General features: G+C 45.2%; 4 protein-coding genes across 9 annotated transcripts; 2 read left to right on the top strand and 2 right to left on the bottom strand.

The window, feature by feature from the left end:
* Positions 1-39,623: 39,623 nt before the first annotated feature.
* WFDC3 (WAP four-disulfide core domain 3) lies at positions 39,624-63,280 on the top strand. Its single transcript, XM_033914489.1, has 7 exons — positions 39,624-39,767; positions 44,346-44,489; positions 45,398-45,538; positions 49,177-49,311; positions 51,018-51,158; positions 60,067-60,219; positions 63,234-63,280. Exons 1-7 carry the CDS (start codon positions 39,680-39,682, stop codon positions 63,242-63,244), a joined length of 813 nt encoding a protein of 270 aa, XP_033770380.1. The 5' UTR covers positions 39,624-39,679; the 3' UTR covers positions 63,245-63,280.
* A 9,305-nt stretch (positions 63,281-72,585) lies between these two features.
* SLC35C2 (solute carrier family 35 member C2) lies at positions 72,586-104,075 on the bottom strand. 3 transcript variants are annotated; one of them, XR_004536517.1, is made up of 10 exons: positions 103,656-104,075; positions 98,792-98,942; positions 94,916-94,979; positions 89,995-90,067; positions 87,461-87,629; positions 87,136-87,219; positions 84,412-84,587; positions 77,785-77,914; positions 72,816-73,168; positions 72,586-72,723 (listed from the first exon to the last, which is right to left on the bottom strand). XR_004536517.1 is itself a non-coding variant. In XM_033915017.1 (9 exons), exons 1-8 carry the CDS (start codon positions 103,773-103,775, stop codon positions 77,750-77,752), a joined length of 1,002 nt encoding a protein of 333 aa, XP_033770908.1. In that variant the 5' UTR covers positions 103,776-104,075; the 3' UTR covers positions 72,604-73,168; positions 77,744-77,749. The 3 variants fall into 3 exon arrangements, 2 of the variants coding, with proteins under 2 accessions (XP_033770908.1, XP_033770907.1); XM_033915017.1 differs by having other exon boundaries at positions 72,604-73,168; positions 77,744-77,914; XM_033915016.1 differs by having other exon boundaries at positions 72,604-73,168.
* A 12,795-nt stretch (positions 104,076-116,870) lies between these two features.
* On the bottom strand, positions 116,871-239,922 carry ELMO2 (engulfment and cell motility 2). 4 transcript variants are annotated; one of them, XM_033963880.1, is made up of 21 exons: positions 239,877-239,922; positions 184,745-184,867; positions 181,954-181,994; positions 179,089-179,161; positions 178,134-178,184; positions 171,708-171,889; positions 168,606-168,705; positions 165,309-165,460; positions 162,600-162,681; positions 160,930-160,980; positions 157,656-157,778; positions 157,111-157,245; positions 154,437-154,541; positions 152,345-152,453; positions 141,056-141,192; positions 136,248-136,411; positions 125,508-125,620; positions 125,317-125,424; positions 123,964-124,046; positions 121,688-121,765; positions 116,871-118,343 (listed from the first exon to the last, which is right to left on the bottom strand). In XM_033963880.1, exons 2-21 carry the CDS (start codon positions 184,820-184,822, stop codon positions 118,143-118,145), a joined length of 2,166 nt encoding a protein of 721 aa, XP_033819771.1. In that variant the 5' UTR covers positions 184,823-184,867; positions 239,877-239,922; the 3' UTR covers positions 116,871-118,142. The 4 variants fall into 4 exon arrangements, with proteins under 4 accessions (XP_033819771.1, XP_033819772.1, XP_033819773.1 ...); XM_033963881.1 differs by lacking the exon at positions 239,877-239,922 and adding an exon at positions 217,756-217,816; XM_033963882.1 differs by lacking the exon at positions 239,877-239,922 and having other exon boundaries at positions 162,600-162,678; positions 184,745-185,566.
* A 7,559-nt stretch (positions 239,923-247,481) lies between these two features.
* On the top strand, positions 247,482-269,609 carry SNRPB (small nuclear ribonucleoprotein polypeptides B and B1). The gene is made up of 7 exons (XM_033963680.1): positions 247,482-247,638; positions 258,310-258,461; positions 259,826-259,937; positions 264,888-265,040; positions 266,931-267,072; positions 268,007-268,132; positions 269,396-269,609. Exons 1-7 carry the CDS (start codon positions 247,636-247,638, stop codon positions 269,431-269,433), a joined length of 726 nt encoding a protein of 241 aa, XP_033819571.1. The 5' UTR covers positions 247,482-247,635; the 3' UTR covers positions 269,434-269,609.
* The last annotated feature ends 1,267 nt before the right edge of the window (positions 269,610-270,876 follow it).

Here is a 270,876-nt window from a genome sequence, read left to right as displayed (position 1 = left end):
AAATGCTGATTGCTAGCAATAGCTATGCTGACAATGGTCACCAAAGTCATGTAAGGAAATCTGTGCACATTGCTGACTTGCACATACAACTTAATTGGTTATCAAGCCATTCATCACCATTAATTGGCAATTAACAAGCAATTACCGGTTGTAATTGCCCCCAACCATTCCGAATCAAAAAAATCCCAATGCCCATGTTCATCCGTGGTCCCGCTTCAGGTTAGCCTTGAAAGTTGCAGAGCATTCCACATTAAAACGAAGAAGCAGCGAAAAGCTCTACAGTCCCAAATTCAAAATAACCTACCATGGAAAACAGTTTGATTAGTAAATGGCAATAAGGCTGGAATTTAAGATCTCGATAACTGAGAATGGCCACTCCCAAAACATAAGACTGTGAATCTCTTTAGACATTTTGGCCCCGATTCTGCAAACTGCGCCTAACTTTAGGCGTGATTTATACATCCGTGGAGAGCAAGTCGCGCTTCGCGTTATTAAGGCGTGAGATACACGTCTCCAATAATATATTTTTTTCACTTGTAGATGCCAGGTGGATGTCCCTACAATGTATTTAGTTAAATGTAAAAATGTGTTTTTTACTGATTCTGTTCCATTATTTTAGGATTGTAAGCTTTAACATAATATAAACACAGAATACCATCTTTAAAAGGATACTTATAATATATTATTTTCAGTGGGAGTTGAACTGGGAACATCAGAGTGAATCTTGAAAAAATGTGGCATGTTAACACGCTAACCTTCATTCTAATCCGCTATGCTAGACAATAATAGCAATTCTGGTTTTATTATAATGTTCCGTGCAGGCAGTTAATTCTGCTAGGATAGATGCCAGGAGACAACACAAGCTTGATCTTACTGCCCTGTCATATTCTTTTTCTTCATTATGTCAGGATTGGAAGCTTTAACATGATAAAAACAAACAAAAAAAATAACACAGTATACCATCTTAAAAAGGATATTTATAATATTTCATTTTCAGTGAGAGGTACTGATTGGGAGTTGAACTGTGAACATCACTGTTGAAAGGTATAAGTTTAACCTCTGTGCTTCATAGGAAGCTGTATAGTAATTGTAAAATGAGCTCCTTGAAGCAGTGTAAAGAATAGCTGTTTGAGCATTGTTTGGACTGTAGATAGACGTGGTTTGGGCTTCATAAAGACATTAGTTGGATAGATGCTGTTTAGGCAGCCCTCTAGGTCATCCGCTGAGCTTTGTTTTGGGCATCAGATAGACATTTCTCTGAATGGAGTTTAGGCAGATTTTGGACGTTTCCAAAGTGATCTTCTAAATACAGTTCAGGCATTTTATTTTGTGATTCAGCCAGCATATAAACAGGACACATCCATACAAGCATATTGAATTTAAAACTGCCTAAAGAAGCAATGTTATTAGCTTATTACAGCACATAAAAATCACAGCTTCAGGTTTCAAGCTCCAAATAACACCCCCTTTCTCACTAAACTTTGCTCCAATCAGCTCATTCTTCAAAGCACAGAAAGCCCATAACTTCATTTGGAAAGCTTAAAAACAGAATAAAACCCATAACAGACCTGAATGTGGCTTCTAGTTGCAAAGGAAGGCGCGAAAGTGGGAGTTGAACTCACAACCTCTTCAAGATCAGCATAGAGCTTTTACTCACTGAGCTACACCACCTTCCACTCCAGTTTCTCTGACTCCCCTGTGATCTGCTAAGGTATCATCTGCTTAGCTATCATTTCACAGTCAGCTGAGACAAAAGACTGTTAATTCAATGGTTTAAAGCAGTGTTTTTCAACCTTTTTACACCTATGGACCGGCAGAAATAAAAGAATTATTCTGTGGACCGGCGGTTGAAGAACACTGGGCTAAGTCGTGGGTCAGACCCCGCCAAGTTTCCAAGTTTATCCAAGTTTATTAAATAATTTGATTAATCGCCTACTCTACATTCAAGGCGATGTACAAGATAATACTAAAAATTATAAACATAGGTAAAATATATAAATAGACAATATTACAAAAAACAAACACAATTTAAAATAAAAAATTAAGTTGTTACTTACTATATCGAAACAGTAGGAAAATTCATTAATGGTTACATTTTATATTAAGTTCAAAATAAAAAAGGTAAAAACATAGGGGGGGGGAAAAAGACAATAAAAAAGATAGATAAAAATAATAAAAGATCATTATTCACTAAAAGCATCGTTAAAAAGGAAACTTTTGAGCTTAATCTTAAATTTTCGAGGTTCTTTTCTTCTCTTATATATATTGGGAGATCATTCCAGGACTGAGGGGCTGTCACCGAAAAAATAGTGAGACGTCTTGTATTAATGATTTTTAACGAAGGAATGGTTAATAGATGTTGATCCTGTCTCTACCCAATCTCCACCCCAGACCCCGCCCCCATAATAGTACGAATTGCACCTTGCACGTCCCGTGCCTCATCTGGAAGCCTTCCCTCTGACGTTGCAACGTCAGAGAGAAGGCTTCCGGTTCAGGCGCAGGATGCCCGTAGGAGCCACTGCCCGTGGCTTTGTGCACCGACTCAGTTAGGAAGAGGGAGCTGGCTCGAAGATAACGCCGTATCGATCACACCGTGGACCGGCGGTTGAAGAACACTGTTTTGGGCCTGATGCACGTGCTGGTCCTGTGAACTGGCAGGAAATTTATGTGGACTGGCACTGGTCCATGGACTGGTGGTTGAAGAAAACTGGTTTAAAGCATTGGTTTCATTATCCCAAAAGCCAGAATCTCAAGTATGGTTGAATAAATGTGACATGGAGCCAAATACTGCTGTTTTTATGAATTGCAAACTCCACTTTTGGAATTGATTGCTTCTAGTATTGCTAATGTTGTGCTGTTTGAGATGAAAATTAGATCGGATTGGTCTGTAGCTTGTAATTTGCATTAAAATGAGTATTGTATCAGCTGAAGTACATGAGGGAGTCGAACCCACACCAGGCTCACACACCAACCTTCATTCTAACCGCTGTGCTACACAATATAAAATGATAACAATTCAGGTTGGATTATACTGTTGCATTTAGGCGTCTTTAAGGCACCGTAGCGTAGCGCCTGAAGTATGCCGTAACGGCTGCCGTTAAGCATATCTTAAGCTGTCAGGGTAGGAAACGTCTCCCCTGACTGAAAGAAGCCATTTCTGGCTCACCAAGTTAAGGCAGTAAAAACCGGTTTTCTTTCATGGTAATAAAAACCAAAAACAATTATGCAGTGTCTCTTAAACTCTGTGCCACTCTGTGCCCTGAAGCGGTTCTAGAATTTTACTTTATTTTAAAAAATTCCCTTAAGAACAGAAGAAACGCCCTCTCCGGATCAGACCTAAGTCCGTCTAGTCCGGCGATCCGCACACGCGGAGGCCCATTTAGGTACTCCTTGATGGAGACCCGGTTTTCCCGTATCCCTCAATATGATTAGCAAGAAGGTGCGCATCCAACTTGCGTTTGAAACCCAGAACAGTCGTCTCCGTCACCACCTCCTCCGGGAGAGCATTCCAAGCGCCCACCACTCGTTGTGCGAAACAGAACTTCCCGACGTTGGTCCTGAACCTGCTGCCGCTCAGTTTCAGGCTATGACCTCTTGTCCGTGTCACATCTGAAAATGTTAGCAATGCGGGTTCCTGATCTATTTTGTCAAATCCTTTTAATATTTTAAAAGTCTCTCTTCTCGAGGGTGAACATTTTAAAAACTTTTTTATTTAAAGACGCTTTTAACGTTTAAAAATGCATTATATTTAACTTTCTATTTTTAAAATTACTTTTTATCTAATTTTCACACTCCCTTTCCGCATGTTTTTTCCTGCCCCCTCTTCTTCCTTTTTTTAGATTATGAAAAAGATTAAATATTGTAACTATTCCCTCCCATTTTTTTTCCCTCCTTATGTATCATGTCAGTCTGTTTTGTCTGTTTGTATCTGAACCCAACTTATTGTTGTACTTTGAAAATTCTATTTATTTTAAATAAATTGTTCATCGCTTAGCTTGTAATAAGCGATCAATCAAATGCTAATAAACTTGGAAACTTGGAAACTTGGAACAGTCCCAGTTTCTCGAGGCGTTCTCTGTAGCTCAAATTCTCCATACCTTTGACTAGTTTCGTGGTTCGCCTCTGCACCCTCTCCAGCAGAGTTATATCCTTCTTGAGGTATGGAGACCAGTGTTGGACACAGTATTCACTAGAATAGATGACATGTACGTTGCGTACGCAAGGGTCTGTCAATGTTATGAACGTCTGTTTGCGTAAGGATACAACTGCTCAGACAAGCATCATTCTTTGATGGGATTGGACCTTAAAAACCAACGGCAAGTCATTTTAAGTTAATTTTTACGTTTTATGCAGTGGTTATCCTAACGTGAGCAACAAAGCAATCAAGGATTTGTTATTGCTTGGATCTTATCTCTACGAACTCGGGGCTCCTTTTACTAAGGTGCGCTAGCGGGTTTCGCGCGCACTCACGCGCTAAACGCTAACGCCTCCATAGAGCTTGCGTTAGTATTTTTTCATTTAGCGTGTGAAAGGACACATTTGAAAGGACATAAGTTTTCTGTCTCTGTCTGTGCTGGAGGTAATCAAACACTTGATGTTTGGGAAGAGGCCATTTAATCTTGTTAATAAAGTTAGTTGTTTGGAGACAATAGAGGTTCGACCCCCCCCCCCCCCCCCCCACTGCCATGTACCGGTTGAGAGTGATAAGGGAAGCTTTTAACACCTTTAGATTTAAACAATGAAGTACATATCCTGCTCACGCACCCCCTCCCCTCTCTTGTCCAACCCCCTTTTCCTGTGATGGTTACCACTGACCCATGTAAAAAGATATATAAATGGATGTACACTGATAATAAAACAGGCAATCTCTTTAGGACACTGTCTGCGTATCTTTTCTCTCTAAGGAGAATGCCTTCGGATATCTGTACCCAGATGTGGGTGTGGGCAGGGCAGTTTCGGGACCAAGAAACGGACCTGATTCGTTTCAGCGTGTGGTTAGCTCGCACTAAAAAACGCTAGCGCACCTTAGTAAACAAAGCCCTTGGATATTCAGCTCTGACAAAAAAAGAGAGAACAACTGCAGATGTTGGATGATGAAATGCGTGTTTGCTTGCCGACTATCGAGCCACGTTTTCAGTTAATTTGCGCTCAAAAACAAGCCCATCCATCGCACTGATTAGCAATTCTATTCTATCTACTTTAGTTTCACCGTTGTTACAATTACCCATACATAGCTTAAAGAACTTTAAATAAATAGCTCTCAGATTTAGGGGTCCTTTTATTAAGCCGCGGTAGGGGTTTATGCACGGAATATCATGTGTTAAACCACCTGCTGCGCTAGTCCCTGACGCCTCCATTGACGAGGCATTAGGTTTTTTGCTTGCCGCGGGGCTTAGCGCATGATTAAATGTCCGATGCGCTAACCCCGCTAGGGCGGCTTAATAAAAGGACCCCTTAATTTTTTGTTGGTTTTGCAGATTTATAATTTCAATTATAATGTGCCGCAAAAACACATATGCTCCATTTAGTGTGCCAGAGCTAAAAAGGTTTGAGACACTGCTATTTGGTGACCACTCGAGGTCACACTGAAAGCGAAAATAAAATCAGGATGCTATTTTGCGGCCACTAGAGGTCACCAGTGTGAACTGTTCTCAGGTCTGAGTGAAACAGAGGAACAGACTCTGTGCTCATAAAAGCTTCTATGCAAACATTTGTTTTTCCACATAAGATTTAACAGCTTATTTCTAGCAAGAAATGATCCACGCAGAATTGTCTTATACTGTGTATTGTGTTACATAAGAACATAAGAAGTTGCCTCCGCTGAGGCAGACCAGAGGTCCATCTCGCCCAGCGGTCCGCTCCCGCGGCGGCCCATCAGGCCCATTTGCCTGATCAGTGGTCCCCGACTATTCCTATAACTTGCCTCTCACTCCTATCCCTATAACCTTCCTCTACTCCTATCTGTACCCCTCAATCCCTTTGTCCTCTAGGAACCTATCCAAACCTTCTTTGAAGCCCTGCAACGTGCTTCTGCCTATCACAGCCTCCGGAAGCGCGTTCCATGTATCCACCACTCTCTGGGTGAAAAAGAACTTCCTAGCGTTTGTTCTAAATCTGTCCCCTTTTAATTTCTCCGAGTGCCCCCTTGTACTTGTGGTCCCCCATAATTTGAAAAATCTGTCCCTGTCTACTTTTTCTATGCCCTTCATGATCTTGAAGGCTTCTATCATGTCTCCTCTAAGTCTCTGCTTCTCCAGGGAGAACAGCCCCAGCTCTTTCAGCCTGTCAGTATATGAGAGATTTTCCATACCCTTTATTAGCTTTGTTGCTCTTCTCTGGACTCCCTCCAGCACTGCCATGTCCTTCATGAGGTACGGCGACCGGTACTGGACACAGTATTCCAGATGCGGGCGCACCATAGCACAATACAGTGGCAGGATGACTTCCTTCGTCCTGGTCGTGATACCCTTCTTAATGATGCCCAACATTTTGTTTGCTTTCCTTGAGGCTGTGGCGCACTGCGCCGACGCCTTCAATGTTGTGTCTACCATCACTCCCAGGTCTCTTTCAAGGTTACTCACCCCTAGCGGTGATCCCCCCATTTTGTAAGTGAACATCGGGTTCTTTTTCCCTACATGCATGACCTTGCATTTCCCTATGTTGAAGCTCATCTGCCACTTTTTGGCCCATTCTTCCAGCGTCATCAGATCCTTTTGGAGATCTTCGCAGTCTTCCGTGGTTTTGACCCTGCTGTATAGCTTGGTGTCATCCGCAAATTTAATGACCTCACATTTTGTTCCCGCCTCCAGGTCGTTAATAAATATATTGAACAGGAGTGGTCCCAGCACCGACCCCTGTGGAACTCCGCTCGTGACCCATTGCAAGTCTGAGTAATGGCCCTTTACTCCAACCCTCTGTTTCCTATCTGCCAGCCAGTTTTTGATCCATCGGTGGACCTCCCCTTGCACCCCGTGGTTCCATAGCTTCCTTAGTAGTCTTTCGTGCGGTACCTTGTCGAAGGCTTTTTGGAAGTCAAGGTAAATGATGTCTATGGATTCCCCTTTATCCACCTGGCTGTTTACCCCCTCAAAGAAGTGCAATAAGTTTGTGAGGCATGACCTTCCCTTGCAGAAGCCATGCTGGCTCGACTTTAGCTGTCCATTGTTTTCGATGTGCTCACAGATGCTGTCCTTAATCAGCGCTTCCATCATCTTTCCCGGGACTGAGGTCAAGCTCACCGGCCTGTAGTTTCCTGGGTCACCCCTTGAACCCTTCTTGAAGATGGGCATGACATTTGCTATTTTCCAGTCTTCCGGAATCTCTCCAGTTTTTAAGGATAGGTGTTATGTGATCTCATCTCAATATGGGCTCTGTGTGATCTCAAAAGACTCCAGTGTTCTGGGAGTTTTAAGTAGGGTTACTAGATTTTACTTTAGTAAAATCTGAACCTCCTAGACCTGTCCCCAGACCCGCCCATCCCAGCCCCATTACGCCCCATCCCGTCCCCAAACCCGCCCTAGCCCCCCCCCCCAATGGCCTGCCCTCATTGGGAAGGAGGGCATCCACACATGCATGGATGCAACATGATGACATCATGCGCATCCATGCATGCAACATGATGACATCATGCGCATCCATGCATGCGCATGATGTGTGTTCAGATGCCCTCCTGCCTGATGCGATTTTTGAGAATGTTTTTTAAAACCCGGACAAAGTGCCGGGTTTTGAAAAGCTGTCTAGATCCCCGGACGTGTCCTCGAAAAGGAGTACATGTCCGTGGAAATCCGGACGTCTGGTAACCCTAGTTTTAGGACCATAAGGAGAGAAACTGGAGATGGACCAAGGCATGGATCTCAAAGTCCCTCCTTGAGGGCCGCAATCCAGTCGGGTTTTCAGGATTTCCCCAATGAATATGCATTAAAAGCAGTGCGTGCACATAGATCTCATGCATATTCATTAGGGAAATCCTGAAAATCCGACTGGATTGCGGCCCTCAAGGAGGGACTTTGAGACCCCTGATGTAGATGGTTGCCTGATCCCTATCAGCTCTCAAACTCAGGTTCTACTTCTCCCTGCCAGCTTTGAGGCACAGACTGTCGAAGTCTGCCTGGCACTAGTTCTGCTCCCCAACTACTGGCGTTCCCATTGAAGCCCACGCCAGCCTCGATCCTGCTCCGTTTTTGCCATTGATGGAATCCAAGCCACAAACAGCAGCAAAAACAAGGTCTAAAAGACTTTCAGAATAACTGTCTCAAGCCCTGGACTACCAATAATGTCACATGAACTGTGATGGGGGGATCCTCAGTGTGAAGGCTCAGCGAAGGGAGAACAATCTCCAGCGCTCACATATTTGGGGGAAGATCTAATAACCTCCACCTGCACACCATCATCGGGTCCCTCCCGTGTGCACAAACCAACCAAATAATCAAGTGAACAAATTATAAGTGATAATAATAAATCACATTTTCACAGTGCCAGTAAAGAAAGCAAACGGAGTGAGGTACTTTGAAAGTCCCCCAGCCGACGCCCAGGAAAATAATAAAGCAGACTTAGCTTGCAGACATAGTCCGGAGATGAAAACAGTGGCGGGGCAACAAAACCCACTGCCAAAGTCAGTTTCAGAGACTCTGGGTCCCTTCCTCAGGAACCTGTAGGATTGAACGGACAGCAATCATTCAGCCATGAGCAGCAACAGAAGCAAACAAGCCAGTCTCCTTAATTTTTTCCTGAGCGTTGGCTGGGGGACTTTCAAAGTACCTCACTCTCTTTGCTTTCTTTTTTGGCACTGTGAAAATGTCTCTTTTGATCCCATTCGTTGCTTAAACTCAGTCCTCTGTCTTAGGCTCTGAGAATTTGATTAAAAAAAAAAGTTCTTAACTTTCTATTATATTTTTATCAATACTTTTAAAATTTCTTACCCTCCGTTTGTATTTTCCTTTTATTTATCCTTTATTATATGTATTGTAGTTCTCCCTACTTCCCTTATGTATTGGTCCGTCAGGTCCGTCTGTGTTGGTTTTAGTTAATAATTAAGACCCTGCTTTTAATTGTAAATCGCTTTGAATTAATGATATTGCGATACATCAAAATTTTAATAAATCTTGAAACTTAAACTTGAAAACTAATATAAAATTTAAGCACAATTTAAAGATTAAAAGCATCTTTAAAAAGAAAACTTTTAAAATTACTTTTAAAATGACTCAAATCGTTTTCCTCTCTTAAATGCTGAGGCATGGCATTCCAAAGCTGCGGTGCCATCACTGAAAACATATCATGTTTGTGTGTAGAGGGGGGTTTCTCACCACATTTCTGGGTACCTTTTACAGTAAAATCAAATATGTATGTTTGTGAAGAAAAGGCAGAAAAACTGAGTGGAGGATGCAAGCCAAGAGAGAGGTGAGGGAGCACTAGGAAAAGTGGAGATTTTCTAGTTTTACACAATAAGCATTTTACATTTTGTTGCATTGGGATGATTTATTGATTCAAATCCTTAATCAGACCTAGTTATACCTGAAGCAAACAGAGAGAGTGAAATGTAATGGCGTGCGGTCAAGATCTTCAAGGGATTCACCCTACCCTCTGAAGGCCCTGAGGGCACTGCTCTGAATTTGATTGGTTGAGTAAGCAACAAGCAAATGCTGCTCAGCCAATCATATTCAGATCAATACTGTCAGGGCCTTCAGGGGGTTCAGAGAATCTCCTGCCCAAGAGTCCTGACGTTGTTGTTTCTTTACTCTTTGATGCATTTTGACTGGTTGAGCAGACTGCCTACTCAACAAATCAAACTGCATCAAGCAGAAAGTAAATTTAAAAAAAAAAAATAAAAAAGCAGGGCTATAGAGATGGGGATTCAGTGATCCCCTGAAAGTCCTCACTCCGAGCCACTGGTGAAGTGGACTTGTCCAAGATCCTGACATAGATAACCTGGACATACAGATGAATCAACTGGACATACTGGCCTCACTTGTGTATGCTGGACACTACAGACCTATATTTTCTCATAGCCAGGCCCAGCCTGTACCTTGCTGTCTGTAAATACACCTCTGCTACAACGTTTTTGTCCCCATTCCCTGCTGGGAGGATATTTCTCCAAGGTTCTGCTGAACTATTATCAGTGCTGTATGACTTCATATGCCAGGCACCCTGGAAAGCCATAAAACTTTTATAATGAGCAAGGATCCCTGCAGAACGATGTGGGTGTAGCGAGATGAGAGAACTTGGTACCAAAACATTTGCTCCCTGTCTCTGAACCAAGTTATGGGAACCACTAATTAGCATCTACCAAGTGATAAAGATCTCAGCGCTGGAGAAAGAAAGTTCACCAAGAGTTCTCTGTTTCTGCAAGGCCCCCCCTACTGAGGAGGGGGGTGGAGGTGAGAGAGGCGTGGACTGAGAGGAGGAGTTAGGCATATATTATTTTATGTACCAATAGGGAATTACATAACCAGAATTCGGGGATGGATTTTTTGGAACAAAGGAAGAATTGCTCTGTATAAAAAAACACATGCATTTTAGGTAGAGCCAGAGAGATTAACTTACTTATGCTACAGGGATCTGCTAGCCCCCTGACTGACAATACATTTTTCTGATATGTCTCTGCTGCTGTAATACTGTAAGTTTTTATACTAACAATAAACGAATATTGTCTGTTTTGGAAGATGCAATGCCGTCTTGTAGTTATTCCAATGAGGTAAACAAAGCAGCCTTTACTTCAATCCCAAGTGGGGGAAGCGAAGTTTGAACTCTGGCTTCTCTGGTTCTCTAACCATGAGGCTGCTCCTTCACACATCACACAGTCAGCCTTTTTCTTAACGCAGCTTAGCAAAAGAACTCCTTTGCTTTTATCGCCTACAGTTCATGAGATGCATGGGCAGGAGGGCTCTGATGGGCTGGTTCAATTCCTTGGGATTATTTTTCTCAAAACGACTCTTCCTCACAATAATGCTGAATTTTCTATAACGTATTTTTATATATCATATATAATCACCGACTTGTCAATAAAACATTTTCGAAACCTTGTGTGTTGTTGTTTTTTTTTGTACAATGTGCTCAGTGCTTCTCCACCCAGGGACTTGGACTAAGATCATAGCAGGCATAAAACTTGGATTTTTAAAGCACTTTTCTGCACTTTGGGGGAAATAGTTGCACAGGGTAGGACCTGAATTGGACTGCACACTTCACCGCCGGAGAACAGCGTTCCAGATAAGTAGCCAAAATTATTGAGTTCTATTTATGTTCATACACTACAAAGATCATTGACTTTAAACAGCAGCTTAGAGCTACTATTGAGGTGGGAACACAAGTGTGCGATGATAGGTCCCTTCAATCCAATTCATGGTCCTTACGTTTAGCTTATGACCTGGTGATGTCCTGCCACACGTGCTTTTCAGAAACGGCAGGAATTACCTGTTACTCCGCTGTCTTCCACCAACCAGGGCATTATTGTGTCAGACCAAAAGAGGTTATATAGAAGCATTTCTATGTGTAAACAGAAGCATTTAGATGTAGAGATCACATACATGTGTGAATGGCAATTTCAAAAAATCTCTGGGTGTGGAGGGGCGTGGCTTGGGTGAGCCAGAAATCTACACATGTTATGTTATGTGCAATCTCGTATCCCGCTGAATCATCACAAATTGGAGGTCGCGACAACCAGAAGTTACTTCAGAAGGAAGGACCCGGCTGAATGAAGGCCACAGAGGTAGAGCTGTGAAGATTTATCTAGTTGCTGAAGCTCCCTGAGATATGGCTAGGCACAGGGTTGGAAGGGGAGGTGGGGAGGAAGGTATAGAGGGGCCGACCCACAATACTCATATTCTTTACGCGGGAGCAAAGCTTTTTTTTTCACTCCCACACCCGCAATAAACTGCCTACGTTTTTCTCCTTCCCACAGGGATGGGTCCCCACGTCATTCTCTACTGCAGATAAAGGCCAAATGGCCCATCCAATCTGCAGCTTCCACTATTTTCTCCTCTCCCTATAGGCTAAGGCTGCATTGTGAGGTCATAGAGCATTATGGTTATAAGCCACGCTTCTTAACACTTGCATTGTGAGGTCACAGAGATTTGCAAGAATTTCCAAGAACTGTGCAGCGCCTGGTAGTACAGCCCGAAAGGAAAGCTATGGTTGGCAATAAACTGTCACCGCGCCTCATTCCCTGAAGAAAGTTCTGAAACGGGGCTCGTCGGAAGAGGTGGTGCCATTTATCACATTGTAAGTAATTCAGACGAATAGATGAAGAAATTAAAGATAGACATGAAAGATATCTAACTGGGATCGATGAGGATTGTAGCCAGGTTGGGTTACATTACCCGCCCGGCAGTCTGAAGATCCTTTATACAGAATATCTCTGCTATGAAGGCTATATTATATGCAATGGTGTAAACATTTATGTTTATTATCATTTCTTATACCACATCACCATATTATAGATCTCAGCGGTTTACATTCTGAATTATCCGCTATAATAAAACCCTTAGCGCGCATGCGCAGTTGAAACTTCATGAGGCCACATACACAGTAGGAGCCTTCGGCGGTTTGCGACATGTACGGTGGTTTCCCTAGCAACGTTCCTGCCCCGATCTCTGACGCCGGCTGACTTCTGACGACGCCTCTCCTTCTCACCCCCGGACCAGCAGCGGCAGCAGCCGCTGGGTATTTGCTTGGCTGGCCCACATCGATAATGCGAAGCGGGCCGGCCTAGCAAAAGCCCCGAGGCTGCCCGGACTAGCGGATGCTGGACAGTGAGCAGGTAAGGGAGAAGGGGTACTACTGGACAGGGGGGAGGTAAAAGGAATGGAGAAGGGCTACTGCTGGACAGGGGGAACAGGGAAAGGGTGCTGCTGGACATGGGGGAGGTAAAAGTAAGGAAGAAGGGAAGACAGACAGGGGGCAGAGAGAAAGAAATAAAAAAGACAGACAGACAGGGGGCAGAGAGAAAGAAATGCTTAAGTCTACACATCTATTCTAGCATCCGTTAATGTAACGGGCTAAAAAACTAGTATTAAATAATAATAATAATGAGAATTTTGTACAATAAGAGAAAAAAGAGAGCAGACAATCTTGAGTTCAAATTGAAAGAAAGAGAATCAGAGCGTAGGGAAAAATAAACAGATCAATAAAATATTAATAAGATTTTTTCATAAACTGGACAGGTCAATCAATCGATAAATAACAAACACAAGTATAATAAAAAGAAAGTAAAATCACGGAGAGTAATTTAAAATCTGCCATTAAGGCAGCTTGGTCTCCACAGTAGGACAAGGTCTGCAATCAGGATGGCAAAGGAAGGCGCCACTGCCCAGGTCCAGGAGTGGAGGAGGGGGCCCAACGGCCGAAGGTGGCAGATCGAGGAGAGAAGGAGGAGACTTCAGGCGGCTGCCTCGGACGGGGCTGATTCGCCGGCTGTATGCTACAATGATATTTGGATATTAACAGGAGCCGTGACCATATTATTGTGCTGTCTGAATAGCGGCCGGTGTGTGGTTAGCTTTCAGGTCACCGCGCTTACTTCTTGGATATTATCACCAGTGCCAGGACAGGGTTGGCATTGACCATCAGGCTCAGTTCAGGCCACTGGATGGAGCTTAAAAACTGCTGATGGTCACAGGCTGAATATTACCTCTTGATTCCCCCCAAAACCTTAAAATACTTTGAAAAATGTGCAGGATGTCCGGGTAAATCCGGACGTTTGGTAACCCAACCTAAGGCAGGCTTTGTTGAGTCATGGAAATGTTTTAGTTTCTAAAGTTTCCTTGGTTTGAAGACCTGGACTTCTCTGCTTTTTCGTTTGGACTCATCTAGATCAGTGTTCTTCAACCACCGGTCTATGGACCAGTGCCGGTCCATAAAAATTTCCTGCCTGTCCACAAGGCCAGCACGTGCAGCAGGCCCAAAACAGTGTTCTTCAACCGCCGGTCCACGGTGCGATCAATGCGGCGTTATCTTCGAGCCAGCTCCCTCTTCCTAACTGATTCGGTGCACAAAGCCACGGGCAGTGGCTCCTATGGGCATCCTGCGCCTGAACCGGAAGCCTTCTCTCCGACGTTGCAACGTCAGAGGGAAGGCTTCCAGATGAGGCACGAGACGTGCAAGGTGCAATTAGTACTATTATGGGGGCGGGGTCTGGGGTGGAGATTGGGTAGAGATGGGCGGGGTCTGACCCACGACTTAGCCCGGTGTTCTTCAACCGCCGGTCCATGGACCGATGCCGGTCCACAGAATAATTCTTTTATTTCTGCCAGTCCATAGGTGTAAAAACGTTGAAAAACACTGATCTAGAGTGAGCTGCTAGGGAAAGGATTGGATGCAGTATGTTTCTCCTTTCTCGGAAGTGTCTGGGCTCCAGGAAGTTACTCTTTGAGCCGGGAGGCCACAGGTTAGTGAAAAGAGCTCCATTGTGTTTGCAGAATTTGCAGTGGGGTCTTCTTCTACACAACCTTGAGGAGGGCTCGTGTACTGATGAACCGTAGTGGGCCGAGATTCCTTCGTTGGGTTGGCTGAATTTTTTGCTATATTATGGGTGTTGACTGCCTCTACCAGGGCTAATAACACTGGATGAATATCAACAGTGAGGGCGTTGTTCTTCCACCTTTCTCATTAATGACTGAGAAGTGACCTTGTGCAGAGCAGAAAATGAGCAATGAGCCAAAATGTAAAGACTAAATTACATGATGCCTTTTTTCCCCCTTATACACCCTTGATAATGATGCCCTGGAACCCTTTACCTTGCAAAGGATCGACGCATTTCATTACACAGTCTTTAATGCAGCACTTCTGATTATCAGGGCAGAGGTAATCGCTGGAGCACACAAGGAGCCCTGCTGGCGATGGAGTCCAAGGAAGACATGAATCTGTAGGGGCTGGACATACCCCGGGTTTTTCTGAAACACAAAAGGAGAAAAGAGTGAGCGGATGCGGTCGGAATCCATCCAAAGGCAGTTTCTCTCGCTTGCCGCGATGTTGCCCCAAGTCAGCGATGAGGTGGGCGGCAGAATTCAGCAGTCGTAGTGAAACATCTGTATGAAGCTGTTATACAAGCAGGACGCGTACGATGGTAACTGCAGCTATGAGCCCAATGCGTTTTTGTAAATATTTGTTTATTGTCCTCTGCATTTGCAAAAGCCATTTTCCAAGCCTTTACTGAGGTAAATTGAAATTTCCTTGGGCAAAGCGGCCTGCCAGAAGCTTGCCATTTTTTCAAGAAGGATAAAAAGTGTTTGTGGGATTTACAACACCCGTTTAGGTGCGTTACCCAGAGACTTACAGACTTGCACATCAAATGTCATTTTCAAATCTGGTACTCAAAAGGTTAACCCACCAGGAGAAAAATATTTAAGATAATCGAAGGAAAGGATCTCAGAATTGCCACTCCGTGGATAATAATAAAATGAACCAACTATGGAATTGTGGCAGGAGTATCTTTCATAGATCCAAAAAGCCTAATTATAACACATTTTTAAAAAATATTTCAAACATTTACTACTTTATGTTATTTTTAAATTTTGTCTACTTGAGGTATTTTTTTTTTTTTTTTTAATTTCTTTATTTTTTTTCAAACTTACATCAAGTGCACAAAAAGAACAACGTGAAATACTATCATATAACACTTGAACATCATACATTATATTCTTAATATGTAAATTAATTAAAAACCCTCCCCCCTCCCATCTTTCTATACAATCATTAAAACTATCATATTCCTTCAAAATTTCAATTTTGCTACATCTTATCTTCCAATCTCCCCACCCCCCTATGTATATTATCAAAGAAAAACGATGCCTATTCACTACAAAAATCAACCATCGGTCTCCATATCTTTAAAAATAGGTATTTTATATTTTTTTTAGTTTTTAAATTTATAGAATCAATAAATATGAGAACTTAATAGTGCAAATAGCTGTAAACAGATCTCATTTGTGCAAAGAACTTTGAGCAAATAGCATTCTTAGAATTATATTAAGAACAAAAGCACTTATCTATCTTTCTAGCTTTTGTCAATAGCTAGCGGTGTAGATCAAACAACCGGTACAGCCCCATCCGATATTTCAATTTCCAACGGGAACCCGTTTCGCCGCCACACAAGCGGCTTCATCAGGGTTTTCAAGGTTGGGCTTAAGGTATAGCTTTTTCATTGAAGAAATTCTATCACCTTTCCTTCGATTATCTTAAATATTTTTCTCCTGGTGGGTTAACCTTTTGAGTACCTGTTTGCTGTGGTTTAACCTTTTTCCTTCATTTTCAAATCTGCCCATTTCATTCTCCATGTTCAGGATTACCAGACGTTTGGGGAAACCCAGACATGTCCTTTTTGTACAGAACTGTTCAGATGCCCAGAGGGATTTCCAAAACCTGGCAGTTTGTCCGCATTTTGGAAGTCCCTGAGCTGTAGGTGGAGGACTCCCACTCAGTTTAGAGTAGGGTTGCCAGATTGTACAGTCTTAAAATCCAGACCCCCCTAGACCCGCCCATCCCTGCCCCGTTTCGCCCCAGTAATCCCGCCCTGGTCCCACCCTGTTGCTTGCTATAGTCGGGCAGAAGGGCATCCGCACATGCCCCACACAATTTCGGGGGAAGCTTTTCAAAACATGGACAAAGTACCATGTTTTGAAAAGCCGTCCGGACCCCCGGAAATGTTCTCCAAAGGAGGACATGTCTGGAAATCCGGACGTCTGGTAACCCTAGTCCAGGGGTCTCAAAGTCCCTCCTTGAGGGCCGCAATCCAGTCGTGTTTTCAGGATTTCCCCAATGAATATGCATGAGATCTATGTGCATGCACTGCTTTCAATGCATATTCATTGGGGAAATCCTGAAAACCTGACTGGATTGCGGCCCTCAAGGAGGGACTTTGAGATCCCTGGTCTAGAACAGACATGGGCAATTCTGGACCGGCCAGAATCCAATTGGGTTTTCAGGATTTCCCCAATGAATATGCCTGAGATCTATGTGCATGCACTGCTTTCAATGCATATTCATTGGGGAAATCCTGAAAACCCGACTGGATTGCGACCCTCAAGGAGGGACTTTGAGATCCCTGCTCGCCTAGTCAGAGCTCTTGCAAGATGCTTCTTTTGCAAAAGAAATCCACAAGCACCAGGACTCTGTACTAAACCTCAGACCATACCAAGAGTATTGCATTCTAGTTCTGAGGTAACGATGAGAGAGACAGAACATTCTTCTCACCTCTTCAGCTCTGTGGCAAGTTCTGTTTTGAAACTGGCAGGTTTGGGGGGGGGTCAGTAGCATCAGACTAGCTTCAGTATAGGAGCATAGGTAGAAAAACAGCAGACTGGCCCCTTCCATCTTTACTCGTGGAGCACGGGCTTTTCGCGCCACTGGGGCTTGCGCACATTCGAGAAGCTGAAAGCTATGCCGTCGGTAGTTTCACTAGCTGCAGGCCCTCCCAAGGCGGACAGGTTTCATCGGAGATGTCAGGCTAACGATGTACCGCCCATCTGGGCAGCAGCGGCTGGGCGGTGTTGGAGGCGGAGGACCGCGTTTGGTGCGACAACGGGCGACTACATTGAATTTAGACTGCGCCACGAAAACTCGATGATGTTCAAGTCGCTAGGACTCAAACACAAGTCGATGGCACCTAACAGTGCTTTGAGAAGCCCTACTTACTAACCTATGATAAGGTTTTGCCATTAATGAGCATTAAAAGAAAATTTTTACTTATTGAAACAGCTTAATGTCCAAACCTGCCAGTTTCAAAACAGAACTTGCCACAGAGCTGAAGAGGTGAGAAGAATGTTCTGTCTCTCTCATCGATACCTCAGAACTAGAATGCAATACTCTTGGTATGGTCTGAGGTTTAGTACAGAGTCCTGGTGCTTGTGGATTTCTTTTGCAAAAGAAGCATCTTGCAGGGTTACCAGACGTCCGGATCCGGATTTCCTTTTGAGAACATGTCCGGGGGTCCGGGCGGCTTTTCAAAACATGGCAGTTTGTCCAGGTTTTGAAAAGCTTCCCCCGAAATTGTTTTACTGTAAGGGGAAAGAAACAGTCGCAACTTAATGTAAAGGGATGCACCTACAAAAGATTCCTCAATAGAACTCTCTCGTACCAAGCTGGCAGATGGACAAACTGCCTGACCACCCTCATCTCATCTGCCCCATCTTACTCATCCTTCAGGAAATCTCTCAAATCTTTCCTCTACGACAAATTTCTCGAAAACCCCCCCCCCCATCACCAAATAACCAAATTCTACCCCTCAATCAAATACTTCCATCCTGTGATTGATACTGGTTGCTTTTCTTGTCATTCACCACCCTGCATCCTCGCCATATATGTAACTATCATTGCATAGTAAACCGCTTCACCGCATTATTCTGTCCCTTGCATTGCATTTTGCTCTATAAGTCTCTCGCACTGCTTTTTTTCCACTATATAAATATCTCTGCTGTATATGTACAGTCTCCTGCATGGTAAATCTGCATTGTTCTTCGCTGTATAAACACCTTTACTGAATATGTACAGTCCTCATTGTATCTTCGCTGTAAATGTACAATCTCTTACACTGTAAACCGCTCTGAACTGTTTGTGGTACTGTGGTATACAAAATAAAGTTATTATTATTATTATTATTATTAATTCATGTTAACTCAGCATTAGTTACCATGAGAACACTTAGCGACATCACTAGAGATATAATTAAAATTTCCACGGTAACAACCTGTTCTATAGTTAATAGGAGTTACTCTCCCCACCCCTTTCTCAACCCGTAATCTACATAAACCTCCCCAGAAGGTGTTTAATGGAGGATTTAACATGCAACAATGATTCCTACCGTGAGTTAAAGGCTTCATTTCTTGGTTTACTTTTAATTTTATTTTGGATTTGTTATGCCCCAGCTTACTCAGGTAATCTTCACACCTCTGTGGACAGACAGACAGCAGCCAACGAGAGAGAGAGAGAGAAAGAGACAGAAAGACACACAGACAGCGGCCAAGGAGAGCAAGAGACAGAAAGACAGACAGACACACAGATAGTGGCCAAGGAGAGAGAGAGAGACAGAAAGACACACAGACAGCGGCCAAGGAGAGCAAGAGACAGAAAGACAGACAGACACACAGATAGTGGCCAAGGAGAGAGAGAGAGAGAGAGAGAGAGACAGAAAGACAGACAGCAGCCAAGGAGAGAGAGAGACACACACACACAGACACACACACACACACACACAGAGGGAGACAGAAAGACACACAGACAGCGGCCAAGGAGAGCAAGAGACAGAAAGACAGACAGACACACAGATAGTGGCCAAGGAGAGAGAGAGAGAGAGAGACAGAAAGACAGACAGCAGCCAAGGAGAGAGAGAGACACACACACACAGAGGGAGACAGAAAGACACACAGACAGCGGCCAAGGAGAGCAAGAGACAGAAAGACAGACAGACACACAGATAGTGGCCAAGGAGAGAGAGAGAGAGAGAGAGACAGAAAGACAGACAGCAGCCAAGGAGAGAGAGAGAGACACACACACACACAGGGAGACAGAAAGACACACAGACAGTGGCTAAGGAGAGAAAGAGACAGAATGAAAGACAGACAGACACGTGTATTCTAGCACCCATTAATGTAACGGGCTTAAAGACTAGTAAATTATAAGACAAGCAAATAGAACAACCTTAGAAAACCAATGTTCTGTATAATGGCTGGACCACTGAAGCACCTTCATATCTGTGCAATGTCTGCATTTTCTCTAGCATTCCTGGATGGTTCTCTGTCTGTCATGGGACTTTCCTCAAAGCGCCGGAGCAAGGAGAGGCCAACCTTTTTGATTCTGCCTTGTGGTCAGTAAGGACCAAATTTAAAAGAAAAGGAGCAAAAAATCTTTCCGATTCCAGCACAATAAAACCATTCTGATCTCATTTACCTGTCACAGGGTTTGCACATTTGTTTCTGCAGGTCAAGTAACAGCACTTCTCCTCTCCTGGACACTCGCTGTCAATTGCACAGAGGGGACAAAAAGAATGAATGCATCGTGCGGGCAAAATCCGGGTTTGTCTGCAACACAGAAAAATTCCAGGCTAATTTAATCTAAATTGTTTGTTTACATGCTAACCATCACTGGTTATCTATATGATGGCTTGCACTCAGTGGCGTAGTGAGGATGAGAGGCACCTGCAGTAGTGGCGCTCCTCCGCCGCCCTTTTCTCTGCCCCCGCTCCTTCCCCCCCCCCAGCCACGTTGTGCACGCTCCTTCCCTTCCCCCATACCTTTTTTAACTTCCCCGGCATGAGCAGCATCACCGACTTGCTGCCTGCATCAGAGTGGGCTCTCCCTTTGACGTCACTTCCTAGACGCAGGACCCAGGCTCATTTTTATTACATACGAGGGGATGCTGAAAGGTTCTCAGTCCAGCCAATTAACCAATTTCCTAAATTCGGAGCATTATTTCGCACCCCTGGTAGAGTGAAGGCTTTCAGTGTCTGGTAACCAGAGCTGAGATTGTGATGTCATAATGCTTCATTCCACCAATAAGAACCAACCTGGTCAGTGATGTCACGATGGCTTGATTGTCCTATACCTGGCTCACTTTTATTGCATACGAGGGGGTGCTGAAAAGTTCTCATTCTCTTCTCTTTTCAGCACCCACCTCGTACACCCCATTTACCAGCGATCTCCCTAGTCTTTTGAATACTTTCCATAATTAGGTGTGAACTGAACGGGCCTGAATACCTTTGGATAGTGGCCGACATTTTCGTGTACCGCCCAGGCCGCAGCATTTTGATCTTTTTCACAGTCCCTGTCAATCACACAGTCTGCAAGGCAGAGAGTGGCCTCTACACCGGGAGGGAGGACGTCAGGGGGACAAAAGCCAGGTACCTCTGTAACAGAGAATATTCACACGAGAATAGCGTATGTCAAAGTATACCCTCCTCTCACCTCAGCTTTTTCTAATGCTCTCTGTGTTGTCCCTTTTTTTTACTTCTCCAAGAAACTCAAGTTACCAATTGCTGCTGTGCGGGTTAAGGACAATTTGAACATTCATAAGAGAATGGAAAGATTGGAAAATTATGAAAGGCATTTGAACTTGAGATGTCTGAATTTTCCTCAATCTTCTCTTTCACAACCTAAAGAAATGCTTAAAAAATTTCCGAGAGAGGTATTACAAATACCTGCTGAATCTATGCCTCCAGTAACTAAAATCTATTATATTAATGTAGGGCAGGAGTGTCAAAGTCCCTCCTCGAGGGCCGCAATCCAGTCGGGTTTTCAGGATTTCCCCAATGACTATGCATGAGATCTATTTGCATGCACTGCTTTCATCGTCTGCTAATAGATCTCATGCATGTTCATTGGGGAAATCCTGAAAACCCGACTGGATTGCGGCCCTCGAGGAGGGACTTTGACACCCCTGGTCTAACCCATTATTTTAACTTTTTAAATTGTATGTTTAAATATATGTTTATACTTTTACCAATTTTGTACTTCGCTTAGTAAAACTAAATAAGCGATTCATCAAATTAAAATAAAACTTGAAACTTTTAATTTTTGTACCCTCTTAAAACCCTATGACGTCATAACGTCATAGGTATAGCTTAGACTGTTTGCCCTGGATCAGTAGCTTGGAATGTTGCTACTCCTTGGGTTTTGGCCAGGTACTAGTGACATGGAATGGCCACCGTGAGGACGGGCTACTAGGTTTGATGACCCAGTATGGCTATTCTCATGTTCTTAGGTGAGCCAAGTATAGGACAATTAAGCCATTGTGATATCACTGATGAGGTTGGCTCTGAGGCACTGTGGAATGAGGCATTATGACATCACAATCTCAGCTCTGGAATGTTGCTCTCATTGAGGTTCCAGAATCTTGCTATTCTTTGAGATGATGCAATGTTGCTACTCCTTGGGTTTTGGCCAGGTATTGGTGACCTAGATTGGCCACCGTGAGGACGGTCTACTGGGCTTGATGGACTTTGGTCTGACCCAGTAAGGCTATTCTTATGTTCTTACGTAAGTCAAAAGTATAGGACAATTAAGCCATTGTAACATCACTGATGAGGATGGCTCGGAGGCACTGTGGAATGAGGCATTATGACATCACAATCTCAGCTCTGGAATGTTGCTCTCATTGAGGTTCCAGAATCTTGCTATTCTTTGAGATGATGCAATGTTGCTACTCCTTGGGTTTTGGCCAGGTATTGGTGACCTAGATTGGCCACCGTGAGGACGGTCTACTGGGCTTGATGGACTTTGGTCTGACCCAGTAAGGCTATTCTTATGTTCTTACGTAAGTCAAAAGTATAGGACAATTAAGCCATTGTAACATCACTGATGAGGATGGCTCGGAGGCACTGTGGAATGAGGCATTATGACATCACAATCTCAGCTCTGGAATGTTGCTACTATTTTGGTTTTGGCCAGGTACTAGGGACATGGATTGGCCACTGTGAGAATGGGCTACTGCGCACTGTTCCCTCTAAGCTGAGCAGGAGTCCTCCACCCACAGTCTCACCAATAGAGGGTGCTGTTTTACTGTCACATTTTTCAATTGTGAGGGACAGGCAAGTTCTGCAGGACGGGCTTGATGGACCATACTTATGTATAGCTTAGATACAGGCAATTAACACCTGTTTGTAACTTACCTTGAACTCAAATTTGCATAGGTGAGTAATTTAATCCAAATTTTAAAAAATATCCAGATTTATAGCCCACCAATTAGTCTTGATACCCACTGTATTACATTGTACAGAAATTCTAGCGCCAGCTTTTGTCTGGAATCCATCGGAATCTCGGGAACAGTTCTGAATTGGTTTCGTGGATTCCTGGGTAAAAGATCATACCAGGTGTTTAAGGATGGCAATCTGTCCTACTGTTGGGAAAACTCTTGTGGGGTACCGCAGGGTTCCCCTCTATCCCTAACTTGGTTCAATATTTATCTTGTCTCGGGAAATTTTTTTGCAAAGTTTAAAGCTCGACTTTTATATTTACGCTGACGATATTACCGTCTTGCTTACTTGTCGGTCATCTGAATTCATAAATTCTTTGGTAAGCATTTTAAATAAGATTGAGCTCTGGGTGACTGCTTTTAAACTGAAACTAAATACGGAGAAAACTAAATTTTTTTTAGCAACGCCCAATGATAAGATTAAAGAAACTATGATTCACGTGAGTGGGATTGAATGCAATAGTGAACAATCCATAAAAATTTGGGGGGTAACTTTGGATAAACATCTTACTCTGGAAAAACATACTGACGTGCTGTTTAAGAAATGTATTTCGGTACGGTGGAAGCTTCGCACCACTAAGAAGTTTTTTGACGAAGCTTCTTTCCGTCTGCTAGTACAGACTTCCATTTTGAATATTCTGGATTCCTGTAATATTGTATATCTAGGGGCTTACAAGAAAATTCTTACAAAACTGAGAGTGGTTCAGAACACGGCTGTTCGCCTTATTTTCAGACTAAAAAAAGGGAGCATATTACTCCTTTCTATCAAAAACTTCACGGGTTGCCAGTAGAGTCCAGAGTCCTGTTTAAGTTCTCTTGCATTTGTTATAAAGCAGTTTTCGGTATGTTACCAGGCTATCTTGTCCCTCACTTCTCTCTGAGTCACTCCAACAAGAATAAATGTAGGATAAACTTGTTCAACTACCTCTCTATAAAATCTTGCCATTATAAGAAGTTCTTTGAGAGAACTTTCTCATTTCAGGCTGCCAAATTGAACGTGTGGCTCGGAAAAACTATGCAAGAGGCTACTTTGATTTTAGCAAATTGTTAAAGACACATCTGTTTGATAGGTTGCTATCTAAATGCGTTCTGTTTTAAACTATCTCGCTTTTTAATTGATGTATTTTAATTATATCTGCCGGTTCTATCTGTATGTTATTTTATTTGGACTGTATGTATCAACTTTTCCTGTTGTGAACCGCTTTGAACCTTTTTGGTATGGCGGTATATAAAAATAAAATAATAATAATTATTATTATTTGGCCTTTATCTGCTGTCCTGTTTCTATGGGGGTCCTTTTATCAAGCCGCGCTAGCGGGGTTAGCGCGTCGGACATTTCATTACGCGCTAACCCCTGCGGCAAGCAAAAAAAACCTAACTACTGGTCAATGGAGGCGTTAGCGACTAGCACGGCAGGCGGTTTAACCCGCGATATTCTGCGCGTTAAACCCCTACCGCGCCTTGATAAAAGGACCCCTATGTTTCTATTTTCAAAACACAAACATGTCCAAAAAGTGACATAAAGTGGCAGATGGGTGGGTTTTTTTCACCTAAATGTCCAAGACGGTTGGGGGGGGGGGGGGTTGCCTTTTTCCCAAAATGTCCAAAATCAGATTTAGATGTCATATTGAAAATATCCCTCCACATCGCATTATAAAAAAATGATAAAGGGAAGGGATGTGGTTCCCCCCCCCCCTTAGTCTCCCAATGCCTGAGCTTTTCTTATTAGATCCCCAAACCTTTGGTTTGCTTATGGAGCCATCAAATTGCAAAATACTGTATGTTCAAACAAGCAAATGCTCAGCTCCTGGCATTAAAAGCACAAGAAACAACAAAAGGACCCAGTTCACTCCACAAGAAAACAAGCTAGTTTCTCAAGTAAAAACTAAAGCTCTTTAGTTTTTCCTTGAGTCACTAACTTCTACCAGGATGATCCTGGGGCTCAAGGATGTCTCGTATGAAGACAGGCTGCACAAGTTGCGGCTATACTCTTTCGAGGAACGTAGGGAGAGGGGAGATATGATAGAGACGTTTAAGTACATCACTGGTCGAATAGAGGTGGAAGACAACATTTTCCTTCTAAAAGGGCCCTCGTCCACAAGGGGACATCCGTTGAAAATCAGGGGGGGGGGGGAAATTTCATGGGGATACCAGGAAGTACTTCTTCACTGAAAGAGTGGTGGACCATTGGAACGAGCTCCCGGAGCAGGTGATCATGGCCAGCAGCATACAAGATTTTAAGAATAAATGGGATGCCCACGTCGGATCCCTACGAGGGTAGCATAGAGGAGGGCAGATTGGGGACGAGTGATAGAGTGTAGATTAGGGGAGGGTTGTTGGAGTGGGCAGACTTGATGGGCTATGGCCCTTTTCTGCCGTCATTTTCTATGTTTCTATGTTTACATGACTTCTACCAGACCTCTCCAGCGTTTATCCCTGAGTGCGCGTATGCACGGTGCCCACAATCAAGACAGCTTTAATCCACAAGGTTACTTTCAGGACCAGTAGGGACCCCTGAAGAAGACAATTGTGTCGAAACACGGACCGTGTAGGGTCCATATGTTTCTAGAGGTTCCAGCCCTAGATGTATTTATGTGGATTACATGTTTGTTTTAATAAAGCCATCACCTTGGACATCGACTCTCCACAGTTTTTTTGCTTTCTTTTTCGATTAAATGCACTAGAAACATCTGAGCAGAGATCGTCCCGACAACGAATATGCAACGGAAAATTCCAGAACAGGGTTGCAAAATGCTCCGTGTTCCATTTGTGAAGGTTTCAGGTGGACACATTTTGGCCCCAGGCTAAGCTTCCTGCAAAACACTCATGTGCAAAAACGGAAGGTATTTTTACCCCGTTTTTAAATTTCGCCTTAAAGGTCATCCTTGTCCCCTGGAGGAGCAGAACGACACGAAAAAGCCAGTTGGGAGTGGGAGGAAAACCCGCAATGGTAAGAAAAAGCGAGGCATGGGTTAACAGATTTATGCAATGACTGAGCAATACAATAGCTCGTGTGTTGTGAAGCCTGTTGACCTTTTTCTCATGCAAGATAATTAATACTTTTGTCTACGAAAAATGAGACACAAGCTGTGCCTGTTTTATGCCATCCATGAAGCAATCTCTGATGTTTTTACTGTGTTCCCCTGGAGCTTCTTCTTATTTGACATTTACCAGCTTCCTGCTGCAATTGGAAACTGTTTATGAAAAATTTGACCCGTCCCATCCATGTTAAGCAGCTAACACAGGTTTTTGTTCTATGCTGCTGGTTTTAATGGGAGGCAGATGCTAGTGCTTGAGTCCTAGCGACTTGATGAATTACAGATCTAAAAAGAAATCCAGTAAGGCCTCCCATGGTTGCTTTCGACGTGTCCAGCCATCTGGTTACAGGTCGCCCTCTTTGTCTGGCTCCTTCGATCTGCCCAAATAATGTCCTTCTCCAAGGATCTTTCTCTTCTGATGGTGTGACCAAAATAAGACAGTCGTAACTTCATAATTTGGGCTTCAAGTGACATAGCCAGTTTGATCTCGTCCAGAATCAATTTGTTGGTTCTTCTGGCAGTCCACGGCACGCCTAAAATCCTTCTCCAGCACCACAGTTCAAATGTCATTGTTCCAGTCTCCTCTGCTGGCGACCTTAGAGTGGTCTTCGATTCCGACCTCTCCTTTTTTACGCCCATCCAACAAGCTGCTAAGACCTGTCGCTTCTATCTCTTCAATATCTCCAAAATTCACCCCTTCCTCTCTGAGCACACTCTCCGGGCCTTTGTCCACGCTCTCATGAAATCGCGCTTAGATGACTGCAATCTACTTCTAACTGGAATACCGCAGTGTTGCCTCTCCCCCTTGCAATCTGGGCAAAGCTCTGCTGCACGACTCATCTTCTACCCACCTCGCTACGCTCATGTCACCCTTCTCATAGAAACATAGAAAAAGACGGCAGATAAGGGCCGCGGCCCATCTAGTCTGCCCACCCCAATGACCCTTCCCTATTTAGCTCTGTGCAGAGATCCCACGTGACGATCCCATTTCTTCTTAAAATCAGACACGCTGCTTGCCTCGATCACCTGAAGTGGAAGTCTATTCCAGCGATCAACCACTCTTTCGGTGAAAAAGTATTTCCTGGTGTCGCCGTGTAACTTCCCCCCTCCCTGATTTTCCATGAATGTCCTCTTGTCGCCGTCGGACCTTTGAAAAAAAAGAAATCCTCTTCTACCTCGATACGGCCCGTGAGGTACTTGAACGTCTCGATCATATCTCCCCTCTCTCTGCGTTCCTCGAGTGAGTATAGCCGCAATTTATCCAGCCGTTCCTCGTACGGGAGATCCCTGAGTCCCGAGACCATCCTTATCTTATTTTCTGCTCATAAGGTTAATGTCTTTTCAGAAATGAGGAGAGACTTTATTTATGAGATCAGAGAATTAACTTAGGGTTTCTTATTGAAATTTCTTAGTTAAGAGCCAGACTAACATAGTAACATAGTAGATGACGGCAGATAAAGACCCGAATGGTCCATCCTCTTTTATTAAGAAGCGCTAACCGATTAGCACACGCTAAACGCTAATGCGTCCATAGACTAACATGCGCGCCTTAGCGTTTAGCGTGCACTAACCGGTTAGCGCACCTCGGTAAAAGAGGGTCTAGAACTTAAACCTTTTTGCCATCTCAGTTGAATAATTTTCTGGACACTAAAGAAAAAAAAATGGACAAAGCTGTAGATTGAGAGTTTTGTTTGTCTGTTTATTGATTTATTTCCCGCCCTTATCCAGGGCGAGTTACCACCTTTACGTACAAAATAATACATTACATTTAACATACAAATCACATCAACACAACCGTCACTATAAACCAAATTACGCACTTACATACAGAATATAAAATGACATAGATTCGACGACGAACATCATTATAACCAATTAAACAGACCAAACCATATATTTTTTTTATTTGTTCATTTTTCTATACCGTTCTTCCAGGAGAGCTCAGAACGGTTTACATGAGATCATCCAGGTACTCAAGCATATAACATACATGTTTCAAGTTCAAGTTTCATTAAAATTTATACATCAAAAATTCATAATCAAAATTCCATGCATTTAACAATTAAGAAATTTAAATGGGGAATAATTCACATACTTGTTAATCACAAGACATAACTTACATGAAAACAAAAGGATAGCAAGGGGAGTGTGTGGCGCAGTGGTTAAAGCTCCAGCCTCAGCACCCTGGGGTTGTGGGTTCAAACCCACGCTGCTCCTTGTGACCTTGGACAAGTCACTTAATCCCCCCATTGCCCCAGGTACATTAGGTAAATTGTGAGCCCACCAGGACAGGGAAAAATGCTTGAGAATCTGAATAAATTCATGTAAAACCATTCTGAGCTCCCCTGAGAGAACGGTATAGAAAATTGAATAAATAAATAGTGTGAAAAGTTTCAGCCTCTGATAAGCAGAGCTGGTATTGTGATGTCATAATGCCTCTTTCCACCAATGCCTAAGAGTCAACCTCAGCAGTGATGTCACAATGGCTTGATTGTCCTATACTTGGCTCACTTTTACTACATCTTGATTTCTAGAGTGGTGCAGTGGTTAAAGCTCCAGCCTCAGCACCTGGGGTTGTGGGTTCAAATCCCCGCTGCTCCTTGTGACCCTGGGCAAGTCACTTAATCCCCCCATTGCCCCAGGTCCATTAGATAGATTGTGAGCCCAGGGAAAACTGCTTGAGTACCTGAATAAATTCATGTTAACTTTTCTGAACTTCCCTGGGAGAACAGTATAGACAAAACTGAATAAATAAACAGTGTGCAAAGTGTCTGCGTCTAGTAACCAGAGCTGACACTGTGATGTCACAATGCCTCATTCCACCAATAAGAGCCAACCTCCTCAGTGATGTCACAATGGCTTGATGGTCCTATACTCGGCTCACTTTTGCTACATTTTGATTTGTAGAGTGGCGCAGTGGTTAAAGCTACAGCCTCCGCACCCCGAGGTTGTGGGTTCAAGCCCACGCTGCTCCTTGTGACCCTGGGCAAGTCACTTAATTGCCCCAGGTACATTAGACTGTGAGCCTGCCGGGACAGACAAGGGAAAAATGCTTGAGTACCTGAATAAATTTATGTAAACCGTTCCGAACTCCCCTGGGAGAACAGTATAGAAAAATTGAATTAAAAAAAAAAAAAAAATACAATTTTTAAAAAGAAAAGAGTACAATTAAGTTTAAGAAGAAGAGGGCAATGGGAGAAAACATATCAATGTTGAATGTGATTACTACAGAATTTGGTAGGGTGGACCTAGAGACCATTTAGCATTCATGTGCGTCTCTGAAGAGGAAACTTTTAAGGTTGCCCTTAAATTTATCTAAATTTTTCTCAGACCTTAACCCTTTCAGGACCAAGGGACATATTTGTCCCATAACTTTAAAATCCTATAAATTTTGATTGGGATAGTCTACAGTTCTAAATTTGATATGTACGGATTCCATATGATACTGCCTTTATGTAAACAAACTGGTTCCGACATTCATTCATTAGCGTCGTTGCCAGATTGACGAGAAGATTCACTTGCCACACTGTCCATAAGCCAGAAGTGTGATTTTTTTTAAATAAAAATAATGATATTTCACAAAAAAAAAATCAATTTTTTGGCATCTGCAAGCCCTTTTTACCATAAAAATGTCGTCAAAACCACAAAACTTGGCCTACGATCCTTATGGTCCTGAAAGGGTTAAATGTGAGGGTAACGAGTTCCAAGTCGCCTCGACGGCGGACATCATTATCCGCTATAATAAAACCCTTAGCGTGCATGCGCAGTTGAAACTTCGTGCGGCCGTGATCCCTGATCCGTGGCTCTGTGTCGCCGCATGCGCACCAGGAGCCTTTGGCAGTTCGCGGCGATTTCCCCAGCAACGTTCCTGCCCCGATCGCCGACTGACGACGCCTCTCCTTCTCACCCCCGGACCAGCAGTGGCAGCAGCCACGGGGCATTTGTCGACTGGCCCACTTTGATAATGCGAAGCGGGCCGGTCCTAGCAAAAGCCCTGAGGTTGCCCGGCCTAGCGGATGCTGGACAGTGAGCAGGTAAGGGAGAAGGGGTACTACTGGACAGGGGGGGAGGTAAAAAGAACAGAGAAGGGCTACTGCTGGACAGGGGGAGCAGGGAAGGGGTGCTGCTGGACATGGGAGAGGTAAAAGTAAGGGAGAAGGGAAAACAGACAGGGACAGAGAAAGAAAGCAAAAAAGACAGACAGACAGGGGGCAGAGAGAAAGAAAGAAAGAAATGCCTAAGTCTACACATCTATTCTAGCACCCATTAATGTAACAGGCTAAAAAAATAGTAAGCAATAAAACTAGTAACCAATAAAATAGACGAGACCATGGAATACATCAGTGATCCACAGGGTTTGTTTTCATCTTGGATATAATTTTGCTGCTTATTGTGTTTCTTTAGTTAATTACTGCAACTCCCAGTGACAGACTTTAGGGAATTCATTTTTCCTTGTTTTACAGGTTTTAATGGTTAGTTGGGCAACCTTTTTCTTCCTGCTGGTTAGGCCTCTCTCTTTGCAACCAAACATCTGTCTGGCCTTGGAGACTGGCTCTCACTTTATTTCAATACCAAACCCAACAGTATCTTCCCCTCTTTCCCCTCCTCCCTCTCCTCCCTGCCTATCTCTCTTCCTCTCACTTTTCTACGTAAGTCGCCTTGAGCCTGCCTAGGCATGCATGACACACAAATGGAAGATTAAAGTAGATTAAATGAGATTTGAAAAGACCTCAGTGATCTGTCTTGAACAACTTGCTCGGAACATAAAGTACCCGTCGTTGGGTTAGGTATTGGGTTATTTTCTTGTGGGTCTCCCTCATTGGTTGATTGTTAAGTCATCACATGATTTCACCAAAGGTTTCTTAAGTACACGTAACTTTAACTGGGAAATCGTTGTGTACCTTTGTTCATGGTGTTTAGTTGAATCTCTACAGAAGAGGAAGCAGAGTGTCCAATAGCTTGGAGAAATGCTGTCATTCCTTATAAATAAGCCAGGTTTTCCCCAGCTATTAAAGACTAGCATTGTATCAGATGAAATATTTGCATTCAGACTCTTGTGAAATCCCAGAAGTTATCCCTCCAGGTCCTCTGTAACCACTGTGACTTCATGTGACCTGCATAATAGAGCTTATTCTTTGAAGCTTCTGATATGCCACTGTGTCTCTTCTCTTTCTGAGTTTCTTTTATTCTATTTTTAAAAAAATTTTCCACAGTTTTTAAGTTAGTTCAAACTTAGATAAGATCTTTGTAGATCATGTTAGCTTAAAGACAGACATGAAAAGTAACCTGAACGCTCTTTGGGGGCAAGGTCCCCAAATTGGTTAGTTTTGAACACAACAAAAAGTGGGAACAATATGATATAAGGATGACACAGGTAAAAACAAGAAAAATATTCTTCCGTGCAAGGCTTGAGGGTCAGTGGCTGTGCCAATTCATACTCTGATCCTACCCTCTCTCTTTAAAGAATGACATGGGGGTGGTTTCCCCACATTTAACCACAGGGACGGGACAAATTTTGTCCCCATGTCATAGACTTCATTAGATGTAACATCTATGGCAAACTATCCAGGTGTGCCTGAAAATTCCTTTTAATCAAACCTGTGGCACCTAAAATGATGGGGGCGGATTGCCCTGGGCACTGGCACCTCTCTGTCCCCCCTGCCACGCTCACGCCTTTCCTTCTCCGCCCCACGCACTTCTTTAAAATCTCGCCAGCGCTAGCAACCACTCTAGTCTGCTGTTCATACTGGCCTGGCTCCTTCTGAAATCACTTCCAGGTCGCGGTGCCAGGAAGTGACATCAGAGGGAAAGCCACCATCTTGGACATCTCCCACCCTCGCTATGCTACTCCTAGTGAGGCAAGTGCTCCAATGCTCATAGAATTCCTATGAGCGTTGGGACATTCGCCTCGCCAGCCTGCGGTAGAAACCTCTACCATGGCTTTGTAAAAGGAGGCCAAAGTTTTTACTTCACTCTTAAAATGTTTAAAAGTAAAAACAACACATAATAACTATTTTTTTCGGTCATAGCACCCCAGCTCTGGAACAATTTACCACTATTTTTACGTAATGAACCTTCTTTAGAAAAATTTAAGCTTTCCCTTAAAAGCTTTTTGTACAAGGATGCTTTCAATGCATAGAAAACATCACCTACAAGTATTAAATCTCAGTTAATAAGAACATAAGCAATGCCTCCACTGGGTCAGACCAGAGGTCCATTGTGCCCAGCAGTCCGCCCACACGGTGTCCCAACAGGTCCAGGACCTGTGCAGTAATCCTCTATCTATACCCCTCTATCCCTTTTTCCAGCAGGAAATTGTCCAATCCTTTCTTGAACCCCAGTACCGTGCTCTGCCCTATTACGCCCTCTGGAAGCACATTCCAGATGTCCACAACACGCTGGGTAAAGAAAAACTTCCTAGCATTCGTTTTGAATCTGTCCCTTTTCAACTTTTTTGAATGCCCTCTTGTTCTTTTATGTTTTGAAAGTTTGAAGAATCTGTCCCTCTCTACTCTCTCTATGCCCTTCATGATCTTGTAGGTTTCTATCATGTCCCCTCTGAGTCTCCGCTTTTCCAGGGAGAAGAGCCCCAGTCTCTCCAATCTTTCAGTGTTTGAAAGGTTTTCCATGCCCTTAATCATTCGTGTCGCTCTCCTCTGGACCCTCTCAAGTATTGCCATATCCTTCTTAAGGTACGGTGACCAATACTGGACCCAGTACTCCAGGTGCGGGCGCACCATTGCCCGATACAATGGCAGGATGACTTCTTTCGTTCTGGTTGTAATACCCTTCTTGATAATACCCAACATTCTGTTTGCCTTCTTCAAGGCTGCTGCGCATTGTGCCGTTGACTTCATTGTTCTGTCCACCAGTACACCCAAGTCTCTTTCAAGGTTACTTCCCTCTAATACTAATCCCCCCATTTAGTAGCTGAACATCGGGTTCTTTTTCCCTATATGCATGACCTTGCATTTCCCTACATTGAAGTTCATCTGCCATTTATTCGCCCACTCCTCCAGTTTGTTTAGGTAATTTGTAGTTCCTCACACTCTTCGGCAGTTCTAACCCTGCTACAGAGTTTAGTGTCATCTGCAAATTTTATAACTTCACACTTCATCCTCGTTTCCAGGTCATTAATAAATACATTGAATAGCAGTGGTCCGACGCCTGCGGAACTCCGCTTGTGACCCTCATCCAGCCTGAGTAGTGACCCTTCACTCCAACCCTCTGCCTTCTGCCAGCCAACCAGTGTTTGACCCATCTGTGTACGTCCCCTTCCACCCCGTGATTCCACAGCTTCCTAAGTAGCCGCTCATGGGGTACCTTGTCAAAGGCCTTTTGGAAGTCGAGGTAAATGATGCCTACGGGTTCCCCTTGGTCCAACTGGCTGTTTACCCCCTCAAAGAAGTGCAGTAAGTTTGTTTGGCACGATCTTCCCTTGCAGAAGCCATGTTGGCTCGCTTTCATCAGCCCATTTTTTTCGATGTGCTCACAGATGCTGTCCTTTATCAGTGCTTCTACCATCTTGCCCGGAACCAATGTCAAACTTACCAGCCTGTAGTTTCCCGGGTCTCCTCTCGACCCCTTTTTAAAGATAGGTGTAATATTTGCTGTCTTCCAGTCCTCCGGGATCTCGCCAGTTTTCAAGGATAGGTTGCAAATTCGTTGGAGTATTCCCGCTATCTCGTTTTTTAGTTCTTTTAGTAGCCTAGGGTGTATTCCATCAGGGCCTGGTGATTTGTCGCTTTTTAATCTATCTATCTGTTGGAGGACATCCTCATGGCTCACCTCTATTGTTGACAGTTTTTCTTCTTGGTCTCCATGGAAGATCACGTCAGGTTCTGGTACACTAGATGTGTCCTCGCTTGTGAAGACTGACGAGAAGAACTTGTTTAACCTGTCGGCCACCTCTTTTCCTTCCTTTATCACTCCTTTTCTATCTCCATCATCCAACGGTCCTACTTCCTCCCTCACTGGTTGCTTCCCTTTAACATATCTGAAGAACGATTTGAAGTTTTTTGCCTCCCTGGCTAGCCTCTCTTCGTATTCCCTTTTCACTCTCCTAACCACTTGATGACATTCTCTTTAGCGTTTCCTGTGTTCCTTCCAGTTTTCCCCAGTTTGGTCCTTTTTCCATTTCCAGAATGATTTTTTCTTGTCTCCTATCGCTGTCTTCACTTCATTGTTTATCCATGCGGGGCCTTTTGTTCAGTTTTTTTTGCACCCTTTCCTAAATCTGGGGATGTACATATGTTGTGCTTCTTGCACTGTGCCCTTGAATAGAGACCAGGCTTGCTCTACTGTTTCTGTTTTCCTTGAGCTGTTTCTGAGGTTTTCCTTACCATTGTTCTCATAGCATCATAGTTCCCTTTCTTGAAGTCGAACATTGTCACTGTGGTTCTCTTCCCTTTTGCTGTACCTACTTCTAATTTGTACTGGATCATGTTGTGATCGCTGTTTCCTAGTGGTCCTACTACTTCCACTTCTTTTGCAGGTCCCCCTAGTCCGTTGAGGATTAGGTCAAGAGTGGCATTCCCTTTTGTTGGTTCCTTGACAAGTTGATCCATAAAGCAGTCCCTCACGGCCTCTAAGAATTCTGTTTCCCTCGCACAATTCGAGTTTCCAATACTCCAGTTTATCCCGGGGTAGTTAAAATCTCCCATTACTGTCACGTTCCTGTTATTGCCTTCCCGCCTCAATTCTGCTGCCAGATCTTTGTCGTTTGTACATTACATTACATTACATTAGTGATTTTTATTCCGCTTGTACCTTGCGGTTCAAAGCGGATTACATAAGAAGAGAGCTGGACATTTCCAGGAGGGTACATGACATTGGAGAATACAGATTGAGGGTATAGACTTAATAACAGAATGAGTGTGTAGACAGTAATGTAATGTAATGTAATGTAATTTATTTCTTATATACCGCTACATCCGTTAGGTTCTAAGCGGTTTACAGAAAATATACATTAAGATTAGAAATAAGAAAGGTACTTGAAAAATTCCCTTACTGTCCCGAAGGCTCACAATCTAACTAAAGTACCTGGAGGGTAATAGAGAAGTGAAAAGTAGAGTTAGAGGAAAAATAAAAATAAAATAAACATTTTAACAAGACAGCATTGATCTAAATACTTTGGAAGGTAGAAGAGAGGAGAGAAAGGAATACAAGCATGATGAAGTGATGAAGTGGAGCAAGTAAGTTTAGGAGGAGCGATTGACGTTTCCAGAAAGGGCTTCTTCAGGGAAGAGACTTGGCCGACAGTCCCAGGATGCCTATGTCTCCTCCCCTGAGATGTTCTCCCATCCATGCATTCCCTCCCAGACACACTGCCCGTGCCCCAGCCCCTCAAAGGAGGCTGCCCCAGATGAGGCCCACGGTGACTGCAGGATTCTCTCCTCTGCGGGAAAGCCGCCCGGAGCCGACAGTCGATCTTCTTAGCGGATTGCAGGGGGGGAAGAGTTCACACTCTTGGTAGTATCGGTAGTATTGGTAGTATAGTAACATTGGAAAATAAATCGGGTTACATTACATTACATATCAAATAGTCTGTTTCCATGCGTTGGTAGGTTTGCTTCCGTTTGTCAAGGCGGACGATAGTACAGACCCAATTTTAAGTTTTTAATGAGTGTTATATGTAGGTCGCCAAAATACTCTCTCTTTACTTTATATCCTGGATTTGAGATCCTACCATATTTGTTTTATATGACCCCTCCATTTATGTTTTTTTCCTTAAACGTTTTCTTTTTCTTTTCATAAAAATTGTAGTTCACCCCTTTTTGCCTTTTGTACCAGTTTGTAATAATATGCCAAAATCTGTCTATATTATCTTGTTTTGTCTTCCCCAATTTGTTAATTGCTAATTTAAAATCAATTGTTATACGCATTGAAATATACGATATTGCGTAAATAAAAATCCTAATAAACTTGAAACTTGATCCAATTTAGCTGCCTGATAGGCATATAAGCTTTCCAATATCTTCATTCTTTTCTTCCCTTTAATGTACCAACCACTGCCTCCGAGGGTCACAGAAAGCAGTTCTGTTCTGCTCAGAAAGTCTATGCATTTTGGCTTAAAGATTACATTTAGCTTCTGGGGAAAACTTTGCTTACAGTAGATTCCTCTTTAACCCCTACCCCTGATGCAGCCTGTCGAGGCAAAACGTGGCCACATAAGAGTGTCTGATTTGAATAAAGAGTGCATTGTTACCATCTGCTGGTCCGCTTCGTCCTGTCTTTTGCAACGGTTTCTGTCAAACGATTCCAGTTTAATTACATGTTGAGTGAAGAAATATTTTCTCCGGTTTGTTCTACATTTACTACTTAGGCAAAAGAGGCTAGGGCTCTTCAGTTTGGGGAAGAGACAGCTAAGGGGAGATAGGATGGAGGTCTATAAAATACTGAGTGGAGTGCAATGGGTAGAGGTGAATTGCTTGATGACTCTTTTTCAAAAACACGAACAGTATAAGGACCGGGGGGGCGCACAACGAACCTACCGAGTAGTAAATGTAAAACAAATCGGAGAAAATATTTCTTCATTCATACAACGTGTAATTAAACTCTGGAATTCATTCCCAGAGAATGTGGTAAAAGCAGTTAGCTTAGCAGGGTTTTAAAAGGTTTGGGCGCTTTCTTAAAAGAAAAGCCTATAAGTTATTAAAATAGACCTGGGAAAATCCACTGCTTATCTCTAGAATAAGCAGCATAAAATCTGTTTTACTGTATGGGATCTTGTCAGGCACTTGTAATATGGGTTGGCCACTGTTGGAAACAGGATACTGGGCTTGAAGGGCCTTCAATCAGTTCCAGAATAGCAACTCTTTATGTTCTTATGTAAGCTGCATGTGTAAGTGGCAGCACCACCCAGCGTCTCCCATGCTCCACCCATGTACAAGAGAAGTTCAGGCTAGGTTGCATTTGAATATTTGATCTGCTTGTCTACCAAGAGGATGAGTATTGGTTGGCTCATTTTGGTCTCTATCTGGCCTCTTTTGCTGTGACTATGTTCGAAGAGCAAACACAAAACCTTGAGACGAGGACCAATGCTCCACAACAACGCTGATGAGTCCAAAGACACAAGTTTATAGGTTTATTTAAAATTTGATAAATCGCCTATACATGGTTTCTAGGCGGTTTACAACATAACATTAGGGGTAACTTTACAATAAACAATACATTTAAGGACAGTAGACATGGCAATAAACTTACTTGGACGATAGGATATGAGGAGAGAACTTCAATGTTGAAAAAGAAATAATTAGGACACTGTGACATCACTGATGAGGTTGGCTCTTAGGCATTGGTGGAAAGAGGCATTATGACATCACAATCCCAGCTCTGCTTATCAGAGGCTGAAACTTTCCACACTATTTATTTAATTTTCTATACCATTCTCTCAGGGGAGCTCAGAATGGTTTTAAATGAAATTACAAAAAATTGCACCCTCCAAAATACAGGACAAAAAAGTCACCTTTCTTTACAAAAAGGGAGTAAAGACCTCAGTGTCTAATAGGGGCTCTTTAAGCTTCCCATATAGACAGGCTAGTTTTAAACAGAATTTAATCCTAGCAGACACATCCTTGGTCAGAAAAAGTCCCAATTAGTAAGTGAACCTCTATTCTAATTTTCTAATAGTTTTATATATTTTCTTATAGTTTTATATATTTTTTAAAACTTTTCTTCAAACAACAATTGTCAAAAATAGAAGTCACTAGCGGGTGTGTGATCGCTCAAATCCCTGACGAAGCATTTTGTTGCGAAACAGGGGCCCCTGTTGGATATTTTGGAAGAATGTTTTGACTGATAGCTTTTTTCCATTGAGCAGTTTTTCCTGCTTGCTTTACTCCAGGACTACACCTGAATATCGAAGTGCTCAGATAAGTGACTTCTATTTTTGACAATTGTTGTTTGAAGAAAAGTTTAAAAAAATATATAAAACTATAAGAAAATATATATAACTATTAGAAAATTAGAATAGAGGTTCACTTACTAATTGGGACTTTTTTTGACCAAGGATATGTCTGCTAGGATTAAATTCTGTTTAAAACTAGCCTGTCTATATGGGAAGCTTAAAGAGCCCCTATTAGACACTGAGGTCTTTTCTCCCTTTTTGTAAAGAAAGGTGACTTTTTTGTCCTGTATTTTGGAGGGTGCAATTTTTTGTGATTTATTTTGGGCATCCTTTTCTTGATTTTTTGGATATTTAAATGAAATTATTCAGGTACTCAAGCATTTTCCCCTGTGTGTCCCAGCGGGCTCACAATCTACCTGGGGCAATGGGGGGGATTAAGTAACTTGTCCAGGGTCACAAGGAGCAGCGTGGGTTTGAACCCACAACCCCAGGGTGTTGAGGCTGTAGCTTTAACCACTGCGCCACACTCTTCCCTATAGAAGACCCCTCCTTAGAGGATGCATGTGGGCCCTCACCCAAAGGACACTTTCCAGGATCACAGGACCTGCTAACCAGATCAACCCTTCTGAATAATGACCTAACAGCCTTTCTTTCTTTATTGCATTTTTTCTGATAAAATTTCAATAAAAATATTTGAAATCCAATATGATTTAAGGGTGGTATAGATAGTAGATGCTGTGAGGTGGATCTTAATGATCTCGAAGGAGTATAAGGAATGAGATACGTATATAGGAATTCTGGCCTTTCAGAGGTGAGCGTTTTAAAGGTTAACAGAATAATTTTGTAAGTGACCCTATGTCCGACAGGTACCCAATGAGCTTGTATTAACAGTGAGCAGTGAGCATACGGTGAAATCACTTTAACAACCTTGACGCATACTTCATGCACCCAAGATGTCTTAATTTTGTTCCTATTATATGATTATGGTTATGTTTATTGAGAGCTTCTATACCGCTAGTAATGACTGGGGAGTCAATTCAGAGCGGTCTACATGAGCCTCTGCAAAGGTGCTACAATACATGAGTTTCTGTAAAGGTGTTATGATAAATTAGCTTCTGTAGAGGCACCCAAACTAAAGAATAACACCAGATGGTTAGAAAATAAGACCATAAGTGTTGCCAGACTGAAGGTCCACCAAGCACAGGATCCTGTTTCCAACAGTGGCCAACCCAGGTCACAAGTACCTGGCAGAAACCCAAAGAGTAGCAAAATTCCAGAGCTGAGATTGTGATGTCATAATGCCTCATTCCACCAATGCCTAAGAACCAATCACATCAGTGATGTCACAATGGCTTCATTATCCTATACTTGTCTCACATAAGAATCAGAGTATGAATGGGCCCAGCCACTGACCCTCAAGCCTTGCATTGAAGGATGCTGGTGTAGAAGGACTGAGGTTGAGATAGACACTAAAGAATGACATGAGATTGGGACAGGAACGGTATTGAATTTTGTCACCGTATCATTTTCTAATGGAAATACTGCAGCAGTATTGGTTTTGGTTGGTACAACCAGAACAACTGCCCTGGATTCCCAGGCTCTATGGGGTTCACAGTGTGCCCAAAAGTAAAAGAGGCACAGCCTGCTGGCAAGCTGTAGGGCACAGGGATTCATCATTTCAACCCCAGCCCAGTGCTGCTGAGAGATTACTAGCAAATTAATTCTTCCTGACCTCATCCTACTTACAGTGTTTTCAGAAGATGGAGCGTGTCAGAAATGATGGGGATCTTGCAAGGATCTTGTGTGCTGGTAAAAATGGCACTCTTTACTGGTTTGCCAAGAAAATCATCGCATACCTCGTGTGACTCCCAAATCACAAACCACACCTGGAACTTATTAAACTTCATCATGGAAAGGTGTTTCACAACTCTTTGGTAATCAGCACTTCCTTGTCCTATCTTGCCCAGGGCAGGTGACTCATGTGAGCAGGTTATGAAAGAGCGAGTGAGGAGGAGACAAGTCGCATGGCCCCGCCCCCTGCTCTTCCACTCCCAATGAGGCAGGAATTTAAATTCCGGCCAAGGGTAGCTCTGGAGATTCAGATACGAATCCTGAAGGCACCATGAAGGCAGCAAGTGGCATCTACCTATCTGTGGTCCTCCTCACTCTCTGGGCACAGCTGCAGTCTGCATCTGTTGAGAAAGTCAGAGGTGAGTACAGGGAGCCCGCCTTACTTCGGTGCAGAGCTCCGAGCTCCGGGTGCCTCTTTCATATAGAGATGAGCCGTCATTTCTGACAAATTGGCATTCGTCAATAACAACGCGCAGACTTAAAGAGCAGAAATGCGTGTTTGGCACACCCTGTCTCGATCGTGTTGGGCATACATGATATGATGGTTCGTGCATTTGCACACTATCAGGAAATGAGTGTGGCCTCTTTACACATACCTTAGATTCTAAATATGGTACCCAACTTTGGGCAAGCTTCCAAGATGAGGAGGGACGGTCTAGCAGTTAGAGCTGCCGCCTCAACATCCCAGCCTGTTCCTTGTGACTCTGGGCAAGTCACCTAACCCTCCGTTGCCCAGGTTCCACAGTTTTATTGTGAGCTGTTGGGATAGTTAGGGAAAATATTTAAGAGTACCTGATTACTATTGAGTGTATTGTAAACTGCTCTGGGTGAATCTCTTCATGAAAATTTGCACAAGCGACTGGCTGTACACTATTCTATTAAGGTACAGTGACTGACTCCCATAGCGTTAGAGCTGTCCAGAAAAATCTAAAGTTGGAAAAACAGTGCAAATTGAAGTTTTTCCCATGAATTCGATTATGCTTGATCAGAAAAATTTTTTTTAAAACATTTTTTAATCCCATCCTGGGGTCGCTCAAAGCTATCCTGTTTTTCTTAAAATATGCTGTTATTTTTGCTTAATGGAGCAAATTTTTTATTTCAGCTATGTTTTCACAAATACACTGATAAAAAGACATTTTGTGCAAAAAAATCTAGGAGTATTTTATTAACCGCCACCCCCCCCTCCCATTTACAAAACCGCGATAGCGTTTTTTAGCGTTGGCCAGCGCGTTGAATGCTCTTGCTCCTCCTGGTGCTAATAGAGTTCTTATGAGTGTCGGGAGCAGTGTGGAGCATTCAGCATGCCGGCCGGCGCTAGAAACCGTTATCACGGGTTTTGTAAAAGGGGGGATAAATGAACCTTCAATATTTGCACTTTATTGTGGAAAATAACAAAAATTTAACAGACTTCGCTAACAGCTATACATGTACATTTTGGTGTAGTCATCTACCAATGGCGTTCCAAACATTCAAGCATTCGATGTCTTCTTGAGATAATCAGGATAAAGCCAAGAGAGGTGCTAAACTGATAACTGACTTTGCCACTGGCATCACCACAGACCCAGTGCAGCTTGAGGCCTTGTTTCAAGGAGTCGAACAGCATCGCAGGCTTTATCCTGGACTATTTCATGAACATAAGAACTGCCATCTCCGGATCAGACCTTAGGTCCATCAAGTCCGGTGATCTGCTCACGCGGAGGCCCAACCAGTTGTAAGACATTGAATGTTTGAGTGTTTGGAACGCCATTGGTAGAGGTCTACACCAAAGTTTAGCTATTAACGAAGTATATTAAATTTCATTTATTTTCCACAATAAAGTGCAGACATATTGAAGGTTCATTTAATAAAATGCTGCTAGATTTTTGGCATAAAATGTCTTTTTATCAATGTATCATTGCTGAGAGAGAAAACGTAAAGGTTTTTAGCTATAATATCAAGAAATGCTCCCCATTAAGCGAAAATAATAGCAAATTGAAAGAAAAACAGAGCTTTATGTAGTCAGTGGCTTTCTACAACCCCAGGAGGGACTTAAAATTTTTTTTTCTGATCAAGCACAATTAAATTCATGTGAAAAACTTCAGTTCAAACTTTAGGTTTTTCTGGACAACCCTACCATAGAGGGGCATAATTTAAAAAAAAAAAATCTAAGTCCCCTTTTGGCCTAAGGTCCTAAACATTGAAAGTAGCAGCAGGGAAAATGTCCATTCTCAAAAAAAAAGTCCAAAATGAGGTTTTTTTTGAGAATGGCCAACCTCTATGTTCAGCGTGTTAAAAACACCCAGATCACCACTATGTATAAACTTACAACACTTTATCAACCAAAAAATAGCCTAAGTCCCAAACGCCCAAAACAAGACCTTTTAGGCGAAGGAGGGGCCAGTCCTTCGCCTAAAAGCTGGATTCTGTAACACCGGTTACAGAATCCACACCTCCCTCCACCCCCGAACTGCCATGACCCGCGGCAGGAGAGATGCCCAATCTCTCCTGCCGCAGTTTGTGGCAGTTCATGGGGGAGGGGTGATCGTGATCATAGCGGGAGAGATGACCATTCTCTCCTGCCGTGATTGCGATCCCCCCCCCACCCCCAAACAAATACCGGCAGGAGGGAGCCCAACCCCTCTTGCCAAGACGTGATACCCCACTCCCGAACCAATACTGGCAAGAGGGAGCTCAACCCCTCCTGCTGAGACATGACCCCTCCACCCCCGAACCAATACCAGCAGGAGGGAGCCAAACCCCTACTGCTGAGATGCGACTCCCCACCCCCCATCCCCCTAAAATATGGGCAGGAGGGATCCCAGGCCCTCCTGCCCACAGTGCAACCCCTCCGAAGCCCCCCGAGACCCCGATCGGCCCCCCAACCCCCGATCGCACCTCCCCAAACCCCGCGACCCCGCGACCACCACCCTCACCCCCGACACCCCCTCTCACCCTTGACACCCCCCTCCATTTATGGTGGGCCTTAGGGCCTGATTGGACCAGATGCCTAAGGCCCCGCCCATAGGAGGAGCTTTAGGTGCCTGGGTCAACCAGAATTGGCCCAGTTGCTTTAGGCCCTTTCTGTGAGCGGGGCCTTAGGCACATGGGGCCAACCCTGCCCATGTGCCTAAGGCCCCGCCCACATGAATCCCACAGGCATAAATCCAGTGTCCATAAGTTAGGCATGAAATCCCTGCTAAGCGTTATTTTATATAAGGCGTATGCTTTTTATAGCATTGCGATTAGTGCTGAATTTTTTTCCGTGTCCAAATGTGGACGCCGTGTATAGAATTCCCTCCATTGTATCTTTGTGAAGAGTGCGCACTTGATGACATGTGATCCCGAATTTGAAAAAAATAAAAAGCAGAATAAAACACAAACATATTGGGCTGCCCTCCCTACTTTCATGCCTAGAGGAGCCGCATTTATGGGTTCCAAAATGGAAAGAAATGGTTTAAATCAGTGGTCTCCAACTCAAACCCTTGGCAGGGCCACATTTTGGATTTGTAGGTACTTGGAGGGCCTCAGAAAAAAAATAGTTAATGTCTTATTACAGAAATGACAATTTTGCATGAGGTAAAGCTCTTTATAGTTTATAAATCTTTCCTTTTGGCTAAGTCTTAATAATAATATTGTCATTTATAGCTAAAGAGACAGATGATCAAGAAACTGTTTTATTTTACTTTTGTGATTATGATAAACATACTGAGGGCTTCAAAAGAGTACCTGGCGGGCCACATGTGGCCCCTGGGCTGCGAGTTTGAGACCACTGGTTTAAATCATTTCCCCTCCTCCCCCTTTTTCAAAACCGCAAAAGCGATTTATAGTACTGGCTGGCACGCTATATGCTATGCGCTGCTCTGATACTTGCTTGCGCGGTTATGTAAAAAAAAAAAGGGAAGGGGGGAGTTGTCAGATTTGTTTTGGCTGGTGGTAGATTTTTATGGAATTATTAATGAGTGCTATCGTGTTTATTTATTTATTTAAAAATTTTTCTATACCGTCTATAGCAGGGGTGTCCAATGTCGGTCCTTGAGGGCCGCAATCCAGTCGGGTTTTCAGGATTTCCCCAATGAATATGCATGAGATCTATTTGTATGCACTGCTTTCAATGCATATTCATTGGGGAAATCCTGAAAACCCGACTGGATTGCGGCCCTCGAGGACCGACATTGGACACCCCTGGTCTATAGCAAGGGTAGGGAACTCCGGTCCTCGAGAGCCGTATTCCAGTCGGGTTTTCAGGATTTCCCCAATGAATATGCATTGAAAGCAGTGCATGCAAATAGATCTCATGCATATTCATTGGGGAAATCCTGAACACCCGACTTGAATACGGCTCTCAAGGACTGGAGTTCCCTACCCCTGGTCTATAGCCTAAGCGGTTTACAACAGGGGTAGGGATCTCCGGTCCTCGAGAGCTGCATTCCAGTCGGGTTTTCAGGATTTCCTCAATGAATATGCATGAGATCTATTTGTATGCACTGCTTTCAATGCATATTCATTGGGGAAATCCTGAAAACCCGACTGGAATACGGCTCTCGAGGACCAGAGTCCCCTACCCCTGGTTTACAATATCTTACATACGTAAGTTTTAAGATAATGTAAAAACAAATAAGCATGAATAATCAGAACCTCAGAAAATCAGCAATCAGAAAAATCAATGCCTAAAAAAAAGGCTTTTACAAACAATTGTGTTTTGAGCAGTTTCTTAAATGCAGCTCTATTGCCACATTTCCTTTATCTGTTCCACAATTTTACTCCTGCACAACAAAAGGCCATTGCGCTGGTTTCTACATGTCTTGGGTAGACATTCGCCTCTAACAGCGCTGAATTTTCAGAGCGCAATGATCTTTTCGGTTGGTAATTAGACATCTTACCTTTGAAGAGTTCAGGGATCGTACCGTACAGGAATTGATGCCAAATCATCACTGCTTTGTATCTCTGTTCTTTTCTAGACAAACCTGGAACTTGTCCAGCGCCACGATGCAGAAGCCCGTCTCAATTTCAAGATACTTTCTGTGACAAGGATTCAGATTGCACAGGAAAGGATAAATGCTGCCAAGATGGAAATCTTAGGTTTTGCAAACCACCTCGTGCAGGTAATTTTTATTTTAAAATTCTCTTCTATTTTTGTCCCAGCAGTCTAGCTCTCTTCTTTTGTAACTCCTATAGACCGAAAAGGCATTCTTAAAATGCAGCTCTCAGCTTTAGAAAGACAGTTCATCAGCCCAAACAGACGATCTGTGTGTAATTTGTGTGCTCACTGGGAATGGAAACAAAAGCACAGTCACAAGGGACACTAGGGGGTCCTTTTATCAAGCCGCGCTAGCAGGGTTAGCGCTTTGGACATTTTATCACGCGCTAACCCTGCGGCCGGCAAAAAAATTAATGCCTGCTCAATGCAGGCGGTTTAACACGCGGTATTACATGCAGCTTGATAAAAGGATCCCTAGGGATTTAAGAAAATTGTTTTAGCAGAACTATTTCTCTTATCAGTCAAAGTATGTACAGGCAATCCCCGAGTTACAGACGCCCGACTTAGGTACGACTCATACTTAAGAACGCAGTTGCGGCTTCATTTCATTTCACTGAGCACGATTCCCAGCGGCATAGACTGTTTCCTGCCATCCCTCACATTATTTTGATGACAGAAATATTTCTGTTTTCTTTCTAATCCTCATATCATACTCACTCTTAAAATTTTACAAGTTGAAGCAGCTAGGTGGGGGCCCGTAATGTACCCAATGACCTTATTATTCATTGATTAGCAGGCATCGCTTTGATCGGCCACGCTGCACCTGACCCCGGAAGAAGGTCTTTTATGACCGAAACACGGCCCGTGTCGGGTCTATGCCACAAATCTTTTACTGTGTTTTATTTTGGTATTAATCTGCACCTCGTCCAAATAAAGATTTCATCACGATCATCAGTTCCACAGTTCCCTGTTTTTTGCTTATTGGGAGTGTGACATTTTCACATGCCATCATTTTTTTTTTGTTTCTGTTAGAAAAACATGGCGTTTGCCCACCACACGATCCACGGAAAAAAGTAAAGTGCGACGACTATTGCACATCTGACAGTGAATGTGCCGCGTCATTAAAGTGCTGCATTACGGAAAATGGACGGAACTGCGTACCACCACGTGGAGGTATGATACCTACATTATAGAGACACTTATATTCTGATGTTTATTCACTGTTTTAGTGCCTGGAATCAGTACGTATGTAAAAGTGAGTGGCGTATGTAAGTGTTGCGTTTGCCGTGGAGTTTCTATGCATGTATGCTCTGTGTAGGGTTGCCAGACAGCCGGATTTCACCAGACGTGGTCTCCTTTTCGAGGACATGTCTGGGGATCCAGACGACTTTTCAAAACCCGACACTTTGTCCGGGTTTTGAAAACCTTCCTCGAATTCGCGTCAGGCAGGAGGGCATCCACGCGAGGCTAGGGTGGGATTGGGGTGTTAAGGGGCGGGGTGTCGGGTGGAACTGGGGGCGGGTCTAGGGCCCTGTTCCCTCTAAGCTGAGCAGGAGTCCTCCACCCACAGTCTCACCAATAGAGGGTGCTGTTTTACTGTCACATTTTTCAATTGTGAGGGACAGGCAAGTTCTGCAGGACTCCAGGGAACATACCTGTCCTTAGCGACTGAAAATATTCCACCCCCTAGTGGTAGCAATGCAGCTGGAGGACACCTGCTCAGCTTAGAGGGAACAGTCTAGGGGGTCCAGATTATACTAAAGTAACCATGGTGATAAAACTGGCATGCGGACCTGTGGGCTGGAATGACAGCACAGTGCAACCTGACAACACAAAATTGGCTGGCTGGCTGTTATGATCCATTTCCCTATGTACCTGTCTTCCCATTATGTTGAAACTAGGGTTACCTAGGTTATTTAACGACACGCGGCCGTTACACCCCAGCCCCGCTCCCAAACATGCCCCCACTAAGCTTTTCCTCTTCTTCCCTGACCTCTGGGCCACGTCTGGAGGGTCTCCGAGCCTGCGCAGATGCGTGTGACATCATCCACGCCTGCTCGGAGGCCCTCCAGACACGGCCGGGGTTTGGGGCTTTATTCAAAAACCCAGACAGGTTTTGGAAAGTCCGTCCAGGCATCTGACAAGAGGACACGCCCCGGGTGTTCCCGGAAATCCGGTAACCCTAGCTGAAACTCATAGCCCTTTTCTTCTGCTTGTCTCACACCATGACCCACAATTGGTTCATAGACAACGGCGCGAAAGACAAAAGCGCGCGCCGCCGCACCGCTCTAAATTACAGTTTTTAGGGGCTCTGACGGGGGGTTTTGTTGGGGAACCCCCCAGTTTACTTAATAGACATCGCGCCGGCGTTATGGGGGGTTTGGGGGGGTTGTAACCCTCCACATTTTACTGTAAACTGAACTTTTTCCCTAAAAACAGGGAAAAAGTGAAGTTTTCAGTAAAATGTGGGGGTTTACAACCCCCCCACACCACCCACAATGCCCCCACAACACGGCGCGATGTCTATTAAGTAAATTGGGGGGGTTTCCCCCCCACACACCCCCGTCGGAGCGCTAAAAACAGTAATTTAGAGCGGCGCGTGCTGCGCTCAATTGTCTGGGCGCACCTTTGTCCCGGCGCGCTTTTGACCTGACACCCTCAAAAGAAGGACATGCCCGGGGAAATCCAGACGTCTGATATCCCTAATCAGATAAGAGTTGCAAGTCACGTCCTGATCGGTTTCTTCTTACTTCTGGAGGCGCAAGGCCTAATGTTAAGACAGTGGCCTGAGAACCGAGGGAGCTGGGTTCAATCCCCCCTGATTCTGAGCAAGTCACTTAACCTTCCATTGGCCCAGGCACCAAAAACGTAGACTGCGAGCCCAGAGAGAGCGCCCATATGCAATTTACATAAACCGCTTTGGTTGTACAACAGAAAGGCAGTATATGAAACCCATGACCCTTTGACCACTGCCTGAAGCTCAGTTAGGGTTACCAGATTTTCCGTTTGGAAAATCAGGAACCCTAGACCTGCTCCCAGGCCCATCTAGTTCTACCCATCCCCGCCCCAGTCCTGCCCTAGCCCCGGGTGCCGGGTTTTGAAAAGCTGTCTGGACCCCCGGACATGTCCTCAAAAGGAGGACGTGTCCAGTGAAATCTCGACGTCTGATAACCCTAAGCTCTGTGTATCTCCACTGCTCATGCCGTGCTCACAGCCCTTCACTCACTGCTCACTGTCGCCTGCCACTTTGCTGTGGATGCAAATGCCTTTATGGAACAGGACCAGACCATACAGCAGTGCTGCTCAATTCCAGTCCTTGAGGTCCACAAGCAGGCCAGGTTTTTAGGATATCCACAAAGAATATGCACGAAAGAGTTAGAGGGTGACATGGTAACCGTCACTGCGGTGACCCTGTGGGAATGAGGATCGTGTCATGGAATTACCTGGTATTACTGCGGTTTGGTGGACCATTCTGCGATATTGGTGACAGGCCTGTCATCCCGCTGTAATGGGGACAGGCTGGCCCTCCCCTGACCTACTTTAAAAGTCCCGGTGGTCTAGTGGCCTCTTCAGGGACAGGAAAGATCCCCAGTCTTTCTTGTCCCGCTTACACCACTGGACTCACTGCTAAGACATTTTCAAAATGGCTGCCGAGACTCCGTGTAGCAGCCATGCGATACTTCCGCTACCACTTTATAAGCTGAGTTGAGTGTCGATCTTTGACGACAACAGAGGTGCAAATAAAAAACAGACGCCTACCTAACAGAATGTATAAAACTAATAAAACATTTTAGAACATTTAGCATGACACGATAAAGCATTTAACATAAGGAAACTGAGATATAAGATAACCAAATTGTCGTCGTTAATAAAAAGTAATATGTCCTTTTAATCAGAGCCTACCTACTGCTGTTTATATTAGGGAGAGACAAAATGATCTGGAGGAGAGTGTAGTGGTTACATCTGTAGCCTCAGCACCCTGAGGTGGTGGGTTTAATCCCACCCACACTGCCCCTTTTGACCCTGGCAAGTCACTTAGGGGCAAATTCTATATGAAGCGCCCAAAGGTTAGGCACCGTTCAGCGCGATTCAAGTAAAACTGGGCGCTGTTTAATGAATCACGCCGAGCGGCCCCTATTTTGGAGGCGCCCAAGAAATAAGGCCAGCTCTAGGCACAACGAAAACGGAGGCGCCCACGTGAGCGCTTAAGCACGGCTTAAGAGCAGCGATTCTGCAACAGGGCTCCTAGCACGAAGCCACGCCCACGCCTAACGTGCATAGCGCCTATTTTTTTTTTTTTTTTTTTGGAAGGCCGCCTAAATGTTTAGAGGCGCCTTGTTACAGAATCGCGCTTTTCTTGATAGGGCGCCTAGGTGTCAGTCCGTGCTGATTAAGAAAGCTTAATTGAGCTTGTCGTTCAATTTAGATAAGCGCCGATCTGGTTGGGGGCCTCCGAAATAGGTGCCTAACTGTAGGCGCCGGTTACAGAATTTGGGCCTTACTCCGCCATTGCCTCAGGCATACTAGATAGCGTGTGAGCCCCTCAGGACAGACAGGGAAAAATGCTGGAGGACCTGATGGTAAACCACTTGATGGTAGAAAGACTATTCCCTTTTTAGGAAACTTTAAAGACTTTACTTTTCAGACAATTTTTGAAGATTTCATTAGACTGTGTACGTTTTGCGGGCTAATTTGTTGGCTCCCAGGGATTGCCTGGTTTTCTTAGATCTGGGATCTGTTTAGAAACTCAATGGGTGTTTAGCAGAATATAAGACATTTTGTATTATAATATATTGTATGTCCTATTACAGAGACACCTGGATTTTGTCCTCAAGTTGTTCTTCCTGGTATAGTCACTACCTGCATTGTAAACTGTACCAACTGCTCCAAAGATGAAAAGTGCTGTTCTGTGGGATGTCAAAAGCAATGTATGAAAACAGTCCAAAGTAGGTTTACAAGTTCATTATACCTGATAAACTGCTTTTAAGACCAGGTTTTCAAGTTTTATTCAAATTTGATATAATCGCCTATCCATGTATTTCTAGGCGAAGTACAAATACAGTTCTCCCCCGAAATTCGTGGGGATTCCATTCCAGGAACTCCCGCGAATTTCAAAAAACCGCAAATGCGTTTTTTTTTTTGGTTTTTTTTTTTTGCCTGTCAAAAGGCAGGAGAGGGCAGCTGGAGCGGGTGAAGAAAATCACTCGCGGTCTGCTCCAACCGCCTCTTCCTGTAGTAAAGTCGGGCTACACCCGTCAGGAGCTGCTTTGACTTTACTACAGGAAGAGGCGGTCAGAGCAGACCGCGAATGAGCGAGTCCACGATTCGCGAACCACAAATTCGCAGGGGAACACTGTATAGATAAAATACAAGTTAAAACAATATGAATATATAAAATACAAAACAAGTTCATAAAACAAAGATTTCCAATGTGGGAAAACAAAGAGGAACATGGAGGAGAAAATGGGAAGCAATACGATAGTTATAGGATAGGAAAACATACAGCATAAGGTATGTTTATGTTTATTAAGAACTTCATATGCGGCCTTCTTCTGCAGGATCCTACCCTCTGCCGCGTTACTGATGATGTCATCAGCGACGCGGCACAGGGAAGGCCCCAGTGGGAGAAGGCCGCAAAGCAGCCTGTTTAGAGTGCCGCCGATACCGATCCAAGCGGTTTACAATATGCGGAGGGGCATAATCGAAAGGAACGTCTAAGTCCGTTTTTGTCTAAGTCGCAAGTTGTCCAAAGTAAAAAAACAGCCTAGGTCACATTTTCGAAAAATATGCCTAGGAAGTGATGTCAGAGGGAGAGCCAACACCGATGCGGGCAGCAAGTTGGTGAGGCCCTTCACGCCGGGAACGTTATAGAAGTATGGGGGAAGGGAGGACGGCGTGCACGGCAGCGTGAGGTGCGGGGGAGGAGCAGGTGGGCGGGTGGCGGAGAAGAGGGCGGGGGAGGGGCAGAACTAAGGCGTGACAGCACAAGAATGGGTGGAACTGGGCGTGCCTGGGGGGCGGGCCTAGGGGTGGTCCGGATTTTCCAAAAGAAAAATCTGGTAACCCCCACCCTGGAGTGATTTAGAAACCTGTATAATAGCAGACCCAGAGGTTGGAAAAGCTCAAATGGGAGCCGTAGCAGGAACAGGCTGACCAGGCTCTGGTGCTAAGGTTGCGGATACCGGAATGGAATGGATGCAGGAGCAGGAGTAGGAGGTAGCTGCCAGGGCTAATGATGCTGAGGCTATGCCCAGATCCTGAAGGGGATGAAGTTGATTCTGGTCTGGTCTTCCACCCTTGCTGTGCACCTCTCTTTGTCTTTGCCATAAACCTTTAGAACTGTAACCCTGTTGTCTCCTGTTGCTCTGAATGTTTGAATAATTTTTTTTTTTTTTTAAACCATGTTGCAGCTTCATTCCTGCAGAGTTAATCTGTCTGATGGTGCACTCTGTGTTTTAACTGAGTTTTCTGCTCTGCCACTTTCTTTCCCTGATGGTTCTACCAGGCTACCTGCTTCTGACGCAGTCCCTTAGGCATAACAATCAGGAACAGCACAATACACAAGTTGAACCATTTGCAATACAAAATATATTACTCTTTTGCCAGCAGACTTGTTTATACTTGGGGGGGGGTTCTGTTTTTTTTTTTGCAGCTAAACCGGGATTCTGCCGTAGTGAACCAGTTCTTTGTATTCGAGCAGGTCCTAGCACCTGCACGAATGACAGCGGATGCCGTGACAATTTCAAGTGCTGTCTCGAAATGTGTGGGAGAATTTGTCAAGCCCCAGTATCAGGTACCTGTATAATGTAAAGTTCCCTGCATGATAATAGATTACTGTAACATCGTTAACATGGGTATTTTGAAAAGTAAAATATTGCCATTAAGTTGTAGGGCTATAAAAAAAAAAGTAACTCCATTCTACTTGCAATTTCACTGGTTGCCAGTTTTTTGTAATTGAACTCAATTTAAAACTTTGCTACGGGAAGGGGTAAAACGCAGACCTCACGGATCTTACGGACCTCGCAGATCTAAAACTGCACGTCCTTAAAAATCCGAGGTCCGTGCATTGACAAGTCCGCCTTCGCTTTCCCTGCAGCTCAGCTCAGGCCCCCGGCTCCCTCGTGGATCTGAACTGCACGTCACATCCTTAAAAATCCGAGGTCCGCGCCACTTTTAAGGTCCGTGCCACTTTTAGTCTCTGGCTCTGACAGAGCTCTATGACAATTTAACTCTGACGGATCCTAACATAGGAAGGGAAAAGCATTAGGATCCATCAGAGTTAAATTGTCATAGAGCTCTGTCAGAGCCAGAGACTAAAAGTGGCACGGACCTCAAAAGTGGCGCGGACCTCGGATTTTTAAGGATGTGATGTGCAGTTCAGATCCGTGAGGTCCGCGAGGGAGCCGGGGGCCTGAGCTGAGCTGCAGGGAAAGTGAAGGCGGACTTGTCAATGCACGGATCTCGGATTTTTAAGGATGTGACGTTTTAGATTCGCGAGGTCCGTAAGGTTCGTGAGGTCTGCGTTTTACCCCTTCCCCTTTGCTACTGACCTTTAAAGCAGTGGTTCCCAACCCTGTCCTGGAGGACCACCAGCCAGTTGGGTTTTCAGGAATATGCACGGGGCAGATCTGCATGCCTGCCACCTCCATTATATGCAAATCTCTCTCATGCATATTAATCAGGGCTATCCAAAAAACCCTCCAGGACAGGGTTGGGAACCACAGCTTTAAATCACTTAATCAACATCAACCAGATTTTTTGTACCGTGTTTCCCCGAAAATAAGACACTGTCATATTAATTTTGGGTCCAAAAAATGCACTAGGGCTTATTTTCAGGTTAGGTCTTATCCATGTACAATGATCATCTCTCCCTTCCTCTCCTCCACCCCAATTCATCCTCTTTCCTTTCTCTTCCCCACATGTGCAGCATCTTTCCTCCCCTCTCACCCATCCCCTTGTGCCTTCCCTCTGCAGCTTCTATCTATCCCTCCCATCCTCCTGTGCATCAGAACCCTTGCACAGCATCTTTCTATCCCTCACCTTCCTCCCTCCCTTGCAGCAGAACCATGCCGACCCTCCCACTGCGAGACCGTCATACCTCCCTCCAAACAGCAGCATCGGCAGCACTCTAAACAGGCTGCTTTGCGGCCTTCTCCCGCTGGGGCCTTCCCTGTGCTGTGTCGCTGATGACATCATACGCCGTAAGCTGTTCTTGAAACTTATGCTCAGAGACATGAAGGCGAAAATTCCGCCTCACCACCCAATCATCGCATTGTTCAATACAGTGTCAAAACGATGGCATTGGTCACTCTACAGTTCAAGGATCTGTTGAGAAATGTTTGTGGTTAGCATTGATCTTTTGATGACAGACGAGTCTTCATCACCCTCTCTGAAGGGGTGTAGTAGAAATATATCGGTTCCCTGATGCAGTACCGAAACGAGGCACGTTGGAACCAGCGACTTTCTGAAGTTAAAGTTTTACTTCTTTGAATACCTTCTGTATACGATGACAAAGTTATTAGCCACTTTGGCATTGTTCAATTGTAGAGTGACCAATACCATCGTTTTGACACTGTATTGAACAATGCGATGATTGGGTGGTGAGGCGGAATTTTCGCCTTCATGTCTCTGAGCATAAGTTTCAATGACAGCTTAAGGTGTTTCTTTACGATTATTTGTCGTTTAGACATACAGGGTGACTATTCTATTGCTTTTGCCAAATTTCTTTTAGTCACTCAATTTTTGTTATAATTTTGAGTTTTCCTGCCTCTTTCTTCATTTTTTGACTAATGTAATTCCTTGAGCAGAGGGGTTGCTTGATCGAAATTACTCTTACTGAAAATAAGCTTAGCTGCAGTATTAAAGCTTTCTACTTTCAAGAGGCATTTGGAGCAGATCTAAATGTTTCAGAAATTATTCATATATATTAGAAGAAATGGTTGGATGGTTAGAATCCTCTAAAATTGCATGGATACAAGAGCATTTGATTGTTTGAGACTGTAGGTAAGAGTATGTTTTTCATGTTTGTTTTAGATAGGTCTGCCCTATTTTAATACTTAGAGTTCTTTTCTATTTTGTGATATCATTGTAAATCGCTTGGACCTGTCATAAGAACATAAGCAGTGCCTCTGCTGGGTCAGACCAGAGGTCCATCACGCCCAGCAGTCCGCTCACGTGGCGGCCCATCAGGTCCAGGACCTGTACAATGATCCTCTATCTATACCCTTCTATCCCTTTTTTTTTTCAGGAATTCATCCAATCACACCCTCTGGAAGTGCATTCCAAGCATCTACCACCCTCTGGGAGAAGAAGAACTTCCTAGCATTGGTTCTGAATCTGTCCCCTCTCAATTTTTCCGAATGCCCTCTCGTTCTTGTACTTTTCAAAAGTTCGAAGAATCTGTCCCTCTCCACTTTCTCTATGCCCTTCATGATCTTGTAAGTCTCTATCATGGCCTCTCTGCGTCTCCGCTTTTCCAGGGAAAAGAGCCCAGTTTCTCTAATCTTTCAACATGAAAGGTTTTCCATACCTTTTATCATTCATGTCGCTCTTTTCTGAACCCTCTTAAGTATCCCAATATAAACAACTGGGTATAATTCAAAAAAAGATGTTCCTAAAGGGCCATAACAAGAATAGTAACATATAAAGGAACAAAGTCAACTTCAAACGTCTTTTAGCATGAAATGGTACTCAGATTCCAAGATGGAAGGTTAAAGAACTCAATAGGGACGAAAGCCCTCAAGAGACTTAAATGGTATCGATCATTGCACCGGGATGTAAAAGATGTTTTGAAGTGCTGTTAAATTGATTTATAAAGTTCAAATGTCCATAAAGTACAAAAATAGTCCAAAACTTTAAACGACTACTTGTAATTAAAGCTTGAATGAAGTGAACAACTTAGCTGAAATATAAGGAATGCATAGGAGTAACTGGGTCCTGACGCGTTTCGCCTCAATGGCTTCTTCAGAGAACCCACTTGCAATCTTATATATACTGCTTATTCTCAAATTAAATCTGTTGATTCTGTTTCACAGGAAACTGAAAAATTACAGAATCAACAGATTTAATTTGAGAATAAGCAGTATATATAAGATTGCAAGTGGGTTCTCTGAAGAAGCCATTGAGGCGAAACGCGTCAGGACCCAGTTATTCCTATGCATTCCTTATATTTCAGCTAAGTTGTTCACTTCATTCAAGCTTTAATTACAAGTAGTCGTTTAAAGTTTTGGACTATTTTTGTACTTTATGGACATTTGAACTTTATAAATCAATTTAACAGCACTTCAAAACATCTTTTACATCCCGGTGCAATGATCGATACCATTTAAGTCTCTTGAGGGCTTTCGTCCCTATTGAGTTCTTTAACCTTCCATCTTGGAATCTGAGCACCATTTCATGCTAAAAGACGTTTGAAGTTGACTTTGTTCCTTTATATGTTACTATTCTTATTTCCCTCTTAAGTATCGCCATATCCTTCTTAAGGTACGGTGACCAATTTTGGACTCAGTACTCCAGATGCAGGCGCACCATCGTCCAATACAATGGCAAGAAGACCTCTTTCATTCTGGTTGTAATACCTTTCTTAATAATACCTAGCATTCTATTCGCCTTCTTAGAGGCCGCTGCGCACTGTGCCGACGGCTTCATTGTCTTGTCCACTATTACCCCCAAGTCCTTTTCTTGGGTACTTTCACCCATTACCAGCCCTTCCATCATATAGATGTACTTCGGGTTTCTGTTCCCTACATGCAAGACTTTACATTTCTCTACATTAAACTTCATCTGCCATCTCTTCACCCACTTTTCTAGCTTGTTCAGGTCCTTTTGTAATTCCTCGCAATCCTCTTTAGTCCCAACTCCACTAAATAGTTTGGTGTCGTCTGCGAATTTTATTACTTCGCACTTCGTCCATGTTTCTAGATCATTTATAAATTTATTGAACAGCAGCGGTCTAAGTACCAACCCCTGTGGAACACCACTCGTGACCCTCCTCCTCTTTTACTCCTACCCTTTGCTTCCTACTCGCCAACCAATTTTTGATCCATCTATGAACGTCTCCTTACACCCCATGGTTCTTCAGTTTCCGTAGTAGGCGTTCATGGGGTACCTTGTCAAAGGCCTTTTGGAAATCCAAGTATACGATGTCTATGGGGTCCCCTTTGTCCATTTGTTTGTTAATTCCTTCGAAGAAGTGCAATAAGTTTGTTAGGCACGATCTTACCTTGCAGAAGCTGTGCTGGCTTGTTTTCATCAGTTTGTTTCTATCTAGATGTTCATCGATGCTGTCTTTTATCAGTGCTTCCGCCATCTTCCCCGGAACCGAGGTCATACTTGCCAGTCTGTAGTTCTCCGGGTCACCTCTCGATCCTTTTTTAAAGATGGGCGTAACATTAGCTATCCTCCAATCCTCCGGGATCACGCCTGTTTTCAGGGATAGCTTACAAACCTGCTGTAGTAGTTCCGCTATTTCCTCCTTTAGTTCCTTCAAAACCCTAGGGTGGATTCCATCCGGGCCCGGAGATTTGTCACTTTTTAATCTATCTATCTGCTTAAGTACGTCTTCAAGGCTTACCTCCATTGATGTTAATTTTTCTGCTTGATCTCCTGTGAAGATTTTTTCAGGTTCCGGCACGTTGGATGAACAAGTTTTAATAAAACATAAACATAATATAACACATTGGTTGCTAACCTTTCTCATGTAAAGGGCTGCAGTGTGAAAGCGAGAAAATTCTGAGGGCCACTAAAAGATTTCAAGTTTACACATACTGCTAACTTTGTAAACCGTCTTGACCTGTTAGTTAACTTTCCAGCCTGCGGCACATTAAATCCAGTGCCCCGGCCGGAAGGCACCCGGAAGTGCGCGAAGGCCCATCTGGTTTGGTGGAGGGATCCAGGATGTGCGGGAAGAGAAGGCGAGATGCCGGCCAATAGAAGAGTCATCCACGCCGGCTGACTTCCTACAGGACTTGTCTTTCGCCGCGAGAGGCACATCCTGTAGGCAGTCAGCCGGAATGGATGACTCTGCTCGCCAGTGTGTCGCAGCACACCTGAAATCTCAGGAGGCACAGTTTACGATAAGAACATAAGAATTGCTGCTGCTGGGTCAGACCAGTGGTCCATCGCGCCCAACAGTCCGCTCAATCGGCGGCCCCCAGGTCAAAGACCAGTGCCCTAACTGAGACTAGCCTTACCTGCGTACGTTCTGGTTCAGCAGGAACTTGTCTAACTTTGTCTTGAATCCCTGGAGGGTGTTTGCCCTATAACAGCCTCCGGAAGAGCGTTCCAGTTTTCTACCACTCTCTGGTTGAAGAAGAACTTCCTTACATTCATACGGAATCTATCCCCTTTCAATTTTAGAGTGCCCTCTCGTTCTCCCTACCTTGGAGAGTGAATAATCTATCCTTTCTCACTCACCAAGTCTATTCCCTTCAGTACCTTGAATGTTTCAATCATGTCCCCTCTCAATCTCCTCTGTTCGAGGGAGAAGAGGCCCAGCTTCTCTAATCTCTTGCTGTATGGCAACTCTTCCAGCCCCTTAACCATTTTAGTCGCTCTTCTCTGGACCCTTTCGAGTAGTACCGTGTCCTTCTTCAAGTACGGTGACCAGTGCTGGATGGAGTACTCCAGGTGAGGGCGCACCATGGCCCGGTACAGCGGCATGATAACCTTCTCCGATCTGTTCATGATCCCCTTCTTAATCATTCCTAGCATCCTGTTCGCCCTTTTCGCCGCCGTTGCGCATTGCGCAGATGGCTTCATCGACTTGTCGACCAGCACTCTTGGGGGTCTCTACAAGTAACGCCCTGGACTTTGTAATATCAGTTCTACAACATTTCATGGATATATTTTGGAAAACTCACTTTATTATAGATTCTCAGCAGTGGCAATGAGACACCTGGCTCGCCCCCTTCCCTTCCCCCATGCTTTTTAAATTTTCCCAGCGCGATCAGCATTACGAACTTGCTGCCCAAGTCTGCTCTCCCTCTGATGCTACTTCCTGGGCATGGGACCCAGAAGTGATGTCAGAGAAAGACGACGCAGGCAGGAAGTTCGCAATACTGCTAACGCTGGGAAAGTTAAAGAGGTATGCAGGAAGGGGCGCACGCACGCGGCAGGGAGGGAGGGGTCAGGTAGGAGCAGGGGGATGGAGAGGAGGATGGGTGCCAGTGCCCCCACCAAGACGATGCCTGTGGCGGACCGCCCCTCCCCCTTTCTATGCCACTGAACACACAAAAGAGATTGTTTGCATTTACTCTTATCAAGTGTCAAGGTTGAAATTAACACATTTACAGGACTTGGAGAGCATTGGGGGCCACATTGAAGGGTTTTAGGAGCCACATGTGGCCCTTTGGCTGAGCATTAAAGACTACCGAGACAGCATAAGGCAAATTTTACTTCTTTTTCTGTCTGTTAGGTTCCAGATAGCGTGACCGCTCACGCCCACAGTTAGGTGTGAAACTGAAAACTTAACACTAGCGTTTTATAACGACAGTTCTGTGTAGGGTTACTAGACATCTGGATTTCCCCAGACCTGTCCTCCTTTTGAGGACAGGTCCAGGGATCCGGACAGCCTCCCTCATAATCGCTATCGGGCAGGAGGGCAACGCGATGACCTCACGCTCAGGAATTTGTCACCGAGCACCGAGCACAGTTGGCATCACTGTATAAAGAGTTTGGTAAGGTTTCATAACCTTGGCATATCGGTGTCCCACAGCTGTGTTCATGTCAACATATGGCAGTGTCTTGTTGAATGGTATTTATTATTGTTGTTGTATGCCATCACATCCGCACATGCTCGGAAGTCCTCCAAACTCGGCTCTGAGCTCAAGGGGGGGGGGGCAGAACAGGACATGGCTGGGTGGAACTGAGCGGGGCCAATACATTGTCCACTCTCAAGTCTAGACGGGCGCCTTCATAAAGTAAACCCCTTGTATAAAATCTGTACCAAATCTCAGCAAGGCAATGCTCCAGAAGAAGTACAGTAGAAAGCTGAGACTGGAATCGGTCCAGAGAATGACCACCCGGATGGTCTCGGGACTCAAGGATCTCCCGTACGAAGAAAGGCTGGATAAATTGCAGCTATACTCGCTCGAGGAGCGCAGAGAGAGGGGTGACATGATCGAGACATTCAAGTATCTCACGGGCCGCATCGAGATGGAAGAAGATATCTTCTTCCTCAAGGGTCCAGCGGCAACAAGGGGGCCTCCGTGGAAAATTAGGGGCGGAAAACTGCATGGGGACACCAGGAAATTCTTTTTCACTGAAAGGGTGGTTGATCGCTGGAATAGTCTTCCACTTCAGGTTATTGAGGCCAGTAGCATGCCTGATTTTAAGGCCAAATGGGACAGACACGTGGGATCTATTCACAAAGAAAGGTAGGGGAGGGTCTTTGGGGTGGGCAGACTAGATGGGCCGTGGCCCTTATCTGCCGTCTATTTCTATGTCTATGTTTAAAGGAAAAAAGAAGAATGCAGACTGGTCACACATCACGCAAGATGAAAAGGTGCTCACCTGTAACTTAGGAACTAGGAGTAAAAATGGCAGAGGATGATATTGCTGGTGCAGCAAATAGGGCCATGGTGAGTGCGTTCATGCACCCGCTGGAGCAGGAGATAAACCGCAGAAACTAATGAAAAGCTTTAGATGACTTTTGAAAACAACTGTACAGGTAATCCCCGAGTTACAGACGCCCAACTTAAGTGCGACTCGTACTTAAGAACGTGGTTGTGGCTTCATTTGATTTCACTGAGCAGTATTTCCAGTGGCCTAGGCTCCTCCACTTCTGCAGCAGATTCAGGAATGACGCATGACCACGTTAAGAACAGTGTGTGGTTGTGCATGCTGCACCTTAGAGGGAACAGTGGTAGGGACAGTTGACCCTTTTGTCAGCTGGGAGCAGCAAGAATCTTAAAATCTACAAGTTCTGAGTTACATACAAATCCGACTTAAGAAGAGCTTTAAAATCGTAACTCATTCTTAACCCGGGGACTGCCTGTATAGGAATAATCAAGCCATTGTGACATCACTGATGAAGATGGCTCTTAGGCATTGGTGGAATGAGGCATTATGACATCACAATCTCAGCTCTGGAATGTTGCTACTTAAGAACGTGGTCATGGCTTCATTAGATTTCACTGAGCAGTATTTCCTAGACTCCTCTACTCCTCCACTACTAGTTAGGCCACAAACCCTCTATTTGATCACAGAGGTACACAAAGAGAGCACACCAAAATATGGAAGAGAAAAAAATAGCACAGGAAGAGCAGCAAAAGGCTAATATAAGATCCCCCAACTGGACAAATTAAAGAAAAGAGCATGGGCAAGGACATTTTAAAATATTTGATTTGGAGAGGAATGAGGTTTGCTCACTTTCCAAATTGCTTTATTTTGACACGGGGGGGGGGAGGGAGGAGGGCAATAATAAACACTTTCTTGGTGAGTTTGCTCTAGTCATGTTTTATGAATCAGTTACGTATCCATGAGTCTACTCTAGAGGCTGATTTTAAAAGGGAAGCTTCTGGTAGAGAGAGTGAGTGTATCTCAAAATATATGGGTTAAATACTGACTGTGGCCTAAGCCCCATTGGTGGAGTTTCAAGAAAACTCCCCGATAAAAGGCCCTTATTATTTCCCTAATAAGAATCTGCCTTACAGATAACTTCCTACAGCACCAATTCAATAATTATTCTTTCTGTATTTCAGAAAAACCTGGTTTATGTCGCGTTCCTTCAGAGTCATGTCTTAAGCTGAAAGAGTCTCCAAAACCCGAGTGCTCCAGAGACGAAGACTGCAAAGATAACTTGAAATGCTGCTCAGAGAACTGTACACAGAAATGTGTGCCTCCCATAAGGAAAGGTAAGTGTATGGAGACATGCAAATGAGATGGCAGGAAAGGGGGGAGAAGGCAGGTTCTGGTGGATGGAGAGCACTTAAAGTTATTGGAGAAGAGATGCAAAGAACAGAATGTGCCAGACTTTAAGAATAAATGGGATACCCATGTGGGATCCCTACGAGGGTCAAGATAAGAAAATTGGGTCATTAGGGCATAGACAGGGGGTGGGTAAGCAGAGTGGGCAGACTTGATGGGCTGTAGCCCTTTTCTGCCGTCATCTTCTATGTTTCTATGTTTAGATAGCCAGGTGAGAGGGTAAGGGGGGCGGGGAGAGGGCAGGGTCAGGTGTAGGGTTACCATATGTGTGAAGACAAAAAAGAGGATTCATGACCCTGCCTATACCCCACCCACAGCCCAACCCACACCACCCATCTCCTTGTCCCCTTTCCCATCTTCTGTACCCTTTTAGCGCTTCTCTCTCTCCCTTCCCCCAACTCTGCTACTCCACAAGTACTTCTCTCTCTCTCTCTCCCTCTAAATCCCCTCTTCTGTGGGTGCTTCTTTCTTTCTCTCTCAGTGGGTACCCCCCGTCTCTCCTTCCAACCTCCTTTCCTGCTGTTTCTGTCCCTACTCTCCTGTCCAGCACTACCCTACTCCAAGCTCTTTCCTCCAGCACTCTCTCCTTTCCATAATGCTTCTCCAGCCCTCCCTCTCTCCCTCTATGCTGTTTCTCCAGCCCCCCCTCCCTCTTCCAACCTCCGATGCTGCTTCCCCTCACAACTTCTCTAGCTCCCGACTCCCCCACCTACCTTTTCAGTGGGCCAGCCACTGTAATATCTTTGGGCAGCCGGTAGCAGCAACAAGGTGAGGTGAAAGGAAGGGGCTGGCTTGAGTAAGTCAGGCATCTGAGGCAGGAGGTAAAGGGCAGAGTCTAGTAGATAGGATGCTCTTTTGGGTACATGGAAAAGAGATGAAAGAAACAGGTTTGTTTGGAGTAGGTTGGGAGGGTACTATATATGTACCTTTCATTCCATGGACTTTGCTGAATTCTCATAACAAAAGCATGTACATGCGCTTTTACTTGGAAAATTACCTAGAAAAAGAACTGAAACACATTTATACCTGCTCATTTATGTGGCTAGATTTCCCAATTAGAAATACCCACATGGAGGACCATTTTTGAAAAGAACTTCTAAGTCCGATTTGGACGTTTCCCGCTAGGCCAACAGGACATCCAACCCTTAGGATACCTAACTCTATACCCCAGTTCTGACCACAGAAATGTCCAAGTTGACAATGTCCAAATCCAGACCAGTTGGATGTGGGAGTGGCCATCATTGTGATGGACTGGCCACACAGACATGCCAACAGCGCCCCTTAGAGGGCACTACTGTGAACTTCACACAAAGGATACCAGAAGTACATCTCACCATATATCCCTTATAATTTATGGCAATCCCTCCAAAACTTCCCCAAACCTACTAGATCCACCTGTCTACCACCCCAAAAGCCCTCATGGCTGCAGGTGGCACCTTTATGGCAACAGAGTAGGGTTTTGGTGGGCTCACTCTTTCCACCATAAGTGTAGTGGTTAGAGTAGCTTATGGGCCTGGGTTCACCAGGTTACTTGACACCTGTGTGATGCTCTACTAGGTCAGAATTGCATCCAGTATTTAAGGTGTGGTCACACCATGGAGTGATATAAAGACATTATAACATACCCCCTTACCACATGCCAGGTCAATGGCATGCTAGTATTCTATAATGGAATCTGGACACCCAGATGCTCTCATCACATGGTATCAGGAAAGATTCTGCCCTGAGATATCATTGTGTTATATGTTTCTATCTTTATTGGACAATTGCAATGTGACTTTCTTAGGCTGTCCCAAATCAATACTAAAAACACTTCAAACCCTTCAAAACACAGCTAGAAGACTAATTTTCAAACTGAAAAAGAATGATAGGATCACACCTTGTCTTCTGGGGTTGCACTGGCTACCGGTGGAAGCTAGGATCCTTCATAAATTCTATTGCTTATTGTTCAAAACACGCTTTGGCGACACACCAGATTACATTCCACAACGTTTTAGGTTCTCTAACAAATCAGCTTTGAATTTAAGGCAACACCATACCTTCTGCTTTCCTGAAATTAAAAAGATAAAATATACCAGAATTTTCAATTCAACCTGGGCTTACCAAGCAGCCAAACTATGGAAAACTCTGCCTATAATGATCCATAAAAACAAAAAAATTGACCCTGAGATATCCACAGAGAAGAAAATTCAGAAGAAACCAAGAAACACTGGAGTGACGATGTTCCTGAAATGGACTTTATTGAAAATTTAAAAGTTCCACAAGTCATTGTATGCAATCCACATAAAAACCTTGAGGACCTAATCCCCTGAGAGCATGGGACCCACACATGGGTCCATGTTTCGACAAGATAGTCTTCTTCAGGGGTCCCTGATAGTCCTAAGGTAGTAGATACGTGGACAAAACAATTCAAAAGTACAAATGCGTGGAACTCCACTGAGAACACGCATTTGTACTTTTTTGGATTGTTTTTTTCTATGTATCTACTACTTTAGGACTATCAGGGACCCCTGAAGAAGACTGTCTTGTCGAAGCATGGACAGTGTTGGGTCCCATGCTCTCGGCGGATTAGGTCCTCAAGGTTTTTACGTGGATCATTTTATTTCTAGGTGGATTGCTTACATTGACTTGTGGAACTTTTAAATTTTCAGTAAAGTCCATTTCAGGAACATCGTCATTCCACCGTGTTTCTTGGTTTATTATGATCAATAAACAGATTAACTTTAAGTTTCAAAAAAGAGCTAAAGACCTATTTGTTTGAAGAATTTGTACTTAAAAAGATATATGTATATGCTAACCAGTTTATAACATTGTATTAGCTCATTTATTTTTATGTAAACTGCTGTGAACATCCATGTGGTATTGGTAGTATATAAATAAAGATTGTATTGTATTGTATTGCTGCTAGTTTCAGTTTCAGTTTCTTTTTCATTTTCTGCAGAAGGAATCTAAAAGGACAAAGATCCTTCCAGCTTACAAAGCAGTAACCAGAACGCTCTTTACTGTATCAGTGTTGTAATTGACTTTTAAAATGTATCAATCATATTCTAAAGATTGGAATAAGGACAACGCTCTCGGCACACTAGCAAGACTCAAGCAGAAGGATACTCTAAAGTCAAGATATGCTACAAGTCCAGATGCGGACCTACTTGCAAAATATTCTGCACCACAGGGAAAAGCAATTTTTTTTAAGTTAATGAAATTTACACTTTCGATTATGGTATTAAAACACCCCCAAACAAACGGTATCAGGAGGGCCGCTGAAAAGTTCTCAGCCCAACCAACAACGGTAGGACAGTCTCCATCGAGGGCTAGATGCACTTAGTCCAGCAAATTTTTCACTCCGTGTTTTTCTGATGGAATAAAAAAAGTGGAAAATCGCTGGACTAAGTGTATAATCCTCGATGGAGACTGCCCCAACTGAATTGGCTGGGCTGAGAACTTTTCAGCAGCCCCTTGTACTTCCAATAGCCCAGTTCAATGGACAGCAGTGAGGTAACCCAGGAAATGTCTGTTGCATCTGACAAGTGATACTGTTTCATAGGATATGACCAGCCACTCTGAGCCAGAGGTCTGCATGGGAACGGGGATCGCGGGAATCCCGCGGGTCCCGTAGGAATCCCCCCCTAGCTCACGGGACTCCCATGGGGACCTCCCTCTAGCCCACGGGACTCCCACGGGGATGGAAGGCCTTGGAAGCAGGGTTCGTCCATATAATATAATGGACACGTCAGTCTTAGTAAAAGAGGGGGTTTATAAGTTAATTACCTGAACAGAAAACAAAAAAAGGGTTCCACCAAAGAGATTCCACAAGGAAAACAGCAGCGCAAACACAAAAGAAACTGTGGAATTGATGATCCTGTCAAAGTAATTGCTGCTTTTTATGGGGACAGGTGGGGATGGAGGTAATTCCTTGCGGGGATGGGTGGGGATGGAGAGGATCCTGGCGGGGGTGGGTGGGGACGGAGAGGATCCTGACGGGGACGGGTGGGGACGGAGAGGATCCTGGCAGGGACGGGCGGGGATGGGTGGAATTTCTGTCCCCGCGCAACTCTCTACTCTGAGCCCTCTCTCTAGCACTCATGCCCTGCAGCTCATGCATAGGTAGAAATTATTTTACAGGTCAGCTGATCTGATGACCATGATTCAGTCTCTCTGCGACAGTCCAGCTAAGGGGCCTTTTTCCTAAAGCGTTTTATGGTATTTTGCCTGTTTGTATGTACTAACTTGCGCATTACTGACATTGGAAAGTATTTTTGGGGAGGGTGCAGAGAGTGGGTTTCAAAGTGTTAACCAGATAGTGCATTATACTAAGCGTGAGCTAACTGGCTAACGAAGAGTTAAGGCAGGAGAACTTAGCATCTCGTAAACAGGAAGTGGTAAGTGCTCCAGCATTAACTCTATACAGATGCTGCGTGCTAATGTGACTTGCAAAAAAAAAAAATAATAATAATAATTTTTTTTAAATCCCCCAAAGTGCTGTGCTTTAAGCTCCAGTTTTAGCACCTTTTAGTAAAATGGCCCCAAAGTTCTCTCTGTTAGCTTCATGGAAATATTTAATAATAAAATGGTACATTAATCTGGTTTATGCAACCAATAAACACCTGCTCACGTTACTTTCTGTTTTATTCTTGGAAACAAACACAGGGTAGGGTGGCATTGTAAGGGTAGAGTTACCAGATTTCCATGGACATGGCCTCCTTTTCGAGGACATATCAGGGGTCTTGATGGTTTTTTTCAAAACCCGGCACTTTGTCCGAGAATTGAAATCTAATCCAATCTTCATCTCCCGAAGGAGCTCGACTCGGTTCACAATTGATTAAATTAGAATAACATAAGAATAAGCCTATAAGAGAAAGCCTAAGAATGGAATAATTATTAATGCATCATTTAAAAACAGCACAGGATATAAAATTAATTAAAAACTAGAAAGATTAGGGTATAGTGTTGCTACAGCACTTCAGTAGATAAGCTTTTCAGATACAGTGTAAACAACCAAGGGTTCCTTTTATCAAGCCACGCTAGCGAGGTTAGTGCTTCGCACATTTCATCACGCGTTAACCCCCGCGGCCGGCTAAAAAACTAATGCCTGCTCAATGCAGGCGTTGGCGGCTAGCGCGGCAGGCGGTTTAATGCGCGGTATTATGAGTGTTAAACCCCCCCCCCCTATCGCAGCTTGATAAAAGGACCCCCAAGTTTTTAGATCTTTCCGGAATTGTGGAAGCTGTCCTATCGGTATGGTGGAGCCTATTCCAAAGCTTCCTCAAAACCGCGTGGCACCCACACATGCGCGAATGCCCTCCTGCTCGAAGAGAAGAGGCAGTGGGGGGGGGGGGGCTGGGGATATAAATAAATAAATAAATAATAACCAATTAACCCCCCCTTTTTTTTTTTTCTTTTTACAAAAGTGCATAAGAGGTTTTTAGCGCTGGCTGGCGCACAGAATGTTCTGCGCTGCTTCAACGGTCATAGGGTTCCTATAAGCATTAGAGCAGAGCATTCAACATACTGACCGGCTTCCACGCTTTTGAAAAAAAAAATGGGACGAGGGTTTATGGTTATTATTTATCTATTTAACAAACTTATATCCTGAATAAGCAGGTTACAAAAATACATGCATAAAATCAATAACATACAGAAGCAAACAATAATATAACATCAATTTACTCATCCTGAATCTACTGTTCCAGATTAAACAGGACTCTTCATCTATGTAAAAGCTTCAATCAATAGGGACGTTTTTAAAAGCTTTTTAAAGTGGTGGAGATTATCCATTATCTTCAACTGTCTAATCAGGTTATTCCATAGTTTCACCCCAGCTACTGAAATGGGCGTATACACTCGAATATAAGTTGAGACCCCCCCCCTTTTCCCCCCCCATAAAGGAGGAAAATGGTTGACTCGAATATAAGTCAGGTGGCTTAATATTCAAGTGCCCTGCCCTGTCAGGCACTTCACCCAGCTCCCTTCCTGCCAGGCACTGCACCCAGCACCCTTCCCTCTCTCCCCTGTCAGGCATTGCATCAGCCCCCTTCCTTCCCTTCACGGGAGCCTCTCAGCACTAAATCGCGCTCCTGCTCGTGCCACTCAGCGGCCGAAGAGACTCGCGGCAGACGGTAAGAAGTCGGGCGGGAACTTGGAAAGTTCGTTCCTGCCCACTGCACCTACAGCGGGGATAGGCAAGATGAGGTATGAGGCTAGGACAGGGAGAGGCCTTCAATTTTCCAAAAATACTGTGCTACTGTGACCCCCCTTCAATGAAAGAAAGAAGACAAAATCTCACCTCGAGAAACGTCAAAGAGAACAACCAAACAGAGAGGCAAGTGAGATATCTTATCCAACAAAAACAGTTACATTTATTGAATCAAATAAAAGGCCACAAAACAGTCCAGAAAGAAATACAATCAGAGACCTGAGTCTCTTCTGTACAAGTCCCAACTAGGATCCCAGTTTCGGCTAAGTCTTCCCCCAGGGGACTAGGAATATGAGGGACAGATCATAGGGCATACATATCATACCTACCTCGACTTCAGAAAATCACTTAAAACCTACCTTTTCAGCAAACAAGACCCTTAACCGACCCTTCAGATAATCTCAGGACCCCCTACCCGACTCTTCTCCTTCACGATAGCTCCTATCTCCCCCTGCTTCTCCTACCCACTTCCTTCCTCATCCACCAAGTCTGACCAAATCCGTTGTAAATCCGATAAATTTGTTGTAATTCTGCCCTCTTCTTCTACGAAGTTGGCTAAACTTGTTGTAAATTTCCCTTTTCATCGGCCAAGTTTTGGCTACAGTTGTTGTAAATCCGATAAATTTGTTGTAAATCTACAAGTCTATGCGGATCCTAATCTAATTTAATGTAAACCGCCTAGAACTCGCTGGGTATGGCGGTATATAAGAATAAAATTATTATTATTATTATATTGAAACATATATGTCACAACATTTAAAAATGGATTAATATATTGTCCAGCATGGTGTCAGGTCAAAAGCGCGCCGGGAAAAAGGCGCACGCAGACAATTGAGCGCAGCGCGGAGGCGCACGCTGCAAAAAAATTACTGTTTTTAGGGCTCCGACGGGGGGGCGTGGGGGGGAACCCCCCATTTTACTTAATAGACGTCGTGCCGCGTTGTGGGGGCATTGTGGGGGGTTGTAACCCCCCACATTTTACTGAAAACTTCACTTTTTCCCTGTTTTTAGGGAAAAAGTTAAGTTTACAGTAAAATGTGGAGGGTTACAACCCCCCAAACCCCCCACAACACCAGCGTGATCTCTATTAAGTAAACTTGGGGGGGGGGGCTCCCCAACAAACCCCCCCCGTCGGAGCCCCTAAAAACTGTAATTTTCTTTGGCGCGCGCCACCGTCTTGCGCTCAGTTGTCGGCGGGCGCCTTTGTCTTTCGCAGGGTTGTCTATGAACCAGGTCTAGCGCGGACAGCAATTTAACGTGTGCTATTCTACGTGTTAAAGCCCTAACGCGGCTTAGTAAAAGGAGCCCTAAGTTGTACCCAGCGTACCGAGGCTTACGAGTGAGGTTCATTACTGCCATAGTATGGACTAAACTAACCCATTTGGAGACATGACCCCCCAGAGCCCTCAGCTAATCAGGAGAGGTTGCTCTCTTCCACCCCCGTATAACTTAAAACAGAGCTCCATGAACAAGAGGACACAAGACCAATCAGGTGGGCATGGCCCACTAGAGCAGTGGTTCCCAACCCTGTCCTGGAGGAACACCAGGCCAATTGGGTTTTCAGGCTAGCCCTAATGAATATGCATGAAGCAAATTTGCATGCCTATCACTTCCATCATATGCAAATCTCTCTCATGCATATTCATTAGGGCTAGCCTGAAAACCCGATTGGCCTGGTGTTCCTCCAGGACAGGGTTGGGAATCACTGGTCTAGACAATCATTGCGTCTGGAGGTGTATGGCTCCTTTGTCAGGTAATCTTTCTGATTTCACAGGTGCTGTTAGACTCGTACAGGATTTCCGTGAGATCTTCCTTTTTGCCGGAGCTAATGCAAAGTCAGAGTATGTTGGCTCTTCTGGGGATGCTAAGCTACGAGCAGTGGCCTAGTAAGAGGGGGCGGTCCACTTTTCCTCTGATGTCACTTCCTGGCCCTGCGACCCAGAAGTGATTTCAGAGAGAGCCAGGCTGGCGTGTGCAGATGGGGTACGGGGAGCAGGGAGGGAGGGCTCGAGCATGGCGTTGGGGCAGAGAGGTGCCGGCGCCCCCATCAAGATGGCACCTGGGGTGGTCCGCCCCCTGCCCCCCCCCTTGACTACGCCACTGGCTAGATTGTAGCGATGAACAGTCCTTCTCAGCGACTGTTCTTTTTGTTTTACTCATAGGATAGATGTGGCTTGACTTGCAGACGATGAAAGAGAGTGATGATCTCTGGCAAGCCCACGCTGAATGGAGTTTTCACTTAACCTTATCCCAATGGAAATTTGAGAAACTATTTATCCCTTCTTTTGTCTCACATAATTGGAATGGTTCAAAACAGACTCCTGCACCCAGACGATTGCACAAAAGGGGTAGAGAGTGGAAACTAATGCTTTGCATTTGTTAATTCTCTTTCCCAGGGTGTTTCTCTTCTGTTCTGGAACGTCCAGATAGGGTGAAGTCCTCCCTAGGCATCCACTGGGTAGTCGCCATGGTGCCTCTATTTGAAGATGGGGGTTTCATGGAAAGGGGACTCTCCCCTTTCTGCTCCCAGAAAAAAAAAAGTTCAGAACATCTTTAGATATCCCTCCGAAAATGAATGTGGAATTCATACTGTGTGGTTTCCTCCATTTTTCACAATATGACCTGAAGTTTATTGTCCAATGCATTGCAATACGTAATCCAGAGTTCCAGTTATCCTTCTGTCAGTGTACCCGTGACTGTCCAGAGCAATTAAATTTAACCTTTTTTTAAAAAAAAACAACCCAAAAACTTAAAACACAACCTCACTTCCTTTCTGTTGCTGAGTTTTCTTCTGTTGCGTTCCCTCACACTCCTTGAAGACTAGCCTATGTTCTCTGAACCTCTCACTCTGCGTTCTACACTTTCTACATTTACCACAAATCAGGCTAACAACTGATTATTTATGATAATGCTAATAATGTATCGGAAACTTTCTAATAGATTGAAATGCATGGCTAATAATATATCAATTCATGTAAGATAAGGAAGTGACACAGGGTATTTTTCTGCAGGGTGTGGAATTATATCTGCCCTATCACACTTTGAATGCTGTCAATTTGCTAATCTCTCTTTTTCATATGCTGCCATTTACTTTATAATAAATCTGTACTTTTAAGCAACAGCATTCCTGGTGTCGTCTGAGTCCTTTATGCTAAGGGCAGCCGCCCCCTTCCCACTACCCTCGCTACACTACTGCCTTGGCTTCTCTGCTCCAAGATGGCGGCTTTTATATTTATTTTTACACCGACGACATTCTTATCATGCACCAAACTGAATCACAATGGCCTGACATTTCTCCTCCGCGTCTAGTTTTAGACAAAGCTGCTATTTGGTTACATAACAACCATCTGACCCTTAACATGGCCAAGTCTGTTGGTAGCTGGATTACAAACCATCTCCCACAGCCATCTGAGAGTCCTTCCATCACTGGTGTCCCTCTCACTTTGGTCACTCATTTCAGTTATCTAGGCATCATCATTGATCACAGATGGTCTTCCAAACCCTTAGATTAATTTATTAGTGAAATCAAGCTTCTGGGCACTGAGGCAATTTTGTTCCATTCACACATTCTTGGATCAGCCTTGTAATCAGTAGACTTGGCGACTATAACATGGCTTCTACAAGGCTTCCCTAGGTTAAAAAGACTGCAATCAGTCCCTAACCTGTCCATTCATCTCTTATGTAAAGCAGGGTGCTATGACCATGTAACACTGCTCTATAAGGAACACCAGTGGCTCAACAAAGTCAATGCAAAATTCTTACCCTTACTGGAACGCTCTTCCGGAGTCTGCCATAGGGGAGAACACCCTCCAGGGATTCAAGACAAAGTTAGGCAAGTTCCTGTTGAACCAGAACATACGCAGGTAGGCTAATCTCAGTTAGGGCGCTGGTCTTTGACCAGAGGGCTACCGCGTGAGCGGATTGCTGGGCACGATGGACCACTGGTCTGACCCAGCAGTGGCAATTGTTATGTTCACCATACGCTTACCTCGGTTCATTATCATACCTCTCTCATCAGCACCCCTTCCCATACTTTGCGTTCTGTACATGACCGTCAATTGCGTCTCCCGGCGTCATCTGAGGCTCGACTTTCTTCTACACACTTTTCTGCTTCCCCTCCCCCCCCTTTACAGAACCGTAGCAGTTTTTAGCGCTATGGTTATTACTTAGCATCCTCTTTGCAGAACTCTCTCCCTAAATCTCTGCGCCTAGAACTTCCTTATCCAAAATTTGAATCCGGATTAAAGACTCATCTGTTCGCTGCAACTTTCAATGACGGCACTGATGTTTTATCAGCTCCTCGCCACTTCTCCAGGTTAGTGTTTGGTCTTTAACCTTGAATCAGGACGACCGATCCATTTTTTAATTCTTAACTAAGGTTATTTTATTTTCTCTGTTTGCCTTTCCTTCATGCTATTGCTTTCCTCTGTATAATTTGTTGTTCCTTTTTATTTCTTATTCGATTATTTGCAAACCACTTTGCTATTATTTGTAAAAGGCAGTAAATAAAGATTAATAAGCCATAAAATTGCACTTTTAACATATGTAGCCCCATCTGGGGGTATGGTCTATATCAGTGATTCCCAACCCTGTCCTGGAGGAACACCAGGCCAATCGGGTTTTCAGGCTAGCCCTAATGAATATGCATGAGAGAGATTTGCATATGATGGAAGTGATAGGCATGCAAATTTGCTTCATGCATATTCATTAGGGCTAGCCTGAAAACCCGATTGGCCTGGTGTTCCTCCAGGACAGGGTTGGGAACCACTGGTCTATATAATTGACTTTTATTGAAGATTGTGAAAAATTGCAGGCAGACCTTAAGAAATTAGAAGACTGGGCATCCAAATGGCAGATGAAATTTAATGTGGACAAAAGCAAAGTGATGCACATTGGGAAGAATAACCCAAATCGTAGTCACCAGGTGCCAGGGTCCACCTTGGAGTTTAGTGCCCAAGATAAAGATCTGGGTGTCATTGTAGGCAATACGATGAAATCTTCTGCCCAATGTGCGGCGGCAGCCAAAAAAGCCAAACAAGGTGCTAGGAATTATTAAAAAAAGGGATGGTGAAGAAAACCAAGAATGTTATATAAGGCCTCCGTATCGCTTCATGGTGCGACCTCACCTGGAGTATTGCATTCAGTTCTATGGCGTGGCTTTTTGCGCCGGCCGCAACGGTACAGCTCTGACGCTCACTATAAGCATCAGAGCTGTTACCGCTGCGGCCGGCACTAAAAAACGTGCTATGGTTTTGTAAAAGGGGGGAGCGGGGTTAAATGAGTATAGTACCCAAAAAGTATTGCATTAAATTTGCATTTTCCCCAGATTCCAACATTATGTCTTTACTTCTGACCTATGTACCAAAGGATGGTCTGAAAAGACCTTTAGGATAGAGTTTGCAAGAAAAAGTGACACGAGACAAAGACTCACAGGAGAGAAAACACGGGGAAAGGGGTGATCGAGAGAGAAATGGCAGTGGGGGAATTTTCACCTATTTCACCCTTTCAATTGCCCATGGCAGCAGGGCATTCATTGGCAAGTTTAAAAACACAAAAATATCACAAGTTGTTTAACCCTGTCCCTCCCCTCCAGCATCAACAAATAAATAACCCACTTGTACCAACAACTGGAGACTTTTCACATTTATATAAATACACATATACAGTAGACTCAATTAACCAGAACTCTCAAGCAACCAGAAAAAAAAAAAAATCCAAATAAATACTGTAACGCTTTAAATAAAAAATGAAAATAAAATCAATTTCTGATGGAAATTTAGGTGTAAACTTGGCACGCCACACCTGAGTACGCCCACGCTTTGCCTACTGCATGTCCGGTAGTTTGTCTGAAACAGTTTACGGTATGGCATAGCATGGGGTATAGTATTAGTTAGGCCTATTTTTAACAGTAATTCTCAAGCAACCAGAAACTACATTTAGCCCGCATCTATCAATCCCTACGGATGCCGGTTAACTGAGAGTCTACTGTACGTTCAAGAATCTAGTGAAATAAAAAAAAAAAAATAAACCAGTAGCAGAAATAAAGGAGAGGAGAGGAAGTCAAAGCATCTGAGGAAAGGGAGACTGCTTTTATAAAACATTCACATTAGACTGAGACTTCATTTCTCTGGTTCCTTTTATTGTGATCTGAAGAGCCCGTCACCCATAAAGGCGGGAGAATTATCCAGACCCAGGAAGAGCGAATCCAATTCTGGCCAGCAGCACCGGATCTGAAAGCCTGGGAAACATGAGACAACATCTTACAATATCACAGAAGTCCTTTCAGTAACATGAAGGGTCTCGTCTTTGGGGTCAAGATGGTTCTTTTACCTTTAAACACCACTAAGGGAAGAGACTAATCCAGATGCTGTGCAGCTGAATGTAGACTGGTTCACCTCTATTCCCATTCTGAAATCTGTATAGTAGCTTAAAAGCATATGCCATTTCTATGAGGTTCGGGCAACGTCTTTCTCTGGTTAGCCCCTCTGTTTTCCTGAGCGTGAAGAGTTGCGGTTTGAGCTAGGACTCGCTGTCCATACCAGCTCAGCCCTGCTGGGGGACAACCACACTGTCATCTATGTCCTTCTCATCCTCTTCCTCTTCATCAGATTTCCTGGGCCTCAAAAGCAGCTCCATATCAGAGTCTGAGCCAGTCCCCTGGTAAAGTTTGGGACACTGCTCACCTTTAAAGAGACAGACACACAGATAGCCTTGTTAGAAAGATAGCTGTAACATTTGCAGGTAACCAATGGCAGTGCCAAGCTTGAACCTGCGCGACTTGTAAGGGTGGGTATACATGGTGGGTGAGTCGGGGTTACAGGATTCTTATGTATCAACTGCAAAAATGAGGTAACACTAGGGTTACCAGATTTTCACGGATGTGCACAATTACACGGACACAATTACACGGATTTGATGCAATTACATCACTGCGTTGTGTCTGCGCATGCGCAGATACCTCTTCCCAATGCGATTTTGATGGGAAGCTTTTCAAAACCTGGACATGTCCTCGAAAAGGAGAACATATCTGGGGAAATCCAGACGTTTGGTAACCCTAGGTAACACCAATACAAAATTTTTTAGCTGTTATACTAATTCATTCTAATTCATAGAATCTTTCTAATTCATTGTAAATCGCATAGAACTTCACGGTCCTGCGGTATATAAACTGTTATTATTATTACTAGTATTTTAGCCCGTTACATTAACGGATGCTAGAATATATGTCTGTCTATCTGTCTTTATTTCCGTCTCTCTCTCTCTCTCTCTCTGTCCTGCTGGCTGTCTTTCTTTCTGTCTGTCTCTGTCCCTGGCCCCCTTTGTCTATCTGTCTTTCTGTGTCTCTCCCTATCCCTGTGTCTTTCTTCTTTTCTTTCTGTCTCCCTTCCTCCCCCTGGTGGTAGAATATATGTCTGTCTTTCTTTCTGTTTCTCTCCATACCCCTGTCTTTTTCTTTCTGTCTCTCTTCCTCCCGCTGTCTTTCTTTCTGTCTCTCTCCCTCCCTGGCCCCCTTTGTCTGTCTGTCTTTCTGTCTCTCTCCCTGCCCCTGTCCCCGTGTCTTTCTTCCTATCTCCTTCCCTACTTCCCTGTCCAGCAGCCGCAGCATTCCCTCTCCCTCTATTTACCGCGAGAGGAGCCTGCACGGACCTAACAACCCGAGCCCCCAGCAGTGTAACTTCCCAGCGGCTCCTCTCACAATCGCCGCCTTCTCCGACGCAGGAGCGGCTCGTGAGAGGAGCCGCTGCAGCGTCTTTGAGAAGTTGAAAAAAAATTTGGCCCGTCTCCGTGCTCGGCCGCGGCGGGCTACAGCTGCCGCGGCCGACATCCGCCTTGCCGTATTTTTTTTTTTAGTTGAAAGACGCGGCGGTGGCTCCTCTCATGATCCCCACCTGCGTCGAAAGTCCGACGCAGGCGGGGATCGTAAGAGTAGCCACCGCTGCGTCTTTCAAAGAACCGTAAGCCGCGCATGCGCACTTCCTATGGGTCGCTACAGCTCACGGAAAACGGACCCACGCGATGGGAGTGCGCATGCGCGGCCTAGCGTTTTATTATATTAGATAATGTTACTGAGCTTAAACATATCTATAAAGGGGGAAAAAGACCTCAGACTCCCTTCCAATTTTTTTCATAATTGGCTCTAAAAGCCTATTGAGTGGGAAATCATCAATCATCGGTCAAAAAACCTCCTTATAATATTAATTTTCATAAGAAAACAATGTGACTTATCTTGAAGGGTCCCGATCCCAACGGGACTGGTTTCACATTAAGCTTCCTCAGGGGAATCAGAAAGTGTAACTTGCTATTCTGAAAAGCCATCCATCTGTTCAATACGTTATCCAAATTGCAGGCTCAGTTTTTTACTCAATTGACGGTCGTTCGGTATAACGCTCTTAGAAATGTTGGTTTTTTTTCGTCACTGATTTTCTTTTTCAGGATTCTTTAGGCACACATTTCCGTGCCCACCATCCCTCAGATTCTATAAACCCTACGCCACATTTTTTTCATACTCAAGAGTTAAGCTCACCAACTTCATAGATTAGATATTTCCCATCTGCACACACGGTACGTTCTTCTGCTCCGACACCGTTTGCGAGGTTCAAACTTTCGGCAATATCTGATCTACGGGGTCAAATTTAGTAAATGACACACAAAGTTAGGTGTCATTAAGATCCGTGCCAAGTGCCAATTCAGCTAAGGTCGCTTAGCGCTAAGCAACCTTTACAGAATAGCACTTAGAGCGGATTCCAAGTTCCAAGGACTTACACCTGCTGAAACCTGGTGCAAACCCTCACACCCAGCCAATGGTGGTTTGGTGCGCGAATCCAAGTATTCCATCATACTGGCCCCGATTCTATAAAAGGCGCCAAGGTGGTTGGCGCTGTTGAGCACAATTGTCAATCATCCACTAGGTGCCATTTATAGAATCATGTCTAGAGGTGCCTAGGTGCCGATAGGTGTTAAAAGCTTAGGCGCGCTCCCATTTAGGCCAGGGTTTAATTGGCCTAAATGTGTATGCTTGAGGTAGGTGCCTACCGGCATCTAATTCAAACCATGGCCAAAATCTGCCCCAAATCCACTCCCTAACCACTCCTACCTGTTGGTACGCGCCTCAGTGTAAACGCCGACCTTGAAGTTGTAGGTGCCTACCAGCAAATTAATTTTTTTTAATCCTTTATTAATTGTTTTTTAACTGTACGTTTAATTAATTGAGCCGATTAAGCCAATTAAAAAGATTAAGGTAGGCGCCTAGATCGGCTAAGCTCGCCAATCTAGGTGACTACCTGTAGGCATCTTTTATAGAATCAGGGCCATTGTGCCTAATTTCGGGGAACACCCCGGACTCGCTCATGCCCCTCCCACAGACACGGTCCCTTTTAAGTTGTACACTACAAAATTCAGGTGCAGATATTACGGAAGAGCGACTAGGCCAGATGCACGTGCAAATTCAAATTGATGCAAATTAACAGTCCTGCACACGCAAATTTGCACACCCAACTTTGGGCTCTCTTTATAATCACTTAATTCTTATTATGGTTTTTTTCCTTATTTTAAAGTTCCTGTAAACCGTGCCGAGCTCTATCTTTATAGAGAGGATGCGGTATATAAGCTTATGGTTTAGTTTAGTTTAGACAGAGTCCAGGGACTAGAGTTCAAATGAAAAGATGTAAACTTAGAGCCACACTTCTCATCCCTCTCCTGGAAGTACACCTAGCTGGTCGGCAGTGGCATGCGGAGAGGGCTTTTAGAGGATTTAGTGAATCCCCAGCTCAACAGCCCTGATTTTTTATTTTTTTTGGTTTACTTTTGGCTTGATGCAATTTGATTGGTTGAGTAGGCAGCCTGCTCAACCAATCAAACTGTGTCAAACAAAAAGTAAATTAAAAAAAAAGCAGGCTCTTGGGCTAGGGATTTTCCAAACTCCCTGAAGGCCCTGAAAGTACTGATCTGAATTTGATTGGCTGAGAAGTATCTGCCTGCTGCCTGCTCAACCAATCAAATTCAGAGCAGTGCCCTTAGGGCCTTTAGGGGGTGGGGCAAATCCCCTGAAGATCCTGACTGCATGCCACTGCTGGTCGGGTTCTCAGGATTACCATGCTGAATACGTATGAAATAACTGCAGACACTGGAGACCCACTGTATGCAAATCTGTCTCATACATATTTAGAAAGGCAATCCAGAAGACCCGATTGGCTTGATGTGCGTCCAGGAGAGGGTTGAGAAGCGCTGTTTTAGAATACAGAGAATGACAAACGCAAGCACCTTGAATGCACCGAGCATAACACACCAAGCTAGGATTACCAGATGTTTGGATTTATCCAGATATGTCCTTCTTTTAGAGGAATTGCCCAGATATGTGGATGGATTTAGAAAACCCGACACTTTGTCCAGGTTTTGGATGACCCCAGCTCTGCCAGAACTCGGGGCCGCGTCTGGAGAGCCTCCGAGCACGCACGGACGCACGGCAATGAAGTCACACCCATGCCCGCACGTATGCAAAATCATTGCGTTACGTCCGTGCATGCTCAGAGGCCCTCCAGACGTGGTCCCGAGCTCTGGGAAGAAGAGATGAGGTTGTGTGGGGGGCGAGGCTGGGGGGGTCACATATCCTCTTTCTCCCATCGAAAATACGGTAACCCTACACCAAGTTGGAACAAAGAAAGGATGGAAGCTGTGTTACCACGCTAAAAGCCAACTTGAGAAGTTAACACAGTTAAATGGATGATATCCAGTTCAGCAAAAAAAATTAAAAAAAAAATGGGACTGGAGCACAAAATTAGAAAAATGTAGTTTATTGCACATGTTGGTGTTATAATGAGGTTTTTAAACTACAATAATATCCATTGCTCCATTTGAATGTCTTTTTGACACAAGGGTATTTGAGGTCCTTTTTTCTCATTATACTTTTAGATATCATCCATGTAACTGTCTTACCTGCTCAAGTTAACCCTACACCAGGGGAGTCAAAGTCCCTCCTCAAGGGCCGCAATTCAGTCGGGTTTTCAGGATTTCCCCAATGAATATGCATGAGCTCTATTTGCATGCACTGCTTTCATTGTATGCTAATAGATCTCATGCATATTCACTGGAAAAATCCTGAAAACCCGACTGGATTGCGGCCCTCGAGGACCGACTTTGACACCTGTGCCCTACACCAACCACATGTGAACAGCGAGGTAAGAACCTGAAACTGCACCCCTGGAAGAGAGAGAGAAGCCTGCAGGAGCAGAGACAGTGGAAAAGGCGCAGCCTCCTCTCACCTCGTCTCAGGGGCGGTAGATGGTAACTCTCCGTGGGTTACCTTTAGAGCGGCAGGCCTTGAGAGAGACGTGAAGGACGATCCCCGAGATACAGATGGCGAATCCAAGCCAGTTTAAAAGGCTCATCTCATCTCCCATTAGGTGAGTGGCCAGCTGCAGTGTGCAGAGTTCCTGCAAGAAGCAGAAGGGGGCAAGTCAGAGAGATGGGTGGGGAAAGTGATGTAGCAAAAGGGTGCGTCCCCTCCTTCTCTCTGCCCCCCCCACTCCTCTCCTTGACACACGCCTTCTCCTGTATCTTTTTTTTTTTTTACTTCCCCGGTGCGAGGTTGCCGCCCGCATCGGCATCGACGCTCTCTCCGACGCCACTTCTGGGACCCGCGTCTAGGAAGTGACGTCAAAGGGCGAGCCGAAACTGACGTGGGCACATGCTGCTCACGCCAAAAAAGTTTAAAATGTACGGGGAAAGGGAAGGGGGTGTGCACGGCGGGGAAAAGGGCATGGGAGGGGAGCCACCATCCCGGGCGCCGCTCACCGAATGGGAACTGTGCAAAGGTTTCTGGAGATCGATAGAAACACTAGAGAAAGGTAGCAGAGAATTACAGCATCCTGATACTGTCACAGTCACGGGGGAAAGTGAACTCCGAGTGGCGGCCTCACAGTCACTGGAAAAAGGCTGACCGAGTCACAGACTCTTCACACTGTCACCATTACAATTTAATATACCACCTAGCCCAAATAGATCTAGGTCAGGGGTGTCAAAGTCCCTCCTCGAGGGCCGCAATCCAGTCGGGTTTTCAGGATTTCCCCGATGAATATGCATGAGATCTGTTTGCATGCACTGCTTTCACTGCATGCTAATAGATCTCATGCATATTCATTGGGGAAATCCTGAAAACCCGACTGGATTGCGGCCCTCGAAGAGGGACTTTGAGACCCCTGATCTAGGTGGTGTACAATTATACAAATGTAAAATAAAAATTTTAAAAAAGGAGAACTCTGAGATTTATAAATTTTCCAAGGATCCTGTCAACTTCTCCTAGAGAAATGGTGAAAAGATATTTTATGGAAATTTTGGAAATTCCTGAAAACTCCTTACCTCCTCTTACAAGAGTGTATTACCTACCTACTAAGCCCCAATTCAAAGAAGAAGAAAGAATTGAGGAACCCCGGGAGAGGTCATTGGACATTTCGGCTATACTGGAACAATCAGATAGAGAATTGGCTGTTCCAGCTACTCTCTTGTCTGTTGCTTTGGCTCCAGACAAGGATTGGATTTTAAAACTTTTCTTTAAAAATAGATCCAAAGTCTTCCTGGGGCAGCATATTCAGATTTTCCCTGATGTCTCTAGGGAGACTCAAAAACGAAGGAAAGAATTTTTAATTCTAAAACCTGGAGTGACTCAAATAGGGGGTATTTTCTTTTTGAGATACCCATGTAAATGTGTAGTTAGATATTTATCATTGAAATATATATTTATAGAGCCATCTCAACTGATTAGTTTTCTCTCAATGAAACGTCTAGAAAAAGGAATAACAACATAATAACGTCCATGGAAAGCTAGTTCCCTGCACTTTAGCCAGATAAGGATTTTTTTCTTATTTAATTAATTTGAATTATATATGTTCTACTCTTAATTATGGATCCAATAATATTGAGGACTAGTGTGAGATCAGCTAGTTTAATATTTCCTTGTAGTAAATGTTAATTTTGGAATTTTAGTTTAATATGTTGTTTGATCTCACTTTACTGTACAAGATGTATATGCTTGGAAATATTGTAAAACTCTATAAACAAATAATTAAAAAAAAAAAAAAAAAAAAAAGGAGAACTCCATCAAATAGAAAGAAAAGACCTAATCCATTCAATATCAACACACATTGTCACAACCATAGGGGAACGGTCAGCTCTGAGCCACAGCCTCCCTGTACTGTCACTGAGGAAATGTCAGTTCAGAGCCTCAGCCTTCCTGCACGTTCAGATGGTTGACTTTGACCTACAGCCTCCTCAAACCCTCACATTCACCGAGGAAAGGCTGGCATAAGAACTAGAGAATGACACGGTGGTTGTTACCCGTGGGTAACCCGCCAAAACGGTGACCAAAAAAAAAAGGTCACCGCGAGTTCGGGGACAAGGCCATTCACCGCCCCGTGGAGCGGTGAATGGTAGCACGGGGCGGTGAACAAGAAGTGAACGCGCGGTGAACGAGTTTCGATCCGGCAGCCCACTCTCTCCTGCCGGCCGTCCATGCATCTCCCTCCTTTTCCCATACCTTTTCTTCTTGAAACTGGCGATTTCTATAAGGCTACGAGCTGTATTACAGCCGGAGCCTTGAAGTCGCGTCGCATGGCCCTGCTGGAAAAAGTCTCCTCTGACGCAACTTCCTGTTTCCGGTTGCATCAGAGGAGACTTTTCTAGCAGGCAACCCGACGCGACTTCTCCGGCTGTAATACAGCTCGTAGCCTTATAGAAATCACCAGTTTCAAGAAGAAAAGGTAAGGGAGAATGAGGGAGGGAGGGAAATGCACGGCTGGCCGGCGGGAGGGAGCTGCTGGACCGTGTGAAGGGTGCTGGGGATGGAGAGGAGAAGACGGGGATGGTGATGGGGCAGTGAAAGAGACAGCGGGGATGGTGACGGGGCGGTGAAGGGGACGGCAGAGACAGGGACGGGGCGGTGAAAGGACCAGCGGGGACGGGGCAGTGCAGAGGATGGTGGTCTGGGGACGGGGACAGAATTTTTCCCCGTGTTATTCTCTAATAAGAACATAAGAATAGCCTTACTGGGTCAGAGCAGTGGTCCATCAAATCCAGTAGCCCGTTCTCATGGTGGCCAATCCTAGTACCAATCCAGTCTCTAGTACCTGGCCAAAACCCAAAGAGTAGCAACATTCCATGCTACTGATCCAGGGCAAGCAATGGCGTCCCCCATCTCTTTCCCAATAACCTTCATGGCCACTAGAGAAAGGTCAGTACTGATTCACAAGCTCCCTATACTGTCACAGTCACTGGGAAAAGTGGACCTCAAGCTACAACCTATACATTATACAGGTAGCTACACCCGGCAAATACCAGCAGTTCTCTGTGGATTAAAAAAAGCAGGAATTAGGAACCCCAAAATTACATAATTATATCTTATTAAGAACAAATATTTTATCTAACTAAAAATGTCTTAAATAAAAAGGTCAAAAGCAAACAAAACAGAAAACTGCAGACCTTGTACACGATGCAGGCAGCCTTTATTTATATCAAATAAAACATTAATTAAAAACCTCTTTTTAGGCAAGGGACCCAACACGGTCCGTGTTTCGTACAATCTTCATCAGGGGTCCTAATGAATATAAGCACAATATTTAAAAACCAAGATATTAAAAAAAATATATATAAATCTAGGAAAGATCGATAAAGTCTTAAAATAAACCAATATTTTCAAGAATGAGTGAAAAGGAGAAAAGAAAGAAGAAAAAAATATATAATAAAATGAATAAAAATAATAATAAATACATATACATATATTTTATAATTCTCAAAATGATAAATAATGCCGAAAAAGAGGTTTTTAATTAATGTTTTATTTGATATAAATAAAGGCTGCCTGCATCGTGTACAAGGTCTGCAGTTTTCTGTTTTGTTTGCTTTGGATTATTTTTTACTGCAGACAGTTGGACCTTTGACTCCTTTTTGGTTGTGCTTGTTAAATAAAAAGGTCTTCAGCAAATAATTTTGTTCAGACCTCAGCAATAACGACAGTGTGTTCCAAATTAAAGAAGCTTGATAATAGAACATTGAGGAGAAAATCCTTCTGACAGCTAATATTTGTAAAACTTGAAAAACTCAATAGTAATAACACTGTCACAGGCATTAAGAAAAGGTCAGCACTGCGCTGCAGCCTCCTTAGGTTTTTAGTATTGGGCACGTACTGTTTTCCACCAGTAGTGGAGGAGAGGCCTAGTGATTAGAGCAGCTGCCTCCGCACCCTGAGGTTGTGAGTTCAATTCCCACTACAGCAAATTGTGACTCTGGGCAAGTCACTTAACCCTTCATTGCCCCAGGTACAAAATAAATATCTGACTAAAATATTTAAACCACTTTGATTGAAACCACACAAAAAAAGCAGTTTAGCAAGTCTTTTACCCTTCACTATCAAGCTATTGTGACACCATTGATGAGGTTAAATCTTATTGGTGGAATGAGGCATTATGACATCACAATCTCAGCTCTGGTTACCAGAGACTGAAACTCTTCATATTAAGAAGGGGAAGTTAGCAACGTAAGCCACTGGGAGTGGAGGTGTGGCCTAGTGGTTAGAGCAGCTGCCTCCGCACCCTGAGGTTGTGAGTTCGATTCCCACTGCAGCTCCTTGTGACTCTGGGCAAGTCACTTAACCCTTCATTGCCCCAGGTACAAAATAAGGACCAGTCTTAAATGTGTAAACCGCTTTGATTGTGTAAATCGCACAGAAAGAGCAGTTTATCATGTCCCACTCCCTTTACCTCTCTTTCTTATATAAACACTAGAAGGTAAATTTGTTCCAGCTATGTTTTTTGTTAATTTCATCATACAGCGAGATAGGGACTATGCTGTCCATTTTATTTTTAAGGTGGGAACCCCGGTTACTAAACTGTAAAATCAGATTATTTTCAAGTGTGGCCACGTTACTTCCCTATTCATCTGTTAAATGAAGACTTTTTGCATTGTCTCATCTTATGTTTGTTTTTTTTCTCTCAGTAATAAAGAGTCACAGGTATCTGTTATCACCATTTCTAAGTGCTCCTGCTTATGACACGGGGACAGAATTTGTCTCCGTCCCCGCGGTTAACCACAGGAAACCATCCCTGTGTCATTCTTTAAGTAGAGAGGGAAGAATCGGAGTATGAACGGGTCCAGCCACCGACCCTCAAGCCTTGCATTGAAGAATGCTGGTGTATGGACTGAGGTTGAGATAGCCACTAAAGAATGACAATCTCTGGTAACCAGAGCAGATATTGTGATTTCATAATGCCTCATTCCACCAATAAGAGCCAACCTCATCAGTGATGTCACAATGGCTTGACTGTCCTCTGCTTGGCTCACATAAGAATCAGAGTATGAATGGACACAGCCACTGACCCTCAAACCTTGCAATGAAGAATGCTGGTGTAGAAGGACTGAGGTTGAGGTAGACACTAAAGAAGGACATGGGATTGTTTCCCGTGGTTATCTGCGGGGAAGGGAACAGGGACAAATTGTGTCCCCGTGTCATTCTCTACAAAAAGTCCTGACGGGAATCTGCTGGTCTTCCTGCAAGACCAAAACAGACTGTAAGCCCACTAGGAAGAGAAACTACCTATAAGTAATATATAAACTGCTTTGACTCTATGGCAAATTGCAACCTGTAAACTGTATATTATGTATGTTAACCCATTCTGAGCTCTTTGGGGAGGATGGGATAGGAAACAAATGAAATAAATAAATAAATACCACAGGTAGGCAATACTGTATATCTAAAATCAAAATATGTTCTAGAATGCTGATTTTTCTTGGACACATGTACTCCTCCTCTTTCCCCTCAGGTGACAGATAACGTTAAGGACTCTGCTTACCCACCCCCTGTCTATGCCCTAATGACCCAATTTCTTTATCTTGACCTTCGTAGGGATCCCACATGGGTATCCCATTTATTCTTAAAGTCTGGCACGCTGTCTGCCTCGATCACCTGCACTGGAAGCTTGTTCCAATGATCAACCACTCTCTCTGTGAAGAAATACTTTCTGGTGTCGCCATGAAATTTTCCGCCCCTGAGTTTGAGCGGGTGCCCTCTTGTGGCCGAGGGTCCCTTGAGAAAGAAAATATCATCTTCCACTTCGACACATCCCGTGAGGTACTTAAATGTTTCGATCATGTCTCCCCTCTCCCTACGTTCCTCGAGAGTGTAGAGCTGCAATTTGTTCAGTCTCTCTTCGTACGAGAAGGGAAACAAAGAAAGAAAGGGGAGACAGGGAGAGAGAAAGAAAGGGGGCATTGAGAGAGAAAGAAAGAAAGGGGGCATTGAGAGAGAAAGAAAGAAAGGGAGGCAGGAAGACAGAAAGACAGACAGAAAGAAAGGGGGCAGGGAGAAAGAAAGGGGCAGGGAGACAGGAAGAAAAAGTTGGGGTCTGGAAGAAGGGAAGAAATATTGGATGCAGTCAGAAGAAGAAAGTGCAACCAGAGACTCATGAAATCACCAGATAACAAAAGTATGAAAAATGATTTTATTTTCAATTTAGTGATCACAATGTGTCCGTTTTGAGAATTTATATCTGCTGTCTATATTTTTCACTATGGCCCCCTTTTTACTAAACCGCAATAGCGGTTCTTAGCGCAGGGAGTCTATGAGCGTCGAGAGCAGCACGGGGCATTCAGCGCAGCTCCGTGCTAAAAACTGCTATTGCGGTTTAGTAAAAAGAGAGGGAGGTATATTTGTCTATTTTTGTACAGTTGTTACTGGGTTGACATTGCATAGAGTCATCTGCCTTGACCTCTTTGAAAAAACCTGGAATATAACTGATAATTAACATTTTCTCTGTGTACACTGTGCTTTGTGGTTTTTAAAAATTTTATTGTTGGTAGATCATTTTGACTTGGTCATTTTAAAAGTAGCTCGCAAGCCCAAAAAGTGTGGGCACCCCTGGGCTAAAGGAGTCAGAAACATTACCTTGAAAATTCCAGCGATGGAGAGAGTGAGGCTTGAGGTCTTCGAGACCAGAAGGAACTCCGAGAATCCCAGCCCAAATGCCAGGAATCCGCCTAGAGAAAGATTTCCAAGCAAAGGTAGTAGCAGGTCCAGATTGCTGGACCTGAATAACTTCTCTGAAGTGGCGACATGTAGGCCTGTATGTGACAAGAAAAGCAGAGAGACGGGGGCTGAAGCCAAGGCTTTGGGAGAGACATTTAACCAATAAAGCACTAACGCACAGTGCTGATGCAGAAAAAGTCCAAAGCACTGATCGCAAGAAAACAAGCTGTCCTGGAGCTTTTAACAGGGAGGTTAATGAAAGAGAAGCTGGGGAGTGTTTGCATAGATAAAAGACAAGAAAAACCCCCAACTTAGGAGTGTTTTCGGTGTTTACTCAATACCATTGTTATTCATGTGGTTCTCAACTAGTGGAGCATAGAACAAGGAAGGAATGTTTCTCCGAAACACAGACTGTGTTGGGTCTGGTCCCTATGCACGAGAGCCATCCTTCGGAACATATTTGATTGACATTTGAATAAAGTTCCTGTGACTTGTACATTCTCGACAGTTCTTTCTTTTTTTTTTTGTTTTTATTCGACCTGTTTATTACAGACATGTTGGATTTTTCTTTGTTTCTGCTGAGTGTTTGTATATATTCTACACTTTATTTATTTATTTTAAAAACTAGTCTTTAAGCTCATTACATTAACGGGTACTAGAATAGATGTGTCTGTCTGTCTGTCTTTCTTTCTGTCTCCTTAGCCGCTGTCTGTCTTTCTTTTTTTCTCACTCCTTGGCCACTGGCTGTCTGTCTGTCTGTCTCTCTGGCTCCCTGTCTGTTTGTTATTCTTTCTGTCTGTGTCTCTCCCTGGCCCCTTGTCTGTTTGTCTTTCTTTCTGTCTGTCTCTCTGTCACTCTCCCTGGCCCCCCGAGCAAACCAAGATTGCTGCCTGCCCTCCTGCACATCCCTCCCCCCCAAAGCAGCCCCTTTTCCCTCTCCCCCTCCACTTCCCTGTGCAGCAGTAGCAGCCGGACGCCTCGCAGCACCCGCACCCTGTCCGCTTTGTCCAGGCTGAAGGACACCCTCCTGCCGTTGAACTCGGCGGTGAACCCTCCTGCCATTGCTCTCGGCGGTGAACCCTCCTGCCATTGCTCTTACCGCCACATGCACCATAAGCCACTGCACGCGCCGCAAGCCGACGCACACTGCAAATGGAACATGGCACCGAAGCACAAATCACGGTGGCAGGGATCACGCCGTTTCAACTGCGAATGCGCGGGTAAGGGTTTTATTATAGAGGATAACTAGGTGGATTACAAGTTCACATACATAATATAAAAGACATACAAATTCCAACATCTATGCACAATTGAAAATCGTAAAAAATATCAGTGCCCAGATCAATTTTGGTCATTTTGAGAGACCTAGCAACGGGGGTCTTTTACTAAGACCCGCTAGCTGACTTAGCGTGCCCTAAATGCTAACACGCCCATTATATTCTACGGACGCGTTAGCATTTAGTGCGTGCTAAATCGGCCAGCGCGCCTTAGTAAAAGACCCCCCCCCAATATCTTCTTACTTGTAAAAGGCTTTAACAAATAGATGGGTTTTTAACAAATTTTCCGAAGGATCCAAAGTCAGAACAGAACCACAATGAGCCCTTCATTGCACTCCAAAAGCCTCGGCCCAGCCGCCAAGATTGCTGCTATCCAGGTCTTTTTATAGTGAACGTCCAAATGTTTCCTAAAGCAAGTCGAATTCATCTTTGAATGTCAGCTTCTGCACAGCACACTCAAATTCAGTGAGAGTAGTGGGGTCTCACTGTGCACTGTGAAGAGCTCTCTCTCTCTCTCTCTCCGATGAAAGATTTTTCTTGCTGGACTGGAGACCAAAACAGCAAAAAGATATGAGACAGTAAAAGCCTGAGACCAGGCAGGCCCTGCAAGACTGTATCAGAAATAGGCCAACCACACCAGGCCTGTAATCCTTACCGCTGGTCATTTTCTGCATTTTCAATTTAAAGAAGGCCAAGGGAGATAAAGTTGCTGCTGCCTGAAATCCTAAATGCTACCGTTTCTTGAATTTCTTGGACCAGTTCAAATTAGGGAGTTGCACAGGGACAGAAGTTTCATCCATCCTCAATGGAATAACCCAAACCCACTCATACCCGCTAAACTCCATTCCACCCCCCACAATTAATCTCTTCCATCCTTGCCCGTACCCACAGGAGTCAATGCTATTATTTATTTCCTCTCAACCCCAACATCCTCCCATGTTTTTTTTTGGATGGTATTCACTATTCAACCAATGAGTGTTCCAAGTCTCAGCCTGGTATTCCGGCTGCCTCTCAAGGCATTCCAAGCCTCATTCTGGTGCTCCAACTCTCCCTCTCCATACATCCCATGCTCCAATTGGCTCACTCAGTGCATTCCAAGCCTCATTCTGGAGTTACCAAAGATTTTTGACTACACTCCTGCGGGAATCCCACAGCAATTTTTTTTTCCATCCGCAAGATTTCCACAATCCACATTCCCATGCAGCTCTCTAGTTCAAATTTGGTACCTTGCAGCAAAAAAAAAAAAAATTCGCTCCAGTAACACCCCCACATAAAGATCCTGAGACATATTGATACTGAATGAGAGATTTCACCAGGAAGCCGCTACATCTCCAACCCTCCCAATATTCCAGAACTGTGCAAATACCTTCAATGATGAGAAACAAAGGGAAAAGTCCAAGAAACATCAGAGGCTGGAAATGGTACATGGCATCAATTGGGTTCTGAAGACCTGAAAGAAAGCTGTTGTGAGAAAGAAGCCCTTTAACACTGTGGAAATAAAGCGTGCATGGTCCCTTTAGGGCTCAGATCTTGGAAAATCGGGACATTGGAGAATCGTGGCCAAGGGACAGGAGGAGATGACGTGCATAGGATTCTTAGAAACTAAAAACTGGATCCACTTACAGCTAGGACCCTTAAAGAAAAGCACCCGTCTCTTTTCTCAACCCCCCCCTCCAAAAACACACACGTACCCAGCTCTTCCTTCTGCAGCAGGATCTGGGTGAGGGTCCAGCGGATACCACCAAGGAAGGAAGCTGCAAGCACTAGGAGAAAACCCTCCACGTTGAACTGCGTAGACTCGTAGGTAAACATGAAGAGTCCACCAGCGATGAGCAAAACCACCAGGATCAGCACTGCCCTCTGTAGAGGGGGGAGACAGAAAAGGTGGAGCATGTCAGAAAATTCACAAGATTATTGCTGAAAGACCAAAACCTGTGTGAGAAAACAGGATGCTACAGCACCACCTGCCAACGATGAGCAATAGAGGAATGTTTCATGCAGTCGTTCTCAGCAGTCGGCCAAGCCACGTCATGGAAGGGGGATTCGGCCCTCCTGCCGCTGCCTGGGGTTCCTTTAGGGTAGATATTCCGCTTGCAGTAGTTAGCATTTTTTTAAAATGTGGCTGGCCAAATTAGCCCCAAATATTCAGTGCCGGGCAGTGGCGTAGGAAGGGGGGGCGAGGGGGGGGTCCGCTGATACGCAGTTTCTCAAGGCATCCCTGCTTTACTTTGAGATTTGGTTTTGTAGCATGTTATTGTGGCCCATATAGGATTTCTTCGGACCCCTGAGGAAGATGTGTTCATCGAAACACGGGCCGTGTCGGGCCCTTGTTCCTTTATCACAAAAGTGGACCACAATCAGGGTTTTATGTTACTTCACAATATCTGGCAGTAGAGCAATTGTGTGCTGCTGTTGTTTTGTATGATTAAGGTATATATTCTCTAGGTTTGTAGACTACACAATCCCGCAGGGATCCGCCCCAGATTTCTTATGGATAAAGTGAAAATCAAAACTTCTTTGTTTCATAACCTGTTGTTAAAAGTAAAATAAATTCTGTTTAAGAATATGTTGTATTTATATTTCCCTTTCATCGTTTTTAACATGTGTTTGAGCTGCTTTCTGTTTATATTTCTTATAATATTCAATAAAATTATTGAACTAAAAATAAAAAACAAAAAAAAAACCACAATGAAATATTTAAGAGGTTTGGGGGTTTTTTTTTTTGGTTCAGCTGTGGATTTTAGTGTCCAGTATGTCACACACATGAACAGTTTGTCAGGAATGTCACAAGAAGAAGAAAGGTTGAGAACCACTCCTCCAGATATTATAATAACAACTTTATTCTTCTATACCGCCGTAGTCAGATGACTTCTAGGCGGTTCACATCGAAGAGGGCTGAACAATCAGCGAATTACAGAATGCAAAAATGATCCAAATGATCACAAGGAACTGGAAATGTTATGACAGACTTAACGACACATTCTGGTGGGCAAGTGTGTGTAATACATATAAATATGAAAGAATGAATGCGGAATGCTTGGGTCTTAGCAATATATTTAATAAAGTATGGAGCCCGTTGACTGCATTTGTTAACATACAATAATAGAGAGAGATCTTTTATTTCTTAGATTTCCTTACACATCCAGGGTAGGGGGAGGAGTGGGGAAAGTATTTGGAAGAGTTTAAAAATATTTAAATATAATATTGTAATAAATAATATGATTTAATATATTAATAATTGGGAGGAGGGGGAAAATGGATGTTTTCTTTAATAATGTGTGTAATATGGTGTATTTTATGCAATCTGTTAAAAGTTATATTAATTGTAATACATTGTCAAAGTTTGAAAATTAATAAAGAATTTAAAAAAAAAGTGAGGGTACAACATATTACACAAGAAATAGATGGAAAATATAAATTTATGAATTTAGTGTGGCTTCTGTTTAGCAGATGATTTATATGTGAGCATAATGACAATAATATATTCATTAGTTGTTTAATTTCTGTCATTACAGTAGATATTATTGTCGGTAGAGCTGTGGCAGTGGCGTAGCGAGGATAGGAGGTGCCCGGGGCGGTGGTATCCACCCCTGTGCCCTCCTTTCCCCCCCCCACCGCTCCTTTCATGCCCCCCTTCTCCACACTCACACTTTCCCTTCTCTGCACGTATTTTGGTAAATCTTCGTCAGCAAGAGTGGCTTCTCCAGCCGCTCGAACCAGCATTGGGTTTCCCTCTGATGTCACTGCCTGGCCCCGCGACCTGGAAGTGATTCAGAGGGGAAACCAGGCCGGCGTGAGCAAGAGGCAGGAGAAGTTGCTTGCGCTGGCGAAGGTCTACAGAGGTAGGGGGGAGTGAGGGATGGCACGAGTGTGGCGGGGCGGGATGGAGAGGTGTCGACGCCCCCATCAAGACGATGCCCGAGGCAGTCCGTCCCAGCCCCCCTTACTACGCCACTAAGCCGTGGGCTACCTGTATTTTTGTAAATTTTTACTTTTCTCCAGCCTATACATGTTTTTTTTCCCCAATTTAGTACTGTGGACACTGTCACAAAAGCAGCAGTGAGATACGTAAGCGCTCATCCTACATTAAAGGAGCCACCTGTGTCATTCCAAGATCAGAGGGGACCTCCGTGGACTGCCTGGAGCTTCTTTTAGACCAGGAACAGGCCCCGTCCATCACCTTTCAGGCGCAATGTCAAAAGCAGAATTCCCAGAAAGGACTCACCATTTCCTCCAATTTAAACAGCAGCGAAAAGAACAAGATAAAGAGAACACACGTGGACTTGGTCATGGTGTATCTGAGAAACAGGAAGAGAAAGAGAGGACAAGAAAAACACATTTTTATATCACAACTTTCTAAAAACGTGTCCTGGGGGACCCTAAGACAGGTATTCAAGATATCCCTAATGAATATGCTTAAAGCCTAAGCTTGGTTTTTTTTTCCCCAATTAATTAAATTGCTGCCTATTGGATAACTCAAATTCTTAAAACCAGCTATTAAATCTTAATCAATTCAATTCAAATCAAATCAATTCAATTTTAATATTATCTCCCACAATTCATTTCATTACAATACAACTTATCAATACTTAATTTATTAATAAATATCAGAATAATTTAGTCAGTGAACCTAATCCCCGTCAACTCACACTCACTTCCCAACTTTCACACACACACTACAGTCATTGTGATTAATTTTATCCCAAACTGGATCTTAGTTCATTAGTCCATGATCATCTAGTCAGAGAGGCTTCAAACTGAGAGTTGCACAACAGTCTAGCGCTGCTTTCATTGTATGCTAATAGATCTCATGAATATTCATTGAGAAAATCCTGAAAACCCGACTGGATTGCGGCCCTCGAGGAGGGACTTTGACACCCCTGCCTTAATCTATCTCAAGTCCTCAATGTAAAGATCCAAGATTAATTCAGTGAAAGAAAAAAAGAACAAAGGCTGATAAACTAAACTAAACTAAACCTTAGGTTTGTATACCGCGCCATCTCCACAAGCGTAGCGTTTGGCACAGTTTACAGGGTTAGGTTGAAAAGGAGCTACAATGAAGGGTTATAGGAAAGGAGCTAGGAAGTTAAAGAACCAAAGAGCGGGAGGTGTTAGATTTTTGAAAAGAGTCAAGAAATCTACAGTCTACTGTTGAGTGGGATTCTTATTCATTCAGATATGATGTTATTTCTCTTCTCTCCCAGGGTGTTTTAAGAGATAAGAAACTGGATAACTGTGATGGTTCCAGGAAAACATACTTTAAAGACTGACATCTAATCACACACTTGCAAGGAAATCTTAAGTGGAGAACACCTGGTCTCAAAATCAAAAACTGTCGTCTCCTTTTTTGGGTCTCCCTTGAGACATCAGGAAACATTTGGATTTTATGTCCCAAAAACTCCTTGGATCTATTCTGAAAAAACATCCTTAAAATCCATTCTTTATCCGGTAAAAAGGGCGAACAGAATGCTAGGAATGATAAAGAAGGGGGATCAAGAAGGGGGACACGAACAGATCAGAGAAGGTTATCATGTCGCTGTACCGGGCTATGCACCACCCTCACCTGGAGCACTGCATCCAGCACTAGTCACCGTACATGAAGAAGTACACGGTACTACTCGAAAGAGTCCGGAGAAGAGAGGCTAAGATGGTTAAGGGGCTGGAGGAGTTGTCGTACAGCGACAGATTAGAGAATCCGGGCCTCTTCTCCCTCGAACAGAGGAGATTGAGAGGGGACATGATCGAAACAAGGTACTGAAGGGGATAGACGTAATAGATAAGAACAGGTTGTTCACCCTCTCCAAGGTAGGGAGAATGAGAGGGCACTCTCTAAAATTGAAAGGGGATAGATTCCGTACGAACGTAAGGAAGTTCTTCTTCACCCAGAGAGTGGTAGAAAACTGGAACACTCTTCCGGATTCTGTCATAGGGGAGAACACCCTCCAGGAATTCAAGACAAAGTTAGACAAGTTACTGATGAATCGGAACGTATGCAGGCAGGGCTAATCTCAGGGCGCTGGCCTTTGACCAGAGGGCTGCCGCGTGAGCAGACTGCTGGGCACGATGGACCACTGGTCTGACCCAGCAGCGACAATTCTTATGTTCTTAAAAGAGCTACCGTCAACAAAAATGTAACAGGAGAAGAAAGAGAAGCATCGGATGCTTCCAATAAGTTGGAAACATCTAGTGGGGTCTCTTGTTGATTTTCACTTCCAGGTTCTTGCTGATCTTTTTTCTGTGGAAGATAATAGACCCGAACAAAGGGAGGTATAGATTGCTCCGGTACATTTAAGATCTCTTTAAAGTACTTGTGTAGCATTTCTAATGGAGTGACAATAGGAATCTTTGGAAAATTCAATATATTAAATTATTAGCTCTACTTTGGTTTTCCAGTACTTCCAATTTCTTCCTTAGAGAAATATTATCTGTTAGCGTTGCTTCCTGAATTTTCTTGACTGAAGTTACCTCTCTAGAAGTTTTTTGTAAGTCACTTTTAGTTGTTAAAGTATCTTGTTTTAGGGTAAGGAGTTCTTTTGCCTGTACATTCAATTTCTCCCCTAATTCATTTATTTGTGGTGCAATCGATTTTCCCAAATTTACCACAAGATCCCACAAGGCATCCAAAGCAACCTTGGGTGGACTAGTTACTGTTGAAAAAGTTACAAGTGGCAAAGAAGCTTTCTCAGTTCCCAGGCATACCTCTTGTCTGCCTTGGTCCGCCTTCGTTGTTATCCCTTCCTTAGGCCGTCTCTGCGGGGATACCAAAATCCCTTCGGGGTCCATTAACAAGCCCTCACCGGCCTCCTGTGGCTCAAACACTGCCCTCTGGGACATGTCAAGCTCAAGTGTAGAGCTTGTTCTCTGAGGCTGCGGGGGCGGTGCTCTGATGTTGTGGCTCAAGGTGGCGTCAAGCCCAGGAGATCAACCACGGCATCAATCCCCACCCGTGTCTCCAATTAGCGAAGCCCCGACAATGCTGATCCCTGTTGTAGACGCTGCAAAAGTTCATCGATGGAGTCGATAGAAGATACTGCTGGACGTCTGGAGGCACTGCCGATGCTCTTACCCCTCCTTTTTGGCATAGCTATGGGAAGTTCTCACTAGGAGAGAGAAAGATTTGGCAGCGTCTCTCAGCAGCAGGCTGCTGCGGCCATCTTGGATCTCATCGTATTTGGCAGTCATCTAATCTAAACGTCAATTGCATTTATCTGGCCTTGCTGTCAATTTTAGGCCTACTTGGGGATATTCCATCTTTATGGCTTTCTCCACTGGTCTCATTCACTCATTCTCTCTGCTTTCACCATGTAGCCCCCCTGGTCTACTTCTCTTGCTAATCCAGTATCTTCATCAACTAATATACCCTTTATCCTGTTTCTGATAAGGGACGTTTAATCTAAGTTTCTTTCATTTTCTAGCTGTCAAAAGCATCCAAGTCGTCTCCAAAATGTCATCATTTTCTGCCATGATTGATTGATTTATTTTATGTAAAAGATACCCAGGCGGCTTTACAAATAGCAACATACATGATGGCAGATAAAGGCCAAATCCAGTCTGCCCATCCACAGCATCCATGATCTCCTCCTCTCTCTAAGAGATCCCACACGTTCTTGAATTCATACACAGTCTTTGCCTCCACCTCTACCAGGTGACTATTCTATGCATCTACCACCCTTTCTGTAAAAAAGTATTTTCTTTGATTACTCCTGAGGCTATCACAGTGCTGAATATTAGGTGGTTTGTTTCTTATAGCCTTTCTTTAACTGAAGAGCGGGACTTGGGTGGGATTGTATGTGATGATCTTAAGGTGGCCAAACAGGTTGAAAAGGTGACAGCGAAAGCTAAACATTTCATAACAAAGTGGAGAAAAAGCCTCAAAATTTTCATAAACAGCAGCAGACAACTCTCAATAATAGTTTAAAGTTCAAATCTGCTTAATTTACTATCACTGGCAAAAAACTCCACCACCACAGGAATGTAATTATCAAAAGGGTAATATACCCATCACTGTGCACAGGAAAAGCAAAAACAAAAAGTTTTACTTAGCTTGGGAACCATGGTCTGAAACGCCGTGATTAATTGATTGAAGATGTCTGGCCAGACTTCAGATGGAAACACCACGGTACCAGTCAGATGAAATGTCCAGAATCCATGCCCAATTCCTCCAACAATTCCTTTAAACTATTATTGAGAGTTGTCTGCTGCTTATGAAAATTTTGAGGCTTTTTCTCCACTTTGTTATGAAATGTTTATTGGGGGGGGTGTAGCCCATCTCTTGCGAGTGATATTTTTGCAGATTGATTTTTGAGGTTATTCTATTACTCTATAATTTTTCTTGAGAGACGTTTAAATACCTATATAATGCAAATGTGATTGAGTTGAGTCTCTTTCATTTGAAAGGAAGCTCTGGAATAAGAAGGCATAGGATGAAGTTAAGAGGTGATAGGCTCCGGAGTAATCTAAGGAAATACTTTTTTACAGAAAGGGTGGTAGATGCGTGGAACAGTCTCCCGGGAGAAGTGGTGGAGACAGTGACTGTCTGAATTCAAGAAAGCCTGGGATAGGCAAGTGGGATCTCGTAGAGAGAGGAAGAGATCATGGTTACTGTGGATGGGCAGACTAGATGGGCCATTTGGCCTTTATCTGCCATCATGTTTCTATGAATTTAAATAGCACAGTAGGTGTTTTGAAGTGGCAAACTGGATAGGTCTTCGTTAGCTGCCACCATGTTCTGTGTTTGTATGATCAAACCCAACTCCTAGGATATCGTTTCCAGAAAAGAGCTGATAGTAACTTATGCTTGATTTATCCTCATTTTGGTGTGCTGGAAACTATTTGCCCACTGCTGTCCACAATGTAGAACTTGATGACTGAAAACCCCACAATGCACAGGATGAAATTATACAGCTGCCCAGACGCAAAGGTGAGAATTAAAAGAGTACTATAAACCTTTGCCCTTCCTCTCTTTTTACATTTTCCGTAATTGCTCACAGTTTTCAAACTCTTTTGGTATGGAAAGAAACAATTCAGCTTAATCTAAGAGATTTCCTGACAGACTTTCCCTTTAATACTTATCCCAAAAGTCTAGCCAGCTTTGCCTACACACGAGGAAGGACATTGCCAGATGACAAAAGCTCCACGCCACTCACAGGGAGACGGTGATGTACAGGAAGCTCCAATTTGATAATCCAATGTCCAGCGCAGTTGCCAAAGCTAAAACACAAAGAAAAACACTAAATATTCAACAGCGGAATGACTTGAGATTTCGAGAAAGAAGCGAGGTTGTACAATCTGTAAAATGTTTCAGTTGTTCTAATATGAGAGAAGTTAAAAGGCACCCATTCAGTGACATAACGAGGGTGGGTGGCGCCTCCTCAATCTCCTCTCTGCCCCTTCTCCGCCTCCCCTGCCGTGTGTGCTCACTCCTCTTCCCTTCCCCCATACTTCTTTCCCTTCGCTGGCACAATCAGCATCTCCAACCTGATGCCCGCGCCGGCCTCGGCTCTCCCTCTGATGTCACTTCCTGGTCCCAGAGGGAGAACCAAGGCCAGTGCAAGCAGCAGGTTGGCGCTGCTGCTCGTGCCGGTGAAGAGTTAGAGGTGCAGGGGAAGGAGTGTGCACAGCGGGGGAGGGGCAGGGAAGGACCGAGGGCAGAGAGGAAGAGAGGTGCCAGTGCCCACAGCAAGACGGTGCCCAGGGTGGTCTGCCCCACCCTCCCTGCACCACTGCTCCCATTAATCCATGAACTGGATAGTTTTGCTGTCAGGATATGGATTCACAGCAGGCCCAGCTTGTCTGTCCTTTCTCATTTCCAATTGTAATATTGCAAAGCCACAATTAAGCTCTCAGGGTATGCAACAATGTTTGTTCCACTGCTCTCACCTTGGAACCATGTTTTCTGGCTACCCTGTTTCCCCGAAAATAAGGCCTATCCTGAAAATAAGCCCTAGCTTGATTTTTAAGGATGCTCCTAATATAAGCCCTACCACAAAAATAAGGAAGCTCCTCCCCCCAACTCCATCCTTGACACTAGTGCTGCCTGATTTGCTGAAAAAAAATTAGACTCGTTGATTCAGCAACCCCCATCTTTGCTGCTTTAGGAGGCCTCGGAGCAGAGGTAAGTCAGTCTCACGGTGGGAGGGTCGGTGGGGTTCTGCTGCACAAAGGGATGGGTGAGAGGGGAGGAAAGATGCTTCACATGGGGGAGGGGGAGAAAGGAAAGAGGAAAATTGGGGTGGAGGAGAGGAAGGGAGAGATGACTGTTGTACATGGAAAAAAATACGATATCCCAGAAAGTAAGCCCTAGTGCGTTTTTTGGACCCCAAATTAATATAAGACACTGTCTTATTTTCGGGGAAACACGGTATTTATGTACTGCTGGACATGCTCCAAGCTTGCTGACTCCTGGCCTGCTGCCTCTCTCACCCATCCCTATTTACAGATTTGTAATACCTGAATTCCAGTTTCATCTTTTATTGGTTGTACAATAACAATACAAAAGGATATGGGGTCCATTAACTAACTTTGTTACATTATAATGATAGTAGATTATATTGCACATCCAGGGGAGGTTGGAGGGTGGGGGGTGTATTATTTCTTTTAATATTATTCAAATAGTATAATATATAAGATTACTGATTATAATTAGGATAAGAAGGGGATTAAAATAATGTATTTTCATATAGTTTTTTCTGATGTTTAAATTGTATACATTATAAAGTTTGAAATATCAATAAAGATTTATAAAAACAAACAAACAAAAAAACAATACAAAACAGAAAAAGAACTACAATCTTAATAAAGGACAGTCTAGAGGGGAAAAAAAACCCTTAGTGACAGGGCACATCACAGTGAGTGGTTAGCCAGGATATTATTATTTAATCTCTTAAATGCAAGTCTGAAAGATTTAAGTGTACATCGGTGTACAGTAGGTAAAAGAGACAATCAGGTATGCCGATCCAGGTAGACTGGCGACATACTCTTTTATTTTGGATCAGGAAAAAAAGCACCAAATTCACACGTCCTACCCTAGCATGGGACTCCACTCTACTAACAGCAACAGATCAGGTACGCAGCCTAGGAGTAACCTTAGATGGACACCTATCCCTAGCCGCCCACATATCCCAAGTAATCTCCACCTCCTTCTACTACCTCCGCCAACTGAAAAGGATCAAACCCTACATCTCCACACCTGACCTCGCCCAACTCCTCTACGCATATGTTCTCTCCAGAATGGATTACTGTAACTCCCTATTTAATGGACTAACCAAAAATAATCTCAAACGCCTCCAACGTGTCCAAAATGCAGCTATCCGCCTCCTACACAACCTCAACTACCATGATCCCGTCTCCCCTGCACTCTGCGCTGAACACTGGCTCCCAATTAGCCAGCGCTGTGCTTTCAAGGCCCTAGCAGTAGCCCACAAGAGAATTTATGCCACCACCCCCTCCTACATAAAATCTAAGCTTCCCATCTACACCCCCACTCGCACCCTCCGCTCAAAATCGGAAATACGCCTATGCATTCCCCCTGGAAGGTCCCTCCTCTCAGAAACTGCCCGCAAACGATCCTACAGCCACTTCATCCCACATCTTTGGAATAAACTCCCCCCCCAACTCAGGCAACAGAACTCTTTATTGACATTCCGTAAAATGGTAAAGACCCTCCTCTTCAACAAAAGATCCCCCTCAGTCTACACCCCCCCTTAAAACCCACCTCTCTCTTCTCTCCTCTATTTAACTTCTCCTAAATTTCAGTATAGACCTCTCTTAGTCTGTACTCTGATAAATTGTCTGTACTCTGAAAAATTGTCTGTAACCTGATAAATACTGCACAATCTTGTATGTCCAAACATCTAAACCTATTGCACATTTATTTGCCTAACTACTTCTACTATGTATGTTTACTTGTAGACCGTTCTGAGCTACTGGGAGAACGGGATATAAATCTAAATAAATAAATAAATAAATAAAAAAAAATCAATTGGATCTGGATTGGGGCGACTCCCTGTTTTGTAAGCTGGCTTTTACTGCAGCCAGGTTGGTCTTAGCTTCCTCTTGGAATCAGGTACAGCCCCTCACCTGGCACTTGGTGGAGAGGCACCTGCTGAAATGGCAGCTTCTTTACCAACTTACGGCTCTGCAGCATGGTAAACGGCATGGATATGCCTCTATTTGGCACCGTTTTAGGACATATGCTTTGTAGGGCTCCCTGGTGGGGTTTGAGCTGGGTGCTCTGTCCAGGCTCGGGTGGGTTATGGGTCTTTTTGATGCTGGCTTTCTGGGTGTATCTCTTTTGACTGCTTTTCTGTTCTGTGCTTGATGACCTTTTCTTTTAGTCTGAGGTGTGGGCTTTGTGATCTGTTGCCGGGGGAGGGGGGTTCTTTCTGCTTGTGTGGGGGGTGGTAGTTCTTGCACTGTATAGTTTTTGGGTTGTCTCCATGTTTTTTCTAATGGTTGTACTTATGGTACTTTGTGCGAGTTTTTGCTGGCATTTGTTGTTTGCCTATTTCATTTCTAATTCTAATAAAGCTCTTATTTAAAAAAAAAAAAAAAAAGAGAGACAATCAGTACCATCTATGGATCTAGTCCAGTGATTCCCAAGCCTGTCCTGGGGGAACTCCAGCCAGTCTAGTTTTCAGGATATCCACAATGAATATTCATGAGATAGACTTGCATACCAAGAAGGAAGCTTAAGCAAATCAATGTCATGCATCTTCATTGTGGATATCCTGAAAACCTGGCTGGCTGGAGTTCCCCTAGAACAGGTCTGGGAATCCCTGATCTCATCGTTTGGCTCAAAGAGGAGAACATATACATCTTTATTTGATTTCAGCTGCAAAGGCCGGGTGAACTGTGTGCACTAATTCTCACCATTCTTCCTATCCAAACGTTTCCTGGCTGAAGAACATTTAGGGTATTTTTACTGTTGTACCCTTGCTTTCTATCAGCTCACTCACGTGGTACAGTTAATGAATACATGCAAGGTTGATCTGGCTCCTTTCCTAAAGCAGAACTCAACTTACCGGTCGGAGCTACTCTTTTGAGGTATTCAGTCCAAGACAGAACAACCCTTGACCTCCTGGTCCAACACTGCATCAATAATCTGCTTATCGCAGACATGGCAAAGATCATTGCCATGTGCACCAGGGTCATGAAGAGTGGGAAATGAAAATTCTGTGGGCAAGAAAGCAAAGAAGAAGAAGGAAGACTGTGGTTAACTCAGACACATGCAAGAGGCAATTGCTGCTTTTCCCTCTGCTGCCTCCCCCATTGCAAACATAAAGTACCGAAGAAGAACATAAGAATTACCATATTGGGACAGAGTGAAGGTCAGTCAAGCCCAGTATCCTGTTTCCAACAGAGGCCGACCCAGGTCCCAAGTACCCGGCAGAAACCCAAAGAGTAGCAACATTCCAGAGCTAAGATTGTGATGTCATAGTGTCTCATTCCACCAATGCCTATGAGCCAAACTCATCAGTGATGTCACAATGACTTGATTATCCTATACTTGGCTCACTTAAGAACTGGCATACTAGGTCAGACCGAAGGTCCATCAAGCCTAGCATCCTGTTTCCATCAGTGGCCGACCCAGGTCCCATAACTTATGTTGTATTCTTTATCTGTAGTTGACGAATATGCATATAATTTTGTAACCCACCTTGGGTAAGGGCGGGATGTAAATAAACCATATGGGCTTTAAGCATTTAATGCATATTAATTCCCTTATTGCACAAGGTGCATTAAGGCCATAACATTGCTTGATGAATTCCCTCCCCTCCCCTTAGTAAGGTTACCATATTTGGGGCCAAAAAACCCCGGACACATGTCCGACTTCCAGCCCTACTTCCACAGCCTCCTCTCTTCTTCCCCGACGAGCTCCAGCCGCATCTGGAGGGCTTGGAGCATGCACAGATTGTTTGACATCATCCACGCATGCTCAGAGGCCCTCCCGAAGCGGCTGGAGCCCATCAAGGCTTTTTAAATCCCGGACAAACTGCCAGGTTTTGGAAAGTCTGTCCGGGCACCTGGACAGTCCTCTAAAAAGAGGACAGGTCCGGGTTTTCTCAGACGTCTGGTAACCCTACCCCTTAGTCACCTGTCAATCTCTTCCTGTTAGCTCCTTTTCCTAAACACTCTTCTTTGCATCAGACCAAATCCTTAACTCTCCCCTCCCCCCCTCAACACTGCCCACCTTTCTTTACTTTTTCCCCCTCCTCCCCCCTTCCAAGATCCCTGCCCCCTCCCTCTCATATAATATGCTTTGTTCCCCCCTCTCATAAATTCAATTGTACTCTCATACAGTACATACCGTATGTGCTCTGTATTAGCCCTCCTTCACTTAAATTGTCAATGTAAACTAGTTTGACCCCTCGATTGCCTTGTTATGTTCTTCTTTTTTCAATTGCACTGTATGTAACTCATCTATTTGTTGTGAACTGCCTAGAATTCCCTGGGTATGGCGGTATACAAAAATAAATTATTATTATTATTAAAGCCAATTATCTGCCCTATTTTGGTCTAAACACTTATTTCTTTATGCTCACCTTCTTCTGCTTTATATTTTGGTTTCATTAAGTCGATTTTCTTGCCTTGCTCTTGCTATCTTACTGATGGCACAGCTGGGCTTCCCGGCAGAGGTAGCAGAGAAGTCAGAGCGCTGACATTCACCCAGAAAATGTGGCTGGCATTAGAAGGGAGAAAACAGGCAATTGTCCTGAGCTCCCTATGCTATACTGAGGATGTCATCTGCAACGGGGCACTCGGAACATCCTGGCGGGAGGGCACACACGTGGCATGGAGGGTCAGGGAAGGAGTGGGGGGGAGAGATATAAGAATGGGGGAGCTACCACATGGCTCCAGAAAAAGGAGTGACAGATTGAGACTTCTTTCATTGCTTTCAATGGAAGTAAAACCCAGATGTCTCTATCCGTCTTCCTTTTTCTGGACCCATATGGTAACCCTACTATAGGGGCCTCAAGTGTACCTGCATATGAAAGACACACAGGCTTTAGGATCCCTTCCCAAATTTCTGCCCCGTGCCTCACAAGGTTTAACACAGGCCCCGCCAGAGAGATCTGGCAAGTCTTTTTCAATAACCCTATGCCAGTGGTCTCAAACTTGCAGCCCAGGAACCCACATGCGGCCCGCCATGTACTATTTTGAGGTCCTCGGTATGTTTATCATAATCACAAAAGTAAAATAAAAGTTTCTTGATCATATGTCTCTTTAGCTATAAATTACAATATTATTAAAACTTAGCCAAATGGAAAGATTTATAAACTATAAATTGTCATTTCTTTAATAAGACATTAACTCTTTTTTTCTGAGGCCCTCCAAGTACCTACAAATCCAAAAATGTGGCCCTCCAAAGGGTTTGAGTTGGAGACCACTTGTCTACGCCAATTTGTATCTCCACAAACTTGTTGAAATAGCAAAGGAAAGTCTGGATCCTTGGCAGGCAGGAGAGTAACCGTACCTCTTTTAGATACACACTGGAGTCCAGTGGCGTAGTGAGGGGCGGTAGCACCCCTCCCCCACCACAGGCGCATTCCCCCCATTCCCTTCCCCCCCGGTACTTTTTTAATTTTCCAGGTGAGAGCAACAGCGCAAACTTGCTGCCCGCATCGTGTCAGCTATCCCTCCGACGTCATGTCCTAGGCGCTGGGCCTGGAAGCGACGCCAGAGAGAGGCGACACCAAAGCAGGCAGCAAGTTTACAATGCTGCTTGCGCAGGAAAAATTAGAGGTACAAGGAAAGGGAAGGGGCAGAGAGGATGAGTGCCTGCGGACCTCCCCCCCACGCCCCCTTACTATGTCAGTTCTTGAGTCTCACAGTGAAACAGGTGTCACTGCCTCTCTTTACTTAATCAGCAGCTGGCTATATCAGCTCATCGTGATGTCTTTACTTAGAAGGACCGATTAGGTATGATGTGACTTGGACAAGGGGTCATGGACTGAAACTGAGGGGCACCAGGCCCAGGACAAATATCAGAAAGTTCTGTTTCTCTCAGTGAGTGGTGGACGCTTGGAATGCTCTCCCGGAGGAGGTTGTGTTGGAGACCACCATTCCAGGATTCAAGGGCAAGTTGGATGCACACCTTCTTGCAAAACATATTGAGGGGTACGGGTAAACAGGGTCTTTGGCAGGGAACATCGGGATTGGCCTCCGCGTGTGCGGGTCGCCGGACAGGATGGACCCAGGGTCTGATCCGGTGAATGGCATTTCTTATGTTCTTATCTTGCAAGCAATAATGTACTAATAATGTAGTCAGTATTTTGCTGGATCTCACTGTCTGTCTTCTCTACAGGACTTCAGAAGGTTAATGGGCAAATAAAGCCAAAAACTCTGTAGTTGGCCTGCAAAAAAGTAAGTTTGTTTGTTTTTCTTTCTGCAAGGACTTGGCCCGTCTGCGAGAATACAAGATTTATTGCTCAACGTCCCAAGACCTTAGAAACTCTCTTCCAGCAAAATACATAGACACCGAGTTGAAAACATTTAAGGGCCAGAGGGCAAGCGAGGGGACCCAGCCTGCTGTCCTAGATTTGTGTCCATACAAGACCAGCGTATACAGGGCAATGAGTCGAGGCATCTAGCCTGGCACCACAGTAGCATGCCTAGACTGACTTGCTTAATTTAGGGCTACCATATGGCTTCAGAAAAAGGAGGACGGCATGAGACATCTGGGTTTTACTTCCATTGAAAGCAATGGAAGTAAAACCCAGATGTCTCAGTCTGTCCTTTTTCTGAAGCCATATGGCAACCCTAGAAATTGGAGGCAGCATGGTAGATGCCAGCTTCTGGAACGGGTTTATTAGCTCAGAGGCTGTGAGCACAGAAAGAACCTATGAACAAAGCACACGTCTTATAGATTGGACATGGCAGCATGTGGAGTTTTGGAACAGCGTTAGTTTATGTTACCAAGAAAGCTGCAGCCTGCAGCCATGTTCGCCTCATGTCCACCACCCATGTTACGAAAATTACAAGTCAAAGCATGCTTCACACAAAACCGAGCCCTGGGGAACTTGCTCTGGTGACACGTGGGCACTCCATCATCTTCTTCCTGGTTGCTGTTTTTCTAGTTACTGATTTCTTTTCATTGAGTTTTATATTATTCTTGCGCTGCCTGAATCAATACGCCACGCTGCCTCCCTGGCAGTATTCAAAACCCAAGCTAAAAGCCCACTTTTTTTTTTTTTTTTTAAACTGCTTTCAACTCTTAACTCCCCCTCACTGCAGTCAGATACCTAGACCCACTATAATCTTCCCAACCCTTAAATGTCCTGTCTAAATTAGATTGTAAGCTCTTCTGAGCAGGGACTGTCTATTGTAAAGGCTCCTTTGCATTACACTCTATAGAAATTCAACTCTTAAACTCCCCCTCACTGCTGTCAGATACCTAGACCCTGAAATGTCCTGTCTAAATTAGATTGTAAGCTCTTCTGAGCAGGGACTGTCTATTGTAAAGGCTCCTTCACATTACACTCTATAGAAATTCAACTCTTCAACTCCCCCTCACTGCTGTCAGATACCTAGACCCTGAAATGTCCTGTCTAAATTAGATTGTAAGCTCTTCTGAGCAGGGACTGTCTATTGTAAAGGCTCCTTTGCATTACACTCTATAGTAATTCAACTCTTAACTCCCCCTCACTGCTGTCAAATACCTAGACTCACTATAACCTCCCCAACCCTGAAATGTCCTGTCTTTAAAAAAAACAAACAGCAACATTGTAAGCTCTTCTGAGCAGGGACTGCCTAGTGCATGTTAAAATGTACAGCGCTGCGTACGACTTTGGGCGCTATCGCAATCCTAACTAGTAGTCAGAGTGCACGCTCGTGCCTAAGTGCGCACGAGCCCACCCCCAAAGACAGACACCTCGGCGGGCCTACCCGGAGCAGCCTCTTATTGTAGAAGGTGATGCCAATGGAGAAGGCGTAGAAGAAAAGGACCAATCCCAGCGTCAGGATCCCCTTCCATAGGAAGGCCAAACAGACGTTGCCTTTCCCCATTGGTTAAAGGCTCCTCGGCGCCGGCTCCGCCTCCTCGCTTTGATTGGCAGCCCTCACATCCTCTCCGCGCTCGGGCAAAAGTCCGGGTTCGGTCCCGAGCCGGGGAGTGGGCAAGGGCGCTCGCGGGACCGGGTGAGCGGGGCGCAGGTGCAGCCTCGGGCTCCGAGGGAGAGCTCCCCACAGACGCGAAGGACGACGGAGAGCGCGGGCAGCCCCGGCGCGAGCTAACGGCTCCGGCACTGCGGCTCGCGCTCCTCCCCCTCGCGCGCGACGAGGAGGGGGGAGTGGCGGCAACGCCATAGCGAGGGCTGGAGGCTGCCTCGGCGTTCTTCTAGTCGGGTCTAGGACTCAAAGTAGCCAGCGCTTGGGTGGGGCATTGTGACGTCACAATCGATGTCTGGAGCCTGGATTAACTCGGCCTTAATCCAACTAGTGCAGTGCAGTGGTCTCCTCCAGCTCAAAGCCTTGGATTTGTAGGTACTTGGAGGGCCGCAGAAAAAAAAACCCCAGTTAATGTCTTATTAAAGAAATGACAATTTTGCATGAGCTAAAACTCTTTATAGTTGAAGAAAAATAAATGACGTGATGAATTAATATGATAAATTTATTATGTAATGATTATTTTATTATTGTATATTTATTGGATTTCTTCAATAAAATGTTATAAATGAAGGATTGAAAGCTAAAAAAAACTATAGTTTACAAATCTCCTACCCCCCCCCCCCAGGCCTGCATGTTCCCCCCCTTCTTTGCAGCTTTCCCCCTGGCCTTAGTTTCAGCTCCTCGCTGCAGAGAGGAGCGCCAGTGCTGTAGCGTTCCTGACAGGCTGCCATCAGCCTCCGCAGCACGTTCCCGCCCCTCCTCTGCCGTCAGGGGCAGGATCGCGGCAGAGGGAACGTGCGACGGAGGACGACGGAAGCCTGCAAGGATCGCTACAGTACCGGCAATCTTCGCTGCGGTAATTATCTGACGGTAAGAGCGGGAAGCCGGAGGACACTGCAAAGAGCGGGCAGCACTAGTCCAGACCGCAGGCCGCAAAATAGTACCTGGCGGGACGCGAGTTTGAGACCACTGAACTAGGCAGTGCAAACTGCTGCTGAGCAAAAACGAAACGGTGTTTCACGGAACCCGAAACTAAGGCATATTAGGAAAAGATAACAGATTAACAGTGGTTAGATGGCTTTAGTTAGGTGGCATCGACTCGTGCTTGAGTCCTAGCGACTTGTTGAATTACACATCAAAAAAAGAGATCGGTTTTGTGTTAGTCCAGTAAGGTCCTCAGCCTCATCACTATGGTTGTTTTCAACATGTCCAGCCATCTGCTTCCAAGTCACCCTCTTCCCAATGTCCTTCTCCAGTGATCTTTATCTCTTCTGATATTGTGACCAAAATAAGACAGTTGTAACTTTGTAACTTCATCATTTGGGCTTTGAGTGACATAGCCGGTTTGATCTCTTCCAGAATCAATTTGTCACTTTTTTGGTTGGTCCACAGGCATGTGTAAAGGGCTAGATTCACTAAACAGTCTGATCAGATCCCGACCCGATTCACTAACCTTCCGCCCGATCTGCCCCTGCAAATGAGGGGAAACAGCATGCAAAGTAGGAAGGCCTCGATTCACTAAAGAGAAGAAGGAACACTGATTGGGCTGTTTCCATTCCCCTACATTTTGTATTTCTTTCCCGCCAATCCTTAGCAGGACAGCAACTTCCATTAATACAGCATAGCGCTGCTGGTACTTGGTTAAGAATTAAGGCCGACACTCTTCAGGAAGAGAACAAAATGGGAGAGAACTAGAAATTCGGCAGTCTTTGCCAGCCTTATGGAACTCGTTGCCGACCAGTTTATGCTTGGAATCTTCTATACACGGTTTCGTGTACTTACGAAAACATCTCTTTGAACGCGCATTCTCCTGACTGTCTAAATTTAGTCGAGAACACACTTTGGCAGTGATAGACTGAATGGTTTTAAGTTTTCTGCATGAAAGTAGTGTAGTATCCTATTTTTAATGGCATTCTTTATTTTTATTATTGTTTTATTGATGTATTTTATTGTAAACCGCCTTGAATTGTGCTGCAACTAAGGTGGTATATCACGTTTAATAAACAATTTAGAAGGTGAAACAGCTGTGGCTGAAAATTTCACAGCCCAACCAAGGAGGGAATGATGTGGAGCCATGAAACTTACAAGCTATTCCACATATTCACCCCTAAGTTCAACATACTTGGCACATGGTGTCTGAAGTTTCTGTATCCTTTCTATAACTCTGATGTTTGGTTAAGAACATAAGAAGTTGCCTCCACTGGGTCAGACCAGAGGTCCATCGCGCCCAGCAGTCCGCTCCCATGGTGGCCCATCAGGCCTATGACCTGTGAAGTGATCCCTGACTATTCCTATAACCTACCTCTACTTCTATCTGTACCCCTCAATCCCCTTATCCTTTAGGAACCTATCTAAACCTTCCTTGAACCCCTATAGCGTGCTCTGGCCTATCACAACCTCCGGAAGCGTGTTCCATGTGTCAACAACCCTCTGGGTAAAAAAGAACTTCCTAGCGTTTGTTCTAAACCTGTCCCCTTTCAATTTCTCCGAGTGCCCCCTTGGTTATTGCAATACTGCTCCGCTGCTGCAATCGCCTCCGAATCACTAGAAAATTGTCACCCTTTCAAACTCTTTTTAAGGTTTGGAAATGGAAAATAGATGGAGCAAGATCTGGTGAGTAGGGTGGATGGTGTAGTCTATGTACTGAAAACCCAACTGCGTCAAAACATCCATCGTTTTGCCAGCCTTGTGAGCAGGTGCAAGAAGAGAACTCCTTTCCGCAGCTTCCCTCTCCTTTTTTTCTTTCAATACCTCCTTTAATCAGCAGAGCAAGTTACAGCAGTGTTCGGCGTTAACTGTTTGGATCCTTGGAAGATAGTCGTTACAACACTTTCTTGATCCCAAAACACTGTGGCCATGACCTTTCCTGCTGCCTTTTGGGTCCTGAATTTCCTTGTCTTTGGAGAACCTGAGTGTCGCCATTGCATGAACTGTTTTTGTCTCAGGATCATAGTGGTGTAACCATTTCATCAACAGTGACTAGTCATTCCAAAAGGTTGGCACCAGCTCGCTGAAAATGCTGCAAAATTAACTTGGAAGTGTCCACTCGATGTCGTTTCTCTTCAGCATTCAAATATTTGGGCACCCACTTGGCTGACGGTTTCTGCATACCCAGGTGCTCATGGGTTATACACCCAGCATGTTTCCTAGATCGCTGTAGTGTCTCGGCAATTGTTTTAGCCGATATTCGCTGATCTGCCAAAATCAGGTCATGGATGACAAGGTAAACAATTTCAAGAGTTGAGGCCTCCTAAACCTTGCTGCATCTTCAGTCCCAAAATCTCTACGCTGAAAGTGTGTACACCACTTCTTCACCGATGAACATTTGTCACTCACTGTTTGCATCATACATTCATGGATTTCCTTTGGAGTTTTCTTCTGCAGGAGTAGGAACTTCCTGATGGCTTGGAGTTCCACACTTGAAAATTCCACGCTGTTCATTGACATGGTTCAATCAATGATCTGAAACAATGTCAGAAACATAGCATTAATGATTCTTGCAAATTGATACTTTACAAAATAAAAAAATGCTCTTTTAATCTGCAGTGGCAAAATAACGCTCATAATTTAAGAAGTTGGTTGGACTGAGAACTTTTCAGCACCCCCTCAAACATAATTAGAAAAGAGGCTCCCCGCTGCAATCTTGAGTCTAGCCACTAAGTGTCGCTGTTGTGTGGAAGTCCAAATTTTACCTATAAAGATTGTGAACACACCTTTCGCCGTTCCAGCCACCCAGAGAAGCAAAAGCTGGATTCAGAGTTTAATCCCAAATCTCCTACAACGGGGGACACTCTGCTACACATAAAAGTAGGCAAGTCGGGCCAGGTGTGAAGGGGGCATACTTCAAGTTTCTTAAAAAAAAATTTAAACCACTTAATCAGATTTCTTAGCGGTGTACAATAAAAATTTACATAAAAACAGATTAAAAATCGTGGATACTAGATAAAACTTGTGTCCTAATAAAACATGTAATTAGACAAATGGACCAACTTCAAACAATAGGAGAGGAAGGGAAGAACTACAATCGTAAAAGAAAAGTGAAACAAAAAAAGGAAAATACAATAGGTTAGGGTAAAAAGTAATAAAATTTAAGAGTTTTGTCCTTAAGAGGACAGTTATTGTCCAAAGGCATCCTGGGACAAGAATGTTTTTAATTTAATTGTGCCTTGCAATGTGCTTAACTTATAGTGTTCTCCAAGTTGCGTGCATCACTGGGATGACACCCCTATGATTCTCCCATGATAATGCTCCCCCGTTGCAGTTGTACTCTGCATCTTTGGCATTTCTAAAAAAGAAAAGTGTGTGTCTTATTAGTGATGCTGGTTCTATAATTTAGTGCATTCAAACATCTCCTAAATTTGGGAAGCCTGTATAGAGTTGTCTTTCGGATGGCCAACGGTAGGGGGGGAAACAATTTTTTAATGTAGTGATTGGAATTGGAGTTTTTGTGATGTACGTCTGTCAGGGTCGGTATTAGGCATGTCCAACCCAAGGCAAATGTTTGGGAGGAGACCCCCAAAGCCTGCTTGCAAGCTGTGCAGCTTCAGACAGGTCTGAAGCCCTCGTGAGCTGGTGGCCCAGGACAGCTGTTCTTGTTACATTCCTCCAAATGTCCAAACTGGCATCTGTTGTCTTGCAGGGGTGGGGAGATGCATCTCTTTGTTTTTCTACATTGGCTTTATGGGGTTCCAATCTAATTCATTATTACTATTTCCACTTTGTGGTCACTTGTTCTGTTTTTGGTGAACATCTGTGTTCTGGGTGTATGACAGAGGCCAGGTATTCCGCTACCATGAAATTTCTACATACCAATTTTTAGGGAAAATGAAAAAGCTAGCTTACTAATAGGCCCTAAAACATCAATACGCCTACTATAATTTATAGTGCTGCCTTTTCCTAGGTAGGGTCTATATTGTGTGTGAGTCAGTATAGATTTGTTTTAGGGCCTAAATGACTTGTGTAGAGTTCAGCCTGGTATTGAGAAGTTTTTTTTTTTTAGTTCAATCATCTTTATTGAAAGTTTTTAACATATACAAAGCAAGAAGGCAACAATGACCAGTTACTAATCAGAATTTATTTTTTTTTTTGGGGGTGGGGGGGAGGGTGGTATATGGTAAGCTTTTGAGTGGCTTCCCATTTTTGCCTGTCCACCAGTGTCTCGGTATTCTGAAAGCCATGCACGAATGCCACATTTCCTAGCAAACCTTTCACTTCTTCTTTGATTTGAATGTTTAACCCAATGTAGTGGACGGAGACTCACAAGATATTGTAGAAACATTCTAATGTCTTTCTGTTATTTTTCATGGGTGCATAATAATATAACCGACCCAGAACATTCTCAAGCGGGATAACCCCTGCCACTGTGTAGAAACAAATATCGCATATTTAGAAAATGAGGAATATTTATTTTACATAAAACAGCTATAGCCAGGAAAACAGCATCTGCTTTCAAATTACAATCATGGAGATGTACAGTTAAAATAGTCATATCTCACAATTAAATACTGATTTTCACCAACTCTTCATCCGATAACCTGTACATTTTATATAATCTGTGCTGGAGTTGGTGCCTCTTGCTTAATAAAGACTTATGTTTGGTGAAATGATCATGAGATGCTAATACTTATTAGGGCCACTAAACACACACACACTGGACTGTACAATGGTAAGTCCCTGCTTCAAAGAGCTTACAGTCTTAAGTGAGTACCTAAGGCAGTGTGAGAAAGTGGATTACCCAGGGCCAGGAATGGCAACTCGGGTATTTTGAACACTTTATCCATGCTTCTCAGTCCACTTTCTATGAGGTACAAATGTATAAACTGAAGCGGAGAAGAAAGAGGTAACCAGCACCAGTGTGCCTAAGCATCGTTCAGGTTTGAGCAGGGAAGAGCTCGCTTGTGACCCGCAGAGGAAAGGCCCAGCTGCTGTTCTACTGTGGGGCGACGCTCGACGGCAGTGGTCTCCAACGCATGGCCCCCACCTAGTTGGCTAAAATGCTCTTCAACTCCTGCAAATGTGTTGATGCCAGTCTTGCCCACTTGATAGAGTAACTGCAGTCTCTTAAGTGTGTTACGCGGGTGTTTCTCACTTATGGAATTTGCTACTGTTGACCATCCAAAATAAAGTGGAGTTCTAAAAATAGAGCCTCGTAGCGTCGATACTAGGATTCATTTTTAATGTTTAATAGCCAGTGTGAACAAGCAGGCCAGAGTGGCTTACAAAATGAGTAGTATGTGTAAGATTGAAATCATTTGGTAGCCCTCAAGGCTTTCTTGTATTCACACTGCGGTAGGGTTACGATATGTCTCCAGAAAAAGGAGGACGGATTGAGACATCTGGGCTTTTCTTCTGTTGAACCCAATGGAAGCAAAACCCGGATGTCTCAATCCGTCCTCCTTTTTCTGGAGCCACATGGTAACCCTACACCGCGGCCCTTTACGTGAAAAAGGTTGGAGACCACTGCCCTACAGCGATTAAAGACAAATGGCGGACAGTCAATCAGTTTGGCTGGCCATCAACCATTGCTGTATAATATAAATCAGGGGTCTCCAAAGTCCCTCCTCGAGGGCCAAATCCAGTCAGGTTTTCGGGATTTCCCCAATGAATATGCATTGAAAGCAGTACATGCACATAGATCTCATGCATATTCATTGGGGAAATCCCAAAAACCTGACTGGATTTGGCCCTCGAGGAGGGACTTTGGAGACCCCTGATAGAAATATATGCTATTTTTAGAATTGCACCTAATTTGGCTCAGATGCCAGCATATTAGGCCAGCGTTTTTCTTCGCCTAATTTACTGGCGCCTAAGGCAATCCATGCTCAAACTCCGCCCCTAACCATGCCTACTTTTTGGGGAGATGCACCTACTAAGGAGCCTACCTGAACATTCATTTTTTTAATTGTTTTTTTTTTTTAAATGCCACTGTTTAATTAAAGGCTCCTTTTATTAAGCCGCATTAGCGGGGTTAACGCGTGTGACTTTTCATCACGCTCTAACCCCCACGCTGGCCTAAAAACTACCTGCTTAAGAGGAGGCGGTAGCGGCTAGCGCCGGTGGTTTAGCGCGCGGTATTACGTGCGTTAAACCGCTAGCGCGCCCTTGTAAAAGGAGCCCTAAATGTACCGATTGAACCAATTAAAAGTGAGGCACCTACAGGAGGCGGGGTTTTTTTTTTTTTTAAGAATCAGGGCCTGTGTGCCTACAGTAGAGAAAAATATATTGTACCTTTTTAATCCGTACCCACTGAACAATGCTACAGTTATAAAACACAGTTTTGCTTAATTTTACCTTCAAAAAAGCAAACAACCCCTTCCCTCGTGATCATCCTATATTGAAATGCTAAGAATTACCAGTTAAAACATCACAAAATCTTCAATGCCGACACTTAAAAACCTGCCCAGCTCGCTGGAAGCCATTCTAAGGTCAAGCTGAAATAATAATAATGATAATTAAAAGAACCTTTAGAAAAAAACCCCAAACTCTGCGGTGTTATAACACATAGTAAACTGATCAGAGTTAAGGTAAGCCCTGCACTGCAGGGTTCCATGTTTCAGAGTATGAGAGCAAGGCAAGCGCCGTGGGTAGAAAGTGAGCACAAAACAGTTCATCTCCCCTGCTTTGCCATCAGTTTTTCTTTCGGATTCAGGGTTTTTTTTTTTTATTTAGCACCTGATTATGATACAACATTAATTTAACTTCCCACAATGCTGGACTGCGCTGTCACCAGTGCAAGCGTGCTGAGCACCAGCCATTTTAACCAGCAATTTTAATTAACAAAATAAAGAAACTGGCAGCTATAGACAGTCCTTCCATCGCATATAATATATGCCAAGAGGGGTGGGAGGATAGCGCTGGAAAGAGATGGTCTCTCTAACTGAGAGTGCTGGTCAACACATTACAATACGAGTCATGAGCTTTCAGGATATAAAATCCAAATGTAGTGTCATCAAAAATTATAAAACTACCAAAGCAACATATGGCAAAGAACGATTAAAGCTGGATGGAAAGAGAAAGAATTATACATGTCTACCCTTTAGCTCTGACCCTAGTATAAAACTCAGTACAATATATATTTCAGGAAAGAATACATAAGAATTGCCATACTGGGACAGACCGAAGGTCCATCGAACCCAGTATCCTACCCAGGTCCCAAGTACTTAGCTGGATCCCAAGTAGCAAAACAGATTCTATGCTGCTTATCCTAGGAATAAGCAGTGGATTTCCCCAAGCCATCTCAATAATGGCCTATGGACTTCTCTTTTAGGAAATTAGCCAAGCCGTTTTTAAACCCCGCTAAGCTAACTGATTTCACCACATTCTCTGGCAATGAAAATCCAGAGTTTAATTATACGTTGTACACGTTAAATACATCTGCATTTTTCCCTGTATCAGTCCTCGCAGAAAAATGGGCACAGACTTTCCCTTTAAAAACCACTGTAGGTACAAAGCAAATGTAGATAATTCTGCTTGGATTTTTGTGCAGGGAAACATTTACTGAAAAGGTAACTTGCATGCATTTAAAAATGGTAAAATGCACACACACATTTTACTCATGCCCAAAAACGCCTCTGTCTGCAGCTCCACAATACACGTACTTTTATCTGCACAGAGAGGGTGATTTTCGGACAGCTGACACTTGTTAAAAATTGTTTTTCTTGTCATATAGGGAGGTGCAATTTGCTGAAAGAAAGTGGCCCCATAACCAAAGTAAAAGACTGTCGCTCTGTCACATGCAACATATGCCTTCTTTGTACTATTTATTGTAATGTGGGTAGTGGCATTTTCGATAAACCATCATAAAGACAGTTGAAAATCAGGAAAGCAAGAGGGAAATTAAATTGTCTGCTTGGCTTTCATTGGATAGAAATCAGTGACAGCAAAAATAAGGATTAAAAAGTACCAAGGAAGCTTAGACATGATGAAGGAAGGCAAATCGTGCAATTCAAAGTTAGGGGTTTGACATATTGAACGGTTTGAACAGCAATAAATACAATAGGATGGGAGATCCATAATTTGGAGCTTAGGGACTCGAGGAAATTCTGAAACCGTCATCTAAACTTAGAAACAGCAAAAACGAGGAGGTTGAAGGGTCTAAAAGGTGCCGGAATCCTGCCTCCATAGGCTGCTGAATGCCAAAGTAGGAAGCGGCATTCGGCAGCCTAAAGCGTCTACGTAGGCGTGATTCACGCAAAGATAGGTGCCGGAAATGTAGGCCCAGAAAACCTTGACCTAGGTTTCTGGCACCTATCTTTCACATAGGCACGATTCTTAAACCGGCGCCGACGCATGATTGAGACACAGAATCCAGGTATCGGTCTTCAGTGGTCCAATTAAGTAACTGCTTAGAAGGACTAGGGCTGTTTTGCTAGTTAACCCAGCAGTTCTGGAAAGCTATTACCTACCCTCTAGGCCAGTGGTCTCAAACTCGCGGCCCACCAGGTCCTATTTTGAGGCCCTCGGTATATTTATCATAATCACAAAAGTAAAATAAAATAGTTTCTTGATCGTATGTCTCTTTAGCTATAAATGACAATATTATTATTAAGACTTAGCCAAAAGGAAAGATTTATAAACTATAGTTTTACCTCATGCAAAATTGTCATTTCTTTAATAAGACATTAACTCTTTTTTTCTGAGGCCCTCCAAGTACCTAGAAATCCAAAATGTGGCCCTGCAAAGGGTTTGCGTTGGAGACCACTGCTCTAGGCAGATAAAAATTTCTACTGCACACCATTCCTACTTTCACTTGCATTTTTCATGAAGATGCTCCTGGGGTGGGGTCAGTTTGGGGGATACAAAAATACACATTATTTAAGCTGTATAAAGTACCTGCGCAAAAAGCAGGTGCAAACTCCCATAGCTATCTATCTTCATGCAGTTTTCAAACAACATACATGCAAATTCTCCTTTTCAGAACCGGTACAAAATCTGCATGTAAAAATACGCACAGGCTTTGCATCTGCCTGCATAGTTTTGTAAAAATCGCCCTCGTGGGGTAAATTTGTAAGAGTGCCTATGTCAAAGTTGGGAAAAAGTGCTTAAGTCTGTTTTATAAAATAGACTGTGAGATCCAGGCCTAGTACTGCACAAATTGGGTTCATAGACAAAACCGCTGAAGACAAAGGCGCACGCCGACAACTGAGCGCAAAACGGAAGCGTGCGCCGAAGAAAAAGAGTTTTTATGGGCTCCGACGGGGGGTTTTGTTGGGGAATCCCCCCCACTTTACTTAATACAGATCGCGGCGGCGTTGTGGGGAGTTTGGGGGGTTGTAACCGCCCTCATTATACTGGAAACTTAACTGTTTCCCTGTTTTTTAGGGAAAAAGTGAAGTTTTCAGTAAAATGTGGGGGGTTACAACCCCTCAAACCTCCCCACAATGCGACGCGACTGGTATAAAATAAAGTGTGTGGGGGGGGTCCCCCCCACACACCCCGTCGGAGCCCTTTAAAACAGTCATTTTCTTCGGCGTGCGCCTCCGCGTTGCGCTCAGTTGTCTGCGCGCGCCTTTGTCCCGGCGCGCTTTTGACCTGACACCCACAAATTGCCCAGTGGCCAATCCAAGCCACAAGTACAAGGCAGAAACCCAAATAGTAGCAACATTCCATGTGAAATCCCCAAAGAGTAGCAAGATTCCATTCTACCAATCCCAGGGCAAATAGTGGCTTCCTCGCTTGTCTCAATAGCACACGATGGACTTTCCTTCCAGGAACCTGTCCAAACTTTTTTTTTTTAAACCCAGCTACACTAACCACTGTCACCACTTCCTCTGGCAATAAGTTCCAGAGCTTAACTACTCTTTGAAAAAAATATTTCCTCCTGTGGGCAATTTACCTTCTTTCAGCATTTCCATCAAATTCCAACATTTATGGGCGGAAATCATACACGCCTCGCGTTTTACCCGTACCTTCTATATTTCACTCCTCCCCTTTCCCCACTCTTGTTTTTATTGTAACCAACCCATTCTTCTCCTTTCCCTCCAATGTTGATAATTTTGTCTGTCTTCCCTCCCCTTTTTAATTTTTTATAAATATTATTTTATATTGTAAGCCGCTGAGATTTTAACCTCGGTTTTATATTTGCAGTATATCAAATAAATTGAACTTAAATTTGCTACTACCATCAGGTCTGGGACCACCCTTCTTTGACGAGCCAGTTTAGATGGAAGGAAGAAAGCAAGGTTGAGACGTGCAAAGTACAACCCTAGTGGGAGGGGACTTTGAAGGCACAGGTGCGTTCTGATGACCAAAAAAAAGGGTCAAAAGAATCAAAGCAAAACCCAGAGTTTACAAAGGCATCTAACAGAAGCCAAACAGCCACCTCCCTCCCTAAAATTTCTTAAAAAGGCCTAACTGTACAAACAAACTAACCAAACCCTACGCAGTCAATCAGAAATAAAATAAGGAAGGAAAGTGGCAGGATGAAAATACGAGGAGGTCTTTTCCAACTTGGATGCAAAATGATTGACTCCGGTGGCTCTTTCGCCTCCTAGTGGTATATGTGTCTGGAAGTATTCTCCAGGGCTTGGGAGACACTCTTCCCAAGCAGGCCCATTAGTGTGATTTTGGATAGCAAGACATGTTGAATACACTTCCCCCTCCCCATTTGCGGTTCCTGCACTCGCGGTTTCATATAATCGCGATTCTTTTCTGGGAAGGGGGAAAATTTAAAAAACAGTCTTTTTTCCTCCCTGCCGCCTTCCCGGCCTTACCTGGTGGTCTAGAGGGTTTTCGGGGCAGGAGCGATCTTCCTACGCTCCTGCCCCGTGCAGATCGCCATGAGGAAATAGCTGCTGGGAGTTCCCGTAGTCTCTCGAGACTACGTCGGGAACTCCCTACAGCCATTTCCTGATGGCGATCTGCACGGGGCAGGAGCGTAGGAAGATCGCTCCTGCCCCGAAAACCCTCTAGACCACCAGGTAAGGCCGTGAAGGCGGCAGGGAGGTGGAGGTGGGTCAGAGCCGGATAATCGCGGTTTTTCGGCATTCGCGGTCTGGCTCTGCCCGGATCTCCCGCGAATGACGAGGGAGAAGTGTAAATGACTTCCTCAAAAGAAAATAAAAGGCCAGTTGCTTACACTGCTTGTACCAACTGCAACGGGAGGATAATAACAGTAATAATTTTTCAGTATATATCTGACAAGCGCTTCATATACAAGCAAAATATAAGGAAACAAACAATATTATTATTCAATGTACATTTCTGGTTAGAGTAATTTGGATTAGGATTTATTTCAGCGTATCGCAAACTGTGTGCTGTGGCACACTACTGTATCCCCTGAGATTTCAGGTGTGCCGCGAGACGCTGGGGAGGAGAGGCGCCGGTGCCAGCTGACTGCCACAATGTGCCTCTCGTGGCAAGAGGCGCCTCTCCTCCCCTTCACGCGTCTGCACTTCCCACTGGCGCTTCAGGGCCCGTTTAGAGGGCCTTCACGCAGGCGACGTCATGGCGTCGACGCCCGTGCACTTCTGGATGCCTCGATCCACGGCTGATATGTTTAGTCTGCCGCGGCTCAACAAAGTTTGCGAGACGCTGATTTATTTACTCACCTTTTCAAACCTAGCTCAAGGTGCGTTACTTTCAGGTACAGCAGGTGGTTCCCTGCCCCACATAGTTATAATATAAACTAAGTTTGCACATGAGGTACAGGAAGGTGAGGTGTCAGGTCAAAAGCGCGCCGCGACAAAGGCGCGCCCAGACAATTGAGCGCAGCGCGCGCCGCCACGCCACTCTAAATTACTGTTTTTAGCGCTCCGACGGGGGGGCGTGGGGGGGGAACCCCTCCACTTTACTTAATAGACATCGCGCCGCGTTGTGGGGGCATTGTGGGGGGTGTGGGGGGTTGTAACTGAAAACTTCACTTTTTCCCTGTTTTTAGGGAAAAAGTTCAGTTTACAGTAAAATGTGGAGGGTAACAACCCCCCAAACCCCCCATAACGCCGGCGTGATGTCTATTAAGTAAACTGGGGGGGGGTTCCCCAACAAAACCCCCCTTTGGAGCCCCTAAAAACTGTAATTTACAGCGGCACGGCGGCGCACGCTGCGCTCAATTGTCGGCGCGCACTTTTGTCTTTCGCGCCATTGTCTATGAACCGGAAGGTGAAGCAGCTTGCTCAAGGAACATGAGTGGGAAATGCAGAATGGAGCTCTAGCTTCCCCGATTCTCAGCTTGCCCCTCCATTAAATCTTTCAATCTAACCATTCCAAAAACCATGCGAAGCATCCGGGAAGAAACGTTAAACACTGCAGTAGAAAAATGAGAGCAAAGAGCAGTAGAATGAAGAACATGCAACAGCAAGGGACTAGAGTGTGACTTCGGCGTCATCACCGTTAGCAGGAAACTGCCTCCCCAAAACCCAACCCTCTGCCCTGTGAAACTAAAAACAGGACGACCACAACAGGCCTCGGAAGCTCAAGAAACTCTACATTAGTGAGTTTGCAAGGTAGAAAGAAAAATGAGAGTCTAGAAAAGAATTACAGTTTGCCACCATTGCGCACTCAAATTTGTATCAACCTTGGGTGTGGCCTGACACTCAGTTATTAAAAAGAATGTTCCTGCTTGCAAAATGAACCTCTAAAAAGCATAAAAGCTAGAAAGAAATATGCATTTTTTTTTTTTTTAAAAGGAAGATTATGAGAATTGTCAGTATCAACTCAAACACGTGAAACATCGAGGCTTGAAATTCAGAGGGTCTGATGATTTCAGCAATTTCAGACCTGATAGCTGTGAAACACATGTATTACTAATCGTTTCTATTGAAAAATAACAGATGAACTGATTCCGGGAACATAAAGCGATTGTCTTTCTCAGAATGAAGTGGGATTGTTAAACCCAGCGTTCTCATCCCTGTAAACTTCTTCAGTCTCAAAGTTCTGACCCATCTAGGGTCGGTTCATTGTAGTCCCTTCTCTAGCTCATTGCAAGGCTTGTTCCGTACAGGACAGGGAGGGCCACATTCAGTCGAAATGCTGCTAGCGTCTCTGTGCTCGGATCAATGGCATGTCAGGTGGGAAATGAAAGGCCGTCCCTCTGGAACTCAGAAGGGATTAAGTTATATATAAAAAAAAAAAAGCTGCCAAGGTGTCATGGGTCAGTATCGGTCTTGTGCTCCACAAGTAGAACAAAAAAAAACCAAAACACATTCCCCAGTGGTTCCCGACGGACTTTGATCTTTTCCTGTTGAATCAGCCTCCATCAAGGACGTCAAAAATGAACCGGTGATGTCTCTACCCCCCCCCCCCCCCGCAAAACACGGACCGGATCACTCACCCGTAGTGATATACAAAATCATAGCTGCTGGGCTCCTTGGGGATGGGGGGAGGGGCCTCAGGAATCTGGATGTTCTCCAGATCCAGCAGACGCAGCTTCATCTCCATGCTGAGCAGCGTATCCAAGTCGCTCTTGGTCAGCTCGCTGGACATCTCCTTTCCCAAGAGGGCATTCAGGCCATCGATCCAGATGCAGTACTGTGCATAATTAAATAAAAAAACAAAAACGGTATCACGGTACGAGAACACAGAAGGTGAAAACCTGGCGCCATCTTTGCCTAACACAATACTTACTGAAGAAACAAGGAAAAAGTCAGTATGAGAAGACAGGACTGCCATTTCTCTCACCAGTGCTGAAAAGTTAGCATCATTCTTAGTCAAACAGAAACCAGATCTTGTCTATTCTCAAGTCTTTCCTTTCTTTTTGCCTCTCCCACAGCTGTTAAGTTTAAACATCAATAACAGGATAGGAGTTTTCACCCCTTTCCTTGGGACACACACAGTCATAGTTTCAGAAAATCCACAATAAATATGCATGAGATAGATCTGCATATAATGGAAGAAGGGCATGAAAATCTCTCTCATGCATATTCATTGTGGATATCCCTAAATTCAGACTGGCAGAGTGCCTTTAGAGGACTGGATTGAGAGCCACTGGTACAGACGGTGGCGTTGTGAGGGGCAGTGGCACCCCCTCCTGCCCTCTTCTCTACCCCCGCGCCTTCACACCCCCCACTGCCGCGTGTGCCTCTTTCCTTCCCCGGTACCTCTTTAATTTTCCCAGCGCCAGCAGCATCCATCTCCAACTTGCTGTCCGCGCCAGCCTCGGCTCTCCCTCCGACGTCACTTCCTGGTCCTGCAACCAGGAAGTGACATCATAGGGAGAGCTGAGGCTAGCACGAGCAGCAAGTTGGTGCTGCCGCTTGCATGGGCAAAGAGCTAGAAGTACAGGGAGGGAAGGGAAGGCACGCGCATGGTGGGGAAGGAGAGGTGCTGATACCCCTTATCAAGATGGCACCCGGGGGTGGTCTGCCCCTCCCCCTTATTATGCCACTGGGTACAGACAATGCATATGGACAGAGAAAAGGCTAGTGAGGGAGGATCCACCGGGTCATACATATGTGGCAGGAAAGGATTCAGCTTTTCAGAAGGTTTGTCCACCTACAGCAAGGCAGTCAGCTTGCACTATTTTCAGAAGATGGTGTGAGAAAATTAATAAATCGGCATCAGAGAGACAACACAGCAACAACCACGAAGAGAGAATGAGGAAGGAATTTATTGGAGACCCAACATGGACTGTGCTTCCTCAACAAGCCTGCATCTGGGGTCCTCCAAGAACAAAGTGTATCTTAAAACAAAGAGCACTCGAGAGAGAACTTTGACTTGAGATTTATTGACTGAATAAGGTCTTTATGCCACCGGAATCACTGCAAAACTTCATTTTGTTCTTGAAGGACCCCCGATGCCAAAACAAGATTTGTGTTGGGTCTTCAATAAAGTTGCTTCCTTGGTCTCACGTTGTGGCTGACTCCATCCACTTTGTTGTTTTTCATGAGAAAATTAATAATAAAAAAAAGTATGTTTTCAAGTAATCTTAGATCATACCCATGCCCGTTATGAATTACCATGGTGTCAAAACACACTCTACACTGGCGAGCCCAACTTCAAAAATCACCGGTGGAAAAGCCACATTGCGCATTGAAAATGCTGGCATATAGGGGAGCGTGTGGCACAGTGGTTAGAGCTCCAGCCTCAGCACCCTGAGGTTGTGGGTTCAAATCCCTCGCTACTCCCTGTGACCTTGGGGAGGTCACTTAATCCAAGCAATGATTTACTTATGCCACAATTTCATTGAAAGTTTCATGCACGTCACATCTGAATGAGGGGAGAGCCTCAGAACCCCGTGCGTGTGGCACAGTGGTTAGAGCTCCAGCCTCAGCACCCTGAGGTTGTGGGTTCAAATCCCTCGCTACTCCTTGTGACCTTGGGGAGGTCACTTAATCCAAGCAATGATTTACTTATGCCACAATTTCATTGAAAGTTTCATGCACGTCACATCTGAATGAGGGGAGAGCCTCAGAACCCCGTGCGTGTGGCACAGTGGTTAGAGCTCCAGCCTCAGCACCCTGAGGTTGTGGGTTCAAATCCCTCGCTACTCCTTGTGACCTTGGGGAGGTCACTTAATCCAAGCAAAGATTTACTTATGCCACAATTTCATTGAAAGTTTCATCATTGAAATCATTGCTTGGATTAAGTGACCTCCCCAAGGTCACAAGGAGTAGCGAGGGATTTGAACCCACAACCTCAGGGTGCTGAGGCTGGAGCTCTAACCACTGTGCCACACGCACGGGGTTCTGAGGCTCTCCCCTCATTCAGATGTGACGTGCATGAAACTTTCAATGAAATTGTGGCATAAGTAAATCATTGCTTGAATATAAGTGAGAACGTTATAGGAGTTGGATTTGATTTTCTTTCTCATTCCTGTATAGAAGATTTTTTTGAGGTCACTTAATCCCCCATTGCCCCAGGTACATGAGTGTCAGCCCACTGGGACAGATAGGGGAAAATGCTTGAGTACCTGAATGTAAACCACTTAGGGCTCCTTTTACTAAGCCGTGCGAGCGGGATTAGCGCGTCGGACATTTCATCACGCGCTAACCCCTGCGGCAAGCTAAAAAACTAACGCCTGCTCAATTCAGGCATTAGCGACTAGTGCGGCAGGCAGTTTAACGCGCAGTATTCCGCGCGTTACACCGCGCCTTGATAAAAGGACCCCTTAGACTATAAGCAGTATATAAATACTAAATATAGATAATAATTGAAGCAAGGGAAGGGATATCACGCCCTTCATTAAGGAACTACTCCTTAAACGTTGTTATTTTAGTTAGGTAGATCAAAGTCTACAAGTATTCTTTTCAATTTAAGATCTACCCTATATAAAGATAATATTAATAAATTTATTTTGTTGGATCCTCAGAAGAATGATATAAGCGTTGAAACACACAGGCTTCGAAAGCCAAATTCTTCATAGGTCCCATAATTTTATAAAAAATCATTTTTGTTAGTATTTTTCTTTTAAATATTGAAAGGGACGCTTATCTGCTAATTAAAGGTGTTGTAAGGATCGCCCCTCCCGACATGACCATGTTTCAAATTCTTTCTTCAGGGTTGCGGTTCCTCACTTCTGATAAATCCTTGTTCTTTTACTGTGCCTTGCTATACAACTGATTTACTGCTTTCTTCTTTTGATCGTTGACTTCATAAGGGAAGTCATCCGTGGACGCACCAGCAGAAATATTGAGTTTCACCGTACTTGAGTTAGACAGCCAAGTGACTCATAAGTGACTTGTCCTTTTGATCACTCTCTCCTCAACAATGAATTTCCTGTCCTATTAATTCTCTTTCTTCCTCCCCTCTTAAAGTCAATTCAATTTGTTACCTTTGCTTAATCTTCTGTAAACCGCATAGAACTTCACGGTATTGCGGTATATAAGCTGTTATTATTATTATAAGGCCCAGTGAAAATCAAGCCTAACCGTTACCTCGTATTTGTTGGGTGCAATGAAGTTTAAGGTCTCATCTGGGTCGTATAAAATGGAAAAAGCCAATTCCAGCACTTCCTGAAAAAGCAATCAAATGGAGTACAAGTTACGAAACCCTATACAATAAAGCACTTTATCCTCGTGACACTATTTATACTTTTTGACAAAAAAAAAAAAAATCTTCCAGTACACATAACATAACATAAATATTTATTTATGTACTGCAAAATGGAGAAAGGGCTGAAAATTGTAGATCGCATAGAGCAGGGATGTCAAAGTCCCACCTCTAGGGCCGCAATCCAGTCGGGGTTTCAAGATTTCCCCAATGAATATGCATGAGATCTATTAGCATACAATGAAAGTAGTGCATGCAAATAGATCTCATGCATATTCTCTGGGGAAATCCTGAAAACCCGACTGGATTGCAGCCCTTAGGAGGGACTTTGACACCTATGCTTTAGAGCAGGGGTCTCAAAGTCCCTCCTTGAGGGCCGCAATCCAGTCGGGTTTTCAGGATTTCCCCAATGAATATGCATGAGATCTATTAGCATACAATGAAAGTAGTGCATGCAAATAGATCTCATGCATATTCTCTGGGGAAATCCTGAAAACCCGACTGGATTGCGGCCCTTAGGAGGGACTTTGACACCTATGCTTTAGAGCAGGGGTCTCAAAGTCCCTCCTTGAGGGCCGCAATCCAGTCGGGTTTTCAGGATTTCCCCAATGAATATGCATAAGATCTATGTGCATGCACTGCTTTCAATGCATATTCATTGGGGAAATCCTGAAAACCCGACTGGATTGCGGCCCTCAAGGAGGGACTTTGAGATCCCTGCTTTAGAGCAACAACGTGGAATAGAGTGTCAATGGGTCAGGAGCCTTTTCATGGAGAATTTAAGGTGGGTCATCCTGTTTGGGGGAGGAGGAGCGTTTTTAGGAGCTTTCTAAAGTGCGTGTAAGAAGAGGTTGATGTTCTGACCCAGTTGGTGCCATTCGGGATCTGTGGAGGCTGCTTGGTAGGGTGGGAGTCTGTTGAGGAATCTCTTTTGGGTGCATCCTTTGATTGAGGGGAAGGTGACCGCGTTAAAAGCAACCTTAAGTTTTGAGAACCTGGCCCTGAGCATTTTTCTCCACTAAGGTCTTTTAAGTATATAGATAATCAGTCTTACCTCATTGGCTATTGTAACAATCTTATTATTATTATGTTATTAAAGGCAGGTAAGAAGTGTAGTCAAACTGCTAATTAACGATGGTCTATAACAGACATGGCAAACTCTGGCCCGTGGCGTAGTAAAATTTGGCCCACCAGACACTTTCAACTTTCCACTTAAGCTGGTCCGCTGGTACAAGCGCTGCATCAGAAATTTCAACTTAAGCTGACCTGCTGGTACAAGTGCCACATCAGCAGCCTGCAGAGGACCACTGGTCGGCTGTAGCGATCCTTGCAGGCTGCCATAGCCTCAGCAGCACGTTCAATCTGCCGCGGTCCCATGTGTCAGAGGAGGGCGGGACCACGGCAGAGGGAAGTGCTGCGGAGGCTGACTCTAGAGCCTTTCCTGGGCACTCTCCCCCCCAGTGCTGCAATCGTCTCACGCCGCGGGACCCCCACCCCACAATACAGGAAAACGTTAAGTGCCCGGAGAAGGGGCTCGCTTGCAAGCCTTTTCGATCAAGGAGGAGCGGAAAACACCTTGGCATGCAGCCGGCAAGTACGTTTCGGGAGACCAGGGTGTGCAAACCTCAGGATGCAGTTCTGCCCTCCGATGGCGCTTATAAAGAGGCTCCTGTGGGCGGAGTCCAGACCTAGGCAGCAGATCGCAGAAGTTTGCAGAGTGTGAAACATGAAGGAAATGGAAAGTATGTGGCATCTGAATTATTATTATTAATAGCTAGGAACCTCACTGCAAACCAAAAGGAAAAAAAAAATATTTATAACCCTCCAGAGCTGGTGTTAGACAGCAAGTGTGAACTAGGATCTAAAAGAGAGAGGAAAAGTCTTTTTTTATTTATTTTGTTTACATCACAGAGTCGGTGTGGGGTTGGAGAGGTGGTAACCCTAAACTTCTACTAAGACTAAGGGGTCCTTTTATTAAGGAGCTCATGTAGCGTGAGCTAAATCGGTTAGCGTACTTTAATAAAAGGACCCCTAAGTATCTTAATAAAAAATTTGACCCACGACTTAGCCTAAGTTTTAGATTTCGGCCCCTTATGTGATTGAGTTTGACACCCCTGATCTATAATGTACACAGAAAGAACTAGAGGAAAATTATTTTTACCTTATTCTGCTTTAAAGCACTCTTCTCCTTCATATGAGGGCAGTCCTTTCCCGTCACGACAGCCTTGATGTCTGCAACAGGGACTTTAGGGGGAAAAAAATTTTTTTTCTCTATAAACGTGATTTCCAAGGTCTTACACACACAAAACAAGGGAGCATGAGGTCAGTGGCGTAGCGAGGGTTAAGTGGCACCCAGGGCTGCGGCACCCTTCCTCCGCCTCCCCCCCCCCCCCTGCTGTGTGTGCATCCCCCCCTTTCCTTTCCCCCGTACCTTTTTAATTTTCCAGACTAGAGCAACGGTACGAACTTGCTGCCCGCGTCGTGTCAGCTATCCCTCTGACATCACTTCCTAGGGGTGGCAGAGAGGCGCCGCAGACGCGGGCAGCAAGTTCATAATGCTGCTCATGCAGGAAAAATTAAAGAGGTACAAGGGATGGGATGGAAAGGGAAGCACACGCATGGAGGGGTGGCAGAGAGCAGGATGGGTGCCTGCACTCTTTACAAAGACCGTGTCTGGGGTGGACTGCCCCCCCCCCCCGCCACTCCCCTCTTACTACACCAGTGTATGAGGTCCACAGACAGCAGTATTGAATGGTGTGTGCGCGTGTGCTTAGTAACAGACACTCGATGAAGTTACAGGGAAATACTTTTAAAACCAATAGGAGGAATTTTTTTTTCATTCAGAGAATAGTTAAGCTCTGGAACGTGTTGCCAGAGGTTGTGGTAAGAGCAGATAGCGTAGCTGGTTTTAAGAAAGGTTTGGACAAGTTCCTGGAGGAAAAGCCCATAGTCTGTTATTGAGAAAGACACGGGGGAAGCCTGGATCGGTAGCATGGAATATTGCTACCTTGGATTTTGGCCAGGTACTAGTGACCTGGATTGGCCACCGTGAGAATGGGCTACTAGGCTTGATGGACCATGGGTCTGACCCAATATGGCTGTTCTTATGTTCTTACATGAGCCAAGTATAGGACAATCAAGCCATTGTGCCATCACTGATGAGGCCATTGTGCCATCACTGATGAGGCTGGCTCTTATTGGTGGAATGAGGCATTATGACATCACAATCTCAGCTCTGGAATGTCACTCTCATTGGGGTTCCAGAATCTTGCTATTCTTTTCTTTTTTTTTTTTAATGCTGGAATGTTGCTACTCCTTGGGTTCAGGCCAGGTACCAGTGATCTGGATTGGCCACTGGGCTTGATGGACCATTAGTCTGACCCAGTAAGGCTATTCTTATCTTCTTTTGATAGCAGGAGCTTGTGGTTATAGGCAGCTGTGGTAACAGGAATGCCAGGTTACAGGAAAGAATGCTGAATGACAAAATTAAAAGAGCACAGCTTTGGAAACTTACTCTTCTCTTGAAGGGACTCAAAAGCTACCTCCCCCTGGGGGTTGTCCTCCAGATCGCCGTAGTGTAAAACCTTGTGGTTCAGCGCTAACCGACAGTACCAGAATCTTTCTGTGAAAAGCAAGTCACACGTGTTCACATCAATACATGGATGTCTGATGTCTACGAGGGTGATGCTCCTTTGAGGCACTTACCCTGCCTCCTGCGGTTTCCTATTTTACGGAAGCTGGTCCCCTCACAGAGTCGGTTCAGTCGCTGTTGTTTGATTAGCTCCATGATCTCTGGCTGGATCTTTTCCCTGAGTTCACTGGAAAATATTAGAAGAGGCGTTGGTAAGTGTTTGTTAGTGCAGAAGCAGATATTACCAGGAGCACCAGTGATTAGCGGGAGAGCAGACGCTGCAGGAAGTGTCAGGGCTTGAGAGAAACAGGGGAGGTAAGTAGATGTTACAAGGAAGGTAAGGGTTCACCCAGTGGAGTAGCAAGGGCGAGCAACTCCTTCCCCCACTCTACTATGCACGAGCCCTTCCCCCCCCCCGAACCTTTTTAACTCCGGCGTGAGCAGCCAACTTAGGAGCGGGGTCCCAGAAGTGACGTCAGAAAGAGCGCCGAAGCCAATGTGGACGGCAAGTTGGTGGCTGCTCACGCCAACGTTATAAAGGTATGGGGAAGGGAAGGGGGCGCATGCACAGGAGGGGGAGGAGTGGGAAGGGGGGGCAGAGAGGAGGAGGGGAGAAGTAAATATTGCAAGGAATGCTAGGTTCACCATAACCAAACTGGCACAGTCACAATTGGAGTGGAGTGAATTAATTAAATTTCATCTTCATAGGTTTCCCACTACAGTAAACCGCGGACTCAGTAATTCACGGTATTTTCCGACCGCCTCTTCCTGGTACTAAAGTCATGGTTACCCCAATCAGGAGCTGCTTTGACACGCTATCTGGCGTATCAAAGCAGCTCCTGATTGGTGTAACCATGACTTTAGTTCCAGGAAGAGGCAGTGGGAAAATATGCCCGGCTTCGTAAGTACAATTTAAGCACCCGCCAGAGCTCCAGCTGCCCTCTCCTGCCTTCGATCAGCTGACAAAACTGTATTTGTGGTTTTTCGAAATTCGGGAACCCCCGCGAATTTCAGGGGAGCACTATATTTCTATTTAAGTGCTTCAGCTCATCCAAAATACAAGGAATATTACAAGTATGTTATCTCTGCATTGGCCAAACTTCTACCAGCCTGCTTCACAGTGGTCTTCAGGGCCACCCAGGGAAACAGCCATAAGTATCTGAGAATATGCTCCGTCTCAGCTGGGAAAAAAAACAAATAAACCACTTCTGTGCTCCTTGCTAAAATGCCTTCTACCTATCCATAACCAGTGCCTGGCCCATTCCACTCCAGAACTGGTTTTGTGGAATTCTCTCCTTCTAGAGTTTCAGCAGGAAACTGGCTCCTTGGCCTTTTATAGAAAATTTAAACCATTTTTTCTTTTCCCCAACAGGCCTTAGGTCACAGAGAAAAATCATTGTCCCTTTACGTTGTTGCAATGAGGTCTCTAAAAATTAACTATCCCCCCTTTTACTAAGCCCTGGTAGAGCTTTCTACCATGGCCTGGAGCACTAAATGCTCCGACACTGTTCTGACGCTCATTTAGCGCTCCGGGACACGCTAGAAACCTCTACTGCAGTTTAGTGAAAGAGGGCCTATATTAGCAGATGGCATGATGAACTTAGGCCTAGTGCTGTGAACTGCTCTGATACTGTTTTGGCTCTATTGAATCACATATTTGTCATATTATATGTGTTGAATTGTCTTGCTTGTTCCAAGTGTACAACTGTGATTGTTTATGTGGTCAAATATATTTTTATTGAGCTCAAGAAAAACAACCACGGAAACAGAGTAAACAGCAGATATGCTCACATTTTGGTATAAACTTAGCAACAACCCCATCCCCCAACTGAACCACCCCACCCAACCCCCCACCCCAACCTCCCAATCCCCCCCTCCCTTGGTGGGTCCTCCTTCACAGTGTTACAATAAGAACAGATAAGAAACCAAGGCATCTGGCATACCAGGTACATGAGACAAGACAAAGACAAAAGTCAGCTATTAGGCAGACGACTGCGAGCCACTGGAGTCATAGTGTTCCAAAATGGTTCCCAGACACATTGGAAAGTACGGCCTGGGAGGGAGGAAAAGTCCTGCACATCACGCCGCTCCCACATCAAGAGAGTAATCATCCTGCAACGCCAAATAGAGTAATCCGGTGCTTCTCCCTCGAGCCATTTCAGTAGAACACACTTCAAGGCAACAAGGACAGTCCACTTAAGAAAGGCAGCAGAAATTACTTAATTTGCCCTCGGGCGAGGGCAATAATGAGGGATAGCTCCAAACAACAGCAAAGGCGAGCGTCGAATCGAAATGTTCCAAATACGCTCCACAAATGTAAAAACAGCGCGCCAAAAAGTCTGAATGTGGGAACAAGTCCAGAACATGTGACCCAGGCCTGCATCAGGAACGTGGCAGCGGGGGCAGGTAGCAGTTTCACGGAAGCCAGAGAGATACGCCCTCCTGGGAGAGATGTACAAGCGAAAAATCAACTTGTAATGTTGCTCCCAAAAGGAAGGAGCACTCCCAAATATTTCAAAGAAGAATCAGCCCATCGAAGGCAAAGCAAAGGATTTATCCAAATTAAGTGAGAGACCAGAGTAAAAACCAAACTCAGAAAGAAGATCTAACGCAGTAGGCAGAGAAACCTCAGGTCGAGTGAGGATTAAGAACAAATCATCGGCAAAAGCAAGAGTCTTCAACTCGATCCCCCCAACTCGGAGGCCCTGAACTGCAGCAAATCCCCTAAGAGTGCAAAACAACGATTCCAAAGCAATCAGAAAAAGTAGGGGGGAAAGGGGGCAGCCCTGCCGAGTACCCCTAAAAATAGGAAAAGAATCAGTCCTGGTTCCGTTAATCAAAAGGGAAGCCCTCGGGTTACAATAGAGTGATCTAATCACATCAAGATAAAAGCCACCCAAACCGATATGTTCTAGAGAACGAAACAAAAAGGACCAGACAACACTATCAAAAGATTTAGACGCATCAAGACTGACAAACAAAGCCGGTATACTATGGGAACTACAATGGGCGATAGCAAAAAGAACCTTGCGGACATTGCTGACCGATTGACGTCCCCGAACAAACCCAACCTGGTCGTCGTGAATAAGAATGGGGAGATGAGGAGCCAAGCGATCGGCCAACATACGAGAGAGAAGCTTAAGAGATCGGCCGATAGGAACCCGGATCATCTGCCGCTTTACCAGGCTTCAATAACAAGGTAATAAGAGCCTCGTTAGCATAACGTGGAAACGAACCCCGAGCAATAGCGGCATTGAAATAAGCCGGTAAGGGACCACAAACATGGGAAGAAAGAAGGCGATAAAATTCGCCCGAGAAGCCATCCGGGCCCGGGGCCTTACCCGAGCGAAGGGCCTTAATCGCAGTATCTAATTCCGCCGCACGAAATGGTCGATTAAGGGAAGACGTGACCGCCTCCGGTAAAACCGGAAAGCCCGAGGAATGAAGGTAGTCAGTCAACAAATCTGGAGAGACAGTAGCAGGCACATCATATAAGTGACGGAAGAAATCAAAAAGAACAGCAGAGACATCCGTCTGACTAGTCACTGTACCCCCACCCGGAGCCCGAAGCGACAAAATCGGTTTCTTGCAAGTTGTAGCCTTCACCAAGCGGGCCATAAGGCGCCCAGGCTTATTCCCAAAGCGCTGAAAGCGATGTTTATAGTGAGCCGCCCATTTTTGAGATTGAGAATGAAGCAAAGAATTGAGAGCTGCCTGAGTGGACAGATAACGTTCTCTAGTCTGCATGGAAGGGCGAGATTGAAAAGACCGCTTAGCAACACGTAAGGCCCGTTCCAGGGTAATGATACCACCATGGATACGTTTATTGCGGGCGCTCAGAAAAGATATAATATGTCCTCGAAGTACAGTCTTGGCGGCTTCCCAAAATAAAACAGAATCATCTTGATGGGGATCATTATTAGTAACATAGTCCTCCCATTGCGCCAACAAAAAGGTTTGAAATTCTTTATCATGAGCGAGGTAAGACGGGAAGCGCCAATGAGGCGTCCTGGAATACGTAACGTCAAGGTGAACGTCCACCCAAATAGGCGTGTGATCAGAGATATTCAAGGGACCAATCTCAGCGGAAAGTACCGAAGAAAACAAAGTTGAAGAAAGAAAAATATAATCTATCCGGGACCAGGTATTATGGGCCCAAGAAAGGTGAGTATAATCCCTAACTTCAGGATGAAAAAGGCGCCAAGGATCAATCACCGAAAAAGTATCACAAAAATCGGAGAGAAGACGACCCTTAGCTCCCAAAGATACAGAGGGGGAGCCAGACTTATCCAAGGTAGGATCCAGAACCAAATTAAAGTCTCCCACTATTAGAAGTGGATCCCCTGAAAAACGCGAACAAAGACTGGTCAGTCGTTGTAGAAAGCCAGATTCCGACGAGTTAGGACCGTAAACCACAAGTAAGAGGTAGGAGCGGTCTCCCAAGGTCAAACGTAAAAGCAAGTATCTACCATCAACATCTTTGTCAAGAAGCTGCAGACCAAGGGGAGAGGATTTACGAATCAACACCGCAACACCATCATGATGACCCGAAGAGGAGGCAAAATGAACCTCCCCCACCCAGGAACGAGCTAACTTAAGATGTTTCGCGTCCGTCAGCCCTAGTTTCCTGCAAGCAAGCAATATCCGAGTTATAACGCTGTAAGGCAGCCAAGATTTTAGATCGCTTAACCGGCGAGGTAATGCCCCCAACATTCCAAGAAACAAGCCTAAAAGGAGTACTCAGGTCAGTAAGTCAGAGAAAAGAAGATGCACGAAAGTGAAAGAAAAAGTGAGAGACCGCCCCAGGAGCCCAACCCCACCCAGAGCAGTGTGATCCAATATACCCAGCAGCCCGAGACTGGTAACAAAGACAAGACAATTAGCCAAAAAACCAAAACCCTCATACCAAAGGAGGACCCCCCACCCCCAAACAAACAACCCACCCTCCCTATCCCAGCCAACCCCATCCCCAACCCGCTCCCCAACCCCCCAATCCCAACTTCCCCCCATTCCCCCCCAATCCCACACTCCATTCCACTAAAGCAGAAAGGAGAAGAAGTCACGCAAAGATGTGACAGGGCCCCAAGTCCCCCCAGTCCCAATCCCACCCTCTACCGAGCCCACCCACCAAACACGCACACCATACAAAGGAGCCCACATACATAGCTCACCAGACCAGCCCACGCCACTCACATCCATCTTGCCACTAGAGCAAAGACACCAGAGCTCACAAAGCCACAGGTGCGGGAGAATCTCAAGTGAAGCGACGCCACCAGGCACCCAGAAGCAAGAGAGATCTCACAATAATACAAAGGAAGAGTGGCTGTAGAGTTCCAAACAAACAGCCACTTAAGCACTTATACCCACGCTATGGCCACTCACTCAAAATCAACTCCCCAAAAGAAATAGCCCCCAGAATCCAAACAAAGAAAACTCCCCCCCCACACAAAATCATACTCACCAGGGACAATCACACAAGAGCCACAACCCGAATCAAACCCCTCCGTCTGTACCCCAAACACACAAAACAACTTTGCATCCATACAAAGCAGAACCAGGAGGGTTCGATTAGTCCAAAATGTGTCCAATTGTGCAAAAAGTCCAGGAATGGAAAAACTGCAAGATGGTCACTAGTCAGGCACTTCAACACCATATGGGGACCCCCGTAAGACAAAGTCAACAGCAGCTGTGGCCGGAGGGAAATATACCCAGGCCTCTAGCAAAGCGCCAAGTGTTCAGAGGCAAGCAGAGAGGACCAGGCCATCGGTGAACACCTCAGATATCCAACGAGCTGCTGGGGCCAACAGTGCAAGAGCCCCGGCTCCGGCGCCGCAACTCCAAAACTCCGCCAGGACCATCAGGTAGGGCTCCAAAAAGCAAAAGGGCCCACAAAATGTAACAGGCAACAAGCCTACAAACATGCTGCAACAGCGATACTCAAACCAAGGGTGAAAGGCAATACAGCGCCGAGCAGTGGCCTTCAGATCTACCAGAATAAGAAACAACAACAGCAACATCTGGGTAGTCCAAGCTCTGCACTTTCGTAGCGCCAGGTCCAATCACCACAGAAACAGCAATCACCAGCTGAGAGAAGAAGCCTCAGGTGGCCGAGGAAGGCCCTGCCTCCCCCGGCAGGGAATCCAAGTAAGCCTGAGCCTCCTCCGCTGAGGTATAACTTCTCCAACCCACAGTGGTCCAGATCCGCAGTTGTGCTGGGTAAAGTAGCTGGAAACGATGCTGGTGGTCAAAGAGCGCAGAGCATACCCTGGAGAAACGCCGTCTGCGCTCCTGCAGCGCCGGAGAGTAGTCCTGGAAAAGATGAACCTGGGCGCCTTCAAAGGTAAGAAGATTGCGCTTTTGGCGGTATTGTTTCATTAACTCCACTTTATGTGCTGAGTTATGCACCTTGAAGATGGTGACCCGGGCTCTGGTGTGGTCTTCATTACGCCTCCCAAGGCGGTGGGCTCTGTCCAGCCGCAAGGGTCCCATTCCATCGGGTAGAGGCAAGGCGGTGCGGAGCCAGGACTCCAAGGTGGCATGCAGCCGAGACTCAGACACCGTCTCTGGCAGGCCAATAAGGCGGAGATTATCCCGGCGCGAGCAGTTCTCAAGATCTTCGATCTTGTCCGCCTGCCGCGCCAGTTGTTCTTTAAGGGAGGTGAGATCTGCCGCCGATGCCGAGTGGGCTTCTTCCACGTGCGCCACTCGGGACTCCAATTCCCCGGTCCGTCTTGTTGTCTCAGTGACCAGGGACTCGAGGGACGTCAGTTGGCCCAATAGTTGGTCGAATCGAGCATCCAGAGCTCTCACGACCGAGGCAGAGAGCGCAGCAATGTGGGCCGCCGACAACGGGAGCTCAGACCCGGAGTCCGGCACCCCTGCCGCCATCTTAGCGTCGGGACGCGGCATGCGTGTCTCTCTGTCTCTCGTCCCTCGGGTTACTTTGCCGCTTTTCACCGGGCTAGCTGGAGGCGCTAATCGGTCCATTAACAAATCGAATACAAAAGAAGAGGATCCACGTTAAAAGTCTCTCGTAACTAGGCACTGGAGGACTCGGGACCCCGGAGCTCGAGCAGAGCACGTCTTGCTCGGCTCAGCACATCACGTGACTCCACTGTGATTGTTTATTTAAATTGAAAAACACACCGCAAAGGTGGTTAATAACTGTTACTTGGAAGAAGTATGAACTTTTGCTGCTAATGGGATAAATGAAGACTAGTGTGACAAAAGACTTTACAAGGAGTAAGAAAGAATATGCATCCCCCTCCTTATTCGCAGGTTCAAAACTTGCGACTTCAGTTATTTGCAGTTTTTGTCTGAGTGACCACTCCTGCCTCCTGGACCTCTCCGCTTACTTGCTTTTTTAAAACCTGGTGGTCTAGCGGTGAAGCGGGACATGAGTGATCTTCCTACGCTCCTGCCATGTGCAGAACTGGGAACAAAAATGGCTGCCGTGAGTTCCCGTGGTAACTCATGGCAGCCATTTTTGTTCCTGGCTCTGCACGGGGTAGGAGAGTTGGAAGATTGCTCCTGCCCTTCTTCGCCGCTAGACCACCTGGCTTTATAAAGTAAGTATAGTGGAGAGGTCCAGGTGGCGGGAGGGAGGCGGGGGTGGGGCAGAGCTGGCCCTAAAGTTATTTGCGGGCCAGCTTTGCCCCTAAGCCCTACGAATATGGAGGGGGATGGTTACATCCAAAAGCAATATTATATAAATGCCAGGCATTACCCCAAGGTCCCACCAGCCCCATATCTCCAGTTTAGTTGTGAATATAGCACTGTCACCATTAATTCTTGACTCGAGTATATGGCAAAGTATTCCAACTGCCTCCAATGCAATGTGAATGCATCTGTCTATGCCTCAACTCAAGTATTTGACAAATGGAATCTAATCAAATGCCTCCAACACATTGTAAATGCCTCGCCTCCAGTAAATCCAAAGATACCTCTATACCAGTGGTCTCAAAGTCTAACCCTTTGCAGGGCCACATTTTGGATTAGTCGGTACTTGGAGGGCCTCAGAAAAAAATAGTTAATGTCTTATTAAAGAAATGACAATTTTGCATGAGGTAAAACTCTTTATAGTTTATAAATCTTTCCTCTTGGCTAAGTCTTAATAATAATATTGTCATCTATAGCTAAAGAGACATACGATCAAGAAACTGTTTTATTTTACTTTTGTGATTATGATAAACATACCGAGGGCCTCAAAATAGTACCTGGCGGGCTGCGAGTTTGAGACCACTGCTCTATAGCTTAGGCCAATCTAAAGCTCCCAGCCTAGTATGAATATCTCAATAACCCTCTCTCCACTTCCTCAGTGTATTGTGAATGAACCTCTATCTCAGGGATATCAAAGTCTCTCCTCGAGGGCCGCAATCCAGTCGGGTTTTCAGGATTTCCCCAATGAATATGCATGAGATCTATGTGCATGCACTGCTTTCAATGCATAGTCATTGGGGAAATCCTGAAAAACCCGACTGGATTGCAGCCCTCAAAGAGTGACTTTGAGATCCCTGCTCTATCTCCATCCTTCAGTATAATGTGAATGTACCCTTAATCCTGTGCCTGTAACCTGTTCTGGGCTCCTGCGGAGGACGGGCTTTAAAACGAAATAAATAAATAATTGACTGAGAATACCAGGGATTCACCAAGCTCTAGAGCAGTGGTTCCCAACCCTGTCCTGGAGGAACACCAGGCCAATTGGGTTTTCAGGCTAGCCTTAATGAATATGCATGAAGCAAATTTGCATGCCTATCACTTCCATCATATGCAAATCTCTCTCATGCATATTCATTAGGGCTAGCCTGAAAACCCGATTGGCCTGGTGTTCCTCCAGGACAGGGTTGGGAATCACTGCTCTAGAGATCGGTGCAAGAGCAAATGGTTCTGTCAGTTCTGTGGGCCAGCAAGAAAGCTCTAGAGCACAGGTGTCAAAGTCGGTCCTCGAGGGCCAGAATCCAGTCGGGTTTTCAGGATTTCCCCAATGAATCTGCATGAGATCTATTTGCATGCACTGCTTTCAATGCATATTCATTGGGGAAATCCAGAAAACCCGACTGGATTCCGGCCCTCGAGGAGGGACTTTGACACCCCTGCTCTAGAGGTTTGTTTTGCAATCAGGATTTGTGTCACTGGTAGAGCAACTGCTGGAGCATTACTACCAGTTCCAGCCCTAGCTATGCAATAGAATAACATATGCATGAGATGTGACAAGTTGGAGGGATCCTATTTATTTATTCAATTTTCAATACTATTCTCCCAAGGGAGCTTCAAACAGTTTACATGAATTTATTCAGTTACTCAAGCATTTTCCCCTGTCTGACCTGGTGGTCCCACACTCTATCTAATGTACCGAGGGCAATGAGGGGATTAAGTGACTTGCCCAGGGTCATAAGGAGCAGCGTGGGTTTGAACCCACAACCTCAGGGTGCTGAGGCTGGAGCTTTAACCACCGCACCACACTCTCCCCATTCTAGTCTTGGCTGGGCAGAGAACTTTTCAGCTGCCCCTTGTTATTGTGATGTCATAATGCCTCATTCCACCAATGCCTAAGAGCCAGTCTCATTGGTGATGTCACAATGGCTTAGTTTCCCTATACTTGTGCTCATTTACTGGATGCATTTGCCTCATTGAAGTGAAAAGTGTCAAGAAAAGTGTGGAATAACTTGTAAGTTTCATGGCTCCACATTATTCTCTTCTTGGTTGGGCAGAGAATTTTTCAGCAGCCCCTCGCATTGTGATGTCATAATGCCTCATTCCACCAATGCCTAAGAGCCAACCCCATCGGTGATGTCACAATGGCTTTCTTTCCCTATACTTGTGCCCATTTACTAGATGCATTTGTCTCATTGAAATGAGAAATATCAAGAAAAGTATGGAATAACTGGTAAGTTTTATGGCTCCACATCAGTTATTTATTCAGTTTTCTATACTGTTCTCCCAAGGGAGCTTAGAGTGGTTTACATGAATTTAGTCAGGTACTCAAGCATTTTCCCCTGTCTGTCCCGGTGAACTCACAATCTATCTAATGTACCTGGGGGCAATGGGGGGATTAAGTGACTTGCCCAGGGTTACAAAATTTGATCATGTAACTCCTCTTTTCATCGAATCACATTGGCTCCCTATTTGCCAGCGCATAGAATTTAAGGTCTTGTTACTTATATTTAAAAATTTGATATTCAACCAACCCCAATGCATTTCTAAAATGTTAATTCCTTATAGTTCCACACGCACACTTAGATCATCATCCCAAAACCTATTAGTTGTTCCCTCCTTAAAAATAATAGGCACTCGAAGATTAGATATGTTCTCTGTAGTTGGCCCCCAATGGTGGAATTCATTGCCCCAATACATAAAAATTGAAAAAGACATTTTATCTTTCAAGAAATCCCTGAAAACATTTCTTTTTAAACAGGCTTTTAATATCTAATAAAAAAATTTTTTTTTAATTCTATTAATTCCGCTTTTAAAATCCCCTTATTCCCCAATGTTTTTTCCCTTAAATGTATTTCTCAACATAATAGATGTAACTTTAACCCTCCTTCCCTCCCAATTGTTGTTGGTCATGTTGGACTTCTATTGTTTATATATACTGTATGTTTTTTAACTCAATTGTATTTTATTATTATGTACATCGCTTTGTATAAAGATATAGCGATTCATCAAATATTTAATAAACCTTGAAACCTTACAAGGTGCAGTGTGGGTTTGAACCCATAACCTCAGGGTGCTGAGGCTGTAGCTTTAACCACTGCATCACACTCTCCCCATCTGAATAGTAGATTCAAACACCCATGACTCTGTGCTGTACATACACAATCGGAGGAGATTGGAAGTCATCCTGGCTCATTCTTTCAGACTGACGGAGACGCAGAATCTCAGAGTAACTTAAGCTGCGAAGTTTACTCTTAAACTGGTCCAGGGAGTTGGGTTTAGAGGGCAGCGCTCTCGTGATCTGCTCCTTGACCACCTGCATCACCTGACAAAACAGTGAGGACACCAGGCAACAAAATATTACAGAGTGAAAGATGAGAAAGCTGGCCCAATGACCAAGAACAGCAAACTCAAGCAATAAGGGCCAAAATGAGAGCATTCCTTCATATTGAGTCCCTCTGAAGCGCCTCCTCTATACTCAATGAATCCTAAACCTATGTCTCCCTGCATTTGAAACCTTCCCCGGGATATTTGAACCTTTAATCCCACCAATACAGATGTGAAGGTTATACATTACATATCGCGTTGTCTGTCCCGGGATGGTTTCTTAAGTCCCCTGGCTTACTTCAAAATCTCAAGTTTTTCCTCTCAAATTGATTTAATATGTACACAGACCCTTTTGCGGTTCCATCCTCCTAACAAGAGGTCTAATGTGCTTTACTTCTCTATACTGGCTCTCACATCTACACCCGTCTACTCTTTCTTGAATATCTTTATTTTAAAAAATAATGTTTTAACACAACATAAATAACAAATTATGCTTAATATGCTAAAACTCACTTAAAATCTGAACATTCATCCAATTCCTCCCCTCCCTCCCTATACTCCCATCCACCATGCAAAGCTGGCAAGCCTATTTAAATCTGCTTCTCTACATAGAGAGAAATATATATAGAAACATAGAAACATGATGGCAGATGAAGGCTAAATGGCTCATCCGCGGCATCCACTATCTCCTCCTCTCCTTATTGGCTAAGACTCTTAACATTTGCATCTCCTCTTCCTATTGGCTAAGGCTCTTTACTCCTGCATTGTGAGGTCATAAAACTTTATGATTATAGAAACATGATGGCAGATGAAGGCCAAATGGCCCATCCAGTCTGCCCATCCGCGGCATCCACTATCTCCTCCTCTCCCTAAGAGATCCCAAGTGCCTGTCCCACGCTTTCTTGAATTCAGACACAGTCTTTGTTTCTACCAACTGTACCGGGAGAATATTCCACACATCTACCACCCAGAAGGAAATTTATGCAGTGCTGGCCCCTTAAAGGGCTGAACATGGTCCTGACGTCAGGTGGGTGGGGCTTGCCCCAATGTGTTTGCAGACGATGGGATAAGAAGATATATATTTAACTGTATCTATCTACACAGTGCCTGGAAAAAAAAACAAAACAGGACCCCAACAATTTCAAAATACTTTGCAATTGTTTAAACTTTTTTTTTTTTTTTGGGGGGGGGGAATTCATGAAGGAGTGCTAACTGATTCAGTGTGTGCTAAATGCTAAAATGCCATTATATTCCTACTAGTTGTTTAGCCCGTTACATTAACGGGTGCTAGCAGCCCTTCTCCCTTACTTTTACCTCCTCCTTGTCCAGCAGCACCCCCACCCATTCCCTGCTCCCCCTATATAGCAGTAGCCCTTCTCCTTTTATCTCCCCCTGTTCAGCATCATCCCATTTCCAGCTCCCCATATCCAGCAGTAGCTCTTCTCCTTTGCAGGAGCCCTTCTCCCTTCCTTTTACCTCCCCCCCCCTGTCTAGCAGCACCTCTTCCCTGTTTCCCCTATCCAGCAGTAGGCCTCCCTTCCTGTTACCTCCCCCCCTGTCCAGAATCACCTCTTCCCTGCTCCTCCTGTACTGCAGCAACCCCTTATCTGCTCCCCCTGTCCAGTCCGGTGATCTCCAGCCATCAGGCTGGCTCCTGCAGGGAGTCTAGTTCCTGTCCGGTCCCCGCCAGGCGTGCGAGCCTGCTCCGCCCCCTCCCGACCTGCCGGGAGTATTTGAATTAGACCCGACGGTTCCTGTTGAGGGAAGCACTCCTCACCGGACTCAGCGGTGAACTCCAGCCATCGGGCCGACATCCGCCTTGTTTTTTGTTTTAGTTGAAAGACGCGGCGGTGGCTCCTCTCATGATCCCCGCCTGCGTCGGAAGTCCGACGCAGGCGGGGATCGTGAGAGTAGCCACCGCCGCGTCTTTCAAACAATCGTAAGCCGCGCATGCGCACTTCCTATGTGTCGCTACAGCTCACGGAAAACCGGCGCACACTTAGGAAGTGCGCGTGCGCGGCTTACCATTTTATTATATTAGATTTAGCGCACGCTAAGCCCCTTGCTGACTTCCCCCCTTAGTATGACCTCTGAAAATACATTACTCCATCCTTAATTATGAAACCCCCTTTGCAAATCCTTTGTGCCTTATTTTGTCATAAAGATTTAATTGCAACGTTATCTCCTTCGCTAAATGCCATTTGACTATGACAGAACTTAATGGTCACTTCCTGAATGATGTCAATTTGAAAACGGGGCTCATCCAGTTTTTACAGCATCCTGCAGTAACACCTGCCAAAATAACAGTAATTGCTGTTTAATAGTACATTTGTTTTGGAGTTATTTGGAAAAATGTTGGGGGGCCCAGTTTCCTGACTCCGTGTATATAGATATATCTGGCCCAAAGACCCGGATTCTGTAACTGGCGCCGTTGTCGGTGGCTGCCTCAAAAGCGGCTGCCGATCACGTGTCAATCACGCGACAGCGCCGGGCAATCATAACAATAACTTTATTTTTCTATACCGCCAACACCCAATAAGTTCTAGGCGGTTCACAAAGTAAGAGGCCCGAACATTTCAGTGATAATACAAAGCATTCAAGAAGGCACAATACACTTTGATTCCATTTATAAAACTACAATATAAAAACTCTGACATAGTCTTCAATCAAATACAGTGGTACCTCGGTTTACGAGTGCACCGGTTTGCAAGTGTTTTGCAAGACGAGCAAAACATTTGCAAAATCGGTGCCTCGAAAACCGAGCATGGCTCGATTTACGAGCACCCCCCCCCCCCGCAATCTGACACCCCCCTGCGATCCGGCACCCCCCCTGCCTCGAACCGGCAACCCCCCACCACGATCTGACCCCCCCGACATGACTGGGCACCCCCCCCCCGCCACGATCCAACCCCCCTGCCACGATTGGGCACCCCCCCGACACGATCCGACCCCCCCCCCGACACAATTGGGCACCCCCCCGCTGCTTCTTACCCTCATCTGGGCACTCTTGAAGATCGGCCCTCGTCTGCTGGGCCTTGAGCATCTGAGCATGCTCAAGGCCTGCAAGTTCACGTTCTGAACGTGAACTCACAGGCCTTGAGCATGCTCAGATGCTTAAGGCCCAGCAGACGAGGAGTCCGATCTTCTAGAGTGCCCAGATGAGGTTAAGAAGTGGCGGGGGGGGGGTGCCCAATTGTGTCAGGGGGTGCCCAATTGTGTCGGGGGGTTGGATCGTGTTGGGGGGGGGGTCGGATCGTGGCGGGGGGGGGTGCCGATTCGAGGCAGGGGGTGTGCCGGATCGCAGGGGGGGGCCTTCGAGGGGAGTAATGCCGGTTCTCGGGGGGAGGGGGGGAACGCATCAAAGCGAGTTTTCATTATTTCCTATGGGGAAACTCGCTTTGATAAACAAGCATTTTGGATTACGAGCATGCTCCTGGAACGGATTATGCTCGTAATCCAAGGTACTACTGTAACAAATTTTTTGAACAAATGGGTCTTAACTGATTTTCTAAAAGTGCAATAAGAGGCAGTCTGTCGAATCAGATCGTCGAACCATACTTGAACTTTACCTGCTCGATAGGTCAAAGATCGGTCAAAAAACTTTTTGTAATGACAATTTTTGGGCTTGGGGAAAGTGAATAAACCAGTATGAGGCCTATACAATTCAAAGTGAGAGAAAAGATAGGATGGAGCTAATCCAAATAACAATTTATAGCAGATACAAGCAAATTTGAAAAGTATTCTTGCTTCCATTGGCAACCCATGCAGCTGGCGATAATAAGGGCTGACACGTTCCTGTGTTTTCAGTCCAAAGTTTAAACGGACAGCTGTATTTTGGATTAGCCTTAATCTTCCTAAAATGGTTTTATAAGATTCCAAATAGATTATATTACAATAATCTAGAATAGAGAAGATTAATGCGTGAACTAATAAACTGATATAGGTAAGTGCCGGAAACGTAGGCCAGGGTTTTCCAGGCCTACATTTCTAGTGCCTCCTTGGGCGCTTAAGGTCGCCTAACCCAGTGGTTCCCAACCCTGTCCTGGAGGACCACCAGGCCAGTCGGGTTTACAGGAGAGCCCTAATGAATAAGCATGAGAGAGATCTGCATATAATGGAGGCGTCAGGCATGCAAATCTTCTCCATGCATATTCATTAGAGCTATCCTGTAAACCCGACTGGCCTGGTGGTCCTCCAGGAGAGGGTTGGGAACCATTGGCCTAACACCCCTTCCGGCACTGGCCAAGCCCACAGTGGCGTTAGGTGACTTAAAGTGCCTACAGAAGCGTAATTCCGAAGCTGATTTTTTAGATGCCACTAGGAGCTTTGAAACTCAATTAAAAAGCACCAGTTAGAACGGGGGTGTCAAAGTCCCTCCTCGAGGGCCGCAATCCAGTCGGGTTTTCAGGATTTCCCCACTGAATATGCATGGGGTCTATTAGCATACAATGAAAGCACCGCATGCAAATAGATGTCATGCATATTCATTGGGGAAATCCTGAAAACCCGACTGGATCGCGTCCCTCCAGGAGGGACTTTGACACCCCTGAGTCAGAGAATCCGGGCCAAAATGCTCCTCATCTTATTACACTTTTGTGCTGGAGCTGCTTCTTTACTGTCACACACAAGGTGTTCCTCTGACCTTGTTGAAGTCCTCTGCTGTAGCCCTCATCTCTTTCCAGGTTTTATTTAGCAGCTGGATACAGATATAGAAGAATTCTTCAAAAGCGCGGTCATGAGTGAAGAACATCGGGTGGTAATCATTCCGTCCCTCATTTGCTTTGGAGAAAAGAGACACAATGACAATGTGAATGATCCTTTGAGATGTAGCCAAGAGGTTTCCCTTCCTTGCTCCATTCATGCCCTTATGCCAGTGATTCCCAAACCTGGTCCTGGAGGCACCCTGGCCAGTCAGGTTTTCAGGATATCCACAATGAATATCCGTGAGAGAGATTTGTATGCTGTGGAGACGGTGTATATAGCTCTCTCTCATGTGTGGAACACGGAGACAAACGTGTTACGAAGTTCAACTGTGGATCAGGAATTGTTTATCAGATAGAAAACAGAGGGTAAGGTTAAATGGCCATTTTTCTCAATGGAAGAGAGTAAACAGTGGAGTGCTACAGGGATCTGTACTGCTATTTAACTTATCTGGAAACTGGAACGACGAGTGTGGTGATTAAATTTGCAGATGACACTAAACTGTTCAAAGTTGTTAAAATGCATGCATTGTGAAAAATTGCAGGCGGACCTTAGGAAATTGGAAGACTGGGCGTCCAAGTGTCAGATGAAATTTAATGTGGACAAATGCAAAGTGATGCACTTTGGGAAGAATAACCTAAATCATAGTTACCAGAAGCTAGGATCCAGCTTGGGGGCTAGCGCCCATGAAAAAGATCTGGGTGTCATTGTGTAGACAATACGATGAAACCTTCCGCTCAATGTCCGGAAGCAGCCAAAAAAAAGCAAACAGGATGCTAGGAATTATTTAAAAAGGGATGGTTAACAGCACTAAGAATGCTATAATGCCTCTGCATTGCTCCATGGTGCGACCTCACCTGGAGTACAGCGTTCAATTCTGGTCGCCTTATCTCAAGAAAGATATAGTGGCACTAGAAAAGGTTCAAAGAAGAGCGACTAAGATGATAAAGGAGATGGAACTCCTCTCGTATGAGGAAAGACTAAAAAGATTGGGGCTCTTCAGCTTGGAAAAGAGATGGCTGAGGGGAGATATGATTGAAATCTACAAGATCCTGAGTGGAGTAGAACGGGTAACAAGTGGATGGTAAAATTATGGTCATACCTGTTAATTTTCTTTCCTTTAGAAGCAGCAGATGAATCCAGAGACTAGTGGGTATAGCTCACATCGACCAGCAGGTGGAGATAGAGAACTGATTAACAGTTGGCCTTAAAGGCTGGTGTTCCTTCAGTTAATTCAGTTATGCACTTTGCCCAAGCATCCCGAAAGGAGAATGAGCAGCCACAAACTCCATTCCAGTAAAAACTTTGTCTTTCTCTTCTGAATACCATTGATATTTTTCTCTTTTTTTTTTTTTTTTTTTTTAATTCAATTGAAATTTTTTCTTTTTTTTTTTTTTTTTTTCAGTCATGAAAGAATACACTTACCAACTATCGCCCCGGCTACCCTAATGACATAAACCCCCTACACCCAGCCCGTGCATTTGGGGAGGGGCTCTGGATTCATCTGCTGCTTCTAAAGGAAAGAAAATTAACAGGTATGACCATAATTTTACCTTCCATAGCAAAGCAGCAGATGAATCCAGAGACTAGTGGGATGTAGCAAAGCAAACTCAAACTGGGTGGGACGCCAATGCCGCCTCTGCCAGCACTGCTGCGCCAAAACTCGCCTCTGAACGGGCCGCTACATCTAACCGATAATGCTTTGAAAAAGTATTCCCTGACGACCAAGTGGCCGCCCGGCAAATCTCCTCTAATGACATCCCCCCGGACTCCGCCCAAGATGTAGCCAAAGCCCGAGTGGAATGAGCATGAAGATGCTCCGGTACCTTCTTCCCTGACAACACATACGCCGAAGCAATAGCGTCCTTGACCCAACGCGCAATGGACGCTTTAGACGCCGCCATCCCTTTGTTTTTCCCCGCAAACGCGATAAAGAGATGGTCCGACCGGCGAAAATCATTCGTCACTTCCAAATAATGGAGAAGCATACAGCGCACATCCAGTAGCCGTACCGACAAAAAACGCTTCCCCCAATCATCCTTCCTGAAGGATGGCAGGAACAAACTCTGGTTCACATGAAAGGACGAAACAACCTTAGGCAGGAAGGACGGCACCGTCCGCACCGTCACCCCAGTCTCCGAGAAACGCAAAAAGGGTTCCCTGCAAGAAAGTGCTTGCAGCTCCGATACTCGCCTTGCTGAAGCCATCGCCACTAAAAAAACTGTCTTTAGTGTGACATCTTTCAACGTGGCCGCTGACAGGGGCTCAAAAGGTGCCCCCTGCAATTTCCCAAGGACGAGCTTAAGGTTCCAAGTTGGACAAATTCGCTTAACCGGCGGCCTGATACGTTGAACCCCCTTGAGGAAACGCACCACGTCCGGCTGTGATGCGAGAGCCGAGCGAGCCACCCGGCCCCTGTAACAGGCAATGGCCGATACTTGAACCTTTAAAGAGTTATATGCTAACCCTTTCTCTACGCCCTCCTGCAGGAACGCAAGAATAGCCGGCAGAGAAGCATGGAAAGGCGCAACTCCGTGTCTTCCGCACCATGCCTCAAAGATTCTCCAGACCCTCGCATAGGAGGCTGACGTTGAAATCCTCTTAGCCTTAAGCAGGGTTGAAATCACCTGTTCTGAATAGCCCTTCTTCTTCAGCCTTGCCCTTTCAATAGCCAGGCCGTAAGACCAAAGCGGCCCGGATCGTCCATTAATATTGGACCCTGAGTTAGCAAGTCCGGAGTTACCTGGAACGCTACCTGCTCGCCTACCGACAGCAGCATCAGATCTGCGTACCACGGCCGCCGTGGCCAATCCGGAGCTACCAGGATTACTCTGCCTCGAAAGCGAGAGATGCGTTGCAACACCCGCCCTATCATGGGCCAAGGTGGGAATACATAAAGAAGGGAGTTCGGAGGCCACGGGAGAGCTAATGCGTCCACCCCCTCCGATCCCTGATCCTTGCGTCGGCTGAAGAACCGAGGCACCTTCGCATTGCGGGAAGAGGCCATGAGATCCATCTCTGGCAACCCCCAACGACGGACTAGCAGGCCGAACGCTCGACCCGACAACTCCCATTCCCCCGGATCGAGAAGAGTTCTGCTGAGGAAGTCCGCCTGCACGTTTTCGTGCCCTGCAATGTGTGCCGCCGATAGAAGCGGAACATGCATCTCTGCCCATCGAAACAAATGACTTGCCTCCTCGGCTAACTGCATGCTCCGGGTCCCCCCTTGCCGATTGACATACGCGACCGCCGTGACACTGTCCGACAAGATCCTGGTCGGTCTGTCGTGAACTCGGGCCTGAAACGCCCGCAGCGCTAACCTGATCGCTCTTAACTCCAGCAAGTTTATGGGCCATTGAGCCTCCTGGGAAGACCAAATTCCCTGCACTGACGTCTGCATGCAGTGGGCTCCCCAGCCCTGCAGGCTGGCATCCGTTGTCACTACCACCCAATCCGGTGTGGCCAACGGCATGCCCCTCCAAAGATGCAAGTCCTGGAGCCACCAGCGCATGCTGTGAGCTGCTCGAGGACTCCACTGGAGACGGACATTGTAGTTCAGAGAAGCTGGAGACCAGCGAGAGAGCAGAGACTGCTGTAAGGGCCTCATGTGGCTCCGGGCCCAGGGAACCACCTCCAGAGTCGCCACCATGGAGCCCAGCACCTGTACATAATCCCAAACGCGAGGTCTGGGTGACCCGAGCAGGAGGCGAATTTGAGCCTGCAATTTCTCCCCCCGATCTCGGGGTAGAAACACCTTCCCCAGAGCCGTATCGAACCTTACCCCCAGATGCACCAAAGACTGCGAAGGGGCCAAAACACTCTTGGGAAAGTTGACAATCCACCCCAACGACTGAAGGAGAGCGATCACTCTCTGCGTCACCGCCCGACTCTCCTGCCGGGAAGAGGCGCGTATCAACCAATCGTCCAAGTAAGGGTGTACCCGAATCCCTTCCTTGCGTAGAAAAGCGGCTACCACCACCATGACCTTGGAAAATGTGCGGGGGGCCGTCGCCAGGCCAAAGGGCATAGCCCGAAACTGAAAATGTTGGCCCAGAATCGCAAACCGCAGATACCGCTGGTGCGGAGGCCATATCGGAATATGGAGGTACGCCTCCTTGAGATCGAGAGACGTGAGGAACTCTCCTGGTCTCACCGCCGCAATCACCGAGCGCACCGTTTCCATTCGGAAATGGCGCACGCTGAGGAATCTGTTGACCCCTTTGAGATCCAGTACTGGTCTGAAGGACCCCCCCTTCTTGGGTACAATGAAGTACAGGGAATAGAAACCGCGGCCTACCTCTTCTGGGGGCACCGGTACCACCGCCCCCAGATCGAGCAGCCCCTGCAGTGTCCTGCGGACCTCTGCTCCCTTGGCCGCACCACGGCACGGGGACACCAAGAAAGAATCTACGACGGGAGCGGCGAATTCTAATTTGTACCCTTCGCGAACAATGTCCAATACCCATTGGTCGGACGTGACTTTGGCCCACTCCGCCCGGAATGCCGAAAGCCGACCCCCTAAGGGCAGGGCGGAGGGAGCCAAGCCCCCGTCATTGTGGAGGGCGACTGGCGGGGGTACGGGCTGACTGCCCGGAAGAGGGTCTCGCCGTCCGAAAGGAACTTCTCTGCTGAAACCGAGGTCTCGAAGCAGAAAACGGGCCAGATGCAGACCTGGAAAAAGGCTTACCAGCCCTGGCCCGCCTAACATCCCGGAAACGCGGCCTAGACGATGCGGCCCTTACCGGAGGCCTAGCCCTGTCCTCCGGCAAACGCTGCGTTTTGGTATCCCCAAAATCCTTGACCAGTTTCTCCAACTCCGTTCCAAACAATAAACCCCCTTTAAATGGAAGTCTCACCAGCCGTAGCTTGGATGCTGCATCGGCTGCCCAATGACGGAGCCACAAGGACCTGCGGGAAACCACAGACAGAGCCATCTGTTTTGCAGACGCCCGAATAATATCATACAAGGAGTCCGCCAAATAAGCCAAGCCGGACTCCAAATCAGCTAGTTCCGAAGGGACAGAACCTCCAGACTCCAGCAAATTATCGGTCATCCCTTGTGACCACTGCAGACAAGCTCGCGCCGCGTAAGAACTGCATATTGCGGCCTGTAAGGTAACTGCAGCCACTTCAAAGGACATCTTTAGGGAGGCTTCAACCTTTCTATCCTGTGCATCCTTAAGTGTCACGCCCCCTTCTACCGGCAAGGTAGTTCTTTTAGTCACTGCCGCCACCAGAGCGTCCACCTTAGGCAATCTAAACCTGTCCAATTCGGTCGGAACGACCGGATACAAGAGCCTCATGGCCCTTGCCACCCGCAAACTGGCCTCCGGCGCCTCCCATTGCGCCGAGATTAGCTCCTGCATGGCCTCATGGACCGGAAAGGCTTTCGACGGCCTACGGGTACCTGCCATCAGGGGGTTACCGGACCCCGTGGCATCTTCCTGAGCAATGTTCAAACTTTGCAAAGCTTTAGTAATAAAAGAAGAAAGCTCCTCTCTATGGAACAACCGGATAGCCGTAGGGTCATCCCCCTCTCTACCCGGGATACTCTCCGCGTCCCAATCCAAGAGCTCCCCTTCCTCCAATGACTCAGGCAGGGAAAAAGGAGATCTGGGCAAAATATCCCCCGCCTCCGCAGACACTAGCCTGCGTTTCTTGGCCCCCTGCAACTGCCCCGGGGATCCTGCCGCCCCTGCCGAGGGCCTATCCTCTGTCCCCTCCCCCCCCTTAGAGGTAGAGGGTACCGCAAGGGCCTGCCCGGCCCCCAGCCTCGGCTGGGTAGGCTGCGAGCGCTGCAATTGAAATGCCTGATGGAGCAACATAACAAATTCAGGCGAAAATGCACCCCAACTAAGAGGCACTCCCCCGCCCTGCTCCGAGCCGAGGGGAGGGGCCGCGCCGGCCACCAGCGCTCTCGCCTGTTCCCCCGCCGCCTCACGTTTGTCCTCCGTGGCCGAGTCCTGCAGGAATCCAGCATCGACTCCGAGCGGCGGGGACATTGCGCAAGAGTCCCGTACCCGGGACATGGCCGCCTCACAAGCCGCCAAAAACGGGTCGTCTGCCGGTGCTTCCAAGCACCCGGCAGAGCACGGCCCCGCTCGTGTTCGGCGCTTCCCGCAGCGCGAACACATCTGACCAGCCTCTTCAGCCATCCCCCCTCGGCCTGCCAAAAAGCTCCGACGCGGGGTTTTTTTTTTTTTTTTTTTTTTTATTTTGAACACACGCGGCGAACGCCGGCGGCAGACGACTCCGCCCACTAATACGCCCGGCACCCGGGAAACGCGACTCCACTCAAAAAAAAGGCAAAGCCAACACTCACCCGGTCCGCCGCTTACCCCCGAAGCCAGGCCATCGTTGGTAAAACGTACTGGAAGCCGCGTTAACCACTGCCCGACTCAGTACTAGCAGGCAGGCTGTGTATTTTTTTTTTTTTTTTTTTTTATACTGGAATGAAGCAGCCAGCCACTATCCTGCACCTGGAAAGGAACCCCTCTATCCAACGGAGGGGAGGGTGGAGCAGGGACCTGGGAGGGCCCAGGTGTACCTCCCAAAGCCGGCACCAATCAGCCAGGCACCCCCACCTACTGAAGAGAACTAGTCTCAACAGAGGAATCCTAACAGAACACCACCTCCATCTATCCTGCAGCAGGCAGAGACCAGGAGCTAGAAGGATAGCTCCAACCCTGCTGGGAGATAGAGCAAAACTGAATTAACTGAAGGAACACCAGCCTTTAAGGCCAACTGTTAATCAGTTCTCTATCTCCACCTGCTGGTCGATGTGAGCTATACCCACTAGTCTCTGGATTCATCTGCTGCTTTGCTATGGAACGATTTTTCACTCTTAAAAATTACAAAGACTAGGGGACATTCAAAGTTACAGGGAAATACTTTTAAAACCAATAGGAGGAAATTTTTTTCACTCAGAGAATAGTTAAGCTCTGGAACGCATTGCCACAGGTTGTGGTAAGAGCGGATAGCGTAGGTGTGAACAATTTCCTGGAGGAAAGACATGGAGAAAGTCACTGCTTGCCCTAGATCGGTAGCATGGAATGTTGCTACTCCTTGGATTTTGGCCATGTACTAGTGACCTGGATTGGCCACCGTGAGGACGGGCCATTGGTCTGACCCAGTAAGGCTATTCTTATGTTCTTACGTGAGCTAAGTATAGGACAATGAAGCCATTGTAACGTCACTGATGAGGTTGGCTGTGGAATGAGGCATTATGACATCACAGTCTCAGCTCTGGAACGTTGCTCTCGGTGGGGTTCCAGAATCTTGCTATTCTTTGAGATGCTGGAATGTTGCTACTCCTTGGATTTTGGCCAGGTACTAGTGACCTGGATTGGCCACTGTGAGAATGGGCTACCATTGGTCCGACCCAGTAAAGCTATTCTTATGTTCTTAATATTCAGTGTGGATATCCTGAAAACCTGACTGGCTAGGGTGCCTCCAGTTCCAAGCATGGGATCCACTACCTTAAGCCAACACTCTTCCTACTTTTTTTTTTTACACAGTCTGGTCATCTATGTGAGACTGGTAATTAGGACAGGCTAATATTCTCTTCAGATACTAAAATCTAAATCTAGATAAGTTTAGGGGCTCCTTTTAACGAAGCCGCGTTAGTGGTTTAACGCACGTAATAGCGCACGCTAATTTGCCGGCCGCGATAGCCGCTACCGCCTCCTTTTGAGCAGGCGGCAGTTTTTCAGCTAGCGTGAGCCAAAAAGGTGCGTTCGATGAAGCTGCGAACGCGGCTTCGTGAGAGGAGCCCTAAATGGTTTTTTTGAAAACGTTTCCTTTTAAAGATGCTTTCGATAATTAAAATTCACCCGTCAAAAACTTATTTTTGTAGGTCTTCTGCTTTTAAATGTTTTTGCTTCTGCTTTTAGCCCCTCCCTATTATGTGACCCTTCGTTGTTATCTTTTCAAAAATTTGGGGAGCTCCACCCCCCTTTCCCATTGTTGTCTGTAAGTCTGTCTATTTTTGTTAACGTATGCATGAAACGTCCCTTTTTATTTTTTATATTTGTAATTTGCTTTGAAACTATGTTATAAGTGTTTGCATCAAATTTTAATAAACATGAAATATAAATCCTAGTTTGGGATAGAGAGCTGCACGGGAACGGGGATGACGGGAATCCCGCGGGACCCGTGGGGATCCCGCGGGTTCCCCCTTTGGGTCACGGGGATCCCGTGGGGACGCCCCCTAGGGTCGCGGGGATCCCGTGGGGACGCCTCTGAGGGTCGCGGGGTTCCTGCGGGGTGGATCGCAGCGGGGTTGGTCGAGCCGCGAGGGTAGTCTCCTTCTCCTTACCTGCCCTGTCGCAGCACACAGCCGACCGGAAATCTTCCCGATGTCAGCGCTGACGTCGGAGGGAGGGCTTAAGCAAAGCCCTCCCTTCCTCCGATGTCAGCGCTGACATCATGAAGACTTCCGGTCGGCTGTGTGCGGCAGGGCAGGTAGGGAGAAGGCAATGGCGTACGAAAGAGGGGGGAAGGGGCGGTCCGCCCCGGAGAATGTGCACAGCCGATCAGGTCCCCCGATCGACCGACAACAGGCCCAGCCGACAAATCTCCCTGCCCTGTAGCTGCAAATCTAAATTACCTCTTACAGCAGCTTACTACTCCAGCTGCTGTAAGAAGGTAATTTAGATTCGCGGCTACAGGACAGGGAGATTTGTCCGACCGGGCCTATTCTGTTGTCGGTCGGGTGCAAAAGCGCCACAAAGGTGGAGGCAGGGAGGGAGGAAAGGTGGAGTGGAGAAGAAAAGACGCTTAAGGGGGGAGAAGGCCGCTGAAAGCACTGGGGAAGACAAAGGGGTGGAAAAGAACGCTGAAAGGACATGGGGTAAACGGGAGGAGGGGGGGGAAGGACCCTGAAAGCACTGGGGAAGACAAAGGGGTGGAGAATGCCACTGAAAGGACATGGGGAAAACAGGGGTGGAGAAGGCCGCTGAAAGGACATGGGGAAGACAGAGGGGGGAGAAGGCCGCTGAAAGGACATGGGGAAGACAGAGGGGGGAGAAGGACGCTGAAAGGACATGGGGAAGATGGTGGGGGAGAAGGACACTGAAAGGAAATGGGGAAAACAGGGGTGGAGAAGGCCGCTGAAAGGACATGGGGAAGACAGAGGGGAGAAAGGCCGCTGAAAGGACATGGGGAAGACAGAGGGGGAAGAAGGACGCTGAAAGGACATGGGGAAGGCAGAGGGGGGAGAAGGATGCTGCCTGACAGGACATGGGGAAGATGGTGGGGGAGAAGGACACTGAAAGGAAATGGGGAAGAGGGAATGGGAAGAAGATGCTGGCAGGGAAGAAGACAGAGGTGCCAGACTATGGGGGGAGCGGAGGGAAAAAGATGGGTGCCAGACCAATTTGGGAGGGGGGAGAAAGGGAGAGGCACAGTAACAGAGCAAATGGAAGACACAGAGAGAAGAGAGGCAGTGGATGGAAGGAATTGAATGAGAACATGAAGAAAGCAGAAACCAGGCAATAAAGGTAGGAAAAAAATTCTTTTTTTTTTTTTTTGCTTAAGGATAAAGTAGTATATTAGTTGTGTTGATAAAAATTTATAAACATTAGAGGCTCTGGTAGAAACCCGTTTACAAAGTATGTATTCTTCCCAATTAATATTTCCAAATTAATAAAGTCTTTTTGCTTATTTTTAAATGGGTTTCTACCAGAGCCTTTAATTCAGTAGCATAATTAAATGAAATAACTATTTCTGTAGTTTATAGGGACGGGCGGGGACGTAGGGGATTCCTCGCGGGGACGGGCGGGGACGGAGGAGATTCTTCGCGGGGACGGGTGGGGACGGGTGGGAGTCCTCAAGGGGACGGGTGGGACTTTGGCGGGGACTGGTGGGATTTCTGTCCCCGCGCAACTCTCTAGTTTGGGATGGAAGATAAAGAAGCAGCTCCTTCAAGAACACAAATGGTCCCAGGTATCCTCCCTTTCCAGGGGTATTAGGACAGGGAGATATTCGGTGAAGGAATGGAAGCGATAGAACCATCTCTATAATAAAACCCTAAGCCGCGCATGCGCACTTCCACTTGCGTGTTCCGTATGTCCGTGGCCTGAAGAAGTGCGCATGCGCGACTACAACACACTCACGGCCCTGTGGGGCAGTGGCAGCAACCGAGTGGTGGAGAGCAGCCCTGCTCCGCCCGTTGACCCTCCACAAACCTCTCGGCTCCAGCGGCGTAGGCAGCACTTTAAACACGCTGCTTCGCGGCCTTCTACTGCCGATTTCCTCTGCCGCGTCTCTGATGACATCATCGGAGACAGACGCGGGAGAGGAAATCGGCAGTAGAAGGCCGCGAAGCAGCGTGTTTAAAGTGCTGCCTACGCGGCTGGAGCCCGGAGGTTTGTCGGCGGTGGGAGGGTCAGGAGCAGGCCAGATCAGCAGAACGGCAGTAAAAGAAGGGGGAGTGGCCGAACGGAGCAGGTAAGAGAAGAGCAGATGGCGGTTAGAGAAGGGAAAGGGGGGTGGGGGAAAATGCTGCTACTGCTATGCAGGGACTTGGAGGGGAAGGGAAATACCGCTGCTGCTTCTGCACAGGAAAGGGGGGGGGGATAGGAGGGAAGTGAGATGGAAATGCTGCAAAGAGAAGTGGGATGGAAATGCTGCTGCACAGGGAAATGGGGAAAAATGACAGACAGACAGCGGGAGGGAGGGAGTCAGAAAGAAAGAAAGAAAGACACAGGGGTAGGGAGAGGGACAGAAAGACAGACAGAGAAAGGGGGCTAGGGAGAGAGAGAGAGTCAGCGGGAGGTAGACAGACAGACATATATTCTAGCACCCGTTAATGTAACGGGCTTAATGACTACATAATAAAACCCTAAGCGGCGCATGCGTACTCCTACCTGCGTGTTCCGTATGTCCGTGGCCGGAAGGAGTGCGCTTGCGCGCCTACAACTGCCCCACACTCACGAACGGAGAAGATACAGAAACAAAGAAAGACTGACAGACAGCCAGGGAAAGAGACAGTAAGACAGGGGGCCAGGGAAGAGACAGAGACACACAGGGGGACAGAGACAGAAAGAAAGGGGGGCAGGGAGAGAGATAAAAAAACATAAAGTAAGAAAGAAAGAAACGCCTCAGCGACCCATTGTGCTAAAAGTCTACACATCTATTTTAGCACCCGTTAATGTAACGGGCTTAAATACTAATAAAACATAATAAAATGATGCAAAGCAAAGCGAATATAAGAGAAGAAAAGACTTACGCAGCTCCCCAACCTGCAGGATCTCACACAGCATCTTGGTCAGTTCGATGGCGCTGCGGCCAAACGGACACTCATGCTTGTCTTCCCGACTGCTGTTTTCCAGAACGATCTGTGACGAACGAGGAACGGAAGATAATGGCAGAGTGCGACTGTGCAAGACCGAAGCAGTGTGCGAATCTTGGTTTTGTGGATTTGCACGCGCCATTATGAATCACTGACCTCCGTTTTCTGAATTGTTCATTTGGGGCTTTTTGTAGACCCCTGCCGAACTTAGCGATAAGTGCTCCGGGAGCATCAGTCTCTGATAGGTTCAACAAGTGCTTGGAAACAGCACCAAAAAAGGTACAAACACTTCTAATGGGTGCAACACCGTCAAAACGGAGAAAAATGTACATGAGGGGCAACTTTCAAATACAGAGACACTTTTACCGTATTTCCCAAAAAATAAGACACTGTCTTATATTAATTTTGGGCCCAAGAAAGGCACTAGGTCTTATTTTCGGGGATGTCTTATATTTTTTCATGTGCAATGATTATCTCTCCCTTTCTCTTCTCCACCCCAATTCTTCCTATTTCCTTTCTCTCCCCCACAAGTGCAGCATCTTTCCTCCCCTCTCACTCATCCACTTGGGCAGTATCTTTCTATCCCTCCCATCCCTTGCAGCTTCTATCCCTCCCTTCCTCCCATCCCCCTGTGTAGCATCTTTCTATCCCCCGCCGCACACCCCCCGACCCCTCCCCTCCCCCTCACCTACCCATCTCTCCCTCCCATCCAAACTGCGAGACAGAAATAAATGTACCTTATAACGAACCGGCAGCGTCGGCAGCGATCTAGACAGGCTGCTTCGCGGCCTGGGCCATTCCTCTGCCACATCACTGATGACGTCATCAGCAACGCGGCAGAGGAACGGCCCAGGCCGCAAAGCAGCCTGTCTAGATTGCTGCCGACGCTGCCGGTTTGTTATAAGGTACATTTATTTCTGTCTCGCGGTTCGGATGGGAGGGAGAGATGGGTCGGTGTGGGGGGGGGGATGGTGGAGCGCTGCCGCTGGCAAATAGGGCTTATTTTCAGGGGTAGGGTTTATATTAAGACCTACCCCGAAAATCATGCTAGGTCTTATTTTCGGGGAAACACGGTATTACGCAAACGTTGTAGCTAGTTTTCAAAGAGAAGCTATAGGCGCCGTCATGGTGTGGGTGCCGGCACCCCTCCTCCTCTCCACCTCCCCGCGCGCCTCCCCCCTTCCCTTCCCCCGCCACGAGCAACAATTTCAGTGTGTTCCTAGAGACCGCGCCGTCTCTCCCGCTGATGTCACTTCCGGGTGTCGCGCATAGGAAGTGAGGTCAGAGGGAGAGCCGACGCGGTCGCGAGGAGCACGTTGGAGTTGTTACTCGTGGCGGTGAACAACTAGAGGTGCGGGGAAAGGGAAGGCAGGGGGGGGGAAGCAGAGATGGTGGAAGGGGGGGTGCCACCGCCCTGGGCAACTCTCACACTTGCTACACCATTGCCCCTGGCCAGTTTTCAAGCTGGTAGGTTAGAGAGCTACTAGAAATACAGAAAGAACGGTATGCGCAAGGACAAAGGAGCTCAGACTAATGCGCGCAGAACGGCAGCGCACCGGATTAAAAGTTAAATTTAAAGCGCTCCGAGGGGGGGGAACTCCCCCCAGTTTACTTAGAAGTGTTGGCACTGTTGTTAGGGGGTTTGGGGGGGAACCCCCATTACAGAGGAAAGTGTAATTTTTCCCTGTTTTAGGGAAAATTATAGTTTCCTCTCTAAGTGTGGGGGAGACCCCTCCCTACTCCCAATGGCAGCGGCAACACTTCTAAGTAAAATGGGGGGGTTCCCCCCCCCCACCCCTCAGAGCGCTTTAAATTTAACTTTTAATCCGGCACGCTGACGTCCTGCGCGCAAATGACTGAGCTGCTTTGTCTGTGTGCGATTGTCTGCCGCGCTTTAGTCCCGTCGCTGAAAGAACGGCTCTTGTATGAAAACAAATTAAAAAAAAGAACAGGGGTATCAAGAAAAGAAACAAAAAGACAAAATAAGGAAGAAGAAAAAGAGAGAGGTTATCTTGAGTCGCTTTCTTACCCTGATATAAGTGTCTTGATGGTACTTGGCCATGTACAGCATGTTGTCCAAAGCAAGCATTCCAGGGGGAGTCTGGGTAAAATCCAGTGCTGGATTGACGTGATTCTAGGAACACAAACCCCCAACAATGGATAAGACATAGAAACAGAGAAAAATTAAGGCAGATGAAGACCATATGGCCTTTCTAGTCTGCCTATCCATGCCATGTACTACAGTACTCTCCCGATATTCGCAGTGGTTCCGTTCCAGGAACCCCCGCGAATGTTGAAAAACCGCGAATACGGTTTTTAACAGGGGAGACCGGAGAGGGCAGTTGGAGCGCCGGCGAGTGAAGGAAATCACACGCGGTATGCTCCGACCGCCTCTTCCTGTACTAAAGTCGGGCCTCACCAATCAGGAGCTGCGTGTCAAAGCATCGCCTAACCATACTTGAACTTTACCTGCTTGATAAGCCAAAGATTGATCAAAATATTTTTTTTATAACGGCAATTTTTGGGATTAGGAAAAATGAATAAGCCAAGTAGGCCTAGTTCAGTGGTCTCAAACTCGCAGCATGGAGGCCACATGCGGCCCGCCAGGTACTATTTTGAGGCCCTCGGTATGTTTATCATAATCACAAAAGTAAAATAACAAGTTTCTTGATCATCTGTCTCTTTAGCTATAAATTACAATATTATTATTAAGACTTAGCCAAAAGGAAAGATTTATCAACTATAAAATTGTCATTTCTTTAATAAGACATTAACTATTTTTTTCTGAGGCCCTCCAAGGACCTACAAATCCAAAATGTGGCCCTGCAAAGGGTTTGAGTTTGAGACCACTGGCCTAGTTGAACAGTCCCATTCAAAATGAGAGAGGAGATATAGCAGAGCTAATCCAAATAGCAAACGCAAGCAAATTTAAAAAGTGCTCTTGCTTCCACTGGCAACCAGTGCAGCTGACGGGAGGAAGGGCTGCACTGTTCCTGTTTTTTTAATCCCTTCCTTTCACTTAGAGACCCAATGTACTTGTCCCATTCCAAAAATATTGATACTATGTGAGACTCCCTGATCTTTAGGTCAGTAAATGCTAAATTTGCTTTAGGTTTATAATCTGGGTTTTATGTTACTCGAGCTGGAGGCTATTAAGTTTGTCATGTATGTGCCACTGCTATAATAAATGATTAATCAAACATCTTTGGGGGGTGGGAGGGGGAGCGAGAGAGAAGATTTTGGTTTGTTATATAGCCAAAGTCCTTTGTAAAAAGATGCTGGAATAAATTCATTTCATGGGCTTTTCTCGTGTTGATCTCTCTCCAGTGCAGTGCCATGAAACAGATTTATTTATTGAGAGTTTGAAGGCTCCTTTCATAGATCAGGTAATTTTCAAACTGCCCTTGGGGTTGCAAGTTAAGTTTCAGAGGCAAACTCCTCAGAGATACTTTCTACCTGTTTTGAAGTGTGAAGTACCTACATGAAAGTAAACATAGGGATTTCAAAATGGAATCCTCATATATGTTCCCTTCCCCAACCTTTTAATTCCAGGTATGTACCGTATTTGCCGGCGTATAAGACGACTTTTCAGTACCTTAAAATCCTCCCCAAAGTCGGGGGTCGTCTTATACGCCGGGTACTGTTTACATGCCCTTACATTAGAGAGCTGCACGGGACGCCCCCTAGGGTCACGGGGATCCCATGGGGACGCCTCCGAGGGTCGCGGGGCTCCTGCGGGGCTGGATGTACTCAGTCTTCTGGATGTACGCGGCTCTTCTTCTCCCTACCTTTTCTGCTTGCAGCACAGAGCCGAACGGAAGTCTTCCCGACGTCAGCGCTGACGTCGGAGGGGAGGGAGGGCTTAAACAAAGCCTTCCCTCCCTCCGACGTCAGCGCTGACGTCGGGAAGACTTCCGTTCGGCTCTGTGCTGCAGGCAGGGCAGATAAGGAGAAGGAGAGTAGCCTCGCGGTTCGAGTGGCTACCAAGGGAGAGGGGCACCCTGCCCTGTAGCCGCGAATCTAAATTACCTTCTTACAGCAGCTGTAAGAAGGTAATTTAGATTCGCGGTTAAGGGCAGGGAGGTTTGTCGGACCGGGGCTGTTGTCGGTCGGTCGGGGAAGTGCCACAAAAGTAAGGGGACCTGGCCGGCTGTGCTGCACCCGGGGCGGTAGAGAAGGTGTGCGGAAGAAGGGGTAGTCTTATACGGCGAGTATATAACAAACTCTATATTTTAACTGTAAAAGTTGGGGGGTCGTCTTATACGCCCAGTCGTCTTATACGCCGGCAAATACGGTATATTTACCTGGAATTAAACTCGGGTAATTTATTCCAGGCATAGGGGCAACTCCCCTCTGCCCTCCAACCCATCCAGCAGATTAACTGTTCCCCTTAACTGTATCCATGACATCCTGTTTGTCTGTCTTGTCTGTTTAGACTGTAAGCTCTTTGGAGCAGGGAGTCTTCTTTGTGACTCTGTACAGCGCTGTGTACATCTGATAGCGCTATAGAAATAATAGTGGTAGTAGTCTAAAAGGGGCTCAAAGAAATACAGGTAAAAGAAAAATTTGACATTTTGATAATTTAGGTGGGAAAAAAGCACCGAAATCTCTTAACAAAATATCACATACTCCATTCCCGCAGCAGGTAGATAGACGCTGGTACCTGCTGCTCTAATCTCTTCCAAGGCACTAAAAGTTCTCACCGTGAAGCCCAGCATCTTGTAATCCTTAGTGTACATGGCTTTACGCTTCTCAGTCCCGCTCCCGGCCACGCTATTTGAGTCGGAATCTGCATCAAAGGCGATACGCCTCAGCTCAAAAATGATGTCTCTCTGAGCCTGATAAAAGGGAGAAAGGGAGGAAAAAGGAAAACGTAACAGATATTTCAAAGACTGAAAGCAGGAGCCGAGAGAGAGGAAATGCTATTAGATTCATTGAATTTTCTGTCTGGGGAGCTTCTCTTCCCAAGTACTCCTTGAGGGAATGATGGTTAAGTACTGGACTGTAGAAACAAAAAATTATTTAGAAAATGGAACCGCCAGACATTTGGATTTCCTTAAAAAAATATCTGGAGGATCAACTTTGAGCATATTTTGTAGCTAAGCTGAAAAATCCATCTAAGCAAACCTAATGCTATGTTATGTTATCTTTATTCCCAAAAGACAGAGGGCGATTCTTAGGCCTTTGTGTTCAGAAAGGAGTGGCTTTCACGTCGGCTGACCTCTTTCAGCGCTTCTCTGTCACTAACCTGATCACTGGGGTCCATTTTCGTCATCATCCTCTCTTCTAGAAGGTTAAAGGTCAGAACTTGTAGTACGTAAAGCTGATGGGCCATTTCGGTTTTGATCGGACGGTTTCCTCGGATAATGTGCTGGCAAACCAGAGACAAAAAAAATAAAAAAAGGTTAAACAAGTGGGGGGGAAAGCAAGTTCAGCATGGCTCATGGAATTCGATCAAACTTCTGTGCATATGGGAGTCTATGTAGGGTCCACACTTTGTGCATGTCCTTTATCAGAATAAACAAGACCTTTTTTTATATCAGTGATCTTTTGTGGAGTGCTCATTGACCGTTCCCACTGTTTTTTAATGAGTTTATGTAGGGTTACCAGACGTCTGCATTTCCACGGACAGCTTTTCAAAATCCAGCACTTTGTCTGGGTTTTGAAAAGAAATTACGTCGTAAAGAGGCATCCTCGCGGGCTCAGATGCGTTCCTGCCCGACGAACAGGCAGTGGGGGGCAGGGCTAAGGGCGGAGCTGGGGCGTAACAGGGCAGGATGGGTGGAACTTGGCGGGCCTGGGGCGGGTTTAGGGGGGAGGGGGGTCCAGGTTTTACCGATGTAAAATCTGGCAACCCCCAAGTCTATGGTGCAGCTGAGCAGTTGCAGAGATAGTTTTGGCGGGGTGGTTCTGTTTGTGGCATGGTGGGAAGTTACAGGGGTAGTTTTTTGGGGTGGGGCAGTTTGTTGCAGGGGTGATTGATGGAGCAGGGACTTTTGCAGAGCTTTTGGGAGTTGAGGTAGTTGTGGGAGAGACTGGGGGCGGTTTGTGGGGCGGTAGAGTAATTGCAGGGGTAATTTGGGGGGGGGTTAGGGCAGCTTGCAGGGTGGTTCAGCAGTTATGGAAAAGAAGTGTTTTGGGATTTGGCAATCTATAGAATAGCAGAATGGTAGTTTATGTGGGTAGGGCATGGGGGGGGGGGGTATTTCTGTGAGCTGGGAGAGAACAGAACAAGGAGAGGCATTCTGAAAGGAGGACTTCCTCAACCGCTATGTTTCACTATGAGTAAGTTTCTATGCTATAGAAGCCGATCTCAACCCATAGAGATGCGCTAGGCTGTTTTGTAGGGGCTTATTTCTCTGGAATCCCCAGCTGAATTTGGGCCTATTTTTGATCTCAATGGCCCTGATTTTATAAAGTCCGCATAAAGTCAGGGCACAGATTCTATAAAACGTAGGCGCCCATTACAGAATCACGCCTAGCGTTGACTACGCGTGCTCAGGTGGCGCTCAGTATCCTAATGTTTTTAAGTGCCCCCAATTTGTGCCAGGGCTTTCTTTGCCTAAAGTTAGACCCGATATCAGAGCCTATTGGCACCTAATTCACAAAGAGGCACCTAACTTGAAAATACACCCATGATCTGCCGCCCTCCCCCCCCCCTCCCGACCAGGTCCACTGAGTGTAGGTGCTTTGGGCAATTTGTCGGAAGCTTTTCAAAGCCCGGACAGAGTGCCGGGTTTTGAAAAGCCGTCCGGACCCTCCTCAAAAGGAGGGCATGTCTGGGGGAAATCTGGTAACCCTAATCCTCACCTGCTCCAGGTGTGCATGCGTCCCCTTAGAGCTGCAATCAAACTTCCAATTTTAGCACCCTTTGCAGATACGTATGTGGACATAGCTGCATAGTTACTTAATAAAATTTTCTTAACCACCCTTCAAACACGTATCCCATCGAAGTGGTTTACAGAAAAAAAAAACAAGAAACATTTAATAATACCAAAACTAGTATTACACAGGTATATAGGCAACTCTGGAGGGCTCCAGTTATGCCATTAAAAGGGAATTTTGCTCGCAATAGTTAAAATCAGTGGCAAATTCTTCCCAATCCATTCCTGCTGTGCAATGCAAGAAGGAAGCTCACTGGCAGCCATTCAGATCTTTTGAAGTAGGCCCTGGAGGACCCTTCAGCAATGGAATGCACACTTACTTCCCCTTTGGCTAAATGCACTAGTCACATTTTTCATTTTTGAGAATTCAACCATGCTTAGGACAGAAACAGAGAGCAGTAGTATGAGCTGAGTAGGAAGAAGGCAGAAATCTAACTGGGTAGAAACTGGATTTTGATACTGCTGAAACTCCCCCCTCCCCCACCACCTAACCAAAAGCGGGCCCCACTCCATCCTCACTCTGAAAAATACAGGCTCCCACCCATAGGCTTCCCTCCCCCTGGCCTACTTTACAAACCCTGGTAGTCTAGTGACCTCATCAGGGCAGGAGAAATCCCCAGTCACACCTGTCCATTCTGCCTCCATTCACAAAATGGTTGCTGCTGCCACAAGAATCAGAGCAGGCATTTTGAGATTGGAGCCGAAATGAGCAGGAACGACTAGTGATCGCTCATGCCCCAACAAGGCCACTAGACCACCAGAGTTTCTAAGGTAGGCCCAGAGGGAGGAGATAGCTACAGGCAAGAGACCATTTGTTTTTTCAAGGGAGGGCAGTGAAGTGATCCTGGAGTGGGGCCCACATTTTGTTGAGGGGCGGAAGGGGTAGGGTTACCAGATGTCCGGATTTCCACAGACATGTCCTCCTTTTGAGGAGGGTCCGGACGGCTTTTCAAAACCCGGCACTTTGTCCGGGTTTTGTAAAGCCTCCTCTCAATCGCGTCGGGCAGGAGGCAATCTGCGCACACGCGGGTGTCATTCGATGATGTCATCGCATGACACCTGCGTGGATTGCCTCCTGCCTGACCAAAGCAGGCAGTGGGGGGCGGAGCTAGGGCGGGACTGGGGCAGAGATGGGCGGGACTGGGGGGCGGGTCTAGGGTGTCTGGATTTTACAATCGTAAAATCTGGCAACTCTACAAAGGGGGCATACCAATACCGTTTTCAATTTCAGCCCAAACTGCGCAGTGAATGCCAGCTGCAGATTTGATTATGGTTGAAACAATTAAAAAAAAAAAAAAAAAAAAGAGCAGTTTTAGTTGTCCTCTTAACAGGTAGGAATAGACAACTGGGCAGGCTGACATAAAAGGATTTAGGACTGTGGGTTGCTTTAGTTCCCAGTTTTCTCTCTTCCATATTCTTAGCCCATTTCTTTTCCTTATCTCTTGAATTGCTTTCCTATTGAATCCGTGGTTCCTTTTCTCTTTCACCATTTGAAATTTATTATAAACTGCTTTGATCTGTAAAGGTGGTATATTGAACATTAACTAAACAAACTTTTCTTTTAAAGTGACGCATCGATAGCAACACCACATAGGCCTTGGAATAAATTACACCGCTCCAGATTACTCGCATACTCACATTCAGGATGATGGACCGCAAGTGTTTCTGTGCAAAAGCATTAGCCATCTCCTATTGAGAAATAAGAACACAAGAGTTACCACTCAGAGCTTCTTAGTTAATGTTTGGACAAGTTCCTGGAAGAAAAGTCCATAAACTGCTGTTGAGACAGACATGGGAAACGCCACTGCTTGCTCTGGATCGGTGGCATGGAATGTTGCTACTATGTAGGGTTCCGGAATGCTGCTACTATTTGGGGTTTTGCCAGGTACTTGTGACTTGGATTGGCCTCCATTAAGACAGGATACTGGGCTAGATGGACCATTGGTCTGACCCAATAAGGCTATTCTTTTTTTCAGTCAGCGCCAGTTAAACTCCTTCACAACGCTCTGTGTTTCAATTATGTTATTCCTCTTCTTTGTACTGAGCACCAATTACCAATTTATTTATTTTTAGCACTTCTATACCACTTATAACCCAAGTGGTTTACATTCATGTTCCACTTGAAGCAGCAGGAAATCCCCACGGAAGCAATCAATTAATTAAAAGAAGGTGGGAATGTTCCAGTAGGGGTCTTTATTGTCAGTATGCTTCGGTTGAAGGCAGGGCTCGCTCGCGGTTGGCCGGGAGGGAAGGATGGAGAATCATCATGGCCCCAGTCAAGGACTGTCAGTGTAATGGCTGAGTTAGGAGAGAATCGGGGAAAACAGTCCCCAGACAGTTGTGAGTGAGCTATAAATCCCAGCCCTGGTTGTGAGCTAGAAACCAAAAGCTTACAAGGCGTTTTTTAAATTTTATTTACGTCGAAGTAGACTGGACTATTTTATTGACGTTGAAACGAGAATGGATTTGGGTTTGATCTGAACATTTTTCGCCATTCCAGGAAATCATTATGAGACAGATGTGGCGTTGCAAAGTTGGACTGTTGGTTCTCCTAGGACAAGCAGGATGAGTCAGCCACATGTGGGTGTTGTCCCAACAGCTCCCAATTTGCGGATAAGCTCTCCAATAGCTCAGAGAGATTTTTTTTTTTTTCTCTCTCTGAGCACGTGCAGTGCCCGGGCCCCACTGGGCATGCCCGAGCCCTACCCATTTCCCCCTAATCCCCAGTCTTTAGTTTTATTTACGTCGAAGTAGACTGGACTATTTTACTGACGTTGAAACGAGAATGGATTTGGGTTTGATCTGAACATTTTTCGCCATTCCAGGAAGTCATTATGAGACAGATGTGGCGTTGCGAAGTTGGACTGTTGGTTTCATCCACTGGCATCCAAACCCTTGCTCTAATATGACATCAGACTAATGCAGCAATTTTTAAGTAATCAGTATAGCTGCAAAGCACACTGATACTTATACAATGAGTACAAGACATGTGGTTCATTTTCAAAAGAAAAAGCCAAGAAAATTAGCTATTGTAAGGCATGCTTGTTCAAAACATTCTTTTGTTATCTGTGCAGGGCTAAAATATGTGCATTTTTTTGGGAATATGCTAAATACTCAGGGTATTTCCTCCCCAAAACATGATTTTAATCTAATGGAAACCTGTGTGCACTTTTAACAGAACAGAGGTGGGGCAATTTTCAGACGGATCAATCTACCCAGATAAATGGTTCTGAAAACTGCCCTAATAGAAAGTGCATGATTTATATAACGGAATAAGCATGAGAAGAAAATAAAATGTGGATCCAGACCTGTCTTTTGTCTTCCGGGGCCTTGAGAAATAGTGCATTTATCAGGGCAATAGCATATGTTTGAATCTCCTGGTTCGAGCTGCTGGGGGGAAAAAAAAAAAAAAAAGCAGGAATTAAAGGCTGAGGTTCATTTTAAGGGCTCCTTTTACGAAGCCGCGGTAGCGGCTTTAACGCGCGCGACATTTAATCACGCGCTACCCCTGCCGCTCGCCGAAAAACTACTGCCTCCTAAAAAGAAGGCGGTAGCGGCTAGCACGTCCGGCGGTTTAGCGCACGGTATTACGCACGTTAAACCGCTGCCGCGCCTTCGTAAAAGGCTAGTGCGTCCGGCGGATTAGCCCGCGGTATTACGTGCGTTAAACCGCTACCGCACCTTCATAAAAGGAGCCCCTGTCTGTCTGCAAAGTCTGTGAGTACTTTTCACCTGCTGATTTTCCATCAATTTTAAAAGTGAAAACGTGCGTACTCTCGTTTTGCAAACTGTCTATGGAAAAGCACCTGTCCCATCAAAAAATATACATATATTTTTGTTTTTTTATAAGTCTTTATTGATTTTCCATTACTAACAAAAAGTGCAACACAATATTCATATCAGTAACACTAACAGATAAGCACTTAAATACAATCAGTAGCAATGCAATAATATAAGCTCCCCCACCCCACAATTACATCAAGGAATCACACTAACGATATATCCCTCCCCTCCCTCCCCCCCGGTTGTGTTTGAATTATACTAACAAAAAGAAGGATAAAAGAATTATAACAATTGTACAAAAGATGTCAATGGACCCCAAACTAAGTTAAATATCTTAGAATGCCCAGTATGTCGGCTTTCATTTTCTCATACCTATAGCTTAAACATAAGCTCGCCCACCAAGAAGACAAATTAAGTCGATCACAATTTTTCCCAATTGCCAGTTATCATCTGCATGGCTACCCCAGTCATAATCAGAAAAAGCCGGCATGGGGGGGCTTAATATACAGTAATGTTCCACATATAACTACCTCATAAGTCAATGGAATTGTAGATTCCAATACGAGATTAATCTGGCCCCATATAGACTTCCAAAAATTAAGTATCAAAGGACAATAGAACAACAGATGATCCAGTGTCCCAATGTCTAGATCAGTGTTCTTCAACCACCGGTCCACAGAAATTTCCTGCCGGTCCTCAGGGCCAGCACGTACATCAGGCCCAAAACAGTGTTCTTCAACCGCCGGTCCACGGTGCGATCGATGTGGCGTTATCTTCGAGCCAGCTCTCTCTTCCTCACTGATTCAGTGCACAAAGCCACAGGCAGTGGCTCCTACGCGCATCCTGCGCCTGAACCGGAAGCCTTCTCTCTGACGTTGCAATGTCAGAGGGAAGACTTCCAGATGAGGCATGGGACGTGCAAGGAGCCGCTGCCCACAGCTTTGTGCGCTGCATCAGTGAGGAAGAGGGAGCTGGCCTGAAGATAACACCGGGGCAGAGTAAAACGGCCAGGCAGGAGCAGGCCGGAAGGTAAGGCATAGCATGGAGGGAGGGAGACAGCAAAGGTAGGGGGAAATGATTTTATTTTTGAATTTAGTGATTGAATTGTGTCAATTTTGAGAATTTACATCTGCTGTCAGTGTGCTTTGTGTAGTTTAATTTTGTGGTTAATCATTATGTGTTGTTAAAAAGATTATATTGTTTGTATCTATGAAAAATTAATGGAAAAAATAGTGTTACAATTAGTACTATTATGGGGGCGGGGTCTGGGGTGGAGATTGGGTAGAGATGGGCGGGGTCTGGCCCATGACTTAGCCCAGTGTTCTTCAACCGCCGGTCCATGGACCGATGCCGGTCCACAGGATAATTCTTTTATTTCTGCCGGCCCATAGGTGTAAAAAGGTTGAAAAATACTGGTCTAGATGACAGTGCCAGCATCTATTAGATTTAGAACTGTCTAACTTTCAAAAATTCAAAAGTAGGTGCATAGTTTCACACCCTGCTCCCAAGAATGCCTCCCCCTCTTCATGAATACCTGAACCCAAACATAGGATGGGCAATTTCCAGAAAGGTCATTTCTACAGGTATAGAGCTGCAGACATGGCTTTGAAAATGATCTTTTGCTAAAAATCACAGATAATGAAAGAAACAAAATAGATCAGTAGGCAGGCAGACGGAGACTGGGTGCACCAAGTGCATTTTTTTGGCATTGTTTTGTTCAGTTTTTAAAGGAAAAGGAGATATTTTCAAAGTTCTTTCTGGAATAGCAGAAAACACTAGTCTAGAAAGCAGAAAGATCTGAATAGTCCATTAAAGCAGTGTATCGCAAACTGTGTGCCTCGTGAGATTTCAGGTGTGCCGCCGGTTGACTGCCTACAGGACAGGCCTCTTGTGGCGAGAGGCATGTCTTGTAGGCAATCAGCCATGGCCAGTGCCTCTCCTTTTCTCTTTCCCTGCTGGCACCCCCCCCCCCCCGAATGACGTGGGAGGGCCCATCTAAATGGCCTATACGCACGCGCAGACGTCAACATGATTACGTCATGCATGCCCGTGATGTCATCACGGCCACGTCTGCGCGCTTTCGGGTGCTCTGAGCCATGGCCACCACCTTTAGTGTGCCGTGGCTCAAGGAAGTTTGCGGGACACTGCATTAAAGAGTTAAGAGGAAAAATAACAAATGGAAAGGTAAAAAAAAAACCAACAAAACAAGGTCTTATCTTGGAAGCTTTACTCACACTTGGAGGTGAGAAATGAGCTGTCCCACTGTGATCTCCTCTGCTATCTTCTGGTACAAAGCTTGGCTGTTCAACACCATACTCTCCAAAATGGCCAGTGAGCGCTGAAGGATGGACACGTCCACTGTGGGCTGGCTCACATACCCTGCAATCTGACCCCAAAATTAAAACTAGTTTGCATTGCCTTCCTCACCTTCATTCATAACATTTCTAGCATGCTTATCACGGGAGCAACTTGGCAAGTTACGAGGCAAGACGAGGTTTGAGTGGGACCGGAGTTGGGGGGGAACACAACAAGGCAGGGCCGGGAGCAGGGCCATGCGTCCTCTTTTTCTCAACCAAAAATCTGCTAACCCTACTCAGGGCCCGGTCAGTGTGAGTCAACCGGATAAGAGCATCTCTTAACCAGTTAACTGACACTGAACACCGACCCCATAATTTTATTATTTAACCCACACTCGTGGCTTAAAAATAAACACTGTGGTTAGTGCAGTGGCTTGGGGAACTGGGTTCAAATCTCTCTTGTGACTCTGGACAAGTTACTTAACTAGGGTTTACCAGACGTCCGGATGGCTTTTCAAAACCCTGCTAGATCAATAATATCCCTAGGGGGGATTAAGTGACTTGCCCAGGGTCACAAGGAGCAGCATGGGTTTGAACCCACAACCTCAGGGTGCTTAGACTGTAGCTTTAACCACTGTGCCACCCTCTCCCCCTTAGAGGTATCGACAGAACATGAGGATGGGAATATAGAAGAAAGAGAAAGAGAAGAGAAGATAATAGTATATTTAATCACTATCTGCTAATACGATTTTAAGCGATGTAAAAAAAAAAACTAAACATGCACAGAAAATGAACTAAACAGACGTACTGCAAAAACAGTATAGCTAGAACAGATTGTGTACAACATAAGAACATAAGAAGAGCTTTACTGGTTCAGACCAATGGTCCAGCAAGCCCAGTAGCCTGTTCTCACAGTGGCCAATCCAGGTCACTAGTACCTGGCCAAAACCCAAAGAGTAGCAACAATCCATGCTACCGATCCAGGGCAAGCAGTGGCTTCCCCCATGTCTTTCTCAATAACAGACTATGCACTTTTCCTCCAGGAACTTGTCCAAACCTTTCTTAAAACCAGCTACGCTATCCGCTCTTACCACATCCTCTGGCAACGCGTCCCAGAGCTTAACTATTCTCTGAGGGAACAAAAATTTCTTCAAGCATGAAGAAAATCCATTATGAACTGGAAATGGGAATAACAGGGCAGTTGTGTAAAATACAAGGAAACTGTGTTAGGGGTCTGCAGCCAGATGCACTCCGAGGGGCCTTTACAGGATAATCCTTCAGTTTAAGGTCATATGTTGGGGGGGGGGTGTTTCTTGTATTCTTTGGCCCGAATGAAAAGGAGTTCTGTACTCTTCTACATCTTGCCATTATAAAGGGAAGGGGTGGAATGGTAAAGCCAGGAAGGAAGAAAAAGCGACATTAAGAAAAAGATGAGATATGCAGCAGAAAAGAGGGGGAAAAAAAAGGAAGGGCTGAAATGAAAGCAAATTTGGAAGATCTGATGCTGATAGTTTCTGTACGGAGGAACAGTTGCCAAGTTCTTGTAAGGAGCCGCAGAGACGGTTGTATGAGCAAGCGAGAAAAACATCTGTTCTTCGTGGAAATTACACTGGAGCACAATCCGATCTGTTTTCCATCTCCCTCTCGGTGGTGGAGCCTGGAAGATCAGTATTCCGAGCCTGTACAGGGAGCTGTTAGGGCTGAATGCAGACAGCTCGCTCTCTGCTACTCAGATACACAGATTAGTCTCTCTCTTTGACAGCAAGCTGGCTAGCTTCCATCTACTGATTAGTCTGAGAATGGGGGAGGATGCTGCACAGTTATTCCACTATTCGCCCTTTTAAGGAGCCTCCTGAACCGCAAAACATTTTTCCAAATTTCTCTGAAGACCCAAAGAACCCCCAAGAATCAGGAAAGCATCCAAAAACATTCAGCGTCCCAGGCTCTCTGCTGCCTTTGCCTCCAAGGCACTGGCTTAGCGACAAAACATCCTGAAAGACACATCTTTCCCACACAATGTAATAGCCATTCCAGCAATCCAAATCCTACAGGAACAGGAGGAAATAAAGCTTCAAGCTAATGTTTTTCAAGGAACTGGAGGACTCGGGAATATGCAGCATGGCTAGAATTAAACTTAGAGTCAGGTACAAGACACTAAGGGCCAGATTCTCAAAACGCATCGGTAAAATCCAGTGAGTCAATTTACTGGCCGTAGTGAGAGCGATTTTTATTTTACGGGTGATTCTCAGCATAATAACATGCAAATTATAGGCATACTCTTTGTGCGAAGAATCACCAGTAAAGAGCAGGAGGAACTGTGTCTGGAGCTTGCTCAGAAGAGCAAGTGCTAAGCACAGCTCCTCCCTTCTGTCAAAACTGCTCTCCCTGCCCCGATCAACTGAGCCGTGGGTCTCCCCAAGTACTGCCAACTCAGCTGACTGACCGGCAGGGAGAGCAGCAGAGGGAAATGTTCCCCCTTCCTGCTAACACCACCCCTCATCTGCCACTGCCCCCAACACCCTGTACAAGATTGGCAGAAGAGATGCCCACTCCCTCGTGCTGCCAGGGTCCCCCGCCCCCCCTCGACAGCCCCCCACAACACTCCTGGCAGGAGGGATGCCTACTTCCCCCTGCTGCCAGGGTTCCCTGCCCCTCTGCACCCCCCTGGTAGGAGGGATGCCCACTCTCTCCCCTCGAGGGTCCCCTGCCCATCCCGACAACCCCCTGCCCCCCATACCTCTACAGCAAAGCCTGACAAAGGGTGCCTACTCCTTCCAGCCGGCAGGCCCACCTCTTCAAAATAGGAGGCCTTCCCCTTCCCGGTGCATTCTGGGAAGCACCAGGCAGGGGCCTAAGGCTCTGATTGGCCCATGTGCCTAAGGCTCCTCCTATGGAATAGGCCTTAGGCACCTGGGCCAATCAGAGCCTTAGGCCCCTTCCCACTGAGACAAATTAAAATTTAAGATCAATACATGAATGGGCACCTCTCTTATTTTTCACAGTTTACAACGTATACCTTGGCTAATGAATTTGACTTCAAGCTCACCTAAGGAAAGTGACTCTGTTTTATGTCTTTACTGCCAATCGTTTACAAAAGTTCTACTTAAAAAACATTTTTGACCACATTTAAGCACTCTGGAGTTCTCTTTTCATTTCACATGTTGGGTACGATAAGAGACAGAAGGTAAGCTTGCAGTGGTATCTCAAGGCAATACAGTGAATAGAAGTCCTCACCTGTTTAATAAAGGTGATTGAGACCATATCCCAGGACACAATGCCATGGTCCATCAGCTCAAGGAAGGCTGTCAAAGTGAAGGCCAACATCTCGCTGTAGCTGAGAGAAATTAAACACGTACAAACAGAAAGACAAAAGAGATGACATGTCTAGTATATTGCCCTTAACATTCCCTTAACAATATTATGGACTGGTAAACACAGGAAGCATGAGAAAATGTGAAGAGAAACAAAGTTTGCATCAGTTTCCACATATTACCCACTTCATAAAGTCACAGGAGAGAGAAGGAATCCAAAACTCTGTTCCTAGCATTCGAGGCTTCCCGTAAGGGCTCTCCAGCTCGTGCTCTCAGACCTCTAAATGATCATCGCATGGTCCTCCCTGGACCACGCTCGGATCGATTAAAGAGTCCACTCGAGAGTCTGCGTTCTTTTCTGCAGCTCCCCAACCCTGGAATAGAATGCCCCTCACAATGCATGCTGAAGGATCCTCCAAAAATATAAACCCCCTTCTAAAAACTTGGCTCTTTGAGCTCGCTTTTTCTGTTTAGTTTTGTCTTTGAATTGTTTCTCGGTGCTCCCTGTCCTCCTGCGAGTTTGGTTTGACTGAATATTCTTGTAAACTGGCTCTTTCCTATCACGCACATGGAGTTCTTTCTGTGTACTGATTTTATTTGATTAGTCTGTGAACCACTTAGCCCAGTAGCCCGTTCTCACGGTGGCCAATCCAGGTCACTAGTACTTGGCCAAAACCCAAGAAGTAGCAATATTCCATGCTACCAATACAGGGCAAGCAGTAGCTTCCCCCATGCCTTTCTCAATAACAGATTATGGACTTTTCCTCCAGGAACTTGTCCAAACCTTTCTTAAAGCCAGCTACGCTATCCGCTCTTACCACAACCTCTGGCAACGCGTTCCAGAGATGAACTATTCTCTGAATGAAAAATTTTTTTCCTCCTATTGGTTTTAAAAGTATTTCCCTGTAACTTCATCGAGTGTCCCCTAGTCTTTGTAATTTTTGATGGAGTGAAAAATCGATCCACTTGTACCTGTTCTATATCCAATTGTAAATGAACAAATAAATACATATATTTGATTTGCCCAGGGTTTAACTAACATACCTCCCTTTTACGAAGCTACGTTAGGCTTTTTTTTAGAATTCCAATGAGCATTGGAGCTAATACCGCAGTGGCCGTCAATAAAAAAGACTAATGTGGCTTCGTACGGGAGGGGGGGAGGGGAAGGTGTTTAATGAAACACGAAAATAATTCTGAGTTGGATAACATGCCAAATGATTTTGTTATCCATTAATAAATGAGAATGCTCCAGAATCAAAATACTTCCTTTCACATTTCCAATGACCTTCATTTTCCCTGGAGATCTCACTTTTGCCATCCTAGCCTCCTCTATATTGTGGAGACTACAAATTCCTTATAAGTAACATAGTAGATGACGGCAGATAAAGACCCGAATGGTCCATCCAGTCTGCCCAACCTGATTCAATTTAATTTTTTTTTTTTTTTTTTTTCTTCTTAGCTATTTCTGGGCAAGATGACAAAGATACATCCAACAAAGTGACAGAGACCAAGGAAGCTTGATTTTTGGATAACAATCTCCCTATTTTGGGTAGCTGTTTAGCTTATTCCAACGCTCAATGGTGATGGAAATAGATGTTGGATTAGGTATGGAATCTTGCATGCTCCAGAAAGGTAGAGAAGCAAAGAGAAGATTATATTCACTAGGCTGTATGTCACTCCATTCATTTTGGATGAGGATGGGCTATAAATCAAATTGTTGTATGTTAGACAGGAGCGGCTCAAGGAAATCTGCTGCCTGAGGCAAGGGATGAACTGCCCCCCCCCCCCTCTTTCCTGAGCACCCAAAATGGGGACAAGGGCTGTTCCAACTATTAGATTTTCCATTTTCACCCTTCTCCCCCCCATTAGCATTTTTCCCATTCCCCCCCCCCCATCACCGCATCTACCTTCAATTTGTCATAAAAGTTGCCAGGCGGCGGTAGCGATTCACAGAGTTACCCTACTACCGGTCCCGTCTTCTCTCCACTGTGGCCCACCCTCTCTGACAACTTCCTGTTTCCGCTAGGGCGGGCCGCAGTGGAAAGAAGACGCCGGGACCGGCAGCAGGGTAGCTTTGTGAATCGCTACTGCTGCCCAGAAAATTTTACGATAAATTGAAGGTAGGTTGGGGGGATTGGGGGGGAGAAGGGTGAAAGCATTAGATGCTGAGAAGGGGAACAACAGAGAGAGCCGACCATCAGGTAGGCTGGCTGACAGCAAGATGCCACTCCTTTAACAGTGCCGTCTGAGGCCGCCACCTCAGTTGGCCTCATTATAGGACCACCCCTGATAGATTATCTGATGATTACACTTCCCCATTCGCAGTTTCAGTAATCGCGATTTCACATAATCGCGATTTTTTGGGAGGGGAAAAAAAGAAAAAAAAAAAACCCCATCCTTAAGTCTTTCCCCCGGCATCCCGGCCTTACCTGGTGGTCTAGCGGGCTTTCGGGGCAGGAGCGATCTTCCTAAGCTCCTGCCCCGTGCAGATCGCCATTAGGAAATAGCTGTAGGGAGTTCCTGTCGTAGTCTCGAGAGTCTACGACGGGAACTCACAGCAGCCATTTCCTCATGGCGATCTGCATGGGGCAAGAGCGTAGGAAGATCGATCCTGCCCCGAAAGCTCGCTAGACCACCAGGTAAGGCCGGGAAGGCGGGAGGGAGGCAGGGGTGGGTCAGAGCCGGATATTCGCGGTTTTTCGCCATTTGCGGTCCGGCTCTGCCCCTATCCCCCGCGAATCCGGAGGAAGAAGTGTATTCTTATTTTCAAGTAGCTTGAGTCTTCTCAGTTTCTATAATCATTTTCTTTCCTCCAAGATGTAGGCAATTTGCTTCTGAACTTTTTCTCTGTCCTACTCTGTCTTCCAGATCTCTAATTCACGGATTTTGACTTCGCCCCACCCTGTTTTGGACTCCAGTTCTGAGAACCTGGCCTTTTTTTTTCCTTTTCTTAGGATTTTTTTTTTTTCTTCTCCTAGCTGCACTGCCTAAGAATGAAGTGTAATGGAAACACTTGGATATTCACTGAGAGAGAAGCTTGGTGCCGCTCTCCACGAGCCGGGTGAGGATGGTGATCCCCTCCATGTTGATGAATTCTGTGGCAAATGTGGCATCTGCAGACAGTTTGGCCAGTTCCTTCATTGCATCTAGCCGGGCGTCCATGCTTGAAGACTGGATCCTCTCCAGCAGTTGTCGGGCTGCCCTGGACTGGAACCAAAATGAGAATAAGGCAACAAAACCCACTTCTTGCCTACATGCACCCAACAGTCTACTGACAGGTTACCCAGCCCCCAGCCCACATCACCCAATAAAATACAAACAAACCCAGGAAATCTGGCTCAAGACACGATGCTCAGTATTTACAGTAGTGGTTTCCAACCTTTTTCAGGTAAAATTCCACAATGCGAAGAGCATTACGCTCTGAGGGCCATCAAAAGATTTCACGCTTACAAATTTAAGCCTATACCACAAACATGTCAAACGCAAAGGCTGACAGGGGCTGAAGAAACAAGGTTTAAGTTCATGTGGGCCGCAAAAAAATCATAAACTTAGGTTTATTTTGAAAAGTACAGTGTAAAAAAAAAAAAAAGAACAAGAGCAATGATAAAATCAACGTTTTCTTCCGGACACTTGGCATCTCTTCTCTGCTGCTATTTTTCCTATTTTGGGGAAAATCTTGTCCGCGGTGATTACTTTTAAGACTTACCCAAGGTGAATGTCGGTAATTCTGGATCTGATAGGAGACTTATTTCCTTTTATAAGTGTAAATATTTCCTGTTAGGTGCACCAAGCAAGTTAATACAAGACTAATGGCGTGGTAGGTATTATTATTGTCTGATTCACTGCTAATATTAGTGGGGGGAAATGGTGCGCTACGATTAGAGGTGCGAACTTGTCTCGGGTACCAAAGGCGTCCACATCGTAGTACTTAATAAGAATAAGCAACTGGTTATACTCGTACGTTGTTCTGTTGTTTTCGACTGGCTTAGATAGGCGACTGCTTGGCGTCGATGGATTGCGGGAGTAATTTTGCGACTCTAGTTGTGACATATTGGATTACACTGACTGGGCCATGAGTTTGATGCTATACTAGTTAAATACATCACTGAAAGCTTCTGTTTTCATCAAATGTTTCATGGTTTCTCTAGCTTTGTCACACCACACCATATCTAAATATGGATCCTGACCTGTCCTAAGGCTGTGTACACATGGTGCAGACATAGTGGGTCCTACACCTGTCCTACGCCAGCCTTTGTTTCCAAGTTTATTTAAAATTTAATGTCTAATAAATGACTAAGCGGTGTACAAAAAAATATAAAAATTAAAAAATCAAGGGTATCGCATACTAAATTACTAATAGAGATGAAACATTCATATACATGTGGTAAGGGGGGGGGTGAAATACAATAACTGATAGGATAGATTTACAAGTAGGGTAGATTTAATTGTAGATTAAAGAATAAGACTATGATTCTGGGTGTTATAAGATAGGGTTACCAAATGTCTGGATTTTCCGGGACTTGTCCTCCTTTTCGAGGACATGCCTGGGGTTCTGAACGGCTTTTCAAAACCCGGCACTTTGTCCGGGTTTTGAAAAGCTTCCAGCTAGCAGCGACATGATGGTTTGCAATACTGGAATGGCGTTGGAAATTTTCTGCGAGCCAAAATGATCAGTTTAGATTGCATGACATGCACAGCGAGGTCGACGAAGAAGCAGGTCAACCTTCAATGTTCATATAAGACTTTACTGCAAAATTTCAGTACCCAAGACTCAACAAGAATCATGTTTTCGCTTAAAAAAAAACAAAAAACCTGCCTCAGGACTCAGGAGTCTAAACGGCCTCATTGAAATATAAAAATATCATGTACGACTTACTAAGGGATAAACAGGGTATATGGATGGAGCCTGATATTCTCAGTTACTGTTTGACCTTTGCATTTAAAAAAAAGGAAGCATCCAATTGGTACAAAATGATTCAACTTTCAAAGCAATCTTATCCTCTTTCCACCCAACCTTGGTGGCAAGATGAGTTGAATATGCCCATTATAGAGCAGGATCGGAGCCTCATGTGGTCTTCTTTATATAAATGTACAAGCTCAGCTGCTCTGTATCAGTCCTTTTACTTCCTGATCTATAGGGCTTATTGGACTCCTAGTAAATTATCTAAAATACGGAAAGATTCTTCTAGCGATCTCTGCTGGTCTTGTAAATTATCAACTGGTACTTTAAAGCACATGATATTTGATTGTCCATTATTACATACTTATTGGCGCCAAATATGGGAACAAATTTGTCTATTACTGGATATAGATATCCCCCTATCTTACTCACTTTTGCTTGTTAGTCTGGTGGCCTCTCATGTGTCCATTCCTACCGAAAAAATCCCTGTACTCCAAATTATGATGTTGATTGCTCTACGTATCATATTTGCAAATTGGAAAGATTTTACCAATGTATCTGTTAATGAATAGTGGAATACAATATGTTTATACGCTAAATATGAAAGAATAGCAGCTGAAAGATGCAGCTTCTTATGCCGGTTTAAGAAAATGTGGTCACCCCTGTTTGAACAGCTTGAGATCGTATAGCTCGATGTGTTTGTCTGCTACCGGCAGCCCTTGCGAACCTGATAGTGCCTAATTATTTTGTTTTTATTGCTCACTTTACTAATGATATTTTATTATGGTAACCATTGCATTTTACACATCTGTCCAGTTTTCCTGGTTTTGTTACTTATGGTGTTGGTAGGACGTTTCCTACCCAGTTTGCTTCTTTTACGGCAATGGTGACTGAAATGTATATCTCTTGTTATTATCTGCTTCATATATTGGTCATTGTTGCCCTATTGTTTTGTACTTATTCAAAATTTTCAATAAAGATGATTGAACTAAAAAAAAAAAAATATCATGTATGGATCAATCCAATATCTTTAAAGAGGTGACACGTCAAAGAAAGTCATGCCACGCCAAAACTTCTGCAACAACGCAAGCATTTGCATTCTCTGAAGCGTCTTTTTTGTCCAATTTTGATAGCAAGACATGGCGCACGCACACGGTTCCAACATGCTATTTAACCATTATGGGATATGAAAATAATACATTAAAAATGAGAAGCAGGATTTCCAAAGTTTAGAACTTTTTTCTCCTTCCAGATTTTCCATAAATCTATGAAAACACAGTTATTTCGACAGTTCTTTGAAAATTGTTTTAAGGAAAATTAGTTATCTTCTCTCTAGGATGTCGGATGAGGATCTTCACCAATAAGTTATTTTCTCTCTAATCTAGTGGTTCTCAACCCTGTCCTGGGGACCCCCCCCCAGCCGGTCGGGTTTTCAGGATATCCCTAATGAATATGCATGAGAGAGATTTGCATACCTGTCACTTCCATTATATGCAAATCTCTCTCGTGCATATTCATTAGGGATATCTTGAAAACCCGACCGGCTGGGGGATCCTCAGGACAGGGTTGAGAACCACTGCGTCTAATCTAACTACTTTCACTCTGATGATCGATTTTTAGGTGAACCGAAATGAGCTCCTTTTGGGGAGATGACATGGTATATAAATCCAAGATTTAGATTAGATTAGAAAATAAATATTAAAGAAAGCCCATTTATCTGAGATCCTTATATATCTGCTTTATAATGTTTTCCTCAGACATATTAAAGATTAAACCCTGAGGCAGTCATAGATGTTTGACTAAACTAAAGTTGGGAGGACAGAGGAACTTACACCATCAATGTTTTTGGTTCAGGGTATATGGAGGTGAAAAAGATGGCGTCTTGAGCAGAGCACATATTGGAGTGCTCTCCGTCGACGGGGCAATTTCTTTTGAATAAATATAACTACTACAGCTATCTAATGCCCAAAAGACGTGGGAAACAGAGGGGATTTCCTCCACTTACCTCTGTTTTCTCCAATATGCGGCAGACTGTAATACCATCGTTTACAGTCCAGCCAACCATTTCGGGCGGATCTGCTGCTGAGTCTAGGGGAAGTCTCAGCTTAGACGGCGACTTGTCGCTGAGCCCGAGAGAGCCACGCATGCCCCCAATGCCTGGAGGAACATCGGGAGACCGGTTGCTGTGGGGGAGCTCCCCGAATGTAGCGGGAGAGACGCTGCCGAGACCTGATGTTGACCCGGAAGTGTTTACATCAACGCCGACGTCGATTCCTGTTGGGGAGTCGCAGCGGCTAGGGAGTAGTGAACCCCGAGCAGCAAGTGGTGGAGAGGTTGAGGGAACCCAGGATTTGGTGCCTGGAGGAGTCACTGAGGAAAAGCTAGTGGCTATTTCCCCCCTCAAGCCACTTGTGAAGCCTCAGGCGGTCACACTTGATTCAATCTGGACTGCTTTGGAGAACCTACATTCGGTATGTGCTAATTTTGTTTCAATTACTTTAAATTCAACTTCTAAGATAAACCTGTTGGAGACATCACTTCAGCAGCAACAATCAGAGATAAAGAATTTAGAGAAAATAACAACAGAGACTAAAAATTTGATGACTAAACAAGTTTCTGATAAAATGCTTTTCCTGAGGAAGATTGAAAATTTGGAGAATCAACATAAAAGTTTGAACTTGAGACTTTTAAATTTTCCAATAGCCAAGTTTATGTCACCTCGGGAAATTTTTAGGAATTTCATGATAACTATATTGAAGATATCAGAATCTGATCTTCCACCACTACAAAAAATTTATTACTTAAAGAAAAATGTAAATAAAGAAGGAGAATCAGTTAGAGGTGAAGACCAGATGGATTTATCTGATATATTACAATCATCTGATATTGAAATAGAGGGTCGGGCTACGTTACTAGTCTCTTTTGTATTTCATCAAGATAAAGAATTGCTGCTGAAATTGTACTTTAAATTGAAACAAGTGTCCTACTTGGGAGGACGAATATATATGTTCCCTGATGTCTCAAAATGGACGCAATCTAGAAGAAAAGAATTTCTAACATACCGAATGAAAGTGATATCATTAGGAGCAGTTTTTCAATTAAGATTTCCTTGTAAATGTGTGGTTTCCCTTCAGGAAACAAAATATGTATTTTTTGAACCTGCCCAATTAGGCTTTTTTCTAGAAGGCAAGGGTGTCTCTATGCACCCAGATTGAACAGGATTGTATGGTGTTAATTTTGTTTGGAAGGCTGTACTCTGCTCTTTATTTTGGAATTCTTAAATTGGTTTATGTACCCCCTCCCCTGGGGGTTGTTATTCTCTTTCTTTTTTTTCTCCTCCACCCATTGTGGACTATGTAAGATGCTATATTTCCTTATGTTATTTGCTTATCAGCATGAACTGATTGTATTGTATTTCAGTATTCCCTTATCATTGTGTGTAATGGTAAATTGAAATGATAAATATAAAATTTAAAAAAAAAAAAAAAAAAATGTTTTTGGTTCATAGACAACGCCGCGAAAGACAAAGGCACGCGCCGACAACTGAGCGCAAGACGGAGGCGCGCGCCAAAGAAAATTACTGTTTTTAGGGGCTCCGACGGGGGGGTTTTGTTGGGGAGCCCCCCCAGTTTACTTAATAGAGATTGCACCGGCGTTGTGGGGGGTTTGGGGGGTTGTAACCCCCATTTTACTGTAAACTTAACTTTTTCCCTTAAAACAGGGAAAAAGTGAAGTTTTCAGTAAAATGTGGTGGGTTACAACCCCCCAAACCCCCCACAACGCGGCGCGATCTCTATTAAGTAAAGTGGGGGGGTTCCCCCCCACACCACACCCCCGTCGGAGCCCTAAAAACAGTAATTTTCTGCGGCGCACGCCTCCGCACTGCGCTCAATTGTCTGGGCGCGCCTTTGTCCCGGCGCGCTTTTGACCTGACACCATGTTTTTAGATAAGTGTCTTGCATTTTTACTTGTGAACATAACACCAAGAATAGCCATACTGGGTCAAACCAATGGTCCTTGTAGTCCAGTATCCTGTTTCCACTGTGGCCAATCCAGGTCACAAGTACCTGACAGAAACACAAATAGTAGCAACATTCCATGTGTTTCTTATAAGTAGTGGAAGTGCTTTTTATTCACAATTAAAAAATTGGCTTGATGATTAAAAATGGGAGGAAAATAATGAGCAATGCTGTCAGAATGTAATTGCACTGCAGAAAATACCTCTAACTGAGGTCCTTGTATAATAATTTTATAAGCTTTGGAACTTCTGATTCTCATTTATTAATTTTTTAATATTATTTATAGATTTTTCTGTACTTTTCCAGAGGTATTATTTAATGATTTAGTACACCTGCCTCATATACTATAAAGAATTCTTCGTTTTTTTCCACTCAGTTTGAAATTTGATTATAACAATGATCTCATTTCAGAAATGAGATTCATGTTCCTTTCTTTCATGGTCCAGCATTGATGAAATGTTAACCGTCTGGTGCAATTTATTAAATGGCCTGCATAAGAAGGTAAATGGACAAGTCATAAGAGACAACTCACAGGAGAAACAGCCAATCGGAGGATTGTCCCATTTTTTATGTCACTACGAGTCTACAAATACAAAGAAAAAGGATCACCATTAAAACAGCAAAAATTGACAGAATTCATCTCTGTTCCTGTCCCCATGGATAACAGCAGGAAGCTATCCCGTGTCATTCTTTAGTGACTATCGCAACCTCAGTCCTTTTACACCAGCATTCTTCAATGCAAGGCTTGAGGGTTAGTGGCTGAGCCCATTCATACTCTGATTCTTATATGAGCCAAGTATAAGATAATGAAGCCATTGTGATATCACTGATAAGCTTGGCTCTTATTGGTGAAATGAGACATTATGACATCACAATATCTGCTCTGGATACCAGAGACTGTCATTTTTTAGTGTCTATCTCAACCTCAGCTTTCTTCAATGCAAGGCTTGAGGGTCAGTGGCTGGGCCCATTCATACTCAGATTCCTCCCTCTCTCCTTAAAGAATGACACGGGGATGGTTTCCCGCAGGGACGGGAACGGTGATGAATTTTGTCACCGTGACATTCTCTAAACTGAAGCAAGGAGAAATGCCAGTTAAGAGAAATTCTGAACATGAAAGCACACAATAGAAGGGAGCAACACACACAGAGGAGACAAACAGTTGGGCAGCTGTGACTTCTGGAAACTTGTGGCTTGTATTAATTTTTTTTTTAATTATTTATATACCACTTATATCCTCATGTGGTTTACATTCAGGTACTTTATTACATTTCCCTGTCTGTCTCAGTGGGCTCAAACTCTATCTAGTGTACCTGGGGCAATGAGGGAATTAAGTGACTTGCCCAGGGTCACAAATAGCAGTGAGGGATTTGAACCCACAACCTCAGGGTGCTAAGGCTGTAGCTCTAACCACTGCACCACACATGTCCCAAGACATATGGAAAGCCTAACTAAATTCCAGTAATGTCAATCTCACTAACACTTACTTGTTCTGTTATGTACAACTGAGGTCCATCGGCGTAGCGAAAGGCATAGTACTCTGAATTTGGCAGTGACCACCTGAAGAACACAGAAGATTCATTAAAAGGTGAGTTACCTTTATAGTGTATATATATTAATCAGATTTTCTAGTCCACCTTTACCTATTCAGTTCAAGGCTGGATTACATTACAAGAGGTTGGGTCAGTTACCCAGGAAGTGACAATGGACAGTTTGACATGGACATTCAATAGAGTTGCTAGTACAGGTAGATCAGTACATTTGTTAATACAATTAGGTCATAGTTACAAATACATAGTTACAAGTTCAAGTTGGTCATTGTTGGCTCATTGTTATGTCCCAGGAGTTGCATTAAACAGTTTAGAAATGGGCTTAGATCAGTGGTCCCAAACTCGTGACCCAGGAGCCACATGCGGTCCGCCAGGTAATCGTCAGTGAGGACATGAAGTCTGCCAATCAAGTGGAGCAGGCTTCGTCCAAGGCAAGACAAATCATGGGCTGCATACGAAGGGGTTTCGTCAGTCGTAAGGCGGAAGTCATTATGCCATTGTATAGATCCATGGTGAGGCCCCACCTGGAATACTGTGTGCAATTCTGGAGGCCGCATTATCGCAAGGATGTGCTGAGACTGGAGTCGGTGCAAAGAATGGCCACCCGGATGGTCTCGGGACTCAAGGATCTACCATACGAAAAACGGCTTGACAAATTACAGCTATACTCGCTCGAGGAGCGCAGAGAGAGGGGGGACATGATCGAGACGTTCAAGTATCTTACGGGCCGCATCGAGGCAGAGGAAGATATCTTCTTTTTCAAGGGTCCCACGACAACAAGAGGGCATCCGTTGAAAATCAGGGGCGGGAAACTACGAGGTGACACCAGGAAATTCTTTTTCACTGAAAGAGTGGTTGATCGCTGGAATAGTCTTCCACTACAGGTGATTGAGGCCAGCAGCGTGCCTGATTTTAAGGCCAAATGGGATCGGCACATGGGATCTATTCACAGGGCAAAGGTAGGGGAGGGACATTAAGGTGGGCAGACTAGATGGGCCGTGGACCCTTATCTGCCGTCTATTTCTATGTTTCTATGTTTCTATATTTTGAGGCCCTCGGTATGTTTATCATAATCACAAAAGTAAAATAAAACAGTTTCTTGATCGTATGTCTCTTTAGCTATAGATTACAATATTATTATTAAGACTTAGCTAAAATGAAAGATTATAAAGAGTTTTACCTCATGCAAAATTGTTGTTTCTTTAATAAGACATTAACTATTTTTTTTCTGAGGCCCTCCAAGAACCCACAAATTCAAAATGTGGCCCAGAAAATGGTTTGAGTTGGAGACCACTGGCTTAGACAGTTTAGAAATGGGTTTTTACAATTACCACTTCAGTTACTTCAGGTCTGGCTCCCTGTCTTAGCACAGAAATGCTTTTCAAAGTTTTCTGAACCTGAGACAGTGGCCACAAAATCGTAGTGTAAGTGGGTGAGTTGGTTCCAGCATTTTGCTACTTAATACTGAATAGATAAGGTAATGCTACAAAAGCTTTTTCTGATCAAGAGTAATTCCCTAATATGATTTAATAGTTGGAGCTTTGGGCACAGGGATGAAAAATGAGAGGGGAAGAATGTATTTAATTAACTTCAACGACCACGTCTCTGCTTTTGAGGTCAATGGATTAATTACTCCACATCGAACATCATCGCTGAATACTGCCAGAGGGCAAAACAAAGAAAACCGCAGAGCAGATGTACACGATGCAGACACTTTATTCAGTCGGAAATTTTTCATAATGAACAATCTACTTTTCCCTTAGAGAAACGCTTTCACATCGGAGGGTATTTTTCTTCATTTGTTTAGGCTAACCATCCACTCTTCCACTTGGGACCCCTGAGGAAGATTTCTTAATTGAAACACGGCCCGTGTTGGGTCCCTGTTTCTCTAAGGAATAAGTGGATTGTTCGTTATGAAAAATTTCTGACTGAATAAAGTGCCTGCATCGTGTACATCTGTTCTGCAGTTTTCCTTGTTTTGTTCTTTGCTACCTGACATTCACTGCAGACCCGTCGGATTCTTCTTGTGCTTACTACCAAAGGGTCTCATGGGCAGACCGGATGGGCCATTTGACCTTTATCTGCCATCATATTTCTATTACCATAAAGCTATGACCTCACAATGCAGGTGTAAAGAGCCTTAGCCAATAGGGAGAGAGTGGATTCTGTGGATGGGCAGACTGGATGGGCCATTTGGCCTTTATCTGCCATCATGTTTCTATTACCATAAAGCTATGACCTCACAATGCAGGTGTAAAGAGCCTTAGCCAATAGGGAGAGAGTGGATTCTGTGGATGGGCAGACTGGATGGGCCATTTGGCCTTTATCTGCCATCATGTTTCTATTACCATAAAGCTATGACCTCACAATGCAGGTGTAAAGAGCCTTAGCCAATAGGGAGAGAGGAGAGATTGGATTCTGTGGATGGGCAGATTGGATGGGCCATTTGGCCTTTATCTTCCATCATGTTTATATTACCATAAAGCTATGACCTCACAATGCAGGTGTAAAGAGCCTTAGCCAATAGGGAGAGAGGAGAGAGTGGATTCTGTGGATGGGCAGACTGGATGAGCCCTTTGGCCTTTATCTGCCATCATATTTCTATTACCATAAAGCTATGATCTCACAATACAGGTGTAAAGATAAAGAGCCTTAGCCAATAGGAAGAGGAAGAGATAGTGGATGCTGCGGATGGGCCATTTGGCCTTTATCTGCCATCATATTTCTTGTTTTTCTGGTTTTTCTTTGGTTCATTACTCAGCAAAGCATACCTGCATCACATATGTTAAATCATGGACCTACCCATCACACACCTCCTTGATGATCGATGCCAAAGGACGTTTCTATAAATGAAAAAAACATACTATTAGTTTACATTTCAGCTTCCACGGCAAGAAGATGAACATTTCTTGATATTTGTTCTTTTTAAATGTACTAATAAAATTTTGACTAAGCAACAGCCACACTTATTAAAAATAACAACTACAAAAAATTTACACACCTCATGCAAGAGGCCAAATAACCAAACTATAATAAAAATGTATTTACTTTATTTTTCCTCAGCTCACCCCATAAGCTGAAAAGACTGACTGGGCAGCAAACAATGTTTATGTTTCATATGAAAAAAAACATAAAAACAAAAGTGTGGCCAATCAATCATACATTAAACAAAAACATTAAACCAAAAAAAAAAAAAGGTCAATATTCAAAAGCACCTATAAGATCAATAATGGGATGCTTTAGTCTAAAAATAACTTTGTGGCTAATAAATAACTCTTAAGGGAGTCAGGGAAAGGCTTGCAAAACGCCAAAGGCCACAACTTTTATTAAGATAACCCAAGCACCCAACTTGACCAAGTTTTGGCATTTTAAGCCTGTATCAGAGAATTATATTTTAGGAAGAATGCCTGGCTCAGAATATGATCAAACAGAAAAGCACCAAGGGCCTCAATGAGTAGGGAAAGTATCTGGCAGAAATCCAAAGAGTAGCAACATTCCAGAGCTGAGATTGTGATGTCATAATACCTCATTCCACCAATGCCTAAGAGCCAGCCTCAGCAGTGATGTCACAATGGAGTAGCAACATTCCAGAGCTGAGATTGTGATGTCATAATGCCTCATTCCACCAATGCCTAAGAGCCAGCCTCAGCAGTGATGTCACAATGGAGTAGCAACATTCCAGAGCTGAGATTGTGATGTCATAATGCCTCATTCCACCAATGCCTAAGAGCCAACCTCAACAGTGATGTCACAATGGCTCACATAATAACATAAGAATTGCCATACTGGGACAGACTGAAGGTCCATCAAGCCCAGTATCCTGTTTCCAACAGTGGCCAACCCAGGTCCCAAAGAGGAGCAACATTCCAGAGCTGAGATTGTGATGTCATAATGCCTCATTCCACCAATGCCTAAGAGCCAACCTCAACAGTGATGTCACAATGGCTTGATTGTCCTATTCTTGGCTCACATAAGAACGTAAGAATTGCCATACTGGGACAGATTGAAGGTCCATCAAGCCCAGTATCCTGTTTCCAACAGTGGCCAACCCAGGTCCCAAGTATTTAGCTGGATCCCAAGTAGCAAAACAGATTCTATGCTGCTTATCCTAGGAATAAGCAGTGGATTTCTCCAAGTCATCTTAATAATGGCTTATGGACTTCTCTTTTAGGAAATTATTCAAACCTTTGATGCCCCTGTATAAGATTCTGGTGAGACCTCATTTAGAATATTGTGTACAATTCTGGAGGCCACACCTTCAAAAAGATATAAAAAGGATGGAGTCAGTCCAGAGGAAGGCTACTAAAATGGTGCATTGTCTTCATCATAAGGTGTATGGGAACAAACTTAAAGATCTCAGTCTGTATACTTTGGAGAAAAGGCGGGAGAGTGGAGATACAATAAGAGACGTTTAAATACCTATGTGGCGTAAATGTGCACGAGTCGAATCTCTTTCATTTCAAAGGAAGTTCTGGAGTGAGAGGGCATAGGATGAAGTTAAGAGGTGATAGACTCAGGAGTAATCTAAGGAAATACATTTTTACAGAAAGGGTGGTAGATGCGTTGAACAGTCTCCCAGAAGAAGTGGTGGAGACAGAGATTGTGTCTGAATTCAAGAAAGTGGGACATAGGCACATAGGATCTCTTAAGAGAGAGGAAGATGGGATGACTTCCCTGTGAGGAAAGGCTAAAGCGGCTAGGGCTCTTCAGCCTGGAGAAGAGAAAGGAAGATATGATAGAGGTCTATAAAATACTGTGTGGAGTAGAATGAGTAGATGTGAATCGCTTGTTTACTCTTTCCAAAAATACTAGGACTAGGAGGCATGCGCTTAGAAGTAGTAGATTTAAAACAAACCAGAGAAAATATTTCTTCACCCAACGGATAATTAAACTCTGGAATTTGTTGACGGAAAATGTAGTGAAAGCAGTTAGCTTAGCAGGGTTTAGAAACAGAAACATGATGGTAGATAAAGGCCACATGGCCCATCCAGTCTGCCCATCCGCAGTAACCATTATATCCTTTTTATCATTTTTGTCATCGTTTTCAATATGTAATTAAACTCTGGAGTTCATTGCCGGAGAATGTGGTGAAAGAAGTTAGCTTAGCAGTGTTTTAAAAAGGTTTGGATAATTTCCTAAAAGAGAAGTCCATAAGCTATTATTAATATAGCTTGGGGAAATCCACCACTTATTCTTAGAATAAGCAGCATAAAATGTATTTTACTCCTTGGGATCTTGCCAGGTACTTGTGACCTAGGTTGGCCACTGTTGGAACCAGGATACTAGGTTTGATGGACCTTTGGTCTGTCCTAGTACGGCAATTTTTATGTTCTTATGTGAGGTGAGTATAGGACAGTCAAGCCATTGTGACATCACTGATGAGGTTGGCTCTTAGGCATTGGTGGAATGAGGCATTATGACATCACAATCTCAGCTCTGGAATGTTGCTACTCTTTGAGTTTCTGCCGGGTACTTGGGACCTGGGTTGGCTGCTGTTGGAAACAGGATGCTGGACTTTCGGTCTGACCCAGTATGGCCAACTCTTATGTATCTCTCTGCCTTTCTCCCTTTTGAACAAGTCAGATTCTCTCACCTGGTCTATTTCAATGAGCTGTGCATTTGCTCCTGGCCACTCAATAGCCACTTTCACAATGTCCAACGGAGGTGGCATGACAAACAGCGACTCTTACTTTTTCATAAACAGGAAGAAATGAGCCTGTAAAAGGAGAAAGGAACAAAGAGTGACCAGCGTCCAAGGTGAAAGCGAAAAACATACCAGATAATACTCAAGGGCTTTTATGCAGACCACATACAGAAGCGCAGTATAAGAAAGGGGGAGTCTGCCCCGGGCACCGCCTTGGCATCCACCTCTCCGCCCACACCACTCTTTCACGTTCCTATCCCCGCTCTTCATCAGCACGAGCAGCAACTCCAACTCGCTGCTTGCGCCGGCGTCGGCTCTCTGTCCGACGTCACTTCCGGGTCCCGCGCCTAGGGAAGGACATCAGAGGGAGAGTGGACGCCGACGCGAGCAGCATGTTGGTGATACTGCTCGCGCTGGGAAAGTCAAATAGGCATGGGCGCCTCTCACCCTCGCTATGCCACTGACCACATAAGTGGCCTTTTTTTTAACAGCAGACCAGGAGATGGCTAACCTTTGGCTCATGTAAGTTACTGAAGCGGACAATTCATTTTGGTAGAGGCAAGGTTAGGATTCTGGGGAAAGACCTAACAGTTCATCTCTGTTCAGTAGCAAAAAATCAGCCATTGAAGTCTTTGATGAGAAAATCTTTTCAATATGTAGGAACCAAACTTTGGAATGATCTTTCTACTGATTTAAGGAAAGTTTCTTCATATTATATCTTTCAAACATTAAAAAAAAAAAAAATTATTTTATGATGAATCAATTTTTATTTTCATACAAAAAAAATCCAACCAATACAATACAAAGAAAACCAAATACAAAGCAGCCTGAACAAACAATCCCCACCCTAACCCAACTCCCTGAAAAAAAACAAATTATTTTAATTAATTTATTCTAAATTTGCTGAGAACTTTTGAAATATTGTTATCCGCCTAGAATCTGATTGGAGATTAGAGCGGGCAATAAATGTTATATAGAATAGAATAGAATGGATAAACTTATCTGTCCAAGCCACTACATGTCTACTTAAAGTTATACAGCACATTTCCACTGAATATCTACCTCAACCATTGCTAAAGAAACCTAACTCAGGATATGATGGCAGATAAGAACCCTCAAAGCCTACCCAATATTTCCTTCCTTTTCCAAACCACTGGCCTTCTGTGATCTATGTTCTTATCCCATGCTTTTTGGAACATCTGTTACTATTTATGTCTCTACCTTACTGTTCACAAAGAAATATTCTTTTAACATTACTCCTGAGTTTCAGCATGACGGTAAAACGTTGGTTCTACCCAACTAGACGCAGCAATGGCCGAAAAACTGCAACAAACACAATACCAGTCGTGGAAGCCTAAGACAGCATATAAGCCAACTTCATGGGGAGACCATCTTTAAACTCAGCAGAAAATTTTCCATTCTGTGGGAAAAAGAGACCAATTGATTTTCCCGCCAGAATTCAAATTTGTAACCAATGGACTTTCCCACCAAAATTCATTTGGCCTTTATCTACCATCTTGTTTCTATGTTTCTAAATTGGTGACCAACGTACTCTTCTGTGTCATTCACTTCAAGCCCCAACCAATTAGGTTTGAGAATCCTCTATATTACTCCTGGTGGAATTCTGCGCAAAAAAAAATCAAAATTCTGTGCACAAAATGAGCAAATTCTGAAAAATTCTGTAAGTTTGTTTGGCAAAATTTAAACAATATTTTTGCTCATTATTATCCATATTCCATTTAAAATAAAATGTTTATCTTCTACCTTTGTTGTCTGGATGCTTTATTTTTTCATCATGTTGGTTTCAGTTTATTTTTTCTGCTTTCCTGTTGTCTGCTAATTCTCTTTCAAGTGGCTGCTATCTACTCTCCCCTATTACCTCACTACACTTGTCTCAGACATATTGATCATTCCTTTTTAGCTCTTTTCTGCCTCTTTCGTACCCTTCTCCTCTTTTTCAATTTTCAGCTACCTATCAAATTTCCATCTTCTCTCCCATTCCCCATTTCATTCCTTCCTCAGCCCTCCATTCCCTTTCATCTTCAATGTACCTCTATTACCATATTTCTACCCTTTGTTATATCTATCCTCTCATCCGTTTCCTTGCCACCCTCTCCTCACTCTCAGGGTTCTACCATTCTCAGTGTCTTCCTTCCTCCACCTTTATGGCCCAGCATCTGTTCTCTCTTCCTTCCCACCCCATCTTTGTAGCCTAACATCTCCCTATATCTTTCCTTTTGCACTCTCCCCCATGGTCCAGCCTTTCTCCCACTCTCTTTCCTCACTCCCATTTCCAGGCATCTCTCCATCACTCCGTTCTGCTCCTGGATCCAACATCTCCCTCCTTCTCCCCCTCCTGTGTATCTCTCCTTGCCTCTCATCCATCCCCATGTCCAACACCTCTCTTTCTTCCTTCCTTATGCCGTATCAAATCTCTCTATCCCCCTCCATGCACCATCTCTCCCTTCCTCCCCTCCATTATGTGCAATTTCATCCTCTCCCTTCACCATGCATGTCTCCCTGTCCTCTCCCTGTGCCAGCACCTTTTCTTCCTCTCACCCCTTCCCTCCCACTGTGCCATCAACTTTCCTTCCTCTTGCCCTCCCCTCCCCCTGTGCCAGCAACTTTCCTTCCTTTGCATCTCCTTGTGATCTTGTGCAAGTCACTTAACCCGCCATTATCTCATGTACAAAAACTTAGGAGTCCTTTTACTAAATTGTGAGATAAATTGGTCTTGGTGCACCCTTACATGGGTTTCTCATGTGCACTAAGGCCATTTATACCTAGCAGTAAACTGGCCAAGTTTCCTGTTTTGCATTAGGAATTTACTACAGAATGCTTGAGCATGCCCCACAGAAAGCCATTTTAAGCTATTGGCTCCTTTCACTAAGGTGCGCTAGCGTTTTTAGCGCGCGCTAACCGAAAAATACTAACGCAAGCTCTATGGAGGCATTAGCGTTTAGCGCGTGCGGTATTGTAGCGTGCGCTATAACCGCTAGCGCATCTTAGTAAAAGGAGCCCTATGTAAGCATGCGCTAATAACATAACATAAAAATTTATATTTAAACACGGCAAAACCTCACAGTTCGATGTGGTTAACACAGTGAAATAGAAAATCAAATTTACCAAAACGTATCAAACAGGTAAGCTTTTAACAATTTTCTAAAATTCTGACAGGAAGTTGAATTTACTCTCAAATTGCTGAAATTCTTGTCCCAAATGCCTGCCTGAAACGTTAATAATATATGAAAATATCTTTATTTAAACAGCCTTTTACAGAGGGGAAGGCAAATAAGAGTAAGGTTACATAATGATCATCTAGATCAGGGGTGTCCAACCTTTTGGCTTCCCTGGGCTGCACTGGCCGAAAAAAATGTTTCTGGGGTGGCACAAATGCGCAAACGCTGCAGCAAGACAGAGGAGGGAGCCGGCAAGACGGTAAACACCCGGGGGCAGCAGAAGAAAACACTGCATCGCCCTCGACCGGGGCCGCACAAAATACTTCCCGGGGCCGCAGGTTGGACAATCCTGATCTAGATTCTGCAAACATAAAATAATCCACAGGATAACTTGGTATAAGGCCTTGTGTTGCCTGGTAACCTATACTTTCAAATTTAAGGGCTCGTTTTACGAAGGTATGCTAGGGTTTTTAGTGCACGCACCGGATTAGCGCGTGCTAGCTGAAAAACTACCGCCTGCTCAAGAAGAGGCGATAGGGAGGGTGGCATTTTAGCGCGCCCTATTCCGCATATTAAGATCCTAACGCACCTTCGTAAAAGGAGCCCTAAATATCACTCTTGCCTCCACTGGGAACCGATAGTATGGCATCACATGGTCTGTCTTTTTTAAGATGAAAATGAATCGAACAGCCGTGTTTTGAAGGAAACGCATTCTACTAAGATTCTTTTGATAACCAGCTAAATAAATTATATTACAACTAGTATTTTAGCCCGTTACATTAACGGGTGCTAGAATATATGTCTGTCTGTCTTTATTTCCATCTCTCTCTCTCTCTGTCCTGCTGTCTTTCTTTCTGTCTGTCTCTCTCCCTGGCCCCCTTTGTCTGTCTGTCTTTCTGTGTCTCTCCCTGTCCCTGTGTTTTTCTTCTTTTCTTTCTGTCTCCCTTCCTCCCACTGGTGGTAGAATATATGTCTGTCTTTCTTTCTGTTTCTCTCCCTACCCCTGTCTTTTTCTTTCTGTCTCTCTTCCTCCCACTGTCTTTCTTTCTGTCTCTCTCCCTCCCTGGCCCCCTTTGTATGTCTGTCTTTCTGTCTCTCTCCCTGCCCCTGTCCCTGTGTCTTTCTTCCTCTCTCCTTCTCTACTTCCCTGTCCAGCAGCCGCAGCATTCCCTCTCCCTCCTTTTACGGCGAGAGGAGCCTGCACGGACCTAACAGCCCGAGCCCCCAGTAGTGTAACTTCCTGGCGGCTCCTCTCACGATCGCCGCCTCCTCCGACGCAGGAGCGGCTCGTGAGAGGAGCCGCTGCAGCGTCTTTGAAGTTAAAAAAGAAACTTTGGCCCGGCTCCATGCTCGGCCGCTGCGGCCTGCAGTCACCGACCGCCACCGCGGCCTACAGCTGCCGCGGCCTGCAGCAGCCGACAACCGCTGCGGCCGACATCTGCCTTGAAGAGAGAAAGAGAGAGAGATTCGCGCGCACTCCTACTTATGGTGCCCTACAGCGCACGGAAAACAGAACATGCGGTGGGAGTGCGTATGCACGGCTTAGGCTATTATTATATTAGATAGTCTAACGTGCTCTGTATGCAATTTCCACAGCATGAAGAAGCTTTTTCTGACTAATGTGTCAATCTGATTAGCCAGTTTACTGCAGTTTAATAAAAGGACACCTTTGATCCGTGGACAACCTTTTTTCATGTAAAGGGCCACAGTGTGAATATGAGAAGGTTCTTGAGGGCCACCAAAAGATTTCAAACTTACACATCAAAATTGTTTTGACAGTGGGGAAGATGGAGCTCTCCACTCATCATTGAAAAAATACGCAAATACGGCAAATAGCTCCTCATGGACTTCATCTAAATTGATCTACCGTACTTCCATTGTTCTCTCCTAGGACTCATTCTCATTATGGAGAAACGGCTCTTCATACTCTCGTTTTCAACGAGCCTAGGCTTCCTTCTTACAGAGAATTCAGCCACATAGAGTATCTCCTCAACTTTTCACCTCCTTTGATCAAACGGAAAAAACCTGTACGATGGATGGCCTTTTATCCACACAGGCTGCAAAACTAGACCACCAACTCTCTAATCTACTAATCGCGACCCCCAGACTACAAAACTTTCAGAAAAGAAATAAAAAACCTTGCTTTTCAAGAAATCCATGAAGACTAACACCGAATGAAACATTTCAATCCTCTGAAACAACCCGCTCTACTCTGTAACATCTCTGGACATGTCCAGAAATCCTCTTCTGTAATCCGCCTTGAACCGCAAGGTAATGGCGGAATAAAAATCACTAATGTAATGTAATGTAATACTACGAATTTTGTAAACCGCCTGGACCCGCTTGTTCAGACCAGGTATTAAACATTAAACGTTAATACTAACTCAGATGATTCGTTCTAGAACCCGGGGTCTATACCTGTCGGGTGCCGGGTGCTGCAGCGCCATCTCCTCCGTGGGTCATCTGAAGAAGAACCCTACAGTGCTGCTTTGGGGGAGGTAGATGCCAGCCGCCGGAGAACCTCGCAGTGCCACTTCGGGGGGGGGGGGGGGAATGCCAGCCGCCGGCCAGCCCTCCACGTCAGATGCCCCTTGCATGCTGGAGAGCCCCCACCCAAGTGCCACCCCACCCGCACGCTGCGCACGACGCCGATGATTGACGCTGTGCGCGTCACACACAATGTGCAGGGGGGGACAGCACCTGGCCGTGCAGGCCCAGACAGAGGTCCTGCAACCCGCGGAAGGCACCCGATGTAGAAGGCTGGCCGGAAGACGGAAGAGGAATCCCCTGTAAGTGCTCGTTGATCGGGGCAGTGCTCAGTTTGCGAGTCAAAAGCTTGCTGAGTGTTTTGCTCGTCTTGCAAAACACTCGCAAACCGGGTTACTCGCAAACCGAGGTACCACTGTATTTTAAAATCTCACTTTATTCTGGATTTCCAACAGTAGCAAATTCCACAAATGAGAAACACGCTTGCGAGATCGTTTGCAGTTGCTATATCAAGTGAGGCTAGGGTTGTCAGATTTTCCAATCGGAAAATCCGGACTCCTAGGCCCACCCCCAGGGCCCGCCCTGTAACACCCTAATCCCATCCCCAGTCCCCCCCCCCCCAACTGCCTGCCATCCGGACCCCTGGACATGTCCTCAAAAGGACATGTCTGAGTAACCCTAAGTGAGGCGAGATTGAAATTAACGCATTCACAAGATTTGAGGAGCATTTTAGGCAAATGTTTGGGGAATGGAGGAATTCAGGAGCCACATGTGGCTGTGCGTTGGAGACCACTGATTTAGGGCAATATTTACAAAGTTGCGATAGTAATTCTCCCGTGGCAAATGCACCGAAGTCCGTAGTAATTGAATGGGTTTCTGTGCATTTGCCATGGGGGAAATTGCTACAGTGGCTTTAAAAAGGAGCCCTAGATTTTTAACGCTCTAGGGGCAGAAAAATAACTCCAATATAAGAACATAAGAATAGCCCTACTGGGTCAGACCAATGGTCCATCAAGCCCAGTAGCCCGTTCTCACGGTGGTCAATCCAAGTCCCTAGTACCTGGCCAAAACCCAAAGAGTAGCAACATCCAGGGCAAACAGTGGCTCCCCCTGTCTTTCTCAATAAAAGAGCTATGGACTTTTTCTCCAGGAACTTGTCCAAACGTTTCTTAAAACCAGCTACGTTATCCTCTCTTTCCATAACCTCTGGCAACGTGTTCCAGAGCTTAACTATTCTCCGAGTGAAAAAAAATTTCCACCTATTGGTTTTAAAAGTATTTCCCTGTAACTTCATCAAGTGTCCCCTAGTCTTTGTAATTTTAGACGGAGTGAAAAAATCGATCCACTTGTACCCGTTCTACTCCACTCAGGATTTTGTAGACTTCAATCGTATCTCCCCTCATCCGTCTCTTTTCCAAGCTGAAGAGCCCTAACCGTTTTACTCTTTCCTCATATCAGAGGAGTTGCATCCCTGCTTCCAGAGGACGTTATAGGGCAGGGAACAGTATCGGGGTTTAAGAAAGGATTGGACAATTTCCTGCTGGAAAAGGGGATAGAAGGGTATAGATAGAGGTTTACTACACAGGTCCTGGACCTGTTGGGCCGCCGCGTGAGCGGACTGCTGGGCGCGATGGATCTCAGGTCTGACCCAGCAGAGGCATTGCTTATGTTCTTATGTTATCATCTTGGTCGCTCTTCTTTGAACCTTTTCTAGCGCCACTATATCTTTCTTGACATAAGGAGACCAGAATTGAATGCAATACTCCAGATGAGGTCGCACCATGGAGCGATACAGGGGCATTATATAACATTCCTAGTCTCGTTAACCATCCCTTTTTTAATAATTCCCAGCGTCCTGTTTGCTTTCTTGGCTGCCGCCGCACATTGGGCGAAAGGTTTCGTCGTACTGTGTTTCAGGTTTGTAGGTGGTATAAAAGAAAAGAAATATGGTCAGAAAGCATTTTCCAGAGAGCAAGAACAGCTTTTGGGAGGAGGAAGGGCAGGAAAGGGCTTTGACTGGCTGACCTCAAAGGTGAAAGAATCCGAGTGACATCTGTTTCTGCCCCTGGCATGCAGGAGGCATCTGAAAGCGAGAGGGGGAGGGAATTATGTGCTGGATTATCTGCGCTGGCTCGTACTGCATTCTGCCAGCGAAAGGGAAGTGTTTCCTGGGTCAGACAGCTTAGCAATCAACCACCCCCAAAGAGAAGATCGTTTCCAAAAGGAACATTTTATAAAAGGTTGGCAAAAAATTAAAAAAAAAAAAAATTGTGGGAGGAAGAAAGCATGTGTACATTTTTTTTCCAGACTAACAACTTAATGCGACCATAGGGAGAGTCTTAAACAGATGCCCACGCGCTCTCTCCGTAGGTGGTTTGCAAAGTACGAGGCATCAGCCTTATGATGATTCAGGCGGTTGCCATAGTCCTCTGTAGCACACTCTTCAAACTCATACTTTCGGCTCCTTTTACGAAGCCGCGGTAACGGTTTAACACGTAATAGCACGCGCTAAACCGCCAGACGCGCTTGCCGCTACCGCCTCCTCTTGAGCAGGCGGTAGTTTTCGGCTAGCGCGGGAGTTAGCGCGTGATTAAAAGTCGCGTGCGCTAACGCGGCTTCACAAAAGGAGCCCTTTGTCATTACAAACAAATAGAAAGATATAGTTTAACAAATACTTCCGATACTGAACCACGGATTGGGACTCAAAATAGAGGTCTGCACAGGAACGGGGACCGCGGGGATCCCGCGGGAATCCCCCCCCTAACCCACGGGACCCCCACGGGGACCCCCCTCTAGCCCACGGGACTTCCACGGGGATGGAAGACTTTGGAAGCAGGGTTTGTCCATATAATATAATGGACGTGTCAGCCTTAGTAAAAGAGGGGGTTTATAAGTTAATTACCTGAACAGAAAACAAAAAAAGGGTTCCGCCAAAGAGATTCCACAAGGAAAACAGCAGCGCAAACACATAAGAAACTGTGGAATTAATGATCCTGTCAGAAGTAATTGTTGCTTTTTATGGGGATGGGCAGGGATGGAGGTAATTCCTTGCGGGGATGGGTGGGGACGGAGAGAATCCTGACGGGGACGGGTGGGGTCGGAGAGGATCCTGACGGGGACGGGTGGGGACGGAGAGGATCCTGGCGGGAACAGGTGGGGATGGGTGAGATTTCTGTCCCCGCGCAACTCTCTAACTCAAAAAGGCTCTCGTTTAGAAGCCCTTATTAGGAAAACATCACTGCAGCTGTTGAGCCTGAAGAACTATATGTAGACCCTAACTTGGAACATGAAGATGTTACTGGACAGACTTTACAGTAGCTATCATGCAAACAACGGGTTGGTTGGATAGGCTGGAGTAGGGTTGCCAGATTTCCTCTTTGAAAAACAGAGGATGCCTGGCCCTGCCCCGTTCCACCCCCCAGCCCCGCCCAGTCCAGCCTCTGGCTCCACCCACATTCCTCCCCCAGCCCCCATATGAACCTCCCCAAGCTCGAAGGCCACATTGAGGTCATCACGGTGACAGCCGCACATGCGCAAAGGCTTCCAGACGTGGCCTCCGAGCTCAGGACTTCCAAAACCCAGACAAACTGCCGGGTTTTGGAAGTCTCTCCGGGTTCTCGGACAGTCCTCTAAAAAGAGGACTTATCCGGGTTTTCCTGGACGTCTGGTAAGCCTAGGCTGGAGTGAGCTTAGGTGGCAACTTCAGCGGTGGAGCCTAGAACAGTGCCTGGTGGACTTTAATCTGTGGCCCAGAAATATCAAAGAAGCGCCAAGTTAATTTAATCATGTATTTCTCACGAGAATAACTAATGGACAGACTGGATGGACCATTCAGGTCTTTTATCTGCCGTTATTTACCATGTTACATGGGGCCCTCAGAAAATCTGGTAGGTATAGCCAATACAGTGGTTATAACCAAAGGACTTAACACTACAATTAATTGGCAAACATTCTTCTAAGGTGGTTCAATAAAGAATTTTTTTCTAATCTTTTTCCATGTTGACCAGATAAGTGCCTGCCTTCCATTGAAGAATAATAACAATTTGCGTACGCACTATCATTAAGAACTTTTCCAACAATCTTGGCATCAATCTATGAATCTCACTAAAATCCTGGAAATTAGGCTATCCTACAAGTCTGTAAGTACTATCGTATAGAAACGAACCGGAAATCTCAAGCGCTCACAATCAAAAGCCTGAAAGTATTGTCAAGGCTGGTGACTTATTTGGTGAGCTATCATCGGCCCAGTTATGTTCTCTATACTTTTAAATGTAAATATAAATTTATTATTTTAAATATTTTTTCAATTATTTTAAATATTTTTTCATTTTAATTTCCTTTCTTTAAAACGACTGATAAAGTAGTCTAGTGTTCTAAATGTCTGTTACCCTCTCATATGTTATTTAGGGTTACTTAGCTTTCATTTTCTTTAGCTGAAAATGTTCTATTTCAGTTTTTCTCCTCAATACTTTATTTCAATGTCTTCTCGACGGAAGATCTCCGTTTCGCTCTTATTAATTGAACAAGAGCTTCATCAGGGCAAACGCCAAAAATAGCACTACAAATAAAGCATAAACATTTTAATTTAGAAGGAACTAGTATACTCAATCAAACTTAAAAGCACTAACTGCTTATACTGAAGGGGACTCCACAGCAACACAAAAGGGCGAACTTCTGAACCTAGAGAATAATACATCTAAACATACCCAACCCTGCTATTTTAAGAAGTCCTAAGCCATTGAGAATATTAATTTATGTTTTTTAATTTTTAAAGGTATTATTAACCACACAACTATAAACCTGAAACACATACAAATCAGAACACTCATGCAAACCCCACGGAAGAGAAGCCTATCCCCCCGGCGTACCTGATAACACCACCGATGCCGCGACGGTAAACAGGCTGGAGATAAAACAGGGACTGCTCTACACAGTGACTCGATCGTTTTCAAGAGTCAATAGTCACTACAACGCAAACCTACGAGGTTTTAAATTGAAGGAGAGCGTCTGATGTCACTTCCGGAAAGTGACCTAACTAATCGGCAAACAAATGCCGACCCAGCCAAACATGCGTACACTCATACATATTGATAAGCAAACCCAAAGCGCCAAAGAGCAGCTGTAAACACAGCTTAGTACAAAGGAACTAATAAATGAATACAGGTTTCCAAAGATAACCCAAGACAAGAAAAGTAATAACTAGCTCAAAAAAAGACCTGCCAATTAATAGCCACATTCAAACCCTGAGGTTGAAGGCTATGTAGGCGATCAATCCACCTCTGCTCAGTTTGTAAAAGCTTTTTCCCTCTATCCCCTCCCCTTTACAGACACCTCAACTCTGTCAATTACCATACATTTTAATTGATCAAAAGTATGCTTGTGTTGAATACAATGGGCTATAAGCGGAGCTTCCTTCCTCTGTAGATTTAAACAAGACTTGTGCTCAGCCATACGAATATTAAATTGCCTAATGGTTTTACCTACATAGATCTTTTGGCATGGACACTTATAACCTAATGATAGCCTAATTTCCAGGATTTTAGTGAGATTCACAAATATTTGAAAGTGGTATCAATCTATGAATGACATCATTACACTAGTCTCCCTTCGTAAGTAATCTGGCTTCAGAACTAACTTCAGTACTGAGTCATTATTAGGCTCCCTTACAGACACAGCAAGACAACACCTCAGCACAGGAAAAAAAATGTTGCTAATACAGCTGGACCTGACGGCAGCTTTCAACCTAGTTGACCATAACATACTTCTCCAAATTTTGGACACAATAGGCATCTCAGACAAAGTATACTCATGGTTTGAAGGCTTCTTAAAATCCAGATCATACAAAGTAAAATCAGACAAGGAAAAATCCAAACCGTGGTCCAACCCCTGCGGAGACCCACAAGGATCTCCTCTATCCCCTACACTCTTCAACCTATATACAGCCTCTCTCTGCGTGTACCTAAACAAACAAGGTCTAACCACTTACAGCTACGCTGATGACATCACCATCCTCATACCCTTTGACCAACCAAAGCTAGCAATGACAGACACACTACACCGAACACTAGCTACAGTTACGACGTGGATGGAAAATCACAAACTGAAACTCAACCCAGACAAAACTAAATTCATCCTCCTAGAAAATAACAAAGTCCCTAGCACTACCAACTTAGTAATCAACTCTATCAACTACCCTCTACAAACCTCCCTAAAACTACTAGGAATGACTATTGACAGGAGCTGCACCATGCAACCACAAATAAACAAAACGATACAGAAATCTTTCGCAGTCATGAGGAACCTAAGACAAGTCCGAAAATTCTTCGAAAGACCACAATTTCTGCTTCTAGTACAATCACTAATCCTCAGTATACTCGACTACTGCAACATCCTCTATCTCCTCTGATTAAACAACTACAAACAATCCAAAATACAGCTTTGAGACTCGTATATTAAGAACATAAGAACATAAGCAGTGCCTCCGCCGGGTCAGACCATAGGTCCATCCTACCCGGCAGTCCGCTCCCGCGGCGGCCCAAACAGGTCACGACCTGTCTGAATCACCAGAAGGGGCTCCCTTGCCACCTTGGTTTCTCATTGAAGTCCTATCTTCCCATCGAAGTCCTAACCCTCCGGTCTTGCACATGCACAACCTGGTTGGGTTTCTATACTTATTACCTGGTTAGCTTTCTATACTTGTGTTACATCCCAGCTCCTCCCTCAGTATCCCACGATCCCTTTATCCATCAGGAATCCGTCCAATCCCTGTTTGAATCCCTGTACCGTACTCTGCCTGATCACTTCCTCCGGTAGCGCATTCCAAGTGTCCACGACCCTTTGGGTGAAGAAAAACTTCCTTGCATTTGTTTTGAACCTATCTCCCTTCAGTTTCTCCGAATGCCCCCTCGTACTTGTTGTCCCCTTCAGTCTGAAGAATCTGTCCCTATCCACCCTCTCTATGCCCCTCATGATCTTGAAGGTCTCTATCATATCTCCCCTGAGCCTCCTTTTTTCCAGAGAGAAGAGCCCCAGCCTATCCAACCTCTCGGCGTATGGGCAGTGTTCCAGCCCTCTTACCAGTTTCGTTGCTCTCCTTTGGACTCTCTCGAGTACCGCCATGTCCTTCTTGAGGTGCGGCGACCAATACTGAACGCAGTATTCCAGATGTGGACGCACCATCGCTCGATACAATGGCATGATGACTTCCCGCGTCCTGGTCGTTATGCCCCTCTTTATGATGCCCAGCATCCTGTTGGCTTTTTTCAAGGCTGCTGCGCACTGTGGCTTCAGTGATGCATCCACCAGCACACCCAAGTCTCTCTCAAGTCTGCTGTCTCCCAACAATGCCCCCCCCCCCCAATTTGTAGTTGAACAACGGGTTCTTTTTCCCTATATGCATGACCTTGCATTTTTCCACGTTAAAGCGCATTTGCCATTTGTTTGCCCAGTCTTCCAGCTTGTCACTGAAGAAATATGATCACATCACTGAAGCATACATCGACTCACACTGGCTTCCAATCCAAGAAAGAATACAATTTAAATTTTACTGTACACTATTTAAAACTATTAACAGGAACAGCCCAACCTACTTAAACAACCGCTTTATCCAAACTACCTCTACTAGGCATAGAAAAACACCCCCCCCTTTCACTCACCCCACAATCAAGGAAGTAAAACAGAAAAAACTTTACGACGGCCTACTAGCCACTCAAGAAGCAAGACTAGATAACCAAATTTCCACCCTATTGACATCAACCCCTGACTACAAGAGGTTCAGAAAGGATGTAAAAACTATACTCTTCAAGAAATCCCTGAGTAAAGCCTAATACCACAAACACCTCTCCTACCCCTGATCCTACCTTTCCCTCTCTCAGAAACGATCTCCGATCTAACTTTGTAACCCTTCCCTCCACAACTCTTATTGTAATCCGCTTTGAACCGAAAGGTAATGGCGGAATAGAAATCTGTAATGTAATGTAAAGCACGCAACCATGGAAATGATGTAGAATAGTTTAAAGAGCTCAGAAGTTCCAGCCGGCAAACTGCTGTCGAATTAGGCATTTCGCTTTAACTAATGACGTTCATACTGTGCTCTTCAAGTTAGTAATAGAAGTTACAGAACAAGTAAATAGAATTTCTTCTCGTTGGAAACCAGGTTGCAGTTATATTCTGACATTGCTACGATTAGTGGATAGTCTTGTTTAGAAGGGGGACGGGATATGCATTAGTTTAGAATGAAACGCGCAAAAAATATTTCAAATGATATCCAGGGACTTTCAGCAAATGTGTGGTTTCTTTTTGTTGTAGTTTTGACAGAAAAAATAGGGTATTCCTGACGAAGCTCTATGAAGGGTGAAACGGGGACGCTCCGTTGAGCACCTACCAAGCTGGGACGCCAAAATCCCAAGCTAAATATAAAATTACATTGAGTCAAGTTTACCTAAGTAAATTATTGAAAAAAACAAATACAGTAAAACCTTGGATTGCAAGCAATTTGGTTTGCAAGGGTTTTGCAAGACAAGCAAAACATTTTATTAAATTTTAACTTGATATACAAGTACAGTACTTCCCCGGTCATTCGCGGTCAGTGATTCGCGATCGCAGTCATTTGCGGTATTTTCCGACCCTGAATGACCGGGCTAGGAGAGAGCAGCCAGAGCGCCGGCGAGTGAAGGAAATCACTCGCGGTATGCTCCGACCGCCTCCTCCTGCACTAAAGTCGGGCCTCACCAATCGGGAGCTGCATGTGTGGGGCGGGTGGAACAGTTTTGAACTGGTTTTGCTCCTTCCTGATGAAAAGATGGGAGAAGGAGGCTGGGGGTTTGGAGCTGGAACTGAAAATAGGGGACATGTGAGGGAAGGAGGCTTTACTAGCACAAACGGGCCTAAACACTAGTTTTTGTTATAAAACTCTCAGCTGTGAAAAGCTGTTCTTTTCCCAGCACAGCCTCACTGGGGCTCAGTCCTCTGGAAATATTTTAACTCGGGTTTTCATTTTCTTACAGGCATGTATTTCTTCTTTTGTGGCCTGCTATTTCTGTCAGGGCGTTTGTTTCGCGCTTTCACATCACACTTCCTACTTCCCCTGCTAGTATGCAAGATAGTTGTACCGAGCACCTGAAAGGAAAAGCATGAAAGGGAGAATAGAAACTAGAAATGATACTGGCATGCCAACGACACATTTAGGGGGAGGAGGGGGGGGATCATCAACAGGTAGCAAGGCCCGGATTCGGAAAGCGGCGCCAAAAATCGGCAGGTGCCTGAAAAAACGGCGCCGGCTACGCGTTAATCTGATTACAGCACTGTTTTCAGAATCACAGCCTGCGTCCAAGGTAGGCCAGGGTTTTACAGGCGCCTAAATTTGACGTAGAATCACGCTTAGCAGCGCCGAACATCAACCCCGCCCATAACCACACCTCTTTTCACGTTCGGCGGCGCCAAGCATCTGCGTAGACGCAATTCCAGCAATGTGTTTTGTAGGCGCCCTATTTTTTTTTTCTTTTAATTGGTTTTTAATGGCATGGTCAATTACCGTGCCGTTAATAGCTAATTAAAACATATAACTTAGGCACCGGTAGAGTGCCTACCAGCACCTTCCTCTCGGTGCCGCTTTCAGAATCCGGACCCAAGCGGTTTAGCGCATGCTAATGATAGTGTGTAGTAAGCGCTAAGATGCCCATTATAATAATAATAATAATAACTTTATTCTTCTATACCGCCACAATCTTGCGACTTCTAGGCGGTTTACAATCAAGAGTGCTGGACATTCAGCGAAATACGATAAGTAGATATTCAGAGGAAATACAGAGATCAGAGACCTCAGGAGGCAATAGTATAGAAATACAATTTGCTGAGCGAAAATGTAATATGTACATTTTAGTCGGTGATGTCCGACAGGACCTGTTGGGGATAAATAGCAACGTAAAGTTACGATAAGATGAAGATAACAGATTATATTTATAACAGTGCTGTAAGTTCAGGTGGAATAGGGAGGGGGGAGGGAGAGGGAGAGCGGGTCAATTGTTTAGGTCTTTCTGGAACAGGTATGTTTTTAGGCGTTTCCTGAATTCCCCGTATGTCGTGGGCGAAAGCAGTTGGTCTAGGTCTTTGCCCCATCGGGCTGCTTGGTGAGAGAGAAGGTGTTCGTGGTGTTTGTTCATTTTGCAGCCTCTAACTGGAGGGGAAATGAGTTTTGGGGGTGTGTTTCTCTCGAGTTTGTTATTAGAAAATGCGAAAAGGTCCGTTATGTACTTGGGGGGTCAGGCCGTATAGTACTTTGAAGCAGAGGCAGGCAAATTTAAACCTTACTCGGGCTTCCGTTGGTAGCCAGTGCAGCTGGGCGTCACGTGGTCAAATTTCTTCAGCCCGAAGATAAGTCTGACCGCAGCATTTTGCATTATTTGGAGACGTCTCATATTCTTTTGTGAGATTGCTAGATAGGCGATGTTGCAGTAGTCAAGCTGACTCAGTATGAGGGATTGCACTAGGATTCTGAATTCTGAATATTCCTACGGGCGTCTTAGGACTCCTTTTACGAAGCCGCGTTAGCGGTTTAACAAGCGTAATAGCGCGCGAAAAACTGCCGGCCGCACTAGCCGCTACCACCTCCTCTTGAGCAGGCGGTGGTTTTTCGGCTAGCGCGGAGGTTAGCGCGTGATAAGAAGTCACGTGCGATAAAGCCGCTGACGCGGTTTCGTATAAGGACCCCTTAGTGTTTAGTGCACGTTAAATCGTTTAGAGTCTATTGATGAATTCCCCCCTTAATCTAAATAAATTGCATCTTCTTCCGTTCTGGTATGGATATCCCAACGTTACCATCAAAAATACCAAATTTCCAAACTGCAGCATTCCCGTAAAGACTGCATAGTTGCCTTTAGTTAAGGGGGAGGGGGAGGGGGACATATTGCCACTCAGTAAAACAATTCTGGTAATAGGATGACATGTCACAGACACGTGGTAGTGGCCAGACAGAGAAAAATAATAAAAACTTAATCAAGCACAGGACAAGTGCGGACAATCCTAATTTGTAAAGATATGAGGGTCAAGTCTGAGATTTGGGATAAGAACATAAGAAGTTGCCACCACTGGGTCAGACCAGAGGTCCATCGTGCCCAGCGGTCCGCTCCCGTGGCGGCCCATCAGGTCTATGACCTGTGATGTGGTTCCTGTCCATTTCTGTAACCTACCTCTTCTTTTTATCTGTAACCCTCAATCCCCTTATCTTTTAGGAACTTATCTAAACCTTCCTTGAAACCCTGCAATGTGCTCTGGGATGCTCTACGGTACTGCCTCAGAACCGGGCACGTCAGATGTTTGTTTCAATTCAAAATATTTGAGGCCACCACTGCAGAGGGTTTTCCCCCATTTGCCTCAATGGGGAAAATGTTACATGCGTCCCCTGATGAGAGGCTTTAACTTGGAGGACTCAAAGCTAATCAAGTTGAAATGCCCTAGGGCAGGGGTGTCCAATGTCGGTCCTCGAGGGCCGCAATCAAGTCGGGTTTTCAGGATTTCCTCAATGAATATGCATGAGATCTATTAGCATACAATGAAAGCAGTGCATGCAAATAGATCTCATGAATATTCATTGGGGAAATCTTGAAAACCCGACTGGACTGCGGCCCTCGAGGACCGACATTGGACACCCCTGCCCTAGGGGATTATGCCATTAGAATGCAGTGCTATTCTTATCTAGGGAAAACACCTTTATTTGTAAAGGTCATCTGAAACTAAATATGTCCAAGACTGAGCTGCTCCTCTTTCCTTCTAAACCCTCTGCTCCTCCTTTCTCCATCTCTGTAAATAATCCTGTCATTGTTCCAGTCTCCTCTGCTCGCAACCTTGGAGTGGTCTTCGATTCTGACCTCTCATTTTCTAGGTACATCCAACAAACTGCTAGGACCTGTCGCTTCTATCTCTTCAATATCGCCAAAATTCACCCCTTCCTCTCTGAGCACACCCGGACCCTTGTCTAAGCTCTCGTAACCTCACGCTTAGATTACTACAGTCTACTCCTAACTGGTATCCCTCTCCCCCTTGCAATCTGTGCAAAACTTTGCTGCGCGACTCATCTTCTACCAACCTCGCTACGCTCATGTCACCCCTCTCCTTAAGTCACTTCACTGGCTTCCTATCTGCCATCGCATACAGTTCAAGATCTTATTGCTGACCTACCAAGTGTGTTCATTCTGCTGCCCCTCAATATCTCTCCTCACTTCTCTCTCCTTATCCACCTCCCAGAGAACTCCGTTCCTCAGATAAGTCACTCTTAGCGTTACCCTTCTCCTCCACTGCCAATTCCAGACTTTCTTCCTTTCATCTAGCTGCCCCCTATGCCAGGAATAAATTACCCGAGTTTGTCTGTCAAGCCCCTTCCCTTGTTTAAAAGCAGACTGAAAACCCACCTTTTTGATATAGCCTTCAATCCATAAGCTTACTCCTCTGTCCTCCAACCCAGCCCACTGATTAATCGTCCCCCTTAACTGTATCCATGACATCCTGTTTGTCTGTTTAGATTGTAAGCTCTTTGGAGCAGGGACTGTTTTCTTACTCTTTGTGATTCAGTGCAGCCACTGGGGCCACAGCAAAGAAGCACCAGAACCAGACCAGGCCTCTTCTCGTCACCCCCCTACCTATCCCTGTACCAAATAGCACCAATCTCCACCACACTCTCTTTCAGGGGGGTTCAGGTCTCAAATCCTGTTGTTGCAAGGGGAATAAGTATATTAAATGGTTAAACAGCAAGGCTGGTAGCACTATAGAAATAATTAATAGTGGCAGTAGTAAAGGGGGGGGGGAAAAATGCTAATTGCACAACGGATCCAGGGTTGGTGCCGAGCCCACAGAATTTGCCTTCCTCCACTTTCTGAATCCTATCAGTTGGGTTGATTGAAAAGCACTAGAAGAGAATATTTTCTCAATTCCCCGATATAACCACACGCATTATGCATAAACCAAACCAAAATTATGCATGATAATTATATAGCAAGATGAATTTTAAGTTGCATGGAATATACCATTTTATCCTCTGTGTTTAAAGTGTTTTTCTGTGTCTCTAGGAGGTAGGAGGAAGGAGGGAAAATCATCCTTTTGAATACAGCATTTGGAGTAGATCCCCATATATTCCATTTTTGACAGCAGAAGAGATTCTTTTTTTTTTTTCTCTCTCCCAAAATGATCAAATACCCATTAGAGAATGACACGGTGACAAAATTCATCACCGTCCCTGTCCCCGTGGATAACCGCGGGAAATAATCCCATGTCATTTTCTAGTGTCTATTTCAACCTCAGTCCTTCTACATCAGCATTATTCAAAGCAAAGCTTGTGGGTCAGTGGTTGTGCCCAATTATACTCTGATTCTTCCCTCTCTCCTTAAAGAATGACATGAAGATGGTTTCCCGCGGATATCCGCGGGGACGGTGATGAATTTTGTCACCGTGTCATTCTCTAATACCCATGCCAGCCATGAGGAATACAAGGGAGATTGGCTATTTTTCATCTTAAGTTACAGTATGGAGGGAAGGAGGTCAGGCAGCAAGTACATTGTTTAAATTACAGTCAAGAGCGAGAGAGAGAGAGAGGCTGACCAAATTTTGACCTGCTATTGTAACGCCTAGGCTTGGCCGACCAAATCAGGTGACAAGTATTGAAAATTGGAACCAACCAGCTCTCTTCCCCCACCTAAAGCTACCTCTGGGCCACCCACATAAAATTTTTACAACTGACTACCTAAATTTTGCTGCCAAGTAAAACTTAGGAGGGTAACGTTTGCCACTCGGTCTGCCAAATTTTCAAAGGCTCTGAATTAGCCAGCTCGATCTCTTTAAAAAACTGACCACTTACTTAACTGCACGCTATAACAACTGCTTGCGTGCATAATTAAAATTCTTTCTTAAAATATATGTGGGTGTGGAGAGGTTTGACACAGCAACGTCAAATCTCATCTATGGCAGTGCAAGTGTAATGAAATAGTTTGAATGAACAGTGCAGTGGTCTATGCTTGCACAAGTGCCTATGAACTTTGCGACTTGTTGCCTCAGGATCAGCGTTCCTGGCTGTCACAGCGTTTCTCTTGAAACTGTGATTACACTTTCGAGATTGCATTAGGCAGCAGGAACCTCAGCGTGGGGTTTTTTTTTGCAAGTTAATTCAGTTTGGCGCCACCTACTGGAAAGCTTTTACACCCCTGAGGAAGGCCCTTGTGGCTGAAACACGGACCGTGTTAGGGTCCAGTATATGCTCTCTTACAAAGGACTTTACATGCCTGTGGCATTTTGTTTTATTTAAATGTATACTTGTGTGAATTTTTAACTGAGATTCTACATTATAAAGAAATGTGTTTGTCCCCACTGTGGTCTGATCAGTGTCCCTTCCCCACGCCTTTGTCTTGTCTCCGTAGCTTGCCCGTGGGTTACTTTTTTCCTTTGTATTGTTTTGATACATTGGTCAGGATCAGGGTTACCAGATGTCCAGATTTAAGAACATAAGAAGTTGCCTCCACTGGGTCAGACCAGAGGTCCATCGCGCCCAGCGGTCCGCTCCCGCGGCGGCCCATCAGATCTATGACCTGTGAAGTGTTTCCTGACCATTTCTATAACCTACCTCTACTTCTATCTGTACCCCTCAATCCCCTTATCCTTTAGGAATCTATCTAAACCTTCCTTGAACCCCTGTACTGTGCTCTGGCCTATCACAACCTCTGGAAGTGCGTTCCATGTGTCCACCACCCTCTGGGTAAAAAAGAACTTCCTAGCATTTGTTTTAAACTTGTCCCCTTTCAGTTTCTCTGAATGACCCCTAGTACCTGTGGTTCCCCACAGTCTGAAGAATCTGTCCCTGTCTACCTTCTCTATGCCCTTCAGGATTTTGAAGGTTTCTATCATGTCTCCTCTAAGTCTCTGCTTTTCCAGGGAGAACAGCCCCAGCATTTTCAACCTGTCAGTGTATGAAAAGTCGCTCTTCTCTGGACCCCCCCTCAAGTACTGCCATGTCCTTCTTGAGGTGCGGCGACCAGTACTGGACACAGTATTCCAGATGTGGGCGCACCATTGCACAATACAGCGGCATGATGACTTCCTTCGTCCTGGCTGTGATACCCTTTTTAATGATACCCAACATTCTGTTCACTTTCTTTGAGGCTGTCGCACACTGTGCCGATGCTTTCAATGTTGAGTCCACCAACACCCCCAGATCTCTTTCAAGGTTGCTCACCCCTAGCAATGATCCCCCCATTTTGTAGCTGAACATCGGGTTCTTTTTCCCTACATGCATGACCTTGCATTTCTCTATGTTAAAACTCATTTGCCACTTTTTTGCCCAGTTTTCCAGTCTCGTTAGGTCCCTTTGCAGGTCTTCACAGTCTTCCGTGTTTCTAACCCTGCTGCAGAGTTTGGTGTCATCAGCAAATTTAATAACCTCACATTTCGTCCCCGTCTCCAGGTCGTTGATAAATATATTGAACAGGAGCGGTCCCAGCACCGACCCCTGCGGAACTCCGCTCGTGACCCATTGCCATTCTGAGTAATAGCCCTTTACTCCAACCCTCTGTTTCCTGCCTGCCAGCCAGTGTTTGATCCATCGGTGGACATCCCCTTGCACCCCATGGCTCCACAGCTTCTTAAGTAGCCGTTCGTGAGGTACCTTGTCGAAGGCTTTTTGGAAGTCAAGGTAAATGATGTCTATGGATTCCCCCTTATCCATCTGGCTATTTATTCCTTCAAAGAAGTACAGTAAGTTCGTGAGGCATGACCTTCCCTTGCAGAAGCCATGCTGGCTCGTCTTCAGTTGTCCCTTGCTTTCTATGTGTTCGCAGATTGTGTCCTTGACCAGTGCTTCCATCATTTTTCCTGGGACCGAGGTCAAGCTCACCGGCCTGTAGTTTCCCGGGTCCCCCCTTGATCCCTTCTTAAAGATGGGCATGACATTTGCTATTTTCCAGTACTCTGGGATCTCCCCAGTTTTTATGGATAGGTTACATATTTGGCGAAGTGTTTCTGCTATTTCGTTTCTCAGCTCTTTTAGTACCCTTGGGTGGATGCCGTCCGGACCTGGTGATTTGTCGCTCTTCAGTCTGTCTATCTGTCGGCTGACATCCTCTTTGCTTACCTCTAGTTGGACCAGCTTTTCATCATGGACTCCGTTTATGATCTCCTCGGGTTCTGGGATATTGGATGTGTCTTCTCTCGTGAAGACTGACGAGAAGAACTTGTTTAACCTGTCAGCTATCTCTTTTTCCTCCTTTACCACTCCCTTCCTGTCTCCATCGTCCAACGGTCCCACTTCCTCCCTGGCTGGTTGTTTCCTCTTCACATACCTGAAGAATGGTTTGAAGTTTCTTGCTTCCCCTGCCAGTCTCTCCTCATATTCTCTTTTCGCTTTCCTGACCATTCGGTGACAGTCTTTTTGGTGCCTTTTGTGCTCCTTCTGGTTTTCTTTTGTTTGGTCCTTTTTCCATTTTCTGAAAGATGTTTTATTGTCACTTATCGCCTTTTTCACTGCATTTGTTATCCACGCCGGGTTTTTTGTGCGATTTTTTTTGCACCCTTTCCTAAACCTGGGCACATACAGGTTTTGTGCTTCGTGCACTGTGCCCTTGAGTAGGGCCCATGCTTCCTCTACGGTCTCCATTTTTCCTGCGCTGTTGCTGAGCTTCTTTCCCACCATTTTCCTCATTTCCTCGTAATTTCCTTTTCTGAAATTGAGTGCTGTCGTTCTGGTTCTTTTCACCTTTGATGTTCCTATTTTTAGCTTGTACTGGATCATGTTGTGATCGCTGTTTCCTAGTGGCGCTAGCACTACCACCTCCTTTGCGGGTCCTCCTAGCCCGGTGAGGACTAGGTCAAGAGTTGCATCTCCTCGTGTTGGTTCCGTGACTAGCTGTTCCATGAAACAGTCCCTCACCGCCTTCAGGAATTTTGTTTCTCTTGTGCAACTTGAGTGTCCAATGCTCCAGTCTATTCCAGGGTAGTTGAAATCCCCCATTACCACCACACTTCCGCCTTTGCATACCTGCCTCAATTCAGCCTCCAGGTCCTGGTCGTTTGCTTCCGGTTGCCCTGGTGGGTGATAGTACAGTCCCAATTTTATGTCTGCTCCATTTTCTCCTGTCAGCTTAACCCATAGTGATTCCAAGCCGTCCGCCCTTACTGTTGTTTCCATCCTGTTTGACTGAATGGTGTCCTTTATATATAGCGCTATTCCTCCACCTTTCTTGTGTGTCCTGTCCCTCCTATAGAGTTTGTACCCAGGTAGGACCACATCCCATTTGTTTTCTTCAGACCACCATGTTTTTGTGATTCCAATTATGTCTAGGTCCTCCTTACTGGCTAGCGGTTCATAGACAAAATCGCGCGAGACAACGGCGCACCGACAACTGAGCGCAAGGTTGACGGTGTGCCCAAGAAAAGCACTATTTTAAAGAGTTCCGACGGGGGGTGTTGGTGGGGAACCCCCCTATTTTACTTAACAGACATCGCGCTGGCGTTGGGGGGGTTTGGGGGGTTGTAACCCCCCTCATTATACTTGAAACCGAACTTTTTGCCTGTTTTTTAGGGAAAAAGTTCAGTTTTAAGTATAATGTGGGGGGTTACAACCCCCCAAACCCCCCACAACGCCAGCGCAATGTCTGTTAAGTAAAGTGGGGGGGGTTCCCCCCCACACACACACCCCCCGTCGGAGCCCTTTAAAATAGTGCTTTTCTTCGGCGCGCCATCAACCTTGCGCTCAGTTGTCTGCGCTCAGTTGTCGGCGTGCCGTTGTCTCGCGCGATTTAGTCCCGTCACCACCTCTAGCTCTCCCATTTTAGTTCTTAGGCTCCTAGCATTAGTGTTTTCCTCGTGGTTTGGTGCTCCTGCCGACCTCCTCATGGGCTGCCAGTCCCCGAACCTCGTTCCGCTCATCCTCCTCCTGTGGTGTGTCTGTTTCGTCCTCATTTTCCTCCTGTGGAGTGTCTATCTCGTCTTCAGTCTGCTTCCCCATTTTTGGATGTCCCTCTGGCTCCGGCTGTTGCCTCCTTTTTCCGCTCTTTAGCTTCATTAGTTCCTTGGGCCCCTGCATTGCGTCCTTGGGTCTTTTTAGAGGACAGTCCAGGCATCCAGACATCTTTCTAACCTGTAAGGAGTTTGTCTGGGTTTTTGGCTCGGGGCTGTGTCTGGATATGATGCAATGATATCACACGCATGCGTGCATGCTAACGACATTTTTGAGTCGCATCCGCGCGCGCTCAGAGGTCCTTCCAAACACAGGCTTGCGCTTAAGAGGTTTGTGTGGGGCGGGGCTAGGGGGCGGGACAACGTGTCCAGGTTTTTACTTTGTGAAATCTAATAACTCAGAATGGGAGAGCAATTTTCAAATTAATTTGGAAGCATTTCTGAAAAATGCCTTCTTGGTCACAGCATAATAAATTGAAAGTAAATTCCCCCAAAAAACTGCAATAATGCTTTTCTCTTCAAGGACTCCACCTACAAAATCTTTAAACTTTAATATGAAAGATATTCCTTTAACATTTTCTACAACAACTAAAATCTTAGGTGTCAGGATCGATATTTCTTTTTTTTTTTTTTAATATTATTTTTATTGAATAGGCAATAAGAGGAACAGGCATGACACAATAAGCATGAATGCATACAAAGATAATAATACAAAAGTGATAGTGATTTCTTCCTCTTTTTAAATTTTTTTTTTTTTCCTTCGTCAAATTCGATCTATTCGTTCATTTCTTCAATTACATTCTCTTCATATATTTAAGAACATAAGAATAACCTTACTGGGTCAGACCAATGGTCCATCAAGCCTGTTCTCATGGTGGCCAATCCAGGTCCCTAGTACTTGGCCAAAACCCAAAGAGTAGCAACATTCTAGAACCAAAAAGTATCAAAGATTCCATGCAGAATCTCAAAGTATAGCAAGATTCCGGAACCCCCAAATAGTAGCAACATTCCATGCTACCGATCCAGGGCAAGCAGTGGCTTCCCCCATGCTTAATAACAGACTATGGACTTTTCATCCAGGAAATTGTCCAAACCTTTCTTAAAACCAGCTACTTTAACCACTCTCACCACATCCTCTGGCAATACGTTCCACAGCAAAATGCTGGCCTACATTTCAAATAGACGCGGCCGCTGAACTGATGGTGGCAAGGGACTCTCCCTGCTGCAGCATCCCCTGAAAAGTTGGCTGGCAGCAGGGATGCACAGTCCCTCCTGCTGGAACCTCCCTGAAGTCTCTCCCGAATGTCCACAGCAGGAGGAGTGCCCAATCCCTCCTGCCACAATCGCCCAAAGATCACCAGCAGAAGGGATGCCCAATCCCCCCTGCCAGAAACCCCCCTCCTCCGAAGATCAACATCAGGAGGGATGCTCAGTCCCTTCTGCCAGAAACACCCCCCATCCCTGGAAGATCATCAGCAGGAGGGATGCCCAATCCCCCCTGCCAGAAACCCCCCTCCTCCGAAGATCAACATCAGGAGGGATGCTCAGTCCCTTCTGCCAGAAACACCCCCCATCCCTGGAAGATCATCAGCAGGAGGGATGCCCAATCCCCCCTGCCAGAAACCCCCCTCCTCCGAAGATCAACATCAGGAGGGATGCTCAGTCCCTTCTGCCAGAAACACCCCCCATCCCTGGAAGATCATCAGCAGGAGGGATGCCCAATCCCCCCTGCCAGAAACCCCCCTCCTCCGAAGATCAACATCAGGAGGGATGCCCAGTCCCTTCTGCCAGAAACACCCCCCATCCCTGGAAGATCATCAGCAGGAGGGATGCCCAATCCCCCCTGCCAGAAACCCCCCTCCTCCGAAGATCAACATCAGGAGGGATGCTCTGTCCCTTCTGCCAGAAACACCCCCCATCCCTGGAAGATCATCAGCAGGAGGGATGCCCAATCCCCCCTGCCAGAAACCCCCCTCCTCCGAAGATCAACATCAGGAGGGATGCCCAGTCCCTTCTGCCAGAAACACCCCCCATCCCTGGAAGATCATCAGCAGGAGGGATGCCAATTTCCTCCTGCCGGAACCCTCTGAAAATTTGCCTCCACCCCGACAGCCCCAAGCCCATCTGGATCTCCCCCCTCCCATACCTTTTTCTTATAGGTCAGCTGGAAGGATGCTTACTCCATCCGGCCAGGAGGCTTCGCTCCACAAAATGGCGGGCCTTCCCCTTCCTGGTGCATTCCCCCCATTGCCCCCAGGTACATTAGACAGATTGTGAGCCCACGGGAAAAATGCTAGAGTACCTGAATAAATTAATGTAAAACCATTCCGAGATCCCCCGGGGGAACAGTATAGAAAACTGAATACATAAACAAATAGAAGTCTTTGGTGCCGACAAGCCGTATTCAACTCTGCAGCTGGTCACGGAAGATTAACTATCTCAAGTGCTAGGCTGCTATTTCACCCTGGAATATTCAGCTTGTAAGATCTGAACCAAGAGAAACTAGAGTAGAGGAGAGACTGAGTGGAAAAATTCATCTTCCGAATTTAAGTCAACACAATTAACTGTAAAGTCTGCATCAAGGGCCGGAATCTCTAAATGGCACCTACTATAGCAGAGGGTGTCAGGTCAAAAGCGCGCCCAGACAATTGAGCGCAGCGCGGAGGCACACGCCGCTCTAAATTACTGTTTTTAGAGCTCCGACGGGGTGGGCGTGGGGGGGGGGAACCCCCCCACTTTACTTAATAGACATCGTGCCGCGTTGTGGGGGCGTCGTGGGGGGGTGTGGGGGATTGTAACCCCCCACATTTTACCGAAAACTTAACTTTTTCCCTGTGTTTAGGGAAAAAGTTCAGTTTACAGTAAAATGTGGAGGGTTACAACCCCCCAAACCCCCCCATAACGCCGGCGCGATGTCTATTAAGTAAACTGGGGGGGGTTCCCCAACAAAACCCCCCGTCGGAGCCCCTAAAAACTGTAATTTGGTGAGGCGCGCGCCTCCGCTCTGCGCTCAATTGTCGGCGCGCGCTTTTGTCTTTCGCGACGTTGTCTATGAACCATAGCAGAGCAGTTGTCTATCAAATCTCATGGTACCTAAGCAGACATAGAGGCCATTCCATTAGGTCAGTTTTTCATAAGAACATAAGACTAGCCTTAATGGGTCCGACCAATGGTCCATCTAGCCCAATAGAACGTCTTCACGAAGGCCAATCCAAGTCACAAGTACTGTACCTGGCAAAAACCCAAATAGCATCATTTAATTACCATTTCTTTTTTTTGGTGACGGGACTAAATCGCGCGAGACAACGGCGCGCCGGCAACTGAGCCCAGACAACTGAGCGCAAGGTTGACGGCGCGCTGAAGAAAAGCACTATTTTAAAGGGCTCCGACGGGAGGTGTGGGGGGAACCCCCCCCCACTTTACTTAGCAGACATTGCGCTGGCATTGTGGGGGGGTTGTAACCCCCCACATTATACTTAAAACTGAACTTTTTCCCTAAAAAACAGGCAAAAAGTTCGGTTTCAAGTATAATGAGGGGGGGTTACAACCCCCCCAAACCCCCCACAACACCAGCGCGATGTCTGTTAAGTAAAATAGGGGGGTTCCCCACCAACACCCCCCGTCGGAACCCTTTAAAATAGTGCTTTTCTTCGGCGCGCCGTCAACCTTGCGCTCAGTTGTCTGCGCTCAGTTGTCGGCGCGCCATTGTCTCACGCGATTTTGTCTATGAACCCTTTTTTTTTTAAAATTCTTTATTGATTTTCCAAACATATCACATATATTAAGCAAAATAAGCACATTTAACTTACAAATATACATAACCAACCATTTTCTCCCACCCACCCACCCACCCAATGATTATTTAATAAAACACAGAAGCATAGATTCCCCCAGTAACCTTACCCTATAAAGAGAATTTCAACGACCGTTGAAAAAACACACGTCTTCTTCGCTCCGCGGAAACGAAGAAACTGGGGACCACGCACTCCTCCGTCGGGCGGGAAGGCACTCGCGCACGCGCGGTGCGGCCAACTAGAACTTTCTAGTTAAAAAGGTCCGTACCGAGGGCTCCGTCGGTGACGTCACCCATGCGTAAAGAATATGCTGCCTGCTTGTCCTGGGATAAGCATAGATTCCCCCGGTAACCTTACCCTATTCAAATTAGTCATATCCATCCCAAGTATAAATATTCAAAGATCAACTTATGACAGAAATAACCCCCCACTCTTCCCTGGATGTGTACGAAAATAAACAAAAACTGATTCAATCAAATACCTACTATAGTGAGGTAATATAAGATGTCAACGGGCCCCAAACCAATTTAAAAATATTGCCATGCCCCAAACTATCAGCGTTCATCCTTTCATATCTATAGCTGGAGCAAAGTTTGCCCACCAGAAAGGAAAATTTAAACGATAGAAACATAGAAACATAGAAAGATGACGGCAGATAAGGGCCATAGCCCATCAAGTCTGCCCACACTATTTACCCACCCTCTTAAATCTACTGACCCCCTAAAGAATAATTGTAATTATACTGTCACTCTACTGACCCGCTCATTCAGTCCTAGTGACCCTAACCCTTGGCATGACCTCGTAGGGATCCCACATAGGTATCCCATTTATTCTTGAAGTCTGAGATGCTGCGTGCCTCGACCACCTGCACTGGAAGCTCGTTCCAATGCTCAATCACTCTCTCCGTGAAGAAGTATTTCCTGGTGTCTCCATGAAACTTCCCTCCCCTGAGCTTGAGCGGATGTCCTCTTGTGGTCGAGGGTCCCCTGAGAAGAAAGATATCATCTTCCACCTCTACCCGTCCCGTGATGTACTTAAATGTCTCAATCATGTCTCCCCTCTCCCTACGCTCCTCGAGAGTGTAGAGCTGCAATTTGCTCAGTCTTTCTTCGTACGGGAGACCCTTTAGCCCCGAGACCATCCTGGTGGCCATCCGCTGAACCGATTCAACTCTGAGCACATCCTTACGGTAATGTGGCCTCCAGAATTGAACACAGTATTCCAGATGTGGTCTCACCATGGCTCTGTACAGTGGCATCATGACTTCAGGTTTCCTGTTGACGAAGCTTCAACAGGAAACCTGAAGTCATGATGCCACTGTACATAGTTCTTCCAATTACAAACCCTACCATGACACTTAAAAGTTTCTCCATTAAACTTTCTCAAAATAAAACCCTAATTAATAAGCAAAATCGACACAATAACACTCTTTAAATATCGACGAATAAATAATACAACAAAGATGGCAACACCCTATCACTGATTTTTAAAAGCCTTTTGAAAAAAAGTGAGCCTTCAAACACGGAACAGGAAAAAAAGAAGAAATTTGACAAACATTGTCTGGACGGGTGTTCCAAAATTGAGGACCAACCATACCAAAAACACGCCATTGTCTTTTTGTGGATTATCTTTTGTTTCATGAGTAAATCAAGGAAAATTTTTGTTGTTTACCTGCTTTACATCACTTTCTTTTCCAGAGATAAATAAAAAAAAAGATTTGACATTGATATGTGAACATTTCTTAAGAAAGAACTGAATATTTCATGGGGTGTCTTAATTTTTTCACATGACTGTATGAGATAGGCTGTGAGCCTTTAGTTTGTGAGGTTGTATAAAAAATAACCACTACAATGATTTAGATCAGGGGTGCCCAAAAGGTCGATCGCGAAGGCAACGTGAGTCGATCGCAGAGCCCATTCCGGGCTCAGTGATAGACTTGCGTTGCCTTCCATTCTATCTGCTTCCCGACCCTGTAAAGAGGACGCTGAAGCACCGGGCCGACCAACGTTCCTCACTTGACGTCAATTCTGACATCGGAGAGGAAGTTCTGGGCCTGCCAATCGCTGCCTGGCTGGCCTGAAACTTCCTCTCCAACATTAGAATTGACGTTGGGTGGGGAAGGTTGGTTGGCCCGGCGCTTCAGTGTCCTCTTTATGCGGCAGCCTGTTGCCTGATGGCGCCGGTGGTGGCCTGTTCCCCGATGGCAGCGGCGGTGGCTTGGGGGAGGGCAGGGAGACAGAAAGACAGACAGGGAGACAGACAGAAAGGGAGCATGGAGAGAGAAAGACAGGGAGACAGACAGCAAGGACATGGAGAGAGAAAGTCAGGGAGACAGAAAGAAAGAAAGGGGGCATGACGAGAGAAAGACAAACATACAGAAATAAAGGTGGGGCAGGGAGACAGAAAGAAAGGGGAGGAGGGCACAGTTCCCCCAGAGTCCACCGCCATTTCCCGATTCCCGAACCGGTTCGGCAGCCGCAGTGCGGCCCATGGCGTTGACATTGCACGCTCACGTCACGTATCCCAGGCTGGAGGCGGCGGCCGAGGTCATCCGAGAGCGAGAGAGAAGCAGTACTGGAATGTGGGTGGGAAGTTGTGGAAGAGGAGGAGCGAGGCCCTGGCTGTTCCTCACACCCCAAGCCGCCTCTCTGGAAAGCGGCGGTAAGCTCGGAGGTCCAGGGACCCCTTGGGGATTGGGGTTTGGCATCGACAGGAAGGGATGACACCGGCCTCTGGAGATAGAGATTGGCATTGGTAGGTCGTGCTGACTTTTTTTTATTCACGATTTCATCATATTCCCGAGGGTTTTAACAAAAAAAAAAACCCGCGAATAACAAGTACTATTTGATAAATTTATCTCTTAATTTGAGGTCTTATTCTTAACATAATAATTTTACTGTATTAACATAAATATTTTTATTTCCTTTTTAGTTAATATGCTGTATTTTTACCATTAATATTTTGTATTTCGCTGGTTGTAGTTTTCCTCTTGTGTAAACCACCTAGAATTCTTTTGATTGAGGCAGTATAGAAAAATAAACTTAAGGCTCCTTTTATGAAGGCGCGTTAGCGGTTTAATGCGTGTAATAGCACGTGCTATACTGCCAGCCGTGCTAGCCGCTACCGTCTCCTCTTGAGCAGGCGGTAGTTTTCCGGCTAGCACAGGGGTTAACGCGTGATTAAAAGTCGCTAACGCGGCTTCGTAAAAGGAGCCCTTAAGTTATATTATGTAAAAAGTTATTCACGGTTTTTCCGTATTCGCGGGTCAGCTCCTCCCCCTAACCCCAGCGAATACGGAGGGAGGAGTGTAAAACCGAAATAAAATCCCATAACAATGACCTTGCTACTTGAAAGAAATGCTCAAACAATATTCTGCCAGATACACATTCAAAGGGCTCTTGATTGGAGAGCGCGTAGGGCCGGATAGCTTCGCCCACCCTCAAAAACATATCAAATGCAAATCTGTTTACTTTCCAAAGTCCTTCTGAATACTCTACAACAGAGGAATAACGGTTAAAAAAAAAAAAAAAAATGCTCGAGTACCTGAACATAAAACTGATTGGACAGCCTCCATCAAAAGGCGGTATATAAATAATAACATTGGTAAAAATTGTCATCAAAACCTGTAGGGGGCAGGGGTTACGTGACCCCTTTTATAATCTGCTCCTCAAGGGCACTAAGGGCTCCTTTTACTAAGCTGCGTTAGGGCATTAACGCATGCTGAATAGCCCCGTGCGCTAGACCTTAACGCCAGCTTTGAGCTGCCGTTAGTTCTAGCGCGGTAACATCCTGCGTGCGCTAAAAACGCCAGAACACCTTAGTAAATGGTCTGGTTTTCAGGATCTACCTATGATAGAACTGCGTACATTATGCAAATCTAACACATGAATATTCATGAGCGGTATCCGGAAAAGCAGACCGGGGTAGCCCTTGAGGACCACCGTTGAAAACCCCGCTTTCTGTGCGGGCCTAGGAAATCTGTCTGTAGAGACCTTCTGGGCTATACTGTAACCTCAGGGATGTGAACGTTGTTTAAAAACTGTTCCTAAGCAGGAAGAACGAGAGAAAGAGAAAAAAAAGAGAACAAGAGACTAGAAAAACAGCAAAAGTAGAAAAGGGTAAAAGCAAAAAGAAAAAAATGTGGAATCAAGAGACCTTGTGTCCTTATACTGTTGGATTTCTGTACTCTCTGTGTTGCATTCGCTAATAAAAATTATTTGAAAAAAACAAAAAAAAACTGTTCGTGTAAATACTGAAATTCTATCAGTGAACAGTTCAATCATTAAAGAAGCATATAGCAGAAAACAGGCGGGTACAGGGGCAGCGCAGTGCTGAAACCTGAGCCTGATGGTGAAGTGGCAGCTATGCGGCAGGGCCCGGCAAGAGGGGAGGAAGCAGCAGCTGCTGGAGACTGTGTGTGGCCTGGCAGTGTTGTATCAGTACCATGACGACGACAGTAAAGGCCCTGATGCAGCCCCAGGTCCTGCCACTGGGGCCACAGCAAAGAAGCACCAGAACCAGACCACTCCTCTTCTTGTCACCCCTCCCATCCCTGTACCAAATAACACCAATCTCCACCACACTCTCCTTCAGGGGGGATTCAGGTCTCAAATCCTGTTGTTGCAAGGAGAATAAATCTATTAAATGGTTAGACAGCAAGGTTCAAAACTATTCAGTTAACCATTTAATATTTTACATTTGCAAACCCTCGGCAAAGAGTTGTTATAAAAAAACTTTAGCTCTACAGCGGCCAGTAACCGACCCTCCTAACTGGGTTACAGCTGGCTTGATAAGGTTAAAAAAACAATGATTAAGGACACGATGCAGTTTGAGATAACTTGTCATGAAAACCTGTAATATATAACATTTTCTGCTGTCCTCAGTTCACAAAGCTTTGCAGTTGAGGAGGGGTCAGTGTGGTATATACATACTGTTAGGTGGCAGGAAAGACAGGGAAGGGCCTCCTGGCCAAAATGAAGAGACAAGCAAAGGGAAACCAACAACCATACTAAGTAGATAAGGCTCCCTTTCTAGTGCGGCCAATTTTAGCTCAGCGGCAGGGCAACTGATTTGGAGGCAAAGGACGGCGACTGCAAAAATCAAAGCTCCACATCCAGAGGCAAAGAGCATGGCATGCATCTATACCTATATATATCTATATGTACATGGAGAGAGAGAAAAAAATTTTATATTTGGCATTTGTCTAATACACAAGTTGATGAGTTTGAGGCACGCTGAAGATTTTCAGTCATCAGAAATGTTAAAGCATCTGCCAGGCAACCAGGTTCTCATCACGCATCATAGAAACCTGGAAAATTAGCCACTCAACCCAACCACAACCTTATCGATCTCAACTCAATGTGGCAGGAGCTTACACCTCCCGTCCTCTGCAGCGCCACGGGATCAAAGTGCCTGCCTCGGCCAGAGACTTGCACATTAACCTTCAAATTCGCCTACGTGCAAAATGCCTTTAAACCACCAAAGACGGGCAAAACAAAGTTGCAAATCGCAGCCAGACATCGAACACACAGAGCAATGACGGACGGGGGGGGGGGGCTCCTGCCATTCTCACCCGCCACAGCACCTCGTCCGAGGCTCCCTTGCAGACACAGAGCTTTGCTGGCAGCCCTGCCTCGTTGCTATGTGATGCTGCGATACTGCAGTGCCTGAACTATTTCAGTGCTTTGCCGTGATGCACTTCTGCTGTTTTATTAACTCTTGTCTGCCCCTAAAACTCTCTCTAATCTCAGAGAAAGGGAACTGTTCGGTGGCATCTCCCGTTACAGATTTTTTTAAACGGAGAAACGAAAAGGAGACTGGTCGTACCCTGCCCACTACAATTTCTCCACATTAAAACACGATGTTTATATTTTCATTGCTGAACCTTTAAAAAGACCATTTTCAAAAGCTGTTTATATGGGTAAATAGTACTGGTGACACATAAATCCTCGATCTGAAAACTGTCCCCACTCAGTGGTGTAGGTAGGGGAGGGGTGGTCTGCGCCGGGCGCTGTCTTGATGAGGGCGCAGGAGCCCGTCCTCCTCTCTGCCCCTCCCCCACTCCTTCCCCGCCTCCCACTGCCACACGTGCGTGCCGCTTCCCTTCCCCATACCTCTGTAACGTTCCTGGCGCGAGCAGCAAACCCCCCCCCCCGCCTGCTGTCAGGCCAGCGTCGGCTCTTCCTCCGATGTCACTTCCTGGACCCACGCCTAGGAAGTGACATCGGAGGAAGAGCCCACGCTGGCGTGACTGCAGCTTGGGGGTTGCTGCTCGTGCCAGGAATGTTACAGAGCTACTGGGGGGGGGGGGGGATAGGGAAGGGAGGCAGCACGCACGCACGGCAGGAAGGGGCAGGGAAGGAGCATATGGAGGTAGGGGTGGGGTGGAGAAGAGGACAGGGGAAGGGCATCTCTCAAACATGGAATTCTCTCCCACTTTATTTAAGGGAGGAGAAAAACCTCGACAAATTCAAAAGCCAACTTAAGAGTTTTCTTTTTATAGACGCTTTTAATCCTTAATTGAATTACCAATTACTCTTTACAACTCCCTTTCACTTCAGTCAGCTATATATATATTTTGTTTTCCCATCCATTCTGTGTATTTACCCTTATTGATCCCTCCTTTCCTATTATAAATTGTATTTCTTCCCCCTCTTTCCCAATGTTTCCTGTCCAAATTTGTCTAGTTTGTTTTAAATTGATTTTTAGATTTTATTATATTATTGTTAATTTTTATTATGTATTTTCTGTAAATGTAAATCGCTTAGTAGTTACGATAGGCGATTAATCAAATATTGAATTAAACTTGAAACTTGAAACTCACCCTCGCTATACCACTGTCCCCACTCAGTCCTCTGAATTCTATATATGGCAGCTGAATTTGAACGTGCTTCCAAGATGTGCAAGTTTCAAGTTTATTTTAAAAAAATTTTATACCGCTTAATCAAATTTCTAGGTGGGGTACAATGCAAAGAATTCCATAAAAACAAATTCAAATTAGAAGTACTAAACAAGACCAGGGTAGGTTAATAAAACGCATAATAAAACATATGACCATACTTCACACAAATGGGGAAAAAGGGCTAGAACAGGGGTCTCAAAGTCCCTCCTTGAGGGCCGCAATCCATTCGGGTTTTCAGGATATCCCCAATGAATATGCATTGAAAGCAGTGCATGCGCATAGATCTCATGCATATTCATTGGGGAAATCTTGAAAACCCGACTGGATTGCGGCCCTCAAGGAGGGACTTTGAGACCCCTGGGCTAGAACTACAATCTTTGAGGAAAAGAGCATAGTAAAAGGGGAAAAAACAATAGGTGAGGGGAAAAAGCTATAAAGCTTTGTTTTGGTCCTTAAAAGGAAATTTATTGTCCAAAAGCGTCCTGGAACAAGAATGTTTTTCATTTTGATTTAAATTGATTTAATAAGGATTCGATGCGTAAATGATTAGGCAGCGAATTCCAAAGAGAGGGTGCAGTGGCGGCGAAACTGTTAGATCTCAACGTGTTGATTGCTTTTAATGATGGTACGACAAGAAGATTCTGTGACGTTGAACGAAGCGATTTAGAAGGACTGTAGGGAAGAGTATCAATGAACTCTGGTTGATTGTTTCAAGTTTATTATGGAATTTGATTAATCGCCTATTCCAAATTCTAGGCGATGTTCAAATCGATAAAAATTACAGAGTTAGGGGAAACAAACGTAACTAACAAAAGAAACTAAATCTACTAAACATCATAAAAAACCAACTTATACAAACATAATAAAACACAAGGAAAGGCTAGGAAAGAAATACAATCTGATTATAAAGAAAAACAATTAAGTTAAAAACAATAGGAAAGGGAAAGAGAAAACTATCAAAAGATATAAAGATAAAGATAAAATGAGGGCCATAAGCAATTCATTTAGTCATTGAATGCATCTTTAAAATGAAAACCCTTGAGTCGGCTCTTAAATTTTTCCAAATTGGAAGGGCATTCCATGTTTGAGGAGCTGTAACGGAAAAGATAGATTGCCACCGTGTGTTAATAATTTTAAGAGAGGGAATGACCAATAACTATTGGTCATTCGACCTCAGTAATCTAGATGAACTATAAGGAATCAAAACTTTATAAATAAAAGCTGGGGTTTTGAATGTCAGAGATTTAAAGGTGAGTAGACTTAATTTGTACATTATACGACGAGCAACTGGAAGCCAATGGGCTTTTTTAAGTAAAGGAGTCACATGATCAAATTTCTTGGCTTATATAATAAGTTTAATAGAAGCATTCTGGACGATCTGCAGACACCTAATTTCCTTTTGAGCCAATCCCTTAAATAGGGCATTACAGTAATCAATTTTTGAAATAACCAAAGAGTGAATTAGTGTGTTCAGAGACTTTGGACATAAGAATTTAGACACTGAACATAGAAACATAGAAGATGACGGCAGATAAGGGCCATAGCCCATCAGGTCTGCCCACTCTACTGACCCACCCCCAAGTCTACTATCCTAGGGATCCCACTCCTGGTGACAGGTTCCCTTGGCTTAACCCTCTAAGGGATCCCACATGGGCATCCCATTTGCTCTTAAATTCTTGCACGCTGTTTGCCTCGATCACCTGCACCTTGTGGTCGCAAGCTATTCTAAAACACTGGCTGCCTAAATCACATAGGGGGAAAATTCTACAAACGGCGTCTAAATGGTGCCCAATTTAAGAAACGCTGTTTAAAACAGTAAAAAAAAAAAAATGTTTAAGCGCCTAAAATATCTGTGCTGGAATCGCTCCTCCATAGGCGCTTTAGGCTGCCTAATGCCACTGTGGGCGTGGCCAACGCCGGAAGTGGCGTTAAGCGGCCTAAAGCACCCACATTGGCGCAATTCACGACAAAGATGGGCGCCAGAAATGTAGGCCTGGAAAACCCTGGCCTCCATTTCCAGTGCCCATCTTTCCAGGTATCCGGCGCTGCCGCGTGATTGACGTGCGATCGGCAGCCACTTTTTAGACGGCCGCCGATTTCAGCCCCATATAGAGGATCTGGGCCATAGCGTTCAACCCATGGGAGGGGCGAGAGCATTCCAAAAGGTTGCAAGCAGAATATTGATTATGTTTCTATGACTGTGTCCATTTGCTCTGAGCAGTGGACGTGGGGGCTCGGGATTGCCCCTCCCTGGATATGGACCTCCTGTCTTCTTTTTTTTTTTTTTGGGGAGGGTGTTGGGCAGGGGAGAGGCCTTGCATTTCTTCTCAGGGCTCATCAGAGTACAGGGCTCTGTTTGTACGGTATCTTGGTCTATACCAGGTATCTCAAAGTCCCTCTTTGAGGGCCGCAATCCAGTCGGGTTTTCAGGATTTCCCCAATGAATATGCATTGAAAGCAGTGCATGCACATAGATCTTATGCATATTCATTTGGGAAATCCTGAAAACCGACTGGATTGTGGCCCTCAAGGAGGGACTTTGAGACCCCTGGTCTATACTGTCTAGGCCTTTCCAATTTTGTTGGCTTGAAGTTTGTCTGTTATTAGCCTTGCATAATGTTGCTTCCCCCCTCTTTCCGTTCCCTTTGTTTTGTTTTTTTTTTTTGGGGGGGAGTTGGTTCGGGTAGGGGGGTGGGCTGGGGAGGGAGTTGGGAGTGAGGGGGGGAGTTATTGTATATTCTCTACACCACCTGTGCCTTTCTTGTGTTTTTCTCTGTTCCGTAAATGTTGTTTCCAGTAACATATCTGTATTCCATTTATGCGATTATGGACAATTTTCCTGATATATGTTAACGTTTTCACTGCTTTTCCTGCACTGTATATGTTTGTGATGCTCTTGTATGTTATTATTGAAAAATTTAATAAACAGTTTGAAAATAAATACAAAAAAAAAAAAAAAAAAAAAGGAAAAAGTCTTGGCAGAACAGGAACGGTTTTACCTTGGCATCTCTGACATTATTTCACACCCCGTTTGTCTAGAGTAGCAGTTCTGTTCCAAGCTGAATTCTCCTGCAGCGACACTCTGTTTTGTGGATTTAAAGATTGTCCTTGTTCCCTCAGGGCCAAAACACAATTTGGGTTGAAGCGAGTGTTTCAAGGTTTTCTAATAAAGGAGCACGGTGGACGCCGCTGGCCTCTTCCATTTTGTTGCCAACCCTACTGTTCCTTGTGCTCTTTTACCGCCCGCGTTGGATTTTGCTTCACTGGTTTTGTGCCTCCAACATAAAATCAAATTAATATTGCAGTCTCGCTCCTTAACCGATGGCACTTAAAACTGTAGTTTTGTAAAGGGAGGCAGCATCGTGATTGCAAAGGCAAACACTGGCATTCAGAGCAGCTTTATTATGCTATATTTAAGTAGTCAATTCTTAAAATTATATCCGTCTTCTTCAGTCATATTTCCATCTCTGCTACCTTTTGACCCAATGGAAGGTCCAGCAAGTAATTTCCCAGTCTATTGGTTAGATAATGAAAGAACAGATGCATTTTGTCGGGCAAATCTTCTTCTACGCAAGTCATTTTAATCAAACCAGCAAAGTACAACATTAGCTTTTCCCAAGTGAGAATTTCTATTTTGAGTTATCAGAGCAGCCAATTTAAGCTTCTCACTTCCAAGCGAAAACTGCTTGCTGAATAGTCATTCATATTAATCTGTGAGTAAAGAAACAGACTCCAACCGTCTCTACATGCCCTCGTTCATGTCACTGGTATACATATGCATCAGGATGTAAGAAATATATGTCTAACCTTGTCTAACCCGTGGGTCACTTGTGACTGTACACGCTCTTTGTGGATTGTTTTTAGATTTTTTTTAAAATTTATTTTATTCGTAAATTTTCCAAAATATAAATAACAAACACAATAACCACCAATAGCTGGAATATTACGATACTCAAACATCTATAAACAATTAGAGAGTTCACAACAGGAATAAGAATATAATATTGGAAATACCCGAGTCCTCTATACCTCCACTTATACAGGTTTACTATCTTCCTGTTAAGGACCAAAAGTGATTCAAGACCCACTGGACGTTATCAGCCTTATTAGAGACTTCTGATAGGCTACGTGGGGGTGGGGAGGGCTACCTTGCTTCTTTCAGTCGCCCTTACCTTAGATAAAACATGGCTTTTGAAATTATACTTTAAAAATAAGCACAAAGAGTTCTTAGGTTTGAAAGTTCAAATTTTTCCTGACCTGGCCAGGAAAGAATTTCTTTAGTTAAGACCTGGTATTACAGCCTTGGGTGCTACCTCTTTTCTTCGATTCCCTTGTAAATGTATAATTCATTATAAATCACATACATTTGTTTTCTTTCAGACCTCACAACTGACAACATTCCTGCCTCTGTCGAGGTTGGAGAATGCTCAGTGAAGGATAGATAACTGCCCTTAGCACAGATTAACCTATAACTGTTTTTTCCTTAATAAATAAATTGCTTTAATTCCATTTAAATTTAATTTTGGATCCTATAAGAGGACTTGAGCTGGATTTAAATTAGGAAATTTTTCCTTTGAATTTGTATAACTTAGTTCTGGATGGTTTTCCTTTACCTCTTGAATCTTGCTTTCTGTACAAGTAAAATCTTGATTATGTATATTTGAAAATTTATAATAAAGATTAGATTGACTCTACTCCTTCTGACTGAGAGCATTATCCCCATGGAAGAAAAAGCCTCAGGTATTATTACAGGCAGAGCATGAATGCTCAAACCTCCACCCCCCCACATCATCGGCAAAAAAACTTCCGTAGGGGAGCTGGCTTGGAGGTAGGCTCCAAAGGGTGGTGGTGAACGGCACCCCCTCCGAAATGACGGAGGTGATTAGTGGAGTACCACAGGGCTCAGTCTTGGGCCCAATCCTATTCAACATCTTTATAAGAGACTTGGCAGAAGGGCTTCGAGGTAAAATAACATTATTCGCCGATGACGCCAAACTGAGTAATGTAGTGGGCAAATGCACAACAGACGAAGATTCAGTGCCCGACAACATGATGCACGACCTACTCCTACTGGAGCGATGGTCTAGGACATGGCAACTCAACTTCAATGCCAAAAAATGCAAAGTTATGCACCTGGGCAGCCAGAATCCATGCAAGTCTTATACCCTTAATGGCGAGATCCTAGCAAAAACAGTAGCAGAACGAGACTTGGGGGTAATCGTCAGTGAGGACATGAAGTCTGCCAATCAAGTGGAGCAGGCTTCGTCCAAGGCAAGACAAATCATGGGCTGCATACGAAGGGGTTTCGTCAGTCGTAAGGCGGAAGTCATTATGCCATTGTATAGATCCATGGTGAGGCCCCACCTGGAATACTGTGTGCAATTCTGGAGGCCGCATTATCGCAAGGATGTGCTGAGACTGGAGTCGGTGCAAAGAATGGCCACCCGGATGGTCTCGGGACTCAAGGATCTACCATACGAAAAACGGCTTGACAAATTACAGCTATACTCGCTCGAGGAGCGCAGAGAGAGGGGGGACATGATCGAGACGTTCAAGTATCTTACGGGCCGCATCGAGGCGGAGGAAGATATCTTCTTTTTCAAGGGTCCCACGACAACAAGAGGGCATCCGTTGAAAATCAGGGGCGGGAAACTACGAGGTGACACCAGGAAATTCTTTTTCACTGAAAGAGTGGTTGATCGCTGGAATAGTCTTCCACTACAGGTGATTGAGGCCAGCAGCGTGCCTGATTTTAAGGCCAAATGGGATCGGCACATGGGATCTCTTCACAGGGCAAAGGTAGGGGAGGGACATTAAGGTGGGCAGACTGGATGGGCCGTGGGCCCTTATCTGCCGTCTATTTCTATGTTTCTATGGGATGTGCAGTGCCACAAACTATGTTGGTGCAGGACTAAAACAAACCATAACCTAACTATCGTATGGAATTAAGTGTCAATGAAATGTAGCCGACATTTCACGGTAAAGACCGTTTCTTCAGGGCTCGTGGATTTTCACCTTCCAATACGTTTATCTAAAAAATAAATACATGAATGCAATTTGCGCCTAATTCATTCACCGTGGTTGCTTGCGTTTGCTGACCCGCGTCCTGTTGCTGCGGCCATATTCTCATTCATCATTTAAAGAGAGCTGAACCTATCAACGTGGTGAACGGAGGCTGCTCTTCTTTGATTGGCTGACTCAGCCCCGGTTCTCTAGGAAATCTGATAGGTTTAGCTCTCTTCAAATGATGAATGAGAATATGGCCGCAGCAACAGGACGCGGGTCAGCAAACGCAAGCAGCTCAGCACATACCACAGTGAACGAATTAGGCGCAAGTTGCATTCATGTATTTAGTTTTTAGATAAACGTATTGGAAGGTGAAAATCCACGAGCCCTGAAGAAACGGTCTTTACCGTGAAACGTCGGCTACATTTCATTGACACTTAATTCCATACGATAGTTAGGTGATGGTTTGTTTTAGTCCTGCACCAACATAGTTTGTGGCACTGCACATCCCCTACGGAAGTTTTTTTGCCGATGATGTGGGAGGTGGAGGTTTGAGCATTCATGCTCTGCCTGTAATAATACCTGAGCCTTTTTCTTCCGTGGGGATAGTGCTCTCAGTCAGAAGGAGTGGAGTCAGTCTAATCTTAATTATTTATTACCCACTTTCCCTTGTATTGATATAATATTAGAAAATTTATAAATAATAATAAAGAAAGAATATATTACAAGGTTAAGAATAAGTACAGGATGCATCCAAGATTCCCCATGTTTTGACAAAAGAGGGCAAATGACTATGTTTTAAGGCTATAACGTCGTCAGAGTTTCTAAAAGCACATAGGGCTCCTTTTACTAAGCTGCGATAGTGTTTTTAGCGTGCGCAGAATTTTAGCAGGCGCTAAACCCGCGTTATGCGGCAAGAACTAACGCCAGCTCAATGCTGGCGTTAGCTTCTAGCGTGCCGGGCAATTCTGCACGTGCTAAGTGCACCCTAAAACTGCTATCGCAGCTTAGTAAAAGGAGCCCATAGAGCAGGGGGTCCTCAAAGTCCCTCCTTGAGGGCCGAATCCAGTCCGGATTTCCCCAATGAATATGCATGAGATCTATGTGCATGCACTGCTTTCAATGCATAGTCATTGGGGAAATCCTGAAAACCCGACTGGATTCGGCCCTCAAGGAGGGACTTTGGGGACCCCTGCCATAGAGTATTCCACCATTCGTGAAAAGCAGCATATTGATTATTTTTCCAATGAATCACAGTGATGTGTAAAGCCAAGGCTATCATAGGGTCAACCAATCTAGAATGAGTGGAATTAATGACAATATTGGGGTTGGATGATCGAATAATTATAGTTCCATATATTATAGAATCCGATATAGAAAATACATTGGAAAAAGTGTCCCAAATTGGTACAATAAAAAAAATCATATACAATAATGATCCCAACGAATTATTACGAGGTTTATGTGAAAGCTTTGCAAGTTTTACAAGGGGTCCAATAAGCATTATACAAAATAAAGTATGAAGATTGTAATAAATATGCAGATAAAGATGGTCTAATATCCCATAGATTATTGTTTGTAAGTTATTTGGATTACAAACTGTTAGGCTGCTTCTCCTTGTTCCCCCTCCTTTTTTGTTTCTCCCTTAATTGTTCTTTACTATCTAAATATTGTAGTTCTTTCCCCTCTTCTTCTCGTACCAATTAGTCTATGGGCCTCTTCTATCAAACTGCGCTAGCAGTTTGTGGCGTGCTGAGCCGCGCTGCTCCTGATGCTCATAGAGTTCCTATGAGCGTCGGGAGCAGCACGGGCCATTCAGCGTGGCTCTCTGCGCTAAAAACTGCTAGCGTAGTTTGATAGAAGAGGCCTATGTCTTTATAGTCTGTCTCTGTCTTACGTCTTTACATCTGTTGAGTCAGTTTTTGCCCATTTTTTTAAATTTACTAATTGTTGTAAACTTGCTATTTCATTCTGTAAAACCGCTTTGAAAGTGGCTATCAAATTTTAATCAACCTTGAAACTTTGATACATCTGATATTTTGTTCCACAATCTTTTTGTTGTTTTGCTGAGATCTTATTTGCCGTCAAGATTTTGGCGCTCTTGCAACTCAGTCAGGCCTCGTTGCTCCAACTCAGAAAAAACTGCATTCATGCGCAAGACCCAACAGGGTGGAAAAAGCTTCCGATGTATCTTTGACAACAAAGAGATCTGCGAGAATTTAAGAAAACTGCTTAAATGTCATCTTTTTTGCTGCACTGGTAGAACGGACTGGCAGCTTTCTTAGACAGATTTACGAAGAGTTTTGACATGTCTTGTTTGATGACGTTATTGATGTATGAATGATAAGTTTGTAGTGTTTTTATGATGTATGTATTGTAATCTGCTTTGAATAAAAGCAGAATATAAGCAATAAACTATTTACAGAATAGTGCTCCAAGTTGATTTTGTTCAGCGCCATTTACTGAATCTACTCCATTCTGTGAGTGTACTTTAAAAGCATGACATCATACAGATATAAAACAGCTTCTTTCCATGTATAAAACAAGCTTTATATGCAAAACAATGTATCAAATTATCCTCAAATGTATTAAATTAGTCCAAAAAAAGATCATCAACAGCTTGTTTGTTGATCTTTATGTCCATGTATCCAAGTGGGCTTCCACAGCAACCATATTACAGATAAAAAAGAATGAATGAAAACATAGCACATTATAATGAAAGAATGATACAAATACAGCAGAAGCTTTCATTAGGGAAGAAAACACAGGACTCGTAAGTACCTAAGAATTAACATAGTGGGACAGACCGAAGACCTGTTTCCAACAGTGGCCAACCCAGGTCCCAAGTATCAAAGAGTAGCAACATTCCAGAGCTGAGATTGTGATGTCATAATGCCTCATTCCACCAATGCTTATGAGCCAACTTCAGCAGTGATGTCACAATGGCTTCATTGTCCTATTCTTGACTCGCATAAGAATTGCTGAGGCTGTAGCTCTAACCACTGCACCACTCTAGAAATCTAGAAATCATAATATAGTAAAAGTGAGCCAAGTACAGGACAATCCTGCCATTGTGACATCACTGATGAGGTTGGCTCTTATTGGTGGAATGAGGCATTATGACTTCATAATACCAACTCTGCTTATCAGAGGCTGAAACTTTTCACACTATTTATTTATTCAATTTTCTATACTGTTCTCCCAAGGGAGCTCAGTTTACGTGAATTTGTTCAGGTACTCAAGCATTTTTCGCTGTTTTGGCTCGAGTCGCAACGAACAGCGTGGGTTTAAACCCACAACCTCAGGGTGCTGAGACTGGAGCTTTAACCACTGCACCACACTCTCCCCTATTAAATAGAATCATTGTATGAATAGGACAATATTTCACATATCAGAATGTGTTGCAAATTGTCTCAATTAAATAAAACTCGGTGCTTCTAAAAGCTGACGCATCTATAATAAAGGGGGGAAAAATAGTGATAAATACTAAATGCAGGCAATGCATATTCCATAAGTGAATATCTATGTTAAAAAAAAAAGATGTGGTTCAGGACATGGCACCTGGAGGTGACTGACACGTGGCAGGCATTTGTTTTGTAGGCACTACCGTGGCAGGCATTGCTTCCAGACTGTATCGTAGTAAGGGTAGGGGGTCCCCAGGGTGGTGGGCCCCCCCCATACCCCATGCCCCCCGCTCCTTCCACACTTGTGCTCTTCCTCTCCACCCTCACGTACCTCTAAATCTTCACCAGCACAAGTGGCTTCAGCAGCATTATCCTCGTGCCAGCGTTGGATTTCCCTCCCGACATCACTTCCTTGTTCCGTGACCCGGAAGTGATTTAGAGGGAAACCAGGCTGACGCGAGCAACAGGCAGACGTTGGTCACGCTAGTGAAGATAATACAGAGGTACAGGTTGGGGGAATGGATGGCATGAATGGGGCGTGGCAGAGAGGAGCCAGTGCGCCCAACGACTTGGCCCCCGGGGCAGTCCGCACCCCCATAACCTCTTTACTACGTCACTGCTTCCAGAATCAGGCCCTTAAGTGTTTCAGGGAAAACCTTACTGGCTGGATACGAGATGATCATCGACTTGAGAACCAGCACGTGAGATATTTTTAAGCATAGATTGTTCCCATCACAAAGAGCAACTCAGTTCATTCTTATCCATTCTTTAGTCATCTCTCACCTTGATTACTGTAACTCCCTATATATCAAGTTATAACACAGAAAGAAATTTGACGGTTACAAATTCTTCAAAACGCAGTGGTAAAAATGATATATCCATAGAAACATTGAAATAGACGGCAGATAAGGGCCACGGCCCATCTAATCTGCCCACCCTAATGTCCCTCCCCTACCTTTGCCAAGTGAATAGATCCCATGTGCCGATCCCATTTGGCCTTAAAATCAGGCACGCTGCTGGCCTCAATCACCTGTAGTGGAAGACTATTCCAGCGATCAACTACTCTTTCAGTGAAAAAGAATTTCCTGGTGTCACCTCGTAGTTTCCCGCCCCTGATTTTCAACGGATGCCCTCTTGTTGTCGTGGGACCCTTGAAAAAGAAGATATCTTCCTCCGCCTCGATGCGGCCCGTAAGATACTTGAACGTTTCGATCATGTCCCCCCTCTCTCTGCGCTCCTCGAGCGAGTATAGCTGTAATTTGTCAAGCCGTTCTTCGTATGGAAGATCCTTGAGTCCCGAGACCATCCGGGTGGCCATTCTCTGCACCGACTCCAGTCTCAGCACATCCTTGCGATAATGCAGCCTCCAGAATTGCACACAGTATTCCAGGTGGGGCCTCACCATGGATCTATACAATGGCATAATGACTTCCGCCTTACGGCTGACGAAACCCCTTCATATGCAACCCATGATTTGTCTTGCCTTGGACGAAGCCTGCTCCACTTGATTGGAAGACTTCATGTCCTCACTGATGATTACCCCCAAGTCTCGTTCTGCTACCGTTTTTGCTAGGATCTCGCCATTAAGAGTATAAGACTTGCATGGATTTTGGCTGCCCAGGTGCATAACTTTGCATTTTTTGGCATTGAAGTTGAGTTGCCATGTCCTAGACCAGCGCTCCAGCAGGAGTAGGTCGTGCATCATGTTGTCGGGCATTGAATCTTCATCTGTTGTGCATTTGCCCACTACATTACTTAGTTTGGCGTCATCGGCGAATAATGTTATTTTACCTCGAAGCCCTTCTGCCAAGTCTCTTATAAAGATGTTGAATAGGATTGGGCCCAAGACTGAGCCCTGTGGCACTCCACTGATCACCTCCGTCATTTCGGAGGGGGTGCCGTTCACCACCACCCTTTGAAGCCTACCTCCAAGCCAGTTCCCAACCCATTTCGTCAATGTGTCACCTAATCCTATAGAACTCATCTTGCTCAGCAACCTGCGTGTGGTACGCTATCGAATGCTTTGCTAAAGTCTAGGTACACGATGTCCAGGGACTCCCCAATATCCAGCTTCCCCGTCACCCAATCAAAGAAGCTGATCAGGTTGGATTGGCATGATCTCCCCTTAGTAAATCCATGTTGTCGGGGATTCCGTAGATTCTCCTCATCCAGGATCTTATCCAATTGGTTTTTGATTAGTTTCCATTAGTTTGCTCACTATCGATGTTAGACTCACTGGTCTGTAGTTTGCTGTCTCCATCTTTGAGCCTTTCTTATGGAGTGGAATGACGTTAGCCGTCCTCCAGTCCAACGGGACGCTGCCTGTACTAAGGGAGAGGTTGAAGAGCGCGGACAGTGGCTCCGCCAAGACATCACTCAGCTCCCTAAGCACCCTGGGGTGCAGGTTGTCCGGCCCCATTGCTTTGTTAACCTTGAGCTTTGACAGCTCACCGTAGACACTGCTGGGCGTAAACTCAAAGTTACTAAACGGGTCAACTGAGCCAACCCTTGTCTGTAGCTGAGGGCCGAGCCCTGGCGCTTCTCGGGTGAAGACTGAGCAGAAGTATTCATTTAATAGTTGGGCTTTTTCCGAGTCCTTTTCCACATAGTCTCCGTCTGGATTCCTAAGACATACAATCCCGCCTGAGTTTTTTCTTCTGTCACTGATATACCTGAAGAAGGATTTATCTCCCTTCTGGATGTTCTTTGCTAGAGACTCCTCCATGTGGAATTTAGCCTCCCTGACTGCTGTTTTGACGGCTTTTGATTTGGTCAGGTAGTCTGCTCTAGAGTCCTGCTTCCCCGATTGTTTGTAAGAGATGAATGCTTTTTTCTTCTCCTTGATGAGGTCTGAGATCTCCGCAGTAAACCACTGTGGCTTATTGTTCCTTCGCCGTTTACTTACTGATTTAACATAGCGGTTTGTTGCTTCTTGTATGGTGGCTTTCAAAGTCAACCACATTTCTTCCACGTTATCGGTTATAAAGCGAAAAAAAATTAGTCACATGACACCTCTTCTGATGGACGCTCATTGGCTGCCAATTTCACTTCGCATAACATTGAAAATCTTACTTCTCACACTGAAAACAAGACAAAATACTTATTCCATATACGGATGTAGCGGTATATAAGAAATAAATTACATTACATTACATTACATCGAGAGCATTACGATCAAACTACCAAAATCTCCTAGTAATCCCTTCAGTACACCAAATTGTTTATGACAGAACACGTAAAACAATGTTTTCCTTTACTGCTCCTTCCTTATGGAAGGCTACGTCTCAAGATCTCAAGACAGGAATCCTCCACAACAAAATTCAAGTCAAAACTTACCGTAAATCATTCCCGTTTAAAGACGCATTCGGTACATGAAAATTGTACATTTCTAATGAGAAAAACATTCACTTCCCCCTACCTTTTGTTCTATTCCTCCCCCTTTGTTAAACACAACGCATTTCTTCCCCCCCCTTATCTTCTTGGTTTCATGTCAATTGTGTATTATGTACTATGTACATTTTTAGAATTCTTTATAGTTCTAAATTTTATATTTTATATGACCAATTTTTTTGTAAACTGTTTAGATGTTCGATAAACGTTATATGAAGAAATGAATTAATTTGAAACATAGGATATGACAACTTACCCTTGACTATCCTAACAAAGCATAAGCCTATTTCTAGACTGTGGGAAACTGTTTTCTTAACGCATTCCACAAAATGAAAAAAAAACAACCCCAATCCCCGTGCTGACCCTAGACTGAGCTCACTGTGCCCAGCACAGTTCAGAGGCCCTTGTTGCAGTATGGGAAGCAGAGAACCGACCCTACCGATACACGGCTTACACATTTGTATATAAAGACAAACTGCAGACCTCACAGCATACCTTGAAGAATGCCACAGCACGACGGCCGAAATGTCAGTTCTACCTGACAAGACGCAGCGAGACCCGGAAACCTGCAACAAGCGTGGCTTGCATAATTCTAAAAAGTGAAACGCCTGCTTACTCTCCACATTAGAGAAGGCAGCAACATGACCCCCCCCCCCCCCCGAAAAAAAAGAGGGAAGGTCTCGATTACCCGACGCAAAAAAAAAAATAAAAAAATCACCACAGGTAGAAAAGGGAAAGAGGAACAACGCGAGAAAGCCAATGTCGGGGGTTTTTTTGCCTTCCGATTCTGTCACCATGCCTGCAGAGAAATAGACTGAGGGCTGAATTTATTTTGCACAGGATGAGGTAACTAAATAATTGAAAACAGGCTCATCTTACATATGTGCTGGGGAAGACTTTAACCTTTTCAGTCTAGAGACCAGATCACAACCCCCACTTAGTGGAACCCGGGGGTGGAGGAGGGCAAGCCAGATGTCAGTCAAGGCCTGCAATGTGAATTCTCCTTTGGGACCTTCAGAGCCTATGAAGTACATTCTTTAGAAACAATGATGTATTTTAGTCCTACTTCTCTCTCTACCTACGAGTGCATTCAGCTCTCCTGCTTACATTGGCCCCTTCCTTCCCCAACACACACACAAACACTATAACAAAAGTCCATATGCCTTTATTAAGAAGGACTTGGGGAAAGCCACTGCTTATTCCTAGGATAAGCTGCATAGAATCTGTTTTACTACTTGGGATTTTGCCAGGCGCTTGTGACCTGAGTTGGACACAGAATAATGGGCTTGATGGACCTTCAGTCTGTCCCAGTATGGCAATTCTTATGTTATTATGTGAGCCATTGTGACATCACTGTTGAGGTTGGCTCTTAGGCATTGGTGGAATGAGGCATTATGACATCACAATCTCAGCTCTGGAATGTTGCTACTCTTTGGGACCTGGGTTGGCCACTGTTGGAAACAGGATACTGGGCTTGATAGACCTTCAGTCTGTCCCAGTATAGCAATTCTTATGTTCTTATGTGAGCCAAGAATAGGATAATCAAGCCATTGTGACATCACTGTTGAGGTTGGCTTTTAGGCATTGGTGGAATGAGGCATTATGACATCACAATCTCAGCTCTAGAATGTTGCTACTGTTTGGGACCTGGGTTGGCCACTGTTGGAAACAGGATACTGGACTTGATGGACCTTCAGTCTGTCCCAGTATGGACATTCTTAAGTTCTTAGGTTTTAACACTGATACTCTCAGGGACCCTTTTACTAAAACTTAGTGTGTGCTAAGTGCCACATGGCCCATAGGTATAAAAAAGAGGAAGCACAGCATTAACCGTACAGTAAAAACTATCATCGTCCAACAAGATTTAGTAAAAGAGCCCCTTAGCCTTCTATAATTGGAACTGAAGGGTAACCCCCCCCCAGGAGTGCCATCTACCTTTTTATATATATATATATATATATAATATTTCTTTTTTTTATTTTTATTTATTTATAAAATTTACACATTTATTGTCAAGCATATCATCTTGTACAGAAAGTGAGATCAAGAAAACATAATAATATTATTTACTCTCAAACCTGAAAGCAATTCAAAATAATAAAGAAAGTATACATCCTAACTTAATCACACACTAGTCCTCAAATTAAGATCCAAGATTAACGATAAGAGTAGAAATTAAATTAAAGTAAAACGTTTTAACAAGAAAAATCACTTAAACTACTACTGAGAGGTGAGCTCACCTCTCAGTAATAATATTTCTTTATTAGGCAAAACCAACAGCATACATAAACAAGAAAAAAAAAAAGACAGGGCCACAAAGCGTTGGCACCCACCCGGACAAAGCAGGCCACAAATTCAAATCGAGATGACATCAGAATACAGATAACACGATGTCAGTACTTGCCCAATACAGGATTTTATAATAACCCTCAACAAATCCCCCCCAACAAGAAACAAAGCAACCAGAAAACACAGTACAAAGACTGAAGCCCCAACAGCCAACCCCCCCCCCCCTCCCAGACCTGCGAGGTGGTCAGAAAAAAGTAAAAAGGTGTAAACAGAGACAAAACCGAAGAGCATCTCACTCTAGAAAAGGAATATAACAGAAAAAGAAAAATACAAGAGGAAGCAAAACTCCCCAATTGAAGCGGAAAAGAAAAGCTTGTGCATATACAGAATATAGAAGCAGCACCCAACCTCCCGCAGACAGCTCCGCAGCTCAAGAATTTAATAAAAGACTCCTCGCCTTATGAGGAAGAGAAACCAAAACACTTCCCAAACATCCTGGAAGTTGGTCCAAAGGCTCTCCACTCCCCCCACCCGCTGCTCTTCGTTCCAAGAGGGCCAAATCATAGAGGAACAGATGCCACCGAGAGAAGGAAGGTGCATGGGCCAAGAAAACAAAATGGCTTTCTTAGCCAGAAGGAGAGCCTTGGAAACCAGGCAGCGAAGGACATAAGGAGGACAAAAGAGCCCACACTTGCTTCCAAAAAGCCTGCCCTAACGGACAGGCCCAAAACATGTGACCCAGGGTAGCTGGGCTCCCAGGGCACTTAGAGCAACCAGCATGCAGGGCAAAGCCAGCGTGGTGAGCTCTCCACGGAAAAATAAACGCTCTATGTAAGAATTTATATTCCTGCTCCCTGTGGAGCATGCTAGAAGAAACAGTACAAATAAAAACAAAACAGTGAGAGAGCAACGTCTGTGGGATAGAGTACCCCAAATCAGTGCTCCAGGCCCCAGCTAACATTCGGCCCGCTCAGTCAACAACTGAAACTGCAATGCAGTAACATAGAAGCGAAGACGAGGAGCAGGGTCCTCCCACAAAGCCAAACTCTGGCCCAGTTTCTGGGCAATCGTATTGCTTAAGTAGGTTCTGTCAAGGCTAAGAATATAATGCCGAAGTTGTAAGTATCCGTAAGCATCCACCCGATCTAACATGTAGAGAGACGCCAGCTCGGCCGCAGAAAGGAGAGTCCCCTGTTCAGTAAGAACATCCCCCACCCTGCGAATCCCATGAGCATGCCAAGTCCGAAAAATCCGATAATCACTCCCCGGACTAAAATGTAAGTTCCCCACTAAAGGTAGCATAGGAGAAATACCAAAATTCAGACCCAAATGTTTACAAAGCATTTTCCCCTCTGAGAAGGAACCAACTGTGCAGAGGGGGGCGCCATCTACCTTTAAAATTCAGATTTTCCAGGGTCTAAGACAGGGGCGGCCAAGCTTTTGGCTTCCCTGGGCTGCATTGGCCGAAAAAAATGTTTCTGGGGCCCCGCAAACGCTGCAGCAAGACAGAGGATGGAGCTGGCAAGATGGCAAACACCAGGGGGCAGCAGAGGAAAACACTGCATCACCCTCAGCCGGGGCCACACAAAATAGTTCACGGGGCCACATGTGGCCCTCGGCCCACAGGTTGGACACCCCTGGTCTAAGATGATCTGTTTGCATTATTGGTTTGAAATTCTAATCCTCAGCTACTAATTTATTTATACAATCTTATATCTCCCATAGTCATAAATTCTAGGCAGGGCACAAAGAAACATACATAATTGTTTCATACATAGAAGAGATGCAACAAAACACTGAAGCGATACAAAACATTTTAAAAAAGTAAACACACCTGTAAATGATTTACTTCCCACTACAACAACAGATAAGGGGAACGCCGGCGAATCCATCACTGCCACCAATATACAGAAATCAATTGTTTATCATCATATACGGCAGGGCCTAGCCTTGTAATTTAATTTGTAGATCAAAGATTGATCTCACGCTGAAACATTAGTAATGATTCTTCCTCTGCAGGGAACCACATCAGCCGGAACAGCTACAGCAAAGATATTTCAATTTCTTGACGCTATTGCTATACATTTTGAATATTTCAGGAATGATTTGCTGGCAATAATTACTTAAGCTCTCGCTCACCCATCCTGCTGGCTGTTTTTCATACAGAAACTTCTGGAGGCTGCGCTTCTCTCATCACTTAGGGCTCCTTTTACGAAGGCGTGCTAGGGCCTTAACGCGTGGAACAGCGCGCACTAAAATGCCCCACCCGCTAGCTGCTACCGCCTCCTTTTGAGCAGGCGGTAGATTTTCGGCTAAACGCAGAGCGCACCTTCAAGAAAGGAGCCCTTAAAATACAGTAGTACCTTGGATTACGAGTATAATCCGTTCCAGGAGCATGCTCGTAATCCAAAATGCTCGTTTATCAAAGCGAGTTTCCCCATAGGAAATAATGGAAACTCGCTTTGATGCGTTCCCTCCCCCCGAGAACCGGCATTGCTCCCCTCGAAGGCCCCCCCCCCCTGCGATCAGGCACCCCCCCTGCGATTCGGCACCCCCCTGCCTCGAACCGGCACCCCCCCCCCCCGCCACTGGATTGCAATGATTTCAGCTTGATGCTCATTATTAAAAAAAAAGCTCCAACGGTCTCTTTTCTCGTTCCTTTCATGGATAGACTCTAGTCAACATTTGTCCCCATCACTCTGTCTCATGATTTTTTTTGACTCTGTGGCTTCATTACACCCCCTTCTTCACCAGCTGGCTCACTCATTCCTTATGATTATAGCCTTGTTCCTGCTTCTGTCTCCATCATTCTCTCTCTCCCAAGGCTTCCTATCTACTGCCTCCATCACTCCTTCTTCCTAGCGCTATCCAACTATCCCCTAGCCACCCTGTGGTGCTAGTCCCTGATCCTGGATCCCAAATTCTATCTGCTGTCGCAATCACTTTTCTCTCCCCCCCCCTCCTTCCCCGGGGTACCTGACCTCACCTGCTGCCTCCTCTGCTCATTCTCCCCGAGTCCTGAACTTCTCCTTCTGCTCTCCGTCGCATTCACTTGACTGCCCGCACATCCCTCTTCATGCGCATTTATTCAATTTTCTATACCATTCTCCCAGGAAAGCTCAGAATTGTTTACATGATAAAAGGGACCTCTCCTCTCCCCTCCCCTATCGTCCAGTATCTCTCCCTCTCTCTTCCACTGCTCTCAAGGTCCAGCATCTCTCTCTCTCCCTCTCTTCCAGTGCTTCCAGCTCCAGCATCTCTTCTTCCCTCTTTCAGTGCTCCCATGTCCAGGATCTCTCTCTCTCTCTCCCTCCATCTTCCAGTGCTCCTAGCTCCAGCATCTCTCCCTCCCTCTTCCACTGTACCCAGTCCAGCATCGCTTCCTCCCTTTTCCACTGCTTCCCAGTCCAGCATCTCTCCCTCTCTCTTCCAGTGCTCTCTGTCCAACAGATCTACTTCCCTCTTCCTGTGCTCCCTGCTCCAGCAGATCTGCCTCTTCCACTGCTCTCCAGGTAAAGCATCTCTCTCTCTCCCTCCGTCTTCCAGTGCTTCTGGCTCCAGCATCTCTCCCTCTCTTTTCCACTGCTCCCTGGTTTAGCATCTCTCCCACTGCTCCCTGATGCGGTATCTTTCCCTTCCTCTTCCAGTGCTCCCGGCTCCAGCATCTCTCCCTCCTTCTTCCTGTGCTCCCTGCTCCAACAGATCTGCCTCTTCCACTGCTCTCCAGGTCCAACATCTCTCTCTCTCCCTTCCTCTTCCAGTGCTCCCAGCTCCAGCATCTCTTCCTCCCTCTTCCAGTATTCCCAGGTCCAGCATCTCTGTCTCTCTCCCCCTCCCTCCCTCTTCCAGTGCTCCCGGCTCCAGCATCTCTCCCTCCCTCTTCCTGTGCTCCCTGCTCCACCAGATCTGCCTCTTCCACTGCTCCCCAGGTCCAGCATCTCTCTCTCCCTCCCCCTCCTTCTTCCACTGCTTTCCAGGTCCAACATCTCTCTCTCTCTCTCTCTCCCTTCCTCTTCCAGTGCTCCCAGCTCCAGCATCTCTTCCTCCCTCTTTCAGTGCTCCCTGGTCCAGCATCTCTCTCTCTTCCTCCGTCTTCCAGTGCTCCTAGCTCCAGCATCTTTCCCTCCCTCTTCCACTGCACCCAGTCCAGTATCGTTCCCTCCCTCTTCCACTGCTTCCCGGTCCAGCATCTCTCCCACTGCTCCCTGATGCTTTCCCTCTCTCTTCCAGTGCTCTCTGTCCAACAGATCTCCTTCCCTCTTCCAGTGCTTCTGGCTTCAGCATCTCTCTCTCCCTTTTCCACTGCTCCCCGGTTCAGCATCTCTCCCACTGCTCCCTGATGCGGCATCTTTCCCTTCCTCTTCCAGTGCTCCCAGTTCCAGCTTCTCTCCCTCCCTCTTCCTGTGCTCTCTGCTCCAACAGATCTGCCTCTTCCACTGCTCTCCAGGTCCAACATCTCTCTCTCTCTCCCCCTTCCTCTTCCAGTGCTCCCAGCTCCAGCATCTCTTCCTCCCTCTTCCAGTACTCCCAGGTCCAGCATCTCTGTCGCTCTCTCCCTCCCTCCCTCTTCCAGTGCTCCCGGTTCCAGCATCTCTCTCTCTCTCCCTCCCTCCCTCTTCCAATGCTCCCAGCTCCAGCATCTCTTCCTCCCTCTACCTGTGCTCACTGCTCCACCCGATCTGCCTCTTCCCCTGCTCTCCAGGTCCAGCATCTCTCTCTCCCTCCCTCCCTCTTCCAATGCTCCCAGCTCCAGCATCTCTTCCTCCCTCTACCTGTGCTCACTGCTCCACCCAATCTGCCTCTTCCCCTGCTCTCCAGGTCCAGCATCTCTCTCTCTCCCTCCCTCCCTCTTCCAATGCTCCCAGCTCCAGCATCTCTTCCTCCCTCTACCTGTGCTCACTGCTCCACCCGATCTGCCTCTTCCCCTGCTCTCCAGGTCCAGCATCTCTCTCTCCCTCCCTCTTCCAATGCTCCCAGCTCCAGCATCTCTTCCTCCCTCTACCTGTGCTCACTGCTCCACCCGATCTGCCTCTTCCCCTGCTCTCCAGGTCCAGCATCTCTCTCTCCCTCCCTCTTCCAATGCTCCCAGCTCCAGCATCTCTTCCTCCCTCTACCTGTGCTCACTGCTCCACCCGATCTGCCTCTTCCCCTGCTCTCCAGGTCCAGCATCTCTCTCTCCCTCCCTCTTCCAATGCTCCCAGCTCCAGCATCTCTTCCTCCCTCTACCTGTGCTCACTGCTCCACCCGATCTGCCTCTTCCCCTGCTCTCCAGGTCCAGCATCTCTCTCTCCCTCCCTCTTCCAATGCTCCCAGCTCCAGCATCTCTTCCTCCCTCTACCTGTGCTCACTGCTCCACCCGATCTGCCTCTTCCCCTGCTCTCCAGGTCCAGCATCTCTCTCTCCCTCCCTCTTCCAATGCTCCCAGCTCCAGCATCTCTTCCTCCCTCTACCTGTGCTCACTGCTCCACCCGATCTGCCTCTTCCCCTGCTCTCCAGGTCCAGCATCTCTCTCTCCCTCCCTCCCTCTTCCAATGCTCCCAGCTCCAGCATCTCTTCCTCCCTCTACCTGTGCTCACTGCTCCACCCGATCTGCCTCTTCCCCTGCTCTCCAGGTCCAGCATCTCTCTCTCCCTGTCCCTCCTTCTTCCACTGCTCCCCAGTCCCTCACCAAGCACGCTCAGTCTCCCCACCTCCGTGTCCTACCTTCAAACTCGTCTTTCAAGCCGTCCGCGTCCAGCTCCAAAAGCTCTCTCTCTCTTTCTGCGGCGTCCCGCCCCCGCCCCCTCCGACGTCACGTCTGTGCCCCGCCCTTCCGGAAACTGGAAGCTGCGTCAGAGAGGGGGCGAGACGTGGGGCGCTGGTGCCGGGTCGAGAGACGGATGGGGGGGGGGGGGGGTCTGCGCTCGGCTTTGCGCGGGCTGCGGTAAAGAGGCTCGTGGCGCGCGCATGCATGCATCTGTTTGCACGTGCATTGCGCGTCCTCCTCGCTGTACTTTGAGGTTTTCTCTTGCACTTTTTGAAGAAATCCTTCATTTGTGCATCTGCTTGGGATCCGCGCTTCCTTGTACCTATTTGGGTCTGTCAAACGCAGGACCACAGCTTTATTTCACTACTAGTCGTTAAAGGGTGCTAGAATATATGTGTGTCTGTCTGTCTGTGTTTCTTTATCTCTCTCTCCTTGGCAGCTGTCTGTGTCCTTCTGTCTCCTCCCCCCCCACCGAGCAAAGCTGTCTGCCCCCAGCACACCCCTTTCCCTCTCCTAACTGTCTCTCCATGGCCCTCTTCTGTCTTCCCCCCAGAGCAAAGCTGTCTGTTCCCAACACAGAACACACCTCCCACCCAAAGCAGCCCCCTTTCCCTCTCCCTATCTCTCCATGGCCCCTTCTGTCTCCCCCAGCACACCCCTCCCCCAAAGCAGCCCCCTTTCCCTCTCCCTGTCTCTCCATGGCCCCTTCTGTCTTCCCCCCAGTGCAAAACTGTCTGTTCCCAGCACATCCCCCCCAAAGCAGCCCCCTTTCCCTCTCCCTGTCTCTCCATGGCTCCTTCTGTCTTCCCCCCAGAGCAAAGCTGTCTGTTCCCAACACACCTCCCACCCAAAGCAGCCCCCTTTCCCTCTCCCTGTCTCTCCATGGCCCCTTCTGTCTTCCCCCCCAGTGCAAAACTGTCTGTTCCCAGCACATCCCCCCCAAAGCAGCCCCCTTTCCCTATCTCTCCATGGCCCCTTCTGTCTCCCCCAGCACACCCCTTCCCCCAAAGCAGCCCCCTTTCCCTCTCCCTGTCTCTCCATGGTCCTTTCTGTGTTCCCCCAGAGCAAAACTGCCTGTCCCTAGTACACCTCCCCCCCCCCAAAGCAGCCCCCTTTCCCTATCTCTCCATGGCCCCTTCTGTCTCCCCCCAGCACACCCCTCCCCCAGAGAAGCCCCCTTTCACTCTCCCTGTCTCTCCATGGCCCCTTCTGTCTCCCCTCAGCACACCCCTCCCCCAAAGCAGCCCCCTTTCCCTCTCCCTCTGGCCCCCTGTATTGATTCCCCTGCTTACCCTCCCTGCATCCCGACGTCTTCTGGCCTGCTCCAGGCCGCGATCGTGGTGGCAGGCCCCAGCGAACCTCACAGGCTGCTCCCCCACCCGGAAGCACGCTCCCTCCCGACGCGATCCCGTGCGTCAGAGGGAACGTGCCACCGAGGTCGGAAAGCGGCCCGCGAGGCCCATCAAAGCCGGCCACGATCGCAGGCTGCCCCGAAGAGAAGGATCAGCAACAGCAGCAGCAGTGAGCGAGGGCGGGAGGTGAGGTGCTTGCTTCCGGTTGGTGAGGAGCTTGCTTCAGGTTGGTGAGTGAGGAGGGGAGTGGCCAGAGTGATCCCTGGTCGCGTTCTAAAATGGAACGCGGCCACGGATCAGAAAACACGGCCCCAGGGATCACAATTTTTCAAGAGCGCATGCGCGCTCTAGGGTTTTATTATATAGAACTAGTCTTTAAGCCCGTTACATTAACGGGTGCTAGACTATATGTCTTTCTGTCTCCCTGCCCCTGTGTCTTTCTTCCTTTCTGTGTCCCTCCCGCTGTCTGTCTGACTCCCTGCCCCCTATGTAGCAGCAGCATTTCCCTCCCCTCCATTTCCCTGTGCAGCAGCAACATTCCCCCTCCTCCCCCCCTCGCGTCCTTTCCCTTCCCAGCAGCTGGTTGTTTATGGCCGGCTCCCTTAGTCCCTTGCTGGAGTTATTTTTAAGTTTAAAGCTGCCGCAGCGGCTCCTCTCACAATCCCCGCTTGCGTCTTCCCCGCTTGCGGAAGCCTTCTCCGACGCAGGTGCAGCTCATGAGAGGAGCCGCAGCGGCGGCTTTGAACTTAAAAATAACTTCGGCCAGGGAGTGTAAGGGAGCCGGCCAGACTGCGGGCCGCAGAACATTACCTGGGGGCCACAAGTGTGGGGCCGTTGTCTAGTTAGACGGAGTGAGGTCGGGAGGGGGGAGTCGCGTCCGTGCGTCCCTGCTTAAAGTGCCTCGCATGCGCAGAAGAAACCACCACTGAGTCTTTCTACTGCGCATGCATGGGCACGGACCTACAGATCAGGGAATACGCAGGTAGGAGTGCGCATGCGCGCTTAGGGTATTATTATTAGTGATTGTTGCAATTGTGAAAAGGGATTTTTACCTTTCAAGCACTTTGAATATCATTTTACAAAGTACAGTAGTTGTCTGCGAGTCATGTTCTACTTATGGAAATGGCTTTATATATTTATCATTTCCAAACAATTACATACACAATTGTACAGGAAACACTAAATATGTCTCTTCAATTCATCAAATAATAAATGAATATAAAACATAACAAGAAGAAAATTCTTTATCATAGTCCACCGGGGGGGAGGGGAGGGAGAAAAAACATCAAGAAACCACCTTGTGGGAATCAAGGTTTTAACTAAATATCAAATAAGAAGAGAGGAAAAATACTCGAGCAAACATCATTCTTAACATTCCATGACCACTTTATACTGTTTCGCTCTGGACCGCGGTAGGAACTCCTTTACCTTCCAAAAAAAACCCCCAATTGGGCAGGTTCAAAGAAAACATATTTGTTCCCTTGATAGGAAACGAAACACTTACAAGGAAATCTTAATTGGAAACTTGCCCCCAAAGAAATCACTCTTGTACGGTATGTAAGAAATTCGATCCTGCGAGATTAAGTCCATTTAGAAACGTCTGGAAATATATTCACCTTTTCACCTAAATAGGAGACCTGTTTCATTTTAAAGTATAACTTCAATAACATTTCTTTGTCTTGTAAAAAAAACCACAAGCAAAACTAACAATGTAGCACGCCCTAAAACCTCTATCTCAGAAGATTCCAGAAGTGCAGAGAGGAAATGGCTTTTGTGAAATTGTGAGGCTGTACATGCATGTGTATGCACTTGTACATTACCACTGGGAGTGCGTGTATTTTATTTATTTTTATAGCCTGTCCTCCCCAAAGAGCTCAGTTTAACATTCACAGTGTTACAATTACATAGGGTAGGGTTACCAAATTTTTCGTTTGGAAAACCCAGACCCCCTAGACCTGTCCCCCAGAACTGCCTTGTTCCACCCATCCTTGCCCCGTTACACCCCAGTCCCACCCCCAATCCTGCCCTAGCCCCACCCCCTGCTGCCTGCTCTCGGGCAGGAGTGCATGTGGCATGTGAGACTCCTGCCTGATAGTGATTTGTTCCAAACTTTTCAAAATCCGGACAAAGTGCGGGGTTTTGAAAAGCCGTCTGGACCCCCGGACATGTCCGGGGAAATCCAGATGTCTGGTAACCCTAACATAGGGTTACAACCCCATGCAGGCATTGTAGTGTAAGCAAAATACAGTAAACAGAAAAGACATTTCCGCTGAGGGCCTTATACTAAAGCGTGCTAACCGATTTAGCGCGCACTAAATGCTAAGGCATATTATATTTTATGGGCGCCTTAGCATTTAGTGTGTTATAATCTTTAGCGCATGCTAAATCAGCGCACCTTCATGAAAGGCCCCCTAGCTCATGCTCGCTGTCTAACACCAGTTCTGGGAGGATACACATTTCAAATATGACATACTGTAATCACAAAACAGAAAATAAAATTATTTTTTCTACCTTTTGTTGTCTGGTCACTTTATTATTCAAATCATGTTGGTACCAGGCTCTGGTTTCTGTTTGTCTTCTGTTAACTCGCTTGCCAGGGTCTCCTGCCCATTTGACGTTTTCTTCCATCTTCCATCCCTGTACCATCCCTTCCATTGCCATATCCAACATCTGCATCTCTCTCTCTTTTCTTGCCTTGTGCCCTGGATCAAACATCTCTATTCCCCTCCATGCAGCATCTTTCTCTCCCCTCCATTTCTTGCTCCCCGTGCACCATCTCTCCCTGCCCTCCACCCTAAGTCCAACATTTCTCCTCTTTTCTCCATGCATGTCTCCCTCCCCTCCACAATATGCAGAATTTGTCTCGCTCACCTCTTTTTACCTCTTTGTTGCATCTCCCTTTTCTCCAGCCCATGTCCAACAATTCTTTCTCTCTCTCCCCCCATGTGCAGCAGCTTAACATCCCTCCCTCCAATCCCCTTATATAGCAGTTTTCTAACCAGCCTTATCCCCCTGTGCAGCACCTCCTACATAGGCATGCAGTACTTTGTGCTTCATATTTGGGGGCAGGGAATCAACTGAACTTGGTCTGCTCTACTCCCTAAATCTTTTTAACCTGTTCTGCTTCTCATTTTCCCTTTTTTCAGCTTTCTGTTTTCCTCCACTCTCCAGCAAGGTCCAATGCACTTTTCCCTAACTAGATGTCATTCAATGCAGGTTTGGCTCACCCATCCCTTTACTCAGGGGTCCCCCAACCACCAGACAGTGGGCTGTACTGAACCAGACTGCACAGAAAATTTTATTTTATTTACATTACAGGCAGTCCACGGGTTCTAGCTGGTTCCCTCCTCTCAGATGTACTTCTCTTCACAAAACTGTGAGTAGCAGCTCCACACTGTCAGTGGCTGACTCAGAAGCCTTCCCTGTAGACTTCTGGTCAGCCATGGGCCACGTATAGGAACTGCCACTGTAGCTTTGTGAAGAGAAGTACAGCTGGGAGGAGGGAGCCAGCCAGAACAGGTAAACACCCCTGGGAGAGAGACATGAACTTGGGACACAGAATAGAGGGAGAGAAGGACAAAGAGGGGAGCATTGGGACATGGAAGGGAGGGAGCACAGACATTATACAAAAGATGGAAAGAAGAAAGGATGGAGGGAGGGGCATGAACTTGGGAAATATGGATGAAAGAATGGAGGGAGAGGGAAAGATGCTGAGGTGGAGGAGGGAATAGAAAGAGAATTGTTGGGCATGGGTATCTGAGTGAGAAGGAAAGAGAGATGGTGCACATGGGGAAATTAAGAAAGAGGAAAATTGTTGGGCATAGGGAGAGAGAGAGAATAATTGGACTTGGTGATGGGAGATGAGTAAGGTACAGATGCTTGGGGAAGAGATAGATGAGAGGGAGAAATGTTGGATGTGGTGTTGGAGAGGGAACTGTGGGACAGATGGAAAGGGATGCAAGAGGGGCCTTGAAGGTGGGAAGAATACTAGGATCAGACTTTGGGAGGGAAAAAAGTTGCTCAGAGGGAAGGCTTCCGGGTTAGCTGTGGACAGCATGGTGGGAGGGAGGAATTTTGGACGTGGTGGTGGAGGCAATGGAGAGATGAGGCATGGTTTTGGAGAGAGGTGATACATGGAGAAATGTTGGGTATGGGGCTGGTGGGCAGGGGTGAAAGATGCTGTGCATGGTTATAGAAACACACAAACGACAGCAGATAAAGGCCAAATAGCCAATCTGTAGCATGCCCTATCTCCTCCTCTCCCTATTGGCTAAGGCTCTTAAAATTTGCATCTCCTCTTCCTATAGGCTAAGGCTCTTTACACCTGTATTGTGAAGTCATAGAGCTTTTTGGTTATAGAAACATGATGGTAGATAAAGGCGCCGGAAATGTAGGCTTTTAAAATTCTGGCGCCTAATTTTCACGTAGCCACAATTCTACAAGTGACACCATTGTATGGTTGACATGTGATCAGCGGCCATTTATTAGGTGGTTGCCAATAATGGTGCCATTTGTAGAATCAAGCCCTTAGTGCCTAATTCCTTTGGCATAGTTGCCAATACAGAATTTGTGCTTAGCATACATTGCCTATTCTAATGTGCATATCGATCTTGCAAAAATGTTATTTGCCAAGAATTTTTTTGTGTGGTTTATATGAACAGAACAGGTGCCGTTGTGTGCTTGCATTTTTTTGTTTGGCCATGTGCATAAGAAGCCACACTAAACAAACAGCAGACCACCAGGTATGAACATTTACAAGGACTTTCATTTCACCAGTAGAATACTGTGCCTGATATGGCCACAGAGGGCTATGTCAGAGGCAAAACTAGAGGGGGACAATCAACAACATGCTTCCTTCGAGAACTAACAATCTGGGTGAATTGGCCTTGCCACAAATGTTCCAGAGTTTCTTTATCCAAATAAAAAAGAAATTCTGAAACATTTGTTGAAATTAACCTCCTTGTATTTTTTGTATCTAGTGCTCTGCTGTTTGCTTTGCTCTGCAGAGCAGATCTCCTGCCTCTTGATCCCTAAGAAACCACGCTTACTGCAAAACCGTGCCCAGCTGACTTCCCTAACAAGCAAGTTCTGTATGCTTTAAATTTGCAATAAGTTCCTGCCTGGCAAGGATAAGTTTACTTGATCAGCTATCCATGTGTGGCATTGATCTTGTATACTAGGGGCTGCTGAAAAGTTCTCAGCCCATTGAGAGCTATACACTTAGTCCAGTGATTTTCTGTTGTTTTTTTCATTCTGTATTTTTCTGACACAATGAAAAAAGTGAAAAATCACTGGACTAGGTGTATAGCTCTAGAATAGATGGAGGCTGCCTCAGCTTTGTTGGTTGGGCTGAGAACTTTTCAGCAACCCCTCGTAGTTCATCTTACCTTCTTAGGAGCTGACGAAAAGCTGCAGCCTGAACCTAATTTAGGAAAAAAACATGTTGTATCCTTTAAGATGTTATTTTTTTTTTCTTTTCTATTCTACATAATGCATGGAAAAGGCCCTTTTAGGGTTACCATATGGCTCCAGAAAAGGAAGGATGGATTGAGACATCCGGGTTTTATTTCCTGTGGTTTCAATGGAAGTAAAATCTGGATGTCTCAATCCGTCCTCCTTTTTTTTCTGGAGTCATATGGTAACCTTATTCCAGGGGTGTCAAAGTCCATCCCTCCTCCAGGGCTGCAATCCAGTCGGGTTTTCAGGATTTCACCAATGAACATGCATGAGATCTATTAGCATACAATGAAAGCAGTGCATGCAAAGAGATCTCATGCATATTCATTGGGGAAATCCTGAAACCCCGACAGGAGACTTTGACACCCCTGCCCTATACAAACCAAGCAATGCACCCATTTCGTGTTGTTTTGCATTGGCTCTAGCACCCCCTGTTGACACAGCAGAACACTTGTCAGCGGGCCTAGTGATCTCCATGGAAACGTTGGGCAGAGGCTGGCCAACCTGCCTGAATAGAAACTTCCCGGAGTTTTCTCAATACACCATTTCACTCAATAAAAATACAAAGACTTGTCTTAAACAAAAACAAAAAGGATCCTCCCTGAGGTACTTCCGGTGTGACCCGCTATTGCCTCCCTACGGAAACATGTTCTGTGTTTACAACGAGCGTATTTCTCTGTTTTCTAAGCGTACAGTTTGCACTAAAACCATCCTCTTACGTGTAAGATTACACGACAGGGATAAACGACAAATCAGCGGCGCGAAACGGAACATTAGGGCGTCGGGCTTCCGGTTGACGCTCCTTCACTTCCGTCATAAGTAGCCTTCGAGCGGAGCAGCGTCCGTGGGGCAATTTTTGGTTCGTCGGTAGAATCGGTCGGTGAGCTGAGCCATCCGAACCGCAGCCATGGTAAGCCGTGCCGAGCCGGGGTCGTGAGACCGGAGCGAAGCCGCGGGGGCAGCCATTTCCGCGGCAGCAAAGTTCCCGGAGCTGCCAGGCCTCGCGAGGAGGGAGGCGGCAGTTAATGGGAAGGCTCTGGGCCCAGATGCGGAAAATGGGGGGTTGGGGACCTGCTTGGGATGCTACATTGTTGTCTTTGGTTACTTTTTTTTCCCCCCTTTTGGTCTGGGCCAGTGGTAGGCAATTCCAGTCCTCGAGAGCCGGAGCCAGGTCAGGTTTTCAGGATATCCAATGATCCACAGTGAAAACAATCCTCCGATGAAAACGAAAACAAAAAACTGTGGATACAGATGTTCTGGAGATAATTTATTATAGACTGACGTATAAAAACATGAAAATTCAATGAAAAAAGTACAATGATAAAAAAATACAGGATATCCACAATAAATATGCATGAGATAGATTTGCATCTCAAGGAGGCAGTGCATGCAAATCCATCTCATACATATTCATTGTGGAGATCCTGAAAACCTGACCTGGCTCTGGCTCTCGAGGACCGGAATTGCCTACCCCTGGTCTGGGCTGCCGGAACACGGGTTTAATGGAGGCTCCCTGCTAAGGAGACTGGGTTGGTGGCCTTGTTACGCAGCTCATGGAGCGAGATTTTAGGAAAGTCTTGGATTCTGGCAACCCTGTTTTGGTACGTTAGGGCAGTGGTTCCCAACCCTGTCCTGGAGGTTCAGCAGCCAGTCAGGTTTTTAGGATAGCCCTAATGAATATTCATGGAGCAGATTTGCATGCCTGTCACCTCCATTATACGCAGATCTCTCGCATGCATATTCATTAAGGTTATCCAGGACAGGGTTGTGAACCACTGCGCTAGGGGACCTGCTGCATTGATTCCAACTGGCCAAAAGTCTCCCTCTTCTCTCAGTTCCATCCCTCAAGCTTATAAACACAATGAGATCGAGTGTTTTTACAGTGACTGCTCCCTCCCTTTGGAATTCCATTCCTAATTATTTACGTGTAGAATCGGCTCTAAATCAATTTAAAACAAAGTTTTAAACATTCTTTGTCGATGCCTTTGAAATCTAACTGCCCTTGTAAGGGCAAAAACACGTTGCCTCCCACCGCAGCAACCCTTCCCAGTGTAGTATTTTTCTTAATTGTTCTCTCTTTCACTATAATATTGTAGTTCCAACCTTTTTCCTTATGTTCCTCCTTGGTTAAAGCGTCCTTAGATGTATTAACTTCCCTTAAAGATGTCTATCAATTTTAAATATGTATTGTAGTCAATATATTTTTATTAATATTGTACACCGCCTAGAAGTGTGAAATTTTTAATAAACTTGAACGGGGTAACTGGAACCTTGGTAATATAATGCAGAGCAAAATCAGGCCATGTTGGCCCCCTACTTGCACTGGAAAAGAAAATATACAAAGTTCATTATCCTCTCGGAGAGTAGTGCTAAATCCCTGTCTGCTACCAGCCCCTCTGAAAACAGCCCAAAACCTTAGAAAAAATACACGACACTGTAGCAAATCGGTCCTACTAAACCGACATTCACATCCAGAACCCAAACACTAATGAGATTGCCCATTTTTCCCAAAGACTCCATGGTTTGTTATCTGCGATTTCATGGTTCGGAAATCATACTACCGCAAATAATGAGAATGGACTGCATTTGATAGCGTTGGCAGCTGTTTGGAAAGAGAGAAGAAATATAGAGTAGCAATAATAATTTATGTTCATTCTGTCAGCACACTGAGTTTTGGGGTGGTGAATTATAAGATGCATTCGTTAATTTTCTGTATGTGTCCACAAGTGATAATACTAACATTTATGTGGCTCTCTGTGTATTAAAAGCAGTTGCCCACACCTGAGATGATGCATAGTCTTAGTGCAGGAATCTGTAACAGTCCAAAAGGAGGTGTATCGCTGTTAGGTTCCAGCAGTTCATGTTGTGCCTCAAAACCGTAGAAAGAAGAGGAAAAGAGAGCTGGCATGGTTAAAAGATGAAGTGAAAGAGGCTATTGGAGCCAAAAAAAGATCCTTTAAAGAATGGAAAGGATCTGAATGAAAAAAAATAAGAAGAACCACAAGCACTGGCAAGTTAGATGCAAAGCATTGATAAAGAAAGCTAAGAGAGAATATGAAGAGAAACTTGCTAAAGAGGCAAAAACTCATAACAATTTTTTTTAGGTACATCAGAAGCAGAAAACCTGTGAGGGAATCCATGGGCCCATTGGATGATCAAGGGGCGCTCAGGGAGGATAAGGCCATAGCAGAGAGACTGAATAAATTATTTGCTTCGGTCTTTATGGAAGAAGAAATGAGATCCACCTGAACCTGAAATGGTTTTCAAGGGTGATGATGCAGAGGAACTGAAAGAAATCTCTGAATCTGGAAGATGTACTAAGCCAAATAGACAGGTTAAAAAGTGACAAATTGCCTGGACCGGAGGGTATAAATCCCAGGGTACTAAAAGAACTCAAACATGAAATCGCTGACCTGCTATTAGTGATCTGTAACCTCTTGCTAAAATCTGTAGTACCTGAAGGTTGGAAGGTGGCCAATGTTATGCCGATTTTTTTTTAAAAAGGGTTTCGGGGAGATCTGGTAAATTACAGAACAGTAAACCTGACTTTGGTGCTGGGCAAAATAAATGGTGGAAACGATTATAAAAAATAAAATTGTGGAACACGTAGACAAACGTAATTTAATGAGGCAGAGTCAGCATGGGTTCAATTTCCTTGACTTCATTGAGGGTGTGAATAAATGTGAATAAAGATGAGCCCTGTTGATTGTAGTGTATCTAGATTTTCAGAAAGCTTTTGACAAAGTTCCTTATGAGAGGCTCCTGAGAAAATCAGTCATGGGATAGGTGGCAAAGTTCAGTTGTGGATTAGGAATTGGTTATTGAATAGAAAACAAGAGGGTTAGGGTTAAACGATCGTTTTATCAAAGGAGGAGAGTAAACAGTGGAGTGCCGCAGGGATCTGTATTAGGACCGGTGCTATTTAACTTATTTATTAAATGATCTGGAAATTGGAATGACGAGTGAGGTGATTAAATTTGCAGATGACACTAAACTGTTCAAAGTTGTTAAAACGCATGGAGATTGTGAAAAATTGCAGGCAAACCTTAGGAAATTGGAAGACTGGGCGTCTAAGTGGCAGAAGTAATGCACAGTGGGAAGAATAACCCAAATCACAGTTACCAGATGCTAGGGTCCAAGAAAAAGATCAGAGTGTCATTTTTAGACAATACAATAAAACCTTCTACCCAATGTGGCGGCGGCCAAAAAAAGCAAACAAGATGCTAGGAATTATTTTAAAAAAGGGATGCATAACAAGATTAAGAATGTTATAATGCCTCAGTATTGCTCCATGGTCTGACCTCACCTGGAGTATTGTGTTCAATTCTGGTCTCCTTATCTCAAGAAAAATATAGCGTCATTAGAAAAGGTTCAAAGAAGAGCAACCAAGATGATAAAGAGGATAGAACTCATGTCGTATGAGGAAAGATTAAAAAGGTTAGGGCCCTTCAGCTTGGAAAAGAGATGGCTTAGGGGAGATATGATTGAAGTCTACAAAATCCTGAGTGGAGTAGAACGGGTACAAGTGGATTGATATTTCACTCCGTTAAAAATTACAAAGACCAGGGGACACTCGAAGTTACAGTAGGAAATATTTTTTTAATTCTGAGAATAGTTAAGCTCTGGAACAAATTGCCAGAGGTTGTGGTAAGAGCAGATAGTGTAGCTGGTTTTATGAAAGGTTTGGACAATTTCCTGGAGGAAAAGTCCATAGTCTGTTATTGAGACGGATGGTGGGGAAGCCACTGCTTGCCCTGGATTGGTAGCATGGAATGTTGCTACTCCTTGGGTTTTGGCCAAGTATTAGTTACTTGGCTTGGCCACCATGAGAACGGTCTACTGGGTTTGATGGACCATTGGTCTGACCCAATAAAGCTATTCTTATGTTCCTGCATGAAGTACTTGTAATTCACTCTCTGGACGCTTGGGTCCATATCTGGATGCAGAGCTTGACCGTGAGGTGAAAGCAAAAAAGCACGGCTAGGTGAATTTGCGCATCGCGTGCATGCATATAATGAGAACGGACTATAAGTCTTCTCTGTTGTATCTTTCAACATTTTCTACTGACAACAAAGCTCTGGTTAATGACTGTGTATGCTGCTGTCTGTGTAGACTGTGTCTGTCTTGCAGACCTCATAAAATAGTGCAGGGGTGGATAACTTGCAGCCCACAACTCGTATCTGAATACCTAACTATGATCACATGTAAAAAAAAAACCACAGGCAGACCTATACCAAATACAGAATAAGTGATTACAAACTAGAAATAGCAAAAGGTAGACAAATTGAACGGAAATCCCCAAGAAGGCAGACTTTGCATGTAACATAATACCGGTGAAATAGGAACAAATACTTTCCCATTGCACTGTGCAAAATAGATATAAGATATCAGAGATTACTACTACTATTTATCATTTCTATAGCTCCGAAAGGCTTACAGTCTAATTTGGACAGATAGTTGGGGAGTTTCTTGCAAAGAAAATCAGACTTCACAAAAAAAGAATGAGAAGGGGGAAAGAAAAAATAATCAGCATTTAAAGAAATGTGACCAGACTAAGACCAGAACCTGAGAATAGCTTTCATTATTGACCTTTCTGTACATAAAGCACAGTTACTTACCGTAACAGGTGTTATCCAGGGACAGCAGGCAGATATTCTTAACGCATGGGTGACGTCACCGACGGAGCCCCAGTACGGACACTTTTAACTAGAAAGTTCTAGTTGGCCGCACCGCGCGTGCCTTCCCGCCCGACGGAGGAGTGCGTGGTCCCCAGTTAAGATAAGCCAGCTAAGAAGCCAACCCGGGGAGGTGGGTGGGACGTAAGAATATCTGCCTGCTGTCCCTGGATAACACCTGTTACGGTAAGTAACTGTGCTTTATCCCAGGACAAGCAGGCAGCATATTCTTAACGCATGGGTGACCTCCAAGCTAACAGAGAGGGAGGAGGGATGGTTGGCCATTAGGAAAATAAATTTTGCAACACAGATTGGCCGAAGTGTCTATCCCGTCTGGAGAAGGCATCCAAACAGTAGTGGGTAGTGAACGTGTGAACTGAGGACCAAGTGGCAGCCTTGCAGATCTCCTCGATGGGCGTGGAGCGGAGGAAAGCCACAGAAGCAGCCATAGCTCTGACCTTGTGGGCCGTGACAGCACCTTCCAGTGAGAGACCGGCCCGAGCATAACAGAACGCAATGCAGGCAGCAAGCCAGTTGGAAAGCGTCCGTTTAGAAACAGGACGACCTAGACGGTTAGGGTCGAAGGACAGAAAGAGCTGAGGGGACGAGCGGTGAGCCCTGGTACGGTCAAGGTAGTATGCAAGGGCACGCTTACAGTCCAGCGTGTGTAACGCCTGTTCCCCAGGATGAGAATGGGGCTTCGGGAAAAAGACAGGCAAGACAATGGACTGGTTGAGGTGGAAGTCCGAGACCACCTTGGGAAGAAATCTAGGATGGGTACGCAGAACCACCTTGTCATGGTGAAAAACCGTGAAAGGTGGGTCTGCAACCAGTGCATGCAGCTCACTAACCCTCCTGGCAGAGGTGATGGCAATGAGGAAAAGCACCTTCCACGTAAGAAATTTGAGAGAATTTGTGGCAAGAGGTTCAAAAGGAGGTTTCATGAGGGCGGATAAAACCACATTCAGGTCCCAGACGACTGGAGGAGGCTTCAGAGGTGGTTTGACATTGAAGAGGCCTCTCATGAACCGGTAAACCAGTGGATGAGCCGTGAGAGGTTTTCCGAGGATAGGCTCATGGAACGCAGTGATGGCACTGAGGTGGACTCTGATTGAGGTAGACTTGAGGCCAGGGTCGGACAGAGAGAGCAAATAGTCCAGTACAGTTTCCACCGCCAATGAGGTGGGGTCGTGGTGATGTAGTAGACACCAAGAGGAGAACCGGGTCCACTTCTGATGGTAACATTGGAGGGTAGCTGGTTTCCTGGAGGCATCCAAAATACGACGGACAGGCTGAGACAGATTTTCTGGAGAGGTCAGCCCGAGAGAAACCAGGCTGTCAGGTGGAGCGAGGACAAATTGGGATGCAGTAGAGACTGATGCTGCTGTGTAAGTAGAGTAGGAAACACAGGAAGAGGAATGGGTTCTCTGGAGCTGAGCTGGAGCAGGAGGGAGAACCAGTGTTGGCGAGGCCACCGAGGGGCGATGAGAATCATGGTGGCTCTGTCCCTGCGGAGTTTGAATAACGTCCGCAACATCAGAGGTAGCGAAGGAAAGGCATAGAGGAACCGATCCGTCCAGTCGAGCAGGAATGCATCCGGGGCCAGACGATGAGGGGAGAAGAGTCTGGAACAGAAATGGGGCAGCTGATGGTTGTGAGGAGCTGCAGAGAGGTCCACCTGAGGAGTGCCCCACCGAGCGAAGATGGAGCGGAGTGTGGGAGGATCCAGAGTCCACTCGTGAGGTTGAAGGATGCGGCTGAGATTGTCGGCCAGGGAGTTCTGTTCGCCCTGGATATAGACAGCCTTGAGGAAGAGACTGTGGGCCGTGGCCCAGGACCAGATGCGGATGGCCTCCTGACAGAGGAGGGGAGATCCGGTGCCGCCTTGCTTGTTTATGTAGTACATGGCGACTTGGTTGTCTGTGCACAGGAGCAGAACCTGAGGGTAGAGAAGGTGCTGGAAGGCCTTGAGAGCATAGAACATGGCTCTGAGTTCCAGGAAATTGATGTGATGTTGACATTCCTGAGGGGTCCAGAGTCCCTGGGTACGAAGGTCTCCCATGTGAGCTCCCCATGCATAGGGGGAGGCATCTGTGGTTATGATCATAGAGTGAGGGGGTAGATGAAAGAGTAGACCCCTGGAAAGATTGGAGGAGTTCAACCACCATTGAAGAGATAGCTGAAGAGACGATGTCACAGAGATGGGATGCGAAAGAGGATCTGTGGTCTGTGACCATTGGTTGGCTAGAGTCCACTGAGGTGTCCTGAGGTGGAGTCGCGCCAGAGGAAGTACATGGACCGTCGATGCCATGTGGCCCAGGAGGACCATCATCTGCTGAGCTGGAATGGAGTGATGAAGGAGTACCTGACGGCAGAGGTGGAGCAGAGTCCGTTGGCGGTCGGAGGGGAGAAACGCCCTCATCAGAGTGGTGTCGAGAACTGCACCAATGAACTGAAGTCGCTGTGTGGGAAGTAGGTGCGACTTGGGGTAGTTGATCTCGAACCCCAGGAAATGGAGGAAAGAGATGGTGTGTTGAGTGGCTTGTAGCACAAGCGGAGACGTAGGTGCTTTCACCAACCAATCGTCCAAGTAGGGGAACACCTGGAGGTTGTGAGACCTGAGGGAGGCTGCCACCACAATAAGGAACTTGGTGAACACCCTGGGTGATGATGCGAGGCCAAAGGGTAGCACTTTGTACTGATAGTGATGGTGCTGTATCTGAAACCGTAGGTAGCGGCGTGAAGTCGGATTGATTGGGATGTGAGTGTAGGCCTCTTTGAGGTCTAGGGAACATAGCCAGTCGTGTTGAGAGAGAAGAGGGTAAAGCGTGGCAAGGGAGAGCATTCTGAATTTTTCCTTGACCAGACACTTGTTGAGGTCCCGGAGATCGAGGATGGGACGGAGGTCTCCTGTCTTTTTGGGAACCATGAAGTAGCGGGAGTAGAATCCCTGACCCTTTTGGTCTGAGGGTACCTCTTCGATGGCATTGAGAAGAAGGAGGGATTGGACCTCCCTCAGGAGGAGGAGGGATTGGGAGGAGTGAGAAGCAGACTCTATGGGAGGATTGTCTGGTGGAAGAGTCTGGAAGTTGAGAGAGTAGCTGTGGCGAATGATGTTGAGGACCCACTGGTCTGATGTGATGACCTCCCAACGGCTGAGGAAAAATTGTAGGTGTCCTCCGATAGGCTGAGGAAGAGGCAACGATGGTGGGAGACTGGCTATGCCCTGGAGAAAAGAGTCAAAAGGGCTGAGATGGTTTTGACGGAGGGAGAGGCTTGGCAGGTTGGTGAGACTGGGAGCGAGCCTGAGGTTGATGCTGCTGACGAGGTTGGCGAGGCTGCTGTTGTGGCAGGTTGAGAGGTCTGGCTGAGAACCTGCATTGGTAGGAGGACTGCTGTCTGTAGGGGCGAGCAGGCGGAGCCTTCTTTTTAGGTTTCACCAGAGTATCCCACCTGGTCTCGTGAGCCGAGAGTTTCTGAGTTGTGGAGCCCAGAGACTCCCCGAAGAGTTCATCACCAATACAAGGTGCGTTCGCCAGGCGGTCTTGATGGTTGATGTCGATCAGAAACTCTCAGCCAGGCCAGACGCCGCATGGCAACAACCATGGCAGATGCTCGAGAGGTCAGCTCAAAGGAGTCATAAATGGAGCAAACCATGAATTTCCATAGTTGAAGTAGGCTGGAAATTTGTTGTTGAAAAAGGGGGACCTTACGCTCAGAGATATATTTTTGCAAGGATGAAAGTTGTTGCACCAAATGCTTCATGTAGAAGGAGAAGTGAAAGGTGTAATTATTAGCCCTGTTGGCAAGCATTGCATTTTGATAAAGTCGCTTGCCAAATTTATCCATAGTTTTGCCCTCTCTGCCAGGAGGGGTGGAGGCATAAACACTGGAGCCTTGGGTCTTCTTTAAAGTGGATTCGACTAGAAGAGATTCATGGGGTAGTTGAGGTTTGTCGAACCCCGGGATCGGAATGACCCTGTACAAACTATCCAGTTTTCGAGGGGCTCCCGGTACAGTGAGAGGATTTTCCTAATTTTTGTAAAAAGTTTCCCGTAAGATGTTGTGGACGGGTAACTTAAGGAATTCTTTGGGGGGTTGTTCAAAGTCTAGGGCATCGAGAAAGGCCTGGGACTTTTTAGAGTCGGACTCTAATGGGATAGAAAGAGCTGCCGACATTTCCCGAAGAAATTTGGTGAATGAGGATTGTTCAGGTTTGGAACTGGTATCGACCATCAAGGGTTCCTCGTCCGTTGACGAAGCCTCATCCTCGGTACCGGGTGGGGATTCTTCCCACAAGTCCGGGTCCCTGACGTCGGGGTGTGCAGGACGGGACGGTGGTGTGGATGGCTCAGTGTGGCGAGTCTTAGAGAGAGACTTGCCAGAGCGCATTGAGACGGTACCAGGGGAGGAAGAGCGGTGCCGGTCCCGGTCTCGGTGTCGTTCTTGATGTCGGGGAGGGTCGGCATCAGAGCGTGGTTGCACGGGAGGATTGAGTGGTTCGGCTGCGAGCACCGGCATGGATGTGTTCAATGGTACCGATGGGGTCGACACCGGTGGTATGGTGCGAGGCTCGGGCCGGTCCGGTACCGGAAGGAGTGGGGACAACATTGCTGGCAACAGGTGTTGGAGTTGCTGCTGTAGTTGCTCCTGCAATTGGCTTTGGAGTATGGCCGCAATGCGGTCGTCCAGAGGAGGAACCGGTACCGCTTTTTTCTTTTTCGGTACCATAGGTGCCACTCCATGTCCCGGCGATGAGGAGGCCGATGACGAGGCACTCACCGAAATTGGGGCGGAGCGTTTGCGGGGTCGGCGTGATGCCGGGAGGACCGGAGTCGCCGCTGTGGCAGGAGGGCGCTCAAGGGAAGTGGAAGGCTTCTTAGCCGGCTTACCTGGTGCCAGCGACCCCGAGGAAGGATCAGGCGTCGTCGAAGTTGTCGGTGCCGACTTTTGTGGTGCTGTCGACGGCGCGGCAGATTCCATGGCAGATCCGGTACCGAAAAGGATATTCTGCTGGATCTGCCTATTTTTTAATGTGCGTTTTTTAAGAGTAGCACAGCGGGTGCAGGTGTCAGCCCGATGCTCTGGACCCAAGCACTGTAGACACCAGTTGTGTGGGTCAGTGAGAGAGATCGGGCGTGCACACCGCTGGCACTTCTTAAAGCCCGGCTGAGGGGGCATGAAGGGAAACACGGCCTCCGCAAAATCAAAACCGGAGGCCTGTATGGTGGCAACAGGCCCCGCCGGGGCCGGCCTAAAAAATAAGGGAAAAACAAAAGCAAAGTTTTTTTTTTTTTTTTTTTTAAACGAAAAAGGAACCCGAAGGGAAAAAGAGCAAAAAAGTGGAGAATTTCGCGAGCGGGAAGGCAAAAAGTAGATTTTTCAACGGCCGTTGAAAACACATGAGTCTTCGCTCCGCGGAAACGAAGAAACTGGGGACCACGCACTCCTCCGTCGGGCGGGAAGGCACTCGCGCATGCGCGGTGCGGCCAACTAGAACTTTCTAGTTAAGTGTCCATACCGGGGCTCCGTCGGTGACATCACCCATGCGTTAAGAATATGCTGCCTGCTTGTCCTGGGATAATATTATTTTTCTGTTATTTCTTCTGTAATCTTATCTTTATTTTTTTTTTCTGTCTGCCATTAAGTGAATTTTGGCAACCCATGTAATATTATGTCTCGTCACTAACATTATCTGACATGGTAGGATTGCTTGACTCTCATCCTGTAATGATGGTGAGAGATTACAGGCCCTGAGGGGGGCTTGTTTGGGATTGCTGAGGGATATTGTGTGCTGGGGAGTGGGATGAAAACGTTTGATGCCCCATTCACAGAAGGGATAGCCAGACCATGCACGTCCCCCTTTTAAGTTTAATGATTAATGTCTTTATTATTTTTGTACCTAGACGGTGGGAAAGAGCAGTAAGATGCTCCAACACATCGACTATAGGATGCGCTGTATCCTGCAGGATGGTCGGATCTTCATTGGGACCTTCAAGGCTTTCGATAAACATATGAACCTCATTTTGTGTGACTGTGATGAGTTCAGGAAGATCAAGTGAGTCCTTTTTCTGTGGGGTGGAGTTTCTGTTTAGTTTATTATTTGTTGACTTATCCCGCCTTTACCATTCATGAATCCAGGCGGTTTACAGTACTTAAAAACAAAAATAAAAATGAAAGGAATGCCAATAGGAAAGAGGACAACACAAATTATCCATCCATTCATCCTTTCAGCAGCAAAATCAAACTCACATAAAAACATCCATTGTTCCCATCATTAAAAATATTGTTGTCTTCAGAGGAAGCCCAGTGACCAGCATCAAACTTATTTGTAAAGCCAGTGTAGAAAGATATGTTTTAATAAGGTCTTAATAACGTGCAAAAGATTTTTCATCTCTTAATATTTCCTGGAAGAGTATTTTACTATAAAGGAGCCAGGAAATAGAAAGCAGAATTTCTAGTTGTTTCAATATATGCCTGCATAGGGTTAGGAAGACTCAATCGATCGAAGAGAATGTGACGGTGTATATAAAACAGTATGAGCTGACAAGTAGTGGAAATCATGTATAAAGTGCATGAAATGTAAGAATAAGCACTTTAAACCTAATTTTTTTTAAAGAAATGGCAACCAGTGTAATCGCATAAAGTGTTATATGCTCAAATTTGGATGCTCTCCATCAGTGTTCTTCAACCGCCGGTCCACGGTGCGATCGATGCGGCGTTATCTTCGAGCCAGCTCCCTCTTCCTCACTGATTCAGTGCACAAATCCACGGGCAGTGGCTCCTACAGGCATCCTACGCCTGAACTGGAAGCCTTCTCTTTGACGTTGCAACGACAGAGGGAAGGCTTCCAGATGAGGCAAGGGACGTGCAAGGTGCAATTAGTACTGTTATGGGGGCGGGGTCTGGGGTGGAGATTGGGTAGAGATGGGCGGGGTCTGGCCCACGACTTAGCCCAGTGTTCTTCAGCTGCCAGTCCACGGACTGATGCCGGTCCACAGAATAATTCTTTTATTTCTGCCGGTCCATAGGTGTAAAAAAGTTGAAAAACACTGCTTTACATAATAATCTAATTGCACTATTCTGTAATGTTTGTAATCGTTTTGATTTACATTGTAGAGCACATTTTAATATTATAGCTTAATATGATAAAATCTCTTTCAGGAATGATTCTTTAAATTCTTTTCTGCAAATTTCAAATCCTTTTTCCACCACAAAGTGTATTTGTTAACTTTTTGAATTTTCTTCTGCTGTCATTACATTATCAAATGTTGACTTTGATACAGTGGTTGACACTAGATTTCTGCATTTTATTTTCTCATTGTTTTGCCTTCGTTTTGGGGGGAAAAGACTTGCGACTTATTTACAAACATTTGCTAAAATGCTGCAGAACAACAGTAAGCTTTTAATCTAATTTTTTAGGCCTAAGAACACAAAACAGCCAGAGCGGGAAGAGAAGAGAGTCCTGGGGTTGGTGTTGCTCAGAGGAGAGAACTTGGTTTCCATGACTGTTGAAGGACCACCTCCCAAAGATGTAAGTGATGGTGGTGGGGTCAGGAATCATACTTCTTGAGTGGTGTTTAATAGGTATGGAAATAAGGGTTTATAAGTACATTGTATGGTTTAGTTTTTTGTTACATTAACTTCAGAGGAGGAGCAGTTCAGACTTTAATAAATAAGCCTGCCTAGCTTTTGAGTGGTATTTTTTTCTATCGGGTGAGTGAAAAGATGGAATTATCTATGCATTAAGTTATCTGTGTATGTCAGGAAATTGTAGCTTGGGGAAACACACTTTTCTTTTGGGTGGGGGGGAGAGATATCTCTGAACTAGGAATCAGACATGTCTTACAAGGGTTCCTTACAAATATCTTTCTTAGTACAGTAAAACCTAGGTTTGCGAGCATAATTTGTTCCAGAAGCATGCTTGTAATCCAAAGTACTCGTATATCAAAGCGAATTTCCCATTAGGAAATAATGGAAATTCAAGACGATTCGTTCCACAACCCAAAAACTTTAATACAAGTACGTATATTATTTTGTATTGCAAGACCTCGCTCGTTTAAGACAAGTCACTACACTCTTGTGGTGTCGGAGAGAGAAGAACCAGTGGCTCAGTTGTGGTGATGTGACGCTTGTATACTGTATGTACTCGTATTGCAAGGCTTTGCTCGTTTAGAACAGTCGCTACACTCTTGCAGGGTCAGAGAGAGAAGAACCAGCGGCTCAGCTGTGATGTGACGCTTGTATACTGTATGTACTCGTATTGTAAGGCTTTGCTCGTTTAGAACAGTCGCTACACTCTTGCAGGGTCAGAGAGAGAAGAACCAGCGGCTCAGCTGTGATGTGACGCTTGTATACTGTATGTACTCGTATTGTAAGGCTTTGCTCGTTTAGAACAGTCGCTACACTCTTGCAGGGTCAGAGAGAGAAGAACCAGCGGCTCAGCTGTGATGTGACGCGTGCACACTATATTTACTCGTATTGCAAGGCTTTGCTCGTTTAGAACAGTCGCTACACTCTTGCAGGGTCAGAGAGAGAAGAACCAGCGGCTCAGCTGTGATGTGACGCGTGCACACTATATTTACTCGTATTGCAAGGCTTTGCTCGTTTAGAACAGTCGCTACACTCTTGCAGGGTCAGAGAGAGAAGAACCAGCGGCTCAGCTGTGATGTGACGCGTGCACACTATATTTACTCGTATTGCAAGGCTTTGCTCGTTTAGAACAGTCGCTACACTCTTGCAGGGTCAGAGAGAGAAGAACCAGCGGCTCAGCTGTGATGTGACGCGTGCACATTATATTTACTCGTATTGCAAGGCTTTGCTCGTTTAGAACAGTCGCTACACTCTTGCAGGGTCAGAGAGAGAAGAACCAGCGGCTCAGCTGTAATGTGACGAATGTACACTATATTTACTCGTATTGCAAGGCTTTGCTCGTTTAGAACAGTCGCTACACTCTTGCAGGGTCAGAGAGAGAAGAACCAGCGGCTCAGCTGTGATGTGACGCATGCACACTATATTTACTCGTATTGCAAGGCTATGCTCGTTTAGAACAGTCGCTACACTCTTGCAGGGTCAGAGAGAGAAGAACCAGCGGCTCAGCTGTGATGATGTGACGACGCGTGTATACTGTGTGTACTTGCATTGCAAGACATTGCTTGTATATCAAGTTAAAATATAATGAAATGTTTTGCCTGTCTTGCAATCCAAGGTTTTACTGTCCTTGTCAATGTTGCAGTAATCAAAGAGACTTAACAACAATGATTGAACCAGAAGTTTAAAAAGGTGTGAAAGGTGCCATTGGGCAAAGAGGCTCTTGCAGGTTGTAAACAGAATGTAAGATTTTTGAAATTCAATATGCCTCATCTTTTATAACAGAGCAGTCCCTCTCCCCATTCGCTTTTCTTTGCTCAGCTTTAATTAGTTGTAGTGCCTCTTGTTCCTATTCTTTTTTTTTTCCCCTCTTCTCTCTATATTGTAACAATTGTACACTGCATCGAAATTGCCTAACTATTACAAAACACTGCTGTTAAATTAATCTATCATGGAAAAAAATTTGATCATGTTGTTCCTCTCCTCCGTAAAGCATATTGGCTACCTGTCGCTCATCGTCTCTCCTATAAAATACTCCTCCTCACTTTTAAAACAAAAAACTCTAACCAACCGGCGTTCATAGATAAACTTTTGATCCCTTACTCATCATCGAGGGCCCTCCGATCAAATAATCAAAATTTATTCTCTCTACCGTCAATACGGGAATTGTTTTACGATACTACTCACAAATCCATCTTTTCAGTGACCGCCCCCTCTCTGTGGAATGCCCTTCCACTAGATATTCGATTAGAGAACTCACTTGGAAAATTTAAAACCAAACTTAAAACTTTCCTCTGTAAAGATGCTTTTACTCTTTAGCATCAGCCTCTGCCTCTTAATTCCCTGATTCATGTGTAGCTTTGAAACATCTTATACTTCTTTTGAAGTGATTCCCCTCCTAATGTCTTTACCACTTCCCACTTACCGTCCTTTTTTATTAATTTCACTTCGATGTATTTTAAACAACCTCTCCCTCCTCTATTTTCCTTTCGTTTCATGTATGTTAATCTGAATTTGTCCAGTATTTTTAATATTTGATAAATTTTATTGTTTTTATTTACCTATTTTAATTGTTTCCTATAATCTTTTATAATGTACACTGTCTAGACATGTATTTTGATAGACAGTATATAAAAAATAAACTTGAAACTTGAAATGCAGTATATCGAACAATAATAAAACTTGGAAACTTTTATAGGGAGCTGGTGTGACCTCTGGTTCCTGGTATTTCTTTGGATCTAGCAGCTGAAGCAGACAGGTGGCCTGATGCATCAGTTAGGATCTGTGGGCTTAGATTCATGGCACAGTGGTTAAAGCTACAGCCTCAGCACCCTGAGGTTGTGGGTTCAAACCCATTCTGTTCCTTGTGACCCTGGTCAAGTCACTTACCGTATTTTCACACATATAACGCGTGCGCTATACAAGATTTTACAAACTGCGGAATAACCATGTGCATAATATCCGTGAGCGCGTTATACATTTTTTTTTACATTGCTGATACATTCGGCGACACCCATACGGCAGAGACGGCATTTGCCACCCCGATAATGGCGCCCCTGCCGTATGGGTAATTTCGGCCCTTCCCAGTCCCCGCCGGTGGAGCTGTGGACGCTTCCTGGACCCCTCGACGCCATGTTGGAACAAAGAATATGTATCCCGGGTCTTTGTTAATCCTTCTACTGGTTTGGTTAGTGGGCCCCTATTCGCCCGGTCGAACTCAAATTGGGGTGGCGGGAGCATGCGCGGTATACACATAACAAAATTTTTTAACATAAATGTCTTGTTCCCGCGTGCTATACGCGTCAGCGCGTTATACACATATGCGCGTTATATGCGTGAAAAGACGGTAATTCCCCATTGCCCCAGGTACATTAGATAGATTGTGCGCCTGCCGGGACAGACAAGAAAAAATGCTTGAGTACCTGAATAAATTCATGTAAACCGTTTTGAGTTCCCTTGGGAGAACGGTATAGAAAATTGAATAAATAAATAAAGACAGAGCCTGGGGAATGCTGCAGAAAACAATCTTTTTAACCCTTTCAGGACCATAAGGATCGTAGGCCAATTTTTGTGGTTTTGACAACATTTTTATGGTAAAAAGGGCTTGCAGATGCCAAAAAATTGATTTTTTTTTGTGAAATATCATTATTTTTTTCTTAAAAAATCACACTTCTGGCTTATGGACAGTGTGGCAAGTGAATCTTCTCGTCAATCTGGCAACGACGCTAATGAATGAATGTCGGAACCAGTTTGTTTACATAAAGGCAGTATCATATGGAATCCGTACATATCAAATTTAGAACTGTAGACTATCCCAATCAAAATTTATAGGATTTTAAAGTTATGGGACAAATATGTCCCTTGGTCCTGAAAGGGTTAAGGACTGATATCTATCCCACCTTGGGAATAGACTACTAGAGGGCTAGGATTTGCTGAGGTTGTTTCAAAGCCCAGGGTTGTTTAAATCTTGTGGTGCTGCATCTAGTCTCCCCACCCCAGTTTTTTTGTGGGGTTGCTGGTTGGCGCACCTACTGTTCTCCTCTCTCTTTTTTTGAAGGGGGGAGGCACAAGTAAGCTCATGAGTGCCAGCCAATTGTTTTTGGAAGAGGAAAAGAAAAATCTTCAGTGCAGCATCTTCCCAGACTGCCTCCTGGTTCATAGACAACGGCGCGAAAGACAAAAGCGCGCAGCGCAGATGTGTGCGCCGCACAAAATTAGTTTTTAGGGGCTCCGATGGGGGGTTTTGTTGGGGAACCCCCCCAGTTTACTTAATAGACATAGTGCCGGCGTTATGGGGGGTTTGGGGGGTTGTAACCCTCCACATTTTACTGTAAACTGAACTTTTCCCCTAAAAACAGGGAAAAAGTGAAGTTTTCAGTAAAATGTGGGGGGTTACAACCCCCCACAACGCGGCGCGATGTCTATTAAGTAAAGTGGGGGGGGTTCCCCCCCACGCCCCCCCGTCAGAGCCCTAAAAACAGTAATTTAGAACGGTAATTTAGCCTCCGCGCTGCGCTCAATTGTCTGGGCGCGCCTTTGTCCCGGCGCACTTTTGACCTGACACCCTGCCTCCTTCCTATGGTGCCAACTCAGATTGCAACTCGGGGCATGTAAACACTTCCCATCTTTCCTTCCACTTGTTGCCATTATGTCTGGGGGAGAAGAAGGTATACTCCGTCTGAATACTCTTTGCTAACTCCTGAATACTCCTTGCTAACTCCTGAATACTCCTTCTGCTTTTACAGTGGAATAAATGTGAAAAATCATGGATAGAAAGGGGAACTTATTGCAGAGAAGGAAGTAAAACACTTAATTCATGATTTTTCTTCTATTCTCTTTCACATAGTGGTTTTATTCATGGGGAATAGATCTAAAATGTTTTCATTGTTTGCAGACTGGTATAGCCCGTGTGCCGCTGGCTGGAGCGGCAGGAGGACCTGGAGTTGGTAGAGCAGCTGGGAGAGGAGTGCCAGCTGGTGCACCAATGCCTCAAGCCCCAGCAGGTCTTGCTGGCCCAGTCCGAGGAATTGGAGGACCATCCCAGCAGGTGAACAACCTTCTTTTACCTCGTCTGAGAATACTTTGATATGAACATAAGAATTGGTATACTGGGTTAGTCCAAAGGTCCATCTTGCCCAGTATTCTCTTTGTAATGGTGACTAATGCAGGTCATGAGTATCCTATAGGAGCCCAAGAAATATAAAAATTCTCCAGATCTACTTTAATAGTATATGAACTTTGCCTCCAGCATTTTGTCAAAACCTTTTTAAACATATACAGTTGAGAGGAGGCAAGGATGTAGCAAAATCATTTCTATGGCTAACTGAATATCTCTGTAATTTAAAAACAATGGTGTGTCCTGGGGCTATTTTGCTATTTTGTAAAGTACTCGTGACCTGGATTGGCTATCGTGAAGACGGGTACCAGGTTATATGGACCAACCAGTAAAGCTATTATGTTCTTATGATACTGATGTAAGTGGCTTAATTTTTAGGGCTATGCTTTGGGTGAAACATTTTAGTTTTGTTTGGCTTCATTCTCCCATATTTTGGCTCATTTCACACATTTGTTTTAATGGAGGTTACTTCAGAAGCTTTATTTGCAATTTCCCTGTAGAAATCCCAGCATTTGTAAGTGGATGTCCATAAAACAAAGAGATTACAAGGAGGCGTGTTGGGAGTGTGGTTTTGTGGGTTAATTTTGTTCACTGGAAGTTTCTATATCGCTACTAATGACTGGGGAGTCAGTTCATAGCAGTTTGCATGAGCTTCAGTAATGGTGTTACAATACATAAGCTATGATATGAGCTTTAGTATTGGTGTTACAATACAGAGTTACAGTAATTCTAGTAACATAGTAAATGACGACAGATAAAGATCTAAATGGTCCATCCAGTCTGCCCATTAGTTATTCTTAGAAATACATGACTAAATTAACTTGTCTCTTCTTTGATATTTCTGGGCCATAAACTAAAGTCCACCTGGTATTATTCTAAGGAAATTGACCCAATAACTCCACAGTAGAAAAATATGACTGAAACAAGACTGTGGAATTGATGTTCCAGAGATGGACTTTATTATTAATACAACATAAACATATAGGACCCAATCCACTAAAAATGTGGGACCCAACATGGTCCGTATTTAGACAGGGGTCCCCATGGTCCATAAAAGAAAAACTTGTGGATTATCTATAGTCTGTGTGCTGTATAAACTCCACGCAAATAAGTAGCTCGTGAAAAGCCACCACACACGTTTGTTTGTAAAATGGCTGCTTCCCCACTGCACTTGCTGGCAATTACCGTATCCAAAATGCTTGTTTATCAAAGCGAGTTTCCCCATAGGAAATAATGGAAACTCGCTTTGATACGTTGCCCCCCCCCCCCCCCCCCGGCCGCTTCTTACTGTCATCTGGGCACCGACATGTCCTGTGCATTGGTGCCTGTACCCGAAGATCGGCTTCCTCTTCTTGCTGGGCCTTGAGCATCTGCGCATGCTCAAGGCCTGCGAGTTCATGTTCTCTCCAAGAAAACACTCGCAAACCGGTGCACTCATAAACCGTGGTACCACTGTAATTTTAAAAAGATTTGGGGGCCATTGACAAATTATTGTAATGATTAGACATCATTTTCCACTGACAGTATATTTATACATAGGGGGAGGGGGATGGTATAAAGTTCTATTAAAGGTTTAATCAATAGATAAGAATACAATATTTATATGATATTTTTGTGGGAAGGGTGGGTGGGGAGGGAATAAATTTATATATTTACGATGACAATAGAAATAAATTCAAGTGATGTGTAAAAGTTTAAAATGATGTAATATTGTGTACTTCATGTAAGATGAAAAAATGAATAAAGAATTTGAGTAGCATCTCTCCTCTTCAACCTGAGCAAAATTGACTGGCTGGCTTCCTCTGCTTTCGTAACCCACAGGTGATGACACCTCAAGGACGTGGAACCGTTTCTGCTGCTGCGGCTGCAGCCACTGCCAGCATTGCTGGAGCTCCCACACAGTATGCTCCAAGTAGCAGAGGTGGACCTCCCCCTCCTATGGGGCGAGGAGCTCTGCCTCCAGGTAAGGCACAGCTTTGCAGACATATATTAGTCTTGTATAGAGAGATTTGGGCAGCCAGTTGTCTCTTAGCTGGATCACTGATGAGCAAATCATGTCTGAACCTAATGAAGAATTGGTTCTAAGCAGGATTACACTGAGGTCTGGCTCTATTTATTTATTTGTGAGATCAGGCTAGGATTTTTGGTGAAGGAAAATCCTGGGACTTTTTTTTTTTTTTAAACCTTGGCTTACCGCAGTGGTTCTCGGACTGGTTTTAAGACCTTGGATGGGGGTCCCAGAACCAGGGCTGCTCTCCCTCCCTCGGGAACAGTGGCAGCAACATGGAGACGTAAATCAGTGGATATTCACTGATCCTGCCCTCGTCTTCTATGTGCTTCCTTTAGACTCAAAACCAGGGCAGTGGGGTCTGTGAGCAGAACACACAAGGCACTGGGCTGACTGGTCACAACATTTGCTGTTTTTCATGCTTTGGATGTGTAGGGGAAAGAGGAAGTGATGAAGAGGGGAAAAGTGATTTTAAGTCTGCTGCTTAGTTAGCTAGGGTCACAAATTTTTTTTTTTCAGTGTTAGAAATAAGTTGCATAAGTCTTTGACATGGAAGTCATGTCTATCAAAGTTGGCAATTTGCCATCTAAAAGGCCCAGTATGGTCCCTAAACCAGGTAATTCTCACAGGGCAAGTAGCAGTGTATGTTTTAAAGGTGAAGTGCGAACTATTCTGTTCGGTGACAAGTTCTGCAACTTCTTAGTTATTTCTCAAAAATAGGACATGTTTTGATTACTATGTCATTTTCAAAGCAGCAATGCCAAGTGCTGTTGTAGCTTGATAGTAACATATTTGTACATATTTTACATGAGGTACTTGCTTCTACTGTTGTCTTACAGTTATTATATGGGTTCTCTCCCCCCTCCCCCAATGCTTTAATTCACTTAAGGAATGATGGGTCCACCTCCTGGTATGAGGCCACCTATGGGCCCACCTATGGGAATGCCCCCAGGCCGAGGTGCACCAATGGGAATGCCTCCTCCAGGCATGAGACCACCCCCACCTGGCATGAGAGGTAAGCAGAACATGGGCTCCTGAGGGAAGTAGTGTGAATACCAGATTGGATTGGAATATGGTAAACATAAACTAGCAAGGTGTTTTGGGCTGGTGGGCTATCTTTGCTGAGACAGGACTGTTTTTTTGCTTGGCAGCTGTACAGCCTCCACACCATGCTGAGTTCCAAAGCACAGTAGAATAAAACCCAAGCCATATGGCAGGCCCAGCTGGTGGGATTTTGTTTAGGCAGGATCTAATCTTTTCCTTGCAAGCTCCCCCACTTTTTTCTGTGTAGTAGTAGTAGCTTGTAAGTGATCTTTTAGGTCAAATAGAAACATAGAATATGACGGCAGAAAAGGGCCAATGGCCCAACAAGTCTGCCCACTTGAGAACCCTCCCTCCAACTAGTCTGCCCACTCAAGGACCCTTCCTCCCTGGAGTATCTATCGATTGAGCATAACTCTGTAGTACTCCCACCTGTTTGTCCCATCGACTCTTGAAGTTGAGCACGCTACTGGCCTCGACGACCTGGCGGGGAAGATCATTCCATCGATCAATCACCCGTTCGGTGAAGAAGTATTTCCTGGTGTCACCATGAAATCTTCCCCCCTTAAGTTTTAGTGGATGCCCTCTTGTCGCTGTGGGATCCTTTAGAAAAAAAGTTTCCTCCTCCACTTTGATGTGGCCCATGATGTATTTAAATGTTTCTATCATGTCCCCCCCCTTTCTCTGCGCTCTTCAAGAGAATATAAGCGCAGTTTGATCAGGCGTTCTTCATATGGGATGTCTTTAAGTCCTGAGACCATCCTAGTGGCCATTCTCTGTATCGACTCCATTCTCTTCACATCCTTTTGATAATGTGGCCTCCAAAACTGGACACAGTACTCCAGGTGAGGTCTCACCATGGATCTGTATAACGGTATTATGACTTCCGGCTTTCGGTTGAGAAAACATTTTTCTACCCTACCTTTTTAAGAGAGGAAAAAACCCATTGTCTGCCTGGACAGTTAACAATTGTGGTCTTTACAATGTAACATTCCTTTTAAAATAACATTTGGAATAACCCACCTTCGAGTATATGTGAATGTAATACTCCTATATCCAAATATTTAGTTACTGGCCATGATTAATTTATTATCTATCCTCTTAAACTGGTTTGAATGTGACTAATAGATGCTATTAAAGATGTTAGCTATGTGTCCTGCCAGAGAACTTTATTTTGTATTAAAGCTATTAGTGACATTGTGAAACTTTTTTACATATTTTTTTTTTCCCCCCTTAGGTCCTCTTCCTCCTGGCATGCGGCCGCCCAGACCTTAAAGTTGCTTCTTGTTCTGTTTCTGCCTAAAAATATTGTGCTCCCTAATGGGAGAAAGTGAATTGAAGTAGCTTTTCCACATGTGCTGTATGGCATCCTTAAGTCAATTTTGTTTGTGTATATTTTTATTTAGTACCTGTACAAATTTGCAATTTTTAATAAATTTCTGAAAATGCCATTTTTTTTTATTGTCTAGGCTCTAGAGCACCTGTAAACATGGAAAAAGTCATCACAGCTGTCTCTACTGCTTATTGGCTCAGCCTTTTTGCTGAAATGAGCCTTCCTTTGTATAAAATGCACGGAGGGCCAAATTCTCTAAGCCAGGGGTGCCCAATGTCGGTCCTTGAGGGCCGCAATCCAGTCGGGTTTTCAGGATTTCCCCAATGAATATGCATGAGATCTATTAGCATACAATGAAAGCAGTGCATGCAAATAGACCTCATGTATATTCATTGGGGAAATCCTGAAAATCCGACTGGACTGCGGCCCTCGAGGACCGACATTGGACACCCCTGCTCTAAGCTCTGACACCATGGTAAAAACAAAATACTGTTGTGGGAGCAATTTTTGTTTTATTGACAATTCTCAGCCCAATAGCTTCAAATTTTATATACATGCCATTTGTGCGGAGAATTGCTGGTAAAAGGGGAGAGGGACTGTCTGGCACGAGCTCAGAAAAGCAACTGCAAGGCACAACTCCTTGTGCTTGTCAAAAAATTTTAAAAAGGCCCACGGGTATTGCTTTCCCTGAGGGCATCAGCAGGAGGCCATTACACTAGGCTTGTTTTTGGGCTCTGCAGAAGGGGAGGGAATCGGGACTCAGGCTATGACAGTAAAGTAAAGCTATGGCAGCGACGGGAGGAAGTGACGTCATCCTAATGCATGGCTGCCTGATTGAAGAGCTCCGTAGGGGCAGAAGAGGAAAAGAGTTTTTCGGCTTCCACCGCGATTCCATTTTCGGCGCTGAGCTTGCTACTCGGTTGCCGTGGAGATGGCGTCGCGAAAGAAACTCGATAAGTTCAAATATTTTAATGAGGCGGGCGATAAAGCGGCGGGAGAAGTGCAGGGAGGTGCGGGAGATATGCCCAAGATGGGGCCCGTGATGCCGGCGGAACCGGCAGAGGCTGGAGACGAGGAGCTGCCGGCGGAGCCTGGGGGGACAGCGCACAAATCTTTCCATGCTCGGTTTAAAGATCTGAAGGACGAAATGGTTGGAGTCCGGGTAGATGTAAAAGCTGCATTGGCTGAACTTCGCGTGGATGTGGGGGAGCTGGGGGCCCGAGTATCGGCCTCAGAGGATCACGTGACAACGCTATCTGCATCGGTGTCAGGAGTTAAAGAATCATCAGCTCGCCTCTCCTCTGAGTTACAAGAATTACAGGCACAAGTAGAGGATCTCGAGAATTGATCGCGCCGCTGTAATTTGAGATTCAAAGGCATACCGT

This window comes from Geotrypetes seraphini, chromosome 11 (genome assembly GCF_902459505.1).
Source record: "Geotrypetes seraphini chromosome 11, aGeoSer1.1, whole genome shotgun sequence".
Classification (NCBI taxonomy): domain Eukaryota; kingdom Metazoa; phylum Chordata; class Amphibia; order Gymnophiona; family Dermophiidae; genus Geotrypetes; species Geotrypetes seraphini.
The sequence above is the reverse complement of the archived record's forward strand: the minus strand, read 5'-3'. Positions and strand labels throughout refer to the sequence as shown.

Coding starts and splice junctions, on each gene's coding strand:
- WFDC3 (XM_033914489.1), top strand. CDS start 39,680: ATGAAGGCAGCAAGTGGCATCTACCTATCTGTGGTCCTCCTCACTCTC. Junction 39,768..44,345: donor ATCTGTTGAGAAAGTCAGAG/GTGAGTACAGGG, acceptor GTTCTTTTCTAG/ACAAACCTGGAACTTGTCCA. Junction 51,159..60,066: donor TTGTCAAGCCCCAGTATCAG/GTACCTGTATAA, acceptor TCTGTATTTCAG/AAAAACCTGGTTTATGTCGC.
- SLC35C2 (XM_033915016.1), bottom strand. CDS start 103,775: ATGGGGAAAGGCAACGTCTGTTTGGCCTTCCTATGGAAGGGGATCCTG. Junction 87,630..89,994: donor TGTTTAAATTGGAGGAAATG/GTGAGTCCTTTC, acceptor CCCCCTCTACAG/AGGGCAGTGCTGATCCTGGT. Junction 84,588..87,135: donor TTTGTTTCTCATCATTGAAG/GTATTTGCACAG, acceptor TGTCACATACAG/GCCTACATGTCGCCACTTCA.
- ELMO2 (XM_033963880.1), bottom strand. CDS start 184,822: ATGCCACCTCCGTTGGACATTGTGAAAGTGGCTATTGAGTGGCCAGGA. Junction 179,162..181,953: donor ATCAAGGAGGTGTGTGATGG/GTAGGTCCATGA, acceptor TGTGTTCTTCAG/GTGGTCACTGCCAAATTCAG. Junction 136,412..141,055: donor CAGCAGAGGACTTCAACAAG/GTCAGAGGAACA, acceptor CTGTTTTGTCAG/GTGATGCAGGTGGTCAAGGA.
- SNRPB (XM_033963680.1), top strand. Junction 258,462..259,825: donor GATGAGTTCAGGAAGATCAA/GTGAGTCCTTTT, acceptor CTAATTTTTTAG/GCCTAAGAACACAAAACAGC. Junction 268,133..269,395: donor ACCCCCACCTGGCATGAGAG/GTAAGCAGAACA, acceptor TTCCCCCCTTAG/GTCCTCTTCCTCCTGGCATG.